The 266,491-nt window shown below is 41.2% G+C and overlaps 3 protein-coding genes and 3 long non-coding RNA genes across 8 annotated transcripts; 1 reads left to right on the forward strand and 5 right to left on the reverse strand.

Annotated features, from left to right (window-relative positions):
• Positions 1-12,112: 12,112 nt before the first annotated feature.
• On the reverse strand, positions 12,113-13,204 carry LOC124259760. Of its 2 annotated transcripts, none has more exons than XR_006893909.1 (3): positions 13,149-13,204; positions 12,630-12,810; positions 12,113-12,194 (listed from the first exon to the last, which is right to left on the reverse strand). It is a non-coding gene; the product is annotated as an uncharacterized LOC124259760 (long non-coding RNA). The 2 variants fall into 2 exon arrangements; XR_006893910.1 differs by having other exon boundaries at positions 12,113-12,215.
• Positions 13,205-24,799: 11,595 nt separating this feature from the next.
• Positions 24,800-29,814, reverse strand: LOC124259780. The gene is made up of 4 exons (XM_046693988.1): positions 29,581-29,814; positions 28,738-28,919; positions 26,144-26,272; positions 24,800-24,811 (listed from the first exon to the last, which is right to left on the reverse strand). Exons 1-4 carry the CDS (start codon positions 29,660-29,662, stop codon positions 24,800-24,802), a joined length of 405 nt encoding a protein of 134 aa, XP_046549944.1. The 5' UTR covers positions 29,663-29,814.
• A 110-nt stretch (positions 29,815-29,924) lies between these two features.
• Positions 29,925-174,408, reverse strand: LOC124259805 (fibrocystin-L-like). The gene is given in 58 exon segments (XM_046694010.1): positions 29,925-29,967; positions 32,866-33,237; positions 33,423-34,243; positions 35,296-35,541; positions 37,096-37,328; positions 37,792-37,823; positions 37,825-37,958; positions 38,388-39,104; positions 40,191-40,421; positions 42,008-42,184; positions 43,899-44,063; positions 44,969-45,217; positions 46,698-46,952; positions 48,242-48,454; positions 49,720-49,879; positions 50,547-51,358; positions 52,517-53,170; positions 54,922-55,290; positions 56,812-56,941; positions 57,927-58,006; positions 59,018-59,174; positions 72,446-72,599; positions 73,502-73,676; positions 74,476-74,658; positions 75,223-76,710; positions 77,858-78,028; positions 79,391-79,579; positions 80,322-80,589; positions 81,308-81,503; positions 82,136-82,275; positions 83,065-83,189; positions 83,546-83,812; positions 85,713-85,818; positions 87,213-87,335; positions 87,930-88,084; positions 88,674-88,782; positions 89,468-89,625; positions 90,094-90,257; positions 91,263-91,387; positions 92,355-92,582; positions 93,969-94,132; positions 97,853-97,996; positions 99,965-100,079; positions 104,589-104,748; positions 105,831-105,922; positions 107,069-107,331; positions 107,847-107,936; positions 108,333-108,443; positions 108,858-108,928; positions 109,682-109,724; positions 111,672-111,748; positions 112,100-112,153; positions 114,710-114,803; positions 115,224-115,281; positions 116,508-116,610; positions 117,779-117,920; positions 118,573-118,647; positions 174,304-174,408. Coding segments are annotated over 58 exon segments (12,702 nt in total). The 5' UTR covers positions 174,386-174,408; the 3' UTR covers positions 29,925-29,934.
• A 6,190-nt stretch (positions 174,409-180,598) lies between these two features.
• On the forward strand, positions 180,599-208,369 carry LOC124259790. The gene is made up of 3 exons (XR_006893920.1): positions 180,599-180,887; positions 206,830-207,017; positions 208,290-208,369. It is a non-coding gene; the product is annotated as an uncharacterized LOC124259790 (long non-coding RNA).
• LOC124259798 lies at positions 187,278-205,531 on the reverse strand. Its single transcript, XR_006893923.1, has 4 exons — positions 205,404-205,531; positions 197,035-197,043; positions 189,876-189,879; positions 187,278-187,289 (listed from the first exon to the last, which is right to left on the reverse strand). It is a non-coding gene; the product is annotated as an uncharacterized LOC124259798 (long non-coding RNA).
• Positions 208,370-230,974: 22,605 nt separating the features above from the next.
• On the reverse strand, positions 230,975-255,614 carry LOC124259766. 2 transcript variants are annotated; one of them, XM_046693978.1, is made up of 3 exons: positions 255,474-255,614; positions 233,857-234,004; positions 230,975-232,498 (listed from the first exon to the last, which is right to left on the reverse strand). In XM_046693978.1, exons 1-3 carry the CDS (start codon positions 255,603-255,605, stop codon positions 231,033-231,035), a joined length of 1,746 nt encoding a protein of 581 aa, XP_046549934.1. In that variant the 5' UTR covers positions 255,606-255,614; the 3' UTR covers positions 230,975-231,032. The 2 variants fall into 2 exon arrangements, with proteins under 2 accessions (XP_046549934.1, XP_046549925.1); XM_046693969.1 differs by lacking the exon at positions 255,474-255,614 and adding an exon at positions 234,753-235,037.
• Positions 255,615-266,491: the final 10,877 nt, after the last annotated feature.

Below are 266,491 nucleotides of genomic sequence, written 5' to 3' on the forward strand. Positions count from 1 at the left end.
GTGGGGCAGTGGTGGATACACACTATGCACACAAGAGTCTCATGTTGGGGTGGAGCCAGTGGTGGATTACACATTATATACAAGAATCTCATGGTGGGAGTGGGCCAGTGGTGGATACCCACTATATACCACACAAGAGGTCAGGGTGAGAGGTGGGACGGTGGTGGATACTCACTGTCTACACAAGTGTCAGGGGAGAGTGGGGCAGTGGTGGATACACTATACACACAAGAAGTCTCATGGTGGGGTGGGCCAGTGGTGGATACACACTATACACAGAAGTCTCATGGTGGGGTGGGCCAGTGGTGGATACCACTATACACAAGTATCATGGTGGGGTGGGCCAGTGGTGGATACCCACTATACACAAGTGTCAGAGGGTGGGGTGGGCCAGTGGTGAATACACACCATACACAGAGTTTCAGGGTGGAGTGGGCCAGTGGTTGATACATACTATACACAAGTCTCATGGTGGGGGTGGGACAGTGGTGGCATAAACACCATACACAAGATCTCATGGACAGGGTGGGCCAGTGGTAAGATACCCACCCACTATACACAAGTGTCAGGGTGAGTGAGGCAGTGGTGGATACACACTATACACAAGTGTCAGGGTGAGTGGGGCAGTGGTGGATACACACTATACACAAGTCTCGCTTGGTGGGGGTGGGCCAGTGGTGGATACACACTATACACAAGTCTCATGGTGGGGTGGGGCAGTGGTGGATACACACTATACACAAGTGTCAGGGTGGGGTGGGCCAGTGGTGGATACACACTATACACAAAGTGTCAGAGTGGGGTGGGCCAGTGGTGGATGCACACTATACACAAGTGTCAGGGTGATTGGGGCAGTGGTGGATACGCACTATACACAAGAGTCTAACATAGTGGGGTGGGCCAGTGGTGGATACATACTATACACAAGACTCATGGTGGGGTGGGCCAGTGGTGGATACACACTATACACAGAGTCTTATGGTGGAATTACTTGGGACAGTGGTGGATACCCACTATACACAAGTGTCAAGGGGTGGGGGTGGGACAGTGGTGGATACACACTATACACGTGTTAGATCGGGGTGGACAGTGGTGGATACCCACCACCACACACAAGTGTCAGAGGGGATGGGCCAGTGGAGGATCCACACACTATACACAGAGTGTCAAGGTGGGGGTGGGCCAGTGGTGGATACCCACTATACACAAGTGTCAGTGTGAGTGGAGCAGTGGTGGATGCACACTATACACAAGTCTCACGATGGGGGTGGGCCAGTGGTGGATACCCACTATACACAAGAAGTGTGTCAGGGGAGCTGGTAGGGCAGTGGTGGATACACACTATACAGAAAGTCTCATGGGTGGGGTGGGCCAGTGGTGGATACACACTATACACAAGTCTCATGGTGGGGTGGGCCAGTGGTGGATACCCACTATACACAAGTGTTAAATCGGGGTGGACAGTGGTGGACACCCACTATACCACAAGTCTCAAGATGGGAATTGGGGCAGTGGAGGGATACACACTATACACAAAGTCTCATGGTGGGGTGGGACAGTGGTGGATACCCAGTATACACAAGTGTTAGATCAGGGGTGGACAGTGGTGGATACCCATCAAACACAGAAAAAGTGTCCTAGGGGAGTGGGCCAGTGGTGGATACACACACTATACACAAGTGTCAGGGTGGGTGGGGCAGTGGTGGATACACACTATACACACGTGTCAGGGGTGAGTGGGCCAGTGGTGGATACACACTATACACAAGTCTCATGGGTGGGGGTGGGCCAGTGGTGGATACACACTATACACTGGAGTTTCAGGAGAGTGGGGCAGTGGTGGATACACACACTATAAACAAGTCTCATGGTGGGGTGGGCCAGTGGTGGATACACACTATACACAAGTCTCATGGTGGGATGGGCCAGTGGTGGATACACACACACTATACACAGTGGTCTCAGGGTGGGGGTAGGACCAGTGGTGGATACCCACTATACACAAGGAGTCAGGGTGAGTGGGACAGTGGGTGGATACACACTATACACATGCGTCAGGGGTGAGTGGGGCAGTGGTGGATACACACTATACACAAGTGTGTCATGGGTGAGTGGGGCAGTGGTGGATACACATTATACACAAGTCTCATGGTGGGGTGGGCCAGTGGTGGATACCCACTATACACAAGGTCTCATGGTGGAGTGGGACAGTGGTGGATACTCACTATACACAAGTGTCAGGGAGGGAGTGGGGCAGTGGTGGATACACACTATACACAAGTCTCATGGTGGGGTGGGCCAGTGGTGCATACACACCATACACAAGTCTCATGGAGGGGGTGAGCCAGTGGTGGATACCCACTATACACAGAGTGTCAGGGGTGGGTGAAGCCAGTGGTGGATACACACTATACACAAGTGTCAGGGGTGGGGTGGGGCAGTGGTGGATACACACTATACACAAGTCTCATGGTAGGGGTGGAGCCAGTGGTGGATACACACTATACACAAGAATCTCATGGTGGGGTGGGCCAGTGGTGGATACATACTATACACAAAGTCTCATGGTGGGGTGGAGCCCAGTGGTGGATACACACTATACACAAGTGTCAGGGTGGGGTGGGCCAGTGGTGGATGCACCCTATACACAAGTCTAATGAGTGGGGGTGGGCCAGTGGGGTGAGATACATACTATACACAAGTCTCATGAGTCTCATGGTGGGGGTGGGACTATGCACCAAGAGTCTTTTGGTGGGATGGAGACAGTGGTGGATACCCACTATACACAAAGTGTCAGGGGTGGGGTGGAGACCAGTGGTGGATATGCACTATACACAAAATGTCAGGTGAGTGGGGCAGTGGTGGATACACACTACACACAAAGTGTCATGGTGGGAGGAGGTGTGGACCAGTGGTGGATACACACTATACACACAAGTCTCATAGTGGGTTGGGCCAGTGGTGGATACACACTATACACAAGTCTCATGGTGGTGGGAATTGGAGGCCAGTGGTGGATACACACTGTACACAAGGAAGTGTCAGGGGTGGGGTGGGCCAGTGGTGGATACACACTATACACACAAGTGTCAGGATTGAATGGGGCAGTGGTGGATACACACTATACACAAGTCTAATAGTGGGGTGGGCCAGTGGTGGATACATACTATACAAAGTCTCATGAATTTGGGGTGGACCAGTGGTGGATACACACTATACACAAAGTCTCATGGTGGGGTGAGACCGTGGTGGATACACAGAGTCTCAAGGGTTAGATCGGGGTGGGCAGTGGTGGATACCCACTATGCAAGAGTCTTATGAGGTGGGGTGGGGCACAGTGGTGGATAGAACATGTATACACAAGAGTGTCAGGTGGGAGTGGGCCTGTGGTGGATACACACTATACACAAAGTCTCATGGTTGGGTGGGCCAGTGGTGGATACCACACTATACACAAGTCTCTCATGGTGGGGTGGAGCCAGTGGTGGATACCCACTACTGCACAGAGTCTCATGGTGGGGTGGGCAGTGGTGGATACCCACTATACACAAGTGTCAGGGTGCTGGGTGGGCCCAGTGGTGGATACACAATATACACAAGTGTCAGGGGTGAGAGTGGGACAGTGGTGGATACACACTATACACAAATCTCATGGTGGGGTTGGGCCCAGTGGTGGATACACACTATACAAGTCTAAAAAGGATGTTGTGGGGCAGTGGTGAATACACAGTATAAACAAGTCTCAGGGGTGGGGTGGGGCCAAGTGGTGGATACACAAGTCTCAGGATGGGGTGGGCAGTGGTGGATACACAAAGTCTCAGGATGGCGTGAGACAGTGGTGGATACACAAAGTCTCATGATGGGGTGGGCAGAGGTGGATACACAAGTCTCAGGATGGGGTGGGGCAGTGGTGGATGCACAGGATTTCAAGTTTCGGCATAGGGTAGACAGTGAAATTGGATACACACTATACACAAAATGCTCGGGATAAAATTGGGCAGTGGGTGGATACACACAAATCTAAGTATGGGGTGGACAGTGGTGGATACACACAAGTGATCTCACTCCAGGACAGGGTGGACAGTGAGGTGTATACACACAAGAATCTCAGAGATGGGGTGTACAGTAGTGGATACACAAGTGTCAGGATGAAGTGTGGGCAGTGGTGGATACACACTATACAGAAGTCTCATGGATGGGTGGGACAGTGGGGTGGATGCACAAGTCTACACAAGTCTCTCATGGTGGGGTGGGGCAGTGGTGGATGCACCCACTATACACAGAATGTTAGATCAGGGGTCAGACAGTGGTGGATACACTATGCATACCAGTGTTAGATCGGGGTGGAAGGTGGTGGATACACAAGAGTCTCAGGATGTGGTTGGGCAGTGGTTGATGCATACTATACACAAGTCCTCAGGATGTGAAGGTGGGACAGTGGTGGATGCCCACTATGGCACAAATCATGGGATGGGGTGGACAGTGGTGGATACTATACACAAGTCTCTTGGTGGGAGGTGGGCCAGTGGTGGATAAAACAAGTCTCAGGATGTGGTCGGGCAGTGGTGGATGCCCCACTATACACAAGTCTCAGAGTGGGATCAGCAGTGTGTGGATACACTATACACAAGTGTTAGATCGGGGTGGAAAGTGGTGAATACCCAAGTCTCAGGGTGGGGTGGGGGCAGTGGTGGATGCCATACACAAGTCTAAGGATGGGGTGGGCGGAGGTGGATACACAACAGAGTCTCGGGATGGGGTAGGGCAGTGGTGGATACACCAAGTCTCAGGATGGGGTGGGCAGAGGTGGATACCTGAGTCTCGGGATGGGGTGGACAGTGGTGGATATACTATACATGAGTCTAGGGATGGGGGTGGGGCAGTGGTGAATACACAAATCTAAGTATGGGGTGGACACTGGTGGATACACAGAGTCTCAGGATGGGGTGGAGCCAGTGGTGGATACACACTATACACAGGAAGAATCTCAGGATGAGGTCAGCAGTGGTGGATACACTATACAAGTGTTGATCAGGGTGGAGAGAAGTGGTGGATACACAAGAGTCTCAGGATGTGGTGGGGCAGTGGTGGATACACCACTATACACAAGTCTCAGAATGTGGTGGGGCAGTGGTGGATACCCATGCTATACACAAGTTTCATGGGATAAGGGTGGGACAGTGGTGGATACACACTATACACCAAGTCTTAAATTGGTGGGCAGTGGTGGATATACCAGTCTCAGGATGTGGTGAGACACAGTGGTGGATACACACTATACACAAGTCTCAGGATCAGGGTGGGGCAGTGGTGGATACCCACTATACCACAAATCATAGGATGGGGTGGACAGTGGTGGATACACTGCCCTACTGCAAGAATCTCTTGGTGAAGGTGGGCAGTGGTGAATACACAAGAGTCTCAGGATGGGGTGGACAGTGGTGGATGCCACTATACAAGTCTCAGGATAGGGTCAGCAGTGGTGGATACACACACTATACACAAGTGTTAGATCAGGGGTGGACAGTGGTGGATACACACTATACACAAGTCTCTTGGTGGGGTGGAGCCAGTGTGGTGGATACACAAGTCTCAGGGTGGGGGTGGGGCAGTGATGGATATATTATATACAAGTCTAAGGATTGGGTGAGGCAGTGGTGGATACCCACTATACACAAGTCATAATGGGGTGGGACAGCGGTGGATACACACTATACAAGTCTCAGGATGGGGTGGACAGTGGTGGATACCCACCATACACAAGAGTGTCCCAGAGTGGGGTGGAGCCAGTGGTGGTCACACACTATACACAAGTGTCAGGGGTGAGTGGGGCAGTGAGGTGGATACACACTATACACAAGTGTCAGGGTGAGTGGGCCAGTGGTGAATACCCACTATACACAAGTCTCATGGTGAGGTGGGGCAGTGGTGGATACATCCTATACACAAGGAGTGTCAGGGTGAGTGGGGCAGTGGTGGATACAAACTATGCACAAGTCTCAAGTGGGTGGGCCAGTGGTGGATACATACTATACACAAGTCATGGTGGGGTGGGCCAGTGGTGGATACACACTATACACAAGTCTCATGGTGAGTGGGGCAGTGGTGGTCACATCCTATATACACAGAGTGTCAGGGGTGAGTGGGGCAGTGGTGGATACAAACTATACACAAGAATCTCTCCCGGTATGGTGGGCCAGTGGTGGATACATACTATACAAGTCTCTTGGTGGGGTGGAGCCAGTGGTGGATACACAAGTCTCAGGGTGGGGTGGGAGGCAGTGATGGATACTCATTATATACAAGTCTAAGGATTGGGTGAGGCAGTGGTGGATACCCACTATACACAAGTCATAGATGGGGTGGGACAGCGGTGGATACACACTATACCACACACAAATCTCAGGATAGGGTGGACAGTGGTGGATACCCACCATACACACAAGTGTCCAGAGTGGGGGTGGAGCCCAGTGGTGGATACACACTATACACAAGAAGTGTCAGGGGTGAGTGGGGCAGTGGTGGATACACACACTATACACAAGTGTCGGTGGAGTGGGCCAGTGGTGGATACACACATACACAAGTCTCATGGTGAGTGGGGCAGTGGTGGATGCATCCCTATACACAAGTGTCCAAGGGTAGTGGGGCAGTGGTGGATACAAACTATATATACACAAGTCTCAGGATGGGTGGAGCCAGTGGTGGATACATGCTATACACAAGAGTCTCATGGTGGGGTGGGCCAGTGATGGATACACACTATACACAAAGTTTCAGGGGTGAGTGGGGCAGTGGTGGATGCACACTATACACAAAATCTCTTGAAATTGCAGGGTGGGCCAGTGGTGGATACACTATACACAAGAGTGTTAGATCAGGGTGGATGGGGTGGGCAGAGGTGGATACACAGAAGTCTCAGGATAAGGGTGGACAGTGGTGGATACACAGAGTCTCAGGAAGGGGTGGACAGTGGTGGATACACACTATACACAAGTCTCAGGATAGGGTGGGGCAGTGAGTGGATACACAAATCTAAGTATGGGGTGGACAGTGGTGGATACACACACTATACACAAGTCTCAGGATAAGAGGGTGGGGCAGTGAGGTGGGATACCACACACAAGAGTCTCTCCAGGATGGGGTGGGCAGAAGGTGGATACACAGAGAGTCTTAGGAAGAAGTGGACAGTGTGGTGGATACACACTATGCACACACAAGTCTGAGGGATGGGGTGGGGCAGTGGTGGATACACAAAATCTAAGTATGGGGTGGACAGTGGTGGATACACAGAGTCTCAGGACAGGGGGTGGACAGTGGTGTATGCACAAAGTCTCAGGATGGGGTGGGACAGTGGTGGATACACACTATCACACAAAGTCTTAGGATTGAATTGGACCCAGTGGGTGGATATCTGAAGTCTCAGGATATTGGTGGGGCAGTGGTGGATACCCACTATACTGAAATCTCCAGGATGGGGTGGGGGCAGTGGTGGATACACACTATACACAAGTGTCAAGGATGGCTGGTGGGGCGGTGGTGGATACACACTATAAACAAAGTCTCAGGATGGGGTGGGGCAGGGTGGTGGATGGATACACACTATACACAAGAATCTCAGGATGGGGTGGACAGTGTGGTGGATACCACACAAGTCCTCCAGGATAGGGTGGGCAGTGGTGGATACACAGAGTCTCAGGATGGGATGGGACAGTGGGTGGATACACACACTATGCAGGAGAATCTCAGGATGGGGTGTGGCAGTGGTGGATACACACTATACAGAAGTCTTAGGATGGGGAATTATTGGCAGTGGTGGATACCACACACTATACACAAGTGTTAGCAGATCAGGGGTGGACAGTAGTGGATACACACTGCCTACACAAATCTCAGGATGGGGGTGGGGCAGTGGGTGGATACACACTATGCACACATGTCTCAGGATGGGGTGGGAGCAGTGGGTGGATACACACTATACAGAAGTCTAAGGATGGAGTCAGGACAGTGGTGGATACACACACTATACACAAGTCCCTAAGGATGGGGTGGACAGTGGTGGATACACACTATACACCTACTAAGAATCTAAGGATGGGGTGGGACAGTGGTGGATACACACACATACACAAGTCTAAGGATGGGGTGGACAGTGGTGGATGCACACACTCTACACAAGTCTAAGGATGGAGTGGAGCAGCGATGGATACCCACTCTACACAAGTCGAAGGTTGGAGTGGGGGCAGCGATGGATACCCACTCTGCACAAGTCTCAGGATGGAGTGCAGCAGCGATGGATACCCACTCTACACACAGAGTCTCAGGATGGAGTGTGGAGCAGCGATGGATACCCACTCTACAAGTCTCAGGATGGTGTGGGGCAGCGATGTATTTTTTTTCAATCTTTATTTCAGTACTTATGAAAAGGTCACAGGCCTGTAGTACCTTTTAGAGTTTACATGAGTAGATGAGAATTCATTGATAAATTCTTTCTGCAACAATACTTTTTCTTAATCTCTTAGCGGAAATAGATGTACATTGCCAGATTCTGTAATATTGATGTGGTAGTATCTATTTAATAGTGAAATTAATGTTCTTACACTTGGATGCCTTATACTAGTATGGCGTTAAGTAGTTCGTTCGTGAGAGTCGTATAAACAGAGGACAGATTAGAAGAGATGTAGTTCATCCTCAACTAACAGTACTCATATTACATAACTGACATATTCTTTGTTTTCTCTTGTATACCTGCAATACCTGCCAGTTTCAATAAATAATTCATGGGAAGAGCAACGAGAAACGAGAGAGAGCTATACGGAACTTCTTTACGCCGATTTTTGCTAAATAGTCTTCTCTGTAACACGTATGTCCGATTTCCATTGGTTATAGAATAAAACATTTTGTGGATAGAAATAGTGATTCCGACCAAGACTGGAAAAGATATCTTTCATTCTTTGAGTAAATGATATGATAAAAGGTGGTATGCAACTGAACATTGTGATCCGCACCACACATAGCCATAACCAGTTTTGTACAACAACTCCCTAATATCACCACTCACCCAATTTCTTTTCCCATTTCGTCATACAATTTCATCATATCATAACATGTTTTCTTGAAACCTGCTTAATGGCATGTGCAGTAATCTTACCCAATACTTTATGGCTTTAATGGAAGAGTATATAAACAAGGGGAATCTACCTAATTCTCCGTATACCATCCTATTACATGTGTTCGGTTTTACACCAAGAAACCTTTTGCATGCATATAAATGAACTCTTTCAATACTGTCATATTATTTGTAATCCCAATATTTCAGAGCCATATAGAAGTATTGGACTTATCTTCATATCGAATATTGTTAAAGGACATGTGTTAAAGGACAGCATTTCACTAACGATCTCATATTTTTTACAAACACCGATTAAGATTTTCAAGGAGATTGTGCATGACTTGTTTCACTGTGTTTGGACCAGGAAAAGACTATTACAAAAATATACACCAAGATACTTATAGAAACACTGGTAGTTTTGAGTGAGTTCACCCCTTTATAATACCATTTTCACAATTTAGAGAGCTTCCACCTTTCTTTTAAGACGATAATTTTTGGTTTTGTCTCTGTTTACACACAATTTATATTGGTCAAGAAACTTTGTCTAATTCATCTATTTGTTTCTGTAAACCGCTTAACAGTACTAAGAGAATAATTACAATAATATCATCGGCAAAAGTAGCAGAAATAGTTGTATTGTATCTTGAGGTGTAGTTAGAGTCCAATTCGTACATGTGTCACATATTTGTATTGCTAATTCATTAATGAAAAACGTAAAAAGAAAAGGGCTTAAAATACAGCCTTGTCTAACACCTAGTTCACTAATGAAAGGTTCAAAGATAATTCATGCTGATTCATTACACACACTTTAACATTTTCATTATATACTCTTCAACATTTTTGTACAGTTATTCCACGGTAGTTATTGGTATCTTTAGGGTCACCCTGTTTATAGACTGGAACAAGAATGCCAACTAAGATTCAGGAAAGTTCCCAGTGTCGAGGATAATATTGAAAATAAGCTCAAATATTAAAGAGATCAGGGGCGGTATTCATAAAGAAACTAAGATTTTCCTAAGCTAAGTTTTCTGAGACAGTCTAAGATGCTATTCATAAAGCTACTAAGTCAGAAACTTAGCTAAGTTTCCAAAGACAAACTAAGTTTTTTTCGTAGTGCATACCCGCGTGATCACTAGGGTGAATCCGAGTTATTTTTAGACTTCCGGCGGAACTCTTTTATAAAAAGGTGTGAAAATGGCTTTCGTTGGGATCTCCCTTTTGCTATTTACGGCAGACGACACATTGAGATACCGCGGTAATACATTGTGAAAATATGTCGGAGTCTGAGAGATAAAAGAGAAACCTAATTGGACTAAAGACGAGGTCCTGCTGACAGAACTCGTTGCAAACAGAGTGTTGGAAGGGAAGTTTGGTCCGGGCGTGACGTCGGCGAAGCGGCAAGAGGCGTGGCAGGTAATGTAAACATTGGGTCCGACTGTCAAGGTGTAGTCAAGAATACAGAAATGTCTTAGACTACGTGCCACACATAGTTTTTATTTGTTTTGAATAAGTACGATTTTCTGTTCTCTTTTCTGAATTACATTGGTACGCCTATGAAACAGCCCAAAATGCATCAAACACTGGAAAAATGTAGTAGGTGTAGGTGATGATTAGCCGAGGTCACACGACGAAGGAAAGGAACATGTATGAACGAAAAAGTTTTTTTAAGCGAACATGACCTCATACAAATAAATAGTTTGATGAGGCTACAGCATGTAGTGTCAGGAATATTTGTAAAATTTCCTGTGTTTTGTTTACTAACAATGGAAAATTTAAAAAAATAGGAAATCCTACTTTATAATTTTTTTAGAAATCCTAGTTTATAAATATATGACTAAATATGAAAGCTTTGAGTGATATCTATTAAAGGTATTATCATCATAAGTGTAATCAACTTTATAACAATTGATTTCAAGAAATATGGAAAATTAAAAAATAGGAAATCCTACTTTTTATAAAAAAAATTAGGAAATCCTATTTTATAAAAATATCCTTTCTCCCAAATGCTCTGCCTCTTATTTGTCCACAATCATAATACATATAGTTGATTTCTAACAAGTTATGGTCATGACATAGTAATTCATAAGCAGATAGTAACATATGTATATCATAATAAAGGTTGACAGTTTTCATTCAACTCAACAGGTTATTACAGCAACCATCAACTCCGCTGGTCTGCATCCCAGATCTAAAGAAGAGGTAGAGAAAAAGTGGAAGAACATAAAGAGTCAATCAAAACAGAAGTATTCTGAGTTCAGCAGAATGACTAGAGGAACAGGCAAGTACTTTTCTTCAGTTCATATATCCTGTATATGAGTCACGGGTATTAAATGATATCTATCAGTCTTCTGTCAATTGTCTTAACAAATAAGTTATTACTGATGGATCAATAATCAGTAACAATCGTCCCTGTGTTTTTGTTGTTGTATTTCTTGTATGAAGGGTAATATTTAAAAAATGTGATCCTGAATGGAATAGTGATTGTCCTATTCCCTATTCCAATGAACATATATATATGAAGTTATTTTAAATAAAAGAAATCAAATTAATGATTGTGATTAAATTTTAATGCAGGAGGTGGACCAGCACCAACACCAATCAGCCCAGTGACCGATGCTGTCATTGACATTTTAGGCCAGGACAATGTGGCACTGACAGGTGTGCCTGGGTCAGTCGACTCAACAATGCTGCAGGTACTTGACTTGGTACCAACCGATGACAGGTAAATATGAATGATATGAGGTACCTTTTGGTTAGAATATCATCACCTCACTTGTGCATAAATGTGTTCATACATACATGTATTTTTGGTATGCTTTAACTGCACTGTCTGTTATGATAAATATATGTAATGAACAACTGTTATTGGTTTTTTATATCTAATTGTAATAACACAAAACAACAGGCTTGTTAAAATTGAAAGAACATTTATATGAAAATTACATGCACATTTCTATCATTTTATTTTTAGACAGATTTATGAAGCCATGTGTGACCCCATCCACAGCCAGAGGGAGCCAGAATGGGTCCTGAGGAGCCAGCAGTCCATCCAGATGCTCCAAGATGCCACACAGTGGAAGCTCTGTTAAAACAGAAATTGCAGCTGGAAATGGAATGCCTCACATTGAAAAAAGGAATACCTAAAACATAAAATCATGAAACTGAATTAGCTTAAACTGCCATAAATGTACTTGCTGAAAATCAGAAATATTTACATATTTGGGTATTAGGTGTATCATTCTCTGTCTAATATAAGGATAAAACAGATTCTGTTAGAAAAACTATTGTGGGGCCTTTAGCCAAACGGAAATTAAATTGTCAATAGTACACATGAAGATAAGAGAATATACAATATTACAAATAAATAAAGCTATGTATTAATAGTGTATTAATGAGTATGAGTGATAAAACTTAATTTTGTTTTGGAGAGGATTGTCTGTATTAAATGTAATAACATAATCTACCATTTATAGTTCTAACTCTGACACTATGATAGAAGATCCTAAAATCATCTTACATGGAAAGTTTGTATTGGCGAAGTGCTCTCTATATCTCAGTGCAGCCACTGGTGTAGTGATTCCTGGTAGACCTCTATTCTGCCCATCATGCCTTCCAAATCCATCATGCCCATCTGTGGGTGGTAATGGAATGTTTCTGTCCTTGCATATGTTGTGAAGGACAGCACATGCTATGATCACCTGAAATATGGAATAATTAGTGATAAATGGAAAATAATAAATTTAGATACAAAAGTCAGTATAGACATGGCCATGCCGTATACATTTTGAGATGATGAACTACTGTATTGCCTTTACATATTTTCAATAGCATCAGTAAATAGAAATTCATGACAACCCATATCATATTCGTGATATATAGTATAGTTTCATATTTTCAGTGATTCATACATCTTGCAAAATTGTAATTTATTAATCATATTACCATTTAGCTTTGTTACCTTGTCAATTTATTTGTATTATTTATGTGGCAAATAAACAGTGCTAAAGAAATAACTGTTTGATTATATTTTTCTTACCTTGCAAGCCTTCTCAGGTTTTAACCTGATTTCCCTATGAAGAACAGGAAATCTGCTTGAATTGGCCAATGGCCCTCTCAACACTGCTCCTTGTTCTTTTATGCGATCTGGATTATGAAATAAAATATCATAAACCTCCAGCACAGTAAAACTGTTTGTGTTGCCATTGTAAACTGTCACTTATTCAGTAAATAACTCTGAAAAACCCTAATAATACAGTAACACTTACATAGATTATTTAGGTGGTTTATGATGTTTTAAGAAAATAATTTCTAGTCATATTCAGCATACTCATAAAATGTCTACAACCTGATTACAGAATTCGTATTTTAGGAAAACTGTATTTTGCCTCGGTTATCAGACTAAATGTAATAACGTTTGTGATCTATAATGTGTAATGAATACGATTGCTGTATGTTTATTCGAGGTAAATACAAGGGACACCACTCTATGTTGCTGATCACGGCAACTTTACACGGAAGTTTACATACCTGTTGTAGTTTGTTTGTGGTCCTGCCAATGGTCTAAGGAAAGGGGTTAGTAGCCACTTCTTACAGGGGTAACCGCTGTCACCGAGAAGGTGGCATCCCATGGGGACAACATTTGAGACCGCTGTTGGTCAATATGCGTGAATCGTGTGTCGATCCAGGCCACCGAGCGACAACGTCAATTACCCTGTCTTCCGCTATCGAAAGCGATCTGTGTATTGATGCTGTGGTAGTGATGCCGGTTTACAAATTCATTTTCATTTACTGTTGGGGCTTGAATCTGAACGTGCGTTCCGTCGATCACCCCCACAACTCCGGGAAAGTTTGCAACCTGATAAAAGTTGGTCTGGTGACGCCTGATGTCACAAAGTTGTAGGGGCAAGCGAATGAACTGTTTGACAATCCTGTCAGATGACAAACTTCGTATGCAGTCATTCACAGCTCTGGAAAAGGTTGGCTGGCTGACACCTTGATCGTCCGCATTGCACAATTGAAATTTTCCGGTGGCAAAGTACCTCAATGTGATGAGCGTCTTTTGTGAGGCATCCAGTGCGTGGTTACAGGTGGTTGTGGGCTCAACGTCTGGCGCTATTAGACTGGCGACGAATCTAATGCCATTCCCATCTAGACGGTATCGCCGAATTAATTCTTCATCGCTGTATTCAACGAGACTTTGTCTTCTTTGGTGAAATGAACGACGCCTCAGCGCTACGGCAGCCATATTGTTTACTGACTTAAGTCAAACACCTTCCAGTTAAGCTCCTACCCTGCCCAGACTTAAGATTTAAGTCGGAAATCGCCAAAACTTAAGCTTAAGTTGCTTTATGAATATGACTTGAGTAAAATCTGAAAACTTAAGTCAGAAAAAGTGAAAAACTTTGTTTTTCAAAAACTTAAGTCATATTTCAGACTTAAGTTCTTTTATGAATACCGCCCTAGATGTATTTTGAAAAATTCCTGGAGGATGTTGTCTAATCCTGGTGACTTATTACACTTTAGATGTTGTATACTGTTAAGTATTTCATCTCTACTTATTGGGGCATCCAATATGTCGGAGGCTACACCTGAAATATGAGTAGACTCAGTATCGTTCACATAGTCTTGTCTATTTGGATCTGGGTTGTTATCAGAGGTAGAGAATAATGACTGAAAGTAATTGAACCATTCGTCGATTTCAATGTTATTATTTTCGCTTTGTTAGGATTTAGTGTTTTAAGTTCATAACAGAATTTTTTGGCATCATTTATATTATTTTCTAGGTTTTTCTTTTTCTGTTCCATAAATGCCTTTCTCTTTTCCTTGCAGGTTGTATTATATCTGTTTCTAGCTTTGTGATATCTCTCTAGGGATTGCAAGGTTTTATCTTTTCGGAAGGAGTTAAGAAATTTACACCGTTCTTTTTTCTTCATCATACCAGATATTCGTATTATGTTTTTTTTTTCTGAAAGGGGCGTATCCGTCTTTTCATATCAAGAGCAGCTTGACACAATGCTTCTACTACATAATCTACACATTGACTTATATCAGTGAATGCTACATCAACAGATTTATCAAATAACTCTTGTATATCATCCGATAGTAGATTATTTCTGAATTGCGACAACATGTTGCTAATCCAAACAAATTTGTATGCTTCATGATCAGATTTATATTTACCACTCATAGTCTTTGGCTGTACTGGTGGGTGATGCTCACGTAAATCTAAGGTTAAAGGAGGTGAGAGGACTCTGCTCTAGTAGGTATAGCAAAATCTAGCACTTTGTCAAATAGATGTGCAGAAGCTAAGACATAGTCTATGACGCTTGTGCCATTTGTACCTATAAATGTAAAGTCCCCTAATTTAAAAATCTTTACCACATCTGCCATTCACAATATGTATATTTAAAATGCTACATAAATCTAAGAGGCATCTACCAAAATGGTTGACGACTTTGTCACAGGAGAACCGTTCCAGGTTAAAATGATCCAATATGAAATCCCACATGGAATGATCTTTACTTTCCGTATGATATATTATGTCATCATCAACAAAGTCGGGAAGCGTAGCTGTCCGAGCATTAAAATCACCCCCACAAAGCAAGTATATATCTGGTAGATCAGACATTTTATCCAACAGTTTCTCCTGGAAAAGTGAAATACCATTTTAACAATGTCCACTAAATTTCTCATACCAAGATGATCCTTCTGGTTGTATATACACACATCTATATAAAAGATCTCTATCGATGTCAAACAGTGACTTTTCAAACAATATATAAACTGCATTTTCTGAGATCTCAGTACATTAGATATATTTAGTTAGTGTTTTTCCTACCATTACAGTTATTCCACCAGAGAGTCTCCCAGTTGAGGCTATCTTATCTCCATCTTTATTCAAACAGGCAAAATCTGTAAATACGTCATTTGCACAATGATCATTACTCAAAGTCTCTGTTAAACCAATGATATCAAACGATTTGATAAAGTTAACAAAGTCGATGTCATGAAGTTTCTGCGTAATACCCGAGATGTTCCAGAATATGAATTTCATGTTTTTACTACAGTCTTTCGTGTTGTTTACAATGTCATTGGGGCGGTGGGGTAGCCTAGTGGTTAAAGCGTTGGCTCGTCACGCCGAAGACCCGGGTTCGATTCCCCACATGGGCACAATGTCTTTAGCCCATTTCTGGTGTCCCCGCCGTGATATTGCTGGAATATTGCTAAAAGCGGCGTAAAACTAAACTCAGTCAGTCAGTCAGTACAATGTCATTCTCGTCCTCTTGAAGTGTCCTACAATCACACACCCCGGATCGCACACTAGATTGCGTTCTAGATTGCACATTTGGTCGGCCCGTGCCACACCCCCTAACGCGACTGACCCCGAGTCCCAGGTGGATACCCACTCTACACAAGTCTCAGGATGGGTGGGGCAGTGGTGGATACCCACTCTACACAAGTCTCAGGATGGAGTGGAGCAGCGATGGATACCCACTCTACACAAGTCTCAGGATGGTGTGGGGCAGCGATGGATACCCACTCTACACAAGTCCAAGGTTTGAGTAGGGCAGCGATGGATACCCACTCTACACAAGTCTAAGGATGGAGTGGAGCAGCGATGGATACCCACTCTACACAAGTCTCAGGATGGTGTGGGGCAGCGATGGATACCCACTATACACAATTCTAAGGATTGGGTGGGGCAGCGATGGATACCCACTCTACACAAGTCTCAGGATGGGGTGTGACTGCGCAGGATACACAAGTCTCAGGATGGGGTGGGGCAGCGATGGATACCCACTATACACAAGTCTCAGGATGGGTCGGGACAGTGGTGGATATACACTATACACAAGTCTCAGGAAGAGGTGGGCAGTGATGGATACACACTATACACAAGTCTCAGGATGGGGTGGGACAGTGGTGGATACACACTATACACAAGTCTCAGGATCGGTTGGGACAGTGGTGGATACACACTATACACAAGTCTCAGGATGGGGTGGGACAGTGGTGGATACACAAGTCTCAGAGTGAGTGGAGCAGCGATGGATACCCACTCTACACAAGTCTAAGGTTTGAGTGGGGCAGCGATGGATACCCACTCTACACAAGTCTATGGTTTGAGTGGAGCAGAGATGGATACCCACTCTACACAAGTCTCAGGATGGAGTGGAGCAGCGATGGATACCCACTCTACACAAGTCTCAGGATGGGTTGGGGCAGCGATGGATACCCACTCTACTCAAGTCTCAGGATGGTGTGGGGCAGCGATGGATACCCACTCACTCTACACAAGTCCAAGGTTTGAGTAGGGCAGCGATGGATACCCACTCTACACAAGTCTAAGGATGGAGTGGAGCAGCGATGGATACCCACTCTACACAAGGCTCGGGATGGTGTGGGGCAGCGATGGATACCCACTATACACAATTCTAAGGATTGGATGGGGCAGCGATGGATACCCACTCTACACAAGTCTCAGGATGGGGTGTGACAGCGCAGGATACACACAAGTCTCAGGGTTGGGTGGAGCAGCGATGGATACCCACTCTACACAAGTCTCAGGATGGGGTGGGGGCAGCGATGGATACCCACTATACACAAGTCTCAGGATGGGGTGGGGCAGTAGTGGATACACAAGTCTCAGGGTTGGGTGGGGCAGCGGTGGATATACACTCTACATAAGTCTAAGGTTGAGTGGGGCAGCGGTGGATACCCACTATACACAAGTCTAAGGATGGGGTGGGCATTGGTGGATACCCACTATACACAAATCTCAGGATGGGGTGGGACAGGGGTAGATACACACTATACACAAGTCTAAGGGGAATGGAGCAGTGGTAGATACACAAGTCTCATGGTGGGGTGGGGCAGTAGTGAATACCCACTATTGCTACGGTTAACAAAATTTGCCGTGACAAAAGGTTTAAGAGTACCCATTGAACAAGCAAAATGGAACACAGACAAGTCTAAAATATGTAATAATATATTGAACAAACAATGAGCAAGCTACAATGAATGACAATACAGCTATCATTCTAGTACAAAATATTGGGTCACAAATATAAGATATCAACTCACCAGAGTCTTGACATTTTACAGTGTGAGCAGATATACTGATTGAAGGTTGTTTACAATGACAGAAGATGAGTAGACAAGAACGATCGGTCTTCACGATGTTGACGTTTGCAGACGGATGTACATAAATCGAGTGATATGAAAAGTCCTGATGCACAAAGCAACAGCCAGCCTCAATATAGCTCTTACACAGTTCATGAGAATTCTAGCAAAGCTAGGCTTCCATAATTATTCTCTCGGAACGATATGGAATCATGTGGAAACACGGCATGATGAAAGCCGTAAATAAAAGATTGCCAAGGGAGGCAACTCTGGAAAGCACCTAAAAGGCGTACCGCTAAAATACTGTTGTCATTGAACATATATGATGCGAGATGCGAGCCAAAACTCCGGACTCAAAACTTTCAACATTATGACCCATACAAATAGTTAGGTGTTCTATCAGGTTTAGATCTAACGATAGGGAAGGCCAGGGCAAGACACTGGCGTTAGAACTGGCAAGGTAGCGAATCGTGACGCGTGCTGTATGTGAAGTGAAGCGTTGTCATGCTTGAACAACTCCATCTGTCGGTCATAATTGGAAACATGTGACATACAAAGGACTTCGTTGATGTACCGATTTGTGGCCAAAATTGCCCCGAACCACCACTGAATCAGATCTTTGTGTGCTGGATATTTCTGCCCAAACCATGGCACTGCTTCCACCGAATCTGTCGACCTGTCGAATGCAATTTGGGGACAAAACGTTCATTTCTCTGACGGTAACCACGCTGTCTTCCATCTCGCCAGTGAACTGATCATCACTGAACCCGACTTAGGTACCAGTTTCTTAGGTACCAGTTCCAGAATCTCCGACACCACCGCAAACAATTACGCATAATAGACAGTTTGGTCGAAACCTCTTCTCAAACCAGAGATGTAATGTGCCGTCTCCACGGCTGCTGAAAGAGATGAGCAGCCAGGCTGTAGCGGTCCTGGGATTGGGGGGTAACTCTTTGATGGCCGCTTCTCGAGCGATCTTGGGTGGAATTGGTATGCGGGGAACGATCCCAAAGGCGAGATGTGGTGCTCTGATGAACGTTGAAATGTCGTTACGGCAACTGCAGACTGCGTCTCCCCAGCTTCAAAGGCGGTCTATGGCGATGTTTTGATTGGCGGCTCTCAGTTGTGGCATGATGATTTCCTTTCCAGGCAAAACAAATGACAGAATTAAACTCTTTTGCCTTTTTATAGTGATCGATACCGCATGCTCTCCGCTTACTTGCATGCGTGCATTTTGCTTTGCATGTTTTCTTGGTGAGGTTTTGACCGCCTCCGTGATGTAGTGGTTAGAGCCGCCCGCCCGGAGAGCGGAAGGTCACAGGTTCAATCCCCGACCGCGTCATAAAAAGACGTTAAGATATGGTACTTGTTGGTCCCTGCCTGGCCCTCGACATTAATGGGTACAACAAAAGGACTCGTCGGCTCGAGTCGTATAATGTGTCTGCGTGGGGGTATTCATGCTTCACTGCGGCATGGTATGTCAGTGGGCTAGCACTACTAAACCAGCTTTAACTCTGGACTAGTACAAAGAAGCAGCCGCATTATACACATACACACGTCAGCACATACACATACACACGTCAACCATAGTCAGCCTATGATGGTCTGTGGTCTGATCATGACACCACCCCTTCAAAAGACAAAGGACACAGTTTGGCGCAAGTCTTTCTCCTTTACGTCGATAAATCTGTGGACATCCATCTGTAAAGGATAAGTTAAACCTGGATTCATCTGAACAAATGACATCTGGCCATGTCCTGTTGCCAAGATTGGCCCCATCGCCACCGTCGTCATATGAGCGAAATATTCTCAAGCACGACGTAAAACCCAATTTCACCTCACCTCACCTAGGTGAGCTTTAGGCGAATATTTCTTTAAACGCTTCTATACCAAGGAAAAAAGTTAGAATTGCTGAACTGCTATTACACGAAGATGACGATTTGGAAAGAAATAGTATATTTGTATTGTTTTGCCGCAGCTACGGGAGTCCAATATTCATTCTCAAAATCACCAATGCGTTTCTTTTCTTTGTTTTGAAGAGTATAAATCAGACCCGGTACAACAGACCAGTACAGCACATTGGTGCGTTAGATAAATACATCAGACGTCAGCCTGGTACATCCCTCAAGTACCCCAGATTAAACCAGAATATATCGGATACAAGAAAAATATGCTCAAATGTCTCGTAACTGGCTTTCCCGGCCGCGTCATACCAAATGACGTTAAAATATGGTAACTTGTTGGTCCCTGCTTGGCACTCGGCATTAATGAGTACAACAAGGACTGGTCGGCATGGCGTCAGTATAATGTGTCTGGGTGGGGTATTCATGCTTCACTGCGGCATGGCATCTCAGTAAGCTAGCACTTTGAAACCAGCTTAAGTCTGGGCTAGTTAAAGCAGCCACACATACACACATGCACGTCGTCATATGAGCGAAATATTCTTCAGTGCGGCCTTAAACCTCCTCATTTCACCTCACCCATCTGTAACTGGCTCCAGCAGAATTGTAACGCGATTTGTATTTTGTTTGTTGTCCCAAAGCCGCACTGAGGTATATCTTCACGGGTGGATTTATATCAGAATGTGACCAAATTCACGTTTTCCGTAACTCATCACGTAACTTTCTTTGATGCTTTGTTTTCCCTCTTTGGTTATTGGTCACAGGGCAAAAGTAAAATAAGTTCACTGCTTTGTGTTGGAGAGCGGGTTTTGGCGTGACGAGCGAACACACACGTCTCACTCGGCTGCAATTACAATTCAGACAAATTGCGATTGTTCGTTATTTAACGCCGCACTCAGCAATATTCCACATGTGGCGGCGGTCTGTAAATATTCGAGTCTGACCACACGAACCAGTGATCAACATCATGAGCATCGATATAAGCAATTGGGATACGATGACATTTGTCAACAAAGTCAGAGAGCCTGATCCCATCAGGCGCTTTTACTACAAGCATGGGCTGCTGAAGACCAATTCTTACTCGGATCTTCACGGGTGGGACACACTGTGATATCCGAATGTATCCGTTGAGCGTACTGGATGATATCTCACAACAAAGTTTGAACACAAATCAGTTTTAAAGAATATGTTTAATAAAACGGTTTTGAGAGAAAATAAGTTTATCACAGATGATACATGGCAATACATTCTGAGAGACATAAAAAGGACGGTATGGCGATATTAAGAAATGTAATTATAGTATATGCCGGGATTTAAAAGCATTCTGAAAAATAATCGTAAGACTTATAGTGACAGGTTTGCTTTTTGAATACCTGGATCATGTGAGACACACACTCGCCTATCTAATGGTTAAAGGTTTTAAAACTGAAATTTAAAGAAGAGATAAAATACGTGTGCAGTTTACAAGCGTGAGTTACATAAATTACAATCATACACGAGAAACATCTAGTATAAACTAACTATTCATGAACACTTTGAAATTGTAAATATGTGCTTCCTATTTTGTAAACATGAAATATATATGCATAAAGCTCGTTTTTTCCGATTGTCTGTGTAGTATCAATGTTTGACATTTACTGTTATATAAATGGTATGACTGTGGTTTAATAACCCACATATAAAACATTAATTGGTTAAATTTAATGTTAAATCGATAGTGCTACCATGGTGGTTATTCCAGCACCACCACCCAGCCTTGTAGTGTGAGTGAGTATAGTCTTGCCGCCACTTTTAGCAACATTCCAGCAATATCAGCCAGGAACACCAGAAATGAGCTTCACACATTGTACACATGTGGGGAATCGAAACGCGTTTTCGGCGTGACGAGCAAACGCTTTAACCACTGGGCTACTTTCAGCACTGGTACCGAACGCTGGTCACAAAGCAAATACTTTATCCACGAGCCTTAAAGTGAGATAACAGGAATGTATTCACATTTTGTACTTAAGGGTTGAATCGAACGTGAGTTAAAGACTTCCAAACGCATTACAGGTCTAAAAAGTGAGATCGTGGGAATGGTTTCTACATTTTACCATCATTGCAGGTCTTAGAGGCGTACAGCAAAAGCTTGAACCACAGGTCTGAATTGATAAATAGATTCAGCAGCATTAAGTTCCAATATATATGCTCATCATGAGTTATAACACTCACGACACGTCATTAACGGTTATATAACAACAACATATAAATTCGCACAATATTAATACTAATCTAACATACCTTTAGGTATAACAGTCTTATTTTAAACAGAAGACAAAATGCAAGGCATCTTTTCCGGTAAGGCTCAATGTACGTCAATAAAACGCATGGACCACGCACGGGTTTTCATGACATTAACATTGACGTACGGCGCTGGAAACAAATACACATGATAGTGATGAATTTTCCGGATAATGAAATTCTTTGATTTAATGATGTTTTAAAAAAAAAATGTTATGGATTATTTGTTCAATTATACAGTACAAATCACGTGCATTAATATGGGTCTGTATTCACAAACTGCAATGAAGTTAGTTTCATAAACATACACACACGGTAAAACACACAACATAACAAATAACAAAATAAAACAGGGTTATGTTATACGCTACAATAGTAATTCGTTATGTGTGCACAGGTGCGTGGCGAACACAATATATATTTCTCTGGTGACGATTTTCAAATTGTTAATCAAACTTAAAAACCATTTAAAATACATCGGGAACTTGACATTTCACATAACAAAATATGTATTAAAATTTAACAGCTTTGTAAATATATATATTAATTTTTTGTATTAAAATTCACATTTATGTAAAATGGATAACAAGTTCATAACGGTTCTATCTATGTGAAGACATTAATAAATACTATATTTGTTTATTTCTTCTTAGCACTTTTCTTTGAAACATCCAGGATGTCTCGTTGTACAAAGCGATCTTAGCGCTAAGGTAATTGTGGACTCCAATACCTGAATATATTCCTACGGCAGCCTTAAACACTAAGGTTGTTTTGTATGATCGGCACCCGGAACAGAAGCCAAGTGCTGTTTAATTCAGGTGGGATTGGTACCACGGTTAGAAGTGGTCTGATAGAGACGGAAGGGCATCTTCTGGGGCAGTGACCGGTGCACTGACACTGGACGTGGTGGTCTGTCGTTGTACATGTCCATGCGGCTGTCCACGCTGAGGGCGAATGCTATTTCTGCATCCGTCGCCGCGGGGCGTTGGGGACAGGTACTTGGTTTCTAATGCTGTTGAATGTCTTCTCACGGAACAGGTAGTCTTCGATGCTGTAAATTGCCCTTTGCCAAGTGCCCGAACGTCTGCGCTCGAATCTGATAAAATAAGCGAGTGAGTTTAGTTTTACGTCAGCTTCTACCAACATTCTATCACGGCGGGGACACCAATATGGGTTTCACACATCTTTTAACCATGTGGGGAATCGAACCCGGTCTTTCGCTGACGAAAGGACGCTTTAACCACTATGTTACCCCACCGCCCCTGATAAAAAATATATATATGATATGAAAGCAAATACTTTAAAATGGATGTTCATTTGTTTTATTTCCAAGTTAGATAATCCTATAAGGGGGAGAACTTTTAATGGTAAAATACTCTTCAAGAATATTTCAACTAGTTATGACTATCTCCAAATGTGACATTGTTCTTTACATTGATCTCACGAAAACATATATGTGTAAACTATTAATATAACTAGCATGCTTGTACTCAACAATAGAACTAAGCCTGAGTGCTTCCACAGTTTGATGTACCTTCAGTAATGTTGATGATGCCTGGAAAAGAGTGGTACTAAGTTGATTTATGTCATTAGGCTTTGAATACCCACAAAGTGGGAGGAGAGTATTGAAAGGTTTTAAAGTTCTGCGCCGGAATGGACCACAAGCACCTATTTCCAGTCTGATCAATGTTGTTGCCATGGAAACGCAAAAAAAATCTTTTATTCAGAAATCCAAAACTACCAAAAGACACCAGTTCACCCACAGACCTATCTATATATACAAGTTTTGTGAAGAAATATTGAACGGTTTTATGTTCCGGCGCCGGATAAAGACGAATTTGCGAGACGCACTTACGGACGGAGTCAAAATAATACCATATATGGAATATGGTAATGGAAATATATTTTATATGTTAAAATGTGTTATTTATAAACAAAACAACGTTAGCAAGCTGTATTACTGATTGAATATGTCAAAACCATCGGATTAGCATTAACAGGTACGTATTACCCGTGAAGGTCGGGTTAGAATATTGATCTTCAGTAAACCATGCTTGTCGTAAGATCACGACTAACGGGATCGGGTAGTCAGACTCACTGGCTTAGTTGACAACATGTCATCGGTTCCTAAATTGCGCAGATCGATGTTCATGTTGTTGATCACTGGATTGTCTGATCCAGACTCTGATTATTTACAGACCGCCGCCATATAGCTGGAATATTGCTGAGTGCGGCGTAAAAACTCAACTCACTCACCCTAACCAGGTACATATAATATCCTGCTGTAATATCCTTACAGAAACCGCAGCCGTCATTAATAAGATTAGTGTGAATGAAACACTCATTAAACACAGAAAACACACACACACACAAATTGGAAACGTCACACGAAGTCCTGCAATGGAATCCAAATAACCCAGACTTTACAAATTGGAGTAAAAAAGAAATTACCTTAATAAATAATAATGACGATAACAATCATAATCCATAATGATAATGATGATCGCATACCGATCAACACTGCGTCAGAAAACGTGCTTTCGCAAGTCTCCGTAAGTATTACCAAAGACTACCAAAGATAACCATCATCCCGACTACCAAAACGTACATCTATATAATGTATGAAAGCAACGATTTTCAAAGCGACAAGATGGAATCTGATAAAGGAGGGTGATAGTTTCACAGAACGATGGTCAGGCTCGCTGACTTGGTTTACACGTCATCGGTTCCCAAATGCGTAGATCGATGCTCATGCTGTTGATCACTGGGTTGTCTGGTGCAGACTCGAATATTTACAGACCGCCGTCATATTACTGTGTGCGGCGTTGAACCACAACCAACCACCACAACAGCCCGAGCGCTAGGGGTATCCCCAATGAGCGCTACAACCGTTACAAGAACGAGCATCCCGGTGACAAACTATTTTAAGTGTTTATTCGCAACCAACCCCCATCGGCCACCACACTCAAGCATCCATATACTGACATTCGCCTTCTTCGCAGTTAGCTTCACACCATGTTAGGTAAAAAAACACTAACAAGACAATGGTTAGTTAAGTTTCAACAACGAAGCGTCTAATATCAATAAAACTTGTTAAGTATTAAATAATTGTATTGAAGATATCTCACCACTTGCTACTTCCCGAACGTCTGACGGAAAAGTTATTTGAAGGTGAGGTGAAATGGGGTTTAACGTCGCACTTAAGAATATTTCGCTCATATGAGGACGTGCATGCGTGTGTATATGTGATGACTGCTTGTACTAGCCAGGACTTAAGCTGGTTTTATAGCGCTAGCCCACTGAGATACCATGCCGCAGAGAAGCATGAATACCTCACTCCAGGCACATTATACTGACTCCGAGCCGATCAGTTCTTGTTGTACCCATTAATGCAGAGCGCCAGACAGAGAACAACAAGTACCATATTTTAACGTCTTTTGGTATGACGCGGCCGGGAATCGAACCCGCGACCTTCCCTCACTCCGGGCGGGTGACGAAGAGAGCCTATGGTCGAAGATGTAAGTTAAGAAAATATGAAAACATGTCGAGTGAAATAGTAAAGCGATGATGCAATAATTTTAACATATATGTTTCGTTTGTTTTACCTAGCTTTTCTGTCAGGAAAGCCTCAATTGAATATCAAATTATTCAGATTTGCACCATTTTAGATCGGTAGACACATAAGGATGTACTGAACGTTTCGGGTAAACGTGTGTTCAATGCCTACCGTAGGTCTTTGTCTTGGGCACGATGACGAACTTCCAGACGAGGGAATATGACGAGGATGATGACGAAGAGTAGGATGACCAAGTACAATAGCGGCGATGATTCCGGGGCTCAAACCTTTGTCTGCGTTCTGTTAAAAATCAAACGTTGTCTGAAATAGGACCTTGGCTGATAAAGAAGCCGAGAACATTGGTGACTCAGACACTTAAGCTTGATTTAAGTCGCCGTGTGGATTCTTGTTGTCTCAAGGCCATTGCTAAATCCTGGACCCAATGTGCGGATTCACAATGTGCTCACCGTACGTTTGTAGCTTAAATATTGAGGTCAATAGTTAAATATGTGTCTCAAACGTGCATCGTCAGTACTTAAATATTTGTTTCAAGCGTGCACCGCCAATACTTCAAAACGTGTCTCAAACGTTCGCCGTCAATACTTCAAAACGTGTCTCATACGTGCACCGCCAATACTTCAAAACGTGTCTCAAACGTGCGCCTTCAATACTTGAATATCTGTCTCAAACATGCACCTTCCTTACTTAAATATCTGTTTCAAACATGCACCATCAATACTATCACATATCTGTCTCAAACGTGCACCGACAGTAATGAAATATTTGCCTCAAAAATGCACGGTCAATACCTATATATTTTTCTCAAACGTGCACCGTCAATACTTCAGTACGTGTCTCAAACGTGCACCGTCTATACTTTAATACGTGTCTCAAACGTGAAACCGTCAGTACTAAAATATCTGTATCCAACGTGCACCGTCAAAACTTAAATATTTGTTTCAAACGCGCACCGTCAATACTTCAAAACGTGTCTCAAACGTTCGCCGTCAATCCTTCAAAACGTGTCTCAAACGTGCACCGCCAATACTTCAAAACGTGTCTCAAACGTGCGCCTTCAACGGGTCTTAAATATTTGTCTCAAACAAACATATCTGTACCTTCCTTTACTTAAATATCTGTCTCAAACGTGCACCGTCAATACTCAAACGTGAAATATTGTTCTCAAACTTAAATATTTGTCACCGCCAATATCTGTTAATATATCTGTTTCTCAAAACATGCTTTAATATATCTGTTTCCATCAATACTATAAAATATCTGTCTCAAACGTGCACCGTCAGTAATGAAATATTTGCCTCAAAAATGCACGGTCAATACCTATATATTTTTCTCAAACGTGCACCGTCAATACTTCAGTACGTGTCTCAAACGTGCACCGTCTATACTTTAATACGTGTCTCAAACGTGCACCGTCTATACTTCAATACGTGTATCAAACGTGCACCGTCTATACTTCAATACGTGTCTCAAACGGGAAACCGTCAGTACTAAAATATCTGTATCCAACGTGCACCGTCAAAACTTAAATATTTGTTTCAAACGCGCACCGTCAATCCTTCAAAACGTGTCTCAAACGTGCACCGCCAATACTTCAAAACGTGTCTCAAACGTGCGCATCCAATACTTAAATAGTTGTCTCAAACATGCACCTTCCTTACTTAAATATCTGTCTCGAACGTGCACCGTCAATACTGAAATATTGTTCTCAAACGTGCACCGTCAATACTTTAATATATCTGTTTCAAACATGCACCATCAATACTTTAAAATATCTGTCTCAAACGTGCACCGTCAGTAATGAAATATTTGCCTCAAAATTCAATAGGTCAATACCTATATATAAACTTTTTCTCAAACGTGCACCGTCAATACTTCAGTACGTGTCTCAAACGTGCACCGTCTATACTTTAATACGTGTCTCAAACGTGCACCGTCTCAAACTTCAATACGTGTCTCAAAGATGTGCACCGTCTATACTTCAATGCGTGTCTCAAACGTGAAACCGTCAGTACTAAAATATCTGTATCAAACGTACACCGTCAAAAACTTAAATATTTGTTTCAAACGCGCACCGTCAATACTTCAAAACGTGTCTCAAACGTGCACCGCCAATTCTTCAAAACGTGTCTCAGACGTTCGCCGTCAATCCTTCAAAACGATGTCTCAAACGTGCACCGCCAATACTTCAAAACGTGTCTCAAACGTGCGCATCTTCAATACTTAAATAGTTGTCTCAAACATGCACCTTCCTTACTTAAATATCCGTCTCAAACGTGCACCGTCAGTACTGAAATATTGTTCTCAAACGTGCACCGTCAATACTTTAATATATCTGTTTCAAACATGCACCATCAATACTATAAAATATCTGTCTCAAACGTGCACCGTCAGTAATGAAATATTTGCCTCAAAATGCAATAGGTCAATACCTATATATTTTTTCTCAAACGTGCCCCGTCAATACTTCAGTACGTGTCTCAAACGTGCACCGTCTATACTTTAATACGTGTCTCAAACGTGCACCGTCTATACTTCAATACGTGTCTCAAACGTGCACCGTCTATACTTCAATGCGTGTCTCAAACGTGAAACCGTCAGTACTAAAATATCTGTATCAAACGTGCACGGTCAATACTTAAATATTTGTCACAAACGAGCATCGTTAATACTTAAATATTTGTCACACATTTGTACCGTAAATATATTAATATTCGTCACAAACGTGCCGTGTATTATGTACTCACAGTCGGCCCACACGAGACTCCGTACGCCATCTTGCCATCCACCATCATGTAGGGCATCAGGCTAACACTCTGTCCGCCGAAACTGTACTTCACACCATTCTCCACGTCCTTGCACATTTCGTCCATTGCCTGACTGACGCCAGCGTTGCTGCCCTCCAACACCAGTGTGGCGAGGACGCTGCCTGTAACAGCGATAGTGAATGAGTGAGTTTAGTTTTACGCCGCTTATAACAATATTCTAGCAATATCACGGTGGGGGACACCAGAAATGGGCTTCACACATTGTACCCATGTCGGGAATCGAACCCGGACCTTAGGCGTGACGAGCGACCGCTTTAACCACTAGGCTACCCACCGCCCCTGTAACAGTGAGAGAATGGGTTAGGTTTTATTAATTCGTTTTTAAAACTCTGTGTTTAAGTGAATAAAACGTTTACTTTGGCCAATCCTTAGACAACTGGCTGTGTAATACCCAAAGAGCTTTAAAATTAGTCTTCTTGGGCTCAGTCGAGTTTTCTGAAAGGGATATCTTTGGGTGTCTGCCTATGGGTATCCAGTGGGTTAGCACTGTAAAACATGTATTAGAAGAGACTTCGCTTCTAGGTATTTACAAACGCAAGTTGATCTTAGCAGATCTAAGGGACGCAACTCCGCACATGCCCTGGAGGCGCCTTAGAACAAAAGCTCACCCGTGATTCCGGTGCCATGCAATAAAACCAACCTTGCTCAAGTAGTTTAATTTCTTGGATTATTATTCATATTTTGAAAATATGCATTCTTTTATCGTTGAATGTCAGCACCATCACTTTCGAAAATTACAGCTCCAGACACGGACGTACTCACCTGATGCTGCCGTGGAGTCTTTAACTTTCATTCCTTTGTTTTTCTTTGGGATGCCCCAATTCCCTGCCGAACCTCGCCACATCCTTAGCTGACTGCATCGGGGTCATACCTGGTGTCGAACTTGACCTGACACATAGTCGTCTTCTCCTTGGGCATTCCTTCCAAGGCAGCGTTGCTGATGTCAATGTAGCCCTCGTAGATGAAGTCGTAATCCGCTGGCGTTGACGTCACATGGAATTTCGATGTAGTAGCGCCCGATTTCGTCAATTTCGAGGTCACTGAAAGTGGCCAAGCCGGTGGAAGCGTCGAAGCTGACCGTCTTCGTCCTGGATTAGAGGTCATAGTTGCCCTCCGTCATCGAAGTGCTGTCACCGACCACGTGTGACCCTGGATTAGAGAAGTGCATGAGTGACTGAACAAACCGAAACATGAGTCTCTTTAACCTATTCCGACAATGACCTACTTTTCAGCCGATGCGAATTTTCTCGTGTGAAAGTGAAAAGAGACACTACAAACAACTATGGTTACACTAAATTCCTATTCCTCGTTTCATAAAACTAAACTCACTCACTCACTCACACTGATTTTCTGTAACCCACAGCCATTTTGACTACTTTAACCCACAATGTAATCGGTCTCGGCGGAAAATCGATACTGGTTAATATTTGGTGCTACAATCATGCATTCATTATGTTTAATACACAATTATAATGTCACTACACTGGGTTCAACGTGAAACGCGATTTGGACGAACCAAAGTTACAATCATGGCGGAGTGTGCGTTCAACAACAAAAGCTGAGAGTGAGTGATTTCGGTTGAATTCCGATAGATCACAGCCTGTTAGCTAACTGTTTACAAGTTGATGGTGTTATTTCAGAAATGCTGAAATACTCATTTCCTGACATTATGCCCTTCCTGGTTAAAATGTTCAATCGAGTATTTGATACAGGTCGTTTTCCTTCAGTATGGGCGCAATCTATTATTATCCCGTTATATAAAAACGGAAATGCACAAAATCCTGACAATTATAGGGGTATTTCTCTGACTAGTATTCTAGGTAAAACTTTTACATCTATTATCAACAGTAGGTTAACACAATGGTCGAATATGAGAGATTTAATACCGGAACCTCAAGCTGGATTTAGAAAGGACTACTCAACATTTGATCATATATTTACCTTGTATGCTATTATTGAGAGATATTTATCCTTTAGCAAGCGAAAGTTGTATGTAGCTTTTGTAGATTTCAAAAAGGCGTTTGATTCTGTAGATAGAGGTAGAATGTGGAAATGCTTAAGAAATATAGGTTTGAGAGGTAAAATGTATGGTATCATAAGATCGATGTATTCCAATGTAAAGTCATGTGTCCGCTGTGGCTATGGTGTAAGTGACTTTTTCGATTGTCCTGTCGGTCTGCGTCAAGGATGTATTTTAAGTCCTTTACTTTTCTCCTTTTTCATTAACGAATTATATTTAGATATCATGAAGTCTGGTAAACATGGCATCCAACTTTCTCCCGATGTAATCGAACTTTTTATGTTATTATTTGCTGATGATGTCATTCTTATGTCCAGCTCTGTAATTGGTCTTCAAAACCAAATAGATATACTCTCAGCGTATACAGATAAATGGCAGTTGAGTGTGAATCTAGATAAAACAAACATCGTTATATTCCGTAGAGGTGGTCCTTTGTCGGCTAGAGAGAAATGTTTTTTTAAAGATAAACGTATGAATGTTGTGAATGATTATAAATACCTTGGCATATTGTTTACCCATACGCTGAATCTGAATAAGTCCGTACTTAACCTGGCGAGGAGAGCAAAGAAAGCTCTTTTACAACTTCACTCTGTTGTTCCTATGCTCGGTCTTGTTCCACCGACTATTTACTTCAAATTATTTGACTCTCAGATACAACCGATTTTACTGTATGGATCTGAAATATGGGGTGTTAACGAGTATTATACCATAGAGAATTATATCATTTGCTTGCCTGTAAAAAGTTTCTAAATGTTGGTTTGTCAACACCAAATGTTATGGTTTATGGTGAATGTGGGAGGTTCCCATTGTACATATCATCTTATTGTCGTTGTTTAAAATATTGGTGTAAAATAATTAATATGTCTGAACATCGTTTACCTAAAAAAGCTTTCAATATGCTTTTACATCTTGATTATCTTGGAAAGAATAACTAGACATCCCATATTCGCACCTTACTATTTAGATATGGTTTTGGTTGTATTTGGTTATCACAGACAGTTGGCAATGCAAATATGTTTATTAAACAGTTTCGTATGCGGGCTATTGATATGTTTAAGCTGGAATGGCATTCAACTATTAATGAAAGTTCTAGATATGATTCATATCGTCAATTTAAGTCGTTGCTTGAGCCAGAGTGTTATCTTGCTCACCTTCAATACAGAAATATTCGCAATGCTTTTATACGGTTTAGATTAGGCCTTAATGATTTATTAATTAACCGTGGGAGATATGTTTCTATGGAAAAAAACCAAAGATTATGTCCATTCTGTTTCATTATTGAAGATGAATTCCATTTTATGTTTATTTGTCCTGTATATGAAAATCTAAGAAATAAGTATCTACCGCAACTGTCTTTATCTCAAATCAACGTTAATCTATTGTCTTTCTTACTTTCCTGCAAAGAACCTCCAAAACAACACAAAGTTGCTCTATTTATCTACAATGCTTTTTTGTTAAGAAAAGAATTGATTAGTTAGAAAATTGATTATATATGCCATTGTCAAGATGTATCTCTTTTGTATATGGGCCTATGGCCTTTCATACAATAAATAATTGAATATTGAAATCCACATGTAACCTAGGATTGGTTTGTGTGTTGGTTTTTTGTTTAACGCAGCACTCAGCAATATTCCAGCTATATGGCGGCGGTCGATAAATAATCGAGTCTGAATCAGACAATCCAGTGATAAATAGCATGAGCATCGATCTACGCAATGGGATAAGATGACAAGTGTCAACCAAGTTAGCGAACCTGACCACCCTATCCCTTTAATCGCCTCTTACGACAAGCATGGATTACTGAAGATTCTAACCCGATCTTCACGGGTTGTAACCTAGGAACAGCATTTGGGAAACGATGATTCGAATCCGAGACCACTGTTGTGCCAAAGGGACGAAACTCTGCATACGGGTGGCCTTCGACGACAGGGAAAATCATGTCCCTTAGGAAAAGGAGATATCTGATTAATTTTCTGGTGTTGACATCTACGACATGGACGTTGACAACTACGACATGGAAATCTTACCCTCCACGCTATATCCGACAGGGGCATGTTCGTTCCCTTATCCTTCAGCTTCAGTTGGAGAGACATTGGACTGTCTTCGAACGGTATTTCCGTTCTATTGGCTACGTAGGCGCTTAGTTCCCTCTTTAAGATGGTTAGAGCAGGGGAGACCTCTGTGAAGTTGGACTCTGGCGAGATGACGTTGAATTCTACCATGTAATCTGACCCTAGGTGAGAAATGTAAAGATCGGTGAAGTTGGCCCATCCATCCGTCATGTTCACCACTGTGTTTCCTCCCAACATGGCGGACGCGTGACTTCCGGCTCCTGTTTTCAACGTGGCTTCAATCTGCCATGGGTTAAGATCTGTTCCCAGTTTCTCAAGGGCAGCTCCCTGGAATTAAAACGGCGAGTGAGTGAGTAAGTTGGTGTGAGTGAGTGAGTGAGTTTACTTTTACGCTGCTTTTGGCAATATTCCAGCAATATCACGGTCGGGGGACACCAGGGCTTCACACATTGTACCCATGTGGGGAATCGAACCGGGATCGTCGGCAACCCAACCATCCCAATTTTACTTACGGAATCATCGTACAGCCTCAGCCTCATCGGAGTGAGGAAGGGTTGTCCTTCACGTCCTTCAACAGCTGGTTCAAAGAAGCTCATCCTTCCAGCCTTTGACAGCGTGACCGGCTTCGTGTCGGGCTCCACGTGTTTCCAGGCCTCGCTGGCCACAGGGGGGAGGGGTGGGGTCACGGTCACGCTAGTAGGGTATGATCCACCCGGACCAATGTTTAGGCTACCAAGGGCAACGGCATTAGTTACTGCTGCAGTCGCACTGTCCAGAGCCTCATACGACGTCGCGCTTCCCGCGGCGGTACCAGGGGGGTCACCGTACTCCACCACCACCCTCGTCTCCGTGACAGCACGTCGTCGCCGAGATCCGGACGCTCGAACGATTTTCACAATCCTGACCTTGCTAGGGTCAACGTTTAGGAACTTGGCGAGATTCTGGACAATGTTTTCGCCGAAGAATTCCTCCTCGGTCATGAAGGTCAGCCCGACAACGAACTGATTTGTTGTTCGGATCTCCACGGGTGTCGACCCACGGAGATTGACGAACATCATCCCTTCTTCTTGGATCATGCAGTTCTCCCCGTGTGTAGCCGTCGCCGGGTCGGGGAGGCATTGGGTGTTGGTGATGTCGCTTTTGTAGGCGAACTTGCCGTTCTTCATTTCGCCATTGTTGGGAATGATGTACGTGTCGCCGACGTAGACGTCGAGCCTGTGCCGTTCGGCGTAATACACCCCCACCCTGGCGGACTTGGTGTTGTCCGCGTTTAGCAGTTGGAGTCGCAGAACCTGGGGGGACGTTCCGGTGAAGTAGATGTCACTGTTGTCACCTGCAACAGCGGGAGAGATTGGTTATAAGTCTTTAATGATATGACAGTAATATCATGGTATTTCAGCTGACGGAGTAAATAGAGTCAAAGTCACACGCCAATTTGTTCACCGACAGAGGTTTATCATATATCTTCTGTTTGCTTGTTGTTTAACGCTGTATAAATATTCCACCTCTACGGCAGACATCTGACAAGGATGGGAAAGTGATTTTCCTAATAATGGACAGGGGTTATGACTCATTTCTTTTGATAGGGCACCGATTTTCCTAATATTGGATAGAGGTTTATCTCAGGCTTCTTCTGACAGGGATGGGACACTGATTTTCCTAATATTGGATAGGGGTTTATCTCTGATCTTCTGACAGGGATGGGAACGGGACGCTGACCTTCCTAGTAACGGACAAGGCTTTACCACTGATCTTCTAACAGGGATAGGGGCGGGACGCTGATCTTCCTTCTAACGGTCAGGGGTTTACCACTGATCTTCTAACAGAGATAGGGGCGGGACGCGGATCTTCCTTCTAACGGTCAGGGGTTTACCACTGATCTTCTAACAGGGATAGGGGCGGGACGCTGATCTTCCTTCTAACGGTCAGGGGTTTACCACTGATCTTCTAACAGGGATAGGGGCGGGACGCTGATCTTCCTTCTTACGGTCAGATCTTTTACCACCGATCTTCTAACAGGGATAGCGGCGGACGCTGATCTAACGGTCAGGGTTTACCACTGATCTTCTTCTAACTAGTGACAGTCAGGGGTTTACCACTGATCTTCTAACAGGGATAGGGGCGGGACGCTGATCTTCCTTCTAACGGTCAGGGGTTTACCACTGATCTTCTAACAGGGATAGGGGCGGGATGCTGACCTTCGATTCCATATAACGGACAGGGGTTTACGACTGATCTTCTAACAGGGATAGCGACGGGACGCTGATCTTCCTTACAACGAACATAGTTTGATCACTGATCGTCTTCTGATGTGCACGTGCGCGGGTACGGGACACGTGTCCACTAACTGGACACGGGTGTGATATCAATTAATCGGCAACTGACCTTTCGGTACTAAGGCATGGAAGGTTGAAATCCTCTTTTGACACGTGTAGCCTGCACACCAGCCGTGGTCCTGGGGGCCGTTGATGAGGTCGACATATTGGTTGCTGAGGACGGCGACAGGTGACAGCCGTCTCAACTCTGTGTCCTCATCCATGTTCTCAAGGACCAGCATCAAGTGCTCGATGTCGTGACATTCATAAGCATTCCATTTGTCATTGAAGGCACACTGTGCATTACGCACAATACCTACAAACACAAAACCATTGTAGTGAGGTGAGGTGAGGTGAAATTGGGTTTAACGGCGTGCTTGAGAATAACCAATATGTCGAGAATATTTCGCTCATATGACGACGTGCATGCGTGTGTATGTGTATGTGCGGCTGCTTGTACTAGCTGATTTTATAGTGCTAGTGTAGCGGCCGTAAAATTTCCAAGTCCCGTGCTGGGATTCGAACGAAGGACCTTCTGATCAGAAGTCGGACGCCTTGTCCACATGACCAAAGACGTTAACCCCGTCAGCAAGCAGACAAGGTAAGGATGTCATCTGTGGGATGACTCCACGCCCTGCTACATACACCCCCGTCAGCAGAAGGCATGTCCCGAGCCGCATAGTTGGGAACTGAGACTTATTTTGCTCAAATTTCATATGAACCTGCTCAGCCCCACGTTGGGCGCCAATGTAGCGGCCGTAAACTTTCCTAGTCCCGTGCTGGGATTCGAACGACGGACCTTCTGATCAAAAGTCGGACGTTTTATCCACATGACCAAAGAGGTTAACCCGGTCAACAAGCTGACAAGGTAAGGATGTCATCTGTGGGATGACTCCACGCCCTGCTACACTAGCCCACTGAGATACCATGCCGTAATGAAGCATGAATACCCCACTCAGACACAGTATACTGACTCCGAGCCCACCAGTCCTTGTTGTACCTTATTAATGCCGAGCGCCAGGCAGGGACCAACAAGTACCATATTTTAACGTCTTTTGGTATGACGCGGTCGGGGATCGAACCCGCGACCTTCCGCTCTCCGGGCGGACGCTCTAACCACTACACCACGGAGGCGGTTAAACCATTGTAGGGAGGGTGTGGCTGGTTTGTTTGTGGGTTTACGCCGCACTCAGCAATATTCCAGCTATATGGTGACGGTCTGTAAATAACCGTGAGTGAGGTTTACGCTGGAATGTGCAATATTCCAAAATGGCGGAGGTCTGTAAATAATCGAATTTGGACCAGACAACTGTAAATAACCGAGTCAATCTGGTGAACAACAACATGAGCATCGATTTATGCAATCATGATATGATGACATGTGTCAACCAAGTCAGCGAGGCTGACCACCCGATCCCTTTAGTCGCCTCTTACGACAAGCATGGGTTACTGAAGTCTGAATCGACCATGATAGGATTCTGATTTACACAAGGGACAAAACCCTGCGTGATATTGTCAATAAAGTTTGTCTTAAAAAATGGTATAATTGATTATATTGATTCTTTTGTGTATTTCGGATTGGAGTGTTTGAGATAGTTTGGTTTTACGCCGCACTCAGCAATATTCAGTTATATAGCGGCGGTCTGTAAATAATCGAGTCTGGACCAGACAGTCCAGTGATCAACATCATGAGCATCAATCTACGCAATTGGGATACGATGACGTGTCAACAAAATCAGCGAGCCTGACCACCCAATCCCGTAAGACGCCTTTTACTCGGGTCGGAGGTTCATAACCAAGTAGGTTATTTTAGAATGGTATTAATTATTATTATATCTGAGACCTGACTGTCCAAATCAGTGTTGCCTACCTTTGTTTGGAGCTATCGTAGACACATCGATTCTGTTGCCGGCCAGGTCTGTCAGCATCTGTTTTGGAATCCTGTAATCTCCCAGACCTCTTCGTCTGTCCCCGTCCCACTCCCATTCCGACCTGGAGAGGATGGAACCCGGAGAACCCAGCAGGGAGCCATCCAGGTCTCTGATCAGCAGCTTCTTCATGGCATCACAGTCCATGTCCACACAGTCAGATGGGTTGATCTTGCTGAAGAAGGTGGTTGAGTGAGTGAGTGCTTGTGTGAGTGAGTGGTTGTGTGAATGAGTGAGTGAGGGAGCAATATTACCCCGCACTCAGCAATATTCCAGCTATATTGCTGCAGTCTGTAAATAATCGAGTCTGGACCAGACAATCCAGTGATCAACAGCATAAGCATCGATCTACGCAACCGGGATACGATGACATGTGTCAACCAAGTCAGCGAGCCTGTCCACCCTGTCCCGTTAGTCGGCCCTTACGACAAGCATGGGTTACTGAAGATCAATTCTAACACGGATTTTCAGCAGCATTACATCAATATCACGGTGGGGGACACCAGAAAAGGGTTTCACACATTATACCCTTGTGGAAAAATCGAACCCGAACTGTACTGCGGCACCGAGCCAACGCTTTAACCACTAGGCTACCCCACCAAGAAGAGGTGAATAGGTAATTATATGAACCAACATACCCAACATTTGGATGATGATAGAAGACCCGGTTGTTTTTTAGGTGTAGAATAGAATGACAGCTTCTCCAGATTGACGGGGTGCTGGAGGTCGTCGTTGGCCTTGTTAGTCGTGATGGCGAAATTCTGACTCGTCTCACACGACGGACCAAAACGGGCGAACACGATATCTGAAAGAATATACCGAGATAACCAGTGTGAAAATGATGACGAGACGGCAAGTGGGTGAGTGAGTTTAGTTTGACGCCGTGAGTGAGTGTGGTTTTACGCCGCTTTTAGCAATATTCCAACAATATCACGGTGGGGGACACCAGAAATGGGCTTTACACCTTGTACCCATGTAGGGAATCGGTCTTTGGCGTGACGGTTTAACCACTAGGCTTCCCCATCGATTAGGAAGACGTTTAAAATCGTCAGTCAACAGGTATTCATTCCATAAGTACGGGAGGACTTGCATGAAGAGCGAACGCTTTAAGTACAAGGCAACCCCATCTCCCCTTTAGGCTTAGGTAGTTTGTTATGACTTCTTATCAATAGACGTTACTTTGCAAGGCTATACATTGCGATGTAATTCCTATATCAGCTATAAATGTACCTACCCTTTATAGTCATGATACCACTGATGGAGTTGTATGACATCACATTAGGTAAACCCATCTCCGGGGCCGCATTACCGCCGCCTGTAAACTGAGGGAACAGAAGACCGACCATTGATATTACACCATGGGCAAAGCTTCGTGCCTGGGAGCTGAACCTCCAGTTTTCGTCGCTTGAATCGATCTTGTGTACATTACAGTCGAAGGATGAGGTCTGGCCAACGAACATGGAGTCCGACACCTCAACAAATTTGTCTGAAGTCTGGTGACTTAGGGCACCTGGTCCCACCACCATTGGGAATATACCAATTCCGTTCTCAATGGACGTGATGAACCTTGCCTTCAGACTGGCTACCTGGTTGTAGTATATCCCGTAGTCATAATTCCTCCAAAGCAGAAAGTTTGCAAAGTATATACACGTTGTGCTTACGACATCTTCGTCGGTTATAAACATGGTAATGCCGATCATGCCTGAATGAACCTCGTTTCCGATCCATGTGGCTTCGCCCGAACACTCCTCGCCTCTGACTCTGATTCCGGATCGTTCCGAACCAGCAACGACGTTGTTCTGGAGGACGAGGCCGGATGCTTTCATGGCGTCAATACCTCCATCGAATCTGATATTGGCCGACTCTGCTCTGTCCTGATACGATCCAGGCCACAATGTCAAGGCGACAAGGTTTCTTAAGAGTTGTGTATTTACTGAATCAGATATGATACCTGAAATGAGAATGGGTCAAGGTTAACGGTCACTACTACACTATTCCAGCTACATGGCGGCCGTCTGTAAGTACTTGAATCTGAGACCAAAAAATGATTGATTGATTGTTTAACACCGCATTCAGCAATATTACAGCAAAATGGCGGCGGTCTGTCAATAATCGAGTCTAGACCAGAACGATCCAGTGATCAACATCATGAGCATCGATCTACGCAATTGGGATACGATGTCAGTGAGCCTGACCGTCCGATCCCGTTAGTCGTCTCTTTCGACAAGCATATGGTGCTGAAGGCCAATTCTAACTCGGATCTACACGAGTCCTGAAGTGATTGAGACTCAACAAGAATCCCCTATGTTTCTGATACACATAGGTTCACAACCAGGGCCAAATTGAATTCAATTCTCTCTCAAACTGGCAACGTGAACCCATAACAGGAGATTTGAGGTTGTATGATAATAGGTTCTCTATCTAAGCCTTGGTGTGTGTGTGTTGTTCAATGACTATATATATTTATTGCGCGCGTCTTGTGCGTGTGAGAGTGTATGTGTGTCTGTGTGTGTTTGTGGCTGTGTGCGTATGTCTGCATGTGTTCATTCAGTCGTGCGTGCGTCTATGTGTGTTCGTATGTGTTCGTGTGTTTGTGGCTGCGTGCGTGTGCCTGTATGTGTTCATGTGTGTGTCTGTATGTGTTTGTGTGTGCGTGCGTGTGTCTGTATGTGTCCGTGTGTGCGTGCGTGTCTGTATGTGTTCATGTGTGTGTCTGTATGTGTTTGTGTGTGCGTGCGTGTGTCTGTATGTGTGCGTGCGTGTGCCTGTATGTGTTCATGTGTGTGTCTGTATGTGTTTGTGTGTGCGTGCGTGTGTCTGTATATGTCCGTGTGTGCGTGCGTGTGCCTGTATGTGTTCATGTGTGTGTCTGTATGTGTTTGTGTGTGCGTGCGTGTGAATGTATGTGTTTGTGGCTGCGTGCGTGTGTCTGTATGTATTCGCGTGCTTGTGCGTGCGTGTGTGCATGATCGGTGGTTACCCAGCCCCGGGTACTTTATACTAAATAACGCATTCCTTACGCCCACCAGAAACCTACCCGATCCGACAACATGGTGTATGACGTTGTTGTCGATCTGAAGGTCCTTGACGCCGAAGACGCCGATGGCTGGGGAAAAGCCGTGGTGGAAGGAGCAGTGGGATACGTAGGAAACACGTTTGTCGTCGTTGCGGATGCCGATGAAGGAGAGGGAGAAGCGAGGGTCGTAGGAGCTGGTGTATCCCTCCTGACCCGTGAGGTAGAACTCGACATTCTTGACCTTGGCAACGCCTTGAAACAGGAAATATTAGTCGCTTGTCTGGCAATGCTATAAGTTTAGTTAGACTCTACTACTATCCTACAATCCACATTCTACAATCCACCTTCTACAACGTCCACTACCATAATTGATGCTACTGCTGCTATTATTACTGCTACTTTCTACTTTTACCACCACTGCCAATAAGCAAATAAACCTCAGGTACTTTTACCAGTACTAATATTCAGCATCTATCGCTTGCGACCCAGGTTACCGTCCACTTTAAGGGGGTTTTAATGAGGTCCATCGTCCGTTTAAGGGGTTTCAATGAAGACCATCGTCCGTTTAAGGGGTTTCAATGAAGACCATCGTCTGTTTAAGGGGTTTCAATGAGGACCATCCGTCCGCTTTAAGGGGTTTCAATGAGAACTATCGTCCGTTTAGGGGTTTTTTCTGACGACCAACCGTCCGCTTTAAAGGTGTTTCATAATCAGAATTTCGTCTGCTTCAAAATGGTTTCATATGAGGAGAATACCGATCGCTTTAAGGGGTTAACACTTAGCACAATAACGTCCGCTCTGATGGAATCCCACTAAATATAACACTGTCCGAATAACATACATAACATAACATACGATAACATACTCGGGTTGAGATGCATTTCAGTAGGGAAATAACTGACCATTTTAAGGAGTGAGTGAGTGTGTATGGTTTTACGCCGCTTTTAGCAATATTCCAGCAACATCACGACGGGGGACACCAGAAATGGGCTTCACACATTGTACCCATGTGGGTAATCGAACCCAGGTCTTATGCGTCACCACTAGGCTACCCCACCGCCACCCATCTTGAAGGAGATGTAAAAAAGGATCCGTTCAATTATTAGATTTGAACCAACCCACTGTGTTATTAACGTTCCGTTTACGTATAACAGCATACAAGTTAGTTAGCAGGCAGAAATCCGTCCGTTTAAGAGGGTTAAACTGAGGACCACCCGTCCGCTTTAAAGGTATTTCATAATGAGAATTTCGTGTGTTTTAAGAGGGTTTCATATGGGGAGAACATCTAACGCTTCAAGCGGTTAATACTAACAATAATATCCGCATTGAGGGAATTCCACTAAAGATAATACATCGATTTCAAAGATTTTGGTTTTAAGAGGATTTCAGTAAGGAAACACCTGTCCATTTCAAAGAGATGTCACGAAGGACGATAGGGTCCGTTCAAGGATATGATTTTCCCATAGGTCAACGTTGGCCGTATGTTATACTATGGGTGGGTTATCTGTCTAGATTTTATGAATGTGTGTATAACTATTGACACGCTAATATACAATTGTCTCTCTCTCTCATTATATTTTATCGCCCTCTTTGAGGTTTTGAACCAACCCACCGTGTTATTGACGTGCCGTTTACTTTGTCTAGTAAAACAGCGTAAACGTTAGTTAGCAGACACACAAAGCGGGCTCTTGTGACAAATGTTACGCTTTCTTATTAGATTCATTTCGGGATAGAACAATTCTGGGATTCGAACTCACATCAGAGTTGCGCACCAAGGGTCTAAGTTTTATCAATAATGACCCACGCCTACTGCAGAACCCATCTAGTGCTTTACTTACCACTGTATGATTCGGTCCCATTGGCCCTCGTGCTTGTCGCTACCATGATCCGAGCGCCGAAACTCTCCGTGTACAGGCCCGAGTAGGTCTCTCCGATGATCTTGATGTTCCTTGTCAAAAGTCCCACCTTGGCGGACGCGGTGTAGTTGTGTCCCGTCCCTAGGGTCTCCGACACCACTGGAGAGAGAAGTGAGTGAGTGAATACGAAGCGGTACGCTCTGGTGCATTTTGAGGTAATGAGTAAAGAGATTGCTCAAAGTCGCAAGGTTACAGACACAGCTTTTATCCCTGTCAAACTTTAATAGGAGTAATACTGGTATTAGAACACGTCACAATTTAATTCTGGACACCAAAAAGTCCAGAAACTCTCTGCACTGTGGCCACTTTCTGACAAGGGATTTGACAAAAGTAAACATGCAGCTGTCATGAATATATGATAAGGGTGAATAACTGAAAACATTTTTTTTCGAAAACTCAAAATTTAAACTTGCTCGCCCATGGGAGAATATTAAGTTTCGCCCAGAATTCATGTTTTAAAGGTTGTAAATGAATTAATTTTGACTTGGTTCGGCTAATTTAGAGCGATTTTACAAAACTCGCCCATGGGCGAAAAACATTTGGCCAATGGGCGAGAATATTAACTTTTGCTCAAAATACATGTTTTTCCATGTTTTGGAGTGAGTGACTGAGTTTGGTTTTGCGCCGCTTTTAGCAATATTCCAGCAATATCACGGCGGGGAACACCAGAAATGGGCTTCGCACATTGTACCCTTGTGGGGAATCGAAACAAGTGTCTTCGCCGTGACGAGCGAACGCTGTAACCACTAGGCTACCCCACCGCCCCCCATGATTTGGAGGTTGAAAATGAATGAAAATATGTTCATAAGTATCAGGACACAAACTATCTGGGATGCTAATCGGCACGTGACCCAGACATCTACTGCATACGTAACACCACGTCACTGGTGTAATACGTACATACCGTTACATATTATACTTCCTACATATTATTAAGTCAAAACATCCTACATAGTAAATTGAACAAACTTCATGGATACGTTCTTGTATTGCGTGAGTCCGACATTTCGATACAGATTCTTGTACCGTTGCTAAGCACGTCGTACGCACGTAATTAAAGAAGTGGTTTTCCATGAAGTTTGTTCAATATTGTTGGCCACAACTACTAAATGGCACTGAAAGAAGTTATCCGTTATAGTGTCATGTGTTCACATCATACATACTCCCATGGATATATACAGTGTACTAGAAATACAACCGTGAAGATCCGGGTTAGACTTGATCTTCAGTAACTCATGCTTGTCGTAAGAGGTGACTAACGGGATCGGGTGGTCAGGCTCGCTGACTTGGTTGACACATGTCATCGTATCCTAATAGCGTAGAACGATGTTCATGATGCTGATCAACGGATTGTCTGGTCCAGACTCGATTAGTTACGGACCGCTGCCATATAGCTGGAATATTGCTGAGTGTGGCGTTAAACAACAATCAAGTTGATCACTGGATTGTCTGGTCCAGACTCGATTATTAACAGACCGCTGCCATATAGCTGGAATATTGCTGAGGGCGGCGTTACACAACAATCAAGTTGATCACTGGATTGTCTGGTCTAGACTCGATTATTTACAGACCGCAGCCATATAGCTGTAACACTGCAGAGTGCGGCGTTAAACAACAATCAAGTTGATCACTGGATTGTCTTGTCTAGACTCGATTATTTACAGACCGCAGCCATATAGCTGTAACACTGCAGAGTGTGGCGTTAAACAAAACCAACCAACCAACACCTGCAGACTATACATACCGTCATGCGTGCACACCAAGGTAGTATTCAGCGTCAACCAACCAACCAACACATACCGACCACACATACCGTCATGCGTGTACACCAAGGTAGTATTCAGCGTCAACCAACCAACCAACACATACAGACTATACATACCGTCATGCGTGTACACCAAGGTAGTATTCAGCGTCAACCAACCAACCAACACATACAGACTATACATACCGTCATGCGTGTACACCAAGGTAGTATTCAGTCAACCAACCAACCAACACATACAGACTATACGTGTACACCAAAGGTGGCATTCATCAACCGTGTACAGACTATACATACCGTCATGCGTGTATTCAGGTAGTATTTCAGCGTCAACCAACCAACAACACATACAGACTATACATACCGTCATGCGTGTACACCAAGGTAGTATTCAGCGTCAACCAACCAACTCAACACATACAGACTATACACCGTCATGCGTGTACACCAAGGTAGTATTCAGCGTCAACCAACCAACCAACACATACAGACTATACATACCGTCATGCGTGTACACCAAGGTAGTATTCAGCGTCAACCAACCAACACATACAGACTATACATACCGTCATGCGTGTACACCAAGGTAGTATTCAGCGTCAACCAACCAACCAACACATACAGACTATACATACCGTCATGCGTGTACACCAAGGTAGTATTCAGCGTCAACCAACCAACCAACACATACAGACTATACATACCGTCATGCGTGTACACCAAGGTAGTATTCAGCGTCAACCAACCAACCAACACATACAGACTATACATACCGTCATGCGTGTACACCAAGGTCGTATTCAGCGTCAACCAACCAACCAACACATACAGACTATACATACCGTCATGCGTGTACACCAAGGTAGTATTCAGCGTCAACCAACCAACCAACACATACAGACTATACATACCGTCATGCGTGTACACCAAGGTCGTATTCAGCGTCAACCAACCAACCAACACATACAGACTATACATACCGTCATGCGTGTACACCAAGGTCGTATTCAGCGTCAACCAACCAACCAACACATACAGACTATACATACCGTCATGCGTGTACACCAAGGTCGTATTCAGCGTCAACCAACCAACCAACACATACAGACTATACATACCGTCATGCGTGTACACCAAGGTAGTATTCAGCGTCAAGGTCTTCTTGTCCGATGATACAGATGAGATCTTGAAGGTCTCCGTGTGCCACGCATTGTAAGACGTCGCCGTCAGAAGGATTTCATCTCCCACGCTCCACTCCACAGCCTCGTCCAGTGTTACCTGGTTACCTCCCTTTGCTGCCGTGGTTGCTAGGGACGCCCACGTCATACCCGTGCTCTTGCCATTCAAGTCCAGACCGCCGTAGACAGCTGCAGATGTGGATATATAGATGAACAGTCAATGGGAATTACAACGTGAACAGGCCCGCCATTTCCAGCATTACTGCATTCATGTTCAGAATATGAGGAATGGCCCCCGCAATCCATTGATTGAAATACAGACTAGTACACAATACATCACTTAGATTCTTCCATGTACACAATAGTTTCCAGAGTTTCTACCAACTGCACAATATATCCAGGCGTCTCTGACCATAGCAGGATACATTCCGAAGTCTCAAGCTACTACATAAAACATTCTTCAGTCTGTACCTACTACACGATACATCCATCAGTTTCTTCCATGTACACAATACATTCCCGAGTCTGTACCAACGACACAATATATCCAGGCGTCTCTGACCATAGCAGGATACATTCCGAAGTCCCAAGCTACTACATAAAACATTCTTGAGTCTGTACCTACTACACAATACATTCCCCAGTCTGTACCTAATACTTAATACATTCCCCAGTCTGTACCTACTACACAATACATTCTCCAATCTATACAAACGATACAATACATTCTACAGTCAGTGTCTACGACACTATACATTCCCCAGTCAGTATCTACGACACATTACATTCCCCAGTCTGTACCTACGACACAATACATACCCCAGTCTGTACCTACGACACAATACATTCCCCAGTCTGTACCTACGACACAATGCATTCCCCAGTCTGTACCTACGACACAATACATTCCCCAGTCTGTACCTACGACACAATACATTCCCCAGTCTGTACCTACGACACAATACATTCCCCAGTCTGTACCTACGACATAATGCATTCCCCAGTCTGTACCTACGACACAATACATTCCCCAGTCTGTACCTACGACATAATACACTCCCTAGTCTGTACCTACGATATAATACATTCCCTAGTCTGTACCTAACAAAATACATTCCTCAGTCTGTACCTACGACACAATACATTCTCAGCACCTACGACACAACACACTCCCCAGTCTGTACCTACGACACAATACTTTCCCCAGTCTGTACCTACGACACAATACACTTCCCCAGTCTCTACCTAAGACACAATATATCTCAGAGTTTCTGTCCATAACAGGATACATTCCGGAGTCTCAAGCTACTACATTACACATTCCACAGTTTCTACCTACTACACAATACATCCCTCAGTTTATTCCATGTACACAATAGTTTCCAGAGTTTCTACCTATTACACAATACATCACGGACTCTCTGTCCACAGCAGGATACATTCAAGCTGCTACACACTAACATAATTCTGCAATTTCTTTCTGTTACACAATAGCTTCTGGAGTCTCTGTCGACTGCACATTTAATTCCGGAGCCAAAGCCGACTTCAGAATACGAACCGGAATTTCTGCCTCCTTCACACTACGTTTTTGCCCAATACACAATCTCCACTACGTGCTAATTCCTGAGTCTCTACCTACAGCACCATACATACTGTTGGAAAGTCTCACCTATCCCCTTGGCGCCGGCTGGAGGGCCATCCTCCACGGGATAAGGCGGTGAGCTGTGGGACCCTGACAGGAAGATGTTAGCCTGACCCAGGAAGGGCTTATCTGGCCAGCCAATCACAAGCCGCCCGTACACGACAATCATCTTTGCTCGGAAGTTAAAGGTTTTCGTTGCGACGTTATCGAATTCAAGCGCGCCGATGATAACCACAGTACCTAGGGTAGGGATGCTCTCCTCATCCGCAACGATCCAGTAATCTTGAAGAAAAGATTCACTGTTTAGATGAGCCAACGACATTGAAACATTTACCACGACGTTAGCTTTAAAATGCACAAATATGTCTTTTACACAATTTTAGAAAATGGAAGAAGGGTTTCATGTTCCTGCAACATCGGTTGATGTGGAGTGAGTGAGTGGGTTTAGTTTCATGCCGCCTTTAGCCATATTCCAGCAATATCACTGCGAGGAACACTAGGAATGGGCTTCGTACATTGTACCCATATGGGGAATCGAACCGGTCTTTGGCGTGACGGGTGAACGCTTCAACCACTAAGGCTGCACCACCACCTCTATTGATGTGGATGAGAGACCCATGATAGTCGTGTCACCAGCTCCTCTTTATCCCTAATCAACGCGTTAGAATTGATCTTCAGCAACCCTTGTTTGACGTAGAGGCGACTAACGGGATCGGGTGGTCAGGTTCGCTGACTTGGTTGACAAATGTCATCTTATCCCAATTGCGTAGATCGATGCTCATGCTGTTGATCACTGGATTGTCAGGTCCAGACTCGATTATTTACAGACCGCCGTCGTTAAAGAACACACAAACAAACATGATCAAGGTATCGATCACTGGATTGTCTGGTCCAGACTCGATTACTTACAAACCGTCGTCATATGACAGACCATTTACAGAGTGTGGCGTTAAACAACAAAGAAATAATAATACAGGATAATACCGGTTTCCTGTTGCTAGGCAACTGCACACCAGCATGAATACCACCACACTCAGACACAGCAGGAAGACACATCTTTGACCTGTCCTACCGATTTATAAAAATGCACGTATGTTTCCGAAAATGCTGTCATATATATAAAATATAATTTAGTTTTACAAATACAATGAGTGAAGGGGGTAAAATGTTCAGGTCCCTTTTTGTGTTTTAACAGTGTTTTAGTGAAGGCAATCGAAACAACAATCATTCTGTTGTCTTTTTTCCGAATGTCGATTTTTTCTGGTTACAGCGATTATATATTCGTAACTTCGATTAGCTTTTCGTTATTTCAAGTTCCGTTATTTTCTAGTTTTGCAAAGTTTCTTTCCAAAAATAACAATTTCGTATATTTTCTTGGATTATTTTCTCGTAATTTCGAATATTTCATACCTGCCAGGTGGTGAGGTAGCCTAGTTGCTAAAGCGTTAGCTCGTTACGCCAAAGAACCAGATGCGATTCCCCACAAGGATACAATGTATAAACCCCGTGGTAATGCTTGAATAATGCTCAAAGCGGCGTAAAACCACAGTCATTCATTCGTAATTGCCTACTTTGCGGAATGGTGACATCTTCATTCGCTTTCGGTTTCTGCTTGTCCTGGAAGTCCCATGTGTTGAGGTCGGAATACAGGAGAGCGTTGTCGGGTCGTTTGCTTAACTCCTTAAAGTCCGGCGGAGGGATGCAGTTCTTGTACAAACACTTAAACGCCTTCATTTTCAAGTTCCGGTCCTCGCTGTTCACTGTGGTTTTTGTCTTCTGGGATACTGAAATGAATTGAGCCTGATTTAAAGAATCTCCTTTCACATGTCCAGGGGGTCGTCCATAATACAACCATAGAGCTACAACAGGGGTATGGGAGTTACTGCCACCGTAGCGCTACGACTGTCGTACGTCAATGTTAAGGTATACCACCGTAGCGCTACGACTGTCGTACGGAGTTAAGGTATAGTTACTACCGTAGCGCTACGACTGTCGTACGTCAATGTTAAGGGTATGGTAGTTACGATCACCGTAGCGCTGCATCAGTCTAATGCCTATGCTAAGGCAAGGTATGGGAGGAGCAACAGTTGCAAGCCTATGTTAAGATATGGGAGTTACGACCACCGTAGCGCTACGACTGTCGTACGTCTATGTTATGGTGGGGCGATGGGGTAGCCTAGTGGTTAAAGCGTTCGCTCGTCACGCCGATGGTCCAGGTTCGAATCCCCACATGGGTACAATATGTGAAGCCCCTTTCCGGTGTCCCCCGCCGTGATATTGCTGGAATATTGCTAAAAGCGGCGTAAAACCATACTCACTCACTATGTTATGGTATGGGGATTACGATCACCGCAGCACTGCGACTGTCGTAATTCTATGTTCAGGATTGGCAGTTATTATCAACGAAGCGCTATCATACGTTTGAGGTATGGCAGTTAGCACTAACGACTGAAGAAGCTACGGCTGCTTTGTAAAACGGCACCTATAACTATAGAATAAATAACTTTGTCTGTGAACGTGCTTCTCGCACACCTGGCTGTCCCTTGCTCTGCACTCCTCCCTCGTAACAAACAGTGAACTGTGTCAATATTTTAATGATAGTTTGTTAAACAACTTTATTATTTTTAGGACAAATATTCTGCAAAACCCTCACAGAGTGGGTATGATGTTTTGATTATGATCAGCGTTTCATTGAGTATGTTATGTTTATTAGTTTTCGAGTTAGATTGCAATTCATCAGTGTCCGCTTTTGGGCCAAACGGACTATAGTGGAAACGTTATTTTGTTTGGTGCCTATGTACACAGGGATGTTCGTGCTGACTGATCGTAACTGAAGTTATATTTTTGTATTCAGTAATACCCATACGACCATCGTACTTATATTACAAGGAAGGAAATTGTGCTCTTAGTCAAGAGGCTTTCAATACTGAATAAATTTCCTCATCTGCTTCAAAGAGACAGAAATAATCCTAGCTACCGTTACATTTTCCGTCAATTCTATTTATTTTTAATCTATTTTGACATCATACAAAAGATCAGTGCAGCTGACCTAGGTAGCAGAGTTGGCTCTCGCTCTCCTTGTAATACCAGGCCCCGTTGACGTCGGTGTTGACGTTCAAACCACCAACGGTTTCGTTGATGGGGGAGTCGGCGATGGAGAAACGATCAGGACGTTCGACCCGCTGGCAAAATGTCATGTGGTTGTTGGTCTGTTGGAAATAAATATTGATAGCAAATACATAAAAACATAAATGTCTATAAAATGTCGAAGGTGTGTTTTCATAAATTCTGTTAAATTTTAGCTCATTTGATGCTGGAAAAAGCATGACTTGACATAAATCTGTTTCACCGATTAGGTGCCTGATCATGACTCTGAGGGTGTGTGTTCGAATCCCGCGTGGGATATCCCTCAACCCAAGAAAAGTACTAGAAATTGTAATCCAAAATACAACATATGCTACATTTGACCACTTTCTAAATGGCGTCGTGTAATAAAAGCTTTCGGCCGTGGGAGACGTGCCAAATAACACCTCTCAGAGGGGTACACAAAGTCCGCAGTCTAGACTACCAGTTGTGCGACCTTCATTTTTGTGGAAATCGCGGTGGCTGATCAGGTTAGGCGGCTGACTTTGCGTGCTGGCGATTAGGTGCCTGACTCTGATGGTGTGGGTTCGAATCCCGCATGGGGCTCAACCCAACAAAAGTACTAGAATCTGTACTTTACTGAGAAAGTGTAATGCCAAACATAAATATGTATACTGTTTCACCGCCATATAGCTGGAATATTGCTGAGTGGGGCGTAAAACTGAACTCACACACTCACTACTGTGTCACTTCACACGAAAATAGGAAGGAAAGGTTTATAGAAATACATACCAAAAATCTGTAAACTGTGGCATCGTAGCTTATATTGGTGACATGTTCTGCATTCTCAAAGGTCAAGTTATAGGTATCTCCATCGACAAGAAGAGCCATCCAGCCAGGCTTGTGAGTCACCCTCTTGTGTGCAAACTCCGAAAACACGCTGTTCCCCGCGGCGTTTGTGAACTGAAGTTTCTTGCCCTCGAGACTGGATGGTTTTGGGTTTTTCATGGCGAAGCGATGGTAATTTACGCCAGGGTTACACTTTTTAGCAGCGACCCCGTAGCTACAGCTTGGTTCGTCCGTACACTCTGAAGAAGGTAAAATGTCCACGGCGGGCAGGACAGACGCCCCGGCTGTGCCCAGTAAACTGCCGTCAAGGTCTATCATGGCGGCTTCATGTTCCCAGGCAAACTTGAACTTCCGGTCGGCATTTGTAAATGTGAGACCTGTGCTTTTGTATATGAAACCACCGCAAAGATGGCTGCATATTCCATCCGAAGTGGACACGCGCATTCCGGTCAAATGGCTTTGGTCGTAATTCTCGAAGCTCAGGTTTTTCAAGAGCAGACCGTTTCCCCATGGTAGGGACAATCCAAAGGATGGGTTCGTGATGGCGGGGGTTAAATCTGGGTGACGACCTGCTATTAGTGAATCCCTGATCATTGGTCCAGTTTCATCATACTGGTTGACGTTCTTTAGAGACTTTATTTCAATTCCAACCTCATTATTGAAGACCTTGAATCCCTTGACTTGGATGTTGCCTGTATTTACAAATTCAGCTCCCTTGTGGTTATTGTATGCTAACAGGTTCTCGAATACAGCCACTGCAAAACAATACAACCTTTTTCAAAATCAATCATAGAAGTAAATCTAGTTCAGTGTCACCGCACTCTTTCAGCTACATTCAACCTATATTACAGTCTGTAAATAGTCTCGACCGGGCAATCCAGTGATCAACAACACGAGCATCGATCTACGCAATTGGGATACGATGACATGTGTCTACCAAGTCAGCGATCATGACGATCCGATCGCGTTAGTCGCCTCTTACGACAAGCATGGGTTACTGAAGATCAATTCTTACCAGGATCTTCACGGATTAAATCGTAGTAAGATGGCTAAGGCTTTATGAAAGGTGCCCAGAAGATACAAGCAGGGTGAGAAGAAAATTTCCTACACTAAAGACCCTGAAATACAATAGAAGAAGACCTTTAACAAATGCAAAGAACTAATAAACCATTTTTACCAACCTGTGTCTGAAAAATTAGTTCAATTATATCATAGCGTGTCAGCTTAATGTGGGTGAGTGAGTGAGTTTGGTTTTACTCCGCTTTTATCAATATTCCAGCAATATCACGGCGGGGGACACCAGAAATGGGTTTTACACATTGTACCCGTGTGGGGAATCGACTTCGGGTCTTCGGCGGGACGAGCGAACGCTGTAACCACTAGGCTACCCCACCGCCCCTATTAATGTGGAAAGAAACCCCGAACTAATGCAGGGCATTGAGGATGGCACTTTGGTAAGATACATTGACACATAACAACGCGGATCATAACCTACTCTCCGGAACTGTTGTCTCGCCGTGAGAGCCACCATTTGATGTCTGGGGAAGGGTTGTCTTGGATTTTGTATGGATTAGACATTATTTTAAACAAAACTTAGCAAAAGTTATATTTCTGTAGCAGGCAATTTCTTTGTTGTTTACAACAGTCTAAAGCATAATAGGTTTCAAAAGAGTTTTCTGGAAAAATTCTTTCGAAACATTTTAGGTTGATTTTAACATTTCTTGTCGAAAGCAACGCATTCTCTTGAACAATGAACGAAAGGTGGCTATTAACTATTTTGCGTAATATTTCGAGACTCTCATCACGTCAACAGGTGGGTATATCGCAAAAAAGCCTTGAAAAAATTTGAAATATTTTCAAGAGCGGATATAAACCTAATTCACTCACTCATCTCACGAATTTAGGATACTCACGTTCTATTGGAAAGTAGTCTTGAAAGACCCAAAGAGCGAACCACCCATTAGAATGACCAGTGTTGTTACTGAAGATGCCGAGAGGAACCTCTTTGCATCTCACTTCAGTCGTCTTGGATGGACCGCCAGGATGAGTATGCATCCGGTACCAAAACCCAAAGTGGGTACCCCCTGCGGCGGCATTGTGGCTGATTGTGTTGTTTGGATTGGTCACCCAGAACGCGGCTGGCGTGATGTCATCGTTCAAAAGACTACTGCTTGCGCGCACGAACAGAGCAAGATTCCATCTGAAGAAGTTGCCAGTCTCTATGCCGTCTTCCAAGAACAGTGAACCGCCCTTGACGTCGTGTACAACGTTGTGTTCGACGTACGTATTGTGGCTTCCGTGGACGTTGACGGCCCTGTTGTTGGATTTGTGTATGGAGCTGAATCTGACATACGACTTAGACATATCCCCGTTCAGATGGAAGTGGATAGCGTACCTCCCAAGTCTGAAGGCTTGTCCGGCGTTTGTGACTTCGGTGTAGCTGATACGGGCAATGGCGATGTTTGTGTCCCGTTCTGGAGCGTGGATCATAATTTGTGATCCAAACTCATCACTTCCCAACTCATGACCAAATCGGCCTTGGAAACAGGTTTGCGTGGCGAACTCACCTGAAATGGACATTCAGTCAATAATATTATGTGATACAAGAAATGAAGATGTTATTGAAAATACAATAGTTGGAAAATTCAGAAGCAAATGGGGAAAAACATACAATGTATACAATGAAAGGTCCAGAGGAAATTTCTGTTATATTTGGATATAAATTACTATAATTTTGAATACCTGTACAAGACGCACGATTGAGTTGCATGGAACAGACATTTCTACAACGATTTGTAATGACTGAGTGAGTTTAGTTAGCAATATTGCAGCTATATGGCGGCGGTCTGTAAATACATTGATCAACAGCATGAGATTCGAAACTACGAATATATAACGAAGTAGAATTGATTATCACTTTGAGTTCGTAATATTGGTTGGTTGGTTGGTTTGTTGTTTAACGCCGCACTCGGCAATAGTCCAGCTATTTGACGGCGGTCTGTAAGTAATCGAATTTGTCCCATGTGTCAAAGAGTGAGTGAGTGAATTTAGTTTTATGCCGCACTCAGCAATATTACAGCTATATGGCGGCGGTCTGTAAATAATCGAGTCAGGATCAGACAATCCAGTGATCAACAGCATGAGCATCGATCGACGCAACTGGGATACGATGACATGTGTACTCAAGTCAGCGAGCCTGACCACCTGATGGGCAGCTGAAGACCAATTCTAACCCGGATCTTCAGAGGCCTAAAATGCCCTTGTATTCAGGTTGTGCTTAATTCAGGTAGTGCTCGTGTTTATATACCATTGGCGACACATGATGGGTTATTCCCATCAATGTTTAGCATAGGACAAGTTAGCGCGCAGACCACCCGATCCCGTTAGTCGCCTCTTACCACAAGCATGGGATTTTAACTCGGATCTTTAGGAAGGCGCAGGGCTGTACCCCAGCTTCCACGAAAATGCATGACGGACAACTGGTAGTCTAGTGTACCTGCATCTTACAAGTGTAAATTGCCATGGTTTCAATGGCCGAAGGTATGAATACACAGTGCCTGTTAAAATGTGGTCAGCTGCAACATATGTTATATTTAGGATTACACTTTCTCAGTAAAGTACAGATTCTAGCGGTTGTGGGGTGGCCTAGTGGTTAAAGCGTTCGTCACGCCGAAGACCCGGGTTCGAATCCCCACATGGGTACAATGTGTAAGGCCTATTTCCGTTGTCCCCCGTCGTGATATCGCTAAAAGCGGCGTAAAACAGTACTCACTCACTCACAGATTGTAGCATTCCTTTTCGGCTTAGTCCCATTGGAGACTTTCGATTAGGTCACTCAATATGAGAGGGTGAGGATTTGAATCCCTAATATGAGTCGACCCGAGAACTAGAATCTGTAATCCCATTATACATAAACCTGAAGGGTGCTTCTCACTATATATTAAGCATCTCTTCTTTTCCCGGAATAACCGCATTTGAGGTTTTTGTTTGCTCTCAGGCTTTACTTTTTGTAAGTAAGACCTCTTGGGGTTGAATTATTTATTTATAGTTACTCTCACTAAATTGATTTTACTTGCGCTTCAGTTATTGTTATGTAGTTTCATTAAATGATCATCTACATTATAATTATCCATCATTGACGGTTTATTTGTTATGGGAAACACTTCCCCTCGGTTTCGGTAGAGAATATACAATCTTGGGAGGAGGGAAATCCCTCGGGGCTAAAGCCCTCCTCCCTCGGTTTTACATTCTCTTCCAAAACCTAGGGGGCGTGTTTTCTCCCATACCTAACACATGTTGCAATGTTCTCGTTACTTACCAGTGTCAAATCCGGCGGGGCAGGGTTCGATCGAGTCCTGCCACTGGGTGTTGGTTGACCCCCTCACAACAACGTTATGGGTCAACAGTCCAACCTCGGCTCTTGTGTCAACGGACATACCGCTGAAGGTCAATGTTACACCCAAATGACCATACGTCAAAGCCGTATCCAAGGTCAAGGTCATGTTGTCTGAAGAAATGGCCGTGATCGATCTGACCTCTGTCTCCTCCTGGCTGTGCCTACCACCCGTGGTTGCTATGGCGATGGAGTCCCCAACTAACCAGTTTACTGGCTTCTCGACTGTAATGGTAGTGGCCCCAGCTGCGGCGGTGGAGGCGAGACGCGTCCATGTCGCCCCTACATTCTTTCCTGAAACAATACAAAAGAGTTGAAATGGACATCAATAAATCCTTGAGCTATTTATGCTAGGGGTAAAAACGGTGCGCTCTAACCACGGTGCAGTACGTATTGCGGTACAAGGGCTTCGGTCCGGTCCGTTTCGGTTCAGTATTTGAGAACTTACTTCCGGGAAGACATCGGCTGTCTAGCAAAGAAATGCATAGATTTTGACAAATGATTCGATTTCTAGACATTTTAGAAAAAAAAATTGAAATAGGATAAAAAATGACGCTACGAAAACGGAAAATATCGTATATTTGGAATGCATTACGGTATACCGAACCGAAGGCAAATTACCGCGGTGCTACTAATACCGCGGTATACCGTTTCAAATCTTCTTTATGCCGTATTTGACGTATTAATCCCCCCTCCTTTCACTCCCAACCCCCTGTAAGTCCCACCGCAATTATGGAATAGTCAACTGTCCATTTACTCTTTTTTGTGTGATATTAAACCTCTTCCTAATCAGCACCCCCTTTCCAGGTGTATTCCTGATAAACGCCCCTTTTTAGATTATATCTAGTTCCGGCGTTAGGGTAGCCTAGTGGTTAAAGTGTTCACTCGTCACGCCGAAGATCCAGGTTCGTTTCCCCACACGGGTACAATGTGTGGAGCCAAGTTCTTGTGTTCTGTTGCTAAAGACGACCTAAACTCACTCACTCCTTTTATCAGCTGAGCGCATCGGCGAAGGTGGTATTGCATATCAATGAGTTGGAAGACATGACATATTTGTACATGAATTATGACACGGTCAATAAAAGGCAAAGAACTGATTGGCTTAAAACTCAAGACGTTCACTTGGTTCGCGTCATGTGATTGTTTGAGTGTCAGCTGAGTTGAAATAAGGAAGCAAAATCCTGCAATTATTGATATTTTTGTAGAGAACGTCGCTCGGTACCGTGAAAATTATAGGTGAATGATGGAGTCGAACAGTCGACCAGAAGATCCTACCTCATATAAGGAACATACCGCAAATAACAGATGCGAATGTCTGTTTAAACCACTGGGTTTTCTCTCTTAGTCATGCCGACCGCCTCCGTGGTGTAGTGGTTAGAGCGTCCGCCCGGAGAGCGGAAGGTCGCGGGTTCGATCCCCGACAGCGTCATACCAACAGACGTTAAAATATGGTACCTGTTGGTCCCTGCCTGGCGCTCGGCATTAATGGGTACAACAAGGACTGGTCGGCTCGGCGTCAGTATAATGTGTCTGAGTGAGGTATGCATGCTTCACTGCGGCATGGTATCTCAGTGGGCTAGCACTATAAAACCAGCTTCAGTCTGGGCTAGTACAAGCAGCCACACATACACATACACACGCATGCACGTCGTCATATGAGCGTAATATTCTCAAGCACGACGTTAAACCAATTTTCACCTCACCTCACCTCTTAGTCATGCCACGCGTTTGGTATTTCGTGCAATGTATTATAAGATTATCTATTAGAGCTTTTGAAGTTGAGAAGAGAGACGTTTTGTAAAGAGGTAAACAAACCATGTAAGTCCAATGTTCCGTTCCTCACAGCGAGGACCTTTGCTCCGTATATGGGAAGTTCAGGAGCCCGTAGACTCCCATGCAGAGTGATGATTCCTTTACTCTGGAAAGGGGCGTCTTCCGTACCAACCTACAACGGCAACATGGACATGCACTACTTCTGAATACACGGATACACAGAGTAGTGCAAGGTCGTACACTCCTCCCCAAGTTGTTGATACCCTTTTTTCTTTATTGCTTTTTATCGAAGAATACTTATCTTGGAAAAACAATATTTTGCTTCAGAGAGTTGAAAAAACAGATATTGTCGGGCACAACAAATTCTATTTGGACAATTATCTTAGATGATGAATCAGGCCATTCTAACACACGCACACCAATCGCCAGATTCTCAAATGGTCAGCCCTTGAAACGGATTGGAATTTTGTAGTTCTGTGTAATTACATAGTAGCAAGGGTGTTGTTCTCAAAAACATATTCAGGCGCATAGCTTAATTAAAAAATAATAATATTTCTTTTGCAAACAGTTGGTAGAAAATATATATTAATCTGCCCGTCTCTCTGCTTTTTTCGTTTTAAACCGTTTTAAACATGCCAAGGGGCATAGTGTTGTTTCCTTTCTCAAATTCATTGAACCATTTTTTTGTCACACACAATTGTCAAGCCATAGATTACATTTCACAAATTGCGGCAGGACTCAGCGGTTGTTAAATAGACACAGTAAAGTTGTTTAAATGTTCAGTTACATAAAAATTACAAACTCATTATAGCTTCTATCGCCACCCAGTGTACCTGATCCAGGTGACAATTAGTCTTCAGCATCCCCTGCTTGTCGTAAGTGACGACTAACGGAATTGTAAGTGACGACTAACGGGATCGTAAGTGACGACTAACGGGATCGGGTGGTCAGGTTCCCTGACTTGGTTGACACTTGTATACCAACTGCGTAGATCGAAGGTCATGTTGTTGATCACTTGATTGTCTGGTGCCGATTTTTTACAGACCGCCGCCAAAAAGCTGGAATATTGCTTAGCGCGGCTTTAAACAACGAACAACCAACCTACTACATACATAAAACCAATGAGATTATCTGAGAATTACAAATCTGTATCTGACCTGAAGCTTTCCCCCATCCACGATAAGGATGCTTTCAGCTCGCAGCTCGATGTCTTTCTCATCGAAGATCAGCTCACCACCTGCATAAAAAATAACAACGGTTCAATCAGTACCATTCTTGGCTGTAGTGTGTGAAGGCGTACTGTTTTACGCCGCACTGATAAACCAGTGATTAAAGGAATGAGCATCGATCGACGCCTTCGGGTCACCGAGCCGGACCAATGGCTGCCTTTCTCAGTCGGCTCATAGTACCAGCTTAGGTTACCATAGTAACAGTGCCAGTTGGAAAAAGTGTATGAGTGAGTCGATTGTAACAGGAACCCAGCAATATCGTGCGGGAAGGACACGGGGAAGTGGGGTGCACGTTTTGAACCCACATTGAGAATCAAACACGGTTCAAACGGGATCGGGTGGTCAGGCTCGCTGACTTGGTTCACGTATGTCATCAGTTCCCAATTGCGCAGATCGATGCTCATGCTGTTGATCCCTGGAGTTTCTGGTCCAGACTCGATTATTTACAGACCGCGGTCATATAGCTGGAATATTGCTGAGTGCGGTGTAAAACTAAACTCACTCACTCACTCACTTTGGCGTTACTATCGACCGCTATTCTATTGTCCTACATATAAACAGGATATTAAATTTATTTGTTCGTTTTTTTGTGATGGTGATGATAATTATGATGACTAAAATCAAAACATATTTTTGAATGATGATAGACTGACTGACTGAGTGAGTTTGGTTTGGTTATATCATCAATGATATATAATTATACAGCGAGAGTATATTTTGGATTCCTTATCGTAACATCTGTAATAAGGTAAGATAAGATAAAATAAGATGAGATACAATTTGAGTTACATCCTATTGAGTGAGTGAGTGACTGAGCATGGTTTTACGCCGCTTTTAGCAATATTCCAGCAATATCACGGCGGGGGACACCAGAAATGGGCTTCACATATTGTACCCATGTGGGGATTCGAACCCGGGTCTTCGGCGTGACGAGCCAACGCTTTAACCATTAGGCTACCCCACCGCTCCTAATGATGATAGATACTTTAAGAATGTGTTCAGGTATTTTGTTCCCGTACCTTGGATAAGCAGCATCTTGAGGACGGGCGTGTCTGTGTCCAGTAGAAGAATCTGACCCTTGGGCACGACGACCAACTCCCCAACTCCTGGGGGATCATTCCCTCCCCACGTGGCTTTGGCCGACCACACATCTATGTACTCGAAGGCGGCGTCGGTCTGTCGAAGTGGGACAATAACTTGAGATTAGCATTACTTAATACAAACATCACTCTGATATAGCTTGAATATTGCTGAATGCGGCGTAAAACCTTACCCATTCGATTGCATAAAGTGAATGAGAGAACATGAGCAGTGGATCACAAGCATTACAGGGGACAGACATAACATAGAAATCGCCAGCTAATACGAGATAATTACTATGTAAAGTTAAGTAAGTTCCGTTTGGATCAGTGTTAAAGGGAATGCCAATGGGAGATGAGACATGACTTGTTGCCAAGGAAGGAAGCTGTGTATTGTCACCTGAAACTTGTATATCTTTGTCCCATGTGTCAAAGAGTGAGTGAGTGAGTTTAGTTTTATGCCGCATTCAGCAATATTACAGTTACATGACGGCAGTCTGTAAATAATCGAGTCTGGACCAGACAAGCCAGTGATCAACAGCATGAGCATCGATCTGCGCAATTGGGAACCGATGACATGTGTCAACCAAGTCAGCGAGTCTGACCATGCGATCGCCTTAGTCGCCTATTACGACAAGCATGGGTTACTGAAGATCAATATTCTAACCCGGATGTTCACGGGTCCATGTGACAAAGATAAAATAATGGAAGAAACGAGAACCCCGCCACGCCCAAATTACAGGGCGTTTTTTTTTACATAAAATTAACAACTTGATCCCCCATAAGTAGTGTTATCGTGCTAAAATTAAGCAAATATATATAAAATATAATTGATTAATTTAGCTTTATTGTAAATATTTGGTTTGCGATCGTATAGATATAATATTAAATTCTTTTGGGTACAAACATATGCTCTCTCAATACATTTGGTTTATTATAAGCAGTGATCGCTTTAGGCAAACATGTCACTGCACAGAAAATCTATGCCTGCACTGCGGTGCAATAAAATGTGTAAAAGTCAATGGGACTATTGTGCACAGGTAACTCTTCCTCCGGTCATAGCTGTCAATACGATGGACATAGGCAGTTAAAACAAAGATGGTTTTATGCTTGACATGCGAGCTGGTCATCTTGAATGGAAACCGTGTGCGTGGCACGAGATGACAAATCACTGTGTTCCGGGTTAAGGGGTATATATGGAGGGCAGGTGTAGGTCCTAACCATCACTTGCACTCCAGAAATAAACGGATCACGTCACAATTCTGTGCTCACGGTTTCCTTCTCTCTTCAAAGATAAGCAGCTCAGTAATTCTTATTGATGTATACATGTTGTTTTGTTATATGCAATACTGGTGTATTATTGTAATTAGTGATTTTATTATAATGTTACATAAGCGTTACTTTGACCTATGTGTACAAGGTGTATTCCCAGACTTGTATGCAATGCTTAGGTCAATTACGTTAAACTATATTGCAAACTGCAATATAGAATTTCTATGACAAATAGTATTTCATAAAAGTAATCATTGTATCGCCCTTTGCGACTTGTATGTTAAGACATGACGTTGTCTCCCTTCATTACAAGCGACGCATCTAAATGATTACCACCCTTCACGATAAATGTAATGTGTCAGATTTGTAGAGTTCATATTGTAATGTATATTGTGTAATGTGTTGTTTGATTTAATTATCAAGTCATTAATGGACAATGTTAAACTATAGGCTAGGTGCAGCGTATCACGCAAACTACCTTTACATATGTGAACCTGGAGTTAATTGAGATATTTCGTGGATCATTGCTTTAGTAGCCTCCGGCCACACTCTCGTACTCTCTATCCACCAGGAGCCCCTTTTGTCTACATTGTGTATCATTAACCTGTACTCATGTATAATTGTCTTTAGGTCACATGTGTTTCATTGTATGAGTTTATTGTGAATAAGAAAACATGTGACACCATACTTACTGTAAAAAAGGTTGTTAAGCCATTACCGCAATAATTCTAAAATATGGAATGTTTAATATTACTTACTGTTTTGAATATCTTCGAATTATCAAACTTCCGTTTCATTTATTTTATATATTGCACGGTATATGAATTCTTATAAATATTATGTTATTATACAATCTTGTGGATTGTTCTGTAACATCAATCACTTGCACTCCAGAAATAAACGGATCACGTCACAATTCTGTGCTCACGGTTTCCTTCTCTATTCAAGGTTCCCCAACAACACAATTCCCCATCTTAAAGTGAGGTCTCTACTTCTCAACAAAGAAGAGGCCTCACAAAATTATCAACTAGACGAAGTCGTGTATTAAGACCAGTAACCTCACGATTTCAATTGGAGGAGAAATTATCAAGATCACCGGCCTCTCACCAAGGAGTATCCCCATCAACTACGAATTGAAAAACCGTACTGTGGAGACTACCAGCCAGACAAGATACAAGGTCTACAGGCACAACTGACGTCCGACAAGAGGAGATTCAGACTCACCAAGTGGCACAGGAACATCTGCGCAAGTGAACCAATCAGAATCAAGACCTGTCCAACAATTCTTCTGTGATGGCTGATGTCCCCCTGGAAAAGTTCTCAGGCTCTCCAGACCATAATGTTACTTCATGGGTAAAGAAGTTCAGGAACTTTGTCCAGTTGAAAAAAACAACTTGACAGTGAAGGACAACAACTTGCTCTGCCTTTTTATCTGGGAGAGGATGCCAGTGGATGGTGTGACAGTCTTTCAGGGGAAATAACAAGGTACTGTTACATTTACAACCAGTTAACAGACATTACCAAGAGATTTATGCCCAGCAAGAAAGACATGAGTATGCTGACAATGTCACAAAATCAACATGAATCAGCAAGGGACTTTGTACCGAGGATAGAAATGGCCGGATGCAAAGATCTACCTGAAAACATCCTTGTGGCTGTTGCTATAAAGGGACTTAACTCCGCCATACGTGTTTGGGTTGAGAACAAAGAACCCAAGACACTGGAAGAAGTAAGGCATGCAGCAGATATTGCAGAAAAGGCAAACCAAGAGCACAGCAGTCCATGCCCTGAGGCCTGAGGGATAATGAGATTGCCAAGCTCTCTGAAGCAATCAAGCAATTAATCTGTCTGCAGACAACCCGACACAGTTCCCAGGACACAGCTAATCCCCAACAGCCACCTCAAAAGACACATAGACGACGGCAGTATGATGGGTGGAGGCAACAACAGCAACAGCAACAGCAGCAGCAACAGGAATTGGTTCCCAAACCAAACTGTACACGTTGTGGTGGGTGGTGTCCAAGTACTCATGTCTGTAAATATAGAAACTTACATGCGCTATCTGTAGAATACCAGGCCATACTGAAGTAGTTTGCAGGAATAAACTTGCTAGGATAAGGCGCCTGGCTCCAAACAGGGAACCAGGCACCCAAGAACAAAACCTTCAGATAACGTTCCAAAATCCTCAAGTAGATGTTTGTTAACTCAAACTTCAGAAAGAAATTTTATCAAAGTTCCCAAGATGATCAAAGTTCCCAAAGAAACCCCTGAACCTTCTATTTCACTAATTGAGCCTTTGGATATCAATACCATTAGGGTCTCCTTAAACAATGTCAAAACCAATGCCTTAGTAGACACAGGTGCAGCCATTTCTTGTGTTACACTCAGCTATCTCACAAAAGCAGGTTACTCAGAAAAGATTTGCTACCCTCTTGTTACAATGGGATAACAGGTGTAGGTGGTGAGACTCCATCCAGTGCTAGGTAGCATAACACTTTCCATTTCTATTAACCATCTTCAATTTGAACACCAATTTCATGTTTTCTCTAAACTGCACAACACACTAATATTAGGAATAGATTTTCTCCGTAAAACATAGAGTTCAAATAGATCTCTTCCATTCAACAGTGCACTTCTGTGAAAATTTGTTCAGTGTACCACTAGTTCACAAAAACACAGGCACAGTTAGGGCTCAAAAACAATGCACTATTCCTCCACGCGCCCCAGTGTGATCTTCCAGATTAAAACTTATAAACTGCAGATACATCACAAACCTTACTTCTTCTAAGAGCCAGCTTCATCACTCTTCTATACAATACCTAGTAGCTGCTCGATGTTTGGTACAAGCCAAACTCCAGAAAGTCAAGGATTCGTATCATGAATCCCACAAGTTCAACTGTCCATCTGAAGGCAAATACAATCTTGGCAACAGCATCTTACGTGGACACGGATTTTACATGTCTGCTAGAAGACAACAGAAGTTTCATCAGGGCCAAATATCAGTGCTACATTATCAGAGGTAAGTACAGAACCTTTAAAATTTGATCTTAGTAACTCTGACTTAACTCCTGAGGAGAAGACGCAACTAGAGTGCTTCCTTTGCTTCACAAAGGTCAGTATTTGCATCAAGTCTTCAGGAATTGGGCAGAAAACAGATCTTCATTTGCACAAAATAGAAACAGGTTCAAATCAGCACCAGTACATATGCCTTTCTATCAAGCAATCTTCAAAGTAAGAGCAGAATGTGCAAGGCAAATTGATGAAATGTTAGCAGCAGGCATTATTGAGACCCAGTGAATCAGAATGGCGCTCACCAGTGAGTATATGGTGAAAAAAGAGGGACGGTAGTCTTAGATTTACAGTAGATTATAGAAAATTGAATGATCTTACCAGACCTATATTTTTTCCAATGCCAAGGCTAGATGATGTTATTGATTCAGTTGGGCAAACTCAAGCAAAATATTTTTCCGTTTTGGACTGTGCTAATGGCTTTTTAAGTAAGTGCAATTTGGATCCGGAAACAAAACATAGGAATTGCTTTCATAACCTGAGAAGGGATATTTGAATTCAATAGATTACCTTTTGGTCTTAAAATGCACCAATGGCATTTCAAGGCAACTATGTCAAAAGCATTGAGAGAAATGAATTGGCACGGTATGTCCACCTAATTTATGTTGATGATGTAATCATCCACTCAAAAGAACATTTCAAGAACACTTAAAAGCATTTTAAAATATGTATTTTTCCAGAAGTTGAAGGAAGCAGGTTTAACCAGCAAACCATCAAATGTCAATTTGCAGATAAACAAGTGAAGTATTTAGGCCACATTTTTCAGTAAAGATGGAATAAAAGTTGATACAGAAGAGAAAACTGAAGCTGTAAGTTCATTTCCTCAACCTAAATCTCAACCAAAATGTTCGACCAGTTTTAGGTCTTGCCAACTACTATACGCAAAATTTGTAAGGTTACTCCAAAATAAACTATACCATTGAACCAATTGCTTCAAAAGTTAAATTTGATTTGGAATGATGCTTGCCAAAATGCCTTTGATAACCTCAAGCTAGCTCTAACATCCGCTCAGAGGTACTTGCTTATCTGGCTTGAAAGATTTTATCCTAACCACAGAGATGCATCAGGGGAAGCAATAGGTTACGCCTCTCACAGATCAATGATGAAGGTAACGAACGTATAATTTGCTTATGGTGGTAGGTCGTTACATCCTTATGAAAAGAAAATGGTCTGTTTCTGAAAAAGAAGGATTAGCAATTCTTGACGGTATTCAAGCCTATCGTGTGTATTTGGCAAATGAAAATTTACACATTTACACAGACCATACCGGCACTCACATGGCTAAAAATCTGTAAAAGAAAATCTGGAACTGGAAGACTTGCTAGATGGGCACTACGTCTCTCCAAGGTATGATTATGATATCAAGTACAAGACAGGTAAGTCAAATCAAAACGCTGATGCCTTGTCTCGTAGACCATATGCACTCAAGCTGACGTCCTCCCAGACTCGGATGAGATACCAGCACCAACCCAAGAGGTAAGAAAGTGTAGCTGAACTACGAAGTCTCTAACCATGCGGAGGGACGAAGGAACTTCTGTGTGTCACATTTGGGTATTCGGAAAAAGATCCGCCCACTGATATCGGCTTTTGGCCCCGAAGATCACATCTCCAGGCTCTGAAGGAATCAACCAGCGTCAACGAACCTGTCCAGACTTCAAAGAGACATCATTGAATACAAAGAGAGAGGAGAAATTCAGAAACTTCACCTACAACGGCCTAGGAGGTCTCGTTAGCAGAGCTATGGAGTATGACATCGTCAATGATACCCTCTATCACATCTACCAAATGAAATTTAGAGGATCTAAACCAAACAGACACCAAGTCATCACTCAGTTGGCAGTCCCAAAGGAAGACAGACAAGCACTACTGGAAGCATATCATGATGCTAAAGCAGGAGGTTGCCATTTTGGTCAGGATGCCACCACGTCAGTGTTTAATGAGGAAATACTTCTGGCCAGGTATGTACCAAGATGTTGAAATTATGTCAAGTCCTGTAATGTACATTGTCAACTGTCACTAAGAGGAATTGCAAAAAGCACCAAAGAAGCACCAATGGTTCCGATGCCAGCAGAGATGGCTTCTCTAGACTGCATGTCGACATCCTTGGACCATTACCAGAAACTATGGCAATGGAACAAGTACGTCCTACTTGCTGTCGGTTCCTATTCAAGATGGACAGAAGCTTTTCCCATGAAGACACAAGAAGCAACTGAAGTTAGCATCTCTTATACAATGAAGTCTTTACAAGGTATGAGTTGCACCTAAAACTTTACTTACGGACCGTGGTAGACAATTCACATCAAAGTTGGTAAATGCTCTCTGTGAATTGCTTGATATCAAGCACACCACAAAGGCTTCTGCATACCATCCACAAACCAATGCCGGAGTCTGTGAACGTCGAAACAGTACCATTGAGCAAGTCATGAGAACATACGCCAACCAGCAGCAAAACAACTGGGACACCCTAATTCCAAAGCATCATAATTGGCACTAGAAGCACACCATGTGGAGTCCAACGAACTTCGGTCGCGCATTACATGCTGTTTGGAAGAGAAATGAAACAATGCCAATTGATACCTCGTTAATCCCAAAAGACAATCTAGGAGTTGATGCCAGATTACATTAAGACACCTCCTAGAGAACCTGTAAGAGAGTAGCGAAAGGACATTTGCCAAAGGGAACATTGGAATTTCACAGGAACTCGCCAAAGGAAAGACATGACTGGGGATCAAAGAAACCTTCCTTTGTTGTGCAGGACGAAGTGCTCCTGTACAACAGAAGTGTTAAGAAAGGCAAAGTCTTCGAAGTTAACGAAGAAATGGCGTAGCCCATACTACATCTGCAGAATTTATGCGATAATTTCACTTACAAACTCAGAAGTTGTGAAACGCACTTGAACAGCTTAAATACAGAGTGCATGCAGGTCGCTTAAAAGCCTTTGGGAGGAATCAAAGAGACAGCGAAACAAAAGGAGTCTGTGATCCCAACCAAGGCAAGCTGGCTGATGATCAGGAAACAGTCACTCCAACAGGTTCGAAGAAAGAGACCTAGTACCAGACCAATTACACAAATCTGTCCTGAAGGTGATTCCTAAGAACCAAATTCTGATAGACCCTCAACGCCAATAACAGACGATGATACTTTCTACTCTGTTGAGCAATTCTGAAGGTCAAACAGGCCCGAATGGCAAAGGTACTACCTAATCCAAGTGGAGCTGGCGGATGTTTCAAACTCATAGCAGCCAAAGAAAATATAGCCCACAACTACTGCAGGAGTACCATGTCACTCCACACTACTAAAGGGAAGGCAGAGTGAAGAGCGACCCAGATACTTTCAGCCCAATAGCAATTAGAAGCAGGTTTAGGCCTCTCGGCCTATGAGGGAAAACTCTTCTGTCTACGTGCAAATACAAAGCATACTACACAAAACATTTAGCATTAGCACTTTGGATTTGGTTTAGTCTCTTTTCTGGGTTTAGTACCTATATGTAGTGCGCTAGAAGTTGTGGCCACAACTCACCGAAGACTAAACTATATCTGAAATTACCAAAACTAACAAGACAATGCTTTTCCTTCGTTCACAAACATTGCAATCATTCTCATACTTTACTCTCTTCCTCGTTTCCCCTGCGCCTACTCTTGCAAATCTGGCTACTACTGCTGCTGTGCAGTTCCTGGGAAGTATCTGGAAGGTCCTCAACCTCTCAAAGACTCAACTATGGTATCATCTTCAAACCTGAGTCACAAATTACTTTCGGGTCAGAAGGAATGGATCCACACGTACAAATACCATTACCACAGAACATGGAAATAATCCAGTCAACAAGGTGTTCAAGAGAGAAAAACCAACGTACGACAGGATCTCCAAAGATTACAGGACTTCATCTCAATGCCCTTAAAAATGCAGTGCCAAAGCACAGCTAAAATGAGACACTGCAACAAATGAAACTTTAATACCTATCTGGAAACCCACTCAAAACAGGTAGAAGCAAAGAGCTCTGTTTGGATTTATGGAGTAGTTTTCAAAACACTTTTGGAACTGGCAACAGTTGACGATGTGAACACGGTGGCAAAGCATATAAATGCATGACCAAGCTCATACTAAATACAGCCAATGTTGTGACTAAAATCACAACATCTATCTTCACTTTATGTCAGCTGTTGATAACAGGTTTAACAATGCTATAGAAGCCATTGAAAATAGCCGTAACATTATAGAATACATTGTCTAAAATTACTAACAGCTTTAATTTAGTTGAAGGTAAACTATTGACCATGTCTCAATTAATTGCAGAGCAGGTGGCAACAACTGTGAACACCAAATTGGAAGAATTTAAGTTTAGGTGTTCAAGAATTGAGTGAAGAGAGAAACATCACCATTGCTTACATATCACCAACAGTTCTTAAGCAATCAATTCAACATATTCAAAGACTGAGTAAAACAACAATCTAAACAATTTAATTTGTTGGCTGCATGAGTCCACCAGCATTCTATTACAATCATGGTACATTTATCACAATAGCTAACGGAAACTAACAGAAGCTGTAGCATGTATCTGTAAAGTTCCTCTGTCAGCATTATCTGCACTTTGAACCTCTTCAAACTAATCTCTTTTCCAGTTCCTCACAGATGATACTTCATTGCATGCAACAAAGCTAATGGATTCTACTTCATTCATAGCATTCACACAAGATAGGACTCCTTTACTCATGTTCATCATGATCAAATGTCAAAGTGTAATGGGGTGAAAACACTACACCATTTAATCTGGCACTTGTTTCCTTCACAGCACTAACATGTGAAGCTGCACTGTCATGAATAGCAAAGTGATGTAAAAAGCTTTGTGTGACTTTCGTATGCTCTTTAATCACCATCATCAACAATTAATCCACATTGCTTCAGCTACTATTATTGTTAATCAGATTCCATTGCCACACTCAAATGTCACATATGGTCAAAGATGATCAAAGGATGGTTTCCTTCTGCATTTATGTCTATTCCGTACCTTTGTAGCCTTTCCGCAGAGTACACTTCTATCGACACAGCTTGGTTCCTGTCTAACGATACTAACACGGTCTCAAATTGCACCCAATCAATCTGGCACTTCTCCAGCACTTCTTTGAGGAGAGAAGTAGTTACGCAACTTCATTTCTGGAGATTGAGTTTTCCCATTATACCAATCAGTAACTATTCCGAAAATGCAAGTGTATTTATACATATTCAAGATTCTTAGCGCAGATAGAAAGATCATCTAAGTCTCAAGAATTTGTAAATAGTGTAAAATCAAGCAGATCTTTCAGTCAGTAGCTGAACCCCTTTTGGATTAGCCAAATTATACTTAAATTCATCTGGTTGCTTAATATGACATTGCCATTGTTATTTCTTATTATGTTAACATTGAGTCTCAATCATGCTTCTTTGGATATTCATCAGAATTTAGAGCACTCTCCAGCAATGTTTGCATGGCATGTAAAGCAATGGCTGCAGCTCTTCCTTCTTTTGAATATCATTTTAGTTCTACAGTCCAACTGTGATATCCAATCATCTGTAATTGGACTTTATGAAAGAAATATACCCATAGAATAGCTGCTATGCTAATAATTCTGTTAGTAATGGCATTAGCAAAACTGTATAATAGGGAAGTCTCAGCCTACCGGTTTAGCTCTAAGAGATAACCACAGGTTCTCTTTGTACCATTGTTCAATATTATCATTATCATTATGTCCATCTCACTGGAACATTGGGGCTAGCTTTAATAAAGCAATGTCGGAGTCAAAGATTATTGCTAAAGATTAGAAACTTTTACCTCTGTGGAAAGATTTCAAGGGTCTCAAATAATAGAAACACCTGGCGCTATTCGAATTCAAGAGGAATTATCATTATCCTTATCCTAGAGGCCCCTTGATTAAGAAAAATCCTCGAACAACCTTATAGGAGGTACACATTTTGTGTAATCACCACGGCTTTACCAGGTTATAGAATAACTCTGGACCTGTTTAGTAGTCACCTTAGCATCTAAAGTATATGTGTTTGAACCATACACCTTTTTATGGGAACCATTATGTGTCATTATGTATATGTCGGAGTCTATTTTTCATTTTTGTGTTGTTTGTCATCATCATGTAATTAAATTTCTTTTTGGGGACAAAAGTTTTTAGGTCCAAGGTGTTATCGTGCTAAAATTAAAGCAAATATATATAAAATATAATTGATTAATTTGTAGCTTTATTGTAAATATTTGGTTTTACGATCATTATAGATATAATATTAAATTCTTTTGGGTACGAAGCATATGCTCTCTCAATACATTTGTTTTATTATAAAGCGGTAATCCTTTAAAGGCAAAACATAATCACTGCACAGAAATCTATGCCACCTGCACTGCGGTGCAATAAAATGTCAAAAGTCGACTGGACTAATGTGCACAGGTAACTCTTCCCTCCAGTCATAGCTGTCAATACCACGATGGACATAGACAGGATTAAAACAAAGATGGTTTTATGTTTGACATGCGAGCTAGTCATCTTGGATGGAAACTGTGTGCGTGGCACGGATGACAAATCACTGTGTTCAGGTTAAAGGGGTATATATGGAGGGCAGGTGTAGATTTTCAACCATCACTTGCACTCCAGGAAATCAACCGGATCACGTGCTGGTCTGTGCTCACGGTTTCCTTCTCTCTTACAAGATAAAAGCAGCTCAATTAGTGCACTATTGGTATATACATGTTGTTTGTTATAATACCAATACTGGTGTATTATTGTAATTAGTGATTTTTATTATAATGTTACATGGCGTTACTTTGACCTATGTGTACAAGGTGTATTCCCAGACTTGTATGCAATGCTTAGGTCAATTACGTTAAACTATATTACAAACTGCAATATAGAATTTCTATGAAAACAAATAGTATTTCATACAAAGTAATCATTGTATCGCCCTTTGCGAGCTTGTATTAAAGACCTGTAAACGTTGTCTCCCTTCATTACAAGCGACGCATCTAAATGATTACCACCCTTCACGATAAATGTAATGTGTCAGATTTGCTAGAACCTTGGTATTGTAATGTATATTGCCGAAATGTGTTGTTTGATTTAATTATCAAGTCATTAATGGACCAATGTTAAACTATAGGCTAGGTGCAGCGTATCGCGCAAACTGCTTTATATAATGAACCTGGAGTTAATTGGGATATTTCGTGGATCATTTAGCTTTAGTAGCCTCGAAGCCACACTCGTACTCTCTATCCACCAGGGTTAATAATTGAAATTACGAAAATATAATCAGTGCAACGAGAAAAATACTGGGATATTTAAAATTGTTCAACAAATACTCGAAATAAAGCGAACTTTCGGTGAAAAATTTGTTTGCAACAAAATTTGCACCATTCGGCTTGTGTGTCTCTGTCAAACTTCAAGAGGTAAAATAAATAGCGGTTTAAACAATACTGCACTTATACATGTGTGTGTGTGTGTGTGTGTTTCTGTCTCTCTGTGAGTGCCTGTGTGTTTGTTTCTGTGTTTCTCTGTGAGTGCCTGTGTGTGTCTCTCTCTGTGTGCCTGTGTGTGTGTCTCTCTCTGTGAGTGCCAGTGTGTGTTTCTGTCTCTGTGAGTGCCTGTGTGTGTGTGTGTGTGTGTGTGTCTCTGTGAGTGCCTGTGTGTGTGTGTGTCTGTCTCTGTGAGTGCCTGTGTGTGTGTGTGTCTCTGTGAGTGTCTCTCTGTGAGTGCCTGTGTGTGTTTGTGTCTCTCTGTGAGTGCCTGTGTGTGTGTTTCTGGGTCTCTCTGTGAGTGCCTGTGTGTGTGTCTGTGTCTCTCTGTGAGTGCCTGTGTGTGTGTTTCTGTGTCTCTCTGTGAGTGCCTGTGTGTGTGTCTCTGTCTCTGAGTGCCTGTGTGTGTTTCTGTGTCTCTCTGTGAGTGCCTGTGTGTGTGTGTTTCTGTGTCTCTCTGTGAGTGCCTGTGTGTGTGTGTGTGTCTCTCTGTGAGTGCCTGTGTGTGTGTGTGTTTCTGTGTCTCTCTGCCTGTGTGTGTGTTTCTGTGTCTCTCTGTGAGTGCCTGTGTGTGTGTGTTCTGTGTCTCTCTGTGAGTGCCTGTGTGTGTGTGTTTCTGTGTCTCTGTGAGTGCCTGTGTGTGTGTCTGTGTCTCTGTGAGTGCCTGTGTGTGTCTGTGTCTCTCTGTGAGTGCCTGTGTGTGTGTGCGCGTGTCTGTGTGTGTGCGTGTGCGTGCGTGCGTGTGCGTGCAGCCGGGCACATATCATTCCGAACTTTCACATGAATAGCCCAAATCAGACAAATCATACGGAAACCGACCCGGCCATCCTTTATCTTATTCCTACAAAAATAACATCTTATAACGTCTTCAGTAGTACATGGACGGGACCGAACCACGAATCCGAGACCCTCCGCTCTGCGGACAGGAGCTCTGTCCATAAGGCCACCTCGCCATATGAGTTACCGTCTATTTTATTATAGTAACACTGGACACTGTCTAAAATATACTTCCCATCAAAAGTTTAGACTCACATATGTAAATAGAGCCACTTACTTCAGGCAACTGTTCCGAACTACATTTTGCAAAATATTCCATACTGTTTAAAGGTACTGTTTACACATGAACGATGTATAGTAAAGCAAAGCCGTAACGTTGAAAAGATTATTGTCATGAGTTCAATAAATGATAAACATAAGTATAAATTGGCGAATTGTTAACCAAACTTTACACCAAAACGCAGCTGGTCACATGCACGATATTTGCAATTGATTTTCAGCAATTTGATGCATGATTCTCGTGCAATTCATCTGCATAAGGTTTGCAGTTGGTTACCCCAAGATAGTGGAGAAATCTTCTTCGATGTAACTATATACATAACATATAGTGAGTGTTTTAAGTGAGCCTAAACTTGTGATGGGAAGTATATATCCCTGCATATGCTTTCAACACATAATACCACGCGGGTCATTGTCCAGTTATCATTGTTAGATACACCATCTAAATTTGGTATGTCATTTGATAAATCAGTAAAACGTCGTACCTGCTTGGCGATACCATTTCCGCTGACCTCGACCCTGACCTTTGTTTTCTGAGACGTGCTTCTTTCAGTGACGCAGACAACCTGGCTGGCAGTCACAGTGCTGACGGGACAACCCGTGCCTCCAATACTGACCTTGACAGCGCTAGAGTCAGACCTGAAACAAGGTGAAGGTCGCTTTAGTTGAAACAACAATATAACAACTGAATAAAAAGAGAAAAAAAAAAAAACTTTCCGTGTTCATTGGTGTTTGATGTTATGATACATTCGTCCCTTTTACGCTCACAGTATAAGTGTAAATCACCCCGCCTGTCGCTGTGTCATCGATGACATCTCTGTCAATGTAACTTCTTTGAGGGGAAATTTAGAAGTTCCGAAGGAAAATACTGACAAACGTTATGGATAACAACAAAGTGCGACGTTTTAATACAGATTCTTGTGCTCTTGCCTTACAGTTTGTCAGTATTGTCTCAGTTAAAGATAATATTACATTTTCGAAATAAAATTAAAAATAGTTAAAAAGAAAAATACACAAGAACACACACACACACCCCATTACAGTTTGTCAGTATTGTCTCAGTTAAAGATAATATTACATTTTCGAAATAAAATTAAAAAAGTTAAAAAAAGAAAAAAATAGTTAAAAAGACAAAATACACTACAGTTTGTCAGAACACAGTTAAAGATAATATTACATTTTCGAAATAAAATTAAAAATAGTTAAAACACATCACCCACACACACACACACACACACACCACCACCACCACCAAAACAAAACCCCAAACCAAAACACACACACCCAAAAAAACCCAAGAAAACAAAAACATAAAGAAACAATAACCAGTAACCTTTTCATTTAAAGTAGATATTGTAATGAATTCTACCTGAAATAACAACTGCTACTTTATCCCCTGTGCCACTCTTATCGATGACATCTCAGTGAAGTGACAATCAACTAAAATGAATTTATTCATAAATAAAATAGAATAAGTTAAAAAGAAACAACTGATTTTCTTTTTCTTTAAAAGTAGATTTTATGATGCATTCTCCCCTTACCCGAATCCAGTTCCCGTAATGGTAACTGTAATGCCACCCCCTGTGCCGCTTCTCCGGGGGGACACGCCGGTAATCTCGGGGGTCAAGGCAGGATCGTAGGTATAGGATGACGCAAGCGTCGACGTCAGACCGTTGACAGTGGCGACAACGTCACATGCTTGTGCAGTTGACACATCTGTCGGGATAGACGAGGGTAGATCAACATGGGTGGATCAACATGGGTAGATCAAGATCAGTTAATACACGTTTGATACATCAGCTATAGTTTATCGACTCTAGTTTGGAAACATGGGAAAATCAACATCAGTTTGGTTGGTTGGCTGGTTGGTTGGTTGTTTAACGCCGCACTCAGCAATATTCCAGCCATATGGCGGCGTTCCGTAAATAATCGAGTCTGGACCAGACAATCCAGCGATCAACAGCATGAGCATCGTTCTTCGCAAATCGTGTCCAAACTGCACATGCTCGATCTACTATATCAGTGAGGCGGCCCACAAACATCAAAGACCTGTGAAGATCCGGGTTAGAACTGGTCTTCAGCAACCCATGCTTGTCGTAAGAGGCGACTTACGGGATTGGGTGGTCAAACTCGGACTTGGTTGACACATGTCATCGTATCCTAATTGCATAGATCGATGTTCGTGGTGTTGTCACTGCATTGTCTAGTCCAGACTCGATTATTTACAGACCGCCACCAGATAGCTGGAATTTTGCTGAGTGCGGCGTAAAACAACAAAGCAAACAATCATCATTATCCCCAGTCACTGACACGACACTTGACTGCCCACACACACACACACCACCCCCCCACACACACACACCACCCCACCCCCCTATGCTGTGATTGATCAAGCTATGCCGGCAGATCGATGTTCATGCTGTTGATCCCTGGTTTGGCTGTTCCAGACTCGATTATTTACAGACCGCCACCATATAGCTGGAATATAGCTGAGTGCGACGTAAAACTCACTCACTCACTCTAGCTATGACGATGAAGTAAGTCGTTACCTTTAGCCGGTGTGCGACAGATGAACTGTGTGGCAGACTGGTCCGGTGTGTCCACGGCTGTACAGGCTTCTCCACAAATCTCCACAGTCGGTTGAGAGTCACGAAACCCTTGCCCGTGATGGTCACCTTTTGGTCCCCAGCAACGCTGCCTGAAAACATAATTATACTCAATGTCATTTTAGAAGTAAACTGACGCACAAAAGAAAGTAAACAGATGGTGCTTTCGGATTCGTTTCTGTTTTTCTTCCTGTTTTTTGTTGTTGTTGTTGCAACACATATATAATGTTTGTGACATGTAAGCGACAACCAAAACACTTTTAAAATCAATTACGCTTTTCTTGTAAATTTATCCCAAAGGATGTGTCCCTTGTACGTCGGTTGGATGTTTAAAATATAATGCTTTGCTTTGCCGTTAATCTTTCCTTTTATCCCCAAAATGAATAGTGATCTCGGTTTAGAAAACACACTATGTTTTAATCAGGTTAGGTATACATTTGCCGTTATAAATATATTCATTTAATAATATTTTTAGGAAAATGAAAATTTTCGAACCGTTCCATTATAAGCATAAAATACAAACTTCACAATTTCTTATTGTCTAAATATATTGCCAAGACGATTCTTCAGCAGTTTCCCCAGTTCTAGTGTTTTCAAAGTGTTTTGCTTTAAGAGCAATAATTGCAGTAACTTATATCCCTTGTATTGCAGCTTACCCCTAGAAGGTGAAATAGTTGTGAGGTCTACTTCGTACGTAAACGTTAAATCAGTAGTTGCTCCCTTCCCTGCTACAACCACTTTGATTGGATACGTTCCAGTTGCCTGGTTCCCAAGCGTACACGTGGCTGTTGTTGCAGTGGCTGTCGTGACGACACACGTGACGTCATTGATGACAATGGCGTTGTCCGCGGCGGTGGCACTAAATCCTGTTCCAGTTACCGTTATGACGTCGCCAGCGACGCCAGTGTTGGGAGAGACAGAGGTGAAGGTCGGAGTCGCAGCGGTGTCGTACGTAAACGCTGCGGTCGATGTCGGGTATGTCGTTCCTTTGGATACGACAACGACGTCGACAGCCCCTGTGGCATGAGACGACGTGTCACACTGAACTTGACTTGGAGTCACCGCAGAAACCACGCAATCTTCTCCGCCGACTTGCACCGTGGTTTTGCCATCAACAAATCCGTTGCCGTTGATGGTGAGAAACGTTCCGCCGTTTACACTACCCGTGGTGGGTGTGATTCCTGATATGACAGCAGAACTCTCAACCTTCACCGTGGGTGTAGCAGTCCCCTTTCCTGCTACAACGACTTCAACGTCATGATTTCCCACGGACACATCGCCGACGGCACAGTCGAACGTCGTGTCTGTAACGGAACCGCTGATTGTACAGACAGATTCATCCAATTTTACGCTGAGGGCTGCAGCGTCGGTACCGAACTTGGTGCCAGTGACGGTAATTGTCGTGGAAGACCCACTGACAGACGTTGGAGTGACGGCAGTAACGGTGGGCGTCTCAGACTCGGCAAAGGTGAAGGTCTTTTCCACGCCAGTCTTCCATTCAGCGGGAACGTCATTTACGCCAGCTGCGACGGTAACGGAGATCGTCTTCTGCCCGAGAGTCGTCCCAGAAGTAACACAGACAATCTCGGTGTAAGTCACACTCGTGACGTCACACGAATATCCCTGCATGTCAACGGTGATGTTGTTAGTCGTTCCCTGGAAACCTGTTCCTGTGATAGTGACCTTTGTTCCTCCGGCCTTTGACCCGGTTGAGGGTGAGACCGCAGACACGTACGGAAGTAGGACAAAGGTCAGTGGTTTTCCACTGTTTCCGCTCTTCGCGTAACCTCTGTTTCCAACACGGACACTCAAACGGTCAAGCTTTCCAATCTCAGGAGACGTGGACGGATCAATCTTAAAGGAGACGGAGCTACTTGACGCACCGTCCTCGACAATACCAACAGCGTCGCCAATGACGATCTCGTTTTGGCATTCAGTGTCGCTTAATCCGGATCCCTCGATAGTGATGACGTCACCAGTTGTGCCTTGAACTTTGCTGATGTTCGTGACAGAAGGCGAGCTGCACTTATAGAATTTAAAGTTGAACTTTGCAGCGTCCTTTACTGCCGGTTCTGGGTCGGTGCAACCAGAAATGGAGGCAGTTGTTCCAGGGCAGCTGGAGGTGTCGGTCGGATCTGAACCAGCTGAAAAAGACAGATGTATTTAAAGTAAAACCATACGATAGCTTTTAATGTGTGTTTAATAGTCACGAGACATAAATAAACGTGAATGTACTTGATTTTTTTAGAGTGATTTGGAACGGATTTTAAGAATAACGCAGACGTAAACATCATTAACTGGACGTGTGAAAGGAATTCCACTGTGACGTATTCAGGTCACGTGTTAATTTAGACCCGCCAGCCTTTTCGTACATCTCGATGGACTACTAATATACTGAGTCTCTTAAAAAAGGTAGGGGAACTTCATTTTTAATTTACGATTAAAAGCATTGGGAGATATATTGGAGTCAATCAAAGTTGATATGATAATAATGAATGTTTTGAAAGTGCATCACCACTTGCACTTCCTTATGACCATAGTTGTTTGTACAGTAATCCTTCTTGAAAGATGATTGGTGTAGGACGTGAAATTTGCATGTGTACGATTTTCATTTTCAAACAGCAAAAACGGCTAGAAACAAACACTAACAACTGTGTCTTACAAGATGATTTTCAAAAGTAATGGTCTCCAGTGATTTATCGACCTTGAAAGCCGTCAAATTCAAGAATGACATGGGGCTACTGCTTTGTGCACGTTCATCAAACGCATTGTGTTTCGGGTGGTGACAAAGAGAAATGGTGGTACGTTCATAAGATGTCTGTTTTTTTTAAAGTTTGTTAACGCTTATACTTCCTATCAAAATTGAAAGTTCATGTTGCCCTACATTTTTTAAGAGTATATAGATAGTATCGTACACCGGAGCACCAAATGATTCCTCTGTTAGTTAGATGTATAGTCAGCGGGTGGCGGGTCACCAACATTATTACGGAGTAGCGTGCCTGTACCACACAATTGGCACGGGTGGGCGGGTGGCCCAGTCACCCACATTGTTACAGAGTAGCGTACCTGTACCAGACAATTGGCACGGGTGGGCGGGTGGCCCAGTCACCCACATAGTTAGGGAGTAGCGTACCCGTACCAGACATCAATCCGCGCAACTGGGATATGCATTGGTGGTTGTTCCGTGGCAGTATTGGTGGTTGTGTAGTTCATTTGCATCCCAATTGAAAAATAAGGTCCCCTACTTTTGTTTAAGAGTATAGTTAGAGGAGAAGGAGTTAATGGCCTTACATGGGTCATAGGTCGCTTCATAGCCGCCAATAGTGAAGGTCAGAACTTCTGTGTGTGACGTTCTAGCGTTCACCTTCACTGCTCCCCTTGCAAGGATATTCTTGCCCTCGTCGATGTAGTCACTGGTGTAGTAGAAGTGGCCGGTGTTGGGGAAGTACTGAGTATAGGCACCTGGATCAGACATACGTAAGATTATTTCAATATTTTGCTTTATTAGCGGTATAAAGAGGAGATGAGCAGATCTACATATCCATAAACATTTGGGATGAGGGAGTAAGGTTAGTTTTACGTCGCATTCAGCAATATTCCAGCTATATGGTTGCGGTGTGTAAATAATCGAGTCTGGACCAGACAAACCAGTGATCAACATCATGAGCATCAATCTACGCAATTGGGATACGATGACATGTGTCAACCAAGTCAGCGAACCTGGCCACCCGATCCCGTTACTTGCCTCTTACGACAAGCATAGGTTACTGAAGATCAATTCTAATCCGGATCTTCACGTGTGATATTTGTTATGACCACACCTAAAATGTTTAGGGTGACTGATGACCAATTGTAACCCCTATCTCCATTGGGTAGGAAACATTGGGAAGCTATATGTATAAAAGAATACGTCAACTGTGACGGCAGCCGGAACATGGATACGGTGCACGACATCGTGATCAAAGACACAGAACCAGACAGGTCATACATCAGGACTACATGATAATCACTGTTTGACGACGATCAACGTTTAACTCAGTCAGCGTCTCGACCTGGGTAATCCATCGCCTCCAGTGACGAGACTCCCAAATGAATTTATAGCTGGGTTCGGTGAATTGTTGATTGTATGTCATCATATCTTTATTGGGCAACGATGCTCATTATATCAACCACTGGGTTGTTTTGCCGAGAATCGTTTCTTTACAAAGCGCTCATATTAATGAAACAGTGTAAACTAGACAAACGCTGAGTTTTTCGGTGAGTGGGTACGGTTCAGAGCTGCTTTTAGCAATATTCCAGTAATATCTCGGCGGGGGACACCAGAAATGGGCTTCACATATTGTATCCATGCAGGGAATCGAACCCGGGTCTACAGCGTGACGAGCGAACGTTTTAACCACAAGGCTACCCCCACTTGAGTTCTGAGGCTACCGTGTCGTTTGTAAGTCTGCTCTACTATATAATCCAGACCAGACAAACCAGTGACTAACAGCATCAGTAACGACCCACGTCATCATAACAGGCGGTGGGGTAGCCTTGTGGTTAAAGCGTCCGCTCATCACGCCGAAAACCAGGGTTCGATAACTCACATGGGTACAATGTGTGAAGCACATTTCTGGTGTCAGACGCCGTGATGTTGCTGGAATATTGCTAAAACGCGGCGTAAGACCACATTCACTCACTCACTCATTACCTGAGATTGGCACACAGGTTATGCAAAGCCTCCCCTCCTATCAACCCTTTCAACAACCTGGATTACCTGGGACCAATTCTACCTAAACTTCCCTTGCGTTATAACCAATAGTATGAATGGAAGAGACGAACCATTTGCTGTTCGAGTTTCACCGGACTTGAACCCGTTGGTCACCTGCTCCGTGGTGCTAGCGTTCTTTACTTGTATGATGCGGTAGAGGATTCCGGACATGAACTCAGGGGTAGTCCATCTGAAGCGGACACTGTCCCCTTCGGCTATCTGACTCAAGTGAGGGACCCATGCATAGCCTTCACCATGAACTGAAAACCAACATCACAGTCACGGTATAATAACACAACGTTGCAATAATTAATATTTTACAAGCAAGCATTTCAATACGAAATACGGAATGTTTTAACAAATAAAGATAAATACCCACCCAAAATACGAGTAATTTTTTTTATTACAGAGTTGTTTATGACGTTACAATGGAATATGACGTCACCAGTTCTGACGTCATCGCATTTATAATTATCAGAGAAGTCGCTGATACTGTTCCATATGAGTATTGTTTGGCAATATTCAGTCAGTATCACAGGTAAGAAATCGGCTTTATCGGTTTCGTTATATATAATAGATATATTTCAGCTATTATAAATTTTATCGGGTTGGTTGTTGGGATTGGGAAACGATTACATGTGTGAACCAAGTCAGCGATCCTGACCACCAGACCCCGTTAGTCGCCTCTTACGACGAGCATGGGTTGCTGAAGATCAATTCTAACCCTGATCTTCACGAGTACTTTAACTATAGTACCCATGTGGAGAATCGAACCCTTTCACACTTTAACGTCTCAAATGTAGGGAAATGTTCCATCATCCACGTAGGTACAGCGTGTGAAGCTGATTTCTGCTCTCCCAGTGTAAATATTGCTGAATATTGCGAATAACTTACTCACGCACTCACTCCGACCTATCAATAATTGTATAAAGGGACACAACTCTGCAAAATCATCATTGTTCGTTGAACCACTGAATCCTTATATATCAAACATCCATGTACCTGGATCAGATCCAGTATTGGCGACCTCGTGGACGACACCTGTAAAGGCGATGGTACATATCACCGTGGTTGCTGTTGCTGACTTCACGTCACATTTGTGGGGGCCAAACATCACCACAGCAGCTGCAACGTCACCCGCAACGAACCCTTCACCGGTAATTATGACCTTAGTGCCGCCAAACATTGAGCCCACCTTGGGATGGATGTTGGTCACTTTCAGCGTGTACGTCACGGCGGATATACTGTTGGTGCTGTCAAACATAAAATACTTTGCAAAGGTCGCTTAAAATTAATATTCTTTTCATTTAGAGGATCACTGTTTATGACAAGTGATGTCAGCGGACTCTTTGCCAGTAATTCATAGATCGACAGAATGTGGTCACTTAGTAATACGCAGATCGACACAATGTGGTCACTTAGTAATACGTAGATCGACACAATGTGGTCACTTAGTAATACGTAGATCGACACAATGTGGTCACTTAGTAACACGTAGATCGACACAATGTGGTCACTCAGTAATACGTAGATCGACACAATGTGGTCACTCAGTAATATGTAGATCGACACAATGTGGTCACTGAGTAATACGTAGATCGACACAATATGATCACTTAGTAATATGCAGATCGACACAATGTGGTCACTCAGTAATACGTAGATCGACAGAATGTGGTCACTTAGTAATACGTAGATCGACACAATGTGTCACTTAGTAATACGTAGATCAACACAAAATAGTCACTCAGTAATACGTAGATCGACACAATGTGGCCCTTAGTAATACGTAGATCAACACAATGTGGTCACTTAGTAATACGTAGATCGACACAATGTGGTCATTTACTAATATATAGATGGACACAATGTGGTCACTCAGTAAAATGTAGATCGACACAATGTGGTCACTCAGTAATACGGAGATCGACACAATGTGGACACTTAGTTATACGTAGATCGACACAATGTGTCACTCAAGTACTCACGTGGTATCCGCATATCCAGAGACGCCGATCTTCAGCATGAGGGCACAAGACCCGGCCGGGTTTGAGGGCGTGTCGAAGACTATCTCGGTGGCGGAGTAGCTGGTGATGTTTGCAGTTTTTCCACAGAGTGTCAGGGGATTCGCTGGATCCGCACTTGCACCAAACCCGGTCCCGGAAATAGTGATGGACTCGCCACCTGATAACAAATTGAATAAGTTCATTTGAAATATCGGAGTGAGTGAGCGAGTTTAGTTTTACGCCGCTTTGTGCAATATTCCAGCAATATCACGGCGGGGGACACCAAAAATAGGCTTCACACATTGTACCCATGTGGGGAATCGAACCCGGGTCTTCGACGTGACGAGCGAACGCTTTGACCACTAGGCCACCCCACCGCCCCTTGGTATGTTGGAAGCAACACGGCCACTGGGGTCGTTCAGACTCAAGTCTAATTGTGTAAAGACGAGTGGTGCGTATAAATAAGTTTTAAAAGTTATAAAAGAACAAGCGGCGCCCATTTGAAATTCTCACGTTCTTTACGAACATTTTTTGCACGGCCAGCACTTACATCAAAGAAATGAGTGCGTGAGTGAGTATGGTTTTACGCCGCTTTTTATCAATATTATTCCAGCTATATCACGGCGGGGGACACCAGAACTGGGCTTCAAACGTTGTACCCATGTGGGGAATCGAACCCGGGTCTTCGGAGTGACGAGCGGACACTTTAACCACTATGCTATCCCGCCGTCCACCTCGCACTTAAACCAAAGTAAACTAAGTTCTTATAAAAATGGAGGCAGAAATTCGTGGAAGTGCATGCGCACTTACCTCTGACGTTGCTGCTGCTTTTGGAGATGGCGCTGATGACGGCTGTTGCAGCGGAGGCATAGTTGAACTCCGTGGGGAGAGGTCAAGGTCGCACCAGTCTGCTCAACGGTTACAGGAACGTTTGTTTTTGACGATGCAGTCTAAACAATTGTGAAAAAAATATATGTAAAACACAGTTCTTAAACCTCCTTTAAGTGGTCTCTTTGTGGGTCAGTATATGTCTGTCCAGTAAAGTAGACTGACTGACTGACTGAGTTTGGTTTTACGCCGCTTTTAGCAATATTCCAGCAACATCACGGCGGGGGACACCAGAAATGGGCTTCACACATTGTACCCATTTGGGGATTCGAACCCGGGTCTTCGGCGTGACGAGCCAACGCTTTAACCACTTGGCTACCACACCGCCCCTCCAGTAAAGTAGAGTAACTCAAACAATGGCCACGATATTGCTTGCCAATCAGAGTTAGTGAGTATGACTTTACGCCGCTTTTAGCAATATTCCAGCAATATCACGGCGGGGGGACACCAGAAATGGGCTTCACACACCCGGGTGTTCAGCGGGACGAGCGGACGCTTTAACCATTGGGCTACCACACCGCCTTAGCCCAACCAATCAGAAACTAGCTCTCCGGCAAAGATCTTTTGAAACGAACGCAAACACGCTTTGGTGGACAGTTAAGTGCTTTAGTGTATGTCATATATCACCTATATTTCGATTAAACGATTGCTTTTCGCATATTTCCTGATCCGAACGATTGTCATGCTAACAGAACCATTAAGGTTAACTGGATTAATAATAAACCTAGTAATTATGACAATAACATTTAAACAAACAGAATATTTGTGGAGTTTAAAAAATTATAGACACCCAGTTAATTGATAAGTGTGCACAGGTATTTCATTCTCAGCTTCACAATATCGTTACTAACCGCTGCAGGCGTGACGCAGACGATCTGGCCAGGTTCAATGACGGGAGACGTGCACACAACGTTGTCAACCTTTACAACAGCGTCGCTGGTGAACCCGTGTCCAGAAAGGGTCAATGATGTACCACCTGTAAAAGGTCATTATAAGGTAAGCTGTCAATGAAAATTAACTAAAATTCATTATAACACTATGCAAATATATACAATATTAGGAATATTCCTAAACTTGTCAACAATGGGAATTATTCCACATATTTAACACTTCAAGTCTATGAGTCAACCGAAATTCGAGAACATGCCCACAAAGGATTTTATGATATATTTTACATGATATATAATAGATTTATTTCAGCTACCAAGGTTAAAGAACTATATTTGGTTAGTCACGCTCTTAACGACTATGAAATGGTTACTAAATATTCAGGAATCGTAGTTGAAGTTCTGTTTGATAGGGTGTGAAGTCGAACTTTGGTGAAAGACTTACCTGCCAGACTACCAGTTGTTGGAGAAATGCCGGTCACAGATGATTCATATTCAAACTGCTCAGTGCTATTTGCCATCCCTTTGCCGTCCACGCTGACCATGACAACATAACTTCCGGTTGGCCCATTGCCAACGGTACAAGTGATCTGAGTGGCTGTTGCTGCGGTAACGGCGCACGCCACGCCTCCTATCATTACCTTGTTATTATCAGCTGTGGTGGAGAAGCCTGTCCCGGTGATTGTGAGGACTGTACTTAAAGCAAGTGTGCCTGCAGTAGACAGAGGCAACATGGTAATATCAGCAGAGGTACTGGTATACAGCAGGCCAAGGTCACAGTATACACCTTGAGTTCTAAGTTAGAGTGTTTGGCATTTTGGAAATAAATGTTTGGGTAATTTGGCGTTGGTCTGTCTTCATAACAAAATCATATCAATCAATCAAGTTTATTTCGTAACAAGGCCTTAGGCCCACGTACAATACAAATAAGCATTTGTAATTATAAGATAGTGGCATTTGACAATCAGGTTTATGTGTATAAAGAACGCAATGACAATGCTTCCTTAATGTAAGAAGAAAAATTTGTTAGTGTTGAAAACTTTGTACAGGATAATGTGTTTAGAAAGTATTGCTGATCTATGTAATTTGGTAATGCTTTAAAATACTTATAGCGCAAATCATGATAAATTTTACATTCAAATAGGAAATGAAATTCGTTTTCTACAAAATTATCATTACAGATATTACATAGTCTTTGGTGCCTCGGAACTCCATCAAATCTACCGGTATTATTATATATTGGAAGTGCACCGATTCGTAACATTGTTATTCGACGCCTCGCATCTTTAGATTTCAATAAAGTTAAATATGGCTCAATGCAAAATACACTTTTGATACTGGAATAGACATCAAGCGATGAACATTTGTGCATTTCTGAAAATATGAATTGCTTCTGACAATCACCAACTCTTACATGAAAATCTTTCAAAAATTGTTCCTCGTTGCCTACTCCTTGAGCTTCCCACACAAAACCAAAACCATAATTGAACAAAGTATTTCGGACAAAATATACCCACGTTTTCCTACCAATTTTGTCTAAATTATGCAACATAATATAGCACTGCTTTGGATTTCTATCCTTTGGTAAGCGTAAAAGTTTGAACCAATACTTCATAACACGTAATAAACTATCAACATAAATACAATTTCTACCACATTCCGCCAATACAGCAGCGTTAGAGCATGTATAACTTACGCCCAACACATACTTACAAAATCTAATGTGAAACTGTTCAATAACATGCCATTTCCGAAAACCCCATATTTCCGAAGCGTACAAAATTATCGGCTTTATCTGAACGTCAAAGATTTTGAACAAAATAATTGGAGACATATTTTTAAGTCTCCTACCAAAAACCTTAACTGAGCACAAGGCGTTATTCGCTTTATTTACCAGATTTTGAACTGATTTAGACCATGAAAATCTAAATCATATGTTGGTTTGGTTTGTTGCTGTTTGACGCCACACTCAGCAATATTCCAGCTATATGGCGGCGGTCTGTAAATAATCGAGTCTGGACCACACAATCCAGTGATCAACAGCATGAGGATCAATTTACGCAGTTGGAATACGATGACATGTGTAAACCAAGTCAGAGAGCCTGACCACCCCATCCCGTTAGTCGCCGCTAACGACAAGCCGGGGTTACTGAATGCCAATTCTAACCCGGGTCTTTACGGGTCGATAGCTTGGAGTGTCATATGAACAAGTGAAACTCCTAACGCATCAAGTGCCTTCGAGCGGCAAATTTTGAAAAATGTGTTGAAACTGTGCAAAATATGATGTTCTCATTTTCTGAGAAACTGGAAATTGTTAATTCATATGGGAAATTTATACAAACATTTTCTGCAGACAAGTGGTGAATAAAAGCCTCTGGGGGAAATTAGATGAAACCCAGGTTACGTAGAATGATTCACATGGGTCTAGACTTGCACATGCCTCTAAGGTAATAATTACTAGTTTAAATGAACATTTCTATAAAAATATAAATAACAGACTGACTTCCTTACTGTCCACTTATCTAGACTTGTCTCTTTGAAGACAGAATTACTATACACTCAGGAGATTAGCATTGAGTACAGCCTTGGAGCAAGGCTATATATGGGCTTACCGTTTGCAGGGCTGATAGCGGTGACGCTCGGTGTTGCAGCGGTGGTCCATTCGAAGACGCAGTCGCCGTCGCACATACTGGGGATGTTGTTCACCATGACTCTCACCTGCCAAGGAAAACAATGTGTGGTTCTGATATGTGTACATGTTGTTTGATGCCGCAACACTATCTTAGATACACATGTACACGTGAAGATCCGGGTTAGAATTGATCTTCAGTAACCCATGCTTGTTTCCACCGTGAAGATCCGGGTTAGAATTGATCTTCAGTAACCACGCTTGCCTCCACCGTGAAGATCCGGGTTAGAATTGATCTTCAGCTACCCACGCTAGTCTCCACCGTGAAGATTAGGATTAGAATTGATCTTCAGTAACCCATGCTTGTTTCCACCGTGAATACCCGGGTTAGAATTGATCTTCAGTAACCCACGCTTGCCTCCACCGTGAAGATCCGAGTTAGAATTGATCTTCAGCTACCCATGCTTGTCCCCAACGTGAATATCCGGGTTAGAATTGATCTTCAGCAACCCATGCTTGTCCCCACCGTGAAATCCTGGTTAAAATTGATCTTCAGCTACCCATGCTTGTCTCCGCCTTGAAGATCCCGGTTAGAATTGATCTTCAGCAACTCATGCTTGTAAGCGGTAACGTTTAAAGGACAAAAATGCACATTCTAGTGGTTCCCACGTGGATTTCAAACCTCATATCATCCTGTTAGTTTGCGGTAAAACTAAATGGGCTATGACTTATTTCAATTCAGCTATAGCTTGCTTGAGATGTCAATTTACTTGAACTGGTTCCAGTAAAAGATGCCATTATTTCATCCACTACTGACAAATTGTGAGACCATTTCGTAAACGCACATTGTTCTTCAACGCCGGACTCAGACGTATTAAAGCTATGGCGGTCTGTTAATAAAAGAATGTGTTCCACACAATCCAGTGATTGACATCATGAGCATCGATGTACGCAAATGGGACACGACGACATGCATCAATCAAACCCGATCGCGTTACAAACGTTTTCTGCCGAAAATCAATTAAATCCTGGGCCATAGTATATTGGCTTCGACCTCATCAGATCTTGTATTGTTTCTCCGTATTGCCATGCGCCAGGCAAGGCAATATCAATTACCTGGTCATCTTTAGTACGACGCGGACGGGCATCGAACCACCAGCCTTCCGCTCTCGGGGCACAAGCTCGATCTACTACACCAGTGAGAAGGTCCACAAACAACAGAGACCCGTGAAGATCCGGTTTAAAATTGATCTTCAGTAGCCCATGCGTGTCCTAAGAGGCGACCAACGGGATCGGGTGGGCAGACTCGTTGACTTGGTTGACACATGTCATCGCATTCCAATTGCGTAGATCGGTGCTCATGTTGTTGATCAGTGGATTGTGTGGTCCAGACTCGATTATTTACAGACCGCCGCCATATAGCTGGAATATTGCCGAGTGCGGTGTAAAAGTAAACTCACTCACAAACGACAGAAATACGTACCTCTGGTTTGTCAGTAATTGTCCGAAGCATGTCGCCCTGGATTGGGTCGTACCACACACTGCCGTTCCGAGTTGTCACGACAGCGCTGCTGAACTCATTTCCTGTCACATCACCCGTTGTTAGCTGGAGAGAACATAACGATTTAATCCTTTAAACCACCCTGCAAACGTCATCTCGGCGTTATGAACTTAAGATATGACCCATATAGCTTTCCATGATTTCATTTTTAAAGATTAAAGATTTTTAAATATATCACAAAAGTTTATAAAGTGGTCGTAAATAGCACATTCAATGCCGTGAGGTAAATACGGTACATGACCAGTCTATGACTGCGTCTCTATCTTTAGGATGATGTCGTAAATTACTAATCAAAATGTGATAATAACAGGTGTTTGCTTGAGGGTGAGTGTACAGAGTCCCTTCAGTGACATCCTTCACAAACACACGCAAGGGAAAGTCAAGTGTTCAGTGAAAAGTGGGGAACGTACCGAAAGCAGATATGGGCCGTGTCAGTCAGAAAGCGACAGTAGAGCGAATAATACATGTGGACCTACAAAACCACTCAGTCATTGGCCTCGAAGTTAAGCTTATTATTATTCACACTATTCTTATTATTCTTACTACATCTATGAACTCAATTAGCGCTTTGAACACACTTTGGTGTGGAGTGTAGCGCAATATAAGAATCCATATTATTACTATTATTATTATTATTACCGTCGCTTCTTCCTGGTCACCGGGCTGACTGGCCCACGTGACGATGTATTTGAAATTGGCGCAGTCCCCCTCGCGCTCCACCTGCATATCTCCCGTCGTGCCTAGCGCCTCCAGTTGTGCCTCTACTTCCTGGCTCGTTGCGCTTGGCTTTATAGCTGGAAGACACGGCGTCATCACATAAACACAAGCTGCTTATGTCAAACTAAGCAAGGCGGCAATAATCCCCAAACCCCCACCCCCACCCAACCAAAAAATCCAACCCAACCCCCCCAAAAAAAACAAAAAACAAAAAACAACCAAACCAACAACAAACAAAAGAGAACAAAAAATATTTAAATAGGTCCAATTTAATTTGCTTAATATTATCTTAGTAACGGGAAATATAATGAAATTGATTTTTTTACAGCAAATAATAGATTCTGAAATAACGTAAAATTGCAATAAAAAGTAACACAGGCTACAAAAGAGGAAGAATTTGGCTTTCGTGTGTGTGTCACTGTAAAACGTGGAGATGAGATTAAATGGGTTTAACTTTACTGCACTTATAATGCGCCGTATGGCTGTTGTGCCTACTGCATGTATGTGTGTGAGTGCGTGTGTGTGCGCACGTGCATGTTTGTGTGTATCAGCAGTTGTTGCTGTCACATATGTTCTATACTATTTAGCAATCGAGAGAAACCACGTGCGGCCATGATGTCAAAGTTGGCACTTCCTGGTTACTGTTAAACGTTATGTGAAATTTACCTTGAGTTTTCTCCCCTTTAAAGGAGACCTGGAAGTTACCGGCTATCGGCGGCGAGGCTCCAGACACGCGGGTTACACTGACATCAACACTGGAGCTGCCAGATACGGTCTGATGGAAGAGAATCGGTGAGTGAGCGAATGACATTTTATATGTCATTGTTAATAGACTATGGAACTGTCACCGAAACATGATCGGGGTTTGATAATAAGTCGAAGCACACAGTCTGATCACCCAATAACCTTTAGTATCGAGTATTAGTATCCGGGATTCGAACCCACACCCTCAGAGTAAGGCTCCTAATCGCCAGTACAAAAGTCAACGACTGTTGTTCAATCTTAACTTACGTCAGCCTTAGCGCTAAGATCGCTTTGTTAAGCGGAGCCCTGAGTGATATTTGTTGAACACCAACGGGGGTTTCGTGCAAAAGCCACAGTTAACGAATGCTTAGTACGTCTTATTGAAGCTCAAATCGTTCGTGTAAACGGAAACCAGAGCCCAGTGCTGAGCGACCCGTGAAGGTTCGGCTTAGAATTGGTTTCAGCAGTCGTTGCTTGCAGTAAGTGGCGATTAAAGGGATCGGGTGGTCAGGCTCGCTCATTTGGTTGAGTCATCGTATGCCTATAGCGTCAATCGATGCTCATGCTGTTGATCACTGAATTGCCTGGTCCAGAATCGATTATTGAAATACCACCGCCATATAGCTGGGATATTGTTGAGTGCGGCGTTAAACCACAAACAAACAAACAAACAAAAATCAGTGTTAATGTGTCTCCACACGTTTTTCTATACTTACTGACGCAAATTCGGCAGCGAAGAGAGGGAAGTTGTTGCCGCACTTGTGCGGGTCGATGGCAATGGTGTAGTTCTTGTCACCATCTTTGGTAACGTCTACTCCACGAACGAACGCACCGTTTGGTTTACCTTGCTGCAAACGACGTACGTTGATACCAGCTGCACAGAGAAAGAGGCAAACGAATCAGTAAGTGGGTTTGAGTTCGATTCCAAAAGTCTTCCAGTTATAGCAAGACCCTGTGCTAAAACACCCACACTATACTGAGGTACAAAAGAAAGTTCACAGTGTCTTTTAGTTATTTTGTGGTTATTTGAAAAGTGTTTTGATTGTGATTACAAGTGGCAAACGTCCATGATTGTTCCTCTTGTGAGTGAGTAATGCTTAATGGGAATCCTGGTTCGAATTGGTCTTCAGTAACCCATGCTTCTTGCAAGAGGCGACTAACAGGTGGCCTGACTCGCTGATTTGGTTAACACATGTCATTGTGTCACAGTTACGTAAATCGATGCTCATAAAGGTTGATCACTGGATTGTCTGGTCGATTATTTACAGACCTCCGCCGTATAACTGGAATCTTTCTGAGTGCGGCGTTCAACCACAAACAAACAAACAAATGAAAACCGTACCGAGATCATCCGTGGTGTCCTCCCTGACGACGGATACTGTGTCGACGTAGACGTCATCGATGGAGCTGGAGCGGTAGAGTCTCATTTGATGGAGCCGGTAGTCAATATGACCTGATCTGTGGTCATTCGCAATCTTGTTCAGGTCAATACACGTGTACGCCCACCTATAGTAAAACAGATGAGTGAGTGAGTTTAGTTGTACGCCGCTTTTAGCAATATTCTAGCAATATCACGTCTGGGAACTGCAGAAATTGACTTCAGACGTTGTACCCATGTGAGAATTGAACCCGGGTCTTCAGCGAGAGGAGCGGACGCTTTAACTACTAGGCTACTCCACCGCCCCCACTCACAAGTAACAGAGGATGTTGCAATGTATGCCAGGCCTGTTGTATACAAAGAAAGCACTATTCATCGTTTGATCGGTATTCTACAAGCTGCTGAGTCAATAACTTTATGGGTGAGTGAGTGAGTTTGGTTTTTACGCCACTTTTAGCAATATTCCAGCAATATCACGGCGGGGGACACCAGAAATGGGCTTCACACTGTGTACTCACGTGGGGAATCGAACCCGGGTCTTCGGCGTGACGTGCGAACGCTTTAACCACAAGGCTACCCCACCGCCCCAATAACTTTATGAATACTAACTTCTTGTTTATTGCTCAGAGCGACGTTTGGGAAAGATTCTGACATCGTTTTCAAACTAAACGTGATCTGCAAAATGGTGCATGAATCAACACCGAAACGTCGCTCTGTGCAATAAATAAGACGTTGTTATCCATTAAGTTGTATAATTTATTGAAGCATTATCCACAGATAACGCGTGGCGTCACACTCAATGAGCCAACCAACCAATCATAACGTCAGAATCAACACCAAAACGTCGCTCTGTGCAATAAATAAGACGTTGTTATCCATTAAGTTGTATGATTTATTAAAGCATTATCCACAGATAACGCGTGGCGTCACACTCAATGAGCCAACCAACCAATCATAACGTCAGAATCAACACCGAAACGTCGCTCTGTGCAATTAAAAAGACGTTGTTATCCATTAAGTTGTATGATTTATTAAAGCATTATCCACAGATATCGCGTGGCGTCACACTCAATGAACCAAATAACGTCAGCTATAACGTCATTATCCAATGGTGACTAAACAGCTGGACCTACTTGTCAGGGTTGTCAACTGCCGGGACATTGAAGTTCTTCCACGTGGCTATTCTATCTCCATCCTCCTCTTCGTAGTCAAACTTCATGTTAAGGTTCTTCACCAAGCCTCTATAGGCAAGACACACCTGGGAACAAAATATGGCCGTCAGTGAAAATCATAAGACCCGTGAGGATACATTTGTCTTGACCCGCCCAAAATATGTGCGATATTGGTTATGTTGTTGGTGTTCAGCTATTCCGGCTATATGGCGGCGGTCTGTAAACAATCCAGTCTGGGCCACACAATCCAGTGATTAACAGCATGAGTATCAATCTACGCAATTGGGATACGATGACATGTGTCAACCAAGTCAGCGAGCCCGACCACCCGATCCCGTTAGTCGCCCTTACAAGAAACATGGGATACTGAAGACCAATTCTAACCCGGATCTTGACGGGTGATATTTATTATGACCGCCCCTAGAAGGTTTTGGGTGATCTCACCCCCTCGAGTCAGTCCGAATCGAAATTGATTTAATGGACACGGGTATCAACGTGGAGAAAAAGATTGTCTTAAGAATTGTCCGTTAGAATTGGTCATCGATCTAACCCACACAGCCACCACGCACTTTATCTAAACTGTAATGTAAACTGGCCCAGCTCATACGGCCGACAGCTATGTACAGCTTTGTAAAACACTGCTATTTAGAAAGTACTGGGATCTGTACTTAGCTGAAAAAGTGTAATCTCAAATATACCATAACATATGTTACATTTGGCCATTTGCTAAATGGCATTGCGTATTTAAAGCTTCTGGCCCAAGGAGTATCAAGTTACATTTGGCAGAGTGAATGAATTTAAAATAGTATCCTTCCTCTGATAGTATCCTTCCACACTAGCAAGCAAAACAAAAAAAACAACCCCTAATGGCTTTGTCATGAGAATAATTAGTAAAATAATACTGGATGACAACAAATAAATCTTATTCTGGACACGATTATCTCCCCTTGCACACAATTACAATTTTCAGATACTGCACATATCAATTAGGCGAAAGCACTTCCATCATCATCATCATCGGTATTATTAAAGGTTATAAACTTCAGTACTCACCACCTTGTACTGTGAGAGGGAGATTCCTTTTGAGCTTGTATCCTTCAGATACAAATACTGAGGGTTCTTGGACGAGAAGCGGCCACAGAACGGAGGTTCGTCTGACACCGGCACGCCATACCTGAGGTGCACTCCACTCTCAAAATTCATTAGGTATTTGTTGCTAGGGGGGTTGTCGTAGATTTTGGGGCAACGGACGCTGAACAACGACAGCATTGCCTCCTTCAGCTGGAACATGGAACAGGCGGTATCAGAACATGTCATCTCAGTTTAAAATGTACGGCATCAAATACCCAATAACACCCGTAAAAGTGTGATGATAATGAGAGACAGTGTACTGCATGGCCTCCTTCACCTGGAACATGGGACATGCGTTATCTCAGTTTTAAAATGTGCGGTATCAAATACCCAATAACACCCGTAATAGTGTGATAATAATGAGAGATTGTGTACTACATGGCCTCCTTCAGCTGGAACATGGGACATGCGTTATCTCATTTTAAAATGTGCGGTATCAAATACCCAATAACACCCGTAATAGTGTGATACTAATGAGAGATTGTGTACTACATAGCTTCCTTCAGCTATAACATGGGACATGCGTTATCTCATTTTAAAATGTGCGGTATCAAATACCCAATAACACCCGTAAAAGTGTGATGATAATGAGCGATAGTGTATTGCATAGCCTCCATCAGCTGGAACATGGGACATGCGTTATCTCAGTTTAAAATGTGCGGTACCAAATACCCAATAACACCCGTAAAAGTGTGATGATAATGAGCGATAGTGTATTGCATAGCCTCCATCAGCTGGAACATGGGACATGCGTTATCTCAGTTTAAAATGTGCGGTACCAAATACCCAATAACACCCGTACAAGTGTGATAATAATGAGAGACAGTGTACCACATGGCTTCCTTCAGCTATAACATGGGACATGCGTTATCTCAGTTTAAAATGTGCGGTATCAAATACTCAATAACACCCGTACAAGTGTGATGATAATGAGAGACAGTGTACTGCAATGTGATTAGTTGAGAACTTTGTTAAAATGGGATAATTTGAAAAAAAGACGGGATCTTTTGTCAAGTGTGCCATGCCAATTGTCTACGAAGTAATATATCGGTATAATATAAATACAATATAACTCTATATCAAATATGTATAAATGGAGTTGCATCGGTAATCCGAACACTTTGTAAAACAAACGAATCTTTGAAGAAAGAAATGATGATGACGTCCCCCCAAAAAGAACCATGGTGCCTCATGTATCCAGGATAATCACCATCGTGGAATGTATAATTCAAGTGATAAAGGAGAATGTTGAACCCTTTAGAGAATTTGTTTGAATAATAAAACCAAAAGATATAAATCTGGTTCAACTGTACCAGAGTGCATGAATTTGGTTTTAGGCCACTTTTAGCAATATTCCAGCAATATCACAGAGGTGGACACCAGAAATGGGCTTCACATATTGTACCTATATATGTGGGGAATCAAACCCGGGTTTTCGGCGTGACGAGCGAAGGCTTCAACCACTAGGCTACCCCACCACCCGACCATTACAGTGAGTATCACCTCTGTCTTGAACGTTAACGCAGGAGCACTTACGTCACTGTCACTGGCGGTGACCTTGACACTCGGGGAGGGGACATCATGCATCTTGAGGCTAAAGTGTGTTAATGGTGATCTCCCTGGGGTCTTTTCAGCAATGGTGATTGTGCAGTCGGTCGGGCCTCCGGCATCGAACATATAGGTGAGGTCGGGAAAGTTGCCTTAAACAGAGGAATGATAGAAAATATATCATACTTTTAAAAAAGACACACAGCGTACAGTTTGTTATAGGTAAATGGCCCAGTATCATTAAACCCACTGTCAAAGTATCCGCAATATCAAATAAATGTAAAATTTAATACTTGAATAGTCGTTTAAAATGTGGGTTTAAATTATCAAGGGAGGTGAAACTGGTTTAACTTTAAATTGGATTAGAGATCACCATTCTAACACAGGGGCGTGTATTTCAGCTGAAATGTTATTTCGCTGACATTTGTTTCTTCGTGGTTAAACGCCGCACTCAGCAGTATTCCAACTTTGTGACGGCTGTCTGTAAATAATAGACCGATCCAGTCCCGGCCGATAAGCCCCGCCCACTTCGTTTTTGACGTTAGGGGTGACAACCACTGGCAAATCACAATGGCGTCACCGCCGGAGAAACGTTACGTGATTGGGAACGTTGTTGGTGAATTTTGCTTGTGATACTTTGGTATCCGTCGTTTGTGAATGTTATTTAAAGAGGCAAGTTATACGTATGTGATTTTTAATATATTTTAGCTGGCAGATTACAACTGGCGAGTGAAAATGAGTTACATGCCCGATGAAAAAACGTCTCGACTAGCTGCTGAGACTGTAGGAAGCGTAATTTCTTTCGAATCAATTAGCTATCTGGCAATTATTCACCACCGTCACAGATATTAGCAGGGGAAGGATAACTGAATTTTGTTGTTTGGGTTTATATTTTTTTAAAACTCGTGAACACAACCACATGTTCATGTTGCAGATCGTTTCGGTATCTATAAAAAGATTATCAACACAGCACGTGGCGCATTTACTTATCCGTTGGCGTTGTTCAAATTTAGTTCAATAATCTGAAAACATGGGTTTCTATCTTTTAATGAATTAAGAGAATGGTAAATAAAATGCAGAAAATATTTCCCGTCTACTACTTCATGCACCTTATTTGTCTGTACAATTAATGTAAACAAATCATAATCTATTTGACAGCATAATCTATTTGATCTTATTTGGAAATCTGGAAAAGGTAATTGGGCTTGTAAACAATATGTTTCCATGGACGTATCTGGACATACCCAGAAGCAAATATTCAACAGCTGATCTGCAGCAACTCTCAGTAAAGTTTCTCTCTTCAAAATCTGTACACCATGATAAAATGACACTGAATATAAGGAAATCATTGTTTTAATCATCATTTCCATTTAATTTTTCTATATGTACTTTGTTATGGAATCCTAATTTACATACAAACTTCCACAATACTGGACTTCATGAACTGCCGGCGTTTATGTACAGGTATGTCACAGCACCAGAACACAAAGAAGATCCAAGATACTGTCTGCACCTGTACACTAGCTGACCCATCTTCCAGAAATAGGAAACATGTGATGCAAAATTTTGGAACAGAGAATACACAGTTATCCGAACAATTAACTAGCATTGAAATAGAATGTTACACAAAATACAAATGTAGATCTATTGTTTTTTCATCAGAGATGTTTAACTGCTAACTACTAGTGTAAATAAGGTGCAAAGAATATATCCTATGTTCAAAGCCTTCTGTCAATACAATTACATATTGACATTATTGCTTCTTAATTAAACAATGATAATCTTTGTTTTATTAGATCTGAGACCATATCCCTAGAGGACATATCACTGATTTTGATCCATTTCCTTTTCTGAGATACTTACTGGTGTCATAACAATTATAATAAAGTTGATTCAAAATTTGGTAAAAGTCCTAACAAAGGTTTAGGAAAACAGACATGAAAATGCCCTGAAGCGTTCATCTCCTACAAACCAGTGTGCAATTTAATATGAAGCTCATTTTGCAAATAACCATCAACAAACCTTGAACAATTTGTCCAAATCCACCATCTTAATAAACACTAGCTTTGGCCTAGTCTTCAAATATTAGTAACCTCCTAAAAAACTTATGATTTATCAGAAGAATTACATCAAATATGGGTTAAATATATGTTTCAATCTTTATTCCGTTACATGAAAAGTCACCTGAGATTTTTGTAAGTTATTCTGTTCCAGGACTGGATAATGCCTGACCAGGGTTTGACCAAAACGTAGCCTTTGCTTTTTCAAATTTTCTGGATGTTGAAATAACTTTAATGAGTTATGATACTAGCAATCACTTTCAGAATTATCTTATTTGTAAATGTAGTATTTAAAAAAACATCTAAAAGTAGGAGCCAAGAAACTAAGTTAATACCAAGTGATTGTCCTGCCATGATATGTATGGTGTTTGTTTGCCTAGTTCTGCCTTAAAATCTAAAAAATCTGATATGTCAATCAATTGAATAATTATTTATTATTGATTAGATTATTATTAATTTTATTACCCTTCCACGTTTACTGAAATCAGCAAGATTCTTAAAACATACCTTGCTATCATTTCCAGTGAATTAATCAAAATTACAGTTGTAATATTACTCCTAAAATGTACCATTATATGTGAATAATTTATGTGGTAACAAAACTTCAAATAATGTTCTCGTAATTAAGATATACACTTTATTTCACTCCGTCCAATACTCCAGAAAGTCACTATTCTTCTCACATAGTTTTCGTATTCGATCAACATGGAGGAAGGTAATTCAGTTCAAAGTCCCATGCAACTCTTTATAAAAAATCTGAAATATTTAAAGCATGGTTTTATAGGCACTCATATGAACTAATTTTGATACTTGGATATTGCATGATAGGCAACTGCTGACACTGACAATATTTCCGTTTGAATAAAAAATATTACTCCTCGAATATTTTGCTCTGTTAACAAGATACTGTAGGCCTTCAGATTGTGCTTATGAAACTTAAAACATCCTACAATGTGGGACAAATTGAAGACTATCTAAGAGCGAAGGGGACAATATCCGCCACATTGTTCTTTCATGTAACAAGTTTTGCTATTTCGGTTGACCCTAACCGAAATGAAGATTTGTTCACATCGTGTCACGGCTTTCTCGCCTGTCTCATTTGAGCTTTATGGCGTACCAACTCAATGCCTAGTAGTGACTAAAAACGTTAAGCAAAAACAATTTTGTAGTTACAAGAATTGTCCGTGTTTATAACACTTGCAAAGTCTTAAACTGCTATTTGTTGTCATCAATTGGTAATGATTTTGCACATGTGCAAAAGTGTGGAAATTCGTGCAAATTCTCATCAGCAGACAGACGTAGGTTTCCTGAACGATGGTGCAGACATTTAACTGATCGTTAGGCCTATCGTGTTTCTTGATCCGCCTCCATTTTTGTTGTCTTGGCCGTAATGGTTTTGTTAAGGTACACATCAAATCGCAGCAATATATAATAAATATAGCGAGTGTAAATGGCATAATTCGAAGCACATCGCTTCGGATGCATCGTTTGACCCCGGAAATAAGTCTGACAAATCCACACAGCGCGCCCGGCCTGCTGATTGGCCAAAATTGACGCATGCGCCAGTTTTGATTGACAGACTGGATCGGTCTATTGAGTCCAGACCAGAGAATCCAGTGACTGACATCATGAACATCGATTCACGCAATTGGGATACGATGACATGTGTCAAACCAAGTCATCGAGTCTGACCATCTGATCCCGCTAGTCACCTCTTACGACAAGCATGGGTAACTGAAGATCAATTCTATCCCGGATCTTCACGGGTATTCTGTAAAAGGGTTTGAGGTGATGATGTTGCAATACACGTACCTCTCTCGCTGTCGAAGGTGATGGTGAACTTTACCCCCGCGCCCTCGTCAGCTTTTTGTACTGTCACCCCATCAGGGGAGAGGCTGGGCAGGGCGGACAGGGCGGTGTCCATCTGTGCAACACTGGTCGTCAAGCGGAGGGGTTCTGGATGAAATAGACATATTTATCAATGGGGATATTGAAGATGGCTGGTGAAGTCCTCATACGCTACATGGAGAATACTACACGAGGTCTCATTACATACGAATTATACGAAACGAGTGTTCTTCCTATGGTATCTGACCGAGCGAAAGCGAGGTCAGATAACATAGGAAGGTCACGAGTTTCGTATAATTCGTATGTAATGAGACCGAGTGTGGTATTTTATTTATTACCCACGTCTTACATGCATTAAATTGACAAAATAACGTATTTTTGTTAATATTTTTGTTTCAAACCGAAACCGGTTTCACAAAGAGGTTGCGGAAGAGTTTTGTACTGTAGTACAATATTTGCATGACGTCACTGTAATGACGTCACTGCCTTGGTAACCGACGTCACGATGCATGTCAGTTGTCATCGCCTCGTACAGCCTCCTACAGTAAACTACTCCGTAGCACCCCTTTTCTTGGTTTGCAGTTGCTTCATTCGGCTAACATCACTGGTGGAAACATTGCGTTTACGTTTTTCGACTCACAATTAAACAGCGACACTTCAACGTTCGCGATGTTTACATTCCCACAATGCATTTAAGTTGTAGAATGAATGGATTCACGTGTTTGTTATGAATGAAATAATAGTTACGTCAGAATGTGACCTAATTGAGAGGTCATCGGTTATCCAATCAAATCGTCAGAATCTCAGGTCAAGTCGTTACGACACAGGTCAACGCGATACGACACTCGTGTAACGTACGTTGACCACGTGGGTAATAAATAGAGAATACTACACGAGGTCTCATTACACACGAATTATACGAAACGAGTGTCCTTCCTATGGTATCTGACCGAGCGAAAGCGAGGTCAGATAACAAAGGAAGGTCACGAGTTTCGTATAATTCGTATGTAATGAGACCGAGTGTGGTATTTTATTTATTACCCACGTCTTACATGCATTTAAATTGACAAAATAGCGTATTTTTGTTATGTTTTTGGTTTCAAACCGAAACCGGTTTCATAAAGAGGTTGCGGAAGAGTTTTGTACTGTAGTACAATATTTGCATGACGTCACACTAATGACGTCACTGCCATGGTAACCGACGTCACGATGCATGTCAGTTGTAATCGCCTCGTACAGCCTCCTACAGTAAACTACTCCGTTGCACTTCGTTTCTTGGTTTCCAGTTGATTCATTCGGCTAACATCACTGGTGGAAACATTGCGTTTATGTTTTTCGACGGATATAATGTCTCAGTTCGACTCACAATTAAACAGCGACACGGCAACGTTCGCAATGTTTACATTCCCACAATGCATTTAAGTTGTAGAATGAATGAATTCACGTGTTTGTTATGAATGAAAAAATAGTTACGTCAGAATGTGACCTAATTGAGAGGTCATCGATTATCCAATCAAATCGTTAGAATTTCAGGTCAAGTCGTTACGACACAGGTCAACGCGATATGACACTCGTGTGACGTACGGGATTAATATGCAACTACCCATACGTTGACCACGTGGGTAATAAAAGTGGGTATCAACTGTTTGCTGCTCACATCTCGAGTAAAGATACATACTATATTCCTTTGAGGAGTTTGTTAACGTCGTTAATAGTCTTCTAAATTTCATCTTCCGCAGTAATTATGATAATTTGGAACGGTAGGGTAGCCTTGTGGTTAAAGCGTTCGCTCGTACCCTGAAGGCCCGGGTTCGACTCCCCACATGGGTACAATGTGTGAAGCCCATTTTGTAGTGTCTCCCGCCGTGATTGGTTGGAATATTAATAAAAGCGTCGAAAAACCATACCCACTCACCTACTTACTCACTCACTGAACATGTTCAGGATGAACATCGTATAGCCTGACTTCGTATATATCTTTGTCGTTCTATCCACATCAAACCAGATAACCACGACTTAACCTAAATAGAGTTCCGGGCGTCGTCTCAAGTCACTCACTAACTTCTGTATACTCACCTGTGTAGGTTCCAAAGAGACCGAGCCGAAAGTAGGTTTCTCTGTTGCCAACGACAGTAACAGTCTGCACCTCCTTCGTCAACGTCTGCGACGCCGGTACAGTGAGAACCACTCTCTGAAATGGTTATAGAGGCACAAGTGTTTGTTGCTCACACCTCGAGTAAAGACAGGTACAATGTTTCTTTGAGGATGTGTCAATGTCTTTAATAGTCGTCTAAATTTCATCTTCCAATGTTATGGGTACAAAGTGTTAAGCCCATTTCTGAAGTCCCCCGCCGTGATATTGCTGGAATACTACAAAAGCGTCGTAAAGCTAAACTCACTCACTAACTTATATGTTCCAAGTAAATACTTTAAGAAATACCACTTTTCCCCAATCCAATTTAAAATATTTCCGTCATGAGTTCGAATTTCTGATTTGATCTCAAAATGGCCCAGTGTCAGTCAACACCTGTCTTCTTGCAGCGTAAAAACTCATACATTCACTATTTTTTCCAGAACATGTATGTGATTTGATACCTGGAATGTTCCTGGCTGTGTGGTTTTTGGGTGTCTGTTGGCAAACTCATGGGCATCACCACAGTTGCGAACAATTAAGACCTGCTTTTAAAGCCAACTTAAACGGTTCTCTTGTCTTGGACCAAATAGACAATTTACTCTTAATAGACGCATGGAGAGAGTTATAAACCCTACAACAAAAAAGTATACATGGTGGAAAAAAAATCCTTGCCAACAAGCCAGATTAGATTTCTTCTTGGTAACTGAAGACCTCTTTAACATAAATAGTAATATATCCATCATACCTGGTTATAAAAGTGACCATTCTGCTGTAACGTTATCTTTATCAACACAAAAAAATAAGGAAAAGGGACGCGGCTATTGGAAGTTTAACACATTATTATTGAGACGAGAGGAATATATAACACTAGTAATTGACTTACTTAATGAAACAAAACGAGCATACACAGACCCTACATATTCAGATGAAGAATTAAACGAGATTAATGATGAACACTTACGTTTGACTATCAGTGACACTCTATTTTTAGAGACATTTTTAATTAAACTTAGAGGAAAATCCATCTCATACTCTTATCTTAAGAAAATCAGAACTGCAAAATATAAAGAACTAGAGGAGAATGTCATATAGAAGATGAAATAAGAAGTAACTTTCAAAACGTTAATGAAACACTTCTTGCTGATTTATCTAAAAGTAAAAATGAATTGGAAAAAATAAAAGAAGAAGAAATAAAAGGAATCCAAGTTAGAAATAGAATCCAGTGGTATGAAGAAGGGGATAAACCTACAAATTATTTTTGTCATTTAGAAAATAGAAACTATACAAACAAACTTATTAACTCCCTTATTATTGATAATGGTGAAGAAATAGCAGATGGACGAAAACTAATAGTGGAACAAAAGCGATTCTATCTAAACCTGTATAAATCAAATTGCGACATAGATGAAGACATTAAAGCTGTATTCGAACATATTGCTACTCCTTCTTTAAATAAAGAGCAGTCAAATGAACTAGAGCGCGATATTAATGTTGAAGAACTTTCGCATGCTGTTAAATCAATGAAAAATAACAAAAGTCCAGGTTTAGATGGCTTCCCTATCGAATTCTTCAATTTTTTCTGGAAAAATCTGAAAATTTGGATTAACCGATATCTAAAAGAAACTTTCAACCAGAATTCTATGACTACGACAATGAATAGAGGAGCAATTACATGTATCCCTAAGCCAGGTAAGGATAGAAGATACCTAAAGAATTGGCGACCTATCTCTCTCCTAAACGCATTGTATAAAGTTATAAGTACCTGTATAACAAACAGGATTAAAAAAAACTTTGAATTTTCTTATAAACGAAAATCAAACAGGATTCATTCCAGGAAGATGCATTACGGAAAACATTAGACTTCTTTATGACATTATGTTTGAAACTAAAAGGCAAAACATAAAAGGTTTACTAATCTTAATTGACTTTGAAAAAGCTTTCGACACCGTGTCAAAATTATTCATTAAGATGGTCCTAGACAAGTTTGGTTTTGGAAGTAACATTCAAAGATGGGTTAACATATTGATTTCTAATGCATCCTTGTGTATGATACAGAATGGTCACTTGTCCACGTTTTTCGATAATGAAAGGGGATGTAGACAGGGTGATCCCATATCTCCATATTTATTCTTATTGGTAGCAGAAATACTAGGAATAATGATCAGACACAACCACAGAATAAAAGGAATTGTTTTAAACGACATCGAACATAGTATTGGTCAATATGCAGATGACACTGAATTATTTTTGGACGGTTCCGAAACCTCTCTTAATGAAGGTATGCAAACTTTGCTTTCCTTTTACAAGATGTCAGGTTTGAAATCAAATATTGATAAAACAAAAGTAGTATGGCTAGGCTCAATGGCAGGTAGTAAAATAGTTCTATCCCAGGACTATAAGCTGGATTGGCATAATGAGAATTTCGAAGTATTGGGAATCAAATTAAATGCTCATTTAGAAAACCTATAGGTAATTAATAAAAAGGAGAGACTCGAAAATAAAAAAGAATTCTACTGAATTGGAAAAGACGCAATTTAACGTTGATAGGGAAAATAACCGTCGTTAAGAGTTTAGCTTTATCCATGATTGTCCACATCTTCTCTTCTCTCCCTAATCCCCCAAAAATATTTATTACTGATTTGAACAGATTATTCTTCAAATTTATATGGAATGATAATTTTTTTACAATAAAACGAATTAATTTAGTACGAAGGTACAAAGAAGGTGGTCTAAGAATGGTCGACGTGAAAACCTTTATCGACTCTTTAAAACATTCATGTTTGAAGAGATATATTTCAAAACCTAAGAACTATGCTCTCGCCGGTTTCCCTCTACAAAACCTTCTTTTTTTAGGAGCCAACATCACAAAACATTATAATATTAAAAATCCATTTTGGAAAGATTCTCTTGATACCTGGCATAGATATGTTAAAAGATCGGTATGTAACAATAACGACATTAATGAAATGCTCATGCAGCCACTATGGTTAAATCACCAGTGTAACCAGCCAAGTTTGATCATTCATAACTGGATTAAATGTGGAATAGTTTATATTATAGATATTTGTAACGACCACACATTTCTAACATTTGCAGAACTTAAGGCAAAATTTGGTATTAAAGGTACTGTATTTTACTTTAATCGTGTTCTCCTTAGTATACCCAAACAGTGGAAAGAAGTTATACGAACAAACAACAATTTTAATATACCGTCGTTATCTATGTGCTCTCCTTGGAACGATTTGATTAAACTTAGTTAAGGTTCAAGGATATTCTATGATAATTTTATATCTGACTATAACATTCCGAATGTGTGTCTCAAATGGAACGGGGAACTAAATGAGTTGATAAATTGGAAAACCATATTTTCACAATATAGACAATGCACTAAAGACACGAAACTCTTAGATTTTCAATATAAGTTTTTGCATAGAGTCATTTACACTAAACGAGAATTACTAAAAATGAAATTGATAGATAATTACCTATGTACATTATGTGGTTCAGTAAGTGAGGATATTTACCATGTATACCTTGATTGTCCAACCATCAAAATGTTCTGGTCAGAATTTAACATTTTTATTACTCAAGTCCTTGGTAAAACGTATGAAATGTCAAACCATGATATTCTATTTTGTAGCTGTAGTAACCACTTACTCAACCACATGATACTATTGGCAAAGCGCCACATAAAATGAATATAAAAGGACACAAACCTAGCTTCACCATCTACAGAACATTATTAAAAGATGTCTACGAGATAGAGAAATTTATCGAGAAGAAAACGATAATATGAATCATTTTTACAGAAAATGGAATGTCCTAGATGCAGTCCTGTAATTTATTTTTTAGTATTTTAATTCACTGTAATATTAGCTAGCATCTCAATTGTTAATCTCTATTCCCAGTACCATAAGTTATACATTGTCTGCTCTTTATTATGCAACCTGTACCATTCTACTCTACCCACATATCTTGTTCAAATGTCACAAAGTAAAGTGAATAAAAATACTTTACAAAAAAACAAAAACTTAAACGGGTCTGTATATAAGTATATATGTATATAAGTGTATATAAGTAATTATAATCAGTATACCATCAGAACATGGTGATCCTGTATACAGTGATACCTCGATACACCGCTACTAGATATTGCAGAATAATCAGTCAGAACAATTGATCGAACGAGTGTCTTAGTATTGAAAAATAATTCTTTTAGCTTACTGATTATATTTAAATTTAAACAAGAATGCCAGAAGAATCGGTATATCTTATTATTTGAATTTTATAAATCAAAACGATAGGCCAGGTAATTTCTAATTCCAAACTCCCCCCAACAATGAATATACTTGAACATTCTGTAATCCTACAACAATTAATATTCTGCCCTGAATGCTTTAAAATTGAATTACAAAATAATTAATTTTTCATTAAAATACATATAATTGACCATTCGTAAGTGATTTACAATAAGAAACACTAAAAATTGGAATGCCCGAGCATTTTGTAATCATAAACCAATAATTGCACTGCTTGTGGAGCTTGAGACTAAAATATTTGGCCTACCTGGGTATCCTTGACGACGGTAGAGGAGAACTTCAGCTCTTGTACGTCCTGCCAGGCTGCCCCTGTCTGAGATGCGGTGAAGGTCGTGTCGAATGCGCGCGCAGCTATTTGAAAGTACGCCTGTCCAGCTCCTTCGTTCATCAACACTTCAATGTAGTACCTGCATAGACAATCAATCTCACAATATTTTGATTGGTTGTTGTTTAACGCCGCACACAGCAATATTCCAGCTATATGGCGGTGTTCTGAAACTGATCGAGTTAGGACCAGACAATCCAGTGATCAACATCATTAGCATCGATCTACCCAACTGGGATACAATGATATGTGTCAACCAAGTCAGCGAGCCTGACCACCCGATCCCGTTGGCTGCTTTTTACGACAAGCATGGGTTGCTGAAGACCAATTCTAAACCAGATCTTCACGGGTCTCTTACGTTCTGGAGGACTGACCGTATATTTCACAGTTCCCATCTTCACCGGTGTCAGTCTCATAAACAAAAATCCCTGGTTACAGCGGGATATACCACTTGGTTGCAATGAACGTTACCCTTGTCGGTTTGATACCTTTCCCTGCATGATTCCCGTGTGGATTCCGGGTTTAAACACCACCAGGGTCTCATGTGGTAAGAGCCAATAAGGATCGGGTTGCCACAATGTGTGACCCAACCGTTTGTCACCATAACCTGATAGCGTAGACGAATGATCATGATGTCAATCCCTGGCTCGCTGCAGCTCTAACCACTTATAGGCTGTGATGGAATGGCTATATAGCAAACGGCGGTTCTAACAAGACTCAGAATGATCACTATTTAGACAACATACAGACAAAAGCAAACGTTGTATACGTTATTTTGTTATATATAATCGTGCTCGTTGTAAACGTATTCACATTTTACTGACGAAACCCTTCATTCCCTCACCTTGCCAGTCCATTATTGAGTGAGTGAGTGAATGAGTAACGTTTTACGCCTCTTTTAGCAATATTCTAACAATATCACTTAGGTTGACACCTAAGGCTTCACTAATTGCATCCAAGTCCATCAACTAACTCAAAGTTAGATTTGAACGTAAAATTGGGAAAAACACAGGATGTTTATCTCCATTCTACCATTATCGCGTTATTAAGATAATACATACTTTGTTGGAATATCAGAGTTATAAAACGTGAATGACTTTAAATTATAATTAACCAATCACAATCCAGTATTTACTGGTAGAATGTACATTATATGTCTGTTACCTTTCATCTTTGGTGAGAGTGACGACGTCCGACTCCTGGTTTGTCGGGTCATCTGTGTACTTTCTGTCAACGTTGGATTTGGCCATCAACACCTAAAATAATATACAACTGAATTCAGCTTCATGGGGAATTATTTGGGTGTACACAGTTTACGTACGGAGCAGGTGCTATTACAGTTATGGATATGCTCTTTCTCGATAACGTGATCACCGATTGTCGAAACCTTTCATTTTTCGATGGCCCTTGAGGGCGAGAGTGAAGAATGACCTGTGAAGACCCGGATTACAATTGATCTTCAGCAACCAATGCTGATCGTAAGAGGCGACTAACAGGATCGGCTGGTCAGGTCCGCTGACCTTGTTGGTTCATGTGATTGCCGACCCGTGAAGATCCGGGTTAGAATTGATCTTCAGTAACCCATGCTTGTCGTATCAGGCGACTAACGGGATCGGGTGGTCAGGCTCACTGACTTGGTTGACACATGTCATCGTATCCCAGCATTGCTGGAATATTGCTGAGTGCCGTGTAAAACTAAACTGACCGTAGTTCGACGCTAGATTGCCTGATCGAGACTTGATTGTTTAGAGACCGTCGCCATATTGCTGAAATGTTGCTGAATGCGGCGTTAAACAACAACTAAACAATGAACAATAGTATACAGTAACATAATAATACACAAAACATATGAGAATGATAAGAGGTTTAAGGCACAATGCCACGCCACACTTCTCTAAGAAATGATGAAGCATTTCTCTCAATAATACTAACTATCAACCTTCAGGGAAGCTACAATATAATTTATTCCCCCCAAAAAGTTCGAATGAATTAATGCAACTTTGCATTAAATCGACTCTCGCGCCCCCTACCGGCCGAACATTATTTCAAGTGAACTCCATACAGTTAAGTCCCTTGGAACGCTCTTTACGATTATCCTACGCACAACCAGTTCCTCAAACACAGAGAACACCGCGTGCGACAGTTTTCGATGTACGGAGCAATTATATAAATTCCATATACGGCAAGTGTTTTCTGTTTGGAAGATGTTCGTCTCGAAGTTTCAATTATCGATATCAGGCAAGTGGTAAGGGGCCATAAGTCTTTTATTGCATCAATCGGAAGCTAAAGTGAGTGCATATGCCCCAATATATATAATATTGGCCAAAATGTTGTCGAAAATGTGTGTCATTGTGCCTTTAAAATGAACATTGGTATGAAAAACTTGTGGAACTGAGCGTTACCTTGTTGGCAGGGTTGGCATCAGTGCTGAGGTAAAGCTCTGCGTTATCATCTGCCATGATGTAGAAACGATAGTCGGATGTACGAGGAGGAACGTAGTATCCTGAAGCCCTGGCGTTGAATCTGTCCATCGCATTCATGTCTTTGTAGTAGCCGCTGTCGATCGTCCCCGGGTAGTAGTCGGCGGCGGTCGTTGTCAACGTGCTGAAGTCGTTAAGGCCCGTCATACTGGCGTTCCATAGCTCGAATTTCAACCCTCGGCCACCTTAATAAATTATAATAACAACGTCTTGTATTTATTGCAAAGGGAGACGTTTCTGTGTATATATTTACATCGTGATCAAGCTAAAGGGTGCAAGAATCTACACCTTAACGTCGCTCCATTCAACAAAAACAAGACGTTCTAATAAGTCGTATGCTACATTATAGCCTCAACTACATCACAAATGAAGAGAAGAGAAAAGAGAGAGACAGAGAGAGAGGGGGTGGAGAGAGAAAGGGAGAGACAGATGGAGAGAGAGAGAGAGAGAGGGGTGGAGAGAGAAAGGGAGAGACAGATGGAGATAGAGAGAGAGGTGAGAGAGAGAGAGAGAGAGAGAGGTGTGGAGAGAGAGAGGAGAGAGAGAGGGAGAGACAGATGGAGATAGAGAGAGAGTGTGTGAGAGAGAGAGAGGGAGAGAGAGGGGGTGGAAAGACAGATGGAGAGAGAGAGAGAGAGAGAGAGAGAGAGAGAGAGAGAGAGAGAGAGAGAGAGAGAGAGAGAGAGAGAGATAGACCAACCTTCGTAATTCGCTGCCGCAGCAGGGGCAGCCACCGTCTCACAGACTATCTGCGTGTCTGTCACAGGCTCTGTCACTCGACACTCCGTATCTGGACCAAACACAAGGGGCAGCGTTTAAAGTCTGCATATATGAGACATGTTACAACACATGAGGCTAGCATGTTGCCTCCGCCACAGGTTATCCGCTACTGTCAATATTGCGTTATAATGTCGTGACGTCATCCAAACGTGACGTCATGCATATGAACACAACTGCAGGCGACTCAATGACCAAGACTGAGTGAATGAGTGAGTGAGTATGGTTCTACGCCGCTTTCAGCAATATTCCAGCAATATCACGGTTGGAGACACCAGAAATAGGCTTCACACTTGTACCCATGTGGGAAATCAAACCCGGGTCTTCGGCGTGACGAGCGAACGCTTTAACCACTAGGCTACCCCACCGCCCCCACTGACCAAGAAACGGTTGTAGTAGATAATCTTACCTCCAATCATGACCTTGACCTTTGCATCAGTCTCGTCAAAGTGTTTCCCAGTGATGGTTAGTTTGGTCCCTCCTTTCTCACTGCCTTCGCTGGGACTGACGCCATAGATAGCTGGAACAGGGAACGTCTCAATAGCAATAGGGACATATACTTGCTTTTTCACACACAGGTGTGGGACTATTCCGATTAAGCGGGCAATGGTGTGCTATATTTAGAAGTCGCGGTGGCTGAGTGGGCTGGCGATTAGGTGCCTGAATCTGAGGGTGTGGGTTCGAATCCTGGATGGAGCTCAACCCAACAAAAGTACTAGAATCTGTACTTTACTAAGAAAGTGTATTCCCAAATATAACATATGTTATATTTCAATTATTATTTGAAACGATACTGAATTATATGAATCTGTCAGAAATTAAAAATTATAAGAAATAATGAACGGGCTGATAACTCAAAACTGGTAATAGTCTTATAAAAAAAAATTGGAAGTTTTGAAAAGACCACGTGTAGTGTCTGGTAAACGGTACATACGGGCATATGTTTGGTACATGTAGATCTTCCCAGTACTGCTGGGTCGGAGAGTATCCAAGTCGGGCTTTGACCTGAAGAAAATCTTTTGAGGTTTTGAACAATAATAATTGAATCTTAAAAAAAAAAGTCTTTATAGGCGTTCACTGTTCACAATCGAATCTTTCACACACGGTCGTACAGCATGTTACTTCAGCGTATTGCGACAAAATGTCATGAGCTGGGCCCCGTTCCTCAAAGCGATCGTAGCGCTAAGGTGATCGTAACTCCCATACTCCCATACGATCACCTTAGCGCTACGACAGTCGTAAGTCTATGTTAAAGTATGGGAGTTACGATCACCTTAGCGCTACGACAGTCGTAAGTCTATGTTAAAGTATGGGAGTTACGATCACCTTAGCGCTACGACAGTCGTAAGTCTATGTTAAAGTATGGGAGTTACGATCACCTTAGCGCTACGACAGTCGTAAGTCCATGTTAAAGTATGGGAGTTACGATCACCTTAGCGCTACGATCGCTTTGTGAAACAGGGCCCTGGTGTTCAGGAACGTCCCTGGTGACTACTGGGAAATCCATATGACCATGTGAACTATAATTTGTATGCTTTTCTTTTCTTTTCAAGTTTGGTCAACCAAACTGTATACTTTCTTTTGGGCACTAGTTTAGTTTTAATAAGTGTAATAAAAGTTGTATTAACATGAATGGTTGAACATCAAACACAGCGTCATTTTGCGGTTGAAGTAGTGTCAAACCGTTGAACACGAGCACGTGGTTTGCTCGAATTTCGAGTTAATTTGTTGTCTGTTTTGACGATAGAATGTACCTACCTTCCAAACCATTCGTCGACGATGAAACTGGCATTCATGAAGCCTGGAACATGTGATACATCGTTAGAACTAAAACTAACATGAAATTTGATTCATCAGTTGTACAAACACGAAACGTAAATCATTGTTAGTATAAACATGAGCCATGTTTTAATGTATAGAGTGAGTGGGTGAGTGAGTATGGTTTTATGCAAAATTCCAGCAATATTCCAACAATATCACGACGGGAAACACTAGAAATGGGCTTCACAAATTGTATTTTACCCACGTGGGGAATCGAACTCGGGTCTTCAGCGTTACGAGCGAACGCTTTAACCTCTAGGCTACTCCACCGCCCCTTTAATGCATAGATGTACACAGGCATACAGAAACGCATGACCCTCCCCCAAGCTTGTTGTATATTTGGATGAGCCTCCATAAGTCTTTACACATTAAGTGGATTGTCTTGTCCGGACCCGACGTCAATATAGCTGAAATACTGCTGATCGCGGCGTTAAACAACAACCAAACAGAGCATTTAATATAAGATATGACTTTGGGAATAATTCTAGCTGAATAAGACGGTTGTATGCCTGCCTTACATCGGATGTAAATTAAGGCGCGCATATTCCGAGTGTTCAACTAATAGAAGTGAGTAAGTGAATTTACTTTTACTCCGCACTCTGTAATATTCCAGCTATATGGCGGCGGTCTGTATGTAATCGAGTCTGGACCAGACAAACTAGTGATCAACAGCATGAGCATTGATCTGCGCATTTGGGAACTGATGACATGTGTCAACCAAGTCAGTGAGCCTGACCACCCGAGCCCGTTAGTTGCCTCTTACGACAAGCATGGGTTACTGAAGATTTATTCTAACCCGGATCTTCACGGTTTGGAACTAATAGGAGGACTCCACAAACCAAAGGCGATAAGTGGTTGGAATTTGGATTCGCACCAACAAGAATTGGGCCGAATCCAAAGACGATCGAAAGCACAGTGAATCTCGATGCCCCTGATCCAAGTTATCCCGTAACCTTGAGTCATTATGCAAAAGGGGCGGTGGGGTAGCCTAGTGGTTAAAGCGTTGGCTCGTCACGCCGAAGACCCGGGTTCGAATCCCCACATGGGCACAATGTGTGAAGCCCATTTCTGGTGTCCCCCGCCGTGATGTTGCTGGAATATTGCTAAAAAGCGGCGTAAAACCAAACTCAGTCAGTCAGTCATTATGCAATAAAAAAATAAAAATTCTGCCATGACATTTCGAATCACATGTATCTGTCAGCTTTCAATTTAGAACGCTACACCTGGACTTGGCGGAACGGCGCCATTGTGTCTGCGAAGTGAAGCATGGACTGAACTGGTCTATGTCTGAACTGCATGACAGATGATGGGATGTGTTAATTTCCTACATATGATTGAGTAAACCATAAAACATGAGTTATATGGAGAAAAGAAAGGCAATAAAAAAGATCTTAGTGCGTTGTGTATGTCGTCATAGTGAACGCGGGACAAACGGTCGTTAAATCTGGCGTATTATTAATGCAGCGCTGTGCGCTGCAGAGAGTCCGTAATAGTCCATTTGTACCGGGGAGATATATAAAACAAGACAGAAAGATTGATTTGAATACTGACAAAAAACTCCGGTGCACGCTGTGATTACCGACACAGGAGGCTGATTCGCTCTACTTTCTAACAGCTCCGGTGTTCTTGAGATCGAACATGATAGGACTGACTACAGTAAACTACAGTTATTGCGTGAAGATCCGGGTTAAAATTGATCTTCAGTAACCCATGCTTGTCGTAAGAGGCGGCTAACGGGATCGGGTGATCAGGCTCGCTGGCTTGGTTGACACGTCATCGTATCCCAATTACGTAGATCGATGCTCATGATGCTGATCACTGGCTTTTTTCCCTCTTTATAAACTCTCTCTCTCTCTCTCTCTCTCTCTCTCTCTCACTCACTCTCTCTCTCTCAATGTTCATAGTTCAAAATACATCATCAACTCACCCACATATGTAGTTTTCGGCTTGCACTTCAGCGCCCCCCACCAGCTTTGCCCAGCGGAGTCAAGGTCAATCCCGAAGCTAAAACAAACACACAGGTTTCATTGGAAGATATCAATTGATGGCTTTGTCTTACGCTAAACATTAATGAGACCAACACTCTTGGGACGTCAATGATATATAAACACGCCCAGAGAGAGAATTATAGATCCAAGTTTCATAAGGAATAACATGTTTGGACAATCTAATGTCGTGACGCTGCGCATGACGATTCCATGTCCGGTTCTTGTAGCTTCATTGACAGCGTCCTTGACCTTAACATAATCACATGTACCCATTTACCTTATACGGACATACTATATCACGGTTAGGCATTTTCAGGTCAGATCTTCAAAACTGTCATGAATGAAATATCTATTAGCTTTTGCTTACAAGGTATCTTGTCTCTCGTCCTTCAGTGCACAGAGGTTATCTCCCATGTAGACTCTGCAACATCACGTGTAAGAGTAAGTCACTGTCAGGAGTGCTATACATCAGCTTTAATACACATCAATGTTTCATCTGCGATACATCAACGTTACAAGAGCAGTATAACAGCGAGTTTATCAGCAATACATTTACGATACATCTGTGATACATGGGGGATAAATCGGGAATATATCAACGATATATCAACACTGCATCAGGATGATGTCGGCAATTCATGTGCAATACATCAGCAGTACATCGTCAGTTTATCGACAATACATCCGCTTCAGCAATACATCGGCCATATTTCGACGATACTCCAGCAATACATTGTTGTTATATCGACGATACGTCAGCGATACATCACCGATATATCAACACTGCATCAGGATGATATCGGCAATTCATGTGCAATACATCAGCAGTACATCGTCAGTTTATCGACAATACATCCGCTTCAGCAATACATCAGCCATATATCGACGATACTCCAGCAATACATCGTTATATCGACGATACGTCAGCAATACATCAGCGATATATCAACACTGCATCAGGATGATGTCGGCAATTCATGTGCAATACACCAGCAATACATCGTCAGTTTATCGACAATACATCCCCTTCAGCAATACATCGTTGTTATATCGACGATACGTCAGCAATACATCAGCGATATATCAACACTGCATCAGGATGATATCGGCAATTCATGTGCAATACATCAGCAGTACATCGTCAGTTTATCGACAATACATATGCTTCAGCAATACATCGGCCATATTTCGACGATACTCCAGCAATACATCGTTGTTATATCGACGATACGTCAGCGATACATCACCGATATATCAACACTGAAACAGGATGATATCGGCAATTCATGTGCAATACATCAGCAATAATCGTCAGTTTATCGACGATACATATGCTTTAGCAATACATCGGCCATATATCGACGATACTCCAGCAATACATCGTTGTTTTATCGACGATACGTCGGTAATACATCAGCGATATATCAACACTGCATCAGGATGATATCGGCAGTTCATGTGCAATACATCAGCAGTACATCGTCAGTTTATCGACAATACATACGCTTGAGCAATAAATCAGCCATATTTCGACGATACTCCAGCAATACATCGTTTTATCGACGATACGTCAGCAATACATCAGCGATATATCAACACTGCATCAGGATGATATCGGCAATTCATGTGCAATACATCAGCAATACATCGTCAGTTCATCGACGATACATCCGCTTTAGCAATACATCAGCCATATATCGACGATACTCTAGCAATACATCGTTGTTATATCGACGATACGTCAGCAATACATCAGCGATATATCAACACTGCATCAGGATGATGTCGGCAATTCATGTGCAATACATCAGCAATACATCGTCAGTTTATCGACAATACATCCGCTTTAGCAATACATCGGCCATATATCGACGATACTCCAGCAATACATCGTTTTTATATCGACGATACGTCAGCAATACATCAGCGATATATCAACACTGCATCAGGATGATATCGGCAATTCATGTGCAATACACCAGCAATAATCGTCAGTTTATCGACGATACATCCGCTTCAGCAATACATCGTTGTTATATCGACGATACTCCAGCAATACATCGTTGTTATGTCGACGATACGTCAGCAATATATCAGCGATATATCAACACTGCATCAGGATGATATTGGCAATTCATGTGCAATACATCAGCAATACATCGTCAGTTTATCGACGATACATCCGCTTCAGCAATACATCGTTGTTATATCGACGATACGTCAGCAATACATCAGCGATATATCAACACTCTATTGGGATGATATAGGCGATTCATCTGTAATACATCAGCAATAAATCGTCGATATATCGACGATACATCAGCCACAAATCACAGATATATCTACCAATACATCAGCGATATATCGACGATGCATCATAATTATCTCAGCGATTAAACGACGATACATCAGCAATACCGAAGCGATATATCCATGACAAAACAGCGATATATCAACGACACATCTGAACAGCAATACGTCAGCAATATATCGATGATACAACAGCACTACATCATCGATATATCGACGATATATCGGCAATACATCAGCGATACATCTGCTATTCATAAGCGATACATCAGCGAAAGTATATACAAATGATTCAGTACATTCACACCATTGTATAAAGTCGTGGTGTTATGATGTATACTGACGTGCAAAAGAAAATACTCAACTGTCGGTATAGGATTTTGAAAAAACAAACGTTAAAATTTTGGCAAGTGTTTTGATAGTGCCAAAAGACAACATATTTCAACTGCAACGTTGCCACGATCCGCGCCCAACGTAGGCGACTCAGTCGATGTTCATGGTTTAATGACATGCCCCGAAATGGTCGAAAGGCCCGGATGCCGACAGCAGGCACATGTCTTTCTTCTTACTGTGTTTCTTTGACCAGATGTACTCTTTTTTTGTACGTCAGTATATTCGATATTAAAAGACCCAGACATACCCAAACTGAACCGACGTTTTCACGTACCTGACAAACCGGGCACTCTGACCATTAGTACTGACCACTTCATTGGTACCAAACAGACTCGTGATGATACGTCCACGGTACTTGACCAGCGTCCCTGCAACATGGTACCAACTGATTGGTTTCAAGTATAATTTGACTCTAGCTTTAGTATGGAATGAACTCAAACAACAGGAACAAATGTAGAGTTTGCATACAATATCTGCACAAAGTGAGTGAGCGAGTGAGTTTCATTTTACGCCGCTTTTAGCAATATTCCAGCAATATCACGGCAGGGACACCAGAAATGGGCTTCACACATTGTTCCCATGTGAGGAATCGAACCCGGGTGTCCGGCGTAACAATGGAACGCTTTAACCACTAGGTTACCCCACCGTTCCCTCTGCTCAAAGAGATCTTAGACGGAGTCGAAACTCCCATATCTACGCAAAAGCCTCAGACAATCGTAGGGTTTGTACAACGGCACCCAGTAATTATTGGATGCTAAAAATCATGACTTTGTTAGGCCTGTACTTACCAGGGATACCGGATGTGGGCTCCACATAATCTATGGTTGGTGTATAATGTGACTCGGGCTGTAACGATAATAACAGCATTAATAACTCTTCAACTACTGCTGCTGCTACTACTACTACCACTACTACCACTACTACCACTACCACTACTACTACTACTACTACTACTCCTACTACTACCACTACTACTACTACTACCACCACTACTACTGCTACTACAGCTACTATTACTACTACCTCTACTACCACTACTACTACTACCACCACTACTACTGCTACTACAGCTACTACTACTACTACTACTACCACTACTACTGCTACCACCACTACTACTACTACTACTACTACTACTACTACCACTACTACTACTACCACCACTACTACTGCTACTACAGCTACTACTACTACTACTACCTCTGCTACTACTACTACTACCACCACTACTACTACTACAACTATAGCTACTACTACTACTACTACCCCACTACCACTACTACTACTACACTACTACTACTACTACCACTACTACCACCACTACTACTGCTACTACAGCTACTACTACTACTACTACCTCTACTACCACTACTACTACTACCACCACTACTACTACTACCACTACTACTACTACCACCACTACTACTGCTACTACAGCTACTACTGCTACTACTACTACCTCTACTACCACTACTACTACTACTACCTCTACTACCACTACTACTACTACCACCACTACTACTCCTACTACTCCAACTACTACTACTACTATAGCTACTACTACCACCACCACTACTACTACTACTACTATAGCTACTACTACCACTACCACCACTACTACTACTACTATCACTACTCCAACTACTACTTCTACTACCACTACTACTACTGCTGCTACAATAGTTACGACTACTACTACTTCTACTACCACAACTACTACTACTTCTACTGCTACAACTACAACCACCACTACCTCTACTACTACTACTCCTCCTACTACTACCGACACTACTACTACTACTACTACCACCACTACTGCTACTACAGCTACTACTACTACTACTACCTCTACTACCACTACTATTACTACTATTACTACTACAACTGCTACATACAAAACAATATTACCATTACGGCTAATATTTACTACAGTACCAGTATTATCGTGAATACCATCCTCAACTATTTCCATGGCACTAACGGTAATAATATAACATCCACAATGAATGGCAATTACAGATCATCATTCAACCCCTGTGAAACGCAGATCGACAAGCGGAATAAATACTTACCTTGAAGGTGCACTTTTGACGATTCGCCTTACAATGGTCATCGTCCGGGATTCGAACCCCGTCCACATAGACCCGGACCGAGTACTCTTCTGTGGGCATTTTGCTGAAAACATAAGCAATGGAGTGAGTGAGTAATGTTCAACAAGCTTTTAGCAATATTCCAGCACCCGAAATGGGCCTCACACAAAGTCAGCTTCTATCACACGAATTCTGCATACATTTTATAACAAATAGTCTTTGTCCACACCAAGTGTCTGGTTGAAATCAACGAAATATAAATCGGAAAACAGCACTTGTAAACAAAACAAAGTTCAGAATTAACCCTGTGTATCATGTTCTCATATTGTGAGAGATCCGGACACAACTCGTCGATTACACATGCTCATTTGTTATAGAATATGCATGGGAATGAGTGAGTGAATTTAGTTTTACGCCGCGTTTAGCAATATTCCAGCAATATCAGAGAGGATACCAGAAATGGTCTTCACACATTGTACCCATGGGGGGAATGGAACCCGGGTCTTCGGCGACGAGCGAACGCTTTAACCACTAGGCTACCCCACCTCCCCCTTAAGCAATGGACATATATTGTTACACTTTTAGGATATATAGAGAATCTCACCCGAGTGTCTTTTGATATCAAATATATCACCACGAGTTCATAAAGTATTTTTTTCTTTTATTAACGAGTGTTGATATATTTGATATCAGAAGACATGAGGGTGAGATTTTATTTACCATCAAAAATCACTCTTTATTAGTTTCTAATGAAAAAATGTACATCTCTGAACACAGTACTGCCATTAGATTTGCAGTGCAGCGATGTCATAACATTGTGACGTCAACAAGTTCATGACGTCATAGCATTGTACCAAATCTACTGTCAAAACGATATCTCCTAGGAGATATCGTCTCACACAAGCGATATCTACTGTGGAACACAGTTTTGGATGATAAAACCTGATATCAACTTTTGTCGGGATCTATAACGGACATTAAATGCAGAACCAAAGTGGATGTTTGTGGTGATAGCGTGTGATCACGTACGTGTGAGCGCTTGTGTGCCTGTTTTGCACTTATGTGTATGTGACGAGTAGATTTCATTGCGTGTGCTTATATGCGTGTGTTTGTGTGCCTGTGTACGTGGGGCTTTGAACCTTGCTTTCTCAACAGCCTCCGTGCAGCGTGCCGTGACATTAATGGCACAAGATTCGGAGCGGCGGTAAACCCCCCTCACTCACTCATAAAGCTTCAATGACGTCTATACTTACGGGGTGTAGCACGTGATCTGTTTCTCATGGCAACCATCGGGGTGGATGGTACATTCGAAGTTCCGGGTGGAGGAAACAAGATACACTTTGTTTCCAAGATTGCTGTTCCCATCTCCGAAGTTGAACAGGTTCCGAGCGAAATCTGAAAAGAGTATCGATCATATCTTCTTTTGTTTAAACAATATTAATACACATTAACTTAAGATAACGCTCAATTTTATAAACGTTCCATTGCATTTATTGAATTTGTTTCAGTAGGAATCAGGTTGTAAAAACAAAGTAAATTTTCAGGAACCTTTCTTTGTTTTATTTCTCAACATTCAATCCTGCATATTTCCTGTCTACATTGTTTTCTAAATCGCAACGGGACCGCTTACGGTACGCGCCACGTTCGCGATCTATCGTTAAGAGTATACAAGCCTCCCCGCGTTCGCGGGAACTTGGTGTCAAAGACGCGAAGGGGTGGTGGTGTGTGGGGTGGGGGTATAGCTTGATTTGGATTTGTATCAAGATTACAGGGTCCTAATACTTGAGCACCTCTTGACACAGACGAAGAGTTGATTATCAGACATCTCACACATAAAGATTGAACGAATGATTTTAGTTTTACGCCGCTTTTAGCAATATTCCAGCAATATCACGGCAGGGGCACACCAGAAATGGGCTTCACACTTTGTACCCATGTGGGGAATCAAACCCGGATTCACGTAAGACGAGCAGACGCTTTTAACCACAAGGCTAACCCATTGGCCCTAAATAACGGTACTTGTAATTCACTCATGAAATGTACTTACTATGGCCCGTTATCGTGATCCGTGTACCTCCATTCGTACTCCCCTTCTGTGGCTCAATCTCAACGACACTCGACTCTGAAAAAAGAACAAATGAATGCATTGACAGGAAAAAGCGAAGCAAAACAACACTTTACAACAAAACTTGGAGTAAATATTATTAGTTGGCTCGGGGAGCACAGGTGTTCCATAGATATGCCAAACTTTTACTCATCCCCAAAATTTAGGAAAAAACATCCCAGATATGCGAACCAAGCTTACGAAATATATGCATGCATCCAAACTAGCAAAGTTTCCCATTGTCTCTTTTGTTTTCTGTGCTTTGAATCTGTGACTGACGTTGGGAAAGTACTGGAACACAGGAATGGGTTTGACAGGAACACAGTCCTTTAGGTAATGCCGAAAACTACAGCATTCTCCGAACAGTTCTTAGTGGGGTCGACTGGGCAACGCTTCTTGGGACAAGTCCCAGTCACTGTCTGGGCTGTGTGCAAAGGGGGCAAGGCTCCTGAGTAGAGGATGAACCTTACCAGCCTGACTGTGTTTGTTTCTTGTTTTGTTTAAAGCCGCATTTAACAATACTCCAGCTATATGACGGTATGTAAGTAATCGAGTCTGTACCAGACAATACAGTGATCAACATCATGAGCATCGATCTATGCAGCTGGGACATGGTCAACCATGTCAGTGACCCTGACCACCCGATCCCGTTAGTTGCCTCTTACGAGAAGCATGGGTTGGTGAAGACCAATTCTGACCCAGATCTTCACGGGTTCCTGACTGTGAGTGGACCACCGAACCATAATGTGTATATCATACTGCTGCTGCTGCTGCTGCTGATGATGATGGTGGTGGGGAAGACTGACAATAGTAATACAGACGATGATAAGGAAACGTCAATTGAATCATTTCTTTATGACACTTATTAATATCTTTGATTTATGCCATTGGTTTGCTTGGTTTGTCCTACGCAATGGTGATGACATGTGTCAACCAAGTCAGCGAACCTGACCACTTGATCCCGTTAGTCGCCTCTTACGACAAGCATGGGTTGCTGAAAGTCAATTTTAACCCGGACCTTCACGGTTAGTAAGCATCAGTAGTGAGTGAGTGAGTTTAGTTTTACGCCACACTTAGCAATATTCCAGCTATATGGCGACGGTCTGTAAATAATCGAGTCTGGACCAGACAATCCAGGGATCAACAACATGAACATCGATCCATACAGTTGGAAAACGATGACATGTGTCAACCAAGTCAGCGAGCCTGACCACCCGACTCCGTTAGTCGCCTCTGACGACAAGCACGGGTAGCTGAAGACCAATTCTAACCCGGCTATAATCAGTATGTACATGTAAATAATGATAAATTGAATGCTGAAGTAACGATTTCCTCCAAACCCGGATCTTCACGGCTGTCATTTATACCAATTGCTAGAGATGGGGTGATATTGATCTAGTGGCAAAAATATGTCAAAGGATTTTGAAAAGCGTTCTTTCTCACACTCTGATCATGTCATCGGATCTGTTAGTCAGGATAATTATCTCTCGAGAATACCGCAAAGAAGTGTTTAGAGGTTTACCTGGAACCACTGACATTGTCAAAAGTATTTTGTTACTGTTTGTTTCACTGATATACAAAACATAACACCATTTGTGATAGAGTTCAGTGTCCTTTGGGGTTAATAATCCTGTTACAATATCCTGTTACATTCTCAAGTGTTATTACATTCGTTTGTTTGCGTGCTAAAACCACTACGTCACCCTTGTAAGCACGGAGTGAAGAGGTTCTGGCAACCTGACACAGATAGACAGAAGGCACAGTAGTTCCTGAACCCCCTAACCCCCTCTGAAACCCTGTAAACCCCACCGCACTAATTGCTGACAATATTCCTAAAAGCCATTTGAATAACAACCCTCTTTAACAATACGTCCCGAGTATCTTCGTACTAATCTTTTTATTCCCCACGCATGATGAACCACACTCGACGAATCGACCCCCTACAATTTGTTAGCCATTGTTCAACGATAATATGACATGAAACATATTATCATCCACTCATTCGTGAACACCCCAGAGAATACATGGACACACGCGTCCTTGGGGCTTTGTTCGGAAGGTATTGTAGCGTTGTCTGCTCAAGATAGCGATCATCTTCGGAGCTAATTACATATTGTCATGGTGTTTATATTCTTCTGACGTGGTTCTGTGGAGCTGATTTGAGTCCCAGGACATGCCAAAACATATTAAACATTAACACCTAGTCATTCGTGCAAGAACACCTTTAGGGAAGACAAATTTGCAAATCCTGAGTGTTTACTGACTACTTGAGACTGGTTGAAAGGAAACAAACGGTATGTTTGTTAATAAGTAATGCCCGTTGTATTCAATAGTATTGACAAATAGGCTCACGCTGAAAACTGTAAACCAAATTGTTTGACATCGTGACAAAATCCATCCCCAGACTTCATTACAGTGTTCCAAGGTTATATAACTGATGGATAAAGCAGTGTGCTTTCTGAAAGGGAGATTTGTAGGGAACAAACATGTGAATTGGACACTGTGTATTCTCACACAGAGTGAGTGAGTGAGTGAGTGAGTGAGTGAGTGGGTTTATCGCCAGTGAAGGGTATTCCAGTTATACATGGCGTGTATGCTGAATGTGGGAGAAACTCCCGAAGTTAGCATGTTCTAAGATAAGTTTGGTGTAACCCCGGGTATGGAACTAAGAAACATTAACACATATTCAGGGCGAATCGGGATTTGTAATTTCGATCATAGATGTCTGGGGTGTCCAAGGGAGGTACCAGTTACACTCAAATGAGAGCGGATGATTTTACGCCGCTTTTAGCAATATGTAATCAGAATCCCCTCGTGGTAAAGTTGATCGTTTATATTTTAACGGGTTAGAGTAGGTGCTTACAATTACATTCACTCAGGAGTTACCTAAAGGCATCAAGACTTTACACTACTTAAATAGATGATCGTTGAATATTGACTTCACACCCGAACAACAAGCAGAGGCTATTCGTGCATATATAGTAAACAACGATTCAAACGTCTGACTGACTGAGTTTGGTTCTACGCCGCTTTTAGCAATATTCCAGCAACATCACGGCGGGGGACACCAGAAATGGGCTTCACACATTGTACCCATGTTGGGATTCGAACCCGGGTCTTCGGCGTGACGAGCCAACGCAAATCATGAAAATGGCTTTAACCACTAGGCTACGATTGAGTGCCCCACCGCCCCGGGTTTAACCGAACTCAAGGGGACCACTTACCTTATAATCGTAGTTATAACAGTTCTACTGAAATATACAGCTAGGTTTCTGGGACCCCAACATAGTTCGTTATATCAACGAGAGATCCTTAAAAAGCGAGTTTGTTATATACGTAGTTTATTGTATTTCAAATTCATAATTCATACAATATTTTAGAGGAGGTTGAACGGATTGAATAACAGATTGAACGTAAGTGGGTAGACTTTCAAGTGAGTGAGTGAGTGAGTTAAGATTTACACCGCACTCAGCAATATTCCAGCTTTATGCCGGCAGTCTGTAAATAATCGAGTCTGGACCAGACAATCCAGTGATCAACAGCATGAGCATCGATCTGCGCAGTTGGGAACCGATGACATGTGCCAACCAAGTCAGCGAGCCTGACATACCGATCCCGTTAGTCGCCTCTTACGACAAGCAAGATCAATATTCTAACCCGGACCTTCACGGATGAGACTTTCAAGTAAAGTGGCAGTGCCACAGTAGGTGGTTATTGAATAAACTGTTATTCAAATTATCACAAGATATATAGATGAGGTACACATGTCGAGTTTCCAATGTAAAACTAGGTTAACTGTCGACTAAACAGCACTAAATTAAGATTGGAGACTATATCGCAGCGTTTGCGTTTACATTACAAAAGACTAGCCATTTAAAGGGACAAGACCCTTTCCGTTATCACAAGAAAGTTCCGGTTAAAGCAGTGTCCATTGTTCGATTCCCACTTTGTCATTAAAAATGTGCTGGGACCACACAATCAGAGGTCCATTGAAAGGGATATGCTTCGTTCGTTCGTAACGATTTAGTCGAGCCACAACCGTCGGAGCAGACTAGAGTGAGATATATTGAACTGAGACCGGGTATGGATTCATCAGAATCATAGCGGGGTGGCTATTAGTACTCCACCGATGGTAGACCATGCGTGTCTAACGGTATTTTATCCGTGTATTTATGGGTTATTTATCTTGTCCAGTCTTGTCCAGTAACTGTTGCGTTCAATAAAAAAAACTTGAAAATTGGATTTGACTACAACATAACAAACGTTATCAAAACCTTTCTAAATGTTTTACTATCACTCATTTCTGACACAGTTTGTGAAAAGTAATTTTGCTTAAAAAGAAACAAAGGTTCAAAGATTAGCAATAAATTAGATATCACTTAATGCCATTCAAAGAGTCTATTAAATACGATTATATACTCATGCCAATAATGGTTGTCACCCCCTTTAATTTTTTTAATTGGAGAGGGGGTGTGGGGTGGGGTGTGAGGTGTGTGTGTGTGTGGGGGGGAACAACCATAATTGGCATGAGTATATTAAAAAAAGACCCGTATCAAAGTTTTTTAGGGCTTGTAATCTTTACTAGGCCTCAGCACAGACATTTTTTTTTTCGATGTAATAACGCGAAATTAAGACTTTTTCAGATTAAAATCAAACATATAATAAAATCAACTGTGAGGAATTTTTCCATTTGCTCGTTTCAAATGTCTGTCGTCAATACATCACCTATGGTTAAAGCGTTCGCTCGTCACGCCGAAAACCCGGGTTCGATTCCCCACGTGGGTACACAGTGTGAAGCCCATTTCTTGTGTCACCCGCAGTGACATTGCTGGAATATTGCTAAGAGCGGCGTAAAACTAAACTCAGTCAGTCAGTCAGTCTTTTGCCTGCCGGTCAATGTAACGATTTGTTGATTGGTGAGTGAGTGAGTTTAGTTTTACGCTGCACTCAGTGATATTCCAGCTAGATGGTAACGGTCTGTAAATAATCGAGTCTTGACCAGACAATCCAGTGATCAACAGCATGAGCATCAATCTGCGCAGTTGGGAACCGATGACATGTGTCAAACAAGTCAGCGAGCCTGACCACCCGATACCGTTAGTCGCCTCTTACGACAAGCATGGGTTTCTGAAGGTTCATTCTAACCCGGACCTTCGCGGGTTTTGTTGATTAGTGTGTCTGAGTATGGTTATACGTCAATTCCAACTGTATGGACATAAAATGGTATTTACTTATTTTACCCACGGTAGGAATCGAACCCCTGACTTCGTCGTGATGAGCTGAACCTTTAATTCCCTATCCGTCCCGTGTGCCGTTGTACAAAGCGATATTAGCGCTTATTAATGCGATCGTAACTCTCAGTAATTAATATAGACTTACGACTTGATTGGCGCTAAGGTGATCGTAAGTACCATTAATCAACATAGACTTACGACTGACGTAGCGCTAAGGTGACCGTAATTCCCATTAATTAACATCCACTAACGACTGACGTAGCGCTAAGGTGAACGTAACTCCCATTGATTAACATAGACTTACGACTGACGTAGCGCTTAGGTGATCGTAACTCCCACTAATTAATATAGACATACGACTGACGTAGCGCTAAGGTGACCGTAATTCCCATTAATTAACATCAACTAACGACTGACGTAGCGCTAAGGTGACCGTAATTCCCATTAATTAACATCAACTTACGACTGACGTAGCGCTAAGGTGACCGTAACTCCCATTGATTAACATAGACTTACGACTGGCCTATCGCTAAGGTGACCGTAACTCCCATTGATTAACATAGACTTACGACTGGCGTATCGCTAAGGTGACCGTAACTCCCATTGATTAACATAGACTTACGACTGACGTAGCACAAAGGTGGCCGCAACTCCCACTAATTAATATAGACTTACGACTGACGTAGCGCAAGGTGACTGCAACTCCCTCTAATTAACATAGACTTACGACTCACGTAGCGCAAAGGTGATCGCAACTCCCACTAATTAATATAGACTTACGACTGACGTAGCGCCAAGGTTGCTGTGTACAACAGCGCCCTGGTAGTCTAAGGTAGGGCCTGGGTAAGTTTCTGTTCTTAAAAATTAGATTGTCGTGACCACTTCAACTCATACCGTTCACGAATATGAATATATGTAGGTCACGAATATATATGTGAAAAGGTCGTGGGAACGAATGCACGTATTGTTGGCCTTAATACATTGGGTTGAAATTTGATATGATGTGCCTATATCACAGCATGTCTTTGTCATTATTTTATCATGATAAGGTATGAGTTACATCAAGTTTAGGATAATCAACAATTATTGCCTTTTAGTGAGTGAGTGAGTGAGTGAGTGAGTGAGAGGGTTTAGTTTTACGCCGCAATAATTTCGAACCGTACTGTTGCCCCATCATCTCATGCGATAGGATTTACGACATCGTTAATAGTTCGATACAGCTGTACTCAAAACGTACACAATCTTGAGAGTGAGTTGGGTTTTACGCCGCGTTCAGCAATATTCCAGCAAAATCACGGGGGAGGACACCAGGAATGTGCTTCACACATTGTGCCCATGTGGGGAATCGAACCCGGATCCTCGGCGTGACGAGCAAACGCCTTAACCACTAGGCTACCCCACCGCCCCGCTGCCATTTAGTAATCGACCCACTCCTATCCAACATTTGAAGGGTGGAACTCCCCTCAGAGAAGTACGGGTACTGCGATACCCGTGGAACTTGTATCATGCATTTGTAAACCCTGTATCGTATATTACATACCATGAGATAAAGGAACAGATTTGACAATACCATGACTATGATGAAAATCTGTATAAAACGAACCCCTTTTTTCTGGAAACCTCTCCACTATTATGGGGTACCTGTATATAACAATATATTAGATATCATGGGATAAGGAATTGATTTGACAATACTCAGTGCAACTCAGATCATGCTGAAAAAAATCTGTATAAAACGAACCCCTGTTTTCTGGAAACCTCTCCAAACGTATGATAACATTAACGTGCGCACACATACAAAATTAGTACACCGTAGGATTCACTTAGCCGGACACTTGCCTATCCGGACACGTGTTTATCCGGACGAATGCTCCATTACTGGCATAGTCCAGATTAACGAGGTTCCGTTGTAACTAACAACTAAGATATCTGGATGAGATAAGACATTGTTCAGAACAGCGTCTACGCATAAACCATACATCAACTATAAAACAGGTTGGATATTGTCAACTCTTTTAAACACGATACTCAAAATCCTGACCCCCGTCACTCACGCAGTCTTTGCAACACGACTACTGTGTCCGTTATTCAGCATATGTCGCTACGGTGTGGACTGTAATAAGCATATCTGGTTACATTCCCAGCTTGTGTTACACACATATGACCTGTTCTCTGTGTTGTAGAGAACAGAGGGGCTGCACAAGACATGATTTGACAGCGTGTAAACTTGTAACATTCGCAACTTGGTGACGTATAGAACGTCCGGGTCACCGAGCAAGATATAGGTATTGGGATATATTACGACAGACATAGTTAAAAACATACCTAAATGCATGTCTGTGTCTATTTGGACGTAGATACATGTATAATGCTCATATGTATAAACTCTTCAGCAGATAATGACAACTTAGGCATCGAATATTCAGACAGGTAAATATAAGGTATAAAATCTTCATACTGGTTAAAACTATTTGGATCAGGTTTAAACCTTTCAGACAGATATTATCGATTCAGATAAGCATCAACCTTCAAAGGGGCTATAATCTACTCAGACAGAAAGGGGTCATTCAGACAGGTAAAGCTATAAAAAACGGTTTAAACTATTGAAACATGTAATACCTATCATAAAGACTAAAACTATGTTAACAATTTATACAATCCCAGTAGGTATTCAAGTAATCATATCTTATCACTAGAATTAAATCAGATTGTGTTCTAACCTTATACTGCAGCAGTAATTATACCTATTGTGACATATGTTTTAGTCTAACGATATACAAGACAAGAACACTGTCTATCATATTTAACTATTGTCAGACCTTTTTATAAACGTACATGCATACTATTTAAGACATATGTTTTTGGTTTAATATCTCCAATTTAATATTGGGTAAATCTGAACATTGTTTTAATATCGCCCATTCAATATAGGGTAAATCTGAAGATTATTTTAATATCGCCCATTCAATATAGGGTAAATCTGAACATTGTTTTAATATCGCCCATTCAATATAGGGTAAATCTGAAGATTATTTTAATATCGCCCATTCAATATAGGGTAAATCTGAACATTGTTTTAATATCTCCAATTTAATATAGGGTAAATCTGAACATTGTTTTAATATCGCCCATTCAATATAGGGTAAATCTGAACATTGTTTTAATATCTCCAATTTAATATTGGGTAAATCTGAACATTGTTTTTATATCGCCCATTCAATATAGGGTAAATCTGAACATTGTTTTAATATCGCCCATTCAATATAGGGTAAATCTGAACATTGTTTTAATATCGCCCATTCAATATAGGGTAAATCTGAACATTGTTTTAATATCGCCCATTCAATATAGGGTAAATCTGAACATTGTTTTATATCGCCCATTCAATATAGGGTAAATCTGAACATTGTTTTAATATCGCCCATTCAATATAGGGTAAATCTAAACATTTTTTTATATCGCCCATTCAATATAGGGTAAATCCGAACAGTTTTAATATCGCCCATTCAATATAGGGTAAATCTGAACATTGTTTTAATATCGCCCATTCAATATAGGGTAAATCTGAACATTGTTTTAATATCGCCCATTCAATATAGGGTAAATCTGAACATTGTTTTAATATCGCCCATTCAATATAGGGTAAATCTAAACATTTTTTTTATATCGCCCATTCAATATTGGGTAAATTTGAACATTGTTTTCTCAGTCACAATTATGTCTGAGATTTTGCATGCAATTCGTATGAACTAGCCTACATGAAAGACTCAATTATGTTGGTTTGTAATTCACCTGTCGATGCACGCATTAATGATTTAGCTTTAACCAAATTATTTAAGGAAGCAAAGCGATTTTGTTTTTTGTTCAGTTGAAACAATGCACCACTCGGGGCTTTGAATGGTATTTAGAAGTGACACACATAAGGAGGGGAGTTTTATGGATGTCAGCTTCTTCATTATGAGGAACACAACTCCGAAACGTTCTGTTCCTCATAAATAAAGAAGTTGACATCCATAAAACTCTCTTCCTTAATGCATCACTCGATAATGGCAGGTCGTCAATAGAGCGTAGTCCTCAAGTTGTAGCTGGACCGTGAAGTATTATTGTAGTACATGTTATACCATTGTTTAGAAAACCATACTCCATATAACATCATCGAAACGTTCTTCAGTCACGGTATATGCCCTTGTTATGCTAACCCATTGTGTCGGGGGCCCAAGATCCAACACTGGTCTTTCATGGGCGTATGTGTGCTGCAACCTTGATCTCCTATAAACAACGCAGGCCCCCGTTGAGTACCGTGGTCACATCAAGTAATACCTCTACCAATAAATATTTATGTGCCATGTGTGTTAAAAAGGCGCAGGAAACTTGACCCTCCTTCCCTTTGATCATCGCTTGAGTACATGTGACCTACAGCAGTTGAAATGTCGTTAAAACAACGTATGAGGCGGCAAGGTCGTCAACGTTGCCAGTATATAAAATGTAAAATGAAGTGAAAGATGATCATAACTACATACTTTAGGTCGTTTTGAATGAGCGTGGTTGGAATATTGTCTCATAAAAGGAATTTGATATTTACAAGGGATACAATATGTTGACGTTTAAGATATTTGGTTAGAATCCAAGATGGCCTCTTTCATAAGAGGACGTGCAATAACAATGCTCACGGTTTTTTTCAAGTGATAAAGGTGTTTCCGCCCCTTTCAATGAATGATTCAAGGAATGTTGTTTACTGCCAGTAAGCAATATTTCAGCTTCAGTAGAGCGGTCAGTAAATAACCGAGTCTGGACCAGACAATCCAGTGATTGATATAATGAACACAGATGGACGCCATTTGGATACGATAGGATGCATGGGCCAGGTCAGCGAGTCTGACCACCCTATCCCTTAGGTCATCTACACAACAAGCATGCGCTGCTGAAGACCAGTTCTTACACGGATCTCCACGGGGAGGGATGTTTGAGTTATTACGCGGTTTTGTTTGCTATATCAGTAAAGTAATCCATGAAGATACGGGTTAGAATTGATCTTCAGCAACCCATGCTTGCCGTAAGAGGCGACTAACGGGATTAGGTGGTCATGCTTGCTGACTTGGTTGACACATGTCACCGTATCCCAAAAGCGTAGATCTATGTTCATGCTGTTGATCACTGGATTGTCTGGTCCAGACTCGATAAATTACAGACCGCCGTCATATACCTGAAATTTGCTGAGTGCGGCGTAAAACAACAAACAAAGCATCAGGAAATTAGGCTGTTTGAGGGTAAGCCATTAATCGGCATTGGTCAAGCGCGAACCATGTCCTCCAGACTCGATCAGCCCAGATCACCAATTGTTATCAGTGCCCCAAGAACATGATATCTTTATAGCCATTAGGCAGCTCAGTCTGGATGGTCACTGGACTCCCCTTGTTATGTGAGCTACACACGGGTTGTGGTATGTGGTATCATGCAGAAACTCACGGTTAGGCTTTTGGGGAAGACGATTAATGAGGTCAACCTTTTTGTGGTCGTTTAAGGAGGGAACACGAATTCGTTGAAGTTTTCGTGTTTTGATCAATGTGTGGACAGCGTCCCACAAAACGATGGTATCGCAACGACGATGGTAACTTCCACAGTTTAATACTGGCTTACTAGTCGCATAGCGCTAAGGCAGCTTTGGTGAAGAAAGGAGTAAGTAGTAGTAGTAGTAGTACGTAGTAGTAGTAGTAGTAGTAGTAGTAGTAGTAGTAGTAGTAGGAGTAAGTAGTACACATTTAGGCAATATATAGGCAGGATATTTATATCGCAAGGGTCCACGATACATCGATGTATCGCCACAAGAGACGATATATCCTGATACAACTTCAATACTAGTTAAAGTTGTAAGGAGTATTGCATTAGGAATAGGAAGGGAGTCTCTTTGAAATTCTGAATTTTAAAAGCAAATTGAACCTTTTAGGAATTTGTTTGTGTCTGTTATCTTTGTTACATGGACAAAGGAGTTGGTGTATAAGTCAAAGAGAGTGAACATTTTTCAAACTCTGTGAACTGTAGAATACTTGTCTTTAAGTAACTGAAATATGTTTTAGTTGTTTGACAAATAACACCATTTATTAACAACTATGAACGATGTCTTAGCTTTGTTAAGAAAGAGAACAAAGAGAAGATAAAATTTAGAAAGCATACTTAAGACCTCTTTTCAGTGATTCTAAATTCTGATATAAATTACATTCAATTGTTTGTGAAAGCATCGGTGCAGAAACACACCTTCCAAAGGAAACTTCAGTTTCAAACCTAAATATGTTAGATCAAAGTATACTGAATATACTTTAAAAGCATTATATGCTGAAACTTTATTTAATGAACATCTTTTTAAGTGTGTGTGAATGCAACACAAGATCTGCTGTATAACAAATAAAGATTCAGTCATTTTATCTATCATATATGTTCTGCTATTAGAAATGGTAAGTATCGGGATACGTATGGTATCGCCACCATTGGATCGTGATGATAATTGTCTCGCAGGTTCCTTGCCAATACCTTCATGATATATCGTCTCGCCTCATTAAGATGGTATCGGAATATATCGTCTCGCTACTTAGACCACGATACACAGCTCTAGTAGTAATAGTTCAAGGCGTTTACATCACATCTCAATATTGTCCTAATCGAGCATTCGTCACGATATGACTGAGATATTGCCGATGTGACGTTAAATTTTAACTCACTCACTCCTAATCTAGCGACTTTAAAACTCCCATCAATATGTCCATGCAATGTATTTGATGGTTCCGTCAGTCCGTGCCACATGTGCCGCATTAATGGTGATGTGATGTCAATATAAAACCCGCTGCTCGCTATACCAGCAATTGCAACCAATTATTTTTCTGTAAACATCTATCCCTGGACAAATATCTTTGAGAGAAACAGGTTTTTATAATGGGCTGCCCTAATAGATATCAGGTGCACTTCGTCGCTGGTAACAGGATCGTAGTTACATCTTAATATACAATATTAACCTCATTGTGCTGCGGCTCTCAAAGTTTGGGTTTAACTTAATGAAGTCCAAAGTTCGTGTCAGCCGCACAATCAGGAATCAGTTATATGTTTTCTGGAAACAGTATAATCTGATTTTTTATTCAGATATTTAGATGTAGAGAACGGTTACCTCTACGGGATAGTTGGATTTAAAACAGTATAACGTTGCATGATTAAAATTTTCTATCAAGTATTTGTGTTGCGGATGTCAATGTCTATTGATGAAATATTCCTTTTTTTTTGAAAGAACGGAGAATCAGACAGCTGACGATAGGAGAGTGAGTGAGTATCGTTTTATGACGCGCGTCTTTCATTCATATTAATCTAGGGTGCCACTAGCGGATTTCTAGTTTGGGAATCGATATCGATCAGAGGCCTCTTGTTTGATGTAGCACTGCCCCTACCCCCGTGCTGTCAGTCTTATCAATATAAAACGATGGAACACAGGGACACATGAAGGATTGTATACACGTGTTTTATAGCGCTAATAATGATGCTGGTTATCTGGTACGAGTAAGATTTCCTGGTTGGAGCATTATACAGGAAATATATGTTTCTTATTCGTTCACAAAATGTTCGCTCCAACACCAATATTCACAGTAAGACAATTTTCACAAATCAATAAATAACGGTTCGAATGTGTAACATTGTAAATTTCTATATTTTGTTTGTTTACACATTTAATGTCTTATCGCATAACTATCACAGTTTAACTAAGCTTTATATTAAAAAAATACGCAAAAAGAGAACCCTCATGCACATTCAGACTGTGAAAGCTGCATCATTAATTTCAAATATGGTGGGTGTGTATCTAAGTAATTTGTTCCACCAGCATAAGAATAAATTAATCAATTGTCATTTTATCAAACAATCAATACCATGTATATAATATGTGCATCAACGGGAAAGACTCCAATGAGTTGCTTAAAAGGCCTTTGGAAAGATTACTCATTATTTACGCTAGCAAAATAATTACTTCTTTTAAATTAACTTTCACATCTTAATAATTACTTACAGTATTAATAGAAACAACAAGTACTCTTGTATTGTCAATGCCGCTGTACGTTTCAGAAAATATATGAGTTGCGCAGCCATACGTTTCACCATATATAAGTAATATAATAACAGTGTAAATAAATTTCCCACGAATATGTTTTAACTAGCATTTTGTAAACGTCTCATACACGAAATATTATAGAGATTAATTTGATTTGACATGTAGCTTCTACTCACCGCCTCCAAGACAGCCACCCGCGAGCGAGACAAATAGGCACGATAAAATCAACCCCTTATTTCGCCGGCTCAACATTGTCGAGCAGGCATTACGCATTACACTTTACACATTTTACGATTTCAGATTTTATATATACCCACGTAGGCCGAGCCTCGTTCTGGTGTTATCTCGTCGGGAAACACTGGAGCGGTAAGTTAGTGCCCGTTTTGACGCGTGGTCACGCTTTCGGGAGAGGCTCGCCGTATTTAGCTGCATGTGTATCCTGTTGATATTTGTCTAACGCTTTGATACATAAGCGTGGGTAAACAAGTGACCCCACGGATCGTGTTGATGTCAAAAAAGACAAACCATTAATTTTCTAAGGTTATTCGTCTCTGAAATATGCTGTTGTTTTAATGGAATATGTAATTTCAAACAACGTTACGAAACGCTAGTCGTTTCTTCGGACGTTCTGACGAAGTTGCCGTATGTTTATTATAATCTAATTGTAATGTGTTTGAAATATCTATGAAGCATAACAAAGGTTTTATTATTGTATTATTTCGCGTGTATTCTAAAGGAATTTGGGGCGGTTGGGTAGCCTAGTGGTTAAAGCGTTCGCTCGTCACGCCGAAGACCCGGGTTCGAATCCCCACATGGGCACATTGTGTGAAGCTCATTTCTGGTGTCCCCCGCCGTGATATTGCTGGAATATTGCTAAAAGCGGCGTAAAACCAAACTCACTCACTCACTCTAAAGGAATTTACAGCATTCATCTGACTACAAAAACAACAATATAATTATGGTTGGTTGATTGATTAACGCCGCACTCCAGCAATATTCCAGCTATATGTCGACGGACCACACAATCCAGTGATCAACATCATGAGCATCGTTCTACGCAATTGGGGTACGATAACAGTGTCAACCAAGTCAGCGAATCTGACCACCAGATCCTGTTAGTCGCCTCTAACGACAAGCATGGGTTACTGAAGACCAATTCTAACCCGGATAATATCACTTATGGTGCTGATGACAATGATTATTATAATAGAAACGTAATAACCACAATTACTCGTACGATGTTCCATGTCACCATCCGGCACCATCCGAGTGCAGCACAGCGAACCTCGTAAGTGAAGGCCCTGTCAAAACGGAAATCCTGGCTCTGGGCGATTACATTATCGGAACGTTTGCATATTTCATTAAACGGATATTACTGCTTGAGCGGCATTGGTTAAATATATTCCATTGACCTATCGTCCAGATTAACGAGGTTCTGTTGTAGTATACGGACGCATATCTTTCCCCCTCGGATATTACGAGTGGTAGACAAAGGCAGATTGTATGAAAGGAAATATCAAAATTGTGGCGCTGTTTGAATAACAACTGGCCCCGATTTCTCGAAACAAACTTAAGTTTTAACTCAAATTTCAAACTGTTTGACAATTTGAAACAGCTGATTGTTTAGCTCAACTGCATTTAAAAAAAAAAAGCCCAAACAACTTCAGCAATCTATCCACCAAACTCACATTGTGTACTATGTGTGAGTTTAATATCAATTTCAGTTCATTCTGGGAAATGCATTTTCTCAACTTTGAGTAAAAAACTCTAACTTAAGTCAAATGTCAGACTTAAGTTTGTTTCGATAAAAAGGGGCCTGGATCTAGTTTGGAATTATGTCTGATATTATTCCAAGCGTACACAGTAACTACTTTTCTAACGAACTCAAATGGCCACTTTGTTAAGTTCGTTATAAACGTAGTTCGTTGTAAGTATTTGGACTAAAGTTAACACTGGCCGGTACGAAATCAGAGTTCGATATATCCGACAGGTCGTTATAAGCGCGTTCGTGATAAACGTAGTTATCTGTATCCGAGTACCAGTTCGTCATATGAGCGAGGTATTCGCCAACCATACAGCTCTGATCCGAACCCCTACACCCCTCCCTCCCATCCCAAACATCTCCCCAAACACCCCATTCCCAACCCACAAGGCAGAGAGCATTTTTAAAGCTAATTTTGTTTCAACGCTCATGTATATATCTTGTATAAAATCTATATTTCATCTACGCATTAATTTTTACGTGTTGTCGTGTTGACACGAAGTCTGGACCTGTGATTACAAGCTACCATTTACATTACAAGCAGCATGCTACCGCCTTACATTACGCGATTAGTTTCAAGTGGTAAACATTGACAAACACATGTAAGCCTTGTTTGTAACACTATAGACCCCTAGTATGTGTAAAAGACAAATAGATAGTTATGTCATATCAACACTTTGTACAATGGGGCTTATTATTTCTTTTTTTAGACACGACTTCACGTAAGATGGGAATGTTTCTATACTGTAGTTAAGTGGTGATTTAAAAATACTGTACGGCTGGGTACACCTGTGTGTTTTAAAACATATTATGATAAAATGGGTTTACACCATGTGACGAAGTTAGTTTTCGAAAATATACCCCGCCAGTTATGCCCCTTGTTGCTATGGTAACTGCATTTGGGTCTCAACCAATCAAACAGCAGGGAGAGAACTGGCTTTAAGTATTTAGTTACAAATAACATTCTCGCGAACGTCGTTTGTCTTACAATGGCAACGCCGTTGAAAGTACGAGATTGCAAAGAACAGTGCAGTGATAATAGTGAGTGAGTGTCGTTTTACGCCGCTTTTAGCAATATTCCAGCAACATCACGGCCGGGGACACAAGAAATGGACTTCACACATTGTAGGGAAATGTTGGGAATCGAACCCGGGTCCTGGGCGTGACGAGCGAAAGCTTTAACCATCAGGCTCCCCTACCGCCGCTCAGTGACAGCAATAATGCATATGATGATGATGATGATGATGAGTGAGTGTAGTTTTACGCCGCTTTCAGCTATTGTCCAGCAACATCACGGAGGGGGTCACCAGAAATGGACTTTACACATTGTACCCATTTCGGAAATCAAACCTGGGTCTTCCGTGTGACGAGCGAATGCTTTAACCACTAGGCTACCCCCACCGCCCCTGATGATGATGTTAGTGTACACATTTCACTTTATGATATCTTAAAACCAACATTTGTGACGCTATAAACATTATGTCTATACACAATGATCACTTTCCACAACAAACCACTTCTACTGAGCGGGTCGATTGAAACTATTTTAACGACATCGCCCCAGTGACATCGTTGATAGAGCATTGACCGGAGAGCAAGAGATCAGAGATCAGAGGTCAGATCAGAGCGCCAAACCAAAGGAGTGAGTGAGTGAGTTTAGTTTTACGCCGCACTCAGCATTATTCCAGCTTTATGGTGGCGGTCTGTAAATAATCGAGTCTGGACCAGACAATCCAGTGATCAACAGCATGAGCATTGATCTGCGCAATTGGGAACCGATGACATGTGTCAACCAAGTCAGCGGGCCTGACCACCCGATCCCGTTAGTCGCCTCTTACTACAAGCATGGGTTGCTGAAGATCCATATTCTAACCCGGACCTTCACGGGTACATACAAAATGAAGTTAAAAGGTGGTACTTATTGTTACCCTGCCTTGCGTTCAGAATTTAATGAATAAAACAAGGACTGGGAGTAAGAACATTTTGTCTAAGCGGTTGTGTATATGTAGGTTTGCACTATTAACTGGCATTTGACTAGGTGAAGCTGTCATAGTCGCATGGATGCACGCTCGGACGCTCTAACGCACTCACGAATGCACCCACACATGTTTAATGTCGTCAGGTGTACATACTGATTAAAACACCAGTGTTACAGGTGGACATACAATTCTTTAGTCAACGCAGACCAGCGGCCCGTTCCACAAACTATCGTAGCTCCATGGTCATCGTAACTCTCATACTGTAATACACACTCGTAAATCGTAAATCTAAGGTCATCGTAACTCTCATACTGTGACACAGGCTTGAGTGAGTCGTAGCGTTAAGGTCTTCGTAACTCTCAAACTGTGATACAGGCTTGAGTGAGTCGTAGCGTTAAGGTCATTGTAACCCTCATACTGTAATACAGGTTTGAGAAATTCGAAGCTTTAAGGTGATCGTAACTATAATACGGTAATACAGGCTCGCGTGAGTCGTAGCGCTGAGGTCATCGTAACTCTCATACTGTAATGCAGACCTGAGTGACTCGCAGCGCTAAGGTCATCGTAACTCTCATGTTGTAATACAGGCTTGGGTCACCTGTAGCGCTAAGGTCATAGTAACTCTCATACTGTAATACGGGCTTGAGTCACCTGTAGCGCTGAGGTCATCGTAACTCTCATACTAAAATACAGGCCTGAGTGACTCGCAGCGCTAAGGTCATCGTAACTCTCATGATGTAATACAGGCTTGTTTCACCTGTAGCGCTAAGGTCATCGTAACTCTCATACTGTAAAACAGGTTTGGGACAGTCGTAGCTCTGAGGTCATCGTAACTCTCACACTGTGATCTACGCTCGAGTCAGTCGCAGTGCTAAAGTCATCGTACCTCTCATGCTGCATTACGGGTTTGAGGCAGTCGTAATGATTAGATCGCTCTGCGCAACGGGGCTCCAGATATACTCAGACTTGTTCATGCGACAGGTTTGAGGCAGTCGTAATGATTAGATCGCTCTGCGCAACGGGGCTCCAGATATACTCAGATTTGTTCATGCGACAGGTTTGAGGCAGTCGTAATGATTAGATCGCTCTGCGCAACGGGGCTCCAGATATACTCAGACTTGTTCATGCGACGGGTTTGAGGCAGTCGTAATGATTAGATCGCTCTGCGCAACGGGGCTCCAGATATACTCAGACTTGTTCATGCGACGGGTTTGAGGCAGTCGTAATGATTAGATCGCTCTGCGCAACGGGGCTCCAGATATACTCAGACTTGTTCATGCGACAGGTTTGAGGCAGTCGTAATGATTAGATCGCTCTGCGATCCAGATCAGACTTGTCTGCGGAACGGGTTTGAGGCAGTCGTAATGATTAGATCGCTCTGCGCAACGGGGCTCCAGATATACTCAGACTTGTTCATGCGACAGGTTTGAGGCAGTCGTAATGATTAGATCGCTCTGCGCAACGGGGCTCCAGATATACTCAGACTTGTTCATGCGACAGGGAGAGAAGCAATTCGTACTGACTTTTTTGTGTCTCTTCTAACCGTTGTATTTGTCCAACTGAACATGAAATGAACAGGATATTATAGAGCGATCTGTCAAGAACTCAAATCAACTTCCCAGAATCTGAATCATAGATATGAATGTGTTCAAGGTGAGATGAAATCGAGCTTGACTATTGGCGTTCAATAGTATTTACGTGAATCCATGGGGCTTGCGTGGGGGTTGTGCTACTCTGTCGAAATGCCGGAATTATAGTGCTAGTCATTGTCTCGACGATTTAATGCGTTGTTTTTAAAATAAACAGTTGTAAAGCCTGTTTTTATATTGGATTGTCATTTATAGTTACATTATTTTAGATTTAATTGCTAGTTATAAATTTATATCTGTGATAATCTAGCTGTTTTACTGTCCTTCGTTGATAGGTTTTAAACGTTACTTTCAATTACTATAAATCCATAATTTGATTTAGTCACGATATGGCTGAAATATTGCCGATGTGACTTAAAGTCTTAACTCACTCACTCTGAAAATAACTGCGGCAGCACTCAATATTAACTAGGGAGTAGCCTAGTGGTTAAAGCTTTCACTCATCACGACGTGGATCGAATCCCCACATGGGTACAAGTGAAGACAATCTCAGGTGGCCATGCCATGATGTTCCTCGTGGGTTGTGCGTAAAACCATACTCACTCACTCACCCACTCTCTGAAAAATAGGGTCAATTGTACATTCCGATCATTTAATAATTATGCGTTTTGAATCTCTATCTATTAGTTATCATACCAGTTATTCGCGACATGTTGATCGTATCCTGCACCACTGGTGACAACTAAAACATTTCCTTTAAATCTTCAAGATTATGTGGGTGGTGGGGTAGCCTAGTGGTTAAAGCGTTCGCTCGTCACACCGAAGGCCCGGGTTCGATTCTCCACACGAGTGTGAAGCCCATTTCTGGTGTCCTCCGCCGTGATATCACTGGGATATTGCTAAAAAGGGCGTAAAACCCAACTCACTCACTCACTCCAGATTATGTACGGTTTGACCACATCTGCATCGAACTATTAACGATATCGTAAATCCTATTGCATGAGATGACGCGGGAACAGCAGGGTTCGAAATTAAATTGAGGGTGAGAGCGAGCATGTATTTATCGCTTGACAATCTATTTTTGAAAGAAAACTTGTTCCTTCAAACCCTTTAGGAAGAGGGAGTGGTGTAGCCAAGTTGTTAAAACGTTCGCTCGTCACACCGAAGATTGGAGTTGGATTCCCCACTTGAGTACAATGTGTGGAGTCCATTTCTGGTGTCCCTCGCCGTGATATTGAAAGACTGACTGACTGAGTTTAGTTTTACACCGCTTTTAGCAATAATCCAGCAATATCACGGCGGGGGACACCAGAAATGGGCTTCGCACATTGTACCCATGTTGGGATTCGAACCCGGGTCTTCGGCGTGACGAGCCAACGCTTTAACCATTAAGCTACCCCACCGCCCCGATATTGAAAGACTATTGATATGGGGACATAAAACCATACTCACAAAACCTTATGAAATGTACAGTTACGTTTATCATCGAGTATACTTAACACAAATCAAACGAACATCTACTGTCAACACAGTCCTCTTCATACTGTACATTAAGTATCAAAACAGCTTATACACTTTGACAATACCACGATTCTAAGCTAACCGCATGGTTAAGTATACCAAGAACAACGATCTCGCCACAATCCCCATCAGAACCTGCTGGCTCAAGCCCATCATTCATCTGGCGATTTTCATCACAGACGGCCATTGTGTTGCCGTACTTGTAATTTCCTTGTTAGTTCCTAACACACTGGGGTTAAAAGCCTGCTCAACACATGTGTCAACACACACTCAACACATGGCAACACACCGAATGGCCGTAACAAGCTAAAGATGTCAATTCCAGAGTTGACCACTGGCGTCATGGTTCCCTGGAGATTCTCCTGGAGTGCATGTTGTCATTGTTTCATGGTTTATATATCACCCACGGGGCGTTGACCGTATTCTTGACCATTAACATGTTGGTCAATATTCAAGAGGACATTTCTGAAGGCAGGGATATGGGTTAATTGTGGACGCGATGATGCGTATATTATCCGAACTGTGTAAACCGTAAAACAACAACAGCATCACCATAACAACAACAACAAAAACAAATTTAAAAAAACAACCAAAAAAACCCCATGTATTTCCTAGATGAAAATAGGAATGCATTAAGTCAAGGTTTCGACCTTGCATTGTCTCTAGTAAATAAGGGGCGGTGGGGTAGTTTAGTGGTTAAAGCGTTGGCTCGTCACGCCGGAGACCCGGGTTCGAATCCCCACATGGGCACAATGAGTTAAGCCCATATGGCTGGAATATTGCTGAGTGCGGTGTAAATCTTAACTTACTCACTCACTCACTTGAAAGTCTACCCACTTACGTTCAATCTGTTATTCAATCCGTTCAACCCCCTCTAAAATATTGTATGAATTATGAATTTGAAATACAATAAACTGCGTATATAACAAACTCGCTTTTTTAAGGATCTCTCGTTGATATAACGAACTATGTAGGGGTCCCAGAAACTAGCTGTATATTTCAGTAGAACTGTTATAACTACGATTATAAGGTAAGTGGTCCCCTTGAGTTCGGTTAAACCGGGGGCGGTGGGGTAGCCTAGTGGTTAAAGCGTTGGCTCGTCACGCCGAAGACCCGGGTTCGAATCCCCACATGGGTACAATGTGTGAAGCCCATTTCTAGTGTCCCCCGCCGTGATGTTGCTGGAATATTGCTAAAAGCGGCGTAAAACCAAACTCAGTCAGTCAGTCAGTCTAGTAAATAAACAAATCCCCTACAAAACGTTTTCGTAATCATAACACCCCACCAAAGGGGGTTATGAGGATAGCCTAGTGGTTAAAGAACTTGCTCGTCACGCCCCATTCTGGGTTTCGATTCCCCACATGGGTACAGGTTTCAGGGCCCATTTCTGGCCTCCTCCGCCGTGATATTGTTTGAATATGGATGATGATGGCTTGATTACTGAAGACTAATCTGGTAACCCAGTGACCCACTACCATGAAATTTCTGGAACATTGCTGAAAGCGGCTTAAAACCATAACCACTTCTAGCTTGTTTATGATAATTCATGTCACGCGTCCAATTTACCCGATCAATTCTCTGTCCGGACAATTCCATTTGCAAGACCTAATTATTTCCTTGGAGCATCATGCAGTGAAGGAAAATATTTTGACGGCGCCTATTTTGTGTGTTAAACGGACGTGCCTTGCTGTGAAGATAGCTTTGAATTTTGACAGCATAATACAGTTCCATCGACTCCTATCTTTAGATCTGTTAAGCATGCGACGTAGCAAAATATTAAACAACAGGACATCACGTCATAGCAACGCGTGACTTGCAATCACGTGATCCACAGCAAGGCTTTGATGTTCTGCTCCACTGCACATGCCTGTGAGCTAAAACTGGTTCCAGCTCCACTTTAATGTCGCTTTGCCGTATTTCCTCTTTTAAATGTCACCATCAAGCGTTTGTTGCAATCACTGTTTAGTCTCACTACATGGCTGACATTATTCAAACGCTCATACAGGAAACCTACGGGTATGATTGTGATACAACTAAGGGGAGCAACTCAAGCAGTGAATTATAGACTCTTGGTTGACAGGGTAACAGTGACATGATTTCCCTGTATTGCGTTTGAAAAACAAGATAACACACGATAACCATGGCTTACACTGGGCAGCAGAAGCCACCTTCTATAGTCACTGTGGAATTTGGGGAGATGGGGTAGCCTAGTGTTTGCTCGCCACACCGAGTGAGTACATGAGTTTATTTAGTTTTACGCCGCCCTCAGCAATATTCCACCTATATCTGTAAATAATCGACAATCCAGGGATCAAGACCATGAGCATCGATCTACGCAATAATGACATGTGTCAACCCAGTCAGCGAGCCTGACCACCAGATCCGTTAGTCGCCTCTTACGACAAGCATGGGTTACTGAAGACCAATTCTAACCCGGATCGTCACGGGTCGCTAGTAACACCGAAGATCCGGGTTCGATTCCCAATGTGGACAGTGTGTGATGCCCATTTCTGGTGTCCTCCGACATGTGTTTCTGGAATATTGCTAAAAGCAGCGTAAAACCTTATTCACTCACATAAGCGGAACTACGGTATTTGACGAAACCTTGCGAAACAGTTGCTGACGAGCATGTTCTAAATTGGTCAATGCTCCGGGAGCTTGAACGAGAATACAGATGTCACGTGGTCTTAGACTGAGTCCCAGGGTCAGACAATTTCCAGTTGTTTGTTTACAATGATAATTCATCACTTAGCAGCGCCTTAGAACCCTCATTAAAACAGCGTGACGGTCCACGGACTATGATTAAGCACCTTTCATCACCTATCTTATGATTGACATGAAATCAATACTAATCGATAACTTATTTGGTTCCGGTAACGGTCGCGTGATCTGGGTTTGTGGAATTCGTGTGCTTATCTATTATGAAAGGAGGCATCTGCCATAACGGTCAGCCCTCGACCGCCCTCCGTTCGCGCGAACTCGTCTCCGCCCAAGTAGATTGTTGTATAATGTACAGATACTTGTTTGCAACGTGTTTTCATGTATTCTGTCATGTGGAACTTAAGAAGCTATAATGTTGAAGCCTTTTAAGAACCGTATTGGCAGTGGAACCAACAACAAATTCGCAGCGTTAGTTCTGAATATATTTTAAAGAAATCGTCTAGCATTGATTATGTTTATTGATTTGTTCAGTTTTGCTTCTCCAATACCAGTTCGTGTGAAACTTCGAGACTGAGCAATGCAATTCTGTAGGGACAAGTATTCTTTCTTGCACAGCGTAAATAATCGAAGATACTTTGCATTGGAAGTGAAATCCTTGCTTCTTTATATCAATAAAAAAATATGCTTCTCGATTTAAAAATTACTATTTAGAGATTAAAATATTAACTAAATTCAGTAAAGACAGGGGCGTAGCTACCATTATTAAAAAAAGTCCGAGCTGACACACGATTGTTGTTAAAGAGGTTGGGCAGGCCCTTAATACCATGTAAATAAAACGCTTTCTAACCTATTGGGACCGCCTCCGTGGTGTAGTGGTTAGAGCGTCCACCCGGAGAGCGGAAGGTCGCGGGTTCGATCCCCGACCGCGTCATACCAAAAGACGTTAAAATATTGTACTTGTTGGTCCCTGCCTGGCGTTTGGCATTAATGGCTACAACAAGGACTGGTCGGCTCGGAGTCAGTATAATGTGTCTGAGTGGGGTATCCATGCTTCACTGCGGCATGGTATCTCAGTGGGCTAGCACTATAAAATCAGCCTAAGTCTGGGCTAGTACAAGCAGCCGCACATACACACACACACGCATGCACGTCGTCATATGAGCAAAATATTCTCAAGCACGACGTTAAATCCAATTTCACTTCACATCTAACCTATCGGGCTTACACGAAAAAACTGGCTTGCTACGCGCCTGAAAGGTGGTTCGGATGATCCCGTTAGTCAGCAGGCTGCCTGGTTAGTGTCATCATCAGCTCAAGGCCCTTGTCCCCATCTCAGAAAACCAATGGGACTTCACCAAGGAAGCGCTGCCCTGAAACCACCAAAACCTGTTCGGAGAAGGTGTGGGCTCTCAATTACTGCAGCCCTCATCTGTGTTCCAGCCAGCAACTCCAGGTATTCTCCCAATATCAGTCAACATTGGAGGAACCAAACCTAAGGCTCCAAGAACAGTGGGGAGACGGACAACTTGGTACTTGGGATGCAAGGGTGACATTTCGTAAGTGAGGTCGGCGTATTTGCCATGTTTCTCTCGAATCTTCACGGTCACATTTGTGTCAAAATGGACAGACAATTCAGTGACATATACTGTGATGGATGTCAGTGGGCCAATCAAAACGTGATGTGGTCAAGTTTGTTGGCCTTGTTACTCCTGAGGTTGTATACGGATCTATTCCAGAAGATCCAATGATTGTGATTGCCCGTGGGTCGGACATCTGGCTCGTGCCACGGATGAACCTCTGAGTCAGAGCCACATGCATGGCGACGAATTTAGTTGAGTTGAGCGTTACGTTGCATCGGTATTGTTTCAGCCACATAGCGACGAGACCTAAAGTCTGCACACATACACATTTCAAGTATAGAGTTCAAATGAGTTTCTTAAAACACATATTTATTCATTACATTTTTATCCACAAAGGGAAAATATCATAGCACCGAATTTAAACACAAGCAATTTGTCTCAACCATTACACAGTTACAATTTAGCATAGGGAAGACAGTAGTAGTAATATAGAGGAACGAGCCTCGCCATCATGTCTCTTAAGATCCGGTGTTTGTGACATCGTGAGGCATTCACTGACACGGTGTAGGATAGTCTCATTAAATTCATTGCATTATATAATATCCGATTTACATTTTGATACAGAATCACACATTGACGGTTTCCAGTAGGAATAGTCGAAAAAGATTGGTCTTGGGGAGTAAATGGAAAACAAATTTTTTTTCTATGAGTACACAATGCCATTTAGAAAGTGGTCAAATGTAACAAATGTTATATTTGGGATTACACTTTCTTAGTAAAGTACAAATTCTAGTACTTTTTTTACTTGAGCCCCATCCGGGATTCGAACGCACACCCTCAGAGTCAGGTCCCTACCACTGGAAGTCGCGGTAGCTGAGCGGGTTAGGCGGCTGACTTTGCTTGCTGGCGATTAGCTACCTGACTCTGAGGGTGTGAGTTCGAATCCCGGATAGAGCTCACGTCAAAAAAGTACTAGAATTTGTACTTTATTAAGAAAGGTTTTTTTCATCTTCATCCACTTAAGCGAAGGCGTCAGCAGGATTGCTGTTTCTTTCAACACACCGCATATGAATTTATCGCAGTGCCCATATCCCTTGAAACATTGTCACTGAAACATATCCCTTGAAACGTTATTTGACACTGCCAAAGTACAGCCCTTTACAAAATCAACATTAACTCAAAGATTCTGCACCATGCACCCGGGTTCGATTCTCACAAGGGTGCAATATGTAAAGCCCACTTCTGGTGTCCCCTGCCCTGATCTTGTTCGAATATGGCTTAAAGCGACGTAAAACCAAACTCACTCACTCACTTCTATATCACAGCACACACACGCCGAAATGCATCTCGTTTCCTATCCCTACAGTACAGTCTAGTGTTCTCGCCCATGTAGGCCATTTGGTGCAGTTCTTCAACCCGAACAGAAGCATTGAGAAGAAACGGTTTTAGTACCCGTGAATACTTAATCGTCGTTTCTATCGATTTTTCTACATCGTGTTGTAAGACCGCCAATACCACAAAAAGAAAATTTATGTCCCTTACCAACATCCTCAAACACGATAAATGTATTAATTTTATTAGACTCAAGAGGATACAGATTCCCAAAGGACTAAGTCGCCCAAGAGTTGTGTCCCGTATCCCCGGCAGGATCCGCTTAGCGTATTTTCGAACCCAAGATTCGTTCCAGTTTGAACCTTAACCTCTACATGAAGTTTGCATCCCTGACCAATACACAACTCACCTGAACTGAATAGTTTCTAAATAAAAAATCGAATTGGGTAACTATATAGTCACTGCGTAAGTGTTTCAGTTATATTTATCGCCCATGTTTTACGTCTCGTATTGTCATTTTACATTTGATTATGACAAGGCTCAAATCATTTCGCAGTTTTAGCAAGTTCAATTCATCGTGTTTCAAAATGCATGACGAGTGTCAATAAACTCTTATTGTATTATGTAGACTGACTAGGGGAGTGAACTCTTACCCTAATTACACCAGACTGTATACAAGGAGATTCGGGTCTGAATTAGTCTTCAAGAGCCATGGTCTTAATAACATATGTCGAGTTCATGGGTAGTTACCATCTCACATGTGTAGATCGTCACTCTGCTTCCCAGATGATTGACATATATTACTTGTATACTTTACTTATTTTGAGTATATGTTCCTCATATAAATCGTCGCAGCCTTTACAAATTCATCAGACCTGGTTAGAATTGATCTTCTTCAGCCAATACTCATCTAAAAGGCGACTAACGGATCGGGTGGTCAGGCTCGCTGACTTGGTTGTCACATGTCATCGTATCCCAGTTGCGTAGATGCTCATGTTGTTGATCATTGGATTACTGACTGACTAACTGAGTTTGGGTTTACGCCGCTTTTAGCAATATTCCAGCAACATCACAGCAGGTGACACAAGAAATGGGCTTCACACATTGTACCCATGTGGGGATTCGAACCCGGGTCTTTGGCGTGACGAGCCAACGTGTTAACCACTAGGCTACCCCAGCTCCCCGATTATGTACAGACCGCCGCCATATAGCTGGAATATTGCTGAGTGCGGCGTCAAACAACAAATAAACCATAATAAACCCATTCAAAGACACAATTATCGTTTTCACATTTTTACTTATCAGGTTAACACACAAAGTATTGTAAATCAAATATTGTCTTGAGTTCGAGACAACTGTGAATTCATCATGTCAAGTTCGATACATCCGGGAAGCGATAACCCAGAATGAATTTGTCGGGGTCAGAGAGTGTGAGAGAACGAGTATTTCCCCTGTGTTGAACGTATTCCCAAACCGAGTTTGCTGAAAACGCGAAAGGACGAAAGAACGATCCCTGCCGCATTCCATATACATGAACTAAATGCATTGTTACAGGTACACCGTAATCGATTAGCCAACATAAAAATTCTCGTTAATTTTGGATATGGAATTCTGCAATTAACACGTATTGATAATACATTAACGCGCTGTTCCGTAATGATTGTTTTGACAAAACACTCGAGGCGTGAACTTCTTTAATTATATCTGTTTCGCTTCTTTACACAATTGACAAAACAACATTATAAAACTAACTTGTTTACTTAACGTCAAGTCAAGGTCGTACTGCAGAACCATTTGATTGAGTGTTTGACATTGTTGAATTTGGTTGAATAAATAATGTATGAATTCCCGACAGCCGAGTCTGACACCTGCAGCTTTAACGACCACGCCTGCAAGTAAGGTGTACTTAATTATTTCCTGAGCGACTACAAGAAGACTGACATTGGGCCATTTTTTAGATCAAATCACAAATTCGAACTCAAGACAGAAATATTTTAAGTTGGATTTAGGAATTTTTTAAAGTATTTACTTGGCACATATGAGTGAGTGAGTTAGCGTTAAGTCGCGTTTTCGCAATATTCCAGCAACATCACGTCGGGGGACACCAAAAATGGACTTCATAAATTGTACCCATATGGGGAATCGAACCCGGGTCTTTGGCGTGGCGAGCAAGTGCTTTAACCACTAGGCTACCCCACCGCCCCCTTACATATAAGACTGGTCTATATTTTCAGTATTGTGAGAAGGAATCTGAAAGGTTTCTTTTGACTTTTGACGGATACATATGTCTTCCTTCTTCGTGCACCGTCTGGGCGGTGGGTAAGCCTTGTGGTTAAAGCGTTGGCTCGTCACGCCGAAGACCCGGGTTCGAATCCCCACATGGGCACAATGCGTGAAGCCCATTTCTTGTGTCCCCCGTCGTGATGTTGCTGGAATATTGCTAAAAGCGGCGTAAAACCAAACTCAGTCAGTCAGTCGTGCACCGTCTGTATGACTGACTGACTGAGTTTGGATTTACGCCGCTTTTAGCAATATTCCAGCCACATCACGGCGGGAGACACCAGAAATCGGCCATCTGTATGAAGACTGAAGACATATTAGTGTTGTGTATGTCTCACGACAACCCCAGCTATAGACATACCACACATGCATGGACGGATGGAGATCTAGAGCTCGTTAAAAGATATATTTAATCCAAGTCGTGTAAAACTGTCATGGGCACCACTATGATGTAATACATAATATAAATATTATCATCTACTTTAATAAATTCTGCCTTCATGTATGATTCAGTAAGCGGGAAGGATGTCTATTTGTCATCTGTGTGCCCCGGGGGTAGGAGACGTAGACGAGGGAGTGCCAAGATCCGGGTTAGAATTGATCTTCAGCAACCCATGCTTGCCGTAAGAGGCGATTAACGGGATCGGGTAGTCAGGCTCGCTGACTTGGTTGACACACGTCATCGTATCCCAGTTGCGTAGATCGATGCTCTTCCTGTTGATCACTGGGTTGTCTGGTCCTGACCCGATTATTTACACACCGAAGCTGGTATAATGCTGAGCGCGGAGTTAAACAACCAACCTACCAACCCTGAACAGTGGTCCGATAATTTAAACCATCAACTAAACCTTCACTGAGTTCACTGAAGCCGTGACCGTCTCTGTGGTGTAGTGGTTAGAGCGTCCGCCCGGAGAGCGGAAGGTCGCGGGTTCGATCCCCGACCGCGTCATACCAAAAGACGTTAAAATATGGTACTTGTTGGTCCCTGCCTGGCGCTCGGCATTAATGGGTACAACAAGGACTGGTCGGCTCGGAGTCAGTATAATGTGTCTGAGTGGGCTATTCATGCTTCACTGCGGCATGGTATTTCAGTGGGCTAGCACTATAAAACCAGCTGAAGTCTGGGCTAGTACAAGCAGCCGGACATAGACATACACACGTATGCACGTCGTCATATGAGCGAAATATTCTCAAGCACTTCCTCTGGGAAAACCCAATTTCACCTCACCTCACTGAAGTCGTGCATGACCGATACAGGACTAAATGTCTTTTCAACATTTGAATTCTAAAAATAATAGAAATGTGTTGTATGTGCCTGTTTGTCTGTAACAAAATTAAAGTTACTACATTCTTCCCCCCACCCTTCCAACACACTCCTCCTTCAAGGGTATGAAATGGTGGCGCTAAAAGGGCACGGGTTACAGTCTTATAAGGCGACAGTGTGCTAAATAGCCACTGACCCGCTAGCCCGTAGCTAGTAAAATCCAGTCGGACCAGTAAATCTCCACAGTCACTGGCCCGACTGGCTAGTGAATTTTCAAGGGGTCATTTTGTAAATATATCACTCTCTCCGACGTGTTAAGTTATAATACACTTTTAAATCCAAGATTATGGCCTGATAAAAATGTTCATCATATTAGCAGCTCAATGATGAAACCCGTGTCTACATTCAAATTTTGGGCTAGTGGATTATTTTGTGGGCCAGTAACTCTCAAGCATAGCTAGCCCGACTGACTAGCAAAATTTGGAAACTATTTCGCACACTGTAGGGCGATGTAGAGTTGCTTCCCTTAGATGAGTCAGAAACCAATGATCGTAGGTTCAAATGCCATTATCTCGGTTATAATATATCTGGGTGTGTCAAGACTATTCATGTTGGTTTCTCCTTGTGTAAACGCAGTAGATAAACATCAGGCTTTTTCCTCACATAAAGCTGACGCGCCTAGTTATAACTAGAATACTTTTCAATGTGGGGTTCAACCTAACACGCACATATATGTTACTGAGTACAATTGTCTTTGATGATTGCCCTCTCGGGGTTGGGGGTTGGATGGGGGGGTCGGTGGGATCACGAACAATACGTTCGTCATACCGGATAGGTCTGGTATGTCACAAACACCATGCACCTCCAGAACAGGATTAGTAAGTCTCCGCATAACATTGTTCATAATCTATAGTCTCTATCTGTAACAATATTTGCCCATTGTTGCTAAAATATCATTGACCGATGGGTCGAGGCAGTGTCCAATTGTTGCCAAAGGTTCCTGAGGTAACGATTTTACGCTTAATGTTTTGTAATCTTTCAATTAACACAGAGCAATGCTTAATTGTCTGACAAGATGTCATTGGTTCAGTCAAGGCCACACTGACCTGGTGACCTGATGACCTGATGAAACTCAAACATTTATCACACGAAGGTGTCCAGGTGTTTATGCAATTGCGTCGATCCATGAACATGCTGTTGATCACTGGTTTGTCTGGTCCAGGCTCGATTATTTACAGACCGCCGCCATAGCTGGATTATTGCCGAGTGCGACGTAAAACTATACTCACTCAGTCACCCAGGTGTTTACGAATGGAGTTACATGGTTTGTTCGAGTCCAGAACTAACGGAGGCGGGTTGGCCTTGATTAAGATTAAAAAATTGTCTTCACTGAACCGCTTCTGTGATAATGCTATCCAATTTGAACTAAGCGCGGATAAATCTACCGGTAATCTAGCATTACATTGATTACACAGTAAATTAATCTTTAAGCCAGCTCATGCGATATAGTACAAACTTCAAATGTTTTCCTATGAATGGCTGTGCTCTGTTGTGTTGTTAAAAGTCTTACCCAGCAATATATATAACTGAGTTTGGACTGACTGACTGAGATTGGTTTAACGCCGCTTTTAGCAATATTCCAGCAGATCACGACGGGGGACACCAGAAATGGGCTTCACACATTGTACCCATGTGGGGATTCGAACCCGGGTCTTCCGCGTGACGAGCCAACGCTTTAACCACTAGGCCACCCCACCGCCCCACTGAGTTTGGATCAGACAACACCGTGATTGACATCATGAGCATCGACTTACGGGATCAGGATGCCATGACATGCAGAAAACAAGTCAGCAAGCTGCACCGCTCGAGCAATGCTTCAGTAACCCATGCTTGTCGTGAGAGGCGACTAACGGGATCAGATGGTCAGGCTCGCTGACTTGGTTGACACATGTCATCGGTTCCCAATTGTATAGATCAGTGCTCATGCTGTTGTTCACTGGATTGTCTATTCCATCATTTCTAGACCAAAGCCATATAATACTTGGTTAAAACAACACAGATACAATTATTCTACCATGACTTCAGTAAATACTGGATTGTGATTGGTGAATCAAAGTTACTCAGAGGTATATAATCACGTTTTATACCTCTGATTTTCCAACACCGTATGGTTTTTCTAAATCTTAATAACGTGGTTATGGTAGAATGGAGATTTTAAAATCAAATTTAGAGCTATATTAATTTCGTTATATACCTCTGATTTTCCAACACAGTATGTTGATCTCCTAATTGTTAGTCGCCTCTTACGGACAAAAAAACATAATTCACCTTTTAGCTGCTTTAACCCGGATCTTCAGAGGGAGACGTTCATACGAAAAATACCCAGAGTTGGGGTATGTATTTTTCAAAGCGGTAAAGTAATATTATTATGAATTTAGATACGCAAATGGTAGGATGTTAAACCCATTTTATCTTAAAGCTGAGTGAGTGAATTTAGTTTTACGCCGCTTTAAGGAACATTCCAGCAATATCACGGCGGGGGACACCAGAAATGGGCTTCACACATTGTACCCATGTGGTGAATCGAACCCGGGTCTTCGGCGTGACGAATGAATGCTGTAACCACTAGGCTACCCAATCGACTTTAAAGCTGAGAGTTCGTTGACTTGATAGGAAAAACATAGAACAACATCGAAGGCCTATTTATCTTCACGTTGACGGCACCATGCCCTCGGGCAGAGGGGAGGCATATGCATTGACAGTTATGGTGTTTTAATAGGAGCTAAACACACTCGCCGGTCAACTAACACACGACAGTATCCCGTTACATTGTCATAAGATTATGAATCTATTAATCTCCACTCCGTTTGTGTTTGTTCACTGGAGGGTGAAAACAGGTGCCCGATGACAGATTCGGGGTTTACCTCACACAGATAGATTTGTTCAGTTACGACAAACTTTCAGGACAGTCGTCAAATGAAGCGATCATGTACTTAGGACTGACTGACTGACTGAGGTTGGTTTTACGCCGCTTTTAGCAATATTCCAGCAACATCACGGCGGGGAACACCAGAAATGGGCTTCACACATTGTACCTATGTGGGGATTCGAACCCGGGTCTTCGGCGTGACGAGCCAACGCTTTAACCACTAGGCTACCCAAACGGTTCATGTACTTAGGATATAAGCACAGTTTGGGTCTGTCAAAACAGTTAAATGCTGATTATCCACTTTTGATGATAAGCGTTCTTGTGGTGTTTCTGATTATTTTCCTCTATTACCAAGGCATTCTGCAAAGTTCATTTTGAAACTTATTTACAAGTTCGCGGACTGTAAAAATTGAAACTTTGAACTAGTTGTCACTTAAATGTTTAAAACAAAAATAACTACTGCTACTATCCATACAGATATATTAAAAATACCACAATTAAAATCTTTTGATGATTCATTTCATGTGAAAAACTTCATATCAGGTTAACGACCTGTTTGTCGCTGGACATTGGTTGCTGAAGACGGATAGGTCGCACGGATCTTCCTGGGGAGCGACGGCATCTCGTCTCTGGGCGTGTCTGGTAGATTATTATTTAGAGTAGTGAATGTCTGCTGTCAACGAATCAGGAAGCAGGATGCCGCAGACTTACTTTTATTTGTGATTAAATCGTACTTTTATACAGCCTTTGTTTGACAAAAATCCTGTAAAGTATTTAAAAGTTTGAGTGAGTGAGTTTAGTTTTACGCCGCACTCAGCAATATTCCAGCTATATGGCGGCGGTCTGTAAATAATCGAGTCTGGACCAGACAATCCAGTGATCAACAGCATGAGCATCGATCTGAGCAATTGGGAACCGATGACTTGTGTCAACCAAGTCAGCAAGCCTGACCAGCCGATCCCGTTAGTCGCCTCTTACGACAAGCATAGTCGCCTTTTGTAGCAAGCATGGGTTGCTGAAGACCTATTCTACCCCGGATCTTCACGGGTCTTTAAAAGTTTGATACAGATACGACAAGGAATAACATATGTACCATTGCCTTTATTAACATACATACATGACGTTTCTTGGCAACTTTTTGCCCACTTGTGAAATGATGTAGGACAGTTTCAAATCAAAACACTTAAAACCGCGTGTCCTTTAGTTATATACCGTTTCAGTTTTGTCATTACTTCTGGCTTGTATACATTTTTCAAAATACCTACATATAACAGGGTAAGAAGATTCAAATGAAAATGATAACACAATACACTGGCAAAAATATAAGTGAAAGATTATCTACCTTAGAATTCAGTGTGGAAACCGCATCCGTGGTGTAGTGGTTAGAGCGTCCGCCCGGAGAGCGGAAGGTCGCGGGTTCGATCCCCGACCGCGTCATACCAAAAGACGTTAAAATATGGTACTTGTTGGTCCCTGCCTGACGCTCGGCATTAATGGGTACAACAAGGACTGGTCGGCTCTGAGTCAGTATTATGTGTGTGAGTGGGGTACTCATGCTTCACTGCGGCATGGTATCTCAGTGGGCTAGCACTATAAAACCAGCTTCAGTCTGGGCTAGTACAAGCAACCGCACACACACATACACACGCATGCACGTCGTCATATGAGCGAAATATTCTCAAGCACGACGTAAAACTCAATTTCACCTCACCTCACCTCAGTGTGGAATATATGTTGCTAGAGTAAGTTAGTATAGTTTTACGCTGCTTTTACCAATATTACAGCAACATCACGACGGCGGACACCAGGCATGTGGGGGATGAAACCTGGGCCTTGTTGAATGTGTGAACGAGGTGGAATATAGATCTACATAATAACACCACACCATAACACAATATTTGTATTCTTCACCGACTCACTGACCAAAGAGACAGAGTTGAGGGGTGGGGATGTACTTGGCGCAGTTGACATATAAGGTGTATGAACAAGTAGAGAAGGGTAAGAGAGGGGTGTGAGTAGGATGTGCTGGGGTGTGGGCTGTGGTGGCGGTGGTGGTGTTGGGTGTGTCGAATTCTCTCTTTATTCCAGTACGGAAGAGGGCACAGGCCAAAAGGCCCAAAGTCAGCTAGCAATAATGGCATACGATCACAATGTTTGCAAACGTTGTTTTCTATGTGCAAAAGCATAGTTGATATACATACCAAGTTTGCGAACATAAGTTGTTTTATTGGAGTTCATTAACAAATTAAATGTAAATATGGTAGGATATGAATGGTAATATTGTGGTAGATATTTTGTCCTTAAATCAGCGTAGTAAGGACATACCAGCAACAAGAAGTGGAACTTATCTTCAATTACATTTAATGTACAAAATTTGCACAATCTGTTTTCTCTTGGAATATTATAATATCTGCCCTTCTCGATCATAAGATCATGTGAAGAACATAAAACCCCTTACAATGAAAGGTGGAATTTCCTGAGATAAATATCTTGGAGGTTTTTGCTCTGTATTTAAAACAGATTTAAAAGTACTGTAAAAAGTGGATTTGGGCGACTGTAATATAGATGAATTCTAGGTGCGTGTGCGTGTGCGTGTGCGTGTATGCGTGTGCGTGCACGTGTGCGTATGTGTGTGTGTGTGCATGCATTAATGTCGAACAGTATTTCAACAGCTCCAGACTTTGGTGTTAACATTTCACTTTTAACTTTTGAGAGCATTCTCTTTTCACCAAGATTTCAAACAGCGTCATACCACTCTTGCTCAGAAGTTCTTTGATCAAGGTTACAACATTCGAGGCCTCGGTAAAGCTTTCAAAACGTTTTATCGTAGAAATGTGGAGGACATTTCGAAATTTGATTCATCAGTGATAAAAATTGTCTGATGCAACTCCCTATTTTGTGCCATACGTTCCTGAATAATGTCAGGTGATTAATTGACGAGACTTGGCATACGGGTGTCACCCTCACCTTGTCGCGAACACCTTGTGTCATCACCATTTGATAGCGATTCATAAACACAGGCTCAGTCACCCCATCTAATTGATGGTCTGGTTCAGACCCGATTTGTTTACAAACAACGTCATACAGCTGTAATACTGCTGTAGCAAATATAAGTTCATAACATAGTCACAGTTGAACAATCGACTCTGGTTTAAGCAGAGCTTCTTATGAATTTGGAAAGAGTTTTGCCGTGTCTATTTGCAACCTTGATGACGGCAATGGTACACACCAAGGCACGAAAAAAACCGCAATATCATTAAACGGTAATTAAGTTAGGCATTCTTTGATAAGAAACATCAAGCAGATGACGACTTAACACTTTACTCAAGGATACATTACCTTCAATCAAGCATGGTATAACTTCTCATATCAAATACCATCAACACGTCACCATACACAATAGATCGAGATCTGTGCTCAACAAAAACATCAAACATGCCTCCCCCAAAGGTAAACCACGAGTTACAGACTTATGACATAAATCATCAAAATGACAACTATATCAATTACCGAATAGAGGTTCATCTCCTGGAACAAATTAATTCCATGGATGATTAATGAATGATGCTATCTCAGTTTTACTGTCACGATACTGTAATGAAACCCAACATCAATAACATTTTGCGCAGTTTTTCTGGTGTAATCAAACACCATTGTAAGCGATGTTTACAGTTGCTATGGCAATGTTGTTGTTCACAACAATGGGTTTCAGTTTTTGCATCATCATTCAACTGACTCCAATTTATTTTCAATTTAAAAAAACCCCAATAACTGTTTTCAAGGATGGGCTTATTACAGCTTTTGGGATTGTATTCAAAACCTTGAAAAGAACTGTTATCTCCTATCTATATGCAATAATTTTTAATTGATGTCATTTCTAAAGAATAAGATAGTGGATTACATATTTATGAAGAAACGCATCACATTACGGGTGTCCACCCTATGTCTAATGGACGAATAAAATCGGCCTAATAGATATAGTAGAAGCTTGTCCTGCCATTACTAACAGTATTTCGAAGAAAATATACCCTTAAAACTGGATTTGACCAAAAATGTACAACGTCATTTAAATATTGCTGAGGCTGAACATATTCACCGAAAAACAACTCATGTTAGGTCTTAAACACAGTCAATAATAAAACTTGAATTATATATAATTCCTTTCAAAAGTTTATGTATATATATATGGTTACATCGAAGATTGATTTCTCCACTAACTTGGGGGAACCAACTGCAAACCTTATGCAGTTGAATTGCACGAGGCTCATGCATCCAATTACTGAAACTCAAATGTGGTGCATGTGAACAGCTGCGTTTTGGTGTAAAGTTGTGTTAACAATTCGCCAATGTTCACTGATGTTTATCATTTATTGAACTCATGACAATAACCTTTTCAACGTTACGACTTTGTTTTACAATACATCAGTTCATGTGTAAACAGTACCTTTAAACAGTAAGGCATATGTTGCAAAATTTAGTTTAGAACAGATGCCTGAAGTAAGGTGAGGTGAGGTGAAATTGGGTTTTACGTCGTGCTTGAAAATATTTCGCTCATATGACGACGTGTATGTGTATGTATGTGTATGTGCGGCTGCTTGTACTAGCCCAGACTTCAGCTGGTTTTATAGTTCTAGCCCACTGAGATACCATACAACAGAGAAGCATGAATACCCCACTCAGACACATTATACTGACTCCGAGCCGACCAGTCCTTGTTGTACCCATTAATGCCGAACGCCAGGCAGGGACCAACAAGTACAATATTTTAACGTCTTTTGGTATGACGCGGTCGGGGATCGAACCCGCGACCTTCCGCTCTCCGGGCGGACGCTCTAACCACTACACCGTGGAGGCGGTCGCCTGAAGTAAGTGGCTATATTTACACTAGTGAGTCTAAAGTCTTGAAAGTATACTATACCACCGACAAATCATTGTTCAGGCTCTATCTAACACGAGGGTTTGCTTTCATTTGCCCTGTAGTTTATGTGGATCTTTCACATGCATATTCATTGTTTTGTACTATTGTTTGTTTTTGCTTTTTTTCAACTTTATTTTCATCCCCATGGTTGTAGATTCAGCACAGTGGTAAACCCGTGAGACCTGTATCACCTCGGGCTTTTCTCCCACATCAAGTATTACAACTGGAGTTAAACCACTAGGGAAAGTAATGACCATTGTTCTTGGAAGTGTTTTATTAGCATACCTGAATAACTGCCCTAGGGCAATTATTTCTATTTAAAACAATAAAATTGTACTTATTTTGATAATCTTCATCATGCCTAATGCATTACACGCGTATCATATAAGTATGCCCTCGTGGTGTAAGCCGTTTAATCGCCCTCACTACGGTGGTAGTAGAGCTAAAGCCCTCGCTTTAACCTATACATACTGTTCAAAAGGGGTTCAGACCAACTCACTGTATTTCATCATTTCAAATGGGCTTACAGCAACTCAGTCATTTCAGTTTTCAGGTAACCCGTGCACAAGAATTATTATGCATGATAGTTAGGGAGATACAAGCGACTGCCATTTTCCTTTCTCGAGCTAGCGTGTATCCCACTTTAAAGGACATGATGCATGTGCAATGTGTTGTCAGATTCTGATGCACGTGGTTTTCATTCTCTGATACAGATGGACGTACATTACGTTTTCTGCTGCAGATGCACATGCATAACGTTTTCTTACGCTAATGCACGTGCATTACGTTCTTTGATTTGATGTAGATGCACGTGCATAACGTTCAATGATGCTGATGCACATGTAATATGTTTTCTGATGCTGATCTACCGGCAATTCATTCTCTGCTGTAGATGCACGTGTATTGCATTCTCTGCTGCAGATGCACGTGTAATACGTTCTCTGCTGCAGATGGGCAGACAATACATTCTTTGCTGCTGATGCACGTGCTGATGCGCCAACGCGAATTGACATATATGAGTTTCACTTCAGGTTACAACACTTGTCTCTCTCACTCTGTGTCATCAGTAAGGAACTGAATGCCCAGGGTAATGTTGCTTCTGAAGGGCAGACTGGAACAATATCTGCGTGTGCGTGCGTGTGCGTGCGTGCGCGCGCGTGTATGTGTGGATGAGTTATGAGAACACAATCAGGCCAAGATATGAATACTGTACTGTAATTATATCTGCTAAATGTAAACAATCAACATTCAAAATAGAAAGTCACGTCAAAGTAGAAAACACAATTCCTTCTCAGGAAGCAGCTATATAAGGACAGAAAGAGGTATACCCATGAAAATGTGCAAAACGATTAATATCATTTACAAGCGAAGGAAAGAATCTTACATTCAACGAGGGTGCTTTACATTTTACGGATAATTTATGAAATAAGAGTTCTTCTCTTGAAGAGTTCTACTGTTAAAAGTGAAAGTGATTTCCAATTATAACGTGACTCGAAAAGATCCGGCTCTTAAGCACCATACTTGAATGTTAGAGGCGACTATCGGGTGGTCAGGCCCGCTGACTTGGATGACACATGTCATCGCGTCCCAGTTTCGTAGCTCGAAGCTCATGCTATCGATCACTGGTTTGTCTAGCCCAGACTCGATATTTTACAGACTGCTGCAATATAGCTGGAATATTGCAGAGTGGCGTTAAACAAACAAATAAACAATCCTGACCACCAGAGATTTCAGTCGCGTGGGTGACTACAGACTAATGGTAAGTTGTAACCCATATCTTCAATGTAGGATTTATTTCAAGATGGAGAAATTGAAGTTGTTTTGTGAATTTGGACATTTGGGGAAAAACGAGTAATCTACTATTCTCGTCGAAGCCATGAAATGATTCTCTGGCCATGACGAAATGAACGGCCATTATGATGTTGAACCAAGAAATACCAATGATATTATTATGGCTAGGTATTTTATTGAATGTAAAATGTGCTGCGTTCTTGTAACATAGAACGGACTCCTTTGTTATCAACCAAGCCTTCCTAATATTAAAGTGCTTATGTTGTGAGCTAACACTGATGAGAGATCTGATTACAGTTTTGCGATAGCATCACCAGGGTGCGGATCGCCAGTCTTGTTATTGTAATTATCTCCACGTACTGTAACGTATAGAGTCACACAATAGCTCTTACACAGCACCCGCGATAAAAATATGGCATTGTCATGCCAGGATTACGCAAGATCTCGGTTGTTGACGTCAGTTTCCTTGATCTGTGATCGCGTGGATGTACAACTGGATAGCTGTTGTAGGTTATTGTGAGCTGCATGGTTTTCAGTTATGACATATAGTAAACACATATGTAACAGGGTGCAAAATACTGTATTTATTTTGGCATTGTTTTGGTGTTCGGGTTTTATTATAAGCTTTAAAAGATTATTAATTTCATAATGAGGTGGTGACCCTCAGGACCACTCATTTGGAGCCTTGCCACCTATGTAAGGATAGTTCACAGTTCATAGGTTGTATTAACTGTGCTGATTGGCCTAAAGTTTATGAAGAAGCCTTGAAACTTCTCATTGGTTGTAAGTTGCTGCACATGCTTTTCATGCAAGGCAAGATGTTCAAGATTGTCATTCTGGCTGGCAACTTTACCAGGGACACATGTGGTGGTCTCGAAGAAATTGAAGAGTTGATCGTGCGAGTGTATACCTCCACCTCTGGCTGAACCCAAAATAAAGAACTCTGCCCTACGGCTGGCCCTTGTCTTATATGGGACTAGCCCGTCTACACATATCCTACACGTCTTCCATCCCCAACGGGCCGGGGCAGTGGTGTAGCTACTGATTTAGGTTTACGCCTCGTCTTCCAATATTCCAGCAATATCACGGCGGGGGACACCAGGAATGGTCTTCACACACTGTACCCATGTGGGGAATCGAATCCGGGCCTTCGGCGTGACGAGTGAACGCTTTAACTAATTGGTACCCTACCGCCCCGATCTATGTTAGATTATTGCATGTTATCTAAGTAGGCTAGCTCTATAAACCGGTATTATGATCCATACAGCCCTTTTCTCTCCAGATTGTCCATGTCAAAATGTGCATTATTACCCATATGGGCTAGGATACACAGGTGATTATTTTTGTGATAATCGCACATGTGCTTTTCAGTGATTCTCAACGTTGATTGGTCAGAAAAGCAGAAAAGAAATATGATTGGTTGACGGAACTACTTTTCATGATTCAAGTTCATTGACAACTTTTACCGTTTCATTGATAACTAGAACAAATTGTACTCACACATTCCGAGATTTACAAAAGAAAACATAGAAAGTAAACGAGTATGAATACTCTTTTTATTACACTTTATTATTTTGCAATACAATTGCGTTATATGTAGATCTAGTAGCCTTTTTAAAATAAATAACCTTAGAAAAAAACCCAAAAACAATCGTTTGCAATGTTTGTAAACAAACATGGCCGCCATTAGGCCAACCCCGATCAATGTCAATGACCTAGTTAAAGTTGACGATGACCTAATAGGAAGAGTGAGAAGAATTTTACAGCCCTTGAATTCCTACAACCTGTTTGTTGTTAAAACTGAATTCGGGGAAATAGAAGCAGCAAAATACCGACTAAAGGTGTTACCTGAAAGTGTGTCAAGTGAGTCTGCCACGGCGTCCATGCCATAGAACCAGGCACAATATTCCAGGCACAAACATGTTCAATCAATAAACACTAATGACCAATGACGTGACTGTAACACGCCTTCCACAGAACAAAATGTTGTTTAAACTTCAAACTTGTTGAGTTTCTTGACAGAAAACCTTTTCTAGATGTATTCGAGGGATGGTTGTCTTTTAGATTTCACCTTTTAACCGTTGACTTTCCCAAAAATTGACAGGTTTTTGCCAAAGTGAAAACCACCGTCCTGAATCCACGTCCTACGTGCCATAATGTCCTTAATCCATATGTCCTACATGCCATAATGTCCTTAATCCACATGTCCTACATACCATAATGTCCTTAATCCACATGTCCTACATGCCATAATGTCCTTAATCCACATGTCCTACATACCATAATGTCCTTAATCCACATGTCCTACATCCCATAATGTACTTATTCCACATGTCCTACATGCCATAATGTCCTTAATCCACATGTCCTACATGCCATAATGTCCTTAATCCACATGTCCTACATACCATAATGTCCTTAATCCACATGTCCTACATCCTATAATGTACTTATTCCACATGTCCTACATGCCATAATGTCCTTAATCCATATGTCCTACATCCCATAATGTCCTGAATCCACATGTCCTGCATACAATAATGCCCTTAATCCACAGGTTCTAATGTCTTAATGTCTTGATGTCTCCATGTCCTTAAATGGCAGTTGTACGTGTCATAAAGTCCTACAAATGTCACCTTGTACTTCGTCCTAAATCGACATGTTCTACATCACGTACACACCATGCCTGCAACAGTACATACGGTTCCTTTACTTCCTACATTGCCCTCACGAACAAACCATCGATTGCGTAGATATTGAGGTTCCACGCGTTCCGTATACATGTTTAAACAGTTGGTTTGTTGATCAAAGCCGCATTGTGTTTATTGGTAGTGGGATAAGTCACACAACAGAACATACAGTCCCACGTATTACGTGTCCTAACTGACTGACTGACTGAGTTTGGTTTTACGCCGCTTTTAGCAATATTCCAGCAACATCACGGCGGGGGACACCAGAAATGGGCTTCACACATTGTTCTCATGTGGGGATTCGAACCCGGGTTTTCGGCGTGACGAGCCAACGCTTTAACCATTAGGCTACCCCACCGCCTCTACGTGTCCTAAGCGCCTAGATTACATTTAACGCAATGTAAGTGAGTGAGTGAGTGAGTATGGTTTTGAGCCGCTTTCAGCAATATTCCAGCAACATCATGGTGAGGGACATCAGAAATGGGCTCCACACGTTGTACCCATGTGGGGAATCGAACCCAGGTCTTCAGAATGACGAGGGGTGGGGTAACCTAATGGTTCGTCACGTCGAAGACCCAGGTTCGCTTCCCCACATGGGTGCAATGTGTGAAGCCCATTTCTGGTGTCCCCCGCCGTGATGTTGCTGGGGTATAATATGACTGAATCATTTCAGTCAGGTTGTAGCCCTCCACTACAGTTTGTAATAGCACTGACTGGTCCTTTGAAGAGAGGATGAACCTATTCATATAGTATGGGACCATTGCTAGTGGATAGAACAGAGCGGAAAGTTGGTGGTTCGACCCCGAATGCCGTTAAAATATGACACTTATTGCTATCTTGCCTGGGACTACAACAAGGACTCGTCGGCTTAGAGTCTGTTTCATGGGTCTCAATACCTGTTTAACAGAAGCGTTCGCTCGCCACGCCGAAGACCCGGGTTCGATTCTCCACATAGGTACAATGTGTGAAGCCCATTTCTGGCGTCAACCGCCGTGATGTTGCTGGAATATTGCTAAAAGCGGCGTAAAACTAAACCCACTCACTGTTAAACTGCCGCGTGTTACCTCAGTGAGCATTAGTTCGGGCAAGACAGGCAGATGGACGGACGGACGGACGACGGACGCCGCTATATAAGTGGAATAATCGTGAACTCTGCTTCTCGTCACGTCTTACATGTACAGTATCGAGTAATCCCCTGTAAGCCTGTGTGCTATGTCCCTGTTACAATCAATCAAGGTCACGCAGCTGTATCTCCCCCTTCATCTGCTATAAAATGCATTGACATACATTATGTATACTTCAATCAACCCAGGTGAGAAATATACCATTGACACTACGTGTCGCTACCTGATACCACCATACCGTACAACCACAGTCTTTATTTGCCTATTTCATATATTTTTATACGTAAGTCCCATTTCATTCAAAGTCACAGTTTAATTCTGGAAACCAAAAAGTCCAGGTACTCTCCGCTCTGTGGCCTGTTTCTGACAAAGGATTTGACAAAATTCAAGAATTCAAGTCTAAAGCTGTCCATATTTTCATCAAGATGGATTTCAGCATGACAATGATCAATGAATATAACTAACATGAAGTCGAAGGGCATGTCCAGTTGAAAAAATGCTTTAGAAACAAATTCCTGTCCACAGTATGACTCTTAATTCCAAAATGCATCAACATGCAGCCACGCCATGAAAAAAGCGCGAATTTCATTCTGAAATCACACTGCCTGTGACATTATTAATAGCGGGTGTATGAGAACCGATTCTCATTGCTTCACTAACGATTGTGAAACGAGGACAGAGATGCCGAGGTTAACACCTCACGAAAGAGAACGGGCACTAGGCATGATTCAGGTTGGCACCAGCAGCAGGGATATTGCTCGACAACTTGGACTTGGCCACTCCACCATCGTTAGGCTTCATAGACATCAGTAGACAGGCAGGACCCGTCACCTTCAATGACCTTGGCAACAACGTGTTACGACGCTCCAGGCACCCATGAAAGGCCACCTCCTCGTGGTGGGTGCTGGGTCACGCTAAGCGCCTTTCAACCCCCCGTTGTGGATCCGGGGGGGATATTTTGGTCCACCAACCCGTTTGCCGTGGGTTGCGCCCCTGTGTCGGTGGAGGAAGGTAGTCTGGTGGTTGAGGGCACTGGTTCCAGGAACAGTGTTCCTTTGCCCAACACACCACTTCGGCCCTGACTTCACCTAGACGGGTGGTAGAACTGGCCCGGTTCTATCAATCGGCTGGTCACGCCAAGCCCTGTGCATGGTAAGTATTTTTGCACACTTTTGACTTTCGAAATTTTATTGTTTGGTCTTGGCAATTTCCTATTTGCTAAAAGCACAAGTTATTACTTTTGTAATTTGCCTAGAGTCCTATGCCAGAAGGCGGTGGCTCATGGGCCAATCTGGTAGGATCTATCTTTTCAAGGTATTTTCCTGCTTGAGTATACTCTCCTAGTATCCTTGGTGCCGTCTGTAGGAGATCCACAGACATACGGCATCGTCCTCGTTGATACTCCATGGTGGGTGGGGAGCTAGGAGAGTGAATCATATTCAATACAATCATGGCACCACCACTTAAAAAACGTTCGCATGAATCAGATGATTCATTCTCGTCGGAGGACGAGGCTGCTACAGCTCTCACAAATCCTGCAAATTGGTCTCGCTTTCTTGTAATGTCTGATCCAAATGATGGTCCCCTTAAATTGAATCCTTTTGCTATTGCGAAAGGCATAGAAGGTTTGGCTGGCGAAGTCAAAGAAGTTAAAAAAATTACGATCTGGATCTCTTCTTATTGAATGCAAGAAACAAATACAATCACAAATTCTGCTTTCAACTTCCTCTTTGGCCAATGTTCCTGTAAAGGTTTCATCTCACAGGACACTCAACAATAGCAAAGGCATCGTCCGTGATGTAGGACGTTGCTTATCTGACATGACTGAAGCAGACATTGTTTCAGAGTTGCACTCTCAAGGAGTCACTGCTGTACAACGATTTACGTATAAAAGAGACAATGAAATTCTGAAAAGCAATACATACTTGTTTACTTTCTGTCTTCCGTCACGCCCTAACTCACTTAAAGCTGGTTACTGTCACCTAAGGGTCGATGCCTACATTCCGAATCCCCTGAGGTGTTACAATTGCCAAAAGTATGGCCATGGCTCCAAATCCTGCCATAATCCAGCTGCCTGCCACCGATGTGGAGGCAAATGTGAAGACAGTACCCTCTGCACTAACCCGTCTGCTTGTGTAAACTGTTCTGGAAGTCATCCCTCGTCTTCCAGAGACTGCCCGACATGGAAACTCCAGTCAAAAATTTCACGTGTCAAACATGACCGAAATATCACCTTTTTCGAGGCTAAGAAATATGTCATGGCTCAGGAAACTCCTGGCCCGTCTTATGCCGCCGTAACTGCTTCTACTTCTGCTTCAACTTCACCTCCCAGATCTATTTCATGTAAATCGGTTGCTTGCCAGACAGAATACACTTGGGCAAAATCTTCTGCTCCAACTTTGATATCGGCCTCAGTACATGCAAAACCTACACAAACATCCAGTTCACAAACATCAAATCAGTCCACGACATCTAGCGATAAGGATCCGTCCTCATCTCACACAAAAACATCATCTCCAAAATCAAAATCAGACAACAATGAGAAACAAATTGAAAAAATCAAATCCAGATCTAGAGCTGAAACAATTAAAAAGAATCAAAGTGGTAGAACCCCGAAAGGGGCAAATAATCCGGTCCAACTATTTAACAAGTTTGGATCACTCGAGGACATGGATGTGTCCGACCACAACCATGATAGGACACATAGCTTGTCACCTTCGAGGAAAGTAAGGGGTCGATCTCCTGTTAATCCCCCCGAAGAGATAGTTTCTTCACCTCTAATACAGTGGAACTGTAGAGGACTCAGGACGAATTTGAATGATTTACATCTTTTAGTCCAAGATTTTAAACCGTCAGTATTCTGCTTACAAGAGACATATCTAAAGCAGACTGATCATTTTGACTTACGTCAGTATAATGCATATCATTGTTTTTCTCCTATGGGCGATAGAGCCACTGGAGGATCTTCAATCATTGTTCGGAATGATGTAATCCACAGCCCGGTTGTACTTAAAACAAGTCTCCAGGCCGTTGCAGTAAGACTTACTTTGCATGTTGCAGTTACTCTTTGCTCTCTGTACATTTCGCCTTCATCATCTGTTCAGCAGGTGGATCTTCAGGCTCTGTATGATGAACTCCCTAAACCTTGTATAATCATGGGTGATTTAAATGGGCACAATCCACTCTGGGGCAGCACTAATACAAACACCAAAGGTAAATTACTGGAGGATTTCATCTCAAATAATGATTTATGCATTTACAATGACGGTTCAACTACCTATTTACATCCTGGCACAGGAACATATTCAGCTCTTGATTTATCTATTACTGACTCCAACCTATTGAGTGAATTCGAATGGTCAGTCCACGACGACCTTTGTGGAAGTGACCATTTCCCAACGATACTAACACCTGTGAATCCATCTGACGTTCCTCCATCATCGAGATGGAATTTTAAAAAGGCTAACTGGCCTTTATATGAAACTCTCTGTCGTGACAAACTTAGGCCTGAACTTTTTAATGATGTTCCTGATGCCATAAAATGTTTTTCGGATGAACTAAATAATATAGCTGACGAGTGTATCCCAAAGTCCTCTGCAATTCCTCATGTACGAAAACCATGGTTTACCAATGATTGCAAACAGGCTAGGAAGGCACGGAAGAAAGCCGAGCACTATTTCCGTCGCCATCCTATGGTCCACAATTTGGACAAATATAAAATGTTAAACGCCAAAGCACGACGTACTTTCAAGCAAAGTAAACCCTTATCTTGGCGAAACTATATATCAAAAAATTAATTCTCGCACACCTATATCCAAGGTGTGGAATATGATCCAGAAAATCAAGGGTAAGGGCTCTAAGTCTAGCATACACCATCTCAAAGATGGGAACGAATTACTTACTAATAAATCTGATATTGCTAATAAACTTGGTGAGACGTTGGCCAAACATTCTTCCTCGGCAAATTATGTACCTGAATTCCAAAAATATCAAAAACAGCAAGAAAAGAAAGCTATTAATTTTAATTCAGATAATGGGGAAGACTACAATGAAACCTTTTCGATACATGAGCTTCATACTGCTCTTGATCAGGCTCACGATACTGCTTCTGGAGCTGATAACATACATTATCAACTCCTGAAGCACTTGCCAGAGTCATGTTTGGAGACACTGTTACATATTTTTGATGATATTTGGACAACTGGAAATTTCCCTTCGTCGTGGCGTGATGCTATCATTGTGCCCATCCCTAAACCTGGACGTGACCATACTGATCCTTCCAATTATAGGCCAATTTCACTAACTAGTTGTGTTTGCAAGACCATGGAACGCATGATAAATAATCGACTTGTTTGGTACCTGGAAACCAATAACTTAATAACAGATATACAATGTGGTTTCCGTAAAAACCGTAGTACCATCGATCATTTAGTGCGTTTAGAATCTTTTGTAAAAAATGCCATAATTAATAAACAACATGCAGTGTCAATCTTTTTTGATTTAGAAAAAGCATATGACACTACATGGAAACATGGTATTTTAAGAGATTTACACGATTTTGGATTGAGAGGCCGTTTGCCTCAATTTATATCCAAGTTTTTAGCTGACAGGCAATTTCAAGTCCGAGTGGGTTCTACCCTGTCTGACCATTATAATCAGGATCAGGGTGTCCCACAAGGCAGTATTTTGTCTGTCACACTTTTAGCATCAAAATTAACAGTTTATCCAGGGTTTTAAACGATTCAATTGATGGATCACTTTTGTGGATGATTTTAATATTTCTTGTCGTGGTAAGAATATGCATACTATTGAACGGCAACTGCAGCTGTGTTTAAATAAAATACATAAATGGTGTCTTGAAAACGGTTTTAAATTTTCCAAGTCCAAAACTAATTGTCTACACTTTTGTAGAAAATATAAGCCGCATAAAGACCGGAACTATCTCTAAATGGCACTCCTATCAAAGTTGTGAAGGAGGCCAAGTTCTTAGGTATTATTTTGACTCACACTTAACGTTTCTACCACATATTAAAACACTTAAAACTAAATGCCTGAAGGCACTCGATTTGTTAAAAGTTGTTTCCAACTCAAAGTGGGGAGGGGATCAAACTACGCTCCTTCACTTATACCGAGCATTGGTACGATCTAAACTTGATTATGGTTCCATCGTATATGGCGGAGCCTGCAAAAGCAACCTTAAATTACTTGATTCTGTTCACCACCAAGGTCTAAGACTTTGTCTTGGATCATTTAGAACCTCTCCAGTTGATAGTCTCTATGCTGAGGCAGATGAGCCTTCGCTTTTCCAACGGCGTATTAAATTATCCTTACAATATATTACTAAACTATATTCAAACAAATCTAATCCTGCATTTAATTGTGTCTTCAATCCTCCTTATGAGGATTTGTATAACAAAAAGCCTTCTCTTGTTCCGCCTCTTGGGCACAGAATTAAACCATTCCTTTCTGCTGCTGGCATAGAGCTGGAGAATATATCTCCTTCTCGTCTTCTTTCTTCTCCTCCTTGGCAATTGGTGAGGCCAGAAGTTGACTTAACATTAACCACATTTAAAAATCCGAAACTAATGATTTACAATATAAACAAGAATTTAGTCAATTAAGAAACAAATATAATACCTATAAATCCTTATATACAGATGGATCCAAGGATGGTGGCGCGGTTGCTTGTGCCACTGTCATTGGGTCCAAAACAATATCTTCCAGACTACCCAATGACAGTTCAATTTTCACAGCAGAAGCAAACGCAATACTAACAGCTCTTAAATATATTAATAAACACCGTAAATATAAACAATATATAATATTTTCTGACTCTCTTTCTTGCCTTCAGGCAATTAAAAATCTCTCTTGCAAACATCCACTTTTAATTGAAATAATCGAATTATATAATGATCTTGCTACTGGCCAATGCGACATCGTCTTTTGTTGGTTACCCAGCCACGTTGGCATTTCTGGGAACACAATGGCTGATCTTGCTGCCAAGACAGCCCTCAACAAATCTGTAACACCACTTCTTATTCCATATTCTGATTACAAAGCTGCTATAAGATCTTATATTCGTGATCTGATGCAAAGAAGTGGGACACCCAAGTAGGTATCAATAAATTACATGCAATAAAACCCTATATCGGTTGCACTTACTTGGGTTGTCAGTCCAGATTTGAAGAGGTCATCATACGACGATGTCGTATTGGCCACACAAGATACACTCACGAGTACCTATTAAAAGGTGAGGATCCTCCGTTTTGTATCCCTTGTGATGAACGAATCACGGTCAAGCATGTCTTGCTTGACTGTGTTGAGTACTCCATCACAAGGGATATCTATTTCAAATCCCGAACTATGAAGGATCTTTTTACTAATGTAAGTCCTCATTTAATTATTGCTTTTTTAAAAGAATTAAATTTGTTGACAGATTTGTAAATAGCTAAATATTTTATGATTGGAAGTTTGAATTAGTAACATAGATTGTTAGTGGCTGTATCCTCGAGGGGGGTTAGAGTACTGTAAAATTATTGTCCTCCTGAGAGGGTACGTAAGTCCCAAAACATTCAAAGTAAATTTCAACTTTCTTTTTTTTAATCGTAGAATATTTGTAATTTTAATGTATGGCTAGATATGTCTTAATTGCTAACGGCTGAGGGGATGATATAAATCCAGCTAGGGCCCATGCAGGAAGCAAATGTACTGTAAGTCCCCATGGTCCCTAGTATGGTGATCTACCTTCAGTTGTTAGCGATCTATAGCCCATTTTTAGATTGTGTTGTCCCCTATGGTTAAAATGTTTTAGATTCAATTACTAGTTTTACATATCTATATCTGTGATACTCTAGTTGCTTTACTGTCCTTCGATGACAGGTTTTATAATATATACATATTCCATTACAATGTAAAATGTTCTCGTCACGATATGGCTGAAATATTGCCGATGTGACGTTAAATATTAACTCACTCACTACGACGCTCCATCAGGATCGCCATATTGACCTTGTCCATATCAGTGATTGAACACTGCCGACTGCTAGGACTGCTACACTAGTTCAAGGTTGACGTGGGGGTCATCCATGCTGACTCCATGCAACGCCGTCTACACGCTACAGGGCTCCATGCTCAACGTCCATACGTTGGACCAATTCTGACTGACAGACACCGTATTGAGCGTATACAATGGACTAGCAGGCATTTTCAGTAAAGGTTACAACAATGGCATGGTGTGGTAGTCACTGACGAGTCACGTCTTCATCTACGTAATGCTGACGGCTGATTACGTGTTTGGCGTAGACGTGGTGAACGTTATGCTGATGAGTGTATGGTTCAGGCAGACCTTTGGGTGGTGGGAGTGTCATGGTCTGGGGCGGAATAAATTACAATCACAGGACTGCCTTCATGTCAGTCAAGGGAGAGTTAATGCCCTTTATTACCGTGAGCAGATTCTTCAGAATCACATCGTATCTGTCTTCAATCACCACCAATATGTCCATACTTTTCAACAGGACAACGCACGGGCACACACAACAAGACTGTCCATGCAGTATCTGGCCCAGCAACACATCCAGGTTATTCATTGCCCAGCGCAGTTGCCAGATGTATCCCCCATGGAGCACTTGTGGGACGAAATTGGCCAAAGTCTTTCGCGGCGACAACAGATGCGAAACATCCGGGAACTTGAGGCTGCACTACTGCGGAAGTGGAATGCCATCCTCAAGAACTCTATTCGGACGCTTATTGACTCAATGAGGAGACGTTGAACTGCATGTGTCAATGCAAATGGCGGTCACACGCGATATTGACTTTTCGATTTGACCCCACGTGTGTTTGATCCTTTCTGACTGTGGAACATTTCAATGAATGAGCGTCTTTTCTGTCTTGTTGCTTTTGTCAGTCGTCCATCTGTTATTATCCACTCAAAAAATATCAATTCCTTACACGTGCTTTTAATAATCTGAACTTTTATAAGTTGTGCGTTTTCAATTTTGTTCAGTATATATTAAATGTAAAACTCAAAATTTAAACTACCTGAATATCTACCTGTTCTCAAAATTCATGTTTTGGAGGTAGTAAATGAATGAAAGTTGTTTCTAAGTATCATGACACAAAACTTAACTCATTTTAACTTAATTCGGCTAATATAGAGCGTTATGAAAATATCTCAACCATGGGCGAAAAAGTTCATTCTCCGAAGTTTAATAGTAGAATATTTGTTTTTTTAATCTCCTGAAGGTAAGGTGTAAATCCAGCTAGGGTCCATGCAGGTAGCAAAAGTACTATAAGTCCCCATGGTCCCTGGTATGGTGATCTACTTTCATTTGTTGGCAATATATAGCCTGTTTTAATTGTATTGTTCTCTTTAATGATGCCTTTTTATTATGACATGCTAGTTTTAACTTTATTTCTGTGATACTCTTGTAGTTTTTACTGTCCACCAGCCACAGACTTTTATGTTCTAAATGTCTTTATCCTTAATATATAGATTGTTCTCGTCTCGATATGGCTGACATATTGACGCTATATATTAACTCACTCACTAATATATTTTTATAACCTCTGGTCTTATTGCTCTCTCACTCTCATACTTTTCCTGTTTCTCTCACTCTCTTTCTTTCCCTCACTCTCTGTTTCTCTCTCTCACTCTTTTTTTCCCTCTCCCACACTTTTTAATTATCTCTCTATGTTCATCTAGGTATTTGTATATGTATATATTATATTACCATGTACATACCAGGCAAGCGTACACGATCACATTACATGTGTGTTACCTAGAGTTCGTATTTTTCAAATTTCTCTGAACTGCGTATTTCATTTTTTATCAAACACATCAAAGGTTACGAAGCTACACAAGCCTTTACAAACAAAGTCACATAGAATCCGCCCAGATCCGCCAATGAATCACGTGGACATGTAACAATGTCAAGTGGAAACGACACAGGCTGTTTACTCCCTTGTTAGTCATATATATTACATGTTCAGGCAATTTGTTAGGCTGTTGATGAGGATGGGAAATGCATTAGGCAGAGTTTGCCAGGACATGGTGTTCTATCACAAAGTGTCACAGTGATCGATGGATCCGTACCGACTTGTGCATGATAACAGAGATGTGTGATGGATGACCGGTAGATACAGGGTCGCGAATAGATGTTCCACTTGAATGTTGGTGCACGTGTCCTGTTGTATTGATCCGCATGGACAAAGATGCTAATGTGGCATGTACTGTGGTGTTGATGCGTATGTATTGCGGTTTATGATGCGGTAATGATGCGAATAATGTGTGGTATTGATGCGTACAAACTGCAGTTTTGGTGCGTCTTTTATTCGAATGTTTTGTGGTACAGATGCGTATAAACTGCGCCTTACAAGTCTGTTATACGTATGTGGCATTGGGGCGAATGCACTGTGGTAATGATGCAATGTTTCGTGGTAGTGATGCGGTAATGATGCAAATGTTTTGTGGTAGTGATGCGGTAATGAAGCGAATGTTTTGTGGTAGTGATGCGGTAATGATGCAAATGTTTTGTGGTAGTGATGCGGTAATGATGCGAATGTTTGTGGTAGTGATGCGGTTATGATGCAAATGTTTTGTGGTAGTGATGCGGTAATGATGCAATGCTTTGTGGTAGTGATGCAGTAATGATGCGAATGTTTTGTGGTAGTGATGCAGTAATGATGCAATGCTTTGTGGTAGTGATGCAGTAATGATGCGAATGTTTTGTGGTAGTGATGCGGTAATGATGCGAATGTTTTGTGGGAGTTTTGCGGTAATGAAGCGAATGTTTTGTGGTAGTGATGCAGTAATGATGCAATGTTTTGTGGTAGTGATGCGGTAATGATGCAATGTTTTGTGGTAGTGATGCGGTAATGATGCGAATGTTTTCTGGTAGTTATGCGGTAATGATGCAGTGTTTTGTGGTAGTGATGCGGTAATGATGCGAATGTTTTGTGGTGGTGATGCGGTAATGATGCGAATGTTTGGTTTTAGTGATGCGGTAATGATGCAAATGTTTTGTGATAGTGATGCAGTAATGATGCGAATGTTTTGTGGTAGTGATGCAGTAATGAAGCGAATGTTTTGTGGTACAGATGCGGTAATGATGCAAATGTTTTGTGGTAATGATGCAAATGTTTTGTGGTAGTGATGCGGTAATGATGCAAATGTTTTGTGGTAGTTATGCGGTAATGATGCGATTGTTTTGTGGGAGTTTTGCGGTAATGATGCAAATGTTTGTGGTAGTGATGCGGTAATGATGCAAATGTTTTGTGGTAGTGATGCGGTAATGATGCAATGTTTTGTGGTAGTGATGCGGTAATGATGCGAATGTTTTGTGGTAGTGATGCAGTAATGATGCGAATGTTTTGTGGTAGTGATGCGGTAATCATGCAAATGTTTTGTGGTAGTGATGCGGTAATGATGCAAATGTTTTGTGGTAGTGATGCAGTAATGATGCGAATGTTTTGTCGTACAGATGCGGTAATGATGCGAAATGTTTGTGGCAGTGTTGCGCATGTAATTCGGTTTTGATGCGGTAATGATGCGAATAATTTGTGGTACTATTGCGTATAAACTGCGCCTTACATAAGACTTTATACGAATGTTTTGTGGTATTGATGCGAACGTACTGTGGTATTAATGCGTATTAACTGTGGTTTTGAAGCGTATGTGATGTGGTACTGATGTGTATAAATTTTGGATTAGGTCCGTGTTATGCGAATTTTTTGGGGCAATGATGCGAATGAGCTATGGTATTGATGCGTATAAACTGCAGTTTTGATGTGGTAATGATGTGAATGTTTTGTGGGAGTTTTGCGGTAATGATGCAAATGTTTTGTGGTAGTGATGCAGTAATGATGCAATGTTTTGTGGTAGTGATGCAGTAATGATGCAATGTTTTGTGGTAGTGATGCGGTAATGATCCAGTGTTTTGTGGTAGTTATGCGGTAATGATGCAGTGTTTTGTGGTAGTGATGCGGTAATGATGCGAATGTTTTGTGGTGGTGATGCGGTAATGATGCAATGTTTTGTGGTAGTGATGCGGTAATGATCCAGTGTTTTGTGGTAGTTATGCGGTAATGATGCAGTGTTTTGTGGTAGTGATGCGGTAATGATGCGAATGTTTTGTGGTAGTGATGCAGTAATGATGCAATGTTTTGTGGTAGTGATGCGGTAATGATCCAGTGTTTTGTGGTAGTTATGCGGTAATGATGCAGTGTTTTGTGGTAGTGATGCGGTAATGATGCGAATGTTTTGTGGTGGTGATGCGGTAATGATGCAAATGTTTTGTGGTAGTAATGCGGTAATGATGCGAATGTTTGGTGGTAGTGATGCAGTAATGATGCGAATGTTTTGTTGTAGTGATGCGGTAATGATGCAAATGCTTTGTGGTAATGATGCGAATGTTTTGTGGTAGTGATGCGGTAATGAAGCGAATGTTTTGTGGTAGTGATGCGGTAATGATGCAAATGTTTTGTCGTAGTGATGCGGTAATGATGCAATGCTTTGTGGTAGTGATGCAGTAATGATGCAAATGCTTTGTGGTAGTGGTGCGGTAATGATGCAATGCTTTGTGGTAGTGATGCAGTAATGATGCAAATGTTTTGTGGTAGTGATGCGGTAATGATGCGAATGTTTTGTGGGAGTTTTGCGGTAATGATGCAAATGTTTGTGGTAGTGATGCGGTAATGATGCAAATGTTTTGTGGTAGTTATTCGGTAATGATGCAATGTTTTGTGGTAGTGATGCAGTAATGATGCGAATGTTTTGAGGTAGTGATGTGGTAATGATGCAATGTTTTGTGGTAGTGATGCGGTAATGATGCAAATGCTTTGTGGTAGTGATGCGGTAATGATGCGAAATGTTTGTGGCAGTGATGCGCATGTAATTCGGTTTTGATGCGGTAATGATGCGAATAATTTGTGGTACTAATGCATATAAACTGCGCCTTACATAAGACTTTATACGAATGTTTTGTGGTATTGATGCGAACGTACTGTGCTATTAATGCGTATTAACTGTGGTTTTGAAGCGTATGTGATGTGGTACTGATGTGTATAAATTTTGGATTAGGTCCGTGTTATGTGAATTTTTTGGGCAATGATGCGAATGAGCTTTGGTATTGATGCGTATAAACTGCAGTTTTGATGTGGTAATGATGTGAATGTTTTGTGACACTGATGCGAATGTTTTGTGGTATAGATGCGTATGTGCTATGGTACTGATGCGTATAAACTGAGGTTTTGATACGGTAATGAGGTGAAAGTTTTCAAAACATTTTTTGGGTAGACGTATGGAGGGAATTTATACATTTGTCGCAACAGTGACACAAATGATGTCCGATGGAATTCCTTATTTTGACTTGTATTACACTATCCCTGTTTTTTTTCGATGGGCAATAACTTGCCTCTTTCAAAATGTTCGACGGGTGCCTCCGATGGGGCTCGCCTTTTTACGAACACCTGGTATCATCACTACTTTGATTGATAGTGATCATGAATCATAAATATATGCTCATGATGTAGTCGGGAATGTAATTTGACTGAGCATTCAGCAGAAATTTCTTATGGATGTTGAAATGGTTTTGTCGCTCTTACATATTTAGTTAAATCCCTTTTTGAACAGTAATTCATTTATATCGTGGAGCGTCACTTTAGTGGTACCCGTTTTAACGAGGTAGTACAATGCTCAACAAAGGATCATTATCAAGGCGAATCAGTGTGTCTTCGTATCCTGGCGTGTAACGGTACACAACTCATGTCACAGGACCATACAGGGAAATGGCCCATTGACATATTGTTTCCAAACATCAGGTGTTTAAAAGCTTACTACAACCTTCAGATACCAGAACGGAAGCATTTTGGTTTCTGGAAGTCGTTTTATAAAATATATTGATATAAATTTAGTGTAGTGACATTTGAGAAATAATGTACTTACCAGCTGCTTGAGAAAACTGTAGCGTCACAGAGAACAGTAGAATACGAAGTCCAAATACTAGCCCTCTGTTTTTGAACGCCATCTTACACCATATCCCACCCAGAGTCTGTCTACACTGAAACAGTTTGTGTGGACGACCTCACTTCACTCTCAGAGGATCGATACAATCACCGTTCCATGCAACAAGGGCCAATGAAAGAAATGCTGAGAACACTGCACTGTGTTGCCCCGGGATTGTTAAGTGTGTAAAACTGTGGTAAGGTGACATAGGTATAATTAGAGATGACATCGTCTGTTGTTATTTTGACTGACACCGTCATGGCAAAGATCTGATAAAAGGTAATCGGTATGTCGTGACTTAATAACCTACGGTTATAACGAACTCAAAGGGGCCTACATTTTCAGTTCGTCATAAGAGTAGCTTGTGTTACTTATCGGACTGTAACACATATAGCAAAACACTCAAAGTACTTCGCTATAAGGGTGTTCGTTACAAACGGAGTTTATTGTACGTTGTGGATCCGGGTTAGAATTGGTCATCAGCAACCCATGCTTGTCGTAGGAGGCGACTAACAGGATCAACAAAGATGCCACAGAGAACACCATAATAGATCGACTCAGATATTACTGTCACAAAGTTAAACACCTCGGTCTTCTTTACTCCTTTATACATGACAGTGTATTAATAAATTAGAGATAAAGAAAGAAGAATGTTAATACCTACCCCTTAACCACCATGTAAATCTCACTTCTCCTCTACCTAGAGCCTTCATCTCGGCCCTGACATAGGAAGGAAGCAGATTTATGCGCAATTGGTAGGTCCTGAGTTCGAGTCAGCGGAAACAAAACATCTCAAACGTTTTTGTATTTTCAGGTAGGCGGCCAAATTACGGTCGATGACAAACACAGAAATGTTGCCAAGGTAATTGTTCTCCCAAACTAACAAAGCAACCACTGGAAAATATGATATATTTCATCATATTTATATATTTACATTTTTATCATATTTTCCCAACTGCATTTGATGTTACTTTGGTCACTGAGATGTCAAATCTGGCAAAGTCAACTACCAGGAAACTTTATCGAGGACTCGTCTACCATAAAACCTTTGCTGAGAGTTTGATACGTCTGGCCCTAATCAACCAACATTCAAACATGAGCCGTATGACCCTCTCTGAAAGGACGTACTCAATTGTACCTATAAATATTGTGAAATGTGGACATATACGACTGGGTCTGCTGCTGTATTGCTCAGCAGGATGAGGAGGTTGACGAGAAGGAAGTAGCATGTCATCCCTCTTGTCATACTTCCTTGGGCGGAGGTGGAATGGGGTTAACGTCGTACTTAAGAACATTTTGCTCTTATGACGAGGTGCATGCGTATGTATGTGTGTGGTTGCTTGTACTAGCCCAGACTTAAGCTGGTTTTATAGTGCTAGCTCACTGAGATATCATGCCGCAGTTAAGCATGAATTCCCCACTCAGACACATTTTACTGACTCGGAGCCGACCAGACCTTGTTGTACCCAGTAATGCCGAGCGTCAGGCATAGATGAACAGGTACCATATTTTAACGTATTTTGGTATGACCCTGCCGGGGATCGAACCTGCGACCTTCCGCTCTCCGGGCGGACGCTCTAATCACTACACAACGGAAGCGGTCTTCGAGCTTTGGAATAAAAGGAATCTGGACATTGCATACAACTAGCATAGGCTGATGGGGACCTATTCTCACTGGGAATACCAATATGGTCAACTTTCCACGACGAGGAGTATGTGGGGTGATTTCAAAATTAAAGATGGAAAGGTATTCAGTCTTTCCCACAGCACAAAGTTTCTGTACAGATTATGAAATCATAAAAAAATGAACAGTATCAATGTTCATCGGAAAAATAGTGACGCATCAACGAAAGATACCTTAGAGACGAGAATGGACTCCAAACATTGAATCATTCTGGAAATCGGAACAAGATCTTTGCCCTATCTAGTAACGATACCCTGAGGCTACCAATCACCTCTATACTCCGCGAAACCTCGATAATATGTATGTCGTAATGACCGTATCCGGATTGAATAGTGTCCTGATTAATGAATGTTATGTCTGTCCATTTTATTACTGCATCATTATGTAATTGGTATTCGTTGGAGTCTTGATTAAAAACAATTCCACTGTATATTTAAAATACCACGGCAAGCCTACACCCTACCACTAGTACTCTCTTGCAAAATACTTCGTAAAGCACAGTGTATTCAAGAGTGTGGCTTTGTTACAGCTGACAGACAGTTCCATCAGCCATGATGCCTGTGATAATCACCAGCACAATCACTATGTTAAATTCGTAATGACATAAGTAAATCGAAGTCCATCTCAGAGTATTGCAACATCGGAATAGGTTCCAAACATTCAATGGTTTATCGTGCTTTGCGACTAAAGTGGATACGTTCATGAGTGAGTGAGTTGGGTTTTATGCCGCTTTTAGCAATATTCCAGCAATATCACGGCGGGGGACAACAGAAATGGGCTTCACACATTGTGCCCATGTGGGGAATCGAACCCGGGCCTTCGGCGTGACTAGCGAACGCTTTAACCACTAGGCTATCCCACCGCCCCGATACGTTGATGAGGCTTTGGGCATTGCACATGATATAAATAATTGATTTTCAGACTGCTGTTTACCGGCCGCCGTGACGAATCTATGACTGGGGCGTAAAATTTTTGAACAAAATTCATCTTAAAACGTACTTGGTTAATGTTATTTCTGTGCAGCAAAGAGATACCTCGTGAATGATTGAGTTTACTTTTACGCCGCTTTCAACAATTTATCATGTTAAGATGTACGTAAAGCTATAGTGATCTAGGTCATAGATTTTCAATGGGTTACAAACTTAGTGACATAACGAGGGCGAACATTGGGTTCGAACAAATTGTTATCGTCCCCTGGCTCGACTAAGGGACAGAACTCTACACAAGGAAGTGAAGCGATGACTGTTCAGGCAAATACAAGCTGTTAAGTGAGTGAGTGAGTTTATTTTTACGCCGCTTTTAACAATATTCCAGCAATATCACGGCGGGGGACACCAGAAAAGGTCTTCACACATTGGACCCATGTGGGTAATCGAACCTGGGTCTTCGGCGTGACGAGCGAACGCGTTAACCACTAGGCTACCCCACCGCCCCACAAACTGTTACGAACGGTAGTGCCAAGCCCTTTCATCCTCATCAGTGTGCAATGGGTGCTTCTACATCAAACACGTTCTCCTGTTTTAGCTTAACACATCGAATCAACAAAAAGACATGACCCACAGAAGGGTACTGAACCATTTGTTTATTTCTTTGTTGTTTAACGCCGCACTCAGCAATATTCCAGCTATATGGCGGCGGTCTGTAAATAATCGAGTCTGGACCAGACAATCCAGTGATCAACAGCATGAGTATCAATCTACGCAATTGGAATACGATGACATGTGTCAACCAAGTCAGCGAGCCCGACCAACCGATCCCGTTAGTTGACTCTTACACCCAAAATGGGTTACTGAAGATTAATTCTAACCTGGATGGATATAAATAGTATTTAAGACTTAGTTATACAAATGCTGAAGTAACGAGTTCCTTTGTATTTTCATTCTTTTTAATATATATAGATAGGCTTTTGAACATTATAAGTACATATAAACAAGCGTATGCCTCTCTCATCTGAGCTCACAACTAGACCAGCGGTCGTGTGAAGATCTTTTCACCATGAATACCCATCCTACGCCTATTTTGGATGGTTGACCATTGTTGCTGCAAGGTGAAAAAGTAGATCGTATAGTTTGCCAGTACTTGTTACACTGCCAGGAAATTACATTTTTGTACTTTTAGCAAGTACTTCTAGTATCCTCACAAACTTTACTGACAGTTGTATTTTAACTCTATATTTGTAACTGTAGTGATTGTCACTATGTTGTGTAATACCGTTGCCAGATTTCTACGTTGTTTGTTTGGTTTGGGAACAGATTTCTGGGTTAAACTTATTCCACTCGACGAGTAACAATACTGCTTGCACAATGCCACACCCGTGCTTCTGTACCTGGCGAGACCCACTCTCAATAAAGGTATTGTGTTTGTTGCGGTTGTGTAGCTCAGAGCATCCATGTGTTTATTGCCGGTCCTTCGCGGGCTATTATTTGATAACTATTGCTAAAAGCATTACACAATCAATAGGAAATGCAGGTTTTATGACAATAACAAAACTCTGTACCTGCCGAGAATATGTTGATTTGCAATTGTTTCGCCAACTCAATATGCAAAATGAGAATACATTAGACTTTTTCAAATAGGCGAAACAGGGTTTTAATTGAACGACATTCATTTGTACGACCAAGCATCGCATGAATATTCATCTTTACGATCATTTTCTTGAGTTTCTGATAATGTGCGTCAACAAATCGACTCTAGTCATGTGCTTCATTTTTATCTACTGTTTGTCCTATAAGGTTTCACATTTATTTTATTGAATATTTATTTATAGTAATTTCATAACCGTGCACTTTATGTACTTCTAGGATGTCAGTTTGACACAAGTTTGTACTAAAACCAGAGCTTTGTATAACAGAGCTCTGAAAATAGACTCATCTTCAGAAACCAGTTCTTGATATTATGAGCACGCCGACGACTGCGATGACACATAATTAATCATGTCACTGTCCTGACCACCCGTTTATGTTGCCTGTTGTGTCCAGTATGGGTTCCTGAAGATCAACTTAAAACCCATTATTTAAGGTGTGGTTTATGATTAAATTTAAGTTGGAAGAAACGGAGACTTTCATGAACGTTTATTATTCTTTAAGATCAGGTTCGAATTGATCTTCAGTAACCCATACTTTTCGTAAAAGGCGACTAATGGAATCGTGTTGCCAGGTTCGCTGACTTGGTTGACAAATGTTATCATATCCCAATTGCGTAGATCGATGCTCATGATGTTGATCACTGGATTGCCTGGTGCAGATTCGATTATTTGCAGACAGTCGCCATATAGCTGGAATATTGCTGAGTGCGGCGTTAAACAACAATCAAACAAAAAACCCGAACGTCTGTTGCGTTTTTTATACATTTGTCTTAGTTGTGGAACCGTGTGTTGATTTGTACGTCTTCCTACTGGTAAGTAGTCACAATGCTTCCCTGGGACTCCAACGGGACTATATTTGTAGTAAGGTCGAGTAGTTACGAGTCGACTTCCAACATGAAACAATAAGTTAACCTAGACATTTGTGCGCATGAATGAACATGAACTAACACAAAAAATGGTACATGATTTACAATTGTAACATATGTTATATTTGAGATTACACTTTCTCAGTAAAGTACTGACTGTGGTAGTTTGGGCTTGAACCCTATTTGGAATTCGAACCGACAGTCGCAGAGACAGGCACTTAGTCGCCAGCACACTTCAGTAATCTTATCGGCCCGTGAAGATCCAGGGTAGAATAGGTCTTCAGCAACACATGCTTGCCGTACAAGGCGACTATGCTTGTCGTAAGAGGCGACTAACGGGATCGGGTGGTCAGGCTCGCTGACTTGGATGACACATGTCATCGGTTCCCAATTGCGCAGATCGATGCTCATGCTGTTGATCACTGGATTGTCTGGTCCAGACTCGATTATTTACAGACCGCCGCCATATAGCTGGAATATTGCTGAGTGCGGCGTAAAACTAAACTCACTCACTCACTCACTCAGTCACATGTGAGACTCAAGAGTACTAGAATCTGTACTTTACTGAGAAACTGGAAACACAAATATAACATATGTTACATTTTACCACTTTCTAAAAGGTATTATGTATTCATAATGATCAATTGTAATGATCTTCACACAGCAGCTACCCTTGATGGAATGTGAGATAGAGATTTCAGATTAAACTTGACAACACAGCATCAAGATATACAGTAACTTGCACGCCACATTGACATTTCTGACAACTTATTATTGTTTAAATACAGTTTAATGAACTTGTACTGAATCTTACTGGGAACAATAATTCCAAACCAAATATTTACACTGCTATAAAACCACAATCTGTTAAAAACGATAACTGAGCATTCTGTTATTTAGACTGTTATGATGATGTGTTTTTGCTAATTAAAATGTCACATTAATTAGCATTTAGTTATTATGGGTCACAAAAATTAAAAGGGCCGAGTGTGTATTTGAACTCACTCCTTGAACGTAGGCTATGTAATTTCACCTGTTAAGAGAGTAAGCTGAGGAGTTAGAGTTACCTCCTCTTTGTTGATGTTGCTTCCGGCAGAAGACTGTGGGATTCATTCCAGTGCTTTCTAAAAGGTCGTAGTGTGATCTAAATGGTCGTAGTGAGGCGAGGATACTGATAGAACTATCGAGAACTGTATAACAGGTATATAAGGGATGGTTGTTGAGATTATGAGGGGTCTACTACTACATTGGATTTACGCCCATCTGTCTGCTAACATCAGCGTTTCAAGACCAACCGTTCAACTGACCTCGTCTACATTGCACTTTTAACAGCTGTCAACAATCTTCAATCAGTCAACAATCAATGTTTACTAGAAATATGAAGACTTTGGTGAGTTAATATTTTAGATTTGTGACCCAATATTTTAGATTTGTGACTCAATTGTATTGTATTGGAAATATGTACTGCCATTCATTGTAACCTTGTTTATTGTTTATTCAGTATATTATTGAATATTACAGACTTGTCTGCGTTCTATTTTGCTGGTTTAAAAGGGACTCACAGGACTTTTTGTCACCGTAATTTCGAAATTCCTTGATGCTATTGGTCAAGCCAGTCGAAGATACCTTACAACTGGCTACTCAGCAGTAATTGTTTAGAGTACAAATTGGTTACGAAGTCGCCACATATCTGAAAGCCATTGCCATTAAGCTAAAATCTTTAAGTCAATATGAACATATAGAAAGTAGTTTCGTTTGCATGTGCTGCAAACTAAAGTCAAAACGATTAAACAAAATCTGCATCAATATATGTGACAGATAGTGAGCGAGTGAGTATAGTTTTACGCCGCAATATTCAAACGATATCAAGATTGGTAACACATGAATTAGGCTTCACAAAGTGAAGATGGATGGACGGATAGATACATGGATAAATAGATAGATAGTGATGATAGGAATGTGGATATACATATACAAGGACCGTATTATGATAGATGTCTCAGGCAGTATGTGGTTTCAGTTTAAAATGTGCGGCAGGTCGCTGGTACGTGTAATTGTAATATGGTGAAAAGATGGATTGTAAATATCACTCTCTGAAAAAAGCAAATGAGTTTTTCAAGAGAACTCGTCACGATTTCAAACAAAATAGTGAAAAATATCCATGGAAGACAAATTACGGTGCTTAATTTTTTCCACTGTGTATACGCTTCGTTGAGTTTCATAGGACATAAATAAATCGACCAGCTTTGTCGTCGTCCGTCTAGGAGATGACCTACATAGGTCTTGATGTCGGTGTTTCGGTTGACCACGCTTTCGTACTACCAACCATTTTCAGTCATTGTGGACAATCGATCCCCTTTGTGGACACACTTTTGTCTTCGGAGATGAAAATTGATTAACAAACGTTTTATCACTGTAATGTAAATATATATGTTTATGTAATTCCCCATTATATATGTATATGTACTATAGGCCTTTGGTCTCTTCAGTACGAAATAAAGATTGATCCATTGATTAATTGAAAATTGATTATTACATCCAGTATTGTGTTGCTGTCACGGCCGGACTTTGTTAAACAGTGAACACGAACAAACAAGAGCCCAGATAGATTGAATTGAAGGAAGGGGTGGTGGAATAGGTGTTTTATCATTAATATTGTATATACTATATGGCGTGTACACTTGCTTGTTGTTAAGAGTACGTATCGTACAATTGACTTTTAGGATACATTACTTGAGGTGAAATTGGGTTTTGAGTCGTGCTTGAGAATATTTCGCTCATATGACGACGTGCATGCGTGTGTATGTGTATGTGCGGCTGCTTGTACGAGCCCAGACTTAAGCTGGTTTTTATAGTGCTAGCCCACTGAGATACCATGCCGCAGTGAAGCATGAATACCCCACTCAGACACATTATACTGACTCCGAGCCGACCAGTACTTGTACCCATTAATGCCGAGCGCCAGGCAGGGACCAACAAGTACCATATTTTAACGTCTTTTGGTATGACGCGGTCGGGGATCGAACCCGCGACCTTCCGCTCTCCGGGCGGACGCTCTAACTACTACACCATAGAGGCGGTTATACATTACTTGAAGCAATGGAACAGGTGTTGTTGGTGTGTTCGCCTCACTCAGCAACATTCCAGCTGTATGACGAAGGCCTGTAAATATTCGTGTTTGGACCAGACAATCCAGTGGGTGACATCATGAGCATCACCATGTAGTCACCATACCTGGCCACCTGATCCGTACATCACCTTCGGAACAGCATAGTTGAATACTTGTTACTCATGCCTCCTCGCCATGGTGAAATATGTGGGACTCGTGTAATGAACAGTTCGTCACATCCGAAGGGTTGTTACATGAACAGTATTAATTAGACAATTTATGTATTACAGTTTCCCTGTCACCTACGTCCTATTTTATGATAGTGTCACCTACGTCCTATTATATAATAGTGTCACCTACGTCCTATTATATAATAGTGTCACCTACGTCCTATTTTATAATAGTGTCACCTACGTCCTATTATATAATAGTGTCACCTACGTCCTATTTTATAATAGTGTCACCTACGTCCTTTTATATGATAGTGTCACCTACGTCCTATTTTATAATAGTGTCACCTACGTCCTATTATATAATAGTGTCACCTACGTCCTATTATATAATAGTGTCACCTACGTCCTATTTTATAATAGTGTCACCTACGTCCTATTATATAATAGTGTCACCTACGTCCTATTTTATAATAGTGTCACCTACGTCCTTTTATATGATAGTGTCACCTACGTCCTATTTTATAATAGTGTCACCTACGTCCTATTATATAATAGTGTCACCTACGTCCTATTATATGATAGTGTCACCTACGTCCTATTTTATAATAGTGTCACCTACGTCCTATTTTATGATAGTGTCACCTACGTCCTATTTTATAATAGTGTCGCCTACGTCCTATTTTATGATAGTGTCACCTACGTCCTATTATATAATAGTGTCACCTACGTCCTATTATATAATAGTGTCACCTACGTCCTATTTTATGATAGTGTCACCTACGTCCTTTTATAGAATAGTGTCACCTACGTCCTATTTTATAATAGTGTCACCTACGTCCTATTTTATGATAGTGTCACCTACGTCCTATTATATAATAGTGTCACCTACGTCCTATTATATAATAGTGTCACCTACGTGCTATTATATAATAGTGTCACCTACGTCCTATTTTATAATAGTGTCACCTACGTCCTATTTTATGATAGTGTCACCTACGTCCTATTACATGATAGTGTCACCTACGTCCTATTTTATAATAGTGTCACCTACGTCCTATTTTATTATAGTGTCACCTACGTCTTATTTTATAATAGTGTCACCTACGTCCTATTTTATGATAGTGTCACCTACGTCCTATTATATAATAGTGTCACCTACGTGCTATTTTATAATAGTGTCACCTACGTCCTATTATATGATAGTGTCACCTACGTCCTATTTTATAATAGTGTCACCTACGTCCTATTATATAATAGTGTCACCTACGTCCTATTATATGATAGTGTCACCTACGTCCTATTATATAATAGTGTCACCTACGTCCTATTTTATAATAGTGTCACCTACTTCCTATTTTATGATAGTGTCACCTACGTCCTATTATATAATAGTGTCACCTACGTCCTATTATATAATAATGTCACCTACGTCCTATTATATGATAGTGTCACCTACGTCCTTTTATATAATAGTGTCACCTACGTCCTATTTTATAATAGTGTCACCTACGTCCTATTATATGATAGTGTCACCTACGTCCTATTATATAATAGTGTCACCTACGTCCTATTTTATAATAGTTGAATACCGTCAAAACTGATTTACTGTCAGTCGTACTCTTCTAGCTTCATCTGACTTCATCATGGAGGCAATTGCAATATGCTCGATTCAACTAAGGACACAAATTAAAGTAGCTTCTTTCAACTTGGTCATGTAGTTAACTGGCTACATTCAACTTCATCATGTATTTAACTGGCTACATTCAACTTCATCATGTAGTTAACTGGCTACATTCAACTTGATCGAGTTGTTAACTGGCTACATTCAACTTGATTATGTAGTTAACTGGCTACATTCAACTTCATCGTGTAGTTAACTGGCTACATTCAACTTGATCGTGTAGTTAACTGGCTACATTCAACTTGATCATGTAGTTAACTGGCTACATTCAACTTGATCATGTAGTTAACTGGCTACATTCAACTTCATCATGTAGTTAACTGACTACATTCAACTTCATCGTGTAGTTAACTGACTACATTCAACTTGATCATGTAGTTAACTGGCTACATTCAACTTCGTCGTGTAGTTAACTGGCTACATTCAACTTCATCATGTAGTTAACTGGCTACATTCAACTTCATCATGTAGTCAACTGGTTACATTTAACTTCATCATGTAGTTAACTGACTACATTCAACTTCATCGTGTAGTTAACTGACTACATTCAACTTCATCATGTAGTTAACCAGCTACATTCAACTTCATCGTGTAGTTAACTGGCTACATTCAACTTCATCATGTAGTTAACTGGCTACATTCAACTTCATCATGTAGTTAACTGGTTACATTTAACTTCATCATGTAGTTAACTGGCTACATTCAACTTCATCTTGATGTAAACTGACTACATTCAACTTGATTATGTAGTTAACTAGCTACATTCAACTTCATCATGATGTAAACTGGCTACGTTCAACTTGATTATGTAGTTAACTAGCTACATCAACTTCATCATGTAGTTAACCAGCTACATTCAACTTCATCAGCATGTAAACTGGCTACATTCAACTTGATTATGTAGTTAACTAGCTACATTCAACTTCATCATGTAGTTAATCCGCTACATTCAACTTCATCATGATGTAAACTACCTACATTCAACTTCATCATGTAGTTATCTGGCTACAATCAACTTCATCATGTAGTTAACTGGCTACATTCAACTTCATCATGTAGCTAACTAGCCACATTCAACTTCATCGTGTAGTCCACTAGCTACATCCGACTTCGTCATGTTTAAATTTACTGACTGCTGATATGGGGCTAGGAACATAGAACAGGTCTTGTTCTTTCTTAGCATTGTTTGGGCGGTTAAAGAGACATAACTCTACTTGCTTTAGTGGCCATTGTCACGTAGTAAGTGTCAGTGGTGGGTTTCCCTTCCTGGCTGTGTATGTTCAGTCCAGTTATTTCATAACGATACATATTCTATTTCAACACAGCAAAAATAACTCGGTTTCCGCAATGCGGAAACCTGGTAGAAAGTGGACTGAAACTTAAGTTTCCACCTAGAATCCAGTGAGTTTCCGTTCTTTAACATTGAGTTTCCGCAATAACGGAAACTTACAATTACCCACTTTCTAAGGGTTTCCGCAAGGTTTCCGTTACCCACACTCCAACAGGTTTCCGCAAGGTATCCGTTACCCACACTCCAAGAAGTTTCCGTTGAGTTTCAGTTAACTTTGAATCCTTCAGGTTTCCGCAAGGTTTCAGTTATTAAGACTCAAGAGGTTTCCGCATAGTTTCAGTTACCAACAATCCGATATAGTTTCCGCATAGTTTCAGTTCCCAACAATCCGACATAGTTTCCGCATAGTTTCAGTTACCAACAATCCGACAAGGTTTCCACATAGTTTCAGTTACCGGTTTCAATTTCAGGTTCACAGGTTTTCATATGCGTTTCAAAGAGCTAAATGTAAACATTCTTCTTTATTTATATCATAAACTCTTGTTAAAAACAATATAAGCAATTTGTTATTATCATGACATTTACTAAAGAAAAACAGAATATATAATAAGATTCATTGTTTTATTTTCTCAACATGGTATGGATTAGCATTTAAGGCAAATAAAGATCATACATATAACTAGTAATATAGCACTAAAGAACAGGGCAAAACATATTGGCATAACTCAATCCAGTTTTAGAAATCATATATCATTTATAACAAAGTTGTAATTTTTCATCAGTTAAACTTTCATTCACTTATTATCTTGAAATAGCATGTTAGATACGAAATTTATTTCTAAAATCATGCTAATGATGAAAAATAACAATAACATACAACTTAACACAGTAATAAAACATAGCTGCATCGGACATTTATTTGCACGCCTTGGCATTCAGCACACACACTCTATGTCACAACTATCGCCAGACATCCACTATGATATACAATAACACAACATACAGCTTACAATACAAAAATAAAAAAAATTACATTATGAAATTGAAAATAAATTCAATTAAATTGCAAGAGCTGGTCAGTGGGCCCTGTAAGGGGCATCCCTAGGCGGAGATCCCTCTGTTACTTTGGTTGGATGCCTCATCCTCGTCCTCCTGTTGGCCTTGACGAGAGCAGTGGAGGTGTAGATTCTTTCCAAGTCCAGTGTCGTCGTGTATGCCATAAGCTTGCTGGACTCACAGACAAAGGGGACGGAATGCAACTAATTGACGTCATCTTCGTCACTCACGACTGGTGATGTCATGTCTATGGTGAGTGTTGTCGCTACCTTTTTCTATCGTCTATCTGGCCAATCAATAGATGCAAGTCTGTTTAGGCGTTGTACAAGTTTCTGAAAATGGCAGGTTATAACGAATTACTAGGTTATTTTGATGAATTACACAAACATCAATCAACAAGAAACTGACAATGCCAAGGATGATTTAAAATGAGTAATCCACAAGTAAGTTTGAATAAAAGAGAACTAAATTGAACAATCACACTTTGCACTAGTTTTCTCAAAACTCAAATTATGCAATTCATCACACTTCATTGACCGAATGTAATATCTTATTTTCTAAAGAGGACACAGAATCTATACAAACTTTGCTCTGGAGTTACATGGTTCCCAGACCAGAGGTAGTAATATGTTATATATAATATCTGAACATTTATTGCATTTTCTATGTAGTAATAATGGTACTAGTAATAGATTTTCATCAACGTTGTGGTGTCCACCGCCGTGATGTTGCTGGAATATTGCTAAAAGCGGCGTAAAACCAAACTCAGTCAGGCAGTTGTATTGTTGAAGGCACAAGTATATTCACCCAGTAGTGACTGTATGTTTACACCATTACGTCTTTGAGGTGTATTTAGAAGTGAATAATACAAGACACGAATGTTTCCGGATGTCAAGGTCTTTATTATGTGAAAACACAGTGTTTCGGAGTGAATGCTTACACCTGACGAAGGGGTAAGCATTCACTCTGAAACATGTTTTCACATAATAAAGGAGTTGACATCCATAAACCTTGTCTCTACTCTATTAATTGGAAATTATTTACTACTTATAATGAAAGTCACTACAGATAGGTCAAAATTACCTTCACACATGTTTCAGCTGACCATCCTTGGTCATTCGTTATACAGTCTGCAGACTCATCATCAGCTGAAAAAAAATAAACAATAACACGTTACTTTTCTTTGCATTTCTCCATTCATTCATTTGAGGTTTAACAAACCCCCAAACAATTGCAGCGACATTTATACCAACAAGCAAACTACAGATTTATCACTTTAAGGTTATGCAATGAGTAAGTGAACGGCCTGACATAAACATCCTGATGAATGAAGTTCAGTTATCACCTGTGACATAATCTTGGAGTAATTACGGCATTGTAAAATCAAGGGGTCAGTTTTACTGCCATTTCACACAGGTGTGAAGTTTATTTGGTCCAATTTGAAATCATGATTAAGTTACCGGTTATTCAAATCCATTTGCAAATGTAACTTGAGTATGGTTCATTTTGTGAAAATGTATCTAGGGAAGCATAATAATAAAATATTCAAAGTGAAATTACATCTATGTTTCATAGTACCATAAACACATACCTTCAGTTAGAGAGGGTGATCTTTTCTTCCAGGAGTGGTCGTGACACGTTTCCTCACAACAGCCTAAATGAATAAAACAAATCAATTAATATACAATCTATTTGCTATATTTTTCAAAATTGTAGTATATTTTTAGATAGACACTTATTTTACTTCACCAACCTTTGAAAATAGTTCGTGCAAAACTGTTTATACAGTCAGGGGACTTAAATATACGTCAGTCGGCAAAATTCTCATAGACTTGCATGCTATTTTAGTGTAGCTATGTAATTTTCATTAATTCAGTTTTCCATATTTGGTTCTCAAATTATGCAGGCTGTTAGGAAATAATCTTGGTCACAGATACATAATTTTCCGCATTGTAGTTACATGAGCAACATATATACAACATTGCGTATTCTTTCCCCATAGACCGCCATGTTAAAAATTGCCATAACCATGACACACATTGAATTGAAAATAAAACGGAAATTATGTCTTTGAAGCTGAGATGATTCAGAACCCATGTGCAAAATATAAACAATATCAAACGGATATCAAATAAATTCAAGACATATTTCTAGCTGCACCAAATTAACATGTAAGTCGAATAATGCACAGTGGCGAATACCTATGGCCACTGGCTGTAATTCGATAGATTAACTTGTTTACCAATCCGGATTTTCTGTACGTAAAGTAAATAATTCATAAAACGTTATTTGACAACAAAACAAATTGGTCTTACCTGACAGGGTCGTGGTACTGCGAGTTTTTCGCTGCCATTTCCATCTTTCTTTTCCAGGTAGCGAATTCTCTCTTTCAGTGCTTTGAGGGTAACTGAGGCGGCTTTGAAAATCGCGACTCGCAAAGGCTCACGGGAAAAACACTTTGTTGTTGTTTTTTAATCTAAATCTAACATTACAGTTTGACAATATCTTTCCGCGTTATACAAACAAAATAAACATACACTATACACATAAAATGTCAGCTGTGTGTTTTTTATAATGATTTAGGTAGTCTCGCGTGGACGTGATCCGGTCGCCATTGTTTTATTTGTTTACATTGCCGACATCAAAGGGGACCGTGAAAGGTGGAAATGAGCAGATTGAATGTGAGTACCCAACAGTGGGCTTGTATGGGCTTAAGGGTCTTCTCATCGCATTATGGGCACTAATTGCTCCTCCTCAGTGTCAAGCATCAACATGTAGGCCTAGAGAAGTGAATAAATCTGAAAACATATTCACGTTACTTTAAAAGTCCTCATCGAGCTTCATGAGTCCTACTCATGAGAGATTGTGTTAGTGGCAAATAGGTGATTTTTCAAAACCCTGTCAGGAGTAGGCAATATACGTTCTGCTGGACGTAAAACTTCATCGTGTAAGTAATTTACCTATTGAGCTCAAAACATGCACGTGTATTAGACATGCTTATATCATGTTCATTCTTTTCAGTTCTACACCTAGATCTACGTATACCATTCCCTGTATTATAAGTTTACTTATCTAATTATATGTGATGTCAGCTCAATATATCTAAGTGAGCGAGTTAAGTATTACGCCGCACTCGGCAATATTCCAGCTATATGGCGGTATTTATCCAATTATACCAGTACATCTTTTTTTATCATTTTATTACCATTAAAACAATTATAACATATACTTTACACTCATAGCTTTGTGTAATAATTTATGTAATCAATTATTAAACCTCTTAGCCTTACAATGCATTGACACAAGTCACGTATAACATTTCTAAAAGAATCATTGTTTCAATTATTTGATTTACAGATACGTATTGTGGATCCACTGACTTGTTGGAGATTGACAAGAGGCTTGGCTTGGTAATCATTTATAGTTACACCATACCATGCTCCTAATTTCATTAAAGGAAATCTTAAAACAATATTTTTTATTCATCAGCATTTAGTCAAAAACAAGTAAACACTAAATAGATACATAGAATAAATTTCTTTATCTTTGTGAAAAATATAATCACTCAAAATGTAACAGTGCGTGGATTCCAGTGTAACCATAAGTTTAACATATGTTATATATGGGATTACACTTTCATAAGTTAAGATATGTTGATATGTTTTTCAGTTCCAAGAAAAAAGACCCAGTTTTCTGTCCGCACTGCCAGTCGTTTGTTTCAAGGAAACAAGGAATCGTCTGGAATGGACGGCAGTTTCTCATCAGGTTAGTCGTCCAAAATACTTCACTTCATAGGTTTCATTTAACGACTTCAGTTTGATCTGTCCCATTGCTATCCATCATATATCAATAATGAATATATTTAATTATTGTAATTTGTTTGATTGGCATTTAGAAGTTGGTGACAAATAAGAAAGTAAGAGAGTTTATGGATAACAACTTCTTTATTATATATGATGCGACGTTTCGGTATGGATTCTTATACCGTTGTCAAGCAAGAGTGTAATTATTGTATACCAGATATGTAACTGTAACTGAAAGTGGATAAGTTGTGTTACACATTTTACAGTTTTTAAATTAAATTAAAGGTCACATAAAAATAATATTTTATGTTACTATATTGCTGGGAATGTTTTCTTAGAGGGTTGATAAAACTAAGAAATACCCACGACTTTTCATTCATGGGAAATGTTAGGTTTTGTATGCTTTTCTCAGTTGAGTTGGTCATTTCAATTTGAATAAGATCACATATATAATTAGGTGTTACATTCAGTGTTTAAACATAATTCGTATCTATTTAAAATATGTATGTACCGTTTTACCTATGCTTCCATTTCAATTGGCGATTTGGTAGTAGATGTTACCTTGAATATGAGTACAGTAACAGTAATAAATATTACAACAATTTGCTTCAGAATACTGGGTTGGCTACTATTTTCTGGTACCGATCAATAAAATAAGTGACATGTCAAATTGAAGATACAATATACATGTATACTACATATCTTTCCTTTGTGATTGTGAAAAATATATTTTGGTTACATATACAAATTAGTCGTTCTAATTATATAATTTCATTGTGATCAGATGTACCACTGTGCATGTTTATGAATATGTATAAATGTGTTACTTTGGCTGTTTTTGCAGTTTTACTAAGCATTGTATGTATTGTATTTGCAGGATGATGAAGAGTCTGTGTGGGATGATAAGGATGGCAACGATGTTGTGCCAGACATCAACCAGGACTCTTCATATTCACCCACAAATCTTAAGTAGAGCATACACCATCTGTTTGCGGTTATGGACTGGTTCAAGCCTTGTTGTAATCAACTTGGTTATATTTCCCCTTTCTCTGTGTGGCAAAACTCAGGCTCAACTCAAGGCTCTGCGTCATATGTACCACATCAGAGGATTGTTGGCTGCTCAGTGTGAGTGCAACAGAAGCTTCATGGTTGTAAGCAAGTTGCCAAGTCTTTACTATGTGAGATTGTTAGTGTGTATATGTTAAGATACATTGAGACAGCTTCAAATGTACACTTCATGTATATGTATATGGGCCCATGACCTTTCATACAATAAACATTTGAATTTGAATTTGAAATCTGTTTTATAAATAGGCACCCATGAAAGGCCACCTCCTCGTGGTGGGTGCTGGGTCACGCTAAGCGCCTTTCAACCCCCCCGTTGTGGACCCGGGGGGGGGATATTTTGGTCCACCAACCCGTTTGCCGTGGGTTGCGCCCCTGTGTCGGTGGAGGAAGGTAGTCTGGTGGTTGAGGGCACTGGTTCCAGGAACAGTGTTCCTTTGCCCAACACACCACTTCGGCCCTGACTTCACCTAGACGGGTGGTAGAACTGGCCCGGTTCTATCAATCGGCTGGTCATGCCATGCCCTGTGCATGGAAACTATTCATGTTGAATGTTGTGCATTGTTTTGCATTTATGAATATGAATGTTATTATTTGAACTGTACTTATATTTATTTGCCTAGAGTACCATGCCAGAAGGCGGTGGCTCATGGGCCAATCTGGTGACGTTGACCTCCGAAATCTGTAGGTTTCTGGTTACTTGTTATGGGCCGAACCAGCCAGACATTTAATTTGGTAAACCAATTCAGCTTTTCATGTCATACTTGCTGGAGTATAACATCCCTGTATCCTCGGTGTTTGCATCCTGGATGTCCGGTGCAATGTAACACTGTCCTTGTTGACACTCGGTGGCGGGTGGGGAGCAGGGATGTTGAACTTATATCCATCACCATGTCACAAAACTACCCTGGTTCCGCTCGAAATGAAAAAAAGAGACGTTTGGAACGTGATGGTTCCAACGAAACTATTTCAAAAAATGTAGAATCCTGGTCTCGGTTCTTGGTGATTGAGGCTTCTGATCATGAACCTATCAAATTAAATCCATTTGCTGTGTCCAAAGGTGTTTCTGGAATTTGCGGAGATGTGAAAAATGTAACTCGTCTTCGAAATGGTTCACTTCTAGTGGAATGTGAGAGAAAGCAACAATCTCTCAATCTTCTTTCGGTCACCAGTTTGCCAATATTGAGGTAGTAGTATCCCCTCATAGAACGCTTAACTCATGTCGGGGCATTATTCGAGACAGAGATCGATGCCTGTCCGACATGTCTGAACAAGAAATTCAATCTGAACTAGAAGATCAGGGGTCACATCCATTAAACGTTTCACAAAAAAAATTGATGGCACTGTTAAAAACACAAACACATATCTTGTGACTTTTGCCTGTGCATCAGTTCCACGATCCATTAAGGCTGGTTATTTGAATCTAGGAGTGGAGGTGTATATCCCCACTCCACTCCGATGCTACACCTGTCAGAAATTTGGCCATGGCTCAAAATCTTGTCACAGTCATATTGTGTGTCATCGGTGTGGTGAACACCATGATGTTTCAGATTGTCAAAAAGACATGAAATGCGCAAACTGTGGAGGCGGTCATGTTGCCTCTTCAAAGTCATGTCCTGAGTGGCAAAAACAGTCTGAAATAGTGAAAATCAAATACAAAAATAACATTTCTTTTTTTGAAGCCAAGAAACTGTACGCAAGCCAGACACAAAATCCTACCAGTTTGTCCTACTCTGCTGTGGTTACCCGGTCTGTACCAACCTCATCTATCATGTGTCAGACTGAGTTAACGTGGGTAATTTCAGATCAGCCTCTCAGTCTTAGTACAAACACTCCACCAAAAAATGTATCTTCAGAAACACAAACTAATCAGATTGTGATTCAAACCGAGCATAATGTTGAAAAATCAGACATTCAAAAAACCAGGAAAGAAAAAAAAAGGCAAAACAAACAGTTGAAAGTTGGGAATCTCCCTTCTACGGACATAACCATTGAAAACGCATTTGCTCCTTTGGATATGGAGGTGACTCCATCTCAGGAGAGAGGAAGAAACATTTCTTCCTCACGTTCACGGACTAGGTCCCCAGTTGAGCCTCCATGACTCAATCTTTAAATCTAATCCAGTGGAATTGCAGAGGACTTAGAAAGAATTTAAATGAAGTACAGCTGTTGATTCAAGATTATAAACCGTCGGCACTGTGTCTCCAAGAGACGTATCTCAAACCTACTGACACATTTGAGTTACGACAATACAATTGTCATCATTTCTTTTTTCTCCACCAGGAGATAGGGCTTCTGGAGGGGCTTCTATTTTTATACGGCAGGGAGTCATTAACAGCCCCGTTCCTCTTAATACAAATCTTCAAGCTGTTGCTGTCCGGCTAACTATGCACATTGTATTTACTCTGTGCTCATTGTATATCCTCCCTCTACGTCACTGCGACAATCTGATCTTCAACAACTTTACGATCAGCTCCCTAAGCCATGCATTATCATGGGGGGACCTGAATGGTCACAATCCTATATGGGGAAGCGTAAATACAAATAGTAAAGGGAAGATACTTGAGGAATTCATTAACGACAATAATTTATGCATATATAACGATGCCTCTAACACTTATTTACATCCTGCTACTGGAATGTATTCAGCCCTTGACCTTTCTCTTACGGATGCCAACATATTAAATGAATTTGAATGGTCGGTCCATGATGACCTCTGTGGCAGCGATCACTTTCCCACCATTCTGAAAACCAGCAACCCAATTGCTGATTCTTCATCATCTAGGTGGAATTTTAAAAAAAGCAAATTGGCAACTGTTTGAGATATTGTGTACTTCAAACCTAACACCTGAACGTTTTCAAAATACCGATGATCAAATTAAGCTATTTACAGATCAGCTCACTGCCATAGCTGATCAAACAATACCTAAGTCCTCTGCAAATCCTCACATTCGCAAGCCATGGTTCAATAATGATTGTAAACAGGCCAGAAAGAGTAGGAAGAAAGCCGAAAAGTTTTTTCGCAAACATCCTACGGTCCATAATTTGGACAAAGTAAAAATTTTAAATGCTAAGGCTCGACGCGCATTTAAACAGAATAAGCGTCAGTCTTGGAGAAACTACGTTTCCAAGATAAATTCACGCACCCCAATTTCAAAGGTGTGGAACATGATCCAAAGAATTAAGGGCAAAGGTTCCAAATCTACTGTTCGCCATCTGAAGGATGGTGACAGTTTATTAACTAATAAGTCTCACATTGCCAATAAGCTTGGTGAAACTCTCGCCAAACATTCTTCTTCGTCCAATTATGTCCCAGAATTTCAACATTATCAGAAACAACAGGAAAAGAAGAGAATAAATTTTAACTCAGACAATGGCGAAGACTACAACGAATTATTTTCATTACATGAGCTCCACACTGCCCTTGAGCAAGCTCATGATACAGCAACAGGAGCTGATAACATACACTATCAGCTCTTGAAACATTTACCGGAATCATGTTTGGAAACACTTCTAAATATTTTTGATTCAATATGGACTTCGGGGGAATTTCCCAACTTTCTGGCGTAATGCAATTGTAGTGCCTATTCCAAAACCTGGCCGGGATCATACTGATCCTTCTAATTATAGACCAATCTCTTTAACGAGTTGTGTCTGTAAAACCATGGAAAGAATGGTGAACAATAGACTAACTTGGTATCTTGAAACCAATAACCTGATATCAAATATCCAATGTGGTTTCAGAAAAAATCGTAGTACCATTGATCATTTGGTACGATTAGAATCCTTTATCAAAAATGCTATAGTCAATAAACAACATGCAGTATCGATATTCTTTGATCTCGAGAAAGCGTACGATACCACCTGGAAGCATGGCATTTTAAAGGATTTACATGATTTTGGTTTAAGGGGGTCGTTTACCTCTTTTTATATCACAGTTTTTAAATGACAGGCAATTTCAAGTCCGAGTGGGTTCAACCCTGTCTGATCATTACAATCAGGATCAGGGTGTCCCGCAAGGCAGTATTTTGTCTGTCACTTTATTTAGCATTAAGATCAACAGTCTATCCAAGGTTTTAAATGATTCAATTGATGGATCACTTTTTGTGGATGATTTTAACATTTCTTGTCGCGGTAAGAATATGCATACCATTGAACGGCAACTACAGTTGTGTTTAAATAAAATACATAAATGGTGTCTTGAAAACGGCTTTAAATTTTCTAAATCAAAAACTAATTGCATACATTTCTGCCGTAAATATAAACCCCATACAGACCCAGAACTGTTTCTAGGTGGCACTCCCATCAAAGTTGTAAAAGAGGCCAAGTTCTTAGGTCTCATTTTCGACTCCCATTTAACTTTTCTTCCGCATATCAAATCCCTGAAAACTAAATGCCTGAAGGCACTCGATTTATTGAAAGTCGTGTCTAATTCAAGGTGGGGAGGGGGATCAAGCTACGCTCCTACACCTTTACAGATCACTTGTCCGCTCGAAGCTTGATTACGGCTCTATCGTATATGGTGGGGCCTGTAAAAGCAACCTCAAACTACTTGATTCTATCCATCACCAGGGTCTAAGACTTTGTCTTGGGTCTTTCAGAACCTCTCCCATTGACAGTCTCTACGTTGAGGCTGATGAGCCATCTTTAAAACTTCGCCGTATCAAATTGTCCCTACAATATATCACAAAGTTATATTCTAATGAATCCAATCCTGCTCACACTTGCGTTTTTAATCCTCTTTATGAGGATTTGTATAATAAAAAACCTTCTCTTGTCCCACCTCTTGGGATAAGAATCCAACAATATATTTCTGCTGCTGGCATTGAGTTGGAGAATATATCTCCTTCCCGTCTTCTTTCTTCTCCTCCTTGGCAATTGGTTAGGCCACAAGTCGACCTAACACTCACTAAATTTAAAAAATCAGAAACTAATGACTTACAATATAAACAAGAATATCATCAATTAAAAAGTAAATATAATACATATAAATCCTTATTTACAGATGGGTCCAAGGATGGTGGTGCGGTTGCTTGTGCCACTGTCATTGGGTCCAGAACAATATCTTCCAGATTACCCAATGACAGTTCAATTTTCACAGCTGAAGCAAACGCAATCCTAACAGCTCTCAAATATATAAATAGACACACTAAATATAAACAATACATAATCTTTTCTGACTCTCTGTCTTGCCTTCAGGCGATTAAAAATATTTCTTGTAAACATCCACTTTTAATAGAAATTATAGAATTATATAATGATCTTGCAACTGGCCAATGCGACATCGTCTTTGTTGGTTACCCAGCCACGTTGGTATTTCTGGGAATACAATGGCCGATCTTGCTGCAAAAGGCAGCACTCAACAAATCTGTGACACCACTTCTTATTCCTTACTCTGATTACAAAGCAAGCATTAGAACATACATCCGTGATCTGATGCAGAAGAAGTGGGACACCCAAGTAGGTATAAATAAATTACATGCAATAAAACCCTATATTGGTTACACCTACTTGGGTTGTCAGTCCAGATTTGAAGAGGTCATTATGCGACGATGTCGTATTGGCCACACACGATATACTCATGAGTACCTATTGAAAGGTGAGGATCCTCCGTTTTGTATCCCTTGTGATGAAAGAATCACGGTCAAGCATGTCCTGCTTGACTGTGTTGAATATTCCATCACAAGGGATAAGTATTTTAATGTCAAAACATTGAAGGATCTTTTTAATAATGCTAATTATCATTTAATAGTTGAATTTTTAAAAGAATTAGATTTATTAACTGATTTGTAAATAGATAAATATTTTATTATTGGTAATTTAAATTAGTCACTGAGATTGTTAGTGGCTGTACCCTCAAAGGGGGGTTGACGTAGCGTAAAATTATTGTCCTCCTGAGAGGGTACGTAAGTCCCAAAACTTTCAAAGTAAAATATAAATTATCACATTTTAAACGTAGTATTTTTGTAATTTTAATTGTTGGCTAAATTTTCCTATAATCGCTAGCGGCTGAAGGGATGGTGTAAATCCAGCTAGGATCCATGCAGGTAGCAAAAGTAATGTAAGTCCCCATGGCTCCTAGCATGGTGATCTACCTTCAGTTGGTGGCGATCTATAGCCCATTTTTATATTGTGTTGTCCCCTATAGTTAAAATGTTTTAGATTCAATTGCTAGTTTTACATATATATCTGTGATTATCTAGTTATTTTACTGTCCTTCGTTGGCAGAATTTTATAATTTCACTTAAATTGTTGATATATTTATAACTTGCTTTAGTCACGATATGGCTGAAATATTGCCGATGTGACTTTAAATCTTAACTCACTCACTCACTCACTGTTTTATAAATACCACAGCAAATATGTTATGCCTGCACTAGTAGACCTCATTTCATCATATGCATAAAATGTTGTAGGGTTTTGACATATTTGTATTTGCATATTCATACAGAATTTGTTTTCTCCAATGCTGAAAATTCCCTTTTGATATGGGCATGCATACATACATACATACATACATACATACATACATACATACATACATACACACACACACACACACACACACACACACACACACACACACACACACACACACACACACACACACACACACACACACACACACACACACACACACACACACACACACACACACACACACACACACACACACACACACACACACATACATACATACACATTGTTGAGTACTGTTGAAATGTGAGCTATTCACAATAATGAAACAGATGAATCATAACAGTGCATGTGTCACTGTGTTTGTTGTTTTTCGCGTACAATGTAATAAATGGTACATTCACAAGTTATGCAAAATGGTAGTGAGTGAGTTGCATAGTTAATCGGTAGCCATATCGTGACTATGAAAGTCGTAACTCTAAATTTGTAAATGTGTACATGAAATAAAAACAAACTTATATACTTACCTGTCTTCGAAGGACAGTAAAATAACTAATCTATCACAAATGTACACTAAAAACTGGCATGTAACCATAAACACTTTACCGGTTCAGTATAAAAATGAGCTATAGATTGCCAACACCTGAAGGTTGATCAACATACTAGGGACTACGGCACGAACAGTACTTTTGCTTCCTGCATTGACCCTAGCTGGATTCTGTAAACAGAAATTATCTTGCAAATGTAACAGTAAGTAAATATAGTCCCCCAATGGAACAGCACAAAGCTAATTATAAGTTTGCCGTTTCATCTAAGCTGAAACCAACAGAAACCTAGCGGAAACCTACATTACCCAGTATCCAATAGGTTTCCGCAATAGCGGAAACAAAGTCATTTCTCTTTGAATGTTTCAGCGAACTGAAACTAAATGGAAACGCATAATGATAGTTTCAGTTGTAGAAACTTGACGGAAACCTAGATTTGTTAGTTTCAGTTTTGTAAACTATGCGGAAACTCGCATTGTCTGTTTCCGGATACTGAAACCTAGCGGAAACCTACATTACCCAGTATCCGTTAGGTTTCCGCAAAAACGGAAACTAAGTTATTTTTGCTGTGTACCCATGTGGGGAATCAAACCCGGATCATCAGCCTGACGTGCAAACGCTTGAACCACTGGGCTACACCACCGCCCCACATTGCCTTATAGCCAATCCCTGAACACCTGACAAATCATAGTAGCATCGGAAACACTGGCTAAAGCTTTATAGACGCCGTTTGAATTGTGACATTTCCAACTTGTTGCCATTATTAAAGATCATCTTGCTTGGCAACGACGCTCTTACCAAGAACCCCGTTGCTAGGCAAACCAGATGGCGGATGAGCCTGGCAACGGCGCTCCTACCAAGAACCCCGTTGCTAAGTGGCCGCCCAACCTAGCAACGCCTGATAAAGCGCCACAGCGTTTAGACCGGGAGTTAGATGTTGAATATTTTTGTCAAATATTTATAAGAATCTCATTTTCGCTATGGCAACCCATTTTTTCAGCAACCACAAATCCATTTTTCAACCAGTATTGTATCTGCTGCCAGTGGGGGATGAATTTCCCGATTTTTTATTTATTTATTTTTTTTCTACTAGGCTATGTGATGCTCATATCTACAAAACAGTCCAACGTTAACCTGTTATGAGATCTTTGTTCTTGGTAAGGAGGGTTATCATTTGTTGTTTGCTTTGTTCTATCAACTTTTGTTTTCTCGTCTTCGCTGATGTTAGCGGTTTTCCGAGTCTTGTCTCCAATCGCCTGTTTCATTCGGTGATATACTCATGCCAATAATGGTTGTCACCCCCTTCAATTTTTTAATTGGAGAGGGGGTGTGGGGTGGGGGTGTGAGGTGTGTGTGGGGTTGGGGTGGGGAGGATCGTGACAACTATACTGGCATGAGTATATTAAGCGATTTCCGACATCACTAGACGAAACTCCATGGTCCCTAGTATGGTGATCTACCTTCAGTTGTTAGCGATCTATAGCCCATTTTTAGATTGTGTTGTCCCCTATGGTTAAAATGTTTTAGATTCAATTACTAGTTTTACATATATATATCTGTGATACTCTAGTTATTTTACTGTCCTTCGTCGGCAGAATTTTATAATTTCACTTAAATTGTCGATATATTTATAACTTGCTTTAGTCACGATATGGCTGAAATATTGCCGATGTGACTTAAAATCTTAACTCACTCACTCACTAGACGAAACTCTTCCTCAGAGATTTTGCTATCGGAGATCGCTGTCGAGATATGATCCTCGATCGTATTCAATTTTGATTCAGCTAGAATTCTAATTTCGTCATGTTTCAATGCTTTACGTTGCTGCGAGATATCAACTTAAGAGTCAATCCCACCAACCCTGTCACTCCAGCTGTTATTTCAATGCCTAGCACCACAGGTGCGGCCACGATGGTTAATAATAAGCCAACACCAGCAGCACCGAGTCCCATGCTAGCTGTTACGAGCGCGGTGTCTATCTCATCAATGGCATTCGTTGCCCTGTGGTACTTTTTGTGTACTCTGATCCGCATGTCGCGTTCTTTTTCGCGTTTGGGCCACTTCGTCTAAGACCGAATACAATCCCATCTTGACAAAATCTATAATATAAGTTTAGAAATTAATATTTAATTGGTTTTCTGTCAATCTTTGATGAATATTATAAGCTGATGAAGTAGATATGCTCTAATAAACCAATGGCATGGGATTGAATGTTAGGCTCCTGAATAACCTTGATCCCATCGAGGCTTGTGGTTGGGAGCTGTTCCTGGTTGTATATAAATACGACAACGTTTATTTTTATGGCGATCATACCAGCGTATGCTTAACCCAACCAGATTTGCCACATCTTCTGTTGGGGAATCCCCAAGCAAAACTTCAATAATAAGGGTAGAACCTTGTATCACAGTGACCCACCAGTGTGGACCTTCATTATATTTTTGTAAATATATCCATTTCTCTTTGGGTTCCGGACTGGTGACTATCATATTACACATTTGATCTGGTAATGTTGATACGTACATTCCCTTTTCTTGAACCGGAATAAAACTATCCAGTAGAACCCCCTTGGTTGTTAGTTCGATGGCATTACGATCCTCATCCATGATAAGATAGGGGTAGGTTAGGACAATATTGATGATCAAGTTCAATTGAGATTTGATGATCACTTCTCGTCGTTTATACACGTTGTTTTGTAAGTGCAGGACGTACAAGGCGTTGTCCTCGCCGAGCAGATCTGTGTCCCCGAAATCGTTGAGCGTGACGTTGGGTTGATGGTTCATTGTATACATCTATGTTACGAAATAGTTTCCAATTGGTTTTCGGATAATATCTTGGACGTGCACTTCAAACCCATGAGATGTATGTTTTCCGGCAGGAAACTTTAGTGAGCCATATCATGTCTTCCACGGTCACGATGACTCCCTGCTGACTGGTATAAGCATTCGTGTGCTGATGGTGGTTCACCGAGGTAGACTGCTGATGATGTCATTTTAGTTTCAGACACTATTGTAGGACTACAAAATCAACTTAATATCTTGGGACGTTACACAAAAGAATGGAAGTTATCGGTTAATTACGACAAAACAAATATTGTCATTTTCAGAAGGGGTGGTTCGTTATCCGTAAATGAAACGTGGGTACTAAACGGGATACACCTTACGATTAATAGTCATTATAAATATCTTGGTCTTCTGTTTACCCATACAATGAACTTTTCTAAAAGCATAGAAGATTTAGTATCAAGAGCAAAGAAAGCCCTATTCAACGTTATGTCTGTTTCATATAAAATTGGAATTACCTCACCTAATATATTTTTTAAACTCTTTGATTCGCAGATACAACCAATAATGTTATATGGATCTGATATTTGGGGTTATCAAAGATACGATTGTTTAGAAAAACTTCACCTTTTAGCATGCAAAAGATATTTATCCGTTGGATTATCTACACCAAACTGTATGATTTACGCCGAATGTGGAAGACACCCAATATATATCAATTCTCAGAATAGATGCTTGAAATATTGGATAAAACTTATTGGTATGCATGAAAATAGAATTCCAAAGCTGGCTTATAATATGCTTTTACATTTAGACAATATCGGTAAAAATTACATGGGCATCCCCACGTAAGAAACATTTTGTTCTCTCATGGTTTTGGTTTTATTTGGATGAACCAAACTATTGGGAATGTCAGTCTCTTTTTATATAATTTTAAACACCAAGCCATTGATATGTTCTATCAGAATTGGCATTCTACCCTTCACGACAGCTCAAGGTATGACTGCTACAGGACATTTAAAAGTTTACTCCAGCCTGAAAAATATTTGTCTGTTTTATATTCGAAAGATTTAAGAAATATTTTTATCAAAGTTAGACTTGGTTTGTTAGATTTAATGATAAATGAAGGCAGGAAAATGTCCATAGATAAGAACAGGAGAATTTGTCCGCTATGTGAATCCGCAGTTGAGAATGAAATCCACTTTATGCTAGTCTGTCCATCCTACTCCATTCTCAGAAGCAAATATATTCCACACCCGTTTTTGTCAAAAATCTCCTGCTCTAGCTTTCTCATCCTTGATGTCTTCTCAAAATGATAATGTTATTCTTAATCTGTCATTATTTATCAAACATAGTATGAGACTAAGAAATGTACTGTTAAACAGTTTAAAAGGCAAGAACGAAATTTCACAATAGATTGTCATCTTGTTCTCTCCACTATTATATATGGTATTCTGTATATTATTTGCAAATGTATATTTGTATGTGGGCCGGAGGCCTTAAATACAATAAACTTTTTTTTTGACTTGACTTGGATGACCAGCCTGGCATTCGCCGGCAGATTTTCCAGGATGTCGACCACGCTGTCGATTTCCGACACCATCTGCAAACCCACGTTTTGCGTCCCGGGTTTACTCGATAGCATGTGGGCTATTTTACCCAACAGTGCGCTGACGATCACGCTGCGTCTTTGCGTCGGGGCGTAAGCGTTCTGTTATTCACGACTTTCGTCAGGTAGTGGTCTCTGTTGTCTATGAAAACGTAGGGAGAACCGAGCGTGATGTTGAGATTCCACTCGATTTGAGATGGCACGAGCACCCATTTGTTGTTGTCGGTAAAGACGAGAGTGTACTGCGTGTTTCGGGCCACAACCGTGGTCTCGCCGTCATCCAGGTCGAACAGCTTGCCGCCGAAGGCTGTGGATATCGTTGGACGAAGCCGAGGTCGTACCTCGTGTTGCTGACCGCTCCTTCAGTATCGATGACATCACCAAGGGCGCTGCTACCACCGTTACTGGAGGGCACTTTGATGTATTTGTAAATGTTGTTTTTCAGTTGCAAGGCGTACAGTTTGCCCTCGACTCCGTGCTCGTCGAATCCGCGTGTGTCCCCGAGGTCGGAGATCGCTATATTGACGCATTTAATCAGTCGCATGGCTGTTCTGGGACCAGAAGTTTGAGTCGTTGCTTTACATGCAGCGTGACGCCGAGGTGTCGTATATCTACAGGCATATTTTTTAAATCTAAAACCGATATTTTTAATTCTGTGATGTTGCCTCCTGTTAATTTCTTGTACTGCAAAGCCCGAAAACGATTCGGTTCTGCCGTCGTTGTACTTTTCTGTTTTCACCGGTACGGCTCTCAGCAGCGTTGAAGGTCATTCACCTAGAATATTATCAGTCGTGCTCAGCTGATTGGGATGAATGCACAGTTCACGATACGAAACGAGATCGGGTAATTTTGTGCCAATCATGGTGGTTTTCGGTGGTATGTCGTTCGACGTAAACCTGAGCCTTCAAGTTGTTTTTTCTGTTGTTGGCTAACACGATCATGCCGTTCGAGTTGTTCATTTTGAGTTTTATCAATCGCGTGCAGCAGTTGAATGGCCTCGCCGCTCGTGAATACCGGGAGCGTGACGTAAATATCAAAAAAATATATATAATTCTATATCTATAAAATTTCAAAATAATTTTGTTTGATCCTAAAAGCGATATCGTAAACGCTGCCGTTCTCACACAGATGAAGATCGTGGTAGATGCAGATGGTTCACACTTTCGAGCTCGATTTATCGATGTATTATAACAATATACGCTTTCGGTCACGAATGTCAAGGCAGTACAAGCTTGGTTTAACAACCGGATGCAATTCTGGCAGAATCAATTCATTTTTGCCATGTGGTGCGCAACGACGGGGTGTGGTGTGACCTTGAACGACACTTGCCGTGGTCCGCTAAGCCAGTCCGTGTTCTCGTTTCACGTGTACTACCAGATCAGGCGCATCCTCAAAGACATCAGCGCCCCGATTCCACAGGACGTGGCGTGGAATGCAGTAAACAATCCGTACGATTGACGAGCTTACGAACGGATTTGCAGCGAATTTGAACTCCATCCGAACACGGATTGGCGTTTGCCAGGTCTGAACCACGGTTTGGGCATTCCCATCGTTCACAACATGCCTCTCGTGGAAGCCAGCAAACAGCTGGTGAAAGATTGGGGTTACAAGTCGTATCATTACGTCACGATGAACGAGTGGAACGATGATTACATGGCTTTCGACGACAAGGATTACTGCGTTTGGAGGTTTAAACAGGGACCTGCTAATGATTGGAAAATGTTCATGCTGGACAATTCAAAAGGGCTTACTCGCGCGGGTACCATCCGCTTAAACGATTCGATTCGAACGTACCTGTGGGCACTGCTGGGTGCGCAAGCGTAAACGCGTTCCGGCATCCTCGGTAAGGGAATGGCTTACGACGCGCAGAAAAAAACTGGCCAACGTCCAGGATGCCATTGCCAGACAGGTGGGTCTGCCAAGTGCCATCGAATGCTATGAAAACGTGCTGCGAAACGCCCGTTCGAAAGTTGACTACGTGTTCGGCGTGGGGTTGTACATGACTCCAAGCGGCATGCAACTGAGGATCCACAAAGTGGTGGGATATAATAACGAGATCGTCACCGCGACCAGCGATCAAAGTTGGGTGTCAACGCCGATATCAGCATGAGTAACGTCACACCAACCACGAGTACAGGGGAAACAGGGATAGTGACACCACAACCATCACCGGAGCTCAGCGTTCAACCCGCACCAGGCCCATCGACACGGGCCATGGTCGAAAATCAGTAACACAGCGATTGTAAAACGACGCTGGTGGTTGGTGGAATCCCTGTCGGGTTGTGCCTTGTCGGATTAAAAATTCTTTAGCGTCGACGTACAACAGGCTGGCCATGGCGACGACGAATGCCCATAGGTTTTGACCGAGCCACGTGACCGTTTTAGATCAAGGTGCGTTCACACTTTGCAACTAGTTGTATAAAACTTGTGGCATGCAACAAATTTCACAGTGTGAACAGGGGAGTTGGACAGATTTTTGTTGCATGCAACAAGTTGCAAGCGAGTTGCAAGGAATAGACCTTGTTCTATTTCCATGCGACTAGTTGTACGGTTCTTGCCAATCAGATCGCGTTTCGTAGTGTCGTAATATTTACGCAGACATCAAACATGGCGACACCACAACAACGGACGACACAACAACGCCGGAAAAATGTAAAAGAAAAAATTGACCACAGCAACCATGACATTGAAAGGTTTATTTCATACTATCATTCCCACGAGTGTCTTTGGAATGTGTCTAGTTCGTTTTATTCAAAACGTGAACACAGACACGCCGCCTACGTTTCCATTTCCGAACTGATGAACGGTGTTATGACAGGTGAGTGACAGAAATATGTTCGACGTGCTTCTATTTGATAAACTAATCTTACTGCTTTGCTTAACACATTTAGTATGACTTTACCTAAATTTGGTCATGAATTATCGCCCACATTATCATTGATGGCGAACCAGAGTCACGATCCATACACTCGATCATTCATCTGAAGTTCGGATATACGGGGCCTGACTGTACACCCAAAACACAAACATTGAACCACAGCCTGCTATCAGTACAAGTTTAGGCAATTTAGAAGCATTGTTGATGGTTTTTTGGTAAATTAAACATATGTACAATATGAAAAGATCCATTTATAAAGGTGTCATTTTATTATAATAACGCAACATTTTACCGAAAACATTGACAGAGTATCTGTCAGTTAACGTGGTTCTCGCAGAATGACCTATATTTGGTGACTCTTTCAACCGTGGGTAATTAGTTGGTCTTGAATATTTACATAAAGTGTTTATTCTAAATTTATTTCTTGTTCATGTTTAATCATGTTAAGTAAATTGGTTTTAAATATTAACATAAGATAACTGGACATTCTTCTGACTGTTTTTCAAGCAATGATGACGTTTAGGCCTATAAATTCTCTATAAAAGACGTTTTCCTATCAAACTTAAATATTTTTAAGTATTAACATTATGTATAGCTCCACCCTCCCAAAAAATGAGACAAATTTGAATTTTAATCAACGATAAAAGTGCCTCACTTTTTTTGGCAACAATCTATACTTTTATTATTTTAAGTTTAACATTTTAGTGATAATTTGATCAGTAGTAGTTGAGCATTACAGCAATATTCATTGAAACATCTACAGTATTTTACATTATCATGATTATTGGAGATCTGTCAGCATGGTCAGGGTAAAAAGTAAATACATGCATATTTTTGAGCTTACACAAAAATTTTACATTAAATTATACATTTATCATGTTTATATGTCAAATGAAAATATTTAAATTTCATTTTTTCATTATAGCTGATCAGGTCCCAGTTAAGATTTCTGCTCTGCGGACCTACTATTGCAAGGAACTAAGGAAGGAAACCCTCTCCCGGAAAAGTGGGGCTGGTCGAGATGATATCTATGAGTCTACCTGGGAATGGTTTAAGCTGTTGGATCCTTTTCTTAGAAGCCAGGTTCATCAAAAAACAACTATAAGTAACTTGGTTAGTATTGTAAGAATGTAAACTTTTGATAAACCTTGTACATCCATTGGTATGGATAGATATATATTACCAAATTTTATTAATTACTTAAAACAAGTTACTGTCGGCATTGACATAAGCTGAACATGAATAAATCAAATAATTAGTGCCATTTTACTGTATTGGACTTGGAAAAAAGCTGCAGGTATGGCTGAAAATAGCTTGTTCCATATGAACACTTCATTTGCCTTCATGCATAGAATCAGACAATGTGTTCCCACTGCCAATCAACTTGGCCATTAGAACAGAAATAATCTGCAAATTCTTCCCTAATCTGCCTTGCATTATCGGCACTCCTGTTGCCATCTTGTTGAAGTAGTGATTGGGACCTGCTTCCATTATCCAGTGGAAAAAACTTCTGTTTCTGTGTATTTTTTGTCTTTTGTTGTACACAGAAAGTTGTGTAGAGCAATACATGAAAGAACAACCTTTGTACATGTCTCAGGTGTTAATGATAAGCTACTTTGAAATACTCCAAAGCGGTTGGTCAGTATACCAAAAGCATTTTCTGATACACGTCTGGCTCTGGAAAGTCTGTAATTGAATACTTTCCTTTCCACAACTAAGTCCCGGTGGGGATATGGCTTCATGAAGTTATCGTTTAGTGACTGACTGAGTGAGTTTGTTTTTACGCCGCTTTTAGCAATATTCCAGCAATATCACGGCGGGGGACGCCAGAAATGGGCTTCACTCATTGTGCCCATGTGGGGATTCGAACCCGGGTCTTCGGCGTGACGAGCCAACGCTTTAACCACTAGACTATCCCACCGCCCCTATCTTTTAGTGGAAAGGCATCATCCCCAACAATCACATAGGGAGTATCAAGACATTTTCAAGGCAATGGCTTTGGACCTGGAATTTTCAAAGAGTTACTGTTCTGTGCCTGATACAGTGATGAATTGGCAAATATACCTGCATCACTTGACCTACCATTTACACCAACATCTATATACACAAATCTATAGTTAGAATCAACAAGAGCTAGGAGTACATTGCTAAAAATGTTTTTATAGCTGTAGTAGAGTGATCCTGATTTGGCAGGTGATTTTATAGATATATGCTTTCCATCCAAAGCCCCGATACAGTGTGGAAACTGCCACTTCTCCTCAAATCCCTCTGCAACTTGCATCCATTCTTCTTCTGACTGTGGCACCTGAAATCAATTTGAGATATTTTAAAAATACATTTTTCGAAATAATACCATATACTTACACTACCAATTTTATCTGACAGGAAACCAACATACTGTCAACTGAGCAGGATGGACCCAGTCAAGTGGAACAAGTGGTTCAAGCTGAGGAAAATGTGGAACCAGACAATGCGCAGGCTGAAACCATGGATTGTACTCCACCACCCCCATCTAAAAGAAAGCGATAGGGCAGTGTTCCCCTCCAAGTTTTGGCTACTCTTAAGTCAATTGAAAACAGAAAATCACAAAGTGAAAATAATGGAGAACTACGTTTTGCCAAATATTTGGCATCAGAGATGGCCCGAGTTTCCAGCCTAAGTAAAAGGAATGAATTGAAAATTAAAGTACAACTTATTTTTGAATATCAAAATGAAGAATAAGATTTTATATGTATTGTGCACATGCCATCTGTCCTTAATGATAACTCATTGAGATAATTATATGAAGCTTGACTTGAAATCCTAATATATGCAAAGAAGAATATGTATTTCAGGTCAGCTGCAAAGCTTTTTCCCAAGAAATTTGTCAGCCAGTTTAAATAATAAATTATGATTCATATTATTAAGGCTTTTCTGTTGTACTTCAGTGTGAGTGGTGTTCAAATATCATTGGGAGTGTGTTAGCTTTGTTACAGTAATTTATGTAGATTTTTACACCAAGTGAAGCAAACCCATTCATTACAAAGCCCTACTGGTGAAAAACATAACCTATATAATATTATGTTTACACAAGAGTGTTTTGAGATGATGAGTATGAATATTATTATTTCGATAAATCACATGGGATTTATTCGTTTTCCTCATAATGCTTGGACATCTGAAAAAAAGTCATGACGTCATAATAACAACGTTTACACAGAACTACAGAAGTTAAACCTATTAGTAAATACACATTGTGTTTCATTACAGCTTAATGATTAATTTAGTCATCTTTTAAACAATGGGGAAAAATATCAAGAATTTTTGACATGTTGATATGCACCTCACCTTCAGAAAGTCCTTCTTGAGAGTTTCATAAATTGCCACACACACTTGAGGGACGAAAGTGCAAATTGTGTTCTTTGGTACCCGATACAAGAATTCTAGAGACTTGTAACTGTCACCTAAATAAAAAAAACCCACAGATGATTCATTCTGAATAATCAAAAAGTTATTGAGCGTATACATGTGGCACACCTTCGGGAGCCTCATTCAACTCTATACAGGGTTAGGGACAGCGGCTTTGCACTCAAGCATTTGGTGCTAACGCAGTCAGGAGTGGTTGGTTTATTTATTTATAGATTGCCACGCTTATTAATAAACACAAAACACCTGATCGACAAACAGTAGGTGATCTGTGTGATACATTAACTATAATTCATGAAATTATGACTGTTCATAGCCCTACCTGTGGCCAAATATGGAAGTGTGATGGCGAGTTTTTCTCCAGGGGGTATAGAATTACGCATGGGTGTATCAGCTTTGGTTATCATAGGTGACACTCTGCCCAGCAGTTGATCAAAACTCTCTCTGTCCAAGCGTAAAAAATTGACAAAACTTTTTGTGTCCTCAGCTTCAAGTTCCCTCATTAAAGCTTTATAAGCTCCTAGATCACTTCGTCTTGCAATCCAGGGACCGACCCAGCACGAACGGTCGGCTTTGCCATGGTTAATATCAACGAGCATTGCGACAACCACCGCTTCCAGTACATCGTCATCACTATCGCTGTTGTATAGGGACGCCATGACCGTATGCTAGTTGCTACAGTGCGTTGCTATGCAACATGTAAACCGAGATCTCACGATACCGAAAATTGTATACAACTTGGCCTGTGTGTGAACGCATATTGCATGCAACTCAAGACGTGCAACTTGTTGTATGCAACATGTTGTAACAAACGAGTTGCAACGTGTGAACGGATCTTAAGAAGCCATACAACCAGGAAACAATGCTGCCCAAGATGCCAGGCAGCGTTAGCTCAGGCGGCTTTGCCGGCTAGTCTCACCAAGGCTTCCCCGAGAGATTTCAAATGTTTTTTGATCCAGTCTCTGACGTCGCTGCTGCCACCTGATGGGCCTGGTGTTGGGCTTGGTGTGCCGCCGCCGCCACCGCCCGTCAGCGATACGACCAGGGTCAATATGATAAAGCCCAAAGCCGTCAGACCGCTGGCGATGGTGATCCCTTGTTCCCGAAACAACATTCGGATCCTGTTGACTAACGTGGTTCCTTGTTCAAGACTCGATCGATGGTTTCTCGAATGCGGCTGATTTGGGATTGAAGGGCTTCCCTGTAGGAGGAAGCGGATTCCGATCGGGTCCGTCTCTCGTCTTCCAGGCTGTGCAATCTTTTCTCAATGATGTTTTTTATGGCCTTATTGTCATGTACCACGACGAGTTTTCTTTTCTTGCGAGCAATGTGCTTGTCGATTTCGTTCAGTTTACCAATGCTGTTCACGAGTTCTTCACGAATGGTTCCTAAGGTCTTGTCTAGCCCTCACAGTTCCAAAAGGGGAAATTCGAAACCTGGCAGGGGTTCGTTCATGTACGTGGCTAATATTTTTCGATGTCATTCGAGGCATCTTGCACGCGATGGGCATGTCTTGTAAATCATCATCGATCGTGCTCGCAGTGGCACCCAGCCTGCACTGTGTGTAACGCCCGGACGGTCTTCGGGGGAAGTTTGGGTCGTGCACCACCGTAACCTCACAGGTTTTATTGGTCGCGGACAAAGTGGGCACTGTGGCGACTGGCCAGCATGAACAAGGCGAGAGGTTTCCTCCTACGGGAATGCATGAGATCAAGGCCTGGAGCCTCTTTCAGTTGCAGTATCCCTCGATCATCGATTTCGAAGAGGAGCAAGATTTTCCTTTTGCCTTTTGGCATCATAATAATCATCCTCGGTCGTTTTTAACAGGGTATCGCCTATGCTTTCACCCATTAAAGAGGTGTCCGCGTCACCATCATCGAGCAATTAGGCTCTATCACCCCAAAATTGTCCATGGGAATATCTTCGCCACCACCTTCAGCAATTATTTTATTTATCAAACTTATGTTATATACTTAATATAAATAATGTCCCAATACGGACAAAAAACTAGATCTTTTCCGAAGATTGAGGGAACCCCTGGGGGTCAGAGCCATGCGTCAATCCATGACGATCACCATTAATCCGAACACGATCGATGAAAACCAAATGCTTTTGGTACGATGCGCCTTTGAATGGCATGTAGTTCGCTATATCCACATAGATGATGTTGATACGATACCCCTACTTTATGGGTGAACAAGACGTACACAGCGAGAGCGTGGGTGTGACGAACACGAACGTGCACAAAGTGGATCCGGGAACGCGTTTGCAGGACTGGCTGACAGCTTATCACAACAAATTTAAAGGGGTCGATGCTTCTCGTCCTGGACGACTGTAGCGCCAACAGGGAGATGGTTAAAAAATGAGACATGCTGTCATACCTGGCCTTCTCTGGTCGGCATATGAAACACAGCGTTTAGGTACAGACGCAAAAATTTAACTCGGTGCTCAAAGTCCTGCAGGAGCAGACGTGATGGGTCACCCTGTTTCACTGCAAGGACAGGGATTCGTTCAAGCAATGCTTGCGAGAAAACGACGTCATCCCGAGCAAACAAGAATGCAACCGCATGAAAAAACAGCTCGCCAAAACGAAACACGCCAAACCCCTATTGAAAACGGACCAACCCGTACCATATAAAATTAATTAAGTTTCAGTCCACTTTCCATCGGGTTTCCAGAAACCAAGTTATTTTTGCTGTGATTCGCTAGCTCAATTCTTGCAAAATTCTAGCAAAAATTCTAGCGAAACTCTAGCAAATTTAAGCATAGCTTAAGCAAATTTTCGGATGTTCGAAATTTTCGTTGCATGTAACTTGACTTTCCTATCGCTGTGTTTCACGTGTGTTGGATTTTATTTTATTAGATTAAAAAATCGTTTGCTATATTATAGGATGGAGTGCAACGAACTGCCTGAGCAAATGATAAACGAGGATGACAACAAAAGCAACAACAAGTGGGAGAGACTGGTGATGCTGGCGGTCGGTGGCAAAGCCAAACAACACTCCGGTGGAGACCTCACTCCCTGCAAAATTAAAAACATGCCTGCCAAAGAAACCGATAAGCTGTACGTGAGATACGAAGCCAGAATCGGCGCTGAAATGATCAACCATAGGATCGACAATGACGCAAATCTACGTTGGCATCGCATCGTATTTCCTTCCCATGCCACAGGAACGTTGCTTGTACATGTCCCAAGACACCGAGAAAGATCCATTCACCGACCATGCTTTGAGCTCTGTTAGCTGCGAAATGTTCAACCGATACGGTATGCTACTAGCTCCTCTGACTGTGGTGATCATCACGTCGAAGCATTGCCGATTTAAAGCAAAAAATAATATAAACAATTATATACAAGATGTCATCGACGATGGAGGAGACTGTTCCAGAACAACAACCGTGGGAGGACGATGTTTTAGAACAACCGACAATTAATTCTGTGACAAGAAAAAGAATCCTCAAAAAGTAGCCGCCAGTCGCAAAGGCTGGTTACCTAAAAAGCAGAAGAAAAAAAATAGTCGTCAATGGACCCTGTACGCCATATCGGCTGCATGCATCACCGTCTTTACTGCATTGGCGTACAAATTCAAACCGGCAGCAGCACCGGCAGCATCACTCCGACAGCGTTACCGACAGCACCGCAATTAGTAGTAAAACCTCATATCCTGTTACAATTTGAAAAAAAATTTTTTTTGCATCTTATATACAATGATGTCGACCCCCGATGGAAAATAGGCTACGCTCGATTGAGCAAAATGATCACCAAACAACCAGCACCGAAACTCGATTTCAGCCTGCAAGACATGGGTATGCTCGTGTTCGACTTGGGACTGGCGATGGCCACCAAAGACATGGTCGTCAAGCAAGGCATCATTCCAGAAAACAAATTACGAACGTCAAACGTGGCCGAAATCGAAGCAGAACGAAAACGTCACGATATGGCCGTGGAGAAATTACAAGCCGCACAAGCCTACTACGCAAAAAATCGCATGCAGATTCGATTTTATCCAAGACCAACTAGATCGAGAAGTTCACGCCGTTCGAACGTTTAATGACGTGGACAACGCCATGCATGTGTATTATCTCGTCACCGGTAAACGGCTCGAACCTCTTGATGAGGAACCGACCCTATCTCAGTACTGGGAGATGATCTTCGTCGCGATCAGTTTAGCAGCGACCGTGTTGATCGTCCATCAATTAGATTAAAAATATATTTATGTGCATATAAAATATATTTATAAAAATGGGACGATGTGCACCGTATCATTGTCAGTACGAGCTTCTCGGAAAAACTGAAACCTGTGGCAGGAAATGCACCACCGAATATTGTGGCATACATATGATGTCCATCCGAAAAGGTTTCGTCAACTATACGTGCGAAGTGTGAGGTGTAGATGTGAAATGTCATTATCACCACTGCAAAGCCAACGGAGCGGATGTGGTCCAAGGTCATCTCATTTTCTTAACAAAAAGGGATTATCTCAACGAACGTTGGACGCTGAGATCTGCCTTATTCCCCCCAGAAAAGATACCCAGGATCAATTTATTCCTGGTCGAAAAAGAGGGCAAGTATCACTACACATGGATTAAAAGTTTGAGCAGACTATTCAGCGATCAATCCAACCATAAGGAAAAGAAACACTTCTGCGAATGGTGCCTGCACGGGTACAGTAGACTAGACCTGCTGGAAGCGCATAAGGAAAACTGTAAAGGTTGTGGGCAGACCGCTGTTAGGATCGACATGCCCGAAGCAAATAAAAACATGATCAAATTTAGCCATTATAAAAAAACAAATGCCCGTGCCCTATGAGCTCTACGCCGACTTCGAAACGCTCATCAAACAGATTGAACACGTCACGCCCGACACGACCGAACAAAGGTTCACGTCCAAAACGCAAGAAAGCAAAGCTTGCGGGTTCGGGTACGTGGTCGTCTGATGCGATGGACAAACAGATCTACTGAGGTCCTGACGCAGCCGAAACGTTCCTCAGCCGTCTAAGACGTGAGGAAAAATCAATCAGGGACATTTTATCTAACATCGTGCCCATGCGTATGACAAAGGATGACCTTAGAACTCACAAAACGTTGACTCAGTGCCATGTCTGTAACCAACCCCTGAACGGGGAATCCGTGAGAGATCATTGTCACATCACTGAGGTACTGAGGTGCCGCACACAATGTGTGCAACTTAAAGCTTAGAATCGATCCCCAAAAGATACCCATCCCCGTGGTGTTTCACAACCTTCGTTGGTACGATGCCCACCTCATCATGCACCATCAAGTGCATCCCCAACAACCTGGAAAATACATCTCCTCGTTAAACGGTTTGAAATTCATCGATGCGTCCAGTTTCTCTTGTCCTCCCTCAACAGTTTGGAAACAGCCAACAATATGTTCACCATAACCCAATGATACACTGAAGCGGCGACTCGGTCTTTGCTGTTGAGAAAGGGTGTCTACCCTTACGAGTACATGGACGATTGGTCTCGATTCACGGAGACGAAATTACCCCCCATTGACTGCTTTTATAGTTGCTTGACCGAGTCGAACATCTCCCAGGACGATAACGAGCACGCCCTTAACGTGTGGGAGAAACTAGGCTGCCAGATTTAGGTGATTATCACAACTGGTATTTAAGAAAGGATGTACTGCTGCTGGACGACGTGTTCGAGACTTTCAGAAAAACGTGTTTGAAACAGTACGGTCTTGCCCCAGGCTGGTATTACACTTCACCGGGTCTCTCGTGGGATGCTCTGCTTAAGAAAACCGGTGTAAAACTAGAACTCTTAACGGATTACGATATGCATCTGTTTATCGAGAAAGAATGCAAGGCGGAGTCGCGATGGTCTCCAAGCACTATGCCAAAGCCAATAATATATACGTGAAAGGCTACGATTGGAGCAAACCCACCAATCACATTCTTTACCTCGATGCCAACAATTTGTACGGCTGGGCTATGAGTCAACCCTTGCCTACGGGCAGATTCGAGTGGGTTGATCACGACCATTTTAATACGAGGAACATTATGACTATCCCCGAAAACTTTGAGATGGGATACCTGTTCGAAGTGGATTTGGAATATCCTGCGTAACTCCACGCTGCTCACAACAGTTATCCGCTGGGCCCAAAATGGTTGATGGTCGATCGAGAATGGATGTCGGACTATCAGCGAGACTTGTTGGGAGCGATTAAACAAGCTCAGGTGGAAAAGCTCGTACCCAACTTGATGGATAAGACCAAGTACGCCGTCCATTATAGAAATCTACAGCTGTATCTGTCGTTGGGGATGAAGCTGAACAAAATACACCGAGTTCTCAAATTTGATCAAAGCCCCTGGATGGAGCCATACATTTGATTGAGTACGACTGCTCCTGAACAATTCCGTGTTCGGTAAAACCATGGAGAATTTAAGGAAACGTATCAATGTAAAACTGGTTAGATCCAATGAAGAAGAAAAAACTGAGAAAACTCATAGCGAGCCCGGCTTTTAATCGAAGCAATGTATTTGATAACGATTTGTCGGCTCTACATATGAACAAAAGTCACATGAAACACAATCGACCAGTCTATGTGGGAATGAGCATCCTGGACCTATTCAAACGTTTGATGTACGATTTCTACTACAGCGAGTTAAAAAAGCAATATGGTGATCAATGCCAGGTGTTGTATACCGACACCGACTCATTGCATTTAAAAATTCGTACTAAGACGAATGCGCAGGGACACCCATTACGGAATACATCAGATTGAGGTAAAAAATGTATTCCATCCTGAAAGCCGACGGTGAGATCCGAAAGTCGAAGGGTGTGAAAAAATATGTGGTTCAACAGCAAATCAAACACACTCTCTTCAAGCAGGCTCTCTTCGATAAACGCACGTTCAAACACCATATGGCACCCGTGAAGGGCCACCTCCTCGTGGTGGGTGCTGGGTCACGCTAAGAGCCCTTCAACCCCCCGTTGTGGACCCGGGGGGATATTTGGTCCACCAACCCGTTTGCCGGTGGAGGAAGGTAGTCTGGTGGTTGAGGGCACTGGTTCCAGGAACAGTGTTCCTTTGCCCAACACACCACTTCGGCCCTAACTTCACCTAGACGGGTGGTTGAACTGGCCCGGTTCAATCAATGGGCTGGTCACGCCAAGCCCTGTGCATGGCGAATATTTTTGCACATTTAAATTATAAATTGGACTTGGATATTTTGATCTATTGTATGTAAATTATTGCTTACTTTAAACTGCCTAGAGTCCTATGCCAGAAGGCGGTGGCTCATGGGCCAATCTGGCAATGTTGACCTCCACATTCAATATGTGTCCAGTTATTTGTCATGGGCAGAACCACCCTGGCATTTGATTTGGTACACAAATATTGCTTTATGTGTCATATTTGCTGGCGTATAACATCCCTGTATCCCTGGTGTCGGCATCTTGGAGATCCGATGCTATTTGACATCGTCCTTGTTGACACTCCATGGTGGGTGGGGAGCAGGGATGCTGAATTATTTTCCTTTCATTATGGCATCCCCACAAGCTGGTTCATCTTGCTATGACAAAAAGAGACGCCTGGACGAACTAGATCGTCCAACTGAAACAATTTCGTCAAACGTTGATTCCTGGCCTAGATTCTTAGTGATCGAAGCTTCTGACTTTCTACCCATTAAACTAAATCCATTTGCTGTTTCTAAAGCTATCCATGGGATATGCGGGGAAGTTAAAAATGTTACCCGTCTTCGTAGTGGTTCACTTCTGGTGGAGTGCGCACGGAGACAGCAATCTGTTAATCTCTTGTCCATCAAAACTTTTGCTAATGTTGAGGTTGCTGTGTCCGTGCACAGGACTCTCAATTCGTGCCGTGGTATCGTACGAGACAGGGCTCGTTGTCTCTCTGACATGTCAGAGGAGGACATAGCTGCAGAACTTGAAGACCAGGCCGTTACGGCGGTGAAACGTTTTCTATTAAAAAGATGGCAAAACCACAAACACAAATACATATCTCCTGACCTTTGCTAGATCATCCCTTCCACAGTCGATCAAAGCAGGTTATTTTAACATCGGGGTGGATGTGTATATCCCCAGTCCACTCCGGTGTTACAAGTGTCAACGCTTCGGACATGGGTCCAACTCTTGTCGTAATTCTGTGGTGTGTCATCGTTGTGGTGACCTCCATGAAACTACAGATTGCGAAAAGGACTACAAATGTGCTAATTGTGCTGGTTCACATCCAGCCTCATCCAGATCCTGCCCCGTGTTTCAACGGGAATAAAAAATAATGAAAATTAAATGTGAAAAGAATATGTCTTACCTTGAGGCCAAGAACCTTTTCACAATTCAGTCATCACTTCCATCAAATATCACCTATTCTGCTGCAGTCACCCGCTCTGTTGCGGTGTCCTCCACTGCTTGTCAAACTGACTTGACATGGGTCAAGTCAGAAAAACCTGTCTCTTCAGCCACAAAAACTACTTTTTCAAAGTCTACTTCCCCAGTCAGTCAATCTACGTCAGGGTCTCAGACTGAACTTCAGCCTGAGACTTCACAATCGTCTGCTTCACAACCAGCAAATTCCCAATCAGCTGATCTAGTTAAAAAGAAGGAAAAGAAAGGAAAAAAATTAAATAGAAACCAACATTCTGCCCCATCACCTCCGGAGGTTTCTCTCCAAAATTCATTTGGGCCTCTTGATATGGAGGTCACTCTGTCCTCTCAGGACAGGCAGAGGAGCTTTTCCTCCTCCCATTCACGTGAACGGTCGCCAATTGAGCCACCATGACTCAAGTGTCGACTTTATTGCAGTGGAATTGCAGAGGATTGAAAACTAACTTTAATGAGATACAACTACTCATACAAGATCACCATCCGTCAGCATTTTGTCTTCAAGAGACATATCTTAAAACTACAGATAGCTTTAATCTGAGACACTATAGTGATTATCATTCTTTTTCTCCTCCGGGAGATCGAGCATCTGGAGGCGCTTCTATTTTGGTTCATCAGAGCGTCATACATAGCCCTATACCTCTAAATACGACTCTTCAAACTGTTGCTGTGCGTCTCACTCTGCACATTGCTCTGACATTGTGCAGCTTGTATATACCTCCCTCTTCAAATATTCAACAATCAGATCTTCAAAATCTGTTTGATCAACTTCCGAAGCCATGTCTCATCATGGGCGATCTGAACGGCCACAATCCGTTTTGGGGAAGTGACCATACTAATACTAAAGGAAAAATCCTTGAGGAATTTATTTCCGATAATCACGTATGTATATATAACGATGATTCTCCCACTTATCTACATCCAGCTACGGGAACATATTCTTCCCTGGATCTGTCAATTGCCGACTCCAGCTTGTATAATGAATTTGAATGGGCGGTCCATGATGACCTATGTGGGAGTGATCACTTCCCCACCATTCTCAAAACAGTCAACCCTGGGGATGATCCACCTTTATCGAGAAGGAACTTTGCCAGGGCTGACTGGTCATTATATGAGACTATGTGTGCTGAACAATTAACTCATGATCGTTTTAGGAACAGTGAAGATCCTATTCAGTCGTTTTCTGATATCCTTAATGACATTGCTGACAGTACAATTCCTCAGTCCTCTGCGGTTCCACATATTCGTAAACCATGGTTTGATAATGAATGTAAACAGGCCAGAAAGAGCAGGAAGAAAGCTGAAAAATATTTTCGGCGACATCCTACTGTCCATAATTTGAATAAAGTAAAAATTCTAAATGCCAAGGCTCGACGTACATTTAAGCAGAATAAGCGTCAGTCTTGGAGGAAATATGTTTCTAAAATAAATTCACGCACACCGATTTCAAAGGTGTGGAACATGATCCAAAGAATTAAGGGCAAAGGTTCCAAATCTACTGTTCACCATCTGAAGGATGGTGACAATATATTAACTGGTAAGTCTGACATTGCCAATAAGCTTGGTGAAACGCTCGCCAAACACTCTTCTTCGTCGAATTACGTCCCTGAATTTCAACAATATCAGAAACAACAGGAGAAGAAGAGAATAAATTTTAAATCGGACAATGGCGAAGACTATAATGAATTATTTTCATTACATGAGCTCCACACTGCCCTTGAGCAAGCTCATGACACAGCAACAGGAGCTGATAATATACACTATCAGCTCTTGAAGCATTTACCAGAATCATGTTTGGAAACTCTTCTAAATATGTTTGACACAATATGGACTTCAGGGAATTTCCCACCTTCGTGGCGTAATGCCATTGTAGTCCCTATACCAAAGCCTGGCCGGGATCATACTGATCCGTCTAATTACAGACCAATCTCTTTAACGAGTTGTGTCTGTAAAACCATGGAACGAATAGTAAATAATCGATTAACATGGTATCTTGAAACCAACAACCTAATAACAAATATTCAATGTGGTTTCAGGAAAAATCGTAGTACCATTGATCATTTGCTACGATTAGAATCCTTTGTCAAAAATGCTATAGTCAATAAACAACATGCAGTATCGATATTCTTTGATCTCGAGAAAGCCTACGATACCACCTGGAAGCATGGCATTTTAAAGGATTTACATGATTTTGGTTTAAGGGGTCGTTTACCTCTTTTTATATCACGGTTTTTAACAGACAGGCAATTTCAAGTCCGAGTGGGTTCATCCCTGTCTGACCATTATAATCAGGATCAGGGTGTCCCACAAGGTAGTATTTTGTCTGTAACATTGTTTGGCACCCATGAAGGGCCACCTCCTCGTGGTGGGTGCTGGGTCACGCTAAGTGCCCTTCACCCCCGTTGTGGACCCGGGGGGATATATGGTCCACCAACCCGTTTGCCGTGGGTTGCGCCCCTGTGTCGGTGGAGGACGGGATTCTGGTGGTTGAGGGCACTGGTTCCAGGAACAGTGTTCCTTTGCCCAATATACCACTTCGACCCTTACTTCACCTAGACGTGTGGTTGAATGGGCCCGGTTCAACCAATCGGCTGGTCATGCCATGCCCTGTGCTTTGTATTTGATATTGCACAAATTTGAATTTTGTAAATGATCTTGTTTTGGGTATTGGTAAAATAATTTCAAAAAATATATATTTGTTTAAAATGTCAACATATGTTAAATATGCCTAGAGTCCTATGCCCAGAAGGCGGTGGCTCATGGGCCAATCTGGTGGATTGATCGATTAATTTCAATTAGTCGTCTGCTGGAGTATACCATTTCAGTATCCCCGGTGCTGCCAGTCGGAGACCCACTGGTATATAGCATTGTCCTTGTGATACTCCGTGGAGGGTGGGGAGCTGAGATGGCGAACCTTTTCTAATTAACCATGGCACAACACAAAAACACAAAAGAGCATTGATGAGTGTTTGTCCTCTGATGAGGATAGCATCACAATTAGATCTTCGGATACATGGAGCAGATTTTTGGTTGTATCTTCAACTGATGGTGAACCGTTGAAATTAAATCCGTTTGCGACATCAAAGGCTATTTATGGCATTGTTGGTGACGTTAAAGCCGTCAAGAAAATTCGATCTGGCTTTCTACTCATTGACTGTAAACAGCCAAACAATCGGCTACCCTCTTGGCTACAACACAGCTTGTAAATACTGCAGTTTCAGTTTCGCCACACAAGTCTCTCAACAGTAGTAAAGGAATCCTGAGAGACAGAGATCGCTGGCTTGCTGATATGAGTGAATCTGAGATAGAGGAAGAATTACACAATCAAGGTGTCACTCATGTGAAACGATTTACATTCAAAAGAAATGGTGAAACGCTTAAAACAAACACGTACTTGATTTCGTTTTCGCAGCCACAACACCCAAAATCCATCAAAGCAGGATATTGTAATATCGAAGTGGAACAATATATTCCAAATCCGCTTCGGTGTTACAAATGTCAAAAGTTTGGCCATGGAGCCCAATCTTGCAGAAATCGCACTACCTGCTACAGATGTGGTGAAACAGCTCACGAAGGTTCAGACTGTCAGTCTACTCCAAAATGTGTCAATTGTCTTGGAGAGCATATGTCTTCATCTAAGACATGTCCCATCTGGAAACGCGAATACGAAATAATCAAAATCAAACTTCAAAAGAATATATCATACCATGAAGCCAAACTTATATTAAATGCAACCTCCCCTCAAACATCGGGTAGGTTATACTCTTCAGTGGTTTCTCGACCTCCTGCTCACTCTGTTACGTCTGTTGCCTGTCAAACGGATATCACCTGGACTAAAACAGACAAACATACAGTCATCACATCAGCTCCAACTGTTGACCAGACTAAATCATCATCAAGCTGTCAGACTGACATACCACAATCAATATCGCCTGCAGTGAAAAATCCATGCCATAAGATAGATCACAGCAAAAAATCTGATAGAGTATCAAAGGGCTCACGTGACCCTGTACAGATGTACAATAAATTTCAACTTCTGGAAGACATGGACGTCTCCCCTCATCCCCGTGCTCGTACTAGGAGCAGTTCGCCCCGGAAGGGAAAAAGTAGATCTCCCGTACTTCCACCCGCTATAACATGAATTCTACCTCCCTAATTCAATGGAATTGCAGAGGACTTAGGAAGAATTTTAATGAATTACAATTACTAGCTCAAGACTTTCAACCATCAGCATTCAGTTTACAAGAAACATATTTGAAACAAAATGATAAATTTGAGTTGCGTCAGTTCCATTCTTATCATTCTTTTTCACATCCTGGTGACAAAGCCACTGGTGGATCTTCCATTTTGGTGAGACATGGCATTATACATAGCCCTGTTCCTCTCAAAACCAATCTTCAGGCTGTTGCTGTTCGTCTTTCTTTACAAATAACCATTACCCTCTGTTCTTTATATATATCGCCATCTTCAACACTTCACCAGTCTGATCTTCAAGATGTATTTGATCAACTTCCCAAACCCTGTATCATAATGGGTGATCTCAATGGACATAACCCATTATGGGGAAGTACTGATACCAATGCTAAAGGGAAAATTCTTGAAGATTTTATCTCTAGTAATCATTTATGCATATTCAATGACGGCTCTAAAACATATCTACATCCTGCAACTGGAAGATATTCCTCTTTAGATCTGTCACTCACTGATTCAAACGTTTATAATGAATTCGAATGGTCAGTCCATGATGATCTTTGTGGGAGTGACCATTTTCCCACAGTACTTACAGCAATTAACCCTACCGATGATCCACCTTTCACAAGATGGAACTTTTCTAAGGCCAATTGGCCCTTATTTCAGGCCACCTGCCTCGAAGAACTGAAATCAGACCTTTTCATGGATGTTTTTGATCCAATTCAATTGTTCTCTGACAAACTAAGACATATAGCTGATGATACTATTCCTAAGCCCTCTGTAAACCCACACATACGTAAGCCATGGTTTAATGACGAATGCAAACAGGCTAGGAAAAGTAGGAAGAAAGCCGAGAAACATTTTCGCAGCCATCCTACAGTACATAACTTAAATAATGTAAAAGTCAGTTATGCTAAGGCTCGCCGAACGTTCAAGCACATTAAGCGTCATACTTGGAAAAAATACGTTTCCAAAATAAATTCCCGTACTCCTATGTCAAGGGTATGGAATATGATCCAAAAAATCAAAGGCAAGGGTTCCAAATCTAGTAGTATTCAGCATCTCAAAGATGATACTGACATACTAACTGAAAAATCTGATATTGCAAACATGTTAGGTGAAACTTTGGCTAAACATTCGTCCTCCTCAAATTATAATCCAAAATTTCAGGTTTATCAAACACAACAAGAAAAGAAAAAAAATAAATTTTCAATCTGATAATGGTGAAGATTATAATGAGGTATTTTCACTACATGAACTTCACACTGCTTTATCACAAGCTCATGATACTGCAACAGGACCTGATAATATCCACTACAAACTCTTAAAACACTTGCCTGAATCTTGTCTTGAAACTTTACTTAACATTTTTGACCATATTTGGACAACGGAAAATTTTCCTCCTTCATGGCGAAACGCCATAGTTGTTCCTATCCCAAAGCCTGGCAGGGATCATACAGATCCATCTAATTATCGACCTATTTCCTTAACTAGCTGTGTTTGTAAAACCATGGAGCGAATGGTCAATAATCGCTTAGTTTGGTTTTTTAGAAACCAACAATCTAATCACTGATATACAATGTGGTTTCCGTAGAAACCGAAGTACTGTTGACCACTTGGTTCGTTTGGAATCATTTGTTAAAAATTCTTTTATTAAAAAAACAACATGCTGTATCCATCTTTTTGATCTGGAAAAAGCTTATGACACCACTTGGAAGCATGGTATTTTACAAGATTTACATGCTTTTGGGTTGAGAGGTCGCTTGCCTCAATTTATAACTAATTTTTTATCCGACAGACAGTTTCAAGTTCGTGTGGGATCAACCTTGTCAGACTTCTTTAATCAAGACCAAGGTGTTCCACAGGGCAGTATTTTGTCTGTGACTTTATTTAGCATTAAGATAAATAGCCTTTCACAGGTTTTAAGTGATTCAGTTGATGGATCACTATTTGTGGATGATTTTAATGTTTCTTGTAGAGGTAGAAATATGCATACAATAGAGAGACAATTACAACTTTGTCTCAATAAAATCGACAAATGGTCACTTGAAAACGGGTTTAAATTTTCTATAGCAAAAACTAATTGTATACATTTCTGCAGAAAATATAAACCGCATAAAGATCCAGAATTATTTTTAAATGGCACCCCTATCAAAGTCGTAAAGGAGGCCAAGTTCTTGGGTCTCGTTTTCGACTCACATTTAACTTTTCTGCCACACATTAAATCACTTAAAGCCAAATGCCTAAAGGCACTTGATCTGTTAAAAGTCGTTTCAAATTGTAAGTGGGGTGGGGATCAAACTACCCTACTACACCTATACAGATCTCTCATCCGGTCGAAACTTGATTATGGCTCCATCGTTTATGGTGGAGCCTGTAAAAGCAATCTCAAAATACTTGATTCAATTCATCACCAGGGTCTGAGACTATGTCTTGGGTCTTTCAGAACTTCTCCTATTGACAGTCTGTACGTTGAGGCTGATGAACCATCTCTTAGCCAACGCCGTATAAAATTATCCTTACAGTATATAACCAAATTATATTCTCACGAGTCTAACCCTGCATTTAACTGTGTTTTTCATCCTCCCTATGAGGATCTCTACAATAAAAAGACTTCTCTTGTTCCGCCTCTCGGACTAAGAGTCAAACCTTTCATTTCTGCTGCTGGTATTGAGCTAGACAAGATATCTTCTTCCCGTCTGTTTTCTTCTCCTCCTTGGCAGTTAGTTAGACCAGAAGTTGACCTTACACTAACAACATTTAAAAAATCGGAAACAAACGAATTACAATATAATCAAGAATATAATCAATTAAAAGCTAAATATAATACCTACAAATCCTTATTTACAGATGGGTCCAAGGATGGTGGCGCGGTTGCTTGTGCCACTGTCATTGATCCAGAACAATATCTTCTCGATTACCAAATAACAGTTCAATTTTCACAGCAGAAGCTCACGCTATATTAACAGCTCTTAGATATATCAATAACCACCGTAAATATAAACAATACATCATTTTTCTGATTCTCTTCGTGTCTTCAGGCTATTAAAAATCTTTCTTGTAAACATCCACTTTTATTAGAAATTATTGAATTGTACAATGAGCTTGCTACTGGCCAATGCGACATCGTCTTTGTTGGTTACCAAGCCACGTTGGCATTTCTGGGAATACTATGGCTGATCTTGCTGCTAAGGCAGCACTCAACAAATCTGTGACACCACTTCTTATTCCCTACTCTGATTACAAAGCTAGCATTAGAACTTACATCCGTGATCTGATGCAGAAGAAGTGGGACACCCAAGTAGGTATTAACAAATTACATGAAATAAAACCTTATATTGGTTACACTCACTTGGGTTGTCAGTCCAGATTTGAAGAGGTCATTATGCGACGATGTCGCATTGGCCATACAAGGTATACTCACAAATACTTGTTGAAAGGTGAAGATCCTCCGTTTTGTATCCCTTGTGATGAGAGAGAGTCACAGTCAAGCATATCCTGCTTGACTGTGTCGAATTCTCCATCATAAGGGATACATATTTCAGTGTTAAAACTGTTAAGGATCTTTTTAACACTGTTCATGTTCATTTAATTCTTGGTTTTTTAAAAGAAATTGATTTTATTAATGAATTTTGATTAATATGTTCTGTAGATAGATGTATTTTAAAGCTACGTAGTTTAGATTAGCAACTTAGATTGTCAGTGGCTGTACCCTCAAAGGGGGTTAAAGTATTGTAAAATTATTGTCCTCCGGAGAGGGTACGTAAGTCCCAATACATTCGAAGTGGATTTAAACCTACTACCATTTTAATCGTAGAATGTCTGTTCGTTTAATTTGTGGCTAGATTTTCTAAAATTGCTAATAGTTGAAGGGATGGTGTAAATCCAGCTAGGGTCCATGCAGGAAGCAAATGAACTGTAAGTCCCCATGGTCTCTAGTATGGTGATCTACCTTCAGCTGTTGGCGATATATAGCCTATTTTTATATTGTGTTGTCACCTATAGTTCAAATATTTTAGATTTAATTACTAGTTTTACATGTCTAACTGTGATATTCTAGTTGTTTTACTGTCCTTCGTCGGCAGGTTTTTATGATATAGATATATTTTGTTTCAATATCAAATGTTCTCGTCACGATATGGCTGAAATATTGCCGATGTGACGTTAAATCTTAACTCACTCACTCACTCACTCACTGTAACATTGTTTAGTATTAAGATCAACAGTTTATCCAAGGTTTTAAACGATTCAATAGATGGATCTCTTTTTGTGGATGATTTTAACATTTCTTGTCGCGGTAAGAATATGCATACTATTGAACGGCAACTGCAGTTGTGTTTAAATAAAATAAATAAATGGTGTCTTGAAAACGGCTTTAAATTTTCTAAATCAAAAAACTAATTGTCTACACTTCTGTAGAAAATATAAACCACATAAAGACCCAGAACTGTTTTTAAATGGCACTCCCATCAAGGTTGTAAAAGAGGCCAAGTTCTTAGGTCTCATTTTCGACTCCCATTTAACTTTTCTTCCGCATATCAAATCTCTCAAAACTAAATGCCTGAAGGCACTTGATTTATTGAAAGTCGTGTCTAATTCAAGGTGGGGAGGGGATCAAGCTACGCTCCTACACCTTTACAGATCACTTGTCCGCTCGAAGCTTGATTATGGCTCCATCGTTTATGGTGGAGCCTGCAAAAGCAACCTAAAACTCTTAGATTCAGTCCACCATCAAGGTCTGAGACTTTGTCTTGGGTCCTTCAGAACATCTCCTGTTGACAGTCTCTACGTCGAGGCAGATGAGCCTTCTCTTACCCAACGCCGTATAAAATTATCATTACAGTATATTATGAAGCTATATTCTAACGAGTCTAATCCTGCGTTTCACTGCATCTTCACTCCTCTTTATGAGGATTTGTATAACAAAAAGCCTTCTCTTGTTCCGCCTCTTGGGCACAGAATTAAACCATTCCTTTCTGCTGCCGGCATTGAGCTGGAGAATATATCTCCTTCTTGTCTTCTTTCTTCTCCTCCTTGGCAATTGGTGAGGCCAGAAGTTGACTTAACATTAACCACATTTAAAAAATCCCAAACTAATGATTTACAGTATAAACAAGAATTTAGTCAATTAAGAAATAAATATAATACCTATAAATCCTTATATACAGATGGATCCAAGGATGGTCGCGCGGTTGCTTGTGCCACTGTCATTGGGTCCAAAACAATATCTTCCAGATTACCCAATGACAGTTCAATTTTCACAGCTGAAGCAAACGCAATACTAACAGCTCTTAAATATATTAATAAACACCGTAAATATAAACAATATATCATCTTTTCAGATTCTCTTTCGTGTCTTCAGGCTATTAAAATCTTTCTTGCAAACATCCACTTTTATTAGAAATTATTGAATTGTATAATGAGCTTGCTACTGGCCAATGCGACATCGTCTTTGTTGGTTACCCAGCCACGTTGGCATTTCTGGGAACACGATGGCTGATATTGCTGCTAAGGCTGCACTCAACAAATCTGTGACACCACTTCTGCTCCATACTCTGATTACAAAGCTATCATTAGAACATACATCCGTGATCTGATGCAAAAGAAGTGGGACACCCAAGTAGGTATCAATAAATTACATGCAATCAAACCAACTATCGGTTACACCTACTTGGGTTGTCAGTCCAGATTTGAAGAGGTCATCATACGACGATGTCGTATTGGCCACACAAGATATACTCATGAGTACCTATTAAAAGGTGAGGATCCTCCGTTTTGTATCCCTTGTGATGAAAGAATCACAGTCAAGCATGTCTTGCTTGACTGTGTTGAATATTCCATCACAAGGGATAAGTATTTTAATGTCAAAACATTGAAGGATCTTTTTAATAATGCTAATTATCATTTAATAGTTGAATTTTTAAAAGAATTAGATTTATTAACTGATTTGTAAATAGATAAATATTTTATTATTGGTAATTTAAATTAGTCACTGAGATTGTTAGTGGCTGTACCCTCAAAGGGGGGTTGACGTAGTATAAAATTATTGTCCTCCTGAGAGGGTACGTAAGTCCCAAAACTTTCAAAGTAAAATATAAATTATCACATTTTAAACGTAGTATTTTTGTTATTTTAACTGTTGGCTAAATTTTCCTACAATCGCCAATGGCTGAAGGGATGGTGTAAATCCAGCTAGGATCCATGCAGGTAGCAAAAGTAATGTAAGTCCCCATGGCTCCTAGCATGGTGATCTACCTTCAGTTGGTGGCGATCTATAGCCCATTTTTATATTGTGTTGTCCCCTATAGTTAAAATGTTTTAGATTCAATTACTAGTTTTACATATATATCTGTGATTATCTAGTTATTTTACTGTCCTTCGTTGGCAGAGTTTTATAATTTCACTTAAATTGTTGATATATTTATAACTTGCTTTAGTCACGATATGGCTGAAATATTGCCGATGTGACTTTAAATCTTAACTCGCTCACTCACTCACTCAAACACCATATGAATATGCTCAGAAGTGAAAAACACAAAATCTATGGAATCACCCTGAATAAAACATCCTTGTCACCTGATGATACGAAACGATGGATTACTCGTAATGGTGTCACGACTTATGCGTACGGACACAGTCATATTGAACAGTAAATATCGCGAACTACATAAATCATGGAGAAGATTTATTACAGCCCTCGGGGATAGTGGAAAGGCACGGGCGCTATCCAAAAGTCTCCGAGGATAGTGCCAGGGCTTGGTTGGAGAAACAAGCCCTATGGCAAATCTACTTGCCGGCGCCACGCTTTGTACCGAGAAGAAAGTTCGACATTTCAACACCAAATCGCGTCCATCAAGCCGACCTCCTGTTTCTCCCGCACGACAGGGTGAGGCAAAAAAAACGTACAAGCATGCTCTGACCATCGTGGATGTTGCCAGTCGCTACAATGAGACCGAGCCACGCACCGCGAAAGATTCGAGTCAAGTAGCTAAGGCATCTACAAACGGTGTCCTTTGACGTGGCCGACCGAATTACTTACAAGTCCTTCCTGGACGCGAGTTCATGGGAGCCATGTCGCAGCTGTTATTGAAGCACAAAGTCCAGGTCAGGTGCAGTATAGCAGGAGCTCACCGCAGCCAAGCCATTGTCGAAAGATTTAACTGCACCTCAGCCGAGCATTTTTGTTTGGACACCAGTATGCCCAAGAGATGGTAAAGCCCGAAAAACGATCGATGACCCGTGTACCTCGAGTGGTCGGCGATCAACAACGAAGTGATGCAACTCATTGACAAAAAACCCTTCGAGGCCATTAAAATGAAATCCGTGACGACCAAATCAGCTGCACCACCATCCAAGCGTAAAAACCCCAATTAAAAAAATATCGGGTCGGATCAGCGTGAGGTATTTGTACCAGCTCGGGGAACTCGAGAGAGGGGATTGACGTCGTGCTACAGACGCCGTATGGTCTATCTAAACTTACCACATCGATCGGGTGGATATCAAAGAAGATGAACCCCATTTGTATTACTTGATAGAGGGACCAGGTAGGGGATTCGTGCAAGAGGAATTGCTCATCGTACCCCACGATACGGTATTACGCCCTTATTAAATATTCGTCTATTTAAATTTATCATCATGTGGACATTGATCGAGAAAGGGTTGTTCAGGCGCGTCGGGGTGGAAGACAATGGACTCGATATTTACTCAGCCCTACGTCGAGTGATTCGTCAAGGGCAAATTCACGACCCTGTACGATAGTTTAGGTCTCGTGGGTACTGAACGGTTACGTCACATGGATACTTTAGTCGATTATAGCCTGGAGACCAGAGAACGTACCGCCCCATACTCAACCTACTCCTGAACCTACTTCGACGAATTTATGGTAGACCCCATCCATAAAGTCATTGCTCAATATTACGGCTACGTTTAAAGATGCATCCAACGATGGTCACACAGCCAATACAACCAAAGTTTTACCCTCCGGAGGACTGGATTCAGACACAAATAAACCTCTAGGACACATGCGCATAAAGTAGAAAACAATTGGAAAATATAGAACTATATAGTTTGCTGGTGGTATTCTTTGCCATCTTCCCATCCCCCATTGGCAGCACATACAATACTGGTTGAAAAATGGATTTGTGGTTGCTGAAAAAATGGGTTGCCCTAGCGAAAATGAGATTCTTATGAATATCTCACAAAAATATTCAACATCTAACTCCCGGTCTAAACGCTGTGGCGCTTTATCAGACGTTGCTAGGTTGGGCTGCCACTTACCAACGGGGTTCTTGGTAGGAGCGCCGTTGCCAAGCTCATCCACCATCCTGCTTTGCCTAGCAACGGGGTTCTTGGTAAGAGCGCTGTTGCCAAGCTCATGACGTCACACTGTTTACCTTGGTCACCACTTTCGGTGTCCTAGGAACGCTCGCTGTGTGGGTCCTCACTTGCAAAAGTCTTCGTCGATAGCCCGTCTCGAATTCCACTCGCTGGATTCTGAGGCCAACGCTCTACCGTCACACTGCCGGAACTACTGACAGTTATGCTGCGAATTTAACGGGTCTATGCTAGCAAACTTGTCTATATTTAGGCTCCGTACTCAGATCACTTCGAGGTGTTTAAAGACGCATCCAACCAATTTTTTACCGTCCGGGGGACCGAATTCAGACACAAAAAAGCCTCTAAGACACAATTCCGGCCGGAACCCAAGCGTACTACTACTGTGACGTTGTGTCGTTGTGTCGCTATGTTGGTCTGGCAGCGTCTCAGGAGAAACACTGATTGAGTGTGTGAGTGAGTGAGTATAGTTTTCCTCCGCACTCAGCAATATTCCAGCTATATGGGTTACTGAAGGCTCATTCTAAACGGGTGGAGAAACAATGGGTTCCCGGCTCCATTACAACGAAACGCGACTAGGCTGCATCCCTCATACCTTGAAGTTATAGAATAACTGCAGGAAAATAGATATAGGTTATCACGCGAGTGTATCATGGATCGTTAATATGCATTTGGAATAAACATTGTACTTAGCGAGCCTCGACCTCTCAAAGGAACTATCTGTTGATGGTTATGGCTACCGTACCCTGAAACTAAAACAGACACTGTGCAGTGTATGCATTCTTTATGTATTTAATATATATCTTTAAATTTTCAAACAGGATCTGTCTGTTCAGATACTACCGACAACAGCAGCGACACTTGACACTCGCCCTCCTGTTTTGGCAAAATGGAGCTTAACTTCATTTTGGTTCTGCTTCAGCAAAGAGACTGGAACTAGATATTCCATCGTCGTCCACGCTGTTATGTAATCGCCGGTGGGTTCCTGATGAAGAGAGTAATAGGAAGTGAGGGATTTGCCGTTCAGTTGCACCCATGTTGGTTTAGGATTACCGTTCTTGTCCATGAGGCTGATGCAGATTCGTAGGTACGCGTACTGGACATTGCTCACATGGCCAACATTGATGCTTGTGGTGACAACGTTTTGGTGTATTGGTTTAGCAACATCTGGCCCGTAGTGAATAGTTTCTGTGATGGTCTTGCTGTGAGCAAAGTCGAAGGAAGAGTGGAACTTGAGATAGCAGCTTGCCTCAGTGGGAAGAGTGACGATGCCGTTGTTGAGATGAACCGTTGATTCCTTGTCTCGTACGGTAACCTTTTGGGCGTTCAAGTGGACACAAGACATGATTGCTGTGGACGGATTCATCCATCCATTACCAAACTGGACCTTGACCTTTGTCTGCTTGTTGTCAAAGTTATGCAGGAGAAGTACCACAGTTTTAGAAGTTTGATCCACCAAAGCGTGCGATGCCACTACTCTCTCAGCTCCATGGTACTGACTATCTGTTCTGAGATACGTCATTCGATTTGAAAGCACCTGCCAGAAGTGGAACGCCTCAGCTGGGGTCCTCTCGTGGTTGTTTTTGTCGAGGATACTGTAATTAATGCTGCTTTGTCCAAAATAATCGCCAAACGCAACCAGGAAAACCACAGCTCTGTCGACAACTCCACGGTGATTCAGCATGGTAAAGAGTTGTGCATTCTGCAGGTAGACATATCCATAATCAATCACTGGGTTAGCTTTCTGCATGTTGACTCCTGATGTTTCGGCCAAACCATAGGCTGAACAGATGATGGGAAAATCCTTTCCGGTTTTCAAATGGGCATAACTTTCAATTATATCTATTAGACCAACAAAGCGGGCTTCGGTGGGACCTTGAAAGTAATGCGATTCTCCTCTGATTACCATATTACTGAAAGGATGGAATGAGATGAAGTCAAGGTCCTTGAGCGCCATGTCCATAAACTCCTTGAGATATCCCCAGACCTTGAAGTCCCATCTGTCCAACCCCGCAATGCCACCAGAATATGCCGGACCTCCAACTTTCACATGTGGTAAAGTAGCCTTGACTTTTGCGTTGACGGACTTGTGGTAGGCAGTAATTTGTATCCAGTCAAGGTTGTACTTCCACATAGCGTCGACTTCGTTGATAGGTTCATAGTATAGTGGTCCGTCTCCATTGCTTCCATCATTGACGGACTTGAGCAGCATGGCAGCCATATCAGCAGCAGCATCTATGTTGTTTGGGAATTTACCTTTGTGTTGAGATGTGTCCATCCAGTGTGGCCATGCCATAGCTTCAAAGAGACACGTTGATGCAATTATTTAACTGTTATACAAGAGTCTTGAAGTACGGCAACAAAATTTGCACTGATTACACAATGCCATTTAGAAAGTGGTCAAATGTAACATATGTTATATTTGGGATTACATTTTCTTAGTAAAGTACGGATTCTAGTACTTTTGTTGGGTTGAGTCCCATCCAGAAATCGAACCCACACCGTCAGAGTCATGCACCTAATCGCCAGTACACAAAGTCAGCCGCCTAACCCGCTTAGCCACCGTGACTGCCACAAAAATGGAAGTCGGATAACTGGTAGTCTAGACTGCGGACTTTGTGTACCCCTCTGATAAGTGTAAATTGGCACGGCTCCCGCGGCCGTAAGCTATGATTACACAATGACGTTTAGAAAGTGATCAAATGTAACATATGTTACATTTGGGATTACACTTTCTTATTAAAGTACAGATTCTAGAACTTTTGTTAGGGTTAGGCGGCTGACTTTGTGTGCTGGCGATTAGGTGCCGGACTCTGAGGGTATGGGTTCGAATCCCGGATGGGACTCAACCCAACAAAAGTTCTAGAATCTGTACTTTACTAAGAAATTGTAATTCCAATTATAACATATGCTAAATTTAGCATTGCTCACAAATCTTGGCCTTGTCCTGATTTCTCGAAACAAACTTAAGTCTGAGTTTCAACTTCAGTTTTTACTCAAAAAAAACCTTTAAAAAATGCAGTTGAGTTAAAAATTCAGTTGTTTCAAATTGTTAAACTCAGTTTGAAATTTGAGTAAAAACTTAAGTTCGTTTCGAGAAATCGGGGCCAGATCAGTCGCCTTTAATTTCACGATTTATCTTATTTTTGCTCTTAATTGTAATTTAGAAGTTGAGGCTAATGATTTCAAGCTAAAAGTGGGAAAATCTGTCCTGCCTAACCATCACTGTCCCGTTTTAACAACTTAAAAACACTAGTACCACGACTGAAGTCATAATTCTTTAAATATATATATCTTGAAAATACAATATGAAATCAGAATGGAACATCAGAACGATTCGTACTTTTGAACCAGAGCTGAGGCAATCTAGACCTGCCGAAACTGTGTAGACTAGATTTGCATTCACGATTTTTGATGTCTGAGAGACAATGTTTCCAAATGACACCATACAAGTCGAATATAAGTGGATGATTATGTGCCCCGACCCCCAGACATTTACCTTCGTCTATACTGAACAGTGTTACACAATATGGTCGTCAGGTCAGGGATATTGTTGTTTCCATTTTTTGGTTTTCTACTCTTTAGTACTATTGTTTAGTTTTTGCACTATTAAAAGCCGTGTTGAACACTGCCATAAATATAGAAATTGCTCTGACCTTGAAGATCCATCATGATTTCTCTCCCATGGGCCCGTCCGTATCCGGCTCTATTTGAATTGTATTTTGAAGCTCTATTCTGCGCGAAGTGCGTATTTCGGAAGTAAGCTGGATCGGCATAGCCCTTCCGGTGAGGGTCCTCTGGTGCCTGCACAAAGAAGCATGACACTGATGCGCATCTGAGGGTGTTAACGTGAATGTTTTGTACATCGGTGTGTTGGCGTTTGTCGCGTGTGTGCATCAGAGTGTACCGATTTGTTGTAAATCGGTGTGTGCTGTGGTGGAAGTGATACATATCTGTCTGTGCTGAGGCAGGAGTGTTGTGCATTAGTTTGATGTACATAGTAATGTGATGACCTTAGTGCAGTGTACACTAATATGATTGTATATCAGAGTGAAATAGCTGTGTTCTACATCGGTGTTTGCCAATGTGAGAGTGGGATGCTTGGGAGATCAGGAAACGAACTCGTTGCATGTATAAACTAATGATTTAGAAAATGTTACGAATTAAGCATTTGTGTCTCCCCCCAACTTGTTGTTTAGCTTATAAAACCGTTTACATCCGGTAAATGACCTTTGAAAACGAAATATTCTATTGGAAGTAAAGGTAAAAGAGCTATGAAGACTATGTGACTGGATTACAGAACATCAGAGATAACATCAGGTGTCCTGCGCTACCCGAGTACATATACTGACTGACTGTGTTTGGTTTTACGCCGCTTTTAGCAATATTCCAGCAACATCACGGCGGGGGGACACCAGAAATGGGCTTCACACATTGTACCCATGTGGGGATTCGAACCCGGGTCTTCGGCGTGACGAGCCAACGCTTTAACCATTAGGCTACCCCACCGCCCCCGAGTACATATACAGTATATTATGATTGCATCAACTACCTTCTCAAAGGCATCATCGTCCGTATCACCCTTGTTCCAGCGGCCACTTCTGGCACCCGCTTTCTTTATGTACTGGATGCTACCGGCATTATCTAACCCCATATGGCCATTCCAGCGATCAGGATCAAACGTCTTCCTTCCTCCTTTGATGACGAAGTCGGGAAAGATGGTCACTTGATACTGACCATTGGCAAGACATAACATATAAACCAGGACTTTCACACCAAGCGACACACTGCTTGTTGAGAGCCACATGTTTCCCGGAGTGTGAAATGGAGGACGATCGTCCTGTATATACAGGTGCGGAACGCATGGAGGTCAGGGTTTATCTAAAAGTGCTCGTTCTGTTTAACGACTTGACACTTATGCATGTGAAAAGACATTTGTACATAGATCTAATCTGATTCCAAGTATTGAAGCCTGTAATCATTTTAGTGATATTTAGGGGTTATCAGCAACATGCCATTTGCTCATGTCTGTTAGGAACAGACCGTTTACATTTCAAAGGATTAAATGTGTAGTGTTGTGTGTTTCTGCAAGTATGTGTTGTGCATGTATGAGTGTGTGTGCGTTTAAATGTGTAAGTCAGTGTGTATCCATCCATACACATAATATTTCACAAATAGTATGCATAACCCTGAAATCTGTTGCAAAAATGTTGTATTTTCAAACATGTATAGCTCGTCCACAAATAATTTAAGAAATGAATTTTTACACCAGTTTAGAAAACGGTAATGTCTATACAACAAAGTGGATAATTTTAGACAACTGAGACGTTGAGCGCGATGGTGACCACGTAGCATGGTCCCGACGTCGGGTCTCCTGGCTCTCAGTCCAATCTCTCTCCGGCACCCATGAAGGGCCACCTCCTCGTGGTGGGTGCTGGGTCACGCTAAGTGCCCTTCACCCCCGTTGTGGACCCGGGGGGATATATGGTCCACCAACCCGTTTGCCGTGGGTTGCGCCCCTGTGTTGGTGGAGGACGGGATTCTGGTGGTTGAGGGCACTGGTTCCAAGAACAGTGTTCCTTTGCCCAACACACCACTTTGGCCCTGACTTCACCTAGACGGGTGGTTGAATGGGCCCGGTTCAACCAATCGGCTGGTCATGCCAAGCCCTGTGCATGTATAGTGTGCTGCACAAATTTCGGAAACTATTTAAAAATGTATCATATGTTTTGGCTGCATGGTTATATGTATTTAAATTCCAAATGAGTCACTTGTATTTTGTAATTTGCCTAGAGTCTTATGCGCACAAAGCGGTGGCTCATGGGCCAATCCGGTGGAAAAATTATTATTTTAGTTTTTTCTGCTTGAGTATATCATCCGAGTATCCTTGGTGCTGCAAGTTGGAGGCCCACTTGTTTTTTAGCATTGTCCTTTGTGATACTCCGTGGTGGGTGGGGAGCTCGGATGATGAAATTTCAAAACTAAAACATGGCTTACGAAACCCCAACAAAGAAAACCAAACGTCCTCTTGACACTGACCCTATTGACGATGACCTCAGACCGTCCAAAGCTATTGACTTTTGGCCACGTTTTGTAGTGATTGAAACTGTTGACAAGACACCGTTAAAGTTGAACCCTTTCGCAATATCTAAGGGTATTCAGGGCATAGCCGGAGATGTTAAGAACATTAAAAAGTTACGCTCAGGTGCGCTGCTGGTTGAATGTGTTAAACGACATCAATCAGCCAACCTGATGAGCACCGAATCGTTCGTCGGCGTTCCCGTTACTGTCTCTGCTCACAAAACATTAAATACAAGCAAAGGTATCGTCAGAGACCGAGATCGCCTGTTTGCTGACATGTCAGAACTTGATATCGTGACTGAAATGAATGACCAAGGTGTGCTGTACGTCAAACGCTTTTCAACCCGTAAAAACAATGAAACTATTCCAACCAACACTTATCTATTTTCCTTTTCTTCTCCGACAGCTCCCAAATCACTGAAGGCAGGTTACTGCAACATCCAGGTTGACTTGTATATTCCGAATCCGCTCAGAAGTTTTAAGTGCCAGAAGTTTGGCCATGGTGTAAAGACTTGTACATTGTCCGTTGTGTGTGCTCACTGTGGTGAGAAGACACACACAACTGAAGATTGTACAAGTACCTTTAAAAAATGCACCAACTGTTCAGGAGAACATTCATCTTTCTCAAAAGAGTGTCCGATTTGGAAAGAACAAATGCAGATCAACAAGATCAAATTTAGCCAAAACATCAGTTTTTCTGACGCCAAAAAACTTGTGAAGAGATCGGAAATTACCGAAAGTTATGCTTCAGTAACCAAAACACCAACTGAATCAAGCCCTAAAGTATCTACATCATCCACAAGCTGTCAAACAAACTTGACTTGGGTCAAAAGTGACAGTCCACAGTGTTTATATCCTGCTATATCATCTCAAACCACGGAATCACTTCCTAGTACATCTGAAAGGCAGGCAGAGTCATCTTCAGATCACAAGTCACTCACTCAGTCACGTTCACAATCTCAATCGTCATCTGATACTCAGCAAATTGCTAAAAGCAAACATAAACAGAAGCTTGATGCTTTCAAAAAACAAAGTGGCAGAGCCCCAAAAGGGTCGGAAAATAGAATTCAGTTATATAACAAATACGGATCACTTGAGGACATGGACGTGTCCGAAAACGTCCATTCTAGGGCACATAGCTTGTCGCCCTCGAAAACAGTGCGGGGTAGATCCCCAATTAATCCGCCTAAAAGATAGGTCTATCTACCAATATCGTGCAGTGGAACTGTAGGGGACTCCGGACAAATTTTAATGAAATACAACTAATTGTCCAAGATTTAACACCATCAGCGTTCTGTCTGCAAGATACATATCTGAAACAGACAGATCATTTTAACTTACGCCAGTTTGAAGACTATAATTATTTTTCCCCTCCAGGTGATAGAGCTACTGGAGGTTCTACTATCCTTATACGACAAAATGTTATCCACAGCCCTGTTACTCTTAACACTATTCTCCAAGCTGTTGCAGTACGACTTACTCTGGGTGTAGCATTTACGTTGTGCTCACTGTATATTCCACCTTCATCGACACTTCAGCTAACTGATCTTCAATCACTCTATGATCAACTCCCGAAACCATGTGTTATCATGGGTGACCTAAACGGTCACAACCCACTCTGGGGCAGTTCTACCATTAATACTAAAGGTAAAATAATTGAAGACTTCATTTCAAATAATGACCTGTGCATATTTAATGATGATTCAAGCACCTATCTGCATCCTGCAACTGGCACTTATTCTTCTTTGGATTTATCTCTCGCAGATTCTAACCTCCTGAATAAATTTGATTGGTCTGTTCATAATGACCTTTGTGGAAGTGACCACTTCCCAACTATCCTTTCAGAAATAACTCCATCTGATTCTCCCTCGTACACAAGATGGAACTTTTCGAAGGCTAACTGGTCTTCATTTCAAACTAACTGTAAATCAAAACTGCGACCTGATTGTTTCAGTGATATAACTGATCCCATTCAGATTTTTGCTGACGTTTTAAATGAAATAGCTGACGAGTGTATACCGAAATCCTCTACAATTCCACATGTACGGAAACCATGGTTTAATACAGACTGTAGACAAGCCAGAAAAGCGAGGAAGAAGGCAGAACATTATTTCCGCCATCATCCAACTGTCCATAACTTAAATAAATTTAAAATACTCAATGCAAAGGCGCGTCGTACCTTTAAACAAAACAAATGACAATCTTGGAGAAATTATGTCTCAAAAATTAATTCGCTCACGCCAATGTCTAAGGTTTGGAACATGGTTCAGAGAATAAAAGGCAAAGGTTCAAAATCAGCTGTACACCATCTTAAAGATGGTGATAACTTGATAACTGATAAATCTGACATTGCAAATACAATTTGCGAAACTCTTGCCAAAAATTCATCATCGGCAAATTATGTCCCTGAGTTTCAGAGATATCAGAAACAACAGGAAAAGACAAAACTTAATTTCGAATCAAATAACGGTGAAGATTATAACGAAGTGTTTTCATTACATGAGCTACATACTGCTCTTGAGCAAGCTCATGACACTGCAGCGGGTGATGACAATATACATTACCAGCTGCTGAAACACACTACCTGAACCATGTCTGATGACACTTTTAGATATATTTGACAAAATATGGACGTCTGGAGAATTTCCTCCTTCATGGCGTAATGCCATTGTAGTCCCAATACCAAAACCTGGCAAGGATCATACAGATCCGTCTAATTACAGACCGATCTCTCTAACTAGCTGTGTTTGTAAAACCATGGAACGTATGGTGAATAATAGATTAACTTGGTATCTTGAAGTGAGTGAGTGAGTGAGTTAAGATTTTAAGTCACATCGGCAATATTTCAGCCATATCGTGACTAAAGCAAGTTATAAATCTATCAACATTTTAAGTGAAATGATAAAATTCTGCCGACGAAGGACAGTAAAACAACTAGATTATCACAGATATACATGTAAAACTAGTAATTGAATCTAAAACATTTTAACTAGAGGGACAACACAATATAAAAATGGGCTATAGATCGCTAACAACTGAAGTTAGATCACCATACTAGAGACCATGGGGACTTACAGTACATTTGCTTCCTGCATGGGCCCTAGCTGGATTTACATCATCCCTTCAGCTGTTAGCAATTGAGATAAATCTAGCCATACGTTAAAATTACACATATTCTACGATTAAAAATGGAAAGTTGAAATTTACTTTGAATGTTTTGGGACTTACATACCCTCTCGGGAGGACAATAATTTTACAGTACTTTAACCCCCCTCGAGGATACAGCCACTAACAATCTGTGTTACTAATTCGAACTTCCAATCATAAAATATTTAGCTATTTACAAATCTGTTAACAAATCTAATTCTTTTAAAAAGGCAATAACTAAATGAGAACTAACATTATTAAAAAGATCCTTCAATGTTTTGACATTAAAATACTTATCCCTTGTGATGGAATATTCAATGCAGTCAAGCAAGACATGCTTGACTGTGATCCTTTCATCACAAGGGATACAAAACGGAGGATCTTCGCCTTTCAATAAATATTCATGAGTATATCTGGTATGGCCAATGCGACATCGTCGCATAATGACCTCTTCAAATCTGGACTGACAACCCAAGTAGGTGTAACCAATATAGGGTTTTATTGCATGTAATTTATTAATACCTACTTGGGTGTCCCACTTCTTTTGCATCAGATCACGGATGTAAGTTCTAATGCTAGCTTTGTAATCAGAGTATGGAATAAGAAGTGGTGTCACAGATTTGTTGAGTGCTGCCTTAGCAGCAAGATCAGCCATTGTATTCCCAGAAATGCCAACGTGGCTGGGTAACCAACAAAAGACGATGTCGCATTGGCCAGTAGCAAGCTCATTATACAATTCAATAATTTCTAATAAAAGTGGATGTTTACAAGAAAGATTTTTAATAGCCTGAAGACACGAAAGAGAATCTGAAAAGATGATGTATTGTTTATATTTAGGGTGTTTATTAATATATTTAAGAGCTGTTAATATGGCGTTTGCTTCTGCTGTGAAAATAGAGCTGTTATTGGGTATTCTAGAAGATATTGTTCTGGACCCAATGACAGTGGCACAAGCAACTGCGCCACCATCCTTGGACCCATCTGTAAATAAGGATTTATAGGTATTATATTTATTTCTTAATTGACTAAATTCTTGTTTATACTGTAGATCATTTGTTTCTGATTTTTTAAATGTAGTTAATGTTAGGTCAACTTGTGGCCTAACCAATTGCCAAGGAGGAGAAGAAAGAAGACGGGAAGGAGATATATTCTCCAGCTCAATGCCGGCAGCAGAAATATATGGTTTAATTCTTAAACCAAGAGGTGGAACAAGAGAAGGCTTTTTGTTATACAAATCCTCATAAAGAAGGATTAAAACACACAGTTAAATGCAGGATTAGATTCATTAGAATATAGTTTTGTGATATATTGTAAAGACAATTTGATACGGCGTTGTTTTAAAGATGGCTCATCAGCCTCAACATAGAGACTGTCAATAGGGGAGAGGTTCTAAAAGACCCAAGACAAAGTCTTAGACCCTGATGATGGATAGAATCTAAGTAGTTTTAGGTTGCTTTTACAGGCCCCACCATATACGATAGAGCCATAATCAAGCTTCGAGCGGACAAGTGATCTGTAAAGGTGTAGGAGCGTAGTTTGATCCCCTTCCCACCTTGAATTAGACACGACTTTCAATAAATCGAGTGCCTTCAGGCATTTAGTTTTTAGGGATTTAATATGCGGAAGAAAGGTTAAATGGGAGTCGAAAATCAGACCCAAGAATTTGGCCTCTTTTACAACCTTGATGGGAGTGCCATTTAAAAACAGTTCTGGGTCTTTATGAGGCTTATATTTTCTACAGAAGTGTAGACAATTAGTTTTTGATTTAGAAAATTTAAAGCCGTTTTCAAGACACCATTTATTTATTTTATTTAAACACAACTGCAGTTGCCGTTCAATAGTATGCATATTCTTACCGCGACAAGAAATGTTAAAATCATCCACAAAAAGTGATCCATCAATGGAATCGTTTAAAACTTTGGATAAGCTGTTGATCTTAATGCTAAATAAAGTGACAGACAAAATACTGCCTTGTGGGACACCCTGATCCTGATTGTAATGGTCAGACAGGGTTGAACCCACTCGGACTTGAAATTGCCTGTCTTTTAAAAACTGTGATATAAAAAGAGGTAAACGACCCCTTAAACCAAAATCATGCAAATCCTTTAAAATGCCATGCTTCCAGGTGGTATCGTACGCTTTCTCGAGATCAAAGAATAGCGATACTGCATGTTGTTTATTGACTATTGCATTTTTGACAAAGGATTCTAATCGTACCAAATGATCAATGGTACTACGATTTTTCCTGAAACCACATTGAATATTTGTTATGAGATTATTGGTTTCAAGATACCATGTTAATCTATTATTTACTATCCGTTCCATGGTTTTACAGACGCAACTCGTTAAAGAGATTGGTCTGTAATTAGACGGATCAGAATGATCCCGGCCAGGCTTTGGTATAGGGACTACTATGGCTTTACGCCACGAAGTTGGGAAATTCCCTGAAGTCCATATTGTATCAAAAATATTTAGAAGTGTTTCCAAACATGATTCAGGTAAATGTTTCAAGAGCTGATAGTGTATATTATCAGCCCCTGTTGCTGTATCATGAGCTTGCTCAAGGGCAGTACGTAACTCATGCATTGAAAATAATTCATTATAGTCCTCTCCATTGTCTGATGTAAAATTTATTCTTTTCTTCTCCTGTTGTTTCTGATGTTTCTGAAACTCAGGGACATAATTGGATGAAGACGAATGTTTGGCGAGAGTTTCACCAAGCTTATTGGCAATGTCAGCCTTATCAGTTAACAAATTATCACCGTCCTTTAAATGATGAACGGTAGATTTGGAACCTTTGCCCTTTATTCTTTGTATCATGTTCCACACCTTTGACATCGGTGTGCGCGAATTTATTTTGGAAATATAGTTTCGCCAAGACTGACGCTTATTCTGTTTAAAAGCGCGTCGCGCCTTGGCATTTAACATTTTGAATTTATCTAAATTATGGACAGTAGGATGTCGGCGAAAATATTTTTCTGCTTTCTTCCTACACTTTCTGGCCTGTTTACATTCGTTATTGAACCATGGTTTACGAATATGTGGAACTGCAGAGGACTGAGGAATTGATCTGTCAGCAATGCCATTAAGGATATCAGAAAACGACTGAATAGGATCTTCACTGTTCCTAAAACGATCATGAGTTATGTGTTCAGCACACAGAGTCTCATATAATGACCAATCAGCTCTGCCGAAGTTCCTTCTTGATAAAGGTGGATCATCATCAGGGCTGATTGTTTTGAGAATGGTGGGGAAGTGATCACTCCCACACAGATCATCATGGACCATCCATTCGAATTCATTATACAAGGTTGAATCGGTGAGTGACAGATCCAGGGAAGAATATGTTCCCGTAGCTGGATGTAGATAAGTGGCTGAGTCGTCATTGAAAATACATAAATTGTTATCGGAAATGAATTCCTCAAAGGATTTTACCTTTAGTATTAGTATGGTTACTTCCCCAAAGCGGGTTGTGTCCGTTAAGATCGCCCATAATGAGGCATGGCTTCGGAAGCTGATCATATAAATTGTTGAGATCGGATTGACGAATATCAGAAGATGGAGGGATATATAAGCTGCACAGCGTCAATGCAATGTGCAGGGTGATACGAACAGCTACAGTTTGAAGATTTGTATTAAGATGGACAGGGCTATGTATAACACCCTGTCGTACCAAAATGGAAGCACCTCCTGTCGCTTTATCTCCAGGCGGAGAAAAAGAGTGATAATCATTGTACTGTCTCAGATTAAAGTTGTCAGTATTTTTTAGATAAGTCTCTTGAAGACATAGTGCTGACGGTTGAAGATCTTGTATTAGTAAGTGGATTTCATTGAAGTTATGTTTCAGTCCTCTGCAATTCCATTGCATTAAAGGAGACAACTGAGTCATGGTGGCTCAATTGGTGATCTCCCTCGAGTATGTGAGGAGGAACTATTCCTCCGCTTGTCCTGTGAGGACAGAGTGACCTCCATATCTAGAGGTCCAAATGGGTTCTCTAGTGGAACCTCTGAAGGTGAAGGAACGCTAGCTGTCTGTTTCTTACTGAATTTTTTTCCCTTTCTGTTTTGATGAATGAACAGTGTCAGGCTGTTGGTTAGAAGTCTGTGATGATGTTTCAGGCTGATGTTCAGTCTGTGATCCAGATGTAGACTGTGTGATACGTGATTTCTGTGGTGCGACTGAAGTTGAAGTAATGGGCTTGTCTGACTTGACCCATGTCAAGTCAGTCTGGCATGTAACAGAGGATGTTGTCACTGTGCGGGTGACTGCAGCTGAGTAGGTAATATTTAGTGGAGTTGAGGTTTCATTACCAAGTAATTTTTTGGCTTCAAAGTAAGATATATTCTGTTCACACTTTAGTTTCATTATGTTTGATTCCTTCTGCCACACAGGGCAGGATTTAGACGACGCACCATGAGGACCGAGACAATTTGCACATTTAAAATCTTTGTTGCAGTCTGTGTTCTCGTGACTTTCACCACAACGAGGGCATACCGCAGAGCCACGACAGGAATTTGACCCATGTCCGAACTTTTGACATTTATAACATCGCAAGGGACTAGGGACGTACACGTCTACCCCGATGTTAAAATACCCTGCCTTGATTGATGGCGGTAAGGATGTACGGTCAAACGTTATGAGATAGGTATTTGTTTTTACAACAGTACCCTCTTTTTTAACGGTGAAACGTTTCACAGCAGTAACACCCTGATCTTGTAGTTCCTCTGCAATATCGTCTTCCGACATATCAGACAGACAGCGAGCTCGATCTCGAATAATGCCACGACAGGAATTGAGAGTTCTGTGCACGGACACAGCAACCTCGATATTGGCAAATGTTTTGATTGATAACAGATTGAGTGATTGCTGTCTCCGTGCACATTCCACCAGAAGGGAACCATTACGGAGACGGGTGACATTTTCACTTCCCCACAAATCCCAGATACTGCCTTGGAAATAGCAAAAGGGTTTAATTTGATGGGAAGAAAATCAACAGCTTCAACTACCAGGAAACGAGGCCAAGAATCAGCATTAGAATGAACAGTTCTAGAAGAGTCATCAACAGTTTCTATGCGTCTCTTCTTTTCATTTCTTGATGAACCAGATGATTGGGGATTCATAATGTAAGCAAAATGGTTCAGCATCCCTGCTCCTACCCACCACGGAGTGTCAACAAGGACAATGTCTAACTGCATTGGGTCTCCAAAATGCAAACACCAGGGATACAGGGATGTTATACTCCAGCAAATATGACTTGAATAGCTACATTTGTTTACTAAATTCATTGTCAGGCTGGTCCTGCCCATAACAACTATTTAGAAACATATAGTAATCAGCGGTCAACATCACCAGATTGGCCCATGAGCCACCGCCTTCTGGCATAGGACTCTAGGCAAATAGATATAATAATATATTTGTGAAATACAACATTCAATATCAACATTATATAAATGTACATTGATATAAATTTGAATGATTCCATGCGCAGGGCACGGCGTGACCAGCCGATTGGTAGAACCGGGCCAGTTCTACCACCCGTCTAGGTGAAGTAAGGGCCGAAGTGGTGTGTTGGGCAGCAGGAACACGGTTCCAGGATCCTATTGCCCTCAACCACCAGAATCCCGTCCTCCACCGACACAGGGGCGCAACCCACGGCAAACGGGTTGGTGGACCAAATATGCCCCCGGGTCCACAACGGGGGTTGAAGGGCGCTTAGCGTGACCCAGCACCCACCACGAGGAGGTGGCCCTTCATGGGTGCCAAGACTTTGTCTTGGGTCCTTTAGAACCTCTCCTATTGATAGTCTATATGTTGAAGCAGATGAGCCCTCTCTAACACAACGTCGTATCAAATTATCTTTACAATACATAACTAAACTATATTCTAGCGAGTCTAACCCTGCCTTTAACTGTGTCTTTAATCCCCTCTACGAGGATTTATACAACAAAAAACCGTCTCTTGTTCCGCCTCTTGGGCACAGAATTAAGCCCTTCATTTCTGCTGCCGGCATTGAGCTGGAAAATATAGCTCCTTCCCGTCTTCTTTCTTCTCCTCCTTGGCAACTGGTGAGGCCTGAAGTTGACCTAACTCTGACAAAGTTCAAGAAATCTGTAACTAATGAATTACAATATAAACACGAATATAATCAATTAAAAAATAAATATAATACTCATAAATCCTTATTTACAGATGGGTCCAAGGATGGTGGCGCGGTGGCATGTGCCACTGTCATTGGATCCCGAACAATATCTTCTAGAATACCAGATAACAGCTCTATTTTCACAGCAGAAGCAAACGCCATATTGACAGCTCTTAAATATATCAATAAACACGGTAAATATAAACAATATATCATCTTTTCAGATTCTCTTTCGTGTCTTCAGGCTATTAAAAATCTTTCTTGCAAACATCCACTTTTATTAGAAATTCTTGAATTGTACAATGAACTTGCTACTGGCCAATGCGACATCGTCTTTTGTTGGTTACCCAGCCACGTTGGCATTTCTGGGAACACCATGGCTGATATTGCTGCCAAGGCAGCCCTCAACAAATCTGTGACACCACTTCTTATCCCATACTCTGATTATAAAGCTAGTATTAGAACATACATCCGCGATCTGATGCAAAAGAAGTGGGACACCCAAGTAGGTATTAATAAATTACATGCAATAAAACCCTACATTGGTTACACCTACTTGGGTTGTCAGTCCAGATTTGAGGAGGTCATTATGCGACGATGTCGCATTGGCCATACCAGATATACTCATGAATATTTATTGAAAAGCGAAGATCCTCCGTTTTGTATCACTTGTGATGAAAGGATCACAGTCAAGCATGTCTTGCTTGACTACATTGAATATTCCATCACAAGGGATATCTATTTCACATCCAAAACTCTGAAGGATCTTTTTAATAATGTCAGTTCTCATTTAGTTATTGCATTTTTAAAAAAAATAGATTTGTTGAGTGATTTGTAAATAGTTAAATATTTTATTGTTGGTAGTTTATATTAGTAACTGAGATTGTTAGTGGCTATACCCTCAAAGGGGGTTGACGTAGCGTAAAATTATTGTCCTCCTGAGGGGGTACGTAAGTCCCAAAACTTTCAAAGTCAATTTAAGTGTACCAGGTTTTTAATCGTAGAATATGTGTGCTTTTAATTTATGGCTAGATTTCTCTCCTGTCGCCAATGGCTGAAGGGATGGTGTAAATCCAACTAGGGTCCATGCAGGTAGCAAAAGTAATGTAAGTCCCCATGGTTCCTAGTATGGTGATCTACCTTCAGTTGTTGGCGATCTATAGCCCATTTTTACATTGTCTTGTCTTCTTTAATTGGAATATTTTAGCTTTGTTCGCTAGTTTTATGTTGATACCTGTGATATTCTAGTTGTTTTACTGCCCTTCGTCGGCAGGTTTTTTATAATATACATATACTTCATTCTAATATCGACTGTTCTCGTCACGATATGGCTGAAATATTGCCGATGTGACGTTAAATATTAACTCACTCACTCACTCACTCCAATCTCTCTCAACCTGTTCCGTATACAGTTTGACCGGATATGCTCCGAAGTTAAGGCACCCTGGCTGCTGTGCTCTCACCCGTGGCACTACGATCACGCAAATGTAGTAACCGGAAGTACCGATCCTGGGCTGCAGTGGTGACTCGAGGTCTGCCTGTACGGGGACGGTCATTTGTAATACCTGTTTGGTTGTAACGAGCTGGAAGCAGTGATATCGTGCTCAGACTAACATTCAGACGCCTGGCAACAGAAAATTGGTAACCTCCAGCGTGCATTCTTTTCAATGACGATGTTCCACGTTGCAGCATCAAGACTTGGCGTAGTCATTTGACCTTGAAACTTCTTCAAAACGGATGCCGATTTCCGAAAGTAATCTGGATTCTTATAGCCAGAGAGTGCATGCTCTTTGCTGCACAATTTCAACTTGAAGGTGATTTCTGTTGCGATGTGGCGATGCCTTTTTATTTCTTGTAAGAAATCTCATCAAAATCAACATTTTCAGGTAAAGTCGGCTTTTCACTTTTGCAATTGTGTAAAATCATGTTATCAACACATTTGTAACATATTTTGACGATTGTCTGATCACAATAGATAATTTATAGATTTTTAAAAATACAAAACGTCTATGCGTTTCTTTTTTGGGATATCATATATACACCACACCTGCAAACATTCTTCTTTCCTTCTATTATATAGGCCTTATGTCCATTTACATAAATTCAAGTAATTAATCCTACAAGGACAGATGGACACGCTAACTTTATATTACATTACATTTACACAAAGACTTCTGTTAACACAGGAGATAATTCCACAATTAAAAACAACTCTTGCTTTATTTGCTACGTTAGCAATAATCTACCTGCATACGTGCATCTGTATACATGTGTACATGGACCACAGTCCACTCACTACGTTTATACATTGAAGAACTAAATCAAACTCCTTATGAACTGGAGCTTAAGTTTGATTTGGACGTCAAGGGAATGAAAACATTATTGCTGATACATCATTCCGAGCTGGTTGTGGGTGATGGGATTCGACGGTAGACCTGGTTTTCTCATAATGAATGAATTATATTTCTGTAAGTAGGCCAACGGCCCATGTACAATCATAGGATACAAAATATCATTTTATACTGGTTACGCATTATTTACACACATTTGATCTGATCACGAGGGCATGCTTAATAAACTGCACCTTTTTAAGAAGAATACTGGTATTATTACATAGCATTAATTTTTTAAACTTATTGATAGTTGGACATTGATCAAAATTTGGTAGATATATACTACGTAACCTTACATATGCATCACGGACAAAAAGAAAATGTAATTCACCCTCTGGGATATTACTGTTACACATTTTACATATTGTTGAGGCATAACTATCATCTTTTCGTCTTACATTACAAAGAAGGGGTAGGTGATGAAGTCTAAGTAAGCATAAATATCGTCTATATTCTTTAAAATGTACATTTGAGACATAAAACTCTACATCTAATAAATATTTAATGGTCTTGGAATAAGCTAAATGCGATGATTCATTAATTCTACTCAATATGCTTTGCCCCTTTACATCAATAAGCCTCTGTTTGAACATGGATATAAAATGATTAATATTGCCAACATCATGACTAAACCACACAAATCCAAACCCGTTGATGTTTAACAAACATTTTAAATATGATGCCCAAGTATATCTACCAGCTGAGTCGAGATTTTTCATCAAAATATAACATTGTTTAGGATCCCTGTCTTCAGACACATAAAGTAATATACACCAGTAACGTACACATTTAACATAATAATCAACACTTATACAATATCTACCACAATCTGCTAATATAGCATTGCTAGAAACATGTTTACCTACGCCAAGAACATATTTACAGAAATTTGTATGAAATTTGTTAATTAACTGTCGTTCTTGATAACCCCACACTTCTGCACCATAAAGTAAAATTGGCTTTACTTTGGTATCAAAGAGCTTAAAAAGAATATTAACTGGAATATTTGGATACATGTAGATTAACGTCTTTATAGAAAATAATGCCTTGTTTGCTTTGGTCGATAGTGTCTCTGTACATTTAGTCCATGACAGACATGTAGAGAAGAGAATTCCAAGATATTTGTAGTATGTAGAGGTTTTTAACTGTGCTCCTTGAAGAAACTATTTTTCATAGTGACGTAATCTACCTCCGTTTCGAAAACAAATATCTCTGTTTTATCCATGTTAACTTGTAATCCCCACGTTGTACAGTAGTCGTTTAGAATGTCATTTCTTCTTTGTAGTCCAATAACAGAGTCATCGAAAATACATAAATCGTCAGCATAATGCAAAAGTAATATTTCTAAAAATTCAGATCCAACAAATATTCCTCTAATCTCCGCGTTTTCTAGCATTACCTGTAAATCTGATATAAACATTGTGAACAAAAAGGGGCTCAAGACACATCCTTGTCTAACTCCGCTAAGGCAGTCAAAGTATTCAGAGATTGAGGTGTTGGTTATTCGGACAGAAGACATTATTTTGGAGTAGATGTTCTTTAGCACATTAAGAATTCGTCCATGAATAACATTCTTTAATAGTGAATAACAGAGAAGTTTTCTATTGACAGAAGCAAAGGCTTTCTTAAAATCTACAAATAAACAATAGAATCTGCCACCTCGCCTTGATAGGTATTTCTGGATTAAACATTGTAACGTAAAAATATTATCAGTTGTGTTGTAGTTTTTCCTAAATCCTGCTTGAGCTTCTGGAATCTTGTCATAAAGTGCTGCAAATCTTTGTAGACGGTTGTTTAGGATAGAGCAAAATATCTTTCCGAAAATGTCCATGAGTGAGATACCTCTGTAATTGATGACCGAGTTAATGTCGCCTTTCTTGTGGAGTGGTACGATTAACCCCTTGGCCCATTCAGTAGGATATTCTTCTTTAGTTACGATGGTATTATATACAATTATTAGATATGGACTTAAAAGATCAGCACATTATTTCACCATCTCTGCTTTGATACCGTCCGGACCAGCTGCTTTACCTGACTTCACGTCTTTTATGGCTGCTTCAACTTCTTGGGGCGATACGTCTCGGTTCAGTAGATACATAATGTAATTATCACTACACACATCGCATACAGATTCACAGTGGTTGTCTAATGCATGATCAGCTTCTTCTAGTTTTGATTCATCCACTGTATTGTTTGTGAAGTAAAAAGTGTCTTTAAAATAATCACTCCACTGTTCCTGATTTATTTGTGGCTTGCCTTTCCTGTTGCTTGTCATCTTATTTAGATTTTTCCAGAATACTTTGCTGTCCTTGGAACTGTCCACTAAATTGTGAATTTGGAACTCTTCGTATTTTCTCTTCTTCTGTCTGCATAAATATCTGTAATTATTTCTTGCATGAACATATTCCTTTAATAATACTTTGCTTCCAGTTAGTCTAAAATGGTCTAATAATTTGAATTATCACACTTAGGTCTGCTTTCCAAACCACACAACGCAGCAGTGCTTTGAAGAATGTCAGTGAGGTTACCAACTACAATGTCGATGTTGTCGTAAGCTTGCATACGGAAAACATCCACGCTCACTTGAGTTAGAAATAAAGATATGCAGTTCCTGAATGTTCCAATTCCAGTTTCCTTCCACACATATCCGGGAATACTGTTTCCGTTATTGGCCTCATCATGTGTAAGAGAAATATCCACCCCCTTGAACTCCATGGACAATGGGACATGATCTGATTCACATTGGGTACACACTGAGAAATCTAGAACTTTATGAAACAAGTTTGATGAACATTAAATATAATCGACTAAACTAGTTTCCTGCTCTTTAAAACAAGTGAATGCGCCATTACAATCCCCCTTGAATCTTCCATTCAGTATATGAATTCCAAATGTACAACACATGTCAATCAACTCCTTCCCATAATCATTTACCACCTCATCTTGTGTTCTGCGTTGTTTATCGAATGTATGAACATCAAAGGCCATATCTTCTAGGCATGGAATGTAACGATTTCCATCATCAATAATATAGTCGTTCATGGAGCCTGTGCGAGGTGAGGTGAGGTGAAATTGGGTTTAACGTCGTGCTTGAGAATATTTCGCTCATATGACGACGTGCATGCGTGTGTATGTGTATGTGCGACTGCTTGTACTAGCCCAGACTGAAGCTGGTTTTATAGTGCTAGCCCACTGAGATACCATGCCGCAGTGAAGCATGAATACCCCACTCAGACACAGTATACTGACTCCGAGCCGACCAGTCCTTGTTGTACCCATTAATGCCGAGCGCCAGGCAGGGACCAACAAGTACCATATTTTAACGTCTTTTGGTATGACGCGGTCGGGGATCGAACCCGCGACCTTCCGCTCTCCGGGCGGACGCTCTAACCACTACACCACAGAGGCGGTCTGGAGCCTGTGCGAGCATTGAAATCACCGGATAAAAAAACTTCACAATCTGCGAAATCATACAACATTTCTGATAGAGACTGTTTTAAGTAATCAGTACCCTTACATGGCCTTGAGTCCGTAAGCATAGGTTTTCTCATACTCTCCATGTATCTTTTTTTGTTTTAAAACACCTGCACATTTAGCAGTTATACTTCAATGAGCAAAGAACGTCTATGGTCAAGCTTCCTTTCTCCTTCGGGGTTGGTGGCACATGTTTCGGCAAATCAGAAAACGAAAATTATGTGTGAGGATAATAGTTTTAAACTGTACTTTTAGCAGGTATACTTTAATGAGCAAAGAATTTCTATAGTCAAGCTTCCTTTCTCCTTTGATGGAGAGTGCCATGTGTCAGAGTTTGTGGACATTGTTAAAAGGTGTTGTACTTGTATTGCATTACTTCTGTTAAGTTTCAGTTGGTGTGCTTGTTGCTATTATACGTTAAGAATAGGAGGCAAAACTGTTGTGAAAATTAAACATAATATTTTATTGCTATAAAACTTGTTTTACGTCATACTTCCTTTGATTTTGTATTGCAATTTGTTGTTGAAATATCAATGTTAATTTTATTGCAATAATACCTTTTTTTATATTACATTTCCATTAGATTTGTATGCCACTCTAGTTTCTACAGCCATTGTAATTCCTTTGTAGTCATTAGTATTGAATGGTAAACTTTACTCATAAAACTTATGGGAACTTCATATTTAATTTACAACTGAATAAAATAGGAGATATAACGGAGTCGATCAATGTTGATATGATAATAATGGATGTTTTGAGAGTGAATCGCCACTTACAATTCCTTATGACCATAATTGTTTGTACAGTAATCGCTCTTGAAAAATGCTTGTGTATGACGTGAAATTTGCATGTAGACGATTTTTATTTTTAAATAACAACAGCAACAACAAAAAACGCCTAGAAACGAACACTAACAACTGTGTGATGATTGTCAAAATTAATGTTTTTCAGTGATTTATCGACCTTCATGAAAACCATCAAATCAAGAATGACACCCCATGCACGTGCATGGTGCTACCACGTTGTGCACGTGCATCTCATGCGTTGTGTTTAGTGGTGGCGATAACGAGAAATGGTGGTGCGTTCATACGATGTCAGTCTTTGAAAGGTTGTTAACGCTTATACTTCCTATCCAAATTAAAACTTCAGGTTCCCCTACTTTGTTTATAGGGTATAGTTAATTTAGCCATGCGGTTGTTGAGTATGTCACATCTCTTTGCCGTTTCACACCGAGTTCTTTTCTAGACATATTTTCAGTTAACTGTTACTTTGAGCTTGGGTAACTGGCATATTACATCGTCTTGCTTTGCCTTCTCCACCCGATACCTATGGCACTTTCAACGATGAGGTTGTGGTGATTATTAGAATTGATCTTCAGCAACCCATCTTCTCATAAGAAACGATCAACGGGACAGGGAGGTGAAACTTGCTGACTTGGTCTTATTACATCACTATGCTATAGCATGCTTCACCAAATACCAATGGAACTTTCAGTATGAAGGTTGCATTGATTCTGTTATCGGGAAATCAGGGAATGGGTAGACATGTCCGTGATGTTGAACTCATCGTTTTGGGGATAATCAGGGCCTTGAATGAACCCGCATTAAAACTGGCATGATATAATCTCTAATTATCATAATCCAAAGAGCTTTCATCAGTATTTCAGTCTTATCACAGATCACCAACCTCAGTTAACAAGATAATCAGCTACAGATCCTTGAATCCGCCCGTTTTAATAACTGGCATAACACGATCTATAGTTTTCATTAAGCAAAGAGATTAGACAGTATTTCAGTATTTCGGATCCCTTCAACCTCAGTTTACAAAGTCAGGTTTAATGTGAAATTCGAAACCGAAATCATAGGCTCATTGTAGGCCCGAGGGAACTGTTGCACCGGTGATTGCTGTTCCACAAAAATAAACTAAAACAGACACTGTACAGTGCATTCCATTTTTTATGTACGCAAATGTACAAGTAAAAAGTGCTTATTTAGAAACTTCCCACAACGACAGCAACACTTATCACTCTCCCCCTGTTTTGGCAAAATGGAGTTTAACTTCATTCTGGTTCTGCTTGAGGTATGAGCCTGGAACTAGATATTGCATCGTCATCCATGTTGTTTCGTACTTACTGTCGTTTTGCTGATGAAGGGAGTAATAGGAAGTGAGAGATTTGCCGTTTAGCTGCACCGATGTTGGTTTTGGATTTCTGGTCCTGTCACTGAGGCTGATGAAGATTCGTAGATACGCGTACTGGACATTGCTCACATGGCCAACATTGATGCTTGTGGTGACAACGTTTTGCTGTATTGGTTTAGCAACATCTGGCCCATAGTGAACAGTTTCTGTGATGGTCTTGCTGTGAGCAAAGTCGAAGGAAGAGTGGAACTTGAGATAGCAGCTTGCCTCAGTGGGAAGAGTGATGACACCGTTGTTGAGATGAACCGTTGATTCCTTGTCTCGTACGGTAACCTTTTGGGCGTTCAAGTGGACACAAGACATGATTGCTGTGGACGGATTCATCCATCCATGACCAAACTGGACCTTGACCTTTGTCTGCTTGTTGTCAAAGTTATGCAGGAGAAGTACCACAGTTTTAGAAGTTTGATCCACCAAAGCGTGAGATGCCACGACTCTCTCAGCTCCATGGTACTGACTATCTGTTCTGAGATATGTCATTCGATTTGAAAGCACCTGCCAGAAGTGGAACGTCTCAACTGGGGTCCTCTCGTGGTTGTTTTTGTCAAGGAGACTGTAATTAATGCTGCTTTGTCCAAAAACATTGCTATGCCCAACCAGGAAAACCACAGCTCTGTCGACAACTCCACGGTGATTCAGCATGGTAAAGAGTTCTGCATTCTGCAGGTAGACATATCCATAATCGATCAGTGGGTTAGCTTTCTGCATGTCTACTCCTGATATTCCGCCCAAACCATAGGCTGAACAGATGATGATGGGAAAATCCTTACCAGTTTTCAAATGGGCATAACTTTCAATTAGATCTATTATCCCCACAAAACGGGCTTCAGTGGGACCCTTGAAGTAATGCGATTCTCCTGTGATTTGCATTTTACTGAAAGGGTGGAATGAGATGAAGCCAAGGTGCTTGAACGCCATGTCCATAAACTCCATGATATTTCTCCAGGCCTTGAAGTCTTGTTTGTCCACCGACTATATGTAAATAGAATATGCCGGACCTCCAACTTTCACATGTGGCAAAGTAGCCTTGACTTTTTCATTGACGGACTTGTGGTAGGCAGTAATTTGTGTCCAGTTAACGTTGTACTCCAACATGATGTCGACTTCATTGACAGGTTCAAAATATGGTGGCTCGTCTCCTTTGGTTCCATCATGGACGGCCTTGAGCAGCATGGCAGCCATATCAGCAGCAGCATCCAGGTTGTTTGGGAATTTACCTTTGTGTTGAGATGTGTTCATCCAGTGTGGCCAGGTTTCAGCTTCAAAGAGTCAGAGTGATGCATTTAATTAAGAAATACAGTTCGCTCTACCACCATGTATAGTGTAATAAAGCACATTTTCGCCCTGAACTATTATAGTTAAAGTACGAGGACGCTTGCGTCCGAGTGCTTTAAGGTTATAAGAATTCAGTATGAATGTATAAAGTAGCGTGAGTGAATGAGTTTGGTTTTATGGCACCTTTAGCAACATTCCCGCAATATCACGACGGGGAACACCAGAAATAGGCTCCACACGTTGTACCCATGTGGGGAATTGAACCCGGGTCTTCAGCGTGACGAGCGGGCGCTTTAACCACTATGCTACCCCACCGCCCCGTATAAAGTAGAGAGGTTACCAGTTGTTATGGTTTAAATAACGTCTGTGTGAACCCCAACCTTGAGGTGGTTCAACTTTGAAAACTAATATCCGGTTAGTGACTGATGTAAAGAAGAAGCAGTCTTGAAAATATTCCATTGGAAGAATGTGAATGGGTCACTCAACAATAGTGATAACATCAGGTGTTCGGTTGAAAGGTAAATATGTATGGTCTTACCGGGATTACTTAAGATGATCAATTACCTTCTCAAAGGCACCATCGAGTGTATCGCCTTTGTTCCAGCGGCCACACCTGGCGCCGGTTTTCTTCACGTCCTGGATGCGGTTGGGATTATCCAACCCCATATGGCCATTCCAGCGATCAGGATCAAACATCTTCCTTCCTCCTTTTGATGACGAAGTCCCGGAAAGATGGTCACTTGATATTGACCACTGACAAGGCTTAACATATAAACCAAGACTGTCACGCTTAGCCACACTCTGCTTATTGAGAGCCACATGTTTCCAGGAGTGAGGCAGTCGTGATGTGTATCAGGTGCGGAATGCATGCAGTCCTTATCTGACTCAGAAAGAGCTGGCTGTGTTTTCGACTTGAAATTTTATACATGAGAAAGTGACATTTGCAGATGATGATAATCTGATTTAATTCACTGTACTGTGAACATATACTTTGTAAGTCTGATTTCACTTTAGTCTGTTTTTACGGACTATCGACGCCATGCTATTTTCTAGTTGTAATTTTCAAGGAAGGAAATGTGTATGTGTTGTCTTTGTAACGTGAAAATATTCCTCCTATTTAGGCCTGATTTTATACATACATATATACACATACTTCTTAATTTCTGTTTTAAAGGCCTTATGTCCATTTACATGAATTCAAATGAATTCTACAAGCACAGATGGACACACTAACTTTATATTACATTACATTTACACAAAGACTTCTGTTAATACAGGAAATTATTCCTCAATTGAAAAAGACCTCTTGCTTTATTGGCTACGTTTGCAATAATCTACCTGCATACTTGCATCTGTATACATGTGTACACGGATCACAGTCCGTTCACTATTTTATACAATGAAGAACTTAAACAAACGCCTAATGCACTGGAGCTTGAATGTGATGTGGACATCAAGGGAATGAAAACATTATTGCTGATACATCATTCCCAGCTGGTTGTGGGTGATGGGATTTGACGGCGGGCATGGGTTTCTCACACTGTTCACGAACGATGTGTTTAACTGTACATTTAGCAGTTATACTTTAATGACCAAAGACCCTCTATGGTGAAGCTTCCTTTCTCCTTTGAGGGAGTTTGCCATGTGTCAGAGTTTGTGGACATTGTAGAACGGCGTTGTATTTGTATTGCATTATTTCTGTTACGATTCAGTAGGTGTGTTTGTTGCAATATTATGACTGGGGGTCAAAACTGCTGTGGAAATTACCAATGTTATTTTTATTGCCATAATACCCGTTTTTATATTATATTTCCATTGAATTTGGACTGCATAACAAGCACAACATCAATTGAGGCTATACGAATTTTACTATTACGCTTTTAGAATTTTTGAGAGGTGAAAGCTGTGTACATGCTATACTGTTCTGCCTATGTCAATTTTATCAAGAGAACTTTTAATTCGTATAAAATATTTACTGACGTCCGTCATTTGTTTTCATTTGGAACTGAGGACAACTAAATACTTTGTGCACTGTCGTTCAATAACATGAACCCTGTAGCAACCTGACTACAAGTTCAGGAACACGAGCAGCAACGTAAAGGAACTCGATTCGACAAGGAGTTAATGTTCAAGATCCTTATCTCAGTGTTCAAGTCCTGCCTGATCTAGCTCCACCTTACAGTAGTGAGTTGAACTCCCTTTACATCCCAGGCGGACAATGAGAAGAAGAACATGACGAATGTTGGAGATTCCACCCTCAAAAAGAAAAGAATACCCAATGTGACAGACATGTTTCCTCAACAGGACCTATATTATTGACCAATGTTCAAAACAGTACGCACGACATACGTGAACTCATGTTATCTGGTAATGCAAAGATTGAATGAATTTAGTTTTACGCCACTTTTAGCAATATTTCAGCAACATCACGATGGGGGACACGACAAATGGGTTTCACACATTGTACTCAGGTGGGGAATAGCACCCGGGTCTTGATTGTGATGAGTGAATGGTTTAACCACTTGGCTACCCACCGCCCCAAGACAATGCGAAGAATCGGTAGTGATACTGAGCATAGCAAACACCTGGTTTTTGAGATAACTAGCTCCGTGCACGAGCCCTTGATAAACCTCGCATAAAGTAGTCTATACTTATTACAAAGCAAAACACTTTTAAAAATCAGGTCTAACCTGGAGTTCTTTGCTAAATACAACATGTTTATTGTAAGAATCTCGAAGGCACTAACCCGTTATGGACCCCGTACCCTGAAACTAAAACAGATCCTGTGCGGTGTATGCATTCTTTATGCATTTATTCTATATCTTTTGAATTTACACGCATGATCAGATACTCCCCGACAACAGCAGCGATACTTGACACCCGTCCTCCTGTTTTGGCAAATGGAGCTTAACTTCATTTTGGTTCTTGCTTCAGAAACGAGACAGGAACCAAATATTGAATCGTCGTCCACGCTGTTATGTAATTGCCGTTGTTTTGCTGATGAAGGGAGTAATACGAAGTGAGGGATTTGCCGTTCAGCTGCACCGATGTTGGTTTAGGATTACCGTTCTTGTCACTGAGGCTGATGCAGACTCGTAGATAGGCGTACTGGACATTGCTCACATGGCCCACATTGATGCTTGTGGTGACAACGTTTTGGTGTATTGGCTTAGCAACATCTGGCCCATAGTGAACAATTTCTGTGATGGTCTTGCTGTGAGCAAAGTCGAAGGAAGAGTGGAACTTGAGATAGCAGCTTGCCTCAGTGGGAAGAGAGTGATGACACGTTGTTGAGATGAACCGTTGATTCCTTGTCTCGAGACGGTAACCTTTTGGGCGTTCAAGTGGACACAGGACATGATTGCTGTGGATGGATTCATCCATCCATGACCAAACTGGACCTTGACCTTTGTCTGTTTCTTGTCAAAGTTATGCAGGAGAAGTACCACAGTTTGAAGTTTGATCCACCAAAGCGTGAGGGATGCCACGACTCTCTCAGCTCCATGGTACTGACTATCTGTTCTGAGATACGTCATTCGATTTGAAAGCACCACTGCCAGAAGTGGAACGTCTCAACTGGGGTCCTCTCGTGGTTGTTTTTGTCAAGGAGACTGTAATTAATGCTGCTTTGTCCAAAAACATTGCTATGCCCAACCAGGAAAACCACAGCTCTGTCGACAACTCCACGGTGATTCAGCATGGTAAAGAGTTCTGCATTCTGCAGGTAGACATATCCATAATCGATCAGTGGGTTAGCTTTCTGCATGTCTACTCCTGATATTCCGCCCAAACCATAGGCTGAACAGATGATGATGGGAAAATCCTTACCAGTTTTCAAATGGGCATAACTTTCAATTAGATCTATTATCCCCACAAAACGGGCTTCAGTGGGACCCTTGAAGTAATGCGATTCTCCTGTGATTTGCATTTTACTGAAAGGGTGGAATGAGATGAAGCCAAGGTGCTTGAACGCCATGTCCATAAACTCCATGATATTTCTCCAGGCCTTGAAGTCTTGTTTGTCCACCGACTATATGTAAATAGAATATGCCGGACCTCCAACTTTCACATGTGGCAAAGTAGCCTTGACTTTTTCATTGACGGACTTGTGGTAGGCAGTAATTTGTGTCCAGTTAACGTTGTACTTCCACATGCCGTCGACTTCGTTGATAGGTTCATAGTATGGTGGCTCGTCCCCTTTGGTTCCATCATGGACGGCCTTGAGCAGCATGGCAGCCATATCAGCAGCAGCATCCAGGTTGTTAGGGAAGTGGCCTTTGTGTTGAGATGTGTCCATCCAGTGTGGCCAAGTTTCAGCTGCAAAGAGACACGGTGAAGTATTTAACTAACTGTAGTGTTGAAACAGCTTCAGGTAGTACGACAATGTGCACTTCTTGGAAATCTTGGCCAGATCTTTCAACTTTAATTTCACGATTTCCGTTATTTTCTGCTTAATTGTTCAATGGCCCTGATTCAAACGAAAAGTGAGAAATTTGTCCTGCATAAGCATCACTGACAACTAACAACTGACAAACAGAACACCCTGGTTCCCAATATGAAGTCATAATACTTACAAATATATGAATCTAGAAAATACAAAATATAAAATTAACTCCGAATGGAAGCTTAGGTTAAATCTTGACTTGTCAAAACTGTATAGACTTGATTTGCATTCACTGATTTTTTTAGGTCTCATGAGGCTTTCTCGTTTTCCCAGACCTTTTCCCAAATGCACGACACAAGCCAAACACAGCAAAATAACTTAAGTTTCCGTTCTTGGAAACCTAATGGATACTGGGTAATGTAGGTTTCCGCTAGGTTTCAGTATCCGGAGACAGACAATGCGAGTTTCCGCATAGTTTACAAAACTGAAACTAACAAATCTAGGTTTCGTCAAGTTTCTACAACTGAAACTATCATTATGCGTTTTCCATTTAGTTTCAGTTCGCTGAAACATCTCATAGCAAAATGACTTAGTTTCCGCTATTGCGGAAACCTATTGAATACTAGGTAATGTAAGTTTCCGCCAGGTTTCTGTTGGTTTCAGCTTAGATGAAATGGCAAACTTAGCTTTGTGCTGTTCCATTTGGGGACAATATTTGCCTTACTGTTACATTTGCAAGATAATTTCTATATACAGAATCCAGCTAGGGTCTATGCAGGAAGCAAAAGTACTGTACGTTCCTATAGTCCCTAGTATGTTGATCAACCTTCAGGTGTTGGCAATCTATAGCCCATTTTTTATACTGTACCGTTAAAGTGTTTATGGTTTACATGCCAGTTTTTAGTGTACATTTGTGATAGACTAGTTATTTTACTGTCCTTCGAATTGGGTAAGTATATAACTTTGTTTTATTTCATGTACACATTTACAAATTTAGATTTACGACTTTCATAGTCACGATATGGCTGCCGATTTGACTTTGTAACTCACTGCCATTCTGTATAACTTCGTGAATGTACCATTTATTACATTGTACACGAAAAACAACAAACATAGTAGCACAGTCACTGATATGATTCATCTGTTTCATTATTTTGAATAGCTCACATTTCAACAGAACCCAACAGTATGCGCTGTAACATACGTAAATAACATACTTGCTGTGGTATTATTAAACAGATTTCAAATTCACATTCAAATGTTTATTGTATGAAAGGTCATGGGCCCATATACATGAAGTGTACATTTGAAGCTGCCTCAATGTATCTTAACATATACACACCTTAACAATCTCAAATAGTAAAGACTTGGCAACTTGCTGACAATCATGAAGCTTCTATTGCACTCATACTGAGCAGACAGCAATCCTCTGATCTGGTACATATGAAGCAGAGCCTGAGTTGAGACATTTGTTTTGCCACACAGAGAAGGGAAATATAACCAAGTTGATTACAACAAGGCGGAACCAGTCCACAACCGCAAATAGATGGTGTATACTCCACTTAAGATCTGTGGGTGAATATGAAGAGTCCTGGTTGATGTCTGGCACATCATCGTTGCCATGCTCATCGTCCCACCTGGACTCTTCATCATCCTGCAAATACAATACATACAATGCTTGAAGTAAACTACAAAAACAGACCAAGTAGCACATGTGTACATATTCAAAACATGCACAGTGGTACATCTGATCACAGTGAAATTATAAAAATTAGAACGGACTAATTTGTAGAGATGTAACCCAAAGATTTTCACAATCACAAAGGAAAGTTCTGGTAGTATACATGTATATTGTATCTTCCATTGGACATGTCACTTATTTGATTGATTGTTGTAGCCAACCCAGTATTCTGAAGCAAATTGTGGTAATATTTATTACTGTTACTGTACTCATATTCAAGGTAACATCTACTACCAAATCGCCAATTGAAATCTAAGCATAAATTAAACGGTACATACATATTTTTAAATAGATACGAATCATGTTTAAACACTGAATGTAACACAACTGATTATATATGTGATCTTATTCATTTTAAAATTGAAATGACCAAGACAACTGAGAAAAGCATACAGTACTCAACATTTCCATGAATGAAAATCGTGGGTATTTCTTAGTTTTATCAACCCTTTGAGGAAACATTCACAGCAATATAATAACATAACCTTTACTTTGAATTTAAAAACTGTAAAATGTGTAACACAACTTATTCACTTTCAGTTACAGTTACATTTCTGATATACAATAATTAAATATATTCATTATTGATATATGATGGATAACAAGGGACAGATCAAACTGAAGTCGTTTGAGTGAAACCTATGAAGTGAAGTATCTTTGACGACTAACCTGATGGAGTGAACTGCCGTCCATTCCAGACCGGATTCACTCGTTCCTTGAAACAAACGACTGGCAGTGCGGACAGGAAACTGGTCTTTTCTTTGAACTGAAAAACATATCAACTTATAATTACACACGGAATCCACGCACTGTTACATTTTGAGTGATTATATTTTTCACCAAAGATAGAAGACATTTAGTCTATGTATCTATTTAGTGTTTACTTATTTTTGACTAAATGCTGATGAATAAAGGGTTTCCTTTATGAAATTAGGAGCATGGTATGGTGTAACTATAAATGATTACCAAGCCAAGCCTCTTGTCAATCTCAACAAGTCACAGTGGATCCTCCAAATCGTATTTGTAAATTGAAATAATAGATTCTTTTAGAAATGTTATACGTGACTTTGTGTCAGAAATGCATTGGCAGGCTAAGGGTTTTAATAATTGATTACACAAATTATTACAACAAAGCTATGAGTGTAAAGTATATGTAATAATTGTTTTAATGGATTTATAAAATAGATGAACTGGTATAATTGGATAAATACCGGCATATGGCTGGAATACACTTTGGAGTGCGGCGTAATACTAAACTCACTCACTCAGATATATTGAGCTGACATTACATATAAACTATTAATATATGCATGCAAAATTAGATAAGTAAAAACACCCATAATGCATAGTGATAGAATACTATTAGATCTAGAGTGTAGAACTGAAAAGAATGAACATGATATAAGCATGTCCTAATACACTTGCATGTTTTGAGCTCAATAGGTAAATTACTTACATGATGAGATTTGCGATCCAGCAGAAATATTTTCATTCGTATATTGCCTACTCCTGACAGGGTTTTGGAAAAAATCACCTGTTACCCACTAACACAAGTTCTCATGGAGTAGGACTCATGAAGCTCGATCAGGACTTTAAAATAGTGTAGATGTTAACCGATTTATTCACTGTTAATTATCTCTAGGCCTACATGTTTGATGCTTGACACTGAGGAGGAATATAGTGCGATGAAAAAGTTCCTTAAGCCCATAACAGCCCACCGTTGTCACTTTGGGTTACTCACATTCAATCTGCTCCATTTCCATCTTTCACGATTCCCCTTTGATGTCCGGCAATGTAAACAAATAGAAACAGTGGCGACCGGATCACGTCCACTATTCGTCACTATGCATTATTCGACTTACGCATGTTAATTTGGTGCAGCTAAATATGTCTTGAATTTATTTAATATCCGTTTAATATTGTTCATATTTTGCACATGGGTCATGAATCATCTCAGCTACAAAAGGTATAATTTCCGTTTGTACTTTCAATTCGAAAGTGCGAGTCATAGTTTATGGCAATTTTTTTAACATGGCGGTCTACATATAGGGGAAAAGAATGCATAATGTTGTATACATGTTGCTCATTTAACTACAATGCGGAAAATTATGTATCTGTGACCAATATGATTTCCTAACAACCTGCAAAATTTCACAACCAAATATGAAAACTGAATTAATGAGAAATTAAATGGCTACACTTTAAAATAGCATTACAAGGTCTATGAGAATTTATGACGAGCGTGATATATTTAAGTCCATGACTGTATAAACAGTTTTGCTCGAACTATTTTTCAAGTTTGGTAAAGTAAAATAAAGTTTATCTAAAATATACTACAATTTTTGAAAAAATATAGCAAATAGATTTTTATATTAATGGATTTGTTTTATTCATTTAGGCTGTTGTGAGGAAACATGTGTCACGACTACTCCACCAGAGGAAAAGGTCACCCTCTCTTACTGAAGGTATGTGCTGTTTATGGTACTACAGAAACAGAGACATAATTTCACTTTGAATATTTATTATTATGCTTCCCTAGATACATTTTTCTAAAATGAACCATACTAAAATTTTATTCGCAAATGGTTTATTTAAATAACCGGTACCTGCTAATCATGATTTCAAGTGGACCAAAATATGTCTTAATCTTCACACCTGTGTGAAATTGCAGTCAAACTGAGCCCATGATGTTTTACAATACCGTAATTACTCCAAGGTTTATGTCACATGAGATAACTAAACTTCATTCATCAGGATGTTTATGTCAGGGCGTTCACTTACTGATTTGCATAACCTAAAGTGATAAATCTGTAGTTTGCTTGTTGGTATAGATGTCGCTGCAATTGTTTTGGGGTATTTTAAAATAAGATGATGAATGGGGAAATGCAAAGAAGAAAAGTAACGTGTTGTGTATGTTTTTTTTCAGCAAAGCTGATGATGAGTCTGGAGACTGTATAATGAATGACCAAAGGATGGTCAGCGAGGCAGAACATGTGAAGGTAATTTTGACGCCTGCTCTGTAGTGACTTTCATTATTAATAGTAAATAATTTCAAATTAATAGTGTAGAGACAAGGTTTAATGGATGTCAACTCCTTTATTATGTGAAAATATGTTTTAGAGTGAATACTTACCCACGCTTCGTCAGGTGTGGCAGTCATTGCAGCAAAAGCCATGTATTTCACATAATAATTTTGAATTGACATCCGTATGCTGTCATAATCTTAATATTATTCACTTCTAAATACACCTCAAAAGACTTAATGGTGTAAATATACAGTCACTACTGGGTGTGAATATACTTGTGCCTTCCAACAATACACAACTGACTGAGTTTGGTTTTACGCCGCTTTTAGCAATATTCCAGCAACATAACGGCGGGGGACTTCACCAGTAATGGGCTCAATGCAGCGAACTTTAAAGGGAATTTGAATATAGCAATTTGATGAAAATTTATTATTACTAAGTACCATTATTACTATATAGAAAATGCAAAATGTTCAGATATATATATAACGTATTTACTACCTCGGTGCGGGAAGCATGTACGCTCAGAAACCATAATTTTATTATAGATTGTGTGTCCTCCTTAGAAAATAAGATGTTTCATTCGGTCAATGAAGTGTGTATTGACTTGCATGATTTGAGCTTTGAGAAAACTAGTGCAAAAGTGTGATTGTTCAATTCAGTTCTCTTTTATTCAAACTTCCTTTTTGGATTACTAATTTTAAATCATCCTTGGCATTGTCAGTTTCTTGTTGATTGATGTTTGCGTAATTTATCAAAATAACCTAGTAATTCGTTATTACCTGCCATTTTTCAAACGTGCACAACACTAAACAGACTTGCATCGATCGATTGGCCAGATAGACGAAAAGAAAAGAGTAGCGACAACACTCACCATAGACAGCATCACCAAGTCGTGAGTGACGAAGATGACGTCAATTAGTTACGTCCGTCCCCTTTGTCTGAGTCCGGCAAGCCCTAGGGCATACGACTTGGAAAAATCTACACCTCCACTGCTCTCGTGTAACCGTGAGACGAGGATGAGGCATCAACCAACTTGGAGGATCTCCGCCCAGGGATGCCCTTATTGGGCCTAACTGACCAGCTCTTGCAATATAAGTGAATTTATTTTCGATTTCGCAATGTAATCTTTACCGGTATTTTATTTTTATGCTTTGTCATCGCTGTATGTTGTGTTATTGTATGATATATATCATGATGAGATGTTTGGTGACAATTGGCTATTGACTTTGAATATGTGGCTGATAATCAAGGCGTGTCGATAAATGTCCCATGCAGCTATGTTTTATTATTGTGTTACGTTGTATGTTATTGTTATTTTTCACCACATTAGCATGGTTTAGAAATAAATTTCGTATCTAACATGCTGTTTCAAGAAAATATAAGTGAATGAAAGTTTAACTGATGAAAAACCCACTTTACTTTTGTTATAAATGATATATGTTTCAATAAACTGGATTGAGCTATGCCAAAATGTTTTGCCCTGTTTTTAGTGCTATATTACCAGTTATATGTATGATCTTTATTTGCCTTAAATGCTTCTAATTCATATTCATCGTTGAGAAAAATAAAACAATGAATCTTATTATATATTCTGTTTTTCTTTAAGTAAATGTCATGCTAATAAAAACTTGCTTATATTGTTTTTAACAAGAGTTTATGATATGAATAAAGAAGAATGTTTAAATTTGGCTCTGTGAAACGCATATGAAAATCTGTGAACCTGAAATTGAAACCGGTAACTGAAACTATGCGGAAACTATGTCGGATTGTTGGTAACTGAAACTATGCGGAAACTATCACAGCAAAAATAACTTAGTTTCCGTTTTTGCGGAAACCTAACGGATACTGGGTAATGTGGGTTTTCGCTAGGTTCAATGTCGAGGAAACAATTTAATGCCAGTTTCGCCATAGTTTACAAAACTGAAACTAACAAATCTGGGTTTCCGTCGAAGTTTCTACAACTGAAACTATCATTATGCGTTTCCATTTAGTTTCAGTTCGCTGAAACATTCAAAGAGAAATGACTTTGTTTCCGCTATTGCGGAAACCTATTGGATACTTACTGGGTAATGTGGGATTTTCCGCTAGGTTCCTGTTGGTTTCAGCTTAGATGAAATAGCATACTTATAATTAACTTTGTGCTGTTCCATTGGGGGACTATATTTACTTATTGATTACATTTGCAAGATAATTTCTGTTTAGAATCCAGCTAGAAGTCAATGCAGGAAGCAAAAGTACCTGTTATTCGTGCCGTAGTCCTAAGTATGTTGATCAACCTTGTGGTGTTGTCATAACTATAGTCCATTTTTATATATTGTACCCGGTTAAAGTGTTTATGGTTGCTACGCTGCTCTTTGTGTGTTACATTTGTGATAGACTAGTTATTTTACCGTCGGCTTCTGAAGACAGGTAAGTATATAAGTTTGTT

The sequence above is a fragment of the Haliotis rubra genome, unplaced genomic scaffold, assembly GCF_003918875.1.
Source record: "Haliotis rubra isolate DU_JTF1 unplaced genomic scaffold, ASM391887v1 Scf1182, whole genome shotgun sequence".
Taxonomy (NCBI): Eukaryota; Metazoa; Mollusca; class Gastropoda; order Lepetellida; family Haliotidae; genus Haliotis; species Haliotis rubra.

Excerpts from the sequence above, each read along its gene's own strand:
- LOC124259780 (XM_046693988.1), bottom strand. The coding sequence starts at position 29,662 with ATGTGGCGAGGTTCGGCAGGGAATTGGGGCATCCCAAAGAAAAACAAA. Across the intron at positions 28,920-29,580 it reads AGACTCCACGGCAGCATCAG|GCAGCGTCCTCGCCACACTG; the intron begins GTGAGTACGTCC and ends TCGCTGTTACAG. Across the intron at positions 26,273-28,737 it reads GAGTCTCGTGTGGGCCGACT|AACGCAGACAAAGGTTTGAG; the intron begins GTGAGTACATAA and ends GATTTTTAACAG.
- LOC124259766 (XM_046693969.1), bottom strand. The coding sequence starts at position 235,007 with ATGTGGCTCTCAACAAGCAGTGTGTCGCTTGGTGTGAAAGTCCTGGTT. Across the intron at positions 234,005-234,752 it reads ACGATGATGCCTTTGAGAAG|GCACCAGAGGACCCTCACCG; the intron begins GTAGTTGATGCA and ends TTCTTTGTGCAG. Across the intron at positions 232,499-233,856 it reads AATCATGATGGATCTTCAAG|CTATGGCATGGCCACACTGG; the intron begins GTCAGAGCAATT and ends GTCTCTTTGAAG.